Here is a 245,437-nt window from a genome sequence, read left to right on the forward strand (position 1 = left end):
GGAGCTAGTCACAAGTATTCCCACTGCGCAAAAGGCCCGTGATCCCACTGTGCACCAGGGAAGACTGGGGCAGGGTTGGTATCAATGCAATTTAAAATACCAGCATGCTGTGCCCACAGCAATGGTTGATAAAATTATTGTGATGAGCATCCTCCTCAATTATACAGACAGGACTGCGGCAATAACACAGATGAGATGGTTCAGACATGTCTGCCTCGTGACTTGGGAATGCAGAGCTCCTCTACTGCTGCAGCACTGACCACAGCATCAGCCTAAAAGAGATTTTGGCACAGTGCATGCCACATTGTCTCTCTCCCGCATGGCATGAGAACCCCACACCGTCCCTTCTGAACAGCACCAGGCTCGCCAGCGCCTGGGATGTGTGTGGCAGGATCTGCATCAGGAACAGAGTAACTGAGAACTGATCAAACTCAACTGTGCATGGAGGAGGGGCAGGCATTGGTACCTTGCTCATCAAGTCCACATCAACTGAATCAATAGGCACCATCAGTGAGATGGTGTGGCACACCTTTCTAACTTCACTGTTGTCTTTCTGCCAAATTTCAACTTCCTCCTCTGAACCTTCACAGTGATCCTCATGAGCGGGTGGGGAAACCTGCCTTTGTCCCTAGTTTTTGTTCTGGAAAGCATCTGATCTTTTGGGGATGTTTCCTGATTGACCTCAGACAGAGAAAGAGCATGGAAGATTTCAGATCTTAAAAGTTAAAGGTCTGACAAAGTTACAAGCAACTGGAAACGGTGGGTATGATGGAAAGTATTAGCCTGGTGTAACAATGGATGGAGCAGTAGCAACACCTATAATTATAACTGTAAGTGACAAAACAGAAAGGAAAACTCAGTTCCAAGGGATTTAAAAGGATTTTTTTTTAAACCTGGGCCAGATTGTCCCCTCCCATGGTAAAACCCACAGGAGGGGATTTCTGCTTAGAAACTTGCTACATGGTGAACTGCAGACCTCTCCCAGACCGACTCATCCCAGAGGCAGAATATCTTTTTCTGCTTTCCAAAGGGTGCAGATTTTCCCTTACTAGTGGGCGCACAGATGCCTGAGCTAACTTTTTTCAGGTCCTGCCCTAAGGGTCTTTCTCACCCCTCACCTCACCCCTACCCCCAGTTAGCCTGTTTTCTTTGGAGACACCCTCGTAGCTGTCTTGGTTTGCTGGGAACAGTCTCCAGAATGGAAAAGGGAGAGATATGGAAACTATGCAGCCTCCGGCCCCTGGGCTGCACAGGTTATACAGAGCAGGAAAGGGACAAGAGAGATGGGTAAAAAGCAGATTTGGCTTGGATGCAAGGAAGCATCTGTACAGTGTGAAGAATGCTAATACCTGGCTGCTGGCTTGCTGTTTTCTTAAAACGTTACAACTGCCCTTCTGAGGTTGCTAAAAAACCTAAATAAAACAGCACTATGCTATATTAACATTTTTTCTTTTTTATGGTATGATATTTTTAATATAACTTCTGGCAGCATGTGCTGAGAAGCAGACATTTTCACTGAAATGTGGGGCCTCAGAAGAAAGTCTGTTTGTCCCAAAGTGGCATGTTGTTTCATGACCTTTCACAGATGTTTCATGAATTTGTCATCCCGAGCTACAGAATAGCTTTTGTTAGGATGTAGAAATAGCTCTGTACTTGCAGAGCTGTTGGTGACATGACTCACAGTCCCACTGCATAGACTTGGACTAGTGAAGTAGCTGGACAGAGGGATGAATTTTTTTTTTTTCCCTTCAGTCTGCTGTGGTAACAGAGCAGAGAAATTGCACTAACCTTTGCTTTCTTCTCCTCCAACCAGTGGTAAAAAGTTTTAAATATATTCATAAGAAAAATGAGTGATGATCTGTAGTAACGATTTATTACTTTACCAGTTACTTGAATTTCTCCCTTAAGATTACACAAAGGGCAACTAGAGGGTTTTTTCTCATTCATAGGGAAGGGTTTAGGCAAAACCAGGTAACAAAGAGCAAAGCTGAAAACAAATGACAACACTGTAAAAGAATCTGCCTTCAGTCACTGAAGAGTCCTCACAAAATCATCTAGTTTATCAAGAAAGCATAGTCTGGATTTATTATCTAACAAATGTTTATTATTTTTAATATCCAGTGAGTGTTTTTCAGATACATGTCCTAGAAAATGAGGGAAACATTCCTTCAAGCACTTGCTGAAACTCTCTTTGGACATTATGGAGCCACTTCTATCCTCTCCTTAATGACAGCAGGCACCCTTTAAATCAGCCAGCTGAGATACTTAGAAGTGTCTCTCTTGGCTGTCCAGGTTGCAGGACAGAAAAAAAGAGCAGGTCAAACCACTCTTCTGGACTGCAGAAACCTAGCCAAGCACAGAGAGTTGGGTACAAGGCTGGAGGGTGGGGGGACATCTTTGAACAAAACTGAACAGTCCTCAGTGCCTGAAGGCCGCTGCAGATGCAGTGACAGTACAGCGAGGGAGAGACAAGCTTCCCTCTAGGGGAAAAGTTACCCCATCCTTGCTGTGACAGACACTTACAGCTGTAGTCCTACCTGGTGGCAAGGCAGCTCTGATGCTAACAGCTCCACCACCTTCCCAGCTGCGTCCTTTTGTATCACCCCTGGGTCCCTACTGGCTCCCCCTTTTCTCTCAGCCTGCATTTTGGGGAGGGCTGGGGGTCTGGCAGTCATTGACACCCCCAGGATGAGGAAACACCTACAGCAACAGGCCTATGGAGTCTTCCTGTAGCTACCCTCCATGCTTTTGTCGTTTTGAGCTAGGAAGGTATATTAACTAGTTCATGCTCCCAATGAGAAGAAATATGTCTTTTTTTTTGCTCCTACATATTACTGAGAGAAAGGAATGATCGTGGAGTTGCTGGACTCTAAGGGGGGGCAAAACTTTCCCTGAGGACCTCTGCAGCAGCGATGCACATGGCAGGAGGTGCTCAGCTTGGCCCTCGCAGTCCTGGCCAAGTTTGCAGGGTTGTCATCAGAAGTTGTGCCTGATGTCAGGAGGCTTACAAAGCCTGATGTAAGGCTGGCCTACAAAGCTCTCTGCCTCCACAGCCACTAGTAACAGCCCACCTATGTTCAGTGGCCCAAAATTTATGTGGTGCGGATGGTGGGTGGCATGTTGGTGCTCTTACTTTTGTAGCCAAGCACATCGTGTATTTTGCAGTTCGTTTACAGTCTCCAAGGCAACTAATGTTGATTTATGTCCTTCCACTGTGAAATCCTAGTCTTATGGTGTCAAAATGGCAGGCCTCCTCCCAGGATGCTATTAGGACCAGACATATGCACAGTCAGCTCGCCACAATGCATGTCTCACTCGCCTTTACAATATCCCTACAGGGCGAAGAATAAAGCCTACTCATAGCCTGCCCCTCAAACGCTTTAAATCCTTCCTAACAGAGGCAGCATGGCAAGGAAAGTGATGGGTGTAGGAACCCCACCAAGGGCTGTTGGACTCTCAGTTGTAAAGTCCAGCCTCTTTGATATCACTAGTCAGTAGAAATCAGAGTGCAGTGTCAAGCCTGGTGGCCTTTTTGGGAGAGAGGCCTCCTGAGAGGAGGACGGACCCTATTCACCCCTGCTGCCCATAAGGACTCCCCACTCAGTCCTTGGAGCTGCTTGTGCAGCAGCCACACCAGATGACTGAGGCTCCTTGTCTAGGGAACTTGGGTGGGGGATGTCTGGGACCATTTTTAGCTGCTTTGCTATGCTACATTCCCCTTGCATCACAGCCATGAGCACTTGGGCAGCATCATGCTTGAAGGAATTTTTAATCCAGTCCAGCTAAGATAAATCTCTGGGGCTTTTCCCCTTGGCAGTTAGTGTTGCTGTGTGAATAGGCGGTTAAGAAAACATAAAAGCATAAAACAAGCCATAGGAACTGCCATGGTAGGTCAGACAAAAGTCCTTCTGTTGCAAGCAAAGCAAAGCAAAGATACCAAGAGGCGTGTGGCGGCGTTTCTCGTGGTATGTGCTCCCAGCCTTCTGGCCACCAGCTGCTTAGGGACGTTCTGTTCCAGTCACACTGCAGCCTGCACCTCCTGGCACTGCTTTGGTCGCACATAACATTATCATTACAGCGACTCCTGGGACTGCAAGTATGGATGAGTGCTTCGCTGTGTTTATCAGCAGAAAGACTGTTGAAGGCAGTTTTGCCTGTGAGCTGGGCATGCAGGTGTCATTCTCTGCAGCAGGGAAAAGATGGGAAGAGTCAGAGTTTAGCAGAAAAACTAGAAAAGTCATAGGGAAAGAAACAGGAAAAATATGTATCTGATTAATTTTGCATCTGTTCTTACTTATGGACTACACTCTTGTGTTGACTGGTTACCTCAGATTCAACATTCAAATGTAACACGTGAATTATTTTTAACTCCAGCCTGCTAAATATCAACTATCTGCTGCTCAAACTGCATTAGCAGATAAGTTGCCAGGCTAAAGTGAATTCATTAACCAGGAACAGTAAAAACATTTACAGGACAGGAATCATCAGAGGAGGAGGGAATTAAGACATCCCAAAGTGTACGCAAACACACCCTGACATTTCCCCAGTAGAAAAATTAGTCAACAGGACTATGAACTCCTGAACTGATCTGTGTCCCCTCCGCTTGGCCTCCCTGATTGTAAGCTGGAAGAAGCCTCCATCTGAGCAGGCTGAGAACATCTGCTGCACAACAGAAGCTTTTCCCTGCACATCCACCCACCTCCATTTTCCCGATTGCTGCGCTTATATGAACGAGCTGTCAGTGCAGCTCCCTCTCAGGTAGTCTCTGCCCATCAGTATGGCTGTGTTGACAAAGTATCTGCATGTCCTACATGCCCGGACATTTTGGTGAATGTCATGTGGCAGGTGTGACTATAAGTCACTGAGTCTTTTGCCCGTAGTACATCCTTCACGCTCAAGAGCATCCCGCAAGACAAAATAGGCAGTCCCACAGACATGGCCCTTGTCATAGTCTAAATGTTCTCTAAGATGCTTTTTTAATTAGATGGTAAAGAAAACTAAATGATTCCTTCCCGCTCATACGGTTCTCCTCAGAGCCACCTTCTTCCCACCATCCCTCCTCCTCCTCCTCTTCCTCCAAAACAAAGAAACTCCTCATTTTGCTCATGACGCCATTTCCAGGAGCGCTGCCTGCTTCCAGAAAGCAGCACTGCCCTTCTATTCCTGTATTTCAGATTCGAGAGATGGACTAGCTGGGTGAGACCTTTCAAACCGAAAATTTTTCCAGTACTCTTTAGCAGCATTTGCATTGTTCCCTGTACTTGCTGCTGCCAGTGGGCTTTGCAGGGCCCCCAAGAGGTGTGACAGGAGGCCAGGGCACCTCAAAGAGCCGGTGGTTTCATTTGCATCTCGCTACAAGTGTGACGGTACCAATTCCGAGTCGCTTCCTTTGCCCACCCTGCCATCTCAGCTGTACTTCATAGGGACATTATCAGGGATTTTTCTGCCAGCTACACAAGGTGTTGCTATAATTTGTTTTTCTTAGGGCAAAAGTATTGCTGAAGATCCTAGCAGAGAAATATAGTGTTTCTTAGTTACCTTAGGTGGGCCCAGTGGTTCAGAGTTCGTTCCCCAGTTGATGGTTTTTCTCAATTAGATTTGTTTTAAAATGAATGGCTTAAGATCAGTTACCATCTGGCAACTAAAGCCCTTGGGGGAGTCCACTCCTGTAATCGATGAGAAAGGTGGTCCAGAATTAAAAAATGGGAGAGGGACTGTGCATGTAAATGTAAGAAAAGGGACAGGCAGACAAACAGAAAATAAACGCCTCTTGCTAAAAGACAGAATTTCACTTCCCCTGAGAAAACCTAGAGAGGTGGGATAGATGCGCTTGGGCTCAGCCTCACACAGATGGATACGTGGCCTTTGACGCAGCTGGGAGCGGGGCAGGATGGCAGCACCATCCTTGCGCCTCGACAAGGATGCTGCTCTGCACAGCCAGGTAGGAGGAAAATCTCACCAAACGATGAGTTATGGGCTTCCATCTGGCCAGAGCTGTCACTCCTGACGTGGAGCACTTGGATCTGGAGGCATATGGTCCAAAAGCAGGCTGAAAGACGTTTAGATCTGTGAGTGGGGTGGTTCAAGGCTTCCTGCGTGTAAGAAATAAGACCTTGAATATGTTTTTACATAGAGGGAGTTACTCTGAGGATGTCTCAGTCCACCTCCAGTTATCCTTCTGGCTGGAATAGACAAGATCCTGAATTTCAGCTGGTCAGATCAAAAGGGATAACTCCAGTCACGGCACTGCAGCTGAGGGCCGAGTCATGTGAAGACAGGAGGAAACAGCAGAGCCAGAGCTGTGCTGTACCGTGTTTTTTTCTCTATCTTGAAACACATTATTAGGGACTTGGGTGATGATGTAGTCTCCATCTATAACTTCGGAAACTGCTATAATCTGCTATATACTGCTGTAACCTCTTCTCCCCCAAAATCTGCACATCTTGTCAGGTGCTGGCAATCCTCTTTAAACAGAAATGTTCCTCTGCTGCAGGATCTTTTGACAGGTTTTTGCTGCTAATAGGTCAGACGTTAAGGAAACTTGGTTAAGTGCTTGTATTTCACATATAAGGTCTGTTCCTACTAAAAAAATACTTGATTTGTATGTAATAAAATATATGGAAATAAACGGGGATGGTGGTGGTGCAGGGAAATTCTTTGAGTCAGGAGAATAAATTATCCATTCAATTTTCAAGGGATCTATATGAAGATATGGTCTTTTCTGGAGACAAAGTGGTAATATGGAGTGTTCATTCAAAATGAAAACGGCTAACTTGCCAAAAGATTTTGATTAGCCAAAATTTTATGCTTGGAAATTTACATCATTTCTTAATCCTGTTCCATAAAAATATACTGCCATACGTAAGTGTTTAACATCACATTTGTAGGAATTTGATCCAGTTTAACACATAGTAAATTAGTTACATGAAGGTTGCTTGCTTTATGCTACTCTGTCTGTTCCTAATACGCTGCCTGTCTGACATTCCACTCTGCCCATATGTTCCATCCCTGATATATAAGAATATAAATTCAAGATGAGAAGATTAGGACCACCCTGGAGTAGTCTGCCTTTACTCTTTTTTTTTTTTTTAAAAAGAATCCTGTATTTCACCTTCCAAATAAATCAAGAAAAAAGAAAGATTATAAGAATTAATTTGCAGATGATATGGAATATGTACCTGAACGGCTTTACAACATGAGTCTTCATTTGTGTGGAGTTACAAGGCTCATGTCATGTTTTCAGGGTCAGGTCAAAGAGAAGAGCAATGAGTTTGTTTTTAACACAGCAATCCTATCAGTCAGAAGTAGAGACAAGTTTCCCAGGTGATCAAAGTACGTTTTAAACCAGCTGACTTAGGGAGCTAATATTAATTTTGGGGGTATTTGGGTCAGATATGAAAGGATTTAATCCCCACATAGCTAATCCTCCCAAGAGCTAATCTAAATGGAGACTGATCTGTCAATTACAGCATTGCTTCGCTACACAGTAGAACTTCTGAATTACTGAGGCTTAATTTAGCTTGAAAATTTGTTAAAGTACCCTGTTACTAGTTCAAATAAAATGGAAGAAAATGACTAAATTGAGAAAGGAGAAGTCTATTTTTTTCTCCTATCATTGAGGATGGATCCCTTTGACTTAAATTCTGTTTGGGGAGCTTGCTTAAGGGTGGATCTTGGTGATGTTTTTGTATTTTTTGGTCAAATGTGACCAAAAATGCAGATTCAAGGCAAAGAAAATTATCTTTGAATTTGTGAATTTATAGAATCAGCTTTTTAAGCTGGCTGAAAAAGAAATCTAGATATTTAGAGTCAGTATTTTCTCCTAAAATTCATTTGTTATTTTGAAACAAAAATTATTTTTTATACCTGAAGAACATTTTGAAGAACCTACCACCTCCTGCACTCCCAAACGGAAACATTCACATCAGGTTGACCAAAACATTCTGTTTGACCAAAGACAGAACATTATGGCTATTAATTTCTACGTGAAAATGTAACATGTTTCATTTCAGATTACGCTAGAACAATACGTTTGATTTGAGGGTTCACTCATCAGCCCCAAGTGTCTGATATTTGCACAGCTCTTCTCCGGGCGTCTGACAAGTCAAACAGCGAGACGAGACCTCGGTAAGAGCTGAGCTATGGAACCGGCCTGACAGATCACAAAAAACAGTCTAATTCAGTTATGAAAAATATTCTCCTTACATCCAAATTTGGTTGAAGTTCATGACTTTTGAGTCCTGTTCCACACAACAAATGTTTTGTCAGACTCTATAGTGATAAGGTAGCAGTGTTTTAATAGCATTAGAGAAGCCAATGGCATAAGCAGCCTCCTTAAATTGCCAGAAGTTTTGTGCTCACTAATAAATACAGCTCAGTCTTGGCTGATTAAGTGTGGAAGTAATTAATCCAATTTAAATGCTCCATCTTTTGCCAAGGTTTTGTGTGTGTGTGTGTGTGTGTGTGTGCTGGATTGATCAAGAGTATAAGGCATGCTAAGAGGGGAATCCCTCCTAGGTTTGGGATAATGTTTCTCTTTGCTGACCCCTACTTGCTCCCCTAGTTTGCTGCCACTCAGCATGAGGACATTTTCAAAAGAGAAGAGTAGGGTGCAGGGTTGCTTTCTCAACCTTTTGGTGTATTCAGCCTCCTGAGTCCTTATCATCTTCTGCTTCTGCATCACACTTTGTAGCATTCATTTTCTCTGAAAAAAAAAACCTGTCTGCCACACTTCATTTCTCCTTGGTCAGCTCCACATTGGGCATTTATCAAATTCCCCTTCAAAGAGGTGTTAAGGTTCCTATTGATTTCAGTAAGCACTGGAGCAGATCTTTGTGCTATACTACCCCCTTTGTTTTATGTTGGCAGGTTAGTCGGGGTCTTTGCATTTTTCTCTCTGAAAGCTTTTGAAGGATGTCTGCCCCTCTCTCAGTGTCTGTTCTCCTCTTTCCTCCCCACAACCAGCTGCAAGTGCCCCACTGGCACCGAAAGGTCTCAAAAACATACCTAAAGCATTGCTCAGTGACAGGGGGCATTTGCTCCCCTGCCTCTCTGGTTGTGTAGCAGAGGGGGGACCGGGGTGCACAAGGGCCGCTGAGCTCTTTGGGGAGAAATTGCTGGAGGCACCAGGAGGTTTTTGCTGCTAATAGGAAGCAGCAACGCGGCAATTGTCACAAGCAGGCCAGAAGAGTGATCAGCTGCCTTAGGATCCCAGTGAATAAGTTCACCAGGCAAAGCTAATGAAGTTTTCTCCCCAGCCTGGGATAGCTGAACACCCTGCTGTCCTCTAAGCTTGACTGTGGGATGAGGCCACGCCATCTCGTCTCTGCCAAATCAGGACACCCGGCCACTGCGCATTGCCTCGCAGGGCAGCGCTCACCCTGGGGCACAAGGTGCCTCTCCTCGGGGCCATCAGGAGTTTGACAGGAAGGACAGGCATTACTGATTTGCTCCATGCATCCCTCAGCTGAACACACCCTTCTGACCAAGTACTTGCTATTTGTGTGCAAGCCCATAAAATTTGCTGTGTCAGTCCTTTTTTCCCTCTTCCTCCCCCCTATATTTATTTGTCTTTTCTGAAGTTTAATGCACTGTAGTCAGTTTAATAAAATATGGCAGTAAAGATCCAGGCTTGCCTATGCTGTAAGTCATTCCTTTTACTTAGCACTAGAAACTTCCTGTGGCTGCTAGACAGATAAAGGATGGAGTGGATCCGGAGCCAAAGGCGTTGTTCTGTATTATCCAGTTATTTTTTAAGCTTTTTTGCTAGACATAATTGCCGAAAATAGCACTGCTGGTAAAAGCAACCATAACGTTTATACCAATGTGAAACAATGCTAATAAGGGCCTTTGTTATACAGGAATAAACAAAGTTGGGTTTCTTTATTTTGTTCCACTTCCTCCAAGAGCCTTTAGATAATTTGGGGACGGAGGTTAAGAAAAGCTCAGAACATTACTTTCCCTTTAATCCTTAGATCCCTCAGCTGACTCTACACTTTGTTTTCATGCTGAAGGGGAAAAAATATTTTCCTGGCAGGTTGAGAATGATTTTTCCATTAATCTTTTCTTTTGGAGCCAAGATACATTTTTTCACAGAGATCTGATGTGACATAATACTGTACCTGGAATTTCACACTAAAGAGAGTGGAAAAACATTCTCACCACAGCAAGCACTCACAACTGGGTTACAACCCCTCCAGCAAAACCGAGAAGCCAAAAGAGCAATTTAAAAAGGGGACAGGAAGGGAATATGGGGCACAGTCATTTCCCATAGGGAGGAAAGCTCTGAAATGTCGTGCTGTTTATTAAAGCCTTTCAAAGATAAACTGATAGAATATGGTATGTAGTGGCACAGGCCAACAATTATCTTGCTTGAACGTTATCTCAGCAGTTTGAAATCCTATTAATTAAAAAAAGCGTACATCAGGGCAGAATCTCAAAGTGTAAATGCGAGGAGCAATAAAAATGTTTCAGATTAATGCAATTCAAAGCAGAACAGAAACTGCTTCTGCAATTAAATACATATGTACATGATCTTGGATTTATGGAAGTTGATAGAATCCACCCACCTCCCTATTTTTGGCTTATCAGTGTTTTCTTTCAACATTTAAAGTGTTTTCTTCAAAGCCCAGAGCTGGATCATCTCCAGGCAGTTTAATTGTCCAGATGTGGAGTGGATTTCCTAAACACTTGCAGCATGGGGAAGACATGATAGTTTTTGCTTGGAAGCCAATGAAAAGAAGATAAATATTTTCAAATTCTGACTTGGTTTTCAAAAGGATTCACTGGAATGTGTCTTGAAAAATTCCCAGGCCTCAACAGACAAATACATCTGTCTCGATATATGTCTAATCATGGTTCTGCTGCTGAATTTGTCTGTGGCTGCCTGTGCATTCACAAGACACAGCCACTCCTGAGTTGTTTTTGTACCCATGGTAAAGCACGGTAAAGTATTCAGAGGACTTTTGTTAGAGTACTAGATGGCTGAACTTCTCCTTAAGCCTGATAGGGGTCTACATTGTGTTTCTGGGTGCTAGAAATCCCCAAACAATACTGGAATGGGAGACAGATTCAACAAAAAAAGGTCCTTGTGTCAAATATTTTTCCACCACGAGGAAATTTCTTGGTTGCAATACGCTACAGCTTAGTGCTTACCTGAAGTGCAGTTACCCAAACTCTGCTTTGTCCTTCGTGGCCGTCAGATTTGTTGTCTCCCAAGAGCAAGCTAGATGTAGTGCACTTCATGCTCTTGTGCCGCATTGCTGTTGCAGTATCCCTGCACTAAGGCACCCCTGTAGGAGGGGACCAGAAGAGGCAGGCGTTTCTTATCTTTTTGACAGTGCTCTGGTGGCATTCGTCCTATGAGCAAGACTATTTTGTGGAGAGCAATAGGGGCTGAAAAGACGTTCCAGAAATCCTCTAATCACAGGATCTGATTTTTTTAGATAGGTTTGAATTTTCAACATTACATTAGTTCAGCTCCCAAAGAAAAACTAGGCAGCCCTGGAAGCCAATGCCCTTCATTAAAGCCTGACATGTGCATGGTATCTGCTCAAACCTCCATCACACCTTGCTGCATTTAATGCTTCATTTAGCATGTTTTCAGGCCACAGGGCAAAACCAGCCTTGGTGTGAATACCACCCTCTGAAACTCTGCTTCTGCCTGCATATAGCATACATGAGCTTGGCCTGACATTTCTAGTGACTGTAGCTCATTTCCAGAGGTTTAGTCCACTGAGGCAGCCAAGAGGGTGCTGTTGACTTCCCGGTGGGATGGCACTTAATGTACTGGAGATACTTGCTTACGCAGGGCTGGCATGAGATTGCTTAGTCATGTCACTGACAGCTACCAAAGAAGGAACCTGGAAGACTCTTTCTATCACAACTAAATTTTTTGAGCTAGTCGGCCTTGACTACACTGCGGAAATACAGAAATTATTGGTTTGTGCTCCATTGTCACTTGTACGGGCAGCATTTTATAGCAATGGCGTAGAGGAAAAGCTACCAGCCATAACAGCTGCTCCTGTTTCAAAATACCCCCTGCTAGGTGAGATGTTTCAGATGTTGAAGGGCTGTGCCTGTGTAACTGCAAGCAACCATTGCCGTTGTATGCAGTGCCTTTGCGTGAAGCTAGCCTATAGAGAAGATGCATTGACTCATATTCTTCATCTTATGCTGAAGTCCTACATGCTGCTTCCCTCTCCTAAGAAACTCATGCTCACAGTGGGGATGCTGTTGGAAATGCTCCATCCGTCTGACCCAACACAGGGCCCAACTAAGCTCCCCCATCCACCCCAGCTGAGGGAAGCAGCCACTTCCTACATATGAGTAATGAAAATGTTTTTCTTACATTAAAAATTCTAATAAATCTCACCCCCTTTGCTGTATGCCCTGGGCTCCATGCGGGCTTACTACGCTCTATTTGTATGACTCTCTGCTGATCTATTTCTGAGAATTTTAAGTGTGAAAACAAATAGAAAAGTCATATGTGAGGGAAAACCTACTGCCTGTGTTTGAAATCAGTTCCCAAATCTGTGGCTGGCTAAACCTCACCCTGATGTTATTGTGTGGTTGTGGGTTTTGGATGTTCTTTTTGCTGGAAGCAGTGAAGCCAACATGTACCCGTTCTGCAGAGGATCTGCTAAGGGAAAAAACAACTGTGTACTGCCGCTGAATGCAAAAGTCAAAACAGAAATGGGAGCCTCTTTTGGCAAAATCCATCAGGCTCTCAGTGCTATAGCGAGCAGGAAAAGGCTGGGGAACTTGTGTATCATTACAGCCCAAAATAGGGCTATAACACACAAAAATAGTAGAAAGCGAGACAAATATTCCTCAGTAGTCATTTTCCTCTCTCCCCTTCTGTCTGTCCTCTCTCCTTAAATCTTTCAATTTTCCTTTCCCTTTTAGCTTTCTGTCTCTTTCAGGCTATTTTTATTTTCCGTTTGGGGAGAAAGCAAGCGATTTTGCTTTGTTCATTGAAAGAGCTGGCGCTCTGCTGGGAGTGACCGGGCAGCAGCCTGAGCAATGTGCTTGCATTGCTAGGTATTGTTATAAAGTTAATTATAGGATCTCTGGCTTTATAAGGATCTTTTAGCTAAGCTATAGGTTATGTCTACTTATGATCCTTAAAAATCCTTCACCATGACCCAGTATCCTGATCAAATGTCAATACTTATTTTCCGGGATCCTGTTGTAAATCATTGTATGCAGCTAATATGAGAGTGTAACAAGCTACATTTGACTTCATTGGAATGCCAGCATTGCAGTGGCAGGTGACAAAATACCCAGTACATAAAATATTTCTGTTAAAAAAATAGTGCTATGCCATCCTTGTCTGCATTAGCAACCCTCTAGCAAATGTACTCCTGTGCTGGGAAGAGGCAGTGGCCAGCAACAGGCACTCATGAAGTGAAGGACTTTTTCTCCCATTTGCATTTCCCCTTCAACCCAGCTTCATAAAGGAGCTTTGGTGCCATTCACTGTCTTCTCTAGCTACCGTCCTTTCAGTATTATGTCTGCTTCCAGATCCTCTTTTTATACACCCATGTTGACTGGCCCTCCAGTACCTGTGCCCTGGCCTACAAGCCTGTAACTTCACTGTGACCACAAGCTGGATTTATTCAGCTGTGGCAAACTGGTTTTGTCCTCAGGAGCTGCGCAACATCTCCTCACACCCCTGCAAGACCTCCATGCGGGCCTCGGGTGCTGTAGACCTGGTCCATCTTCCCTCTCCCTCTGCAGCTCCAAGAGGCTGAAACACCTCTTGCAGGTCTGTGCCTGACTTGGCCTGGGCTGAGGGACACCCATCCGGGTCCTGGACAGGGCACAGGGATTCAGTATTTTCTTACTTTCTCTAGCAGCAGAGACAGATGTCTTAGGACCATTTCCACAACTGAATCCCTCCCTTTGTTGTAGCTATTGTAAGTGCTTTTGAAACATCTTTCTGCCCAAGATGCATGCCCACCACACTTCAGCCATGAGTGTATCCTCTTCTTTCTTCCCTCTTCCTATTTCTGACCATGTCCCTTAGCAACCCCCATACGTTTATCCTTCTGAGGTAAATTAATATAGATAATTACTATGGGGAAAATAGACAGTGAGCTATTAATTTAGTGGATCATTTCTTTGTTCTGTTCAATTTGTCTAGTTGATACAATCTGCTTTGGCACTCCCTTTCCACAACATAAGCAATAGCCTTAATGCTCAGGCAGTTTGCTCTGCCCTTATTTCATAGCTACTGTTACTAGCAGGTCTGGTGCTTTTAATATTTGCTGACATGACACTTCACTGTGGCAAGAAATGTTTGTTTCTTCCAAATTTCACAAGTATATCTTGAAATCATGTATGCAAAGTTTTTAGTCGATGTTAATATTATCATTGTGCAGGAAGCCAGGCCAGCAAGACTGCAGGGGAAATAGGGGAAGACTGAATGAATGAAATCAGACTGGGATTTTAGTGTAGTCCCCTGTTGTACAAATTATCTCACAATTTGGTAAGAAAATGTTGCCCGCGATAGCAAGGCCAATGCAATTTCTATTTGCTTTATTTTTTTTAATAAAATTTTGTGCCATTGTTTCCAGAATGGTATGTTTGAAGGAGTTTAATTTTGGGTAGGATGACCCTTCAGGTAACTTCTGCATTTTAATTCACAGAATCGCAGCAGAGATGAGAACTTCTACTGCTTCTTAACCCAAAGACTTCTCAAACTTTGGGGCTGGGTTCCTCACCTTCTTAAATTTAACACATGCTGTTGAATAGAGTCTCCAATCTGCCCTCTAATACTACATTTTCCCCGAATATTAATTGCACATTTATTGGAGCTAAGGCTGTTTCTCTGTTGTTGCTGGAGTGCTGTCACTTTTTTCTGTTTTTACAGGTTTGCAGTATTTTTATCCCTTTCTAATGGAGGGGAATTTTTTTGCTTTAGTCTTTGTTGCTTAGGCTCAGTGTTTCCTTTCTTTACTAAAATGTGAATTTGGTTATTCTAGCAGATATGGCCATCTTCTCAGCTATTAGTTGAGCTAGATACACAAAAATCTACATACGTGTGCAGATGCACACACACATGCACATGTGCACACGTAGTCTAGAATATGTGATCCAATGCCTGATTTTTGCCCCTCACATCTTATTGCCTGTCCCTGGCTGCAGTTTGTGGCAGTTCAGCCAGTGGATTGTGCTCTGCTGGGAGACTCAGGACAGCCTTTTCAGCTACCATCCTCCAATAAGTTCCCTAGTAGGACTTCCAAATTTGCTATACCTTCAGTAACATGGCTTAACTCCAGCAGGACAGCTCTAAGACCCTGGGTTTCTTTGCTGTTCCAGGATATGCCATTCACTGTGGCCCCTTTTACTTCTGTATTCAGCTCTGTCTGTTTAAAATTAGACTTTTGGTTTAGGGTCTTCTACAAATGCATATCTGCTCCGAGGAGCGCTTACATCTGCAGGGTCTTTGCCTGGCTTCCTGAACAAACTTCAGTGCAGGAATGGCTTTCCTTAGGCACATGCCACCTCTACCCTTGCTCAGTCCTTGCGTCTGAAGGAGCCCACCCCAAGGAAGTGCCACTCTGGGACAGTGCTGGCACCATGTCCCCTGTGGCCATGACTCCCCAAACTTATTGGCATGTGCTATATTGCAAATCTGGGTGTACCACGATGCACAGTGGATGTGATCATGTGGCAAACCTTGTGTTGGCTACAGCGAGTCCCACTTCTGGACAGCCTGCAAGGCTATTGCACTTTCTAGACTATCTGCTTACAAATCATACATAGTTAGGTATCATGCCAAGGCTATTCAGCAGGCGGCTAAGAGATCTATGTGCTGGTCCATAAGAAGACCAGGCGATTTTCAAGGCAACCTCTTTTCCAGGCTTTGCATATGACCTAGGAGGCAGGTGATATTTGCCATCTCCAGCCTTCTTAAAAGGCCTCCCCATACTTTGTTTCATGAATTTAAGCCCTTCCCATGAGCTTTTTCTAGGTTGAGTGCTTCCTAACACCTCGCATGCATGGCTCGCAACTCCAATGAAAGGCATTTCCAATGGCCTCTGCTCTCTTTTAGTGGGTCAGTGCTGACATCTCTCCTGGCATCAGCTCTATGAAATTTATAGATACTACAGACACAGCAAAGTGTGAATGCTCAAGTAATGATACTATACACTTTCCTCAATCTGAACTAATTTCCAGGGTCTCTAATATGCTAGCTTGGATTTGATTGAATATAATTGGCTGTGTTATTTGCTCATACAGATTTATCCTAGGAAATACCAGCTGATACACGTTCAAAGGGCTATGGAGACCACTCCAAGCCAGTGGAGGTTAGGCATTTGACGTCTCTGTGGATCTGGACCATTAAGGGTGTAATACAGAGTTAACAGCAGGCAATCCGTATAGCACTGTCCTGAAGACATGTGGTCTGCTGCCAAAGAGGTTCATTCACCTCACAACCATTGAGGAAATATGTTTAACGCTAAATTTCAGTGCATGAGAGAATTTAGGGTTTCCCCAGTGTTGGGGAGCCAGTACTGGGGACTTCGCTGGCGGCTGGACTGCGCAGCCCTTGCGCAGCCGGACAGACTCCGTTCTGCTGCCCCCCTCTGCTGTTCAGCACAGAAAACAGCACACTCCGAGCCGGGCATCCTCTCCCAATTTCCAAAATATTTTCTCTTTAGTTGTTTTTCTTCTTTCTTTGACCAGGTCTGGGAGGGGGGTGGGAGGGGAAGGGAGCCTAGCTGCAACTGGATGTGTTTATTGCGCTTGACAGCTGGCCGCAAATGCAAAAGGAAATAATGCTGATTTCCTATGCACAGCAATTCTCCTTTTTGACCTTTCTTATAGATAGGGAAGAAAAAAGATAATTTGCTAGAAAAGCAAAATAAATGGGACACAAAACCAGAATTGTGGCAGGAGAGAGACTGGCTAAATGTATAGCGCACTGAGATGGGCTGAGGCAAAGAAGCTTTAAAGGTTTAGAGTCAAGGTTGAATGAAGGCTGTCATTCAAGTTCAGATTTAAAAAATATTAACACATTAACACGTCTTGTTTTTTCAGGATGCCAGTTCCTTTTAAATCGGAATCTCAGCATAGGGCCTTTGTGGGTTTGGATTGGACTGCAAATAAAACAAATTCAGATGCAACTCTTCTTCCCTCTCCTCCTAAAAATCCCTTTCAAATGGCTTAGCTTTGAAATTTCAGATTCCAGTTTAGTTCAAATAACAAGCAGAGTAAAGGAAAAGGCATTACAACATTACATAATTATAAATGAATTTTTAAGCCTGCCAGTTTAAGCAACCGTTGCTTATATAGAATTAATTCTTTCTTCAAATCAAACCCTGCTGCCAAGTCATTCTTTACGTGTAAAAAACAAACAAAATCTCCACCCATTTTGCTCTGTGGTGCTGATATGAGTAAACAAAGCATACAGCTTGGAGAGAAGACAGACTTTTCTTGCTATCTTCATCTTTTTCTCTCTTTTTGCTGGATCAGCCGTAACTTACTGCATTTTTCTAAAGCCTGACTGGCATTTGCAAGTTCCGCACAATGGGCCAGTATTTCTGCAATTTCTGTCTTCCTCCGCTCCTCCTTTCACTTTGTCCTGTTTTGTCAGGAATTATGCCAGTAAGCTCAGAGGGGGCTCAAATGTGAAAAGTTGGTACATCCTCTGGATTAAACCCCTTCAGGAGGGCTGTAAATGGTGTGACGGCATTTGCACTCTGCCCACCCATAAATGTCCGAGACGGCGAGGGTTGCAAAAGGCCTGGGCAGTCTGATGTTCCTGCATGAAAAGCAGCACGTCCCTGTCTTGAGCAAATAAATACAGTAAACTGAAAGGTCTCCTCCTCCGGCTGCTGAGTCAGCCGGTGAGGTGCAGGCAGGCGAGATGCTCATTTTCTCTGTTCAAGTGCTGTGTCTTTTGTGGCTACCTGGTCCACTTACTATTTTTTCCAGGATGGAGGGAAAAAAGGGACCCTGAGATTGCAGGACGAGCTGTGGAAGAACATGGATTTCCATGTGGATTGTCACACGGAGGGCCATTCTTCACAGACAGAAAGAAGCTGATTTGAGCCTGCTCTAATCCCTGCAATAGACTCCCATTCTCAAACTAGAGTGGCTGCACCATGACTTTTTTTAACTCCTTCAGAAACAAAGTGAACTTGGTCAAATTGAACTAGTTTAACTCCAGACAGGAGCATCCCCATGGCAGTTTAATGTGGTTAAATGAATCCTCTGCAATTTCACATCTTTGATAAATTTGGATCAATTTTCCCATCCCAATTTATCCTGACATCCATAAACTCCAACTATGGCAGATCTAGGGAACATTTTGCTTCTTGAGGGCCCAGAAGACCTTTCCAACACACTTAGTAGATCAGAAGTTTAATGTGAACAATTAGTAAAGCAAAGAATTAATAACAATATGACCACCATCTGTAAGAAATGGAGTCATGTATTTTATACTCCCAGGTTTCAGGTATCCTATGATTCATTACTCAGAGCAAAGATCAGACTCAGATTTCTTCTTTGAAAATACAGATCGCTGGAAGCTGTGTGAGTAGAGATTGCCAGGCTCCTATTAATTAACATAGGCTGCATCTTGTCTTTGTGACAAGTTGCAGTCAGCACAATGTCAAAAAACGTGCCTGCTGACTGCACATACTGAAAACGGAGGGTGCAGCCTCCCCTTCCTTCTCAAATCATAACACTGCCTTAAAATCAGTATAGCAGGGGTTGCTTTCATTTGTTTTCGAGCTTCTGAGTTTACTATGTTCAAGCTTTCCCGAATTACAGATCAAGAGAGAGATGTTTCCAGTAAAAACAGTAATCTTATGATTTCAAGAGCAGAAGCTTTAAGTAAATCCTGAAATTTTCATGAGAAAATTGCAGTTCTGTAGCTGCCTGCCTTCCAAACAAGCCTGCCCAAGGTATTTCATTTAGATAGGTTATCATTCCTTATTATCTACCTAGCGCTGACGATGGCTGTAAAACCCCTAGAAATAGTGGCATTTCCATTTATTTCCATGTACAGCTTCTAGAACATACTCATGACATGAAAATACCGTAGAAGTGCAAGGTAATTATTATCATTATGAACTCCTTAGCATCCAGGAGCAGAATTAACAATTTGAGTGGTGCCTATAAGAAAACCAGAATACATTTCAGTAAGCCTGTCATTTTTGATCTCTTAACTAATCTTAAATAAAATTGCACTGGCTTAGTCAGTGTGAAAAAAAAAGCAACTTCTTCTAATCTTCACTGTGATGATAATACATGTATTCCTTCATCTAAATAAAATCTCTGAACAGCACCTGGATTTTTACAGAGAAATCCTGCACTGGGGATTTGTATGCAGCACGCTTGCATATGAAATGTCAGAATTGCATGGACAAGGACAGCAGTGAAATTTAAAAGGTGATGGATAAGACAGATGGCTGAGCAGAAGTGGTCTGCATTGCCATGGAGAAAAGCCTGATGCCATCCTCAGCAATCCGTGCTCAAGCTTGCAAGAGTCTGGCTGCTATGGAAGCATCTGAGCCAACCCTGGGTGTTGCAATATGCCAGTTTTCCAAGAAACAGATTGATGTACAGTGTGTACTATTTTTTATTTTCTTGAGGGAGGAGGGGATAACTATCTATGGATTTGGGGCTGTCATTTGGCTTTGAATTTTGTCTTATCAATACATTTATTGACGCCTAGGAAGGTTTCTTTGAAATAGAGGCGATATTGGGAATATTGGCATATCCTCCTTGGAAATTACTTCTTTTTTTTCCTCCCCAGGGAGAGCAGGAAACAATTATTTGTACAGAATCCACTAATTTCTACTCACTGTTCTGTATTTAATCTGTGAGAAAGGTCCTGTCTTCCTCCCTTGAGACTGGTAACTGTTGGTCTCTGCTTTTCAGGGAGTTTCACTACCCTTTGCCGGCTTGCCTTTGTGAGGGGACTGCACTCCCAAGCGGCCCATGCAACAGCCAGTTAGAGCTGATGCCCACACGGTGAAGAGGTTCCCGATGGGTCAGGCTCAAGGCTGCATTTGATTATAACCGGGTCTGGGAAGGATGCAGGCCAGGAGCCCAGACTTCAGGGTTTGGAGTAATTGCTGAGCAATACAGGGAACTGGGACTGAAAGAAAGTGAGAATATTCCGGGAAAGGAAGCATGAAAGCTTTCTGCTTTCCAGGGCTGAAATTCTCTAAAATATAAAGATCTACCAGAGAGAGTTTAAACAGTGACTCAGTCTGTAACTGGAAGCAATGAGTGCCAAAATAAAGACAGTTAAGCCAAACTAGTCTAATTTCTGACTATTGCTTTTTTCTAAAGCATTTGATGATTGTGAAAGTTTCCATTTAATTTGTGAGAATGCAGCTAGATGTGAAACTGTATTACAGAAGTTCGAGTTGTGCAGGCAGCCCATGAAATGTGAGCAATGTGTTTTTAAGCAGCAAACCAGAAGGATGGCGAAAGCACGGAGAAGTACATGATTGGCCCAATGAGCCAACGTTGCAATTTTGGGAAAATCTTGAACTCTTGGTAGGAGACTGGGCTGAGTCTAGAGTAGAGCAAAACATTCAGTAAAGGCTAAACCCTTGACAAGATAATTAAAACATAGCCTGAGAGGAAAGTCCGCAGCTGTGGTGAAGCTCGCAGAGAGCGGGCAGTTCTCTGAGACCTCACTCCTGGTAGCAGACCCGAGGAAGAAAGTGGTGTGAATCTCCAACAGACAGTGTATAAAAATGTGAGCTGCGCAGACTGTACAAACTCCCACCCCCAGCCAATGCCATGCATTTGGGGAGTGGTATTGCCATGGGTTGTGCTCCCTTGGAAAAGACGGCAACTCCAAGGGGGTGACAGCAGTGCCGTGGGTGACAAAGGGGACCCAGCATAGCAGCATGTGGCATTGCTACAGACAGTGAATGCCAGCAGATGGGATGTAGATTCATTTTTAGTTGGGTGGGAGCACACAAGCTAATGTGGTGTCAGAAGCGACGATCTTACGGTACTGGATGAGCAGCCATAGGTGGGAAAAGTCAAATTTTACAGTGGTAGGAAAAGCCATTCTGAGAGTCTGATATAGCCAGTATCAGTTCTGATAACAGATAGGAGAGGGAAAGGCCATATGGTAGAGAGATGGGGGTGGAAATGACATAAACAGCAGCTCAGCAGTATTCCCTTATGTTGCCTGGGTCTAGACTGTTATAGCTGAGGTCACTCCTGTCCAATTTCTGGACTGCAGGATGTTGAATCTCTCCCCAACCCTGAATCTTAACCCTTCTCCAGGGAGTAGATCCTGCAAAGGGAAGATGCTGGGTGGGGGGATGTTTCTCTTCCCTTGTTTTGACAGAGGAAAGAACGCTTTGCCTAAGAACAGCCCCCAGTCTTGGTTGTGGACGGTGTTTTTAGGAGATCCTTATTGCAAAGAGAGATGAGGAGAACGGTGTCCTCCTTTCCTTTTCAGCCTCCTCTGCGCTGGAGTAGGACCCCAGACAAATTCTGTGCAGGGTCCAGGAGAAAGACAGAAGCGTCTGGAAAAGAAGGTGACATCTCCTTTGCAGGAGAGGGGGATGCTGGCACTGAGAGCCCTTTGGGGCCCAGTTCTGGCCAGTGCCTGCGATTCTCCCATTGGGACTTCTAGAAAACATTCAGCTTCAACAAGGAAATAAATGCTCCAGATGGGGGTGTGGAAAAGAGAGCAGAGAGAAAAAATTAATTATGAACAGGACGTAATCATGCAATAGTACAACTTCAGTGTGTGTTTAAATTCTGTGTAAACAGAGCATGGTATTGTGTTCATGGTTAGCAGGGGATGGAGTTGGGAAGCTGTGTTAAATTCTTGGCACTGTTTCTGATTCACTCCGTGGCCTTCGGGAAATGACTTAATCGTGGGGTCCTGTGAGGTGCGGAGCACATGCTGAGGAGCATTTCATTCCTCTGAAGCAAAGGGGGGGGTTTGGAGCAGAAAAAGAGCTCAGCACCTCAAAGGGTCAGGATGTGCTCACTGAAAAAATACGGTCCCCTTGTCTTTGTAGCTTGCATAAAAATTGAGTTCAAGAATCCCAGGTGCTAGCATCCCTATCATCTGCAAAGCAAAGAGAATGGTTTGCTGGGGATCTGTGAGGAAGCCAGCTAAAAAGAGCTGTAATTGAATTAAAGGATGGACTGGCTTTATCGAAAGAAAGGGGAACAGAGCCGCTCAGGCATACGGGCTCACATCATGAAACAAATTACAGGCTGACACATTGGCTAATAGCCTGCGCTTTGGTGCAACAGCCAGGAATAATTCCAAACCTCTGTGGCTGGCTAAGGGGAACTGAGAGTAATGGGGGAAGCTTGTTTCCACTGAAGCCTGACCACAACCGCTGACGAGGTCATCTGAACGTCAGCTGGGGTCTGGTGGAGGGGGACCTGCCAGTGGCGGTGCCACGCCAGTGAGGCAGGTCCCCGAGGGGAACCACCTTTTTTCCCTAGATGCGAGTGCAGGGACTAAGGGTTTTCTGGCTGGAGGTGAGGCAGATGCTGATAGCACTGGAAGGTCTGAATAAAGATACCTGCCTGTGACTGGTAAATTGTGTGTGCAACCCAGCGCACACTGAATATTGCCTGGGCAGGAGTGCGTTCTCCGCAGAAACAATTTCTCCAAATAGTTTCACTCAGCTGAAAATGGAGAAGGCTGCTTCTGTGCATGATGGTTACTTCTTCCCACCGCGCTGCAGGGACACACAGTTCCCACCAGCACTGCCCTGACATGGTCCCATGAACCTCCAGCCTGGTGCTCCCAGTACGAGGGGCCCAGGGCAGCGCTCATCAGTGGAGGGGGGAGATGGTGTTGGCCATCCTGCAAAATGTGAGAGCTTTCCACAGTGTAAGGTTAAAGTCTGCTTCTAGGGAGATCATGGGACTTTCCCTGTAGTTTCACTGCAACTGGCTGCTTTTTTAAATGGTTTTGTTTTGCAGCTCGGGAAGCCACCTACCATATGTGCCCAGATAAATCCCTGCTGGGCAGTATGGCTCCGTGTTACACACGCTGGGAGTCCTGTCAGGCAGAGCTGGGCTGCACTGCAGCCTTGAGAGGTACATGAGGGCTTGGTAACGTGTGTTTTTTTCAGGCCGGAGCAGTAGATATCCTCAATCCACCAGATTTCCCTGGCTTTCCTGTGCCAAGCCTCTAAAATCCTTTCTGTTCCTCCTCTGACCCTGTGCTTTCCCCGGGTACCCTGTCCTCAGATACAGACAAGCCTGAAACATCCAACAGCAAACATGAACATCAAGAAAATACGTATATTCAGCTGTGTGCAGGTCATGTGTTCAGAACATCAGCCACATAAACACTGCTATAATAAATGGATTTGTTTCATGATATTTAGTCATCAAGCAATATTTATGTTAAAACCCCAGTTATGTTTTTAAGATATGGTGCTAATTTCACATATATACATATACACATACATACACACACAGAGGTATGTTGGTAGAAATTCTGTGTTCATATTAAAGAGGCATAGGAAACTGCTTGCTATTTAAAACTAGAATGTATATTCTGGCTGAACAAGAAGTTTTCCTTGTCTGCATGAGCTCTGTGATACTCCTCCTTTGTTTGCTGGGTCTCTGTGGCTTCTTTCTTTTTTCCTGGTGCTCTTCTGTGCACCAGCATTACCCTCTGACTTATTTACTGTATTTCCCTGGTTTTTGACATTATCTATCCTGTCTTCATGGTGTGCTGGTGATAACATGCTTTGAGAAAGTGACAGCACCATATGCTGCCTAAATTGTTTCATTTTACTGGTTGTTTAACCGAAGAGGTTTGATAGCATTCATTTGCCTTTTTTTGCTATTGAGCTGTGATGTTCCAGGAGCTCCAGAAAGAGACGTCTCTTATAACTGTGCTAGGAACTGCTGTCATTGAATTTAATTGAGTTAGGCTGATGCAAATGAGAGCAAAATTTGGCCCCATCTGTTCTACATAATCTAGTTCCTAAATCAGGAAAAAACAGTCACTAAGAAATGACACCCAGTATTTTATTTTAGTGGGAATTTGATTTTTTCACTTCTAAAAAATACTCAAGCTAATAATGCAGACTAGCATGCTAAACAAGTTGGTTTCATCTAGGATGATGTTTGAGACTTTTTTGTTACTTTTTTAAATAAGAATGTATCTATGTATTAAAGCAGTCATTAGTTTTATTTATTGGAAAAAAGAGACTGAGGATAAGTAGTCCTCAACACTGTGGTTTTTAGAGAGGATAATTAAAGGTGAGCAAAAACGAGACAACAGATGTAGTGCTTAAGCACTGAAGAACATCGCACTGTCTTAAAGAAAGGAAGAGCGATGTATTTTACCTAAGTTACCTGAAGAGCTCCAAATCCACTGGCCTTGAGGAAGCCGCTTCCGACCCATGGGTGGCTGTCCCTTCCTCCTCGGGGCCTGCTCCGTCCTGCTGTGCCAGACCTCTCCGCTTTGCGACGAACGGGCTTCCCGTGGCCGTGACATGCGGCTCGCATTACTCTCTCTACTTCTGGAGGTGGTGCTAGAATTACTGTGGATATTACCCAAGTTTGCTAGAAGACTACGGGACAGAAATGTCCACACCTGTGAAATTGCTCTAGGAACCAAGGGACATGTTAGCGGACAGCAGTGGACAAGAAAGTGCTGTTACAGGCAGTGTTTCAAACCCTGTTGCCTGGGAAGAAGGAACGCTCTTAAAAATCACAGTCTATCTGTAGTTTAAAAAAACCCACAGATGGTATTAAAATGGCTCGCTGAGAGTGGTGGTATCCAGGTGTTTCCTCCTGTGGTTGCTCTTGCACAGATGTGTGCCAGCTTGTGCAGTTGCATTCCTCCCTTATGGCAGTGTCTTGCTGGTTGCATGTGATCAGGGGCAGGTGAATAAAACCAAGTAAAGCACTCTGGCCAAAATTTTCAAGCCTACACGTATGCATTGGATATGAGCAGCCCGATTTTTCAGAAGATGCTCGATATTTCCAGCTCCTCTTGAAGTAAATGGAGCTGCTGCAGTTTTCTTTGGCTGCTGCGGACTGAGCTCAGCCCTTGTGCAGACGAGGCCATTCATTCAGGCATCTCATGCTGACCGAGGTGCCTGGTTACAGAAGACCAAGCATGGACCTCTCTGGTCTTACCGTTTATCAAATGCCACGAACAAGACAACAACCAGCACATCAAGGTTAGGAGGTTTTTTTGGGAATGAACATTTGAAGTAGTTAGATTGCCACCCGTCACGAAATGTCCTCAGGCGGGGGAAGAGCTCTATTAACTTTAAAAAGGGGCTTAGAAATTGGACTTTAACATATTTGCTATGCAAGGGATATATTCCTTATCCTTTTGAAGCATAAGGCAAATTTAGGACCACTGCCTTTGGATTCCAGATGATTCTACTAAAATGAAAGGCTCAGTTTTGTAATATCAACATATGACTATTTACACTTCTCTTCAAAGAGAAGATCCTCTCAAAGATGCTCATCTTACTGGAAATTATACTTTATGAAGTGCCAAACCTGTAAGTGAAATTATTTATAAATTATTTATGTTTATAATACAAGAATGTGTTAAACTTCACAGATTCTGGAGGATATTTTCATATAAAAAGTACATGGCGTATCTTAATAAATCCGTCACATGCCAGCACCTCTGTGGTTTACGTTCAATAATATTATTGGAATACATTTATTTCAATGCAAAATTAAAATGGAAGGACTGTCTCATTTCCTGATATTATGTGATGATATCCATTGGTCCATTTAAATTACAATAATCTGATTTTGAATTATTGGCTAAGTTTCTGTGCACTTAGGAACAAAGTTGTTGAAAATACGTAAAATTTAGCAGCTTGTAAAATGTAAAAAGGGCCACAGAAATGTTCTGGGTTATATGTCATTGAGGGATAAGAGTTGGTTTCTTTTAAAAAAGTCTTTAAAAAATAAGGCCCATCTGGAGTAGGATGATCGTTCTGGTCTTGATCTTGGAAACACTTCCACACTCCTGCTTAATTTACCAGCATGAACAAGGGTGCACTGTACAAGGGGACTGAATCAGGGACCTGTGTATATCACAGAAAGAGCACAGAGGACGTTAAAAAAAGAAGTTTTTTGATTAGAGCGTTGATAGTCAGCATACGAAGTGTTGTTTAAAAAAAAAGATTGATGCTCTATTGGTGTTGAAAGACGACGAGAGAGAAACTGAGGCTCTGAAAGTAGAGACGTACAGAATTTGGGTAGTGCCACAACCAAGGTGCAGTCGCTTGTTGACCCTGCCTAAGCCAGAGCTCCTGTGAGGGCTGAGACATTTCTTATTAGTGCATCCATGAGGCCCCTCATGCAAGGAAAATTCATTTGCAAGCACTCAGGATATATGCAGAATATACGCTTTATTTTGTTCCTCCATTTTTGTACAGAAAGTAATCACTAAAAACCTTTCTGATATAATTAGTACTCTCTTAAATTTTCCAGGAGCTCTCATTGCTCTTAAGCACCCCAAGTAATTACTGTGCTGGGGACTTGCCATGCCCATGAGCTCACCTTGAAATCAAATTATTAATAGTGGGAGTGATGCTCATGTGAGGCAGTCTTTAGAAAACTGTGACTGATTGCTTCAAAAGCTACTGGTAAAAGAAAACCCACATGCATCGGCCTGCCTTCTTGCAGTAACCAGATTATCGGTTACAAAAAAGATGTGTTGCTGCTGATCATGTGTGAGGAGGAAACATATAGAAACTGCATTACCTGTGTGGAACCCAGGAGAGCCTGCAGACACGAAGACTGTACAGAGATAACAGGAAAATAATTAACATTACAGCTGGGTGCCTTCCTCTGAATAAGCCCTCAGTTGTGCTGTGTAATAAGTGCAGTCTTAATTTGCCACCAGCTCTTACCACCTGCATTATCTTAAAGGGCAGTCGCAGCTTCTCAGCCAGGCAGTATGGAAATGCAGCCCTTTTTCTGGGAAGAGCATTGCACCTAGGGAAGCATCCCCATAGCAGCATGTAAGATTTCCCAGACTCAGTCATGCTGGGCAGTGCCACAAGCGGAGCAGCAGGTGGTCACTAATCCCAGAAGATAAAGGCCCAAATATTTGGATATTTAATGACAGGGAAGAGAAAAATGTTTGGCCAAATGCAATGGGACAAACCTCTACATCTGTAAGCAATCATCTTGTAGGGTCTTTAGTGAGCTCAGAGGCATCAGGTACTTGGTTCCCTGGGCTGTCGCCAGACCGTCTCTGTATGGGGCAACCCGGAGAAGCCACTTTGCTTGTCCTGGAAAGGTGGAAAGCAGAAACATTCTTGTGGAAAAACTCAAATGCTAGGATCCAATTGCTGGGACCAAACTCACCTGGAGGCAGAAGGGTGATACAAACCTGCACCAGTGTGAAAGAGATCCCTCTAGCTGATTTACCAAAAACATGGACCTGTTTCAGTGCTCAACAATTTCTTTCTTAACTGAATCTGTAGAGTCTTAAGACACTTTGCTTTCTGGTTCGTAAATGCATGATGCCTACTTTATCAAGCAAAATATTAGCCACAAAATAATGGGGCTGATTTACCTCATTTGGGAATCAGACACACTTGGGGACATATGATGGGTTACATAAACATCCCTTAAGGCCTATTAAAATTGATTTCACAGTTTAAGTACTGAATAGATCCAGGCAAATGATCAGGGCAGATTTTCCACAGAATTAATAAAACAAACAGCCTTCGGCAACCGGATGACTGAATAAGAAGCATTAATTGGAAACCTACCATTAAACATGGTCGTTAGTACACTGTCTGCCCAGCGTCAGAGAAGCAAAGACAACTTCTGGCAAGCCCTCTAAATTCTGGAGGTAAAATGAGTGTGAAAAAGAGCAGGCCAAAACTGTGGACAAAACCAAACAGGCCACCTGCCAACAAAGTTTGCCAATCACCCAGCAAACCAAAGCTGGACATGTCCTGGCAGTCCAGGAGAAAACTGGAGCTGATGCCAATTTTCCTCAGTATTTATCAACACTATTATAGCACTGTAGCAAGAAAAAATCCAGTCGGATGAGTGACAGCTTTTTTTTACATCTTTCTTCCCTTGAAATATATGCCAGGGAAGTGTCAGCTGAGACATCTGGGAACTTCTGAAGGACAAACTGTGCAAAAAGTTTAGCCACAATCCATGAAAGCTAAAAAAATCCTGTTTTGAGCGATATCAAAATCCCAGCAAATGAAGCTGTACCTGAAGCAACAGGCTCCAGCTAGCTGGACCTTTTATTTCAGGCTTGAGTGACCAAAACAAAACCCTCTGAGAGGGAGAGGGGGGAAGTGTTTTCATAAAATGCTGTTTCCTTGGCATCAATAATGCCTTTGGAGGGGCTGGGAGGTCCTGCACAGCCTGACAACAGCCGGCACTCTTGGTAAGAGTGAAAACAGCCTTCTGTGACCTGACATGTGTTTTATTTCTGGTGGGGGGATGAAAGCACTTGTGATCTGCTATGACATTTCTGTCAGTCCTCAAAATGCACTTGACGTTCCTGCAGAGAACATGGCGTTTGTGGCTTGCGGGGGGCGAGGGGGGTGGTGGTGGTGTCCATCCCCTCCTCTCCATGCAACCCCCACAGCAGAGCTGCAGCAGCATCGCATCCTTCGGGGTCCCTGGTGGGTGCCAGCGGGCTGGGGTGGCACGGGGTAGCAAATTCTGCTGCTGTTCCTCAGTGTCATGTTCCCTTCATGTGAAGAGAGAAGGGATGGGATACAGGCTTCCGTGTAACAGAAATTCAGTATGCTTGAGAACCTCTTGCAGCTTTTTCTAATCTTAGTGAGAAAACCTTGTCACAGCAGTCATTTTGCAATCTCACGAGAGCCAAAAATGCATTCACAGAGGCCCGACCTGCCCAGCACCGGCGCTTCAGCAGAGAGTATGGGTAACAGCACAAGTAGTGAAAAGTGAGCAAAAAGCTTACGCTCCTTTTGATTCCTATAATCCCTTCTCCAGCGCTGTTCAAACCCCAGATAGACACTGTTTTTCCTATATAGACAGGGTCAGATCCTCAGCTCCTATCAGCTGGCGCCGCTCCACCAACCGCAGTGCAGCTGACGCAGCCGTGCTAATTTGCTCTCACCAAGGATTTGACCCGCCGTTTTCTTCTTGACAGCATCCCTTAAAAGATACATGATGTTCCGCAGGGCCAGGCTAATCTGCTTGTGGAGGAGCATCCATTGTTCAGCCTGCCGCCCTTATCGCCCGCTCTCGCCAGAAGAGAAGCCCAGGCTGGATGCTGGTGACAGCCCCCTTCAGGCATGGGTCTTGCTGAGACTGTGAGAAGCCTCATGCTGGAGAAAGCCCCCAGGAAGACAGAAAGCAGCCGTGGTTATGAATCACCCTAGAAACAAATGATTCGCTATGGGTAAATTCGTGGAAACGGCACGGTACTGTAAAGTGTGACTAAGACTATTATCCCAGAGCAATGGAAAGTCTCCCAGCCGCCCCTGCTTTCTTGAGAGTATGTTAATTATTGCTCTGGGTGTGAATACTCCGTGTCTGGAATAAGCCACTTTAACCAAGCAAGTCCGTTGCCCTTTCGATGCGAAACAACGCTGGATTGTCTAGAAAAGACTGTTGAAAACATCTGACAAAATATCATTTTTCGTGTTCAAATAGAAGTGATTCAGCAATAACTGATGGACTTGAGAGTGGGTGCTTACTTAATTAAAGGTGTTTCCCTGTTCTGTTTGCTGCAGCAGGGATCAATATGATGAAGACACACAGTCCTGCAGAGCATTTAGGCTCTCCTAGCAATGTGTTAGGACAGGAGACACGTGAACTCTGCTGCTCTAAAAATCCTCGCTCCATCAACTGTGAAAAATTATTTCTTGGCTTCTTGTCAAAAAAAAAGTGACAAGATCAGTATGCACTCTGGTCCAACCATCATCCAGTAGCTGTTTGGGCACTTGAGCCCTGGGAGTTAGCATAGTAGCTTAATACAAACCATTTAGGACTGACCGATAGCAATGTTGCTGATGGAAGTCCCACCTTTTGATGATCCAGTGGTGCTTGGTAGTATTCCCAGGTCCTGCTGTGTCCCCTCTTATTTCACACGGGAAAAAATTCTCTCCCCAAAGTTGAACCAGATAATTAGGAAAATGATGGGAGTTTCGCTCTCCTCTGAACTGCTTCTTTCTGGGTGGTGCCATAGGTTTCCCAAACTTTAGTTAATATTGGATCATGTTGGAGTTTGGTGTCTAAAGGATGAAGAAGTCTGATGAGACTTATGAAGATGGCAAATGAGGCCAGAACTGGACTGCTTCTGATCATGCTGGGTTTTCTGTTCCTATTTTATGGCCCTGCACTTTCAAGGGCACCTTTGAATGAATCTTCATATGTTTTAAGACCTGAATTGTCCTAATGGGCTGAAAATTTATATAGAGAAGCCAAGATGATAACTTCAGAGGGAAAGATAATGCATCGTGTTATTGTGCAGGAAGCACAGAGGCACACATAGTTTTTCTTTACAAAGACTAGACACCTTTTTATATAAATAACCTTGAAGCAAGAGCATTATCATAGCAGGACCTTCACCAATAATTCCTTAAATGCCTATTAGCAGACTGTATACATGATATGAACTACAACAACATTGCTACAATTCTGCTTAACTATTCCAAAAGAGAATTCAGGCCAGAACTAACAATTATACTAATGCACTGTGTTGCTTAATTGAAGGAATTTACGACATAAGATAAATGTCAGAGTTCAAAGCCAAGCGTGTGCGTGTGTGAGAGGGAGAGAGAGAATGTATGCAGGTAGGGTTGTTGTCAGCTGGAGCACTAAATATAAGCCTCTGCAATTTTACATCTGGGAAAATATCCAGAAATCCTTTCTAAGCAATGAATTATATGCTTGTGGGACAGCAATGATATACAAGCAAGGCGGCACCTGTAATGAGCCTGCAACCATCGCTGAGACCTGGGAACATTAATGCCAATTAATCTGGGAGGGAAGAGTAAGAATGTACCAATGATGCTAGAAAGTCTCATAACATATCCACCTTGTCTTCCACCTGAATAAGAGCACAGACTATTAATGAGAACACTGGTTTTTTCCCTACCAGCTTCCTGGAAAGTATTTGCTTGTCAGAAATAGTTCACAGGGTCGCGGTACAATAATTTTCACTAGTCATTACTGCTTCTGTCAGCTCAGTGACAATGACTACACTGTGAACTTGAAAGTGCATTTTAAAAAAAATGATGAAAGCATGTCTTGATGAATGTTTACTCCTCAGTTGCTTAGTATATGCAAAAAATATTATCACCCTTAATTGCCTCTGTGATACTGCACTCTGAGAGGAATATCCCTCAAAGGAAACCCTTGGGAGAAAACGCTACTCTCAGCTTTTATGAGACTAATGTGGCTTGGACTGAATTGATGAAACTAACATTCCACAGAGTAGCTTAAAGTGCCCATTTAGCATTATTCCCAGTTGGCAGTTTGGTCTGTCTAGTTTATAGATTAGTAAAATGGTTTCCTTGGGTTTGGTTTATCCTGCATTTTAGCCTATATTAACATTTAAATTCACTTGGAACAAACAACTTCCTTTTGATGACAACAGGGAAGTTTTGATGAAACTAAAGTGAGGTAAAGGCAAACTTTGGGATTTATTCTTCCATCTGCTATCTGATACATATTGGCTTTCTCATTATAGCTCCTAAAGAGAAACTGGCTGTACAGGTTGGTGTAAAGTGCCACATGAGACAATGGCATTGTACTATTTGGTGAAGATGTCTCTAGTCCAAGGGCTTTGGATCCAAAAAAGCACTTCACTAAGTGCCTAACTTGCAGCAGCAAGAGTAGCCTCCAGGTCCTTTAGTCTCTGTGCCTGTGCTGCACTTACAGCTCCCAGGGTGGCTGGGTGGATGAGAAGAGCACGCAACCTCGCTCCTGGTCAACAAGGTATGTCTTCATGGGAAAGACTGCCTGGCAAACCCCCTTCTTCTAGGTCACCCAGAAGATGCTCTCTGCCCAGCCTCTTCACAAGAGGGCCCTGCTCTCTTAAGTGCATGCAGAGCTCAGTTTATGAGCCTCTGGCACATGAACTTCATGCCTTGGATTGCTTGGACAAGCGGGGAGATTGATGCAGGCTCTTCAGCTCACGTGGTGGATGTGTGTCCGTGGGGTTACTCTGATGGCTTGTTCCTGTATGCAGTGCACTCCCTGCACGCTATTAGGAGTGGCACGGGGAATACGTGTGTTAGTAAAGCCCTTTCAGTATGGAGCAGAGGGCCAGCCTTGGCAACAGCTCCTCACTGAAAGCTTCTCCAACAACGAGACAGCTCAGGCAGCGCCAGCCCAGAGAGCAGCAAGAGTCCCAGTCCTGCACTCCAAAAATGCGAGGTCCTGGCACCTCCGTGGAGCCTGGGGTGCAGGCAGATGGGAGCTCTGCTTGAGAGATTTCATGGGTAAGGACAGAAGGGACTGTGATCTCAAAACATGGAGAAGAAGCTATACTAGCCTATACTAGGGTCTGTGCACAAACCTTTTCATAGCGCGTATTGTTTTCACTCCTACGCTAGATGAGTCCATTAGACGCTGCATCAACTACCAGAGGGTATATAATTTAAAGGGCTCCAATGCATATCCTATACCTAGGGTGCTATTTTATACAGACTACAGCCAGGGAAATAGCTTTTAGTATAAAAGGGTTTTGCTAGAACCTGAGGCATATGCAGTTCGCTTTCAGTTCACAAATTTCTTCTTATTGAGGGCAGGAGAGTTTGCTTTAGGGTAATCAACAACTTAGGGCAGAAGGGACTAGTCTGGTCTCACACATAACACACCCCAAAGAATGCCCCTCTCTTAATTCCTTTGCAAAATTCATTAGCAGCGTTTGGTGCTAGAAAAAACAATCAATTATAATGTTAAGCTTTCCAATTGTGGAAAATCCACTACAGCCCTTGTTAATGTTTACTTACCTTCACTGACAGGCAAAAATGCCTTAGCTAATTTGTAGTCTGAACTCGTCTGGTTTCAACCTGCATCTACTGAGTCTTATTATACCTTCCTGGTCCAGAAGTGCCCTTATACATGAAACTGCAACATTAGCTAGAAAGAAAAAAGCACAGGGGTGATATTCAACAGCAAATTAAGGTTCAGGCAGATAATGATGATGCTCCTTCAGTGAATACATGTAGCAATGCGTGTCACCTTGCAGAACATAGCCAAGAGCTGCATTTTTTGGGGTAATATATGTCAGTCTCCTGGGATAAGAATTACTTTCTCTACCCAGACTCTAACGTCAATTACAGTCACTGTCTTTTAAGATGTTGAAACTACAAAAAGGGTCAACATATGAAATATTCATGCTGACATTTCCTTAGAGCACATCCTTTCCTGGCTCAGCCATTTCCTTAGCAATACTCTGTATCGTACTGTGCTCCCCTGCTGCCCCTCTTCCCCTAAGCCCTGTCAATTCACCCGGCCTTAAAGCTCCTTTGGTCTCTTTCCAGGAGAAATTCTACGATGTTTCTTACGCTACTGCTCTGCCTGGATTGCTCCCAGCCCACGCAATCCATAACCTGACTGTGTTTCTAAGCCCGTGTGATTCTCTCAGTCAGCCTCTGCCGTCCAGCACCAGCCTGACCCTCCTTCTTGATACAGTTTCATACCTCACTGCATCACATTATCAAAAAAATTCTAGCAATAAGCAGTTTATAGAACATGTTGTACACCAAAGCAGGGTGAAAAACAAAAATCCTTACAGTTTATAGTAAGAGAAATCATCAGAAAGCTTACTTGTGATCACTCCGCCACCTTTCATTGACTGATGATGTATTTTTTACATACATCAACTTACATGTAAGAGCAAAATGTTAATTTCACACACAAATGTTTTCATTTAGAGATGTCTAAAGCATTTCCTTGTATGAACATTTTCTTTCAACAAAGTTGAATGGGAAATTCATTCATGTAAATCTTTTCCTGCAAAATCTTTCCCTTTTAATAAATTGGCATTTTCCAACAAATATAACACAGCACAACACAACAACAATAATTGACAAAGTATCTTCCAATCTGATTATGCCTAATTATGATTAACAAACTCATGCTGCAGGGTTTTTATTTTTTCCTTTGTCTGCTAAACACCATGTGTGCTTCTGGTGATAGATAAATAACAGCATGCTGGATGAGATGTGATTGCCAGTTCACATGGCAGTTCCTCATTTTAAAGTAGTTCATTTCCTAATGTAACCTTAGGTATCTTATAATGCTGTCCATCACCGCAGTATTTTCAGCACTTCCTTTAAAATCACAATATAAAGAGTATTTTCTGAGTGTCTGGCACTTCTCCTTTTTTGAGGTTGAAACTTTGCGGAAGAGGGTGGCAGAGATGTTGGTAGTGCTGGTTGTTGCCTGTACCACACATTTCCTCTTCTCTTCTGCTGGTTTTGTTGAAGAAGGTAATTTCCACTGCAGAGTTATCCCAAATTCTTCTGAAGATACAGTCGTCATCTTTTTAGTTGTATTCACTCAAGTACAGGATTTGGAGGGGTTGTAAATCAGGGCTTGTTTATCTGGGGAGGGCCATGGATTCAGACCTGACTTTTTTTTTAAGTTGCTCCTTCTCTTTGATGGTTGTTCTGGACTAGCTCTTATATGAATGTTTGTGAGGTGATATCCTGACAGCGAGAAGGGCTAATCTGATGTGTTTAAAAAAGCAGTACTCAGGCAGCCTGCCCAGCCACAAAGGTCTACCCTTCCTACATGCCGTGGGTGAGAGGACAAAAAGTGCAGATGGGATGATTGGGGTGACTGGAAAAGTGGGTGCATGCCACAGCACCAGCAAACCCGTCTTCCAGTCCCTGCTTGGCCATTAAGCTGATGGGTGCCTGTGAGCAAGCGCCTTGCTGCATCGCACCTTTGCTCCCTCGCATCCTCCCTTAGCCTCCAAGACATACTGAGATCATCACCTCCTTGGGGAAGGCGCTGCTTTACATTCTGTATTGCTAGGAAGATGGTGGCCTGGTTGTGGTAGGGTCTTTGAGGTGCTGCTGAAATAAAAATAATTAAAAACAAAACAACAGCCTCAAGCAATAAAGCTTGTTTGTTCAGAACAGTTGTTGTTCACAGAGGGATATAGGGATTGTTTGTATTACCCCCAGGTAATGCACCGAGGGCTTGCATCCCCTGTGCAGAAAAACAAACTGACACAATTTCTTTAAAAGTCCTTTAATTCAAGCAACCCCAAGTGACAGAAAAGCCATGTGCCCGCACCGAAGGAAGCAGCATCAGCAGTCCCTTCTTCTCTGGCCGGTGGGACAGCCCCAGACCTGTCACTCGCTCTCTTTCCAGAGCTGATGTGCACCGGTGGGGCAGAGGGGGCTGGCCAGGCTCTCTGGCTAGCAGGCACTGCTCCTGTGCCCTCTGCTAGGAGCTCTTCCCCATGCCACTGCTCTAATCTAGGCTCTGGGAATGCTGATTTCCAGTTTTCCTCCTCAACTGCTATGCCTCAGACAAACTTAGACATGAACTTGGGACCTGAACACATCCTCATCGATCTTACTTCTTTCAGTTAGCTCTAGCAACACCAGATAAGTCACCTGAGCTAGCTGTGTTTGCTCTTGCGCACATCTGTGCGAGAGCAAAGCCAAATCACCTATGTATTACCAGGTATTTTGTATACAAAAGGTACCCTGGAAGACACAGCCAAATGCCCTATCACCAACATAGCAAGGGGAAGCCAAATGGCCTGCGTGAGTCATTCTTTATCAGGAAACAGATTTGCTTTCCCCTCCTAGGTACTCACTGGTGTAAAAAGGGAAAGCTGTAGCCTGTGACGGAAGCTAGCCCTCTGGTGAAGCGTCTGAGCTGGTGGCACTTGGGTGGCTTTGGAGACAGTTCTGGGGCTCTCTCCATCACTGCGGAGACTCCCTCCTCCCTGGGAGCAGAAGTGTGTTAATTAAGCCAGCAAAGCTGTCCAAGCCGGACTGTCAGGCTCTTACAACTGCCTTGTCTGATCCTCTCAACAAAGGGATTGTCTCAGCACCGTGGGGCTTCAGTCAGTTAGCAATGAACAAAGTGCTCGTTTGCGCTCAGAACCGCACAGCTCCACAGCTTTGCTTGTTCAGTAAACAAGTTCCCAGTATTTCTGTCTGAATTTGTCTCAGGAATACAAACAAGCGAGGGGCAGTTGCAAAGTTTGTAAATTCCCTTGCTATTTCTGGGGTTTATTTCTGTATTAGCTCAGGTTTTTAATTAGCGGCAACTCTCAATATTTTCAGATCTCAGTATCAGAAACCAGAAACTGAAAACCAGAGAAACTAGTTCTAGAGATTGACCCTAAATGACCTTCCAGCTTACGATGACCAAAAATGAACAGGTTTTCCTTTCAAAATCTTCTCCAGTCCTTTCTGTTTTGTCACTACGAAATGTAGTGTGTGTAGTGTAATCAACAGCTCTGTCACTGAAGCTTTTAACTTAGGGACACCTTTGAATCTTCATTTTTGCTTTGTCAGTACATCCAAGAGCTTCCTGGAAGTTCTCAACACTTGTAAGTACAGTCTTATAACATAGAAAATTAAAATACTGTAAGATGATGAGGTGGAGATCCAGCTGGCTCAGTGTCTCGCTTCTGACTGTCGGCAATAATGCAAGCCTAGGGAAGAATATAATAGGGCAACCATATAGCAGTGCTTCCCCAAAATACTCGCATAGGCACCAGCAATGAGCTGTGCAGGGACTACTTGACCCACGGACAGTGTCTTTGCAAAGACTAGCTCTTTATGGCTATTTTTCTGCATTTATTCAATTCTTTGTGAATTTAGTGAACAAATATTAGTGTCCCGTTGTCCTATGACAGACAATTTAGTCTTGTTCATGGCACACATCTGTGAAAGTCATTTTTTAATCAATTTCATCTTTAAAGAGGACTCTTCTTTTACCAGTTTATTAACATTGTTAGCAGGACCAGAAGGCACTGCACTAGAGACCTGAATCCTTGAAAGGTGGCCGCCGGAGTCCGGTGCCACCTCCAGGCAGCGTGTGGCCAGGAGTCAGGTAAAAAGTATGTGAATATGGGACTTTGGGTTCAGGAAGGCAGTAGTGCATGAACAGCTACCAGCAACCAGATGTCAAAAGTTGTAAGGCAAGAGTTGAAAGCCAGACAAGAAGGAGAACTTGGGAGACATTTGGGTTGACTTTTAATGAAGATTGGGTCTTTGGTACACAAGGGTGGGAAAAGCAGATGGGCACAAGGCGAAATCTTGGAGCCCACTAGGTTGACAGGGTGAGAGATTTGGCAATCTGCAGAAAAGGATCACAAGTGAACTTGTGATGCTGGAACTGGCTTTGCTTTATTGAAACTGTTGAACAGTCCATTTACTGAATCATAGAACTCTCAGAGGCCACTATACTTGAACAATACAGTACTGCTTGCTCCAGACAGTGGTATTTCAGTTGGCCTTCCCCAAAGAAAAATGCGTGGAGAGGAAAGTGGCATTACAGAAACAGCAGGAGGAAATACGGCAGAGAAGCTCTGGTGGTAAAAGTCTGGCCTGCAAATAGACTAATAGCGACCATGGCAGGGATTTCCAGGGGGAAGAGATATCAAGGAATAAAATGGCAGCAAAGTGGCCTAGAAGCATTCATTGATGTGTTTGAAAGGACTGCCTTGCACCAAGGACAAGAAAGGTCTTGGCTAGAGTGACGCAGGCTGCATCCAGTATCCTAGATAGCTGCATGTGTTCGGACTACTCTGGTTGGAGGACACAACCCCAAAGATATTTGGAGGGGGCAGGAAGACAGGCTGGATTGAAAACCAGCAGTACTGGCTGAAAAGTTGTGAAACTGAGAAATGGCTAATGTTAGGTAAAGCTTTTGGGATGAGAAGGTACTTGAACCCCACGGATCAGGAGTGACTGAGACAGAAGGAAGGGGACAGGGCAGCCAAACCCTGGACCCAGAGACCTCTGTGATATGAAAGTGTTCACACTTGAGAATCAGAGATGCTGTGTCAAAATAATGGGCACCAACTTTGGGAAAGAGATTTAATCTGAGGGGACAGAGTTTACTATGAGGTGCCTCCTTGGAGGCTCAGCAGAAGATCCTCAAATGAGGATAAAGGCAGAAGTGAAGAAGCAGGTGTGAGGAGTCAGAATAAGTGCCCTGCTGTGCTTGCTATCACCCAGGTCCCTCCGCAAGAGGAAGGAATGACCCTTGAAGGACAGGCCTTTTCCCAGAAATAACCATTTATCTCAAATTAGAGAATGGGGAATATAGAAGAACCACAGCCCAGGTGGGACGAGAAGTGTGAAGCCTCCAGCTGCAGGGAGAGCTGGGGGAGCGAGTCTACCCCAACCCAAGCAGGAGGTAGGCTCCAGCTTCTGGCAACTGCTCTGTACAAATGAATCGAAGTAAAGCATAAGCTGAGATCAGAGGTTGGCAGGGGAGCACCTCCGTGTGGTAAACATTGTCATATGATCAAGCACATTTGAGTCTAGCAAATTCCTGGTAGAAGAACTTGCCGTGTACCTTACAGAAATCAGTTTAGACAGGAGACGAAGTAATCAGACTGAAACTGGCCTGCTTTAGGGCACAGATAAAATCGACAGTTCTTGTTTCTTTGAGAAGCAGTTTTGCTAGTGGCTCTCCCAAAACTAGTTTGTTATCTCATACCTTCATTGCTGTCATAATCAGGTTGTGTTTGCTTTACCTCCATTTCAGTTTCTTAGAGTTAGTCTCTCAAATGTTTTATATACAAGTTCAAAGACTCAATGATGCTAGCAGCAGACAGTTCACATCAAGTATAGTCTTGCTTGTTGTATTGCAACTGATAACAATCTCATTCCAAAGAGTGGAAACACTATTTCTGACTAATCAGGTCACGCGAGATAACTTGCATGCTTCGTTCAATATACAATGATTACAGTTAAGCATTACCCCATACAGAGAATATATTCAGCAAACTCAGTCAGTCCTTTTAATTGTCCCTATAAAAGTGTGCAATGTCCTCATATAGTTGATGCATTGTCATGACCATGGTGCTCTGAAGGAGAGAGATTCTATTTTTGCAAACTGCTAACTGCCACAATATACCATAGCTGTTGCCATAAGTGATAAATTCCTGAAACTACCTCACTGGGACTTGGTCTTCTGTATGTTGCACTGTAAAAACCAACTGAATGGCACTGTATATATTTGGGGAAGGAGGCACACTAAATGAATCACATTTTACTTTTCTTATCGAAAAAGAATTGCAGACAATAGTGCATAACACTGCAATACCGTGTCAATACTGTCACTGCCACTTGAGTAATATATTTTTGCAGATAAAAAGGAGTCTGTTTAGCAGGGTTTCAACATTTCTGGATGTGCATTGCAAGGATGAATCAAAAGGCCTGAGTCCTTCCAAAGTTCCTAGGTCATTTCCACTATGCTCTGATTCTATGATTGCTTTAGCTCTTCGATGCCAAAAATTTCACATTTCTTTTAATTCTGCCATACATGTTGTTTGTTCTTGTAACTCCAAGTTGATATAATAAATATTTTGATTCGTTTCTGCATAGAAAGGAAAAAAATGTTTAAAACCTTGTTTATACTCAAAAAAAACAATAAGTTGCACCCTGCCAGATGTGAACCAATTGGGTGGAAAGAGAAAAGTACAGTCAGAAATAACTGACATAAAAAGCAACAGCTTTATCTTTGTGGAGGTGCATACAACAACCCATCACAATTTTAAAACTCACCATTACACAGTTGACTGTTCAAAGCAGCTTGTGCTGAATATCTTGGTTTTGCTTGTCTGCTGAGGGGACGTGTGAAAACTAGTCCTGATTCTGGCATGCTGAAAATTCTTTACTGACCCACTAGGAATGCAATTTATTGCCGATAAGACACCATGAAGTTGGACATGTAAAAGAGTTTGTTCACTGGGATGGTCTTGTAAGGCTTGGCAGGAATGTCATTTCTTACCTGGCTGTGGTAGTAATAAGCTGCATATCAACATTAAATTCTCTTGTTTTGTTAAAGGGAAAATTTGTTAGTGGGAATACAGTCAGTTTAGATAGATAGATTCTTTTTTTTACGTGCTCCCTTTTCCTCAACTGATTTTCCCTTTTTGCAGGCAGACACACACAAAAAACCAAAATAGGAAGAAAGTATGACAACTTGATTGTCCGATGACAGATTTATCTCTGGTTGGTTGGTTTTAATCATGTGAAAGTCATCTTAATGAGAAAACACATACATCCAGCCACACCTTGCATTTTGCATAATCACATGTTGGAGTTGTTATAAATTTGTGTGCTCATACTTTTTTTTCCCTCTTCATATTGCTTTCCTCAGCATTTGTTCCCTGGTGAGGAAATAGATGACCCTAGCTGCCGGACTCCAGAGGCCCTTTCAGTCTGGGGGTCCAAGCCTACGTGTTGCAGCCCCACGCACCGACAGCCCTGGCCCCAGCCTATCTTGTAGCTGTTTCCTCCATAGCATCTGTCAGGTCTACGCATGTGTTTGTATCTCTCTTTGCTGCTGAAATCCTTCCAAGCATTGATCACTCCCATTACTCAATCATGGTTATGGTTTTGCTGTTCAGGGGTTATTCATGGACAGTGTGTTAGCCCTGAAGACTGCTGAATACACACCCAGGGTGAAATCCCACCAGGATGCCAAGCAGTAAACTGCACCCAGAGAAGGATATTGTGAGGCTATTGTAAGAGGATAATTATATTCTGCTTTGTCTCCCAGAAGAAGACCTCTAGTTCTGTTACATTGCAGAGAAGTGGCATAAAGTAGAACAGATAGACTTGATAAAAAGCCTGGGACAATGCCTAAAAATGCCAGTGGAAATACGGGAGAAAAGGCGTTACCACCTTAGAGCTGTGCCTCTAATTTTCTTCAGGGATTTCTACACAACAGATCTGGTGAGAAAAGGGCAGAGATGCCTTCTCCAGGCAGGAACTGCCTGCAAGCCTTTTCTGACCATTCCCATTTGAGGGGACAGGATCAGTGTGAATTTTTCAGGAATATCCGAGTGTGCATCCCCAGTTGCTGAATTTTATTGCTTCTGCTGTGCTAAGCATCCAGTTCTCCACCAAAAAGGGGCATCTTTTTCCATGAGGGTCATAAGCCTTAAACTACACTTAAGCATGGAAGCAAACAGTAGACTGGTAAGATGCAGCCACTGAAGATTTTCCCCAGTGCCTGAAACTAAGGAGTTAATAAAGTAGAACTGGGATTAGAATACAAGTGTTTTTCCTTTAGAATATCATGAAGTCTCACAGTGCTGGTCCTGCTTAGTTTGACTCTATGTGTCAGTGATAAGCATTAACAAGTTATTCTAATGCTGACTATGGACCAAATATGAATGAGGCATCCTTGTACAAACAAAAAGTCGTAGGCAGTCTCTGTACTACACAGCTTGAAATAGAGGTAGATCAGACATAAATGGGGTAGGGAAAGAGGTATAATGCATAAGCAATGAGGTTCACTGGAGTGATGCCAAAAATTAGGATGCTTGCTCCACAGGTGTTCTTCCCTTCTCTTTAGTGATGGGCTGAATTAGGAGAAAATCAGATAAACATAAAGAAAACTGTGAAATGAGGATGACTCTGAATAGAAAAGGTGAAAGAAAGGAAAAGAACAGATCAATGAATGAGTGATATAGAGGTGAAGCAATCACAAGAGAGGCAGCACCACAGCCAGCCAGCACACAGCAGAGAAAGAGTGATACAAAAGTAAAATGTTTTCCAAGCATCCAGAAAGCCTTGCTTTGGCTGCTTTCACCAGCTGGAGTCTCAGGCTGGCTTCTCCTGGCAGCTTTCCTCTAAGACTCAGCAGTGAAGGGAGAAGAGGCATCACCCAGGTCCCTCTGCCCTAGAAATTGTGTCTATACATGCTGAGGAAAGGCAGATGGTAGACTGAGGTGCCTCAGTTTTGGGTGGGGGTATATAGACATATAAAGCAAATAAAACTTTGAATCAGTTTGCTCTATGAAGTTGTGCATAAAAGACAGCAAAGTTAAAAATAAATAAAACCCTACTTCATATTACACAAAGGACGGTGGTAACATCGTCCGCTTTTAAATTAAAAAAAGCATTGGATATTAATCAGTTGACTAAAATTTCTGTGTTGGAAAGTAGGTGATAGACCTTTGGGGAGGTTAACAGTCTGACACAGAGGCTGGGAGAACAGGCAGCCTGGAAAGCTTTCTAGCTCTGTTAGCTCCTCAGCCCCAGGCTACCCATGACTTTGAGTCCAGGGTATCCAGTTAAGCCAAAGAAATAACTTGCTCAGTGAGCTACAGAAGGGAACCAAGAAGCAACCAAGCTGGCAAAATCACGTTTCTTCCTTTTCCTCCATTTTTATTTTTGTTTCCTGCTCCTTTTCTGTTCTCCTCATTTTGTATGTGCCTCTTGCTTTAAGAGTCTAGCCTTGCTGTCCAAGATTAAGTCTTTTTCCAACAAACAGAGCTGTGAACCCATGATAAGAAATGATCTAAAAAAAATATCTTTGCTTCAGCTGGGTTAGTATGTATTCCGCAATGGCTGATCTGACTGTGCTACGTCCTTGCTTTTTTTCAGCCCTGACACTGCACGTAAATGCTAAATCTTTGAAAATCTGAAGCGCTGAATCTTTGGAAATCTTTGAAATCTCTGGTTCCAGACCAGTAAGGCTGTACAGTCATGGTGCTCTCCAAAGCTGCTTAGTCTACTCAAGAAAGGTTACACTGTGCAATGTCAACATGGTTCAGAAGTCATCAGCTCCAAGAAAAGATCCCTTTGCTACCTGCACTTTCCTTTTCTTTGCCTCTCTTCCAAGTGTTTTATCTCCTCTCCTTGTCAAGACCAAACACCAAAAATCTGAGTATTAAGAGCCACTCCCCACCCCGAAAATAAATATTTTACCATCTCCATTACTATCTAAAAACTATTGCACATCCATCATTGAACAGAAGAAATCCCATAAGGTGATAAGGAAAAGAGAGGCATTGTTTAAGTGAAAGCTCAGTTCATAGTTCTTCCTTCAGCAACTTTAACTCCTTTTTTCCCTCCTATATCTTCACTAAAAGTTTCAAACGATTTGTAGTGGTGGTTGTTGACAGTGTGACTAAGCAGCTCTCTCCAGCCTGACTGGAGAGCAACATGTCCAAAGCATACACAAGTCGTGCTGTCAAGCAGCCATCCGGACTGCACTACCACCCTGACACCTGAGCAACACCCCAAAATCCAGACTATTTGCATCATATCCTGACGTCTGGCAAGTCTGCCCATGAGAGAGGGGAGCCTGCAAGTGTTTCAGGCATTCACAGCCATCCTTTTGTTGGATTGGGGCCTGGTGCCAAGATTTGTGCTATCTTCTGCTGGCATGGACCAACATTTGAATCCAACCCTTGATATTTAATTAAGAACAGTATTTGGAGCATCTGTTTGCAAAAGCAGTCAGAGTGTATTAGGATACCAAATAATGAGCACTTTGCAGCATGTTGTGAGGCCATGCATTTTATTATTTAGAGCTTTCTTGGAACTAAATTCCTTGCAAATATACACAGGATGAATTAGAAAGAGTCTAAATGTTCTTTCTTCTTCTGACCCCCAACACAGTAATGACTGTATGGAAACCACACTGCAGAATCACACAAAGAAAATGTCTTGTAGGCCATATGATAAACCTAAAATTAGGACACTAGTTTAGCTAAAGAATTGGCTTAGGAAGTCAAATCACTTAAGCTGAACAGAAAAGAGTAGAAGGAAGAATGCCAGGGTAGTGAGAAACAAAAAGCGTAGCTTGAATTATCCTTCCTTATTCATTAGCATAGCTTTCATTTGGTGTTTTTTTTCCTGAAAAGTGGATGATTCTGCTTTAAGCTACAAGAACATAATTACTAATGTATCCAGTGACTATAATATCTTTGACATCTAGGCAAAGATATTGAAGTCCTATAGAAATGAAATGAGAGTTATTTCAAGTACAGGACATTAACCTTACACCACTGTAGAATAATAGAAATGACCTCATCTAGATTTTGTTTCTGATTATAGCTTCTAGTGGACTTCTCATTAACCCAAGAATCAGAAAATGCTGGTTAGTAACAGAATAAACCCTGTTTGCTCCCTTAAATAGCTACAAGTGAATGCACTTTGACATCTAACTTTGATTCTTATGCTCATCCTTTGGGAAATTGTGATGAGGACCTTTTTCTTGTCCTACAATGCATAACAGAATTGAATAGATGGTGAATAAGGTAAAAAAAATCTCAGAGATGAGCTGTAAAAACATTAAATGCTTCCAGACTGGTCTTTCAAGAGGAGAGTGTGATGATAAACATGAAATGCAGTAACAACCTTATTAATGACAGAGGACAAACCACAATGGGAGTTTAATGGACTTCATAGTGCATTTTATCAGATGTTCTTATGTTCTGAGCTGATGTCTTCCACGAGGCTAGCAGACCTTTCAACATGCTGAGGGAAAAACAATCTGCAAATATCAACCATTTGCAGAAAAGAGTGCTGACGAGGCGCAGAATCAAAAAATGCAGAAAGACAGGATATAATGACTCCAGCCCCTTGGGTAGGTAGAAGCAGGAAGGGGTAGACAGTATCCAAACACAGTTCACACCAAGGGGCAGAATGGAAATGGTGAGCCAGACGTCTTGGGAAGGACAGCCCAGGACGATACCCTCGGGCATGGGGGTCTGGGGCTGGGAAGTTTCTGGGAACATTGAGAAGGGCTCTTTCTGCGTTGGTGTTTGAGCACTGTCAGTGCCTGTTCTCTACCAGCAGTGCATACAGTAACAGCAGGGGACTGCCCAGGTGGCTGTGTTGTGTCCTCAGCCTCTGCCAGGAAGGAGTAGATAGGAGAAGGCAGATAAGCTATGTCAGTAGCTTTTGTCTCAGTCAATAAATGCGGGGCTGGGATGTGGCATTTAAAGTGCTCTGTAGGAAGGAAGATGAGAGATCTTTATTTTCGATTGTATGGAAATGCACACAGCACTTTTCTTATTTAAACTGGCATATATTCAGGAAGGTGGAGGCATAGGAAACTGAACTCCTGTAAAGAGTGGCAGAGGACTTTTCTTCAAGGAGAATATACAAGGATGAGAGTACAGGTGAAGTAGCTTAGTCTTGGAGTCCGAGGGAATATCAGCAACATGTAGAGCAGCTCTTCCTGGGACTAGATTTCATCTCAGGTTCTTGTCTTCCTATAGCTGAAAGACCAAAGAAAGCCCCAGATCAGTATGTGCACATGTAGGCATTCCCTTTCAGATGCCACTGGTTTATACTCACACTTTGATGCTGGGGAAACATTCCCTTGCACATAAGGCACCGTTTTCCAAAATAACATAGATATCTGGAAATATAACTTCATGCTCTTATCTCCTCTAGCTGGCTTGAAAGTCGTATTCACTGTCAGGATTAAACAGCTTTTTTTTAAGCAAGTCATCATCTGTGTTTCTAAAAATTGGCTTAATTATGACGCAATGTCAGTATTAGACCTATTTATTACTATTAAAGTTATTTGCTTACCATTTGTATTTTACTTACATGGACTATTAAGCTATATGAGTTATTTAACTTGTTTCTAATCGGTTTAATTTTACGATGTGACTAGCATAATAGCATGTTATTTAAGGGTACACATTGTGAAATAATGGAGGAAAGTTCACTCATTATTTAAAGATTTATGAAAATGATTCTTTTAATGTTATCTTCAGAAAAAAATAATAAACTCTAATTTTTTTTGGCATAAGCTAGGCTCTCAGTGACCCTTTAGGCCACAGAAATGAAGCTACTGCTTCATTTAGTCTAGCCTCTAACCTTCAAAACTTTGAAATAAAACAGATGCTTTCTGCTAACAGGGCTCTTGATAACTCACAAATTTCTTGAGTTAGACCACAGCACTGTGTTATAACTCAGAAACAAATTATAATAAAATGATGGAATCAATGCTCCACTCCTCGGAAAACTTCCATCCCCATGTGCTCATGTATTGCATGAATAACATGGCTTTGATATGGGAACTAATGTTGCTGGTCAAAATAATTACAGAAAGGCTTTCCAGCATGATGAATCTCAGAATCACAGCAATGAGGGCTGGAAGGGAGTCCAAGAGCTCATCTAGTCCATCCTTTTGCCTTGCGGCAGAGCCAGCCAGTCCTTTCCTACATCTGGCAGATGTTACTAAGACCACTCTCTGGTGGTAAGTGCACAGGCCCTCTAGGCCTCCTAGTCCTGTCTTCAACTAGCCCTTACAGTTAAACATTTTGTCTCCTAATATCTAACCTAAATCTTCCTTGCTGCATTTGAAGCCCTTTAGGTCTCATCCTCTCCACAGGGGATATTCTGATAAATAGTAGTTCATTCCACTTCTCTAACCATTTACATATTTCAAGAGGTATACATCTCCCCTCTAGTTCTTCCCCTTGCTTGACAAGATAACTCCAATTCTTTTAACCTGTGCTTATAAAACACAGAGTCTGACAACATAGCATTTGTTGTTCTCACCCTGGCTTTCTCCCCCAGACCCATGCTCTGCTTGGCCTGTGCTCACAGCACTCAAGGCTAGCATTTGACTTTTCACAGCTTTAGGACATTGCTGATTTCTATTCAGCTTGTGATATATTTTAATTGGAAATGGTGCATGTTAATTAGTTTGATTGCAATTATTAGAATGAAATTGGGACAGGTAAACAAGGGAATAGAAGTGATTTTACACAACAGACTTCTATTTTTGCTTGACTTTCTAGCAGGACCTACCACCCACTGTCCAGTTTTTACTATTTACACAGAAAGAATTTGTTGTTACTTCAATACTTGAATTCCTGGAATTTCTAATGCCTGCAAATGTTTGTCTTCCATGTTCTTTTATCAGGGTAGATAGTGCCATTGTGGTGGGTTGACCCTGGCTGGACACCAGGTGCCCACCAAAGCCGCTCTATCAAGTCCCCCACCTCAGCTGGACAGGGGAGAGAAAATATAATGAAAGGTTCATGGGTCACGATAAGGGCAGGGAGATCACTCAGCAATTACTGTCATTGGCAAACCAGACTTGACTTGGGGAAATTAGTTTAATTTATTACCAATGAAATCAGAGTAGGTTAATGAGAAATAACACCAAATCTTAAAAACACCTTCTCCCCACCCCTCCCTTTTTCCTGGGCACAACTTCACCCCCGATTTCTCTACCTCCTCCCCCTGAGCAGCGCAGGGGGACAGGGAATGGGGGTTGTGGTCAGTTCATCACACGTTGTCTCTGCCACTCCTTCCCCCTCAGGGAGAGGACTCCTCACACTCTTCCCCTGCTCCAGCATGGGGTCCCTCCCACGGGGGACAGTCCTCCACGAACTTCTCCAACATGAGCCCTTCCCACGGGCTACAGTTCTTCATGAACTGCTCCAGCGTGGGTCCCTTCCACATGGTGCAGTCCTTCAGGAACAGACTGCTCCAGCGTGGGTCCCCTGCAGGGTCACAAGTCCTGCCAGCAAACCTGCTCCAGCATAGGGTCCTCTCTCCACGGGTCTACAGGTCCTGCCAGGAGCCTGCTCCAGCGTGGGCTTCCCACAGGCTCATAGCCTCCTTCAGGCATCCACCTGCTCCAGTGTAGGGTCCTCCACGGGCTGCAGGTGGATATTTGCTCCACCATTAACCTCCATGGGCTGCAGGGGGACAGCCTGCCTCACCATGGTCTTCACCATGGGCTGCAGGGGAATCTCTGCTCTGGCGCCTGGAGCACCTCCTCCCCCTCCTTCTTCGCTGACTTTGGTGTCTGCAGGGCTGTTTCTCTTGCATATTCTCACTCCTCTCTCTGGCTGCAATTGCTGTTGCTCAGGTTCTTTTTTCCCCTTCTTAAATATGTTATCACAGAAGTGCTACCACCGTTGCTGATGGGCTCAGCCTTGGCCAGCGGCAGGTCCGTCTTGGAGCCTGCTGGCATTGGCTTTATCAGACATAGGTGAAGCTTCTGGCAGCTTCTCAGAGAAGCCACCCTGGTAGCCCCCCTGCTACCAAAACCTGGCCATGCAATCCCATTATAGCCATCATCTTCTGAGTGAAGTATCCCAGTGAGGGTCTGCTGTAATAGATCTGAAGATTCAAAACCTATTCACATTTACAATTCTTACAATGTCATGAAAAATTCTTTCCAATTCATAAAAACTGAGATGAGAAAAAAGATATTCAGGGTAAACTGGCCTGCAATATACTTGCTTAAAAGACATCCCCCATGTGTATTTTGCTCTATTGTACCTCACTGCACCACCCTACTGTTTAGGGTAAGAGAAAAGGGGACAAATTTTTTCAGTGGATATCAAAAAATAAAATGTGTTTGGGTTCTTACATTAAAAGAATCAAAATCTTTGTGCTTAAATATCTTAAAGAATCTGGACCATAGTAGGATTTTCCATGTGCTGAGCTGGCTAATGTCATGAGAATCAAGAGAAGTTTGGTAGCTAAATACTTAGGCATTTTGGAAAGCCTTTTAGCACCTGTCAGTAGCCAGGGCAGATGTCCAATGTTATTCTTTGAGCAGTTAGACTGTTTTGGTTCTGCTCAGTGAGATGAAGGGGCAAAGCACCGAAAGACTTTTCTTATTTCTTATGCCTTGAAGAAGCGTTTCGCTCAGTGCTGCCTTTTTTCCAGAACTCAACAATACACTGTACCTTACTTGGCAGATTCCAGAGAATTACTAAAAAATTCATCACCCAGAAACACAAAATTATAAAATGTAGTGCTGGATGCTGCAGTATGTATGAAAATAATTGATGCCAATTCTAAATGTATAGTGCTAATTACCATAACTAGATTTATAGACGCTGAAATTACGTTTGTGTCTTACTTTCAACATGGGAAAATGAAACAACGAGAGGTAAAAACATCTCACAGCAGAAAACAAACTCAGTGTTGAAATCGGTCAGTAGTGCTTTCAACAGTCACTTGCTTAATTATTTCTTGCTTTCCTTGTGCTGCTGCCAAGAACAAAGGTCATATTTAATGACTGCCTAAATGATTCACAATATTTTTTAGACTTGCCCTAGAGATAGCTGATGTAGATCCTTTTGTACTCGGTAGAAAAGTCTCATTAGGATTACCCTGTTAAAGAAACATTGCCTTTATTTATCCTTCTAAACTGATTTGAATCCCTTCACATCCTCCAAAACACACTTTTTTTTTTCCTCTTCTGTTTTCCATCAGATAGCTACAGTGACAGCTCCAACAAGGCAACACTGGGTGTTTCAAGATTACAGAGCACTTAGGACACCCACATCAGCTTTGAAGTAAATTACTGGAGCCACAAGCACCTTCCTCTGCCAAACACAAAGAATATATGTCATCATAGCATCATAGCAATGACATACAACCTTAACCAAGAGTCAGAGACAATAGCACAAAACTGAGGACCTAATTCTCCTCTGCTTGTCCCTCAAGTAGAAAATGTCATGACTCCATCAGTTGGAAGCAGTGGTTTACTGTCACTGTTCTAGAAATCTCATTTTTTAATGACAGGGCGCTCCTGGGGTTTGCATTCACTTTTCTTCTTGCTTCACTAAGGGCCAGTAGCTGGGCAGTAAGCAATAGGAAAGTATGTTATAATGAAGCACTTCATGAGGATGTGGAAATAGAAGAAAGAATGGAAGAAAATGGAATATTAATGACATAATATTGGGGACAGCCTGAGACAGACTGCTAGGTGTCTGCCATCAGGCCAGAAACTGGGGCACGTGTGAAGAGTATGTCATGGCTGGCAGTGGAAAGCGTTGGGGCTCAAAATAATGAAGTTCATCCCATCTCAGGGACCTAGGTCCACTTACAGAAGTGGCCTTGTATTTTCCCTATCTTTGTAAACATCTCAGTAGGACACAGGGTGATCACAGAGATGATGCCTACACTAGCGTTACGCTGACACCAAATCAAGTCAGAGCTTCCTTCCGTGCTCTCCTCCCATAAATAAAGCTGTTCCTGCCTCACAGAATAAAATGTGAGTCCCACGTTTTTTAATGTTTCTTTGAAAACTGACCTTTGAAAACACATACTAACTACTTCAACTTGTCCTGTTTATTAAAATACAGGCTTTAATGTTAGTGCCTGATGGTTACTCTTCAACACTGCTGAAGTTTGCTCTTGCTGTCATTTAAGCTCATAGCATCACAGCCTCGTGGGGTAACCCAAATGGGAAGGGACCTCAGGAGGGCTCCTGTCCAACCTCCTCACAAAGCAGGGCCACCTATGAGAGCAGATCAGAGTGCTCAGTGCTTTATCCAGTCAGGTCTTGAAAGCCTCCAAGGACACAGACCTCTGGGCAGCGTCTTCCCATGCTCGATTGCCCTCATGATGTTCCCTTATATCCAGTCCGAGAATCTCCTCTTTCAAGCTACGCCTGTTTTCTCTTGTGCCCTTGCCATGCACCGCTGGTTCTGTTTTCTCAAAAACCTGCTTACAGGCACTGGAATTAAAAATGTTGTGCAAAAGTAGGATTAGTCCCTAAATAGGCTACATTTTATGCAAAGCAAGATCAGACCTTTGCATCTCTGTGTTTCCCATTTCCTCTCCTCTTCACCAAGTCCTGACCGAGCATTATCTCCCGATCGTTTCCCAGCATGCTGATCCAGCAAGGGACATAAGCACAGGTTTGGCTACAAGCACGTGTGTGTAGAGGACCACTGACTTTAGACAAACTTTCAGCAGTGTCATACGCATAAGCAGTCTCTCAGAAACATGAGTGGCTAAAACGTCACGCGATTTAACACACATCTTCAGCATCGCTCTTGTTTAGAGCCGGAATTACCCATCCATTATCTCTCAGTCACAAAAGCTGGAAACTAAACTTGCTTTTGTGTTTTAAATGAAAGCTGATACTCTGAAATCATTCCTTGGCCCAGGAGTATGTGCTGGTAACACATTAACCAACGTGAGAGCTGGTAACAGTGCATCTATAGTGAGGCACGCGCTTTCAGACCTTGCAAGACAGAGGGAAGAGAGAACAGCTACGCCGTGCATATGCTCCCTGTTTCCCTCAACAGGACCATAAACCAGCAAATTGTTACACGAACCTTAACTTGCGTATCAAGATATTCCATTGAAATGATAAGCGGTAAGCGTGTGATTAGCTATCAACAGATTGTCACTTAAATGTCATCCTTAAAGAGTTGTTTAAAATGAAATAAATTTAGCAGAGAATCAAGCCGCACAGGGGGAAGTTTAGCTTGTAGGAATTTGCCATCCTACTGGGTCCTGAGCCTCATTTGGTTTTAATGCAGTGTGTAATGACACTGGCGAAACTCACCCGCATTTTATATCATAAACCCACAGCAAATGTTAAAAGCCTTTTAATTAGTCATTTGTACTGACAGTAAAAATATCCACAATTACTCTTAATAAGCCCAAACTGGGAGACTGGCTTTCATTCCTTAGGGAACAGGCACGCTACCAGATCATGGGAATTAGGAAGAAACTGCTTTCCTGAGCGCAGCCCACATTTGTTCATTATTAATGCATTTGTCATTCCTGAAAAGCATGACAAAAGGTCCAAGTGCAAGAGGAAGGCATGGGAGAGAGCGAGAGACGGTCAGTGTATGTACTTGCAGTAACTTGGCGCTTCCTAACACACATCCATAAACTCTACTGGTATTAAGTAGTGTGAATCCTCAATTCAGAATTCGATGCTTTGCTTATATGGCGCTCTTCTGAAGTTTGTGATACTGTTTCTAGCAATGCCCAGTCCTCCAAGGGATGGCTTGCCCATTTCACATCTTTTCTCTTGGGTAGTGTCTTACCAATTTGCAGGTCCTCCTCACCCGCAGAAGTATACATGTTTCTATTTCAAGGGGCATTATTATTTCAGAAAAAAATTGTGGTAACACGTGGTGGCAGCAGTGAGTAGCAAGCAAGGAATGATGAAATCAATACTCAAGCATCAAATAGCATAAGGTATGGGCAAATTCCATAAAACTGTTGAGTTTTCCACACATACCTTTATTCCCTCCTCCCATCTGTATATGTCTGCACTCTTTGTACGTATCTTTGCAACTCCAGGTATGACGTATGAGGTTTTTCTGAGGGCATTTTATCCAGTGTGTGTATCTCAACATTTCTAATGAGCAGTTCAGATCATACATAGAAACAGCACGATGCTCAGAAACACATGAGCAACGTAACGCTTCTTGGCTGTTTGCTGTTCAGTGTGCTCTTCAAGCCTAGGTTGCACAAGCAACCTCTCATACAATATCTGGTGCCAGTTCAGGGCTGAGGATGGGAAGCTGAAGCCTACAGCGAAACATAGGGGGAAGGGCCTGCCTTGCTAGGATGGGGTGTTGTTCCTTGCTCCTCTTCTTCAAATGGAGACATTTCCTTCTGAGCACTCCCTCGGGTACTGACAGCTGTTTGCTGCTTTGCTCTGGAGTCGAAGGCAATGCTACCTATGGTAGAGACGGCAGCTCTTTTTTCCAAGCAAATTCTTTTTTAGAGTATCAAGCAGATGGCAAACATAATTAAGTTAAAATAGAGCTGTATGTAAGAGAGAAATAATAACATAGAACCAGTTAAGCAAATAACAAGCATGTTTAATATTTTCAATTTTTTTTTTTTTGAGAAAAATAAACATTAGTTTTCTGAATATTGTCAGTATTCTGTGGTAATGTCAGTGTCTGGAAACTTAATTTTGGAAATTACTTTGTGTTTGGGGCATCTGAGCAGCCTAATGATCAAATATCATAGCACATCTCTAGGCTCTGACTCAAGAAAAGGCACAGTAAATGTCAGGACACCTGACAAGATTAGTATTTCTACCTCATTTTGATGCTCGTGAAGATACATTTTCAAGTGATAGGCTGTAAATGGCAAGGGTTTAGAAACTGCTTCATGAACAGCTCTGCAGTCTGTGGAGTGGGGACAGAGAGGGTGACTGAGGGACCGTGAGCTCGAGGACCCCCCCCCCCCCCACCGTAGGCTGCCTTTGCTCTTCAACCAACACCCTGTGAAGTAAGGGAGGAACATTAGCATGGATTTGCAGGCATGACAGAGAATGAAGTCAACGCCTAAATGCTGCCAGCCTTTAACTGCAGTGGTAATTCCATGCATCCCTCGCCTATCATGGAATCAGTGTGGTCAGCGAGACGTCCCTTCAAGGGCAGCTGAGAGGATGGGAAAACATGACAACATATTATTGTTTTATAAACTAAACAAAAGGTTAACGTTTGCATGTTTTCATTGATTTTACAAAAAGATTGTGGACTGCAATTGTCATGGTCTACAAAGTGATGACAGAATTGAAGGCAGATGCATTTGCAGCAATGGTGATTTCAAAGCTGTTTCGGTGAGGCTGTAGTATCTGTAATAAGTGTGCATGAAGAAGGGATGAAGGGCTGCTGAAACACTGCGGTCCTGAAACTGTAGTGATGCTGATTGGATTTAATGTGGAAAAAAACTAGTGAGGAAGGACTTTCCACCCATGGAAGAAATAATAGCCCAATAATGTAAAGACTGGTCAGTCTTGCATTGCCATTTTCTCTTTTCCTGACTAATCATGTGTGAAAGCTTTTATTCCTGATGAATCCATATTCCTGTCTGTGTCTTCTCATGATCTATATTAATTAATCCCACCACACCCTAAAAGTGTCCTCAGCAGGATTTTATAGTGCCCTTAATAGTATTGTTCACATAAGCTGATTTGTTCCTTGGCCCATGGTGTATTGCAGAGATGATTATAGCACTTCCAGGCTGTAAAGACATTTCTACAGGGTTGATGGAGAAACTCTAAACTCTAAGTATGAACAGGTGTGTATGTCATTTATGCAAAAATGTATACTGTCCATCTAATACGCAAATCTGAATTGAAATTACAGACTGAGGTGACGCACTGAGGCCATATGCTACTACTCTGTTGAAATGTAATAGATTAAGTTCCTTGGCCTCCTGATTGAGGCATTTATTTTGGAGCTATGCCTGCAGAAAATATGTGCAGCTTCTTGCCAAAGGGCATTTTAAGGGCAGGGGGGGAATGTAGATATTTTAATAGGTAGCCTTTGAAAGCCCCACTTTTCTCCTGGGAAGAAGAGTTATCCTTGCCACAGAAACTGCTGTGTGAGAGGACACAGAGAGGAAAAGAGAAGCCACACGTGACTGGTTCCGCCTGAACATAAAGCAATGCCTGGCCAAGGCATGAATGCTGTATTTCTGAAAGAGATCTTATCAGCCCAAAGAGGAAATGGAGAGAAGATGTTAAAGATGTGCCTTTGCTCTTCTCAGTGGCATCTTGAACTTTTGCTAGCCTGCTATGGTTTCCCAGTGCCTTCTCCCCAGGACGGAGCATTGCCTCGGAGGGAAACAAGGAGCAAGAACGGAGGAGAGCGGTATAGACATTGTTTGCATTAGCCTTGCATCTTCTGGAGATGTGAATATAGCAAAAGTGGAAAAGTATATATAGGAAAAAAAATCCTAGATTTTCTACAGTTACCTATTGCTTTCTTGGTCTTTTTAGCAGGCTTAGGTTTTGGGAATGTTTGGCATCACCTCCACCATACAGTAAGTTTCAGTACTCTATGTGGTTGTATGCTACTCAAATTTAGTTGCTGAGTGTGACAATACTTTTACAGCACTGTTAGAAGATGGCTAGAAACACGGTCCCATTGCAGTTTCATTAGCATAATTGGCATCCGCACTTATATGGATTCAGCATTACTGAAGCTGTTTCAAAGGGACTGATTATGTGCTGTATCCCTTGGAGCAGTATTTCAGGCGGAGATCCCACTGGGATGGAGCAGACATGAAAAGAAGCCCTAAATTTTTATAGTGCTGTGTTAGTATTACTACAAGAAAAGTGTAGTATCTAAAATAAGGTCATCACGCATAGACAATTGCCAGCTTAATGGATTTACACTTTTCTTTTAGATTTATCCTGATCAGTTCTCTGTTATAGCTTCCCTTGATCATCTAATAGGCTTCTTTCCCTAGAAACTGAACTTCAGCATTTTCTGTTACTTGCATGCAAAATGTAGTCACTTACTATGTGATCTTAGAAATAAGGCGTAGCAGCACTGTAACCGCATTGAACTACATGGATCTGTTAGCAGCAGCTTGCTTAGATTTTTTGTTTTCCTTTTTGAAGCAAATGCCCAAATGCAGCTGAGCAGCCAGCAGGGCAAAACCAGCAAGCAGGGTACAAAGTCATGCACTCGGTTGTACCCAAGTCTGGGGATACAGACTAGAACAGCCAAATAGCTTCTGACAACGACAACAGCTCCTGAGAGCCCCAACCTGTACTTGGAGACTGCTGGAGTTTCAAGGATGTCCTAACTACCCCCTTACTCCAGCCAGCCTCTGCTCTGCAACATAAACCCCTCAGGACTCCACACTTCTTTCTTTTTCTTTTTTTCCCTGGATGCACCAAGAAGCAGGTGTACCGCTTTAGGATAATTTTGCACTGGAAGGCTAGTGCAAGGATGATGAAGAGGGTGGCAGAACCTGACTTGTACTTTTTTTTCTTTTTAGAAGCCAGTTTGGTTGTTAGATAAATGTAACAAATTGTCATAACATGTATACACATTATATAGTTATGTAAGTGCTGTGCAGATTTAACATCATATAAATGTTTGTGTATCATGCAATAAGGAATAGTGAAATCATGAAAAACGGCATTTTTACTAGCATTACAGTCCGTGTACATGCAGCTCACCTGTGACACTTGATGTTTGCCAAGTTCCCCTGTCCAGGTGGGGACACTGACCACATACTGACAATTTGAGAGGACGAAAGCTAATTCAGCGCTGGCTTTTGCTTCCACAGGTAGAAAGCCAGGTGCACTTTCTGCAGGGCAGACATGACTTCTTTCTGGAGAAGGGTCTACAACACTGGGTGCCTGCCATTCAGGTTACCCAGAATCATAGGGATCTATCCTCAAGTCACGGGGCTTAGCAGCTACAGTATTATACCCAGATTTGCCACATGCCTACTGCCGGTGCTACAAATTAAGAGAGACATGACAGGAACGGAGCTCTAGTAGCCTTTCATCTAGTCCTTTGTCCCTTGCCATCCCCAAGCTAATTTATCCCTTCCCATACCTTGACCATGCAATTATATCATTTGAATATATTCCATGTTGTCAAATAAAGGGCTTTTTTTTTTTTAACCCAAAGGGGACTAGAACACTGAATGTAAATATAAAATATAATCTCAGAAAAGATCACAGGCTCCCTTGAACTGTCTTTGGGACACATATCAGAGGAGAAAACTGGTTTCTCCATTTTCTTTATTAGATTGCTGTCAGAGAAAGCAAAGAAAGCGTCCCATTTTTCTTTTGATATGTCAGAGAGAGTAAGCTATGGGGTACCGTAAAACACTGTTAAATGCAAATGTATTTTTGGGAGGATGATTAGACTTAATAAGGGTATTTAAAAACAGCACTAAATATGTCAGTGTGAATACAAATAGAATACTTCTATTATTTCTAAATAAAACTGATATAAGAAAAGGGATTTACATTTCCTTTTTTTTTATTTTTGGAAGAAAGGAAAGAAAATCTAAGTTTACATTACAAAAGCAAGGATTTCCTTGTTTGCTCTCCAGAGTTTTCTTAAGCCTGATGTTTTGAATCAATGAGTCAAACAGAAGCAGGATAGCTCTGGATCAAAAATGAGGAACCAGATACATATGGAATTGGTGAGGCAATTAATATCACTTTCCTGTATGTTTCAAAGGAAATGTATTGTGTCCTGCACAAAAGTGTTTATTTTGACGTGAACAATCACCAGCTATCTCACAGCTTCTTTACAGTGTTTCAGTAGGAAGAAAAATCGCAAAGTTTCTGTCTACCATACTCATTAAAAAGCACATTTAACAAGGACCGAAGGGCTCTAGTTCAAGCAGCGAGCACCCCGAGACATCCCTGCCTCACTAACGGGATGTGATTTCACGTACACGCATTTCGGCAGCAGCCAGTGGAAGCAGTCCCACAGCTCCCACCCCTCTCTCCCAGCCCCATGCTGGCCTTGACCATTGCTCGTAGGATTGTTTCTGTGGCTGTGCAACAAGCTGGCTCAGTGGACGGATCTGAGTTAAGGATCACTCAGAAAAAAAGAAAAAAAAGAAACCACTAAGCAGAAAGAAAAAAGGTATTTTTCAGCCTGGCTGAGCAGGTAGCAGAAATGGGTCCTTGGCGGTGCATCTGGGGATGCTCACATCCCCAGCAGTGAGGGGTGGCAGCAGTGGGGGCTGCTCACGCCAGCTCACGTGAAGCCACAGCCTCACCGCAAGACTCCACTGCCGAGGAATGGGAAAGAGTGAGGGGAGAGCTGGTAGCACTTCTCCCATGCTGGCGTTCCTCAACATGGACGAGCACCATGCTGGCTCGGGGGAGCTGGAAAAAGGGGCCATGTGACAATGGAAATGAGGGTAGTGCCAACCCCAAGTGTTCAGAAATCCTGAGTCAGGCCTGCAGAAGTCATGAGGTCTTTAAAAATAAGGAAGGTGGTATTCTTTTTATTTCCTTGCTGCAGTCTTAGACTTTAGGATACATGAGATACTGAATGTACACATTCTTAGACTTTTCAAACGCAGGGACTAGATTCTTTCTTTGATACAACCATAAACCCAGATTTTCATGCTGTTCAGAAAATATACCCAGTCTTATCTCGGTGACTGTTCATCTACCTCGTACATCTACCTAGCACATCTACCTAGCACATCTGACACTTGTGTACCAGAAAAATGAATCTGGAAGATAACTCGATCAACACTGTCCAGGCTGCCGTTGTGGGCAGCCGCTGCCTAGGGCTGGCCATGATTCCTCATCACCAGCCCTGGGTGAGCAGTGCGGCCCCGAGCCTCAGGCACCCAGCCGGCACCCTGCCCCGGTGGGCAAGCTCCTGGGCCGCCGATCTGCTGGTGTGCCACACACGCTGGTTTGAGTCACATCCTGCTCCGGAGCCTGCCAAGTCGGTCATCCTCGGGAAATACTGCTTCCCCCTACTCTGCTGATTTAATTTCACAAAGCCTTTGACGATCAAAATCTCCCGTGAACTAGTAAAGTTTCAGAATATGGATATCTCCTCTTGGCTTTATGGTTGATCAGAATATGCCCATACGTATTATTTATTATGCTGTTGAAGCGTTTTGACAGAGTTGGAAAATCGGCTATCAGGAGACAGTTCCAGCTCGGCATAGCTGACGGTCCAAGAGAAATCACAAGAATGATTGCATAGGGGAAAATCTGCAGCTCAGCACACGCAGACCTGCCAATATATACACACAGATCTATATCCTGGATTGAGATATGTAGCTTTTTACTACCCTAACTGAAGTGCCAACTTTCTTCTTCCCTCCCTTTCTCTCCTGTGTGTCCTCACACAGCTCAGCCTCATGCAAACCTGTCCGAAAGCCTGCTAAAAGAAAACAAACACTGATTTCAGGTGGATGAATATTTGATTCCCAGCCAAAATCACTTTGCCTTGTACAGGTACATAATTACATGTACCTGTTAACAACAGGCTACAGCTCCTTTTACGCAGGATCTGGCCACATCAGTGCAGAGGGCCTCACTGGGTTTCCATCCTGAGAAGGCGGTGGTACAGTGTCCTCAGCCCTGAAGATGTAAATGCCTGTACCAGACACCAGGTGAAGCGGTTTGCATTAGGTTTTCCCGTGAAGGAGGGGCAAAGGTATTAGCCAGTAAAAGGACTTTTAAGATAAATTTTATTTCGATTTGTTCGGCACAGAGAGAGGCACAATTCTAGCTGGTCTCTGCAAGTGAAGTTATAATCTATCTCTCACACCAGATGCAATCACGCAGTAGGCTGGTCCGTTTTCCGACCAGCCGTAGTGCAAGGTTAGCAGCCGGCAGTTCTGGGCAGCTGGGGAAGGCGCACCATGGGCTGAGGCACCATGCAGCAAACTGGCTTGCTTTCCTCTGCCAAAAAGCTGCCAGGGAGCTGTGGATTTGGGGCCCTTTATGCTCTGTGATGCTCTGGTGGACGTATTTCTTTTCTGGAAGTGTTAAAAGCATGGCCAGATTCACTCACCCTGACCTCACTGGTTTATCCCTGCCATGAACATTTCAGACCTTTGAAATCACCCCAGGCAGGCCAGCAGCTCTGACCTTCGGCTGGGCAGTGCCGTAGCCATAATCTCCTCCACACAAACCCCCAGCAGGAGGGACCCCCACAAACTTCGTCTGCCACTGTTCAGGCACTCCTGCCCCTTTGCCGCAGGCGTCGGCAGTCGTGCAGCCCTGCCTGTGGCAGGGAGCCCACCGAAAGCTAATCCAACCATGGCCCCACCAGTCATCACGCCTGTGAGCGCCCGACACCGGTCAGGTTACCCGTTAGCTGACACCAGCCACCGCTGCTGCCTCGTCTCCGCGTCCTGCACCGCTGCCGCTTGCAGGGCATGCTCTCCGGGAGAGAAACAGGCTTTTTGTTCTGTGCTGGTACAGTACTGAAACGGATTCTCTTCAGCTGGAAGTGTGTTGCTCTGGGATTTATAAAAAGTTGCAAAAGAAACTCATGGCGGGAAATCTTAGCTCTAACGCTAATGCAAATAATAACAATAAAATTAAACCTTCCACATCTAGCCAAACGCCTGCTCTAAATGACAGCAATAAGGAAATACACGTATATATTTATATGGGTGTAATGTATAGTTATGTGCGGGTGGGTGTGTCTGAGTCATATTTCAAACGCGAAGAGGATGCTACTTAGCATTGTATCTATGGCAGGTCTAATGGCAATTCTCTCCCAAGATTCATATTTTGGAGGATGTTCAACTTAAAACCTACTGTGATAACACAAGGCATTTAAAATTCCACAGCATGATTGCATGACATAATTCTTGAAAACCTAATAAATTAATTTTAGAATATTCTATATAATTGGAAAACCTACAGTTTAGAAACAAAAACCCACTGTGTGTGCCGCATTTTCAATACATGTTCACATTCTGCTTCACTTACTAATGGGCATGTGTGCAAATGCAAAGGCTTTCCCTAAATCAACACTGTATTGCACAGACCAGTAGCCTGTACCGAACCATTGCCAAATATGTTACATGGAACTTTTCCAGTATTTCAATTTAATTATGCTGTTTCTGTGTATATAGATTTAAATTTAGCAAATTCACCTTATGGCAATGTAGAACTCTACAGTCAGTACTTCAGGGAATATTTGGTGTTAATGCCTTCAGTAAAAGAGCTTTAATTACATTCATCCCAGTGCTGGCTGATCGGGAGGTTATTCTCTCCACTTTTCCAAGGAAAGTATCACACTTGGCTATTTAAAAAAGAGAAAATACAGGCTATGCAGCATGCCCTATGAGTTAAGAAACTCAGGCTCTGGCAGGGAAGGAAGGAGAGCATGTTCACTGGTACAGATCCTGAACAGAAAACACACCACCTGCAGCTTGCTCACGTTCAGGGCTCAATCTTTGCACCTGCTAAAAGAAAACAAACCCTGATTTCAGCACTGTAGTGGCAGAGCCAGCTATCAAAGAGCTGAAACACCTTTCTGATTTCATTTGTCGTGGCATATGTTCTAGGCGAGGGTGGGGGGAGCAAGTTATCAAATCGTAATTAATAACAAAGTTGTAGGTGTTTTAATGCATTCTCTCTCTACATGTCAACTGTCAGGTCCAAAGCAGCTCTAGAATCAGTACTAATGAAAAACCTCAGACTAAGATAACCATATATTAGGTTCTCTAACTGCTGCGACTGACAGAAGTACTAACCCTCACCTGTACGACTCCATTCCTTTTTAATATTTCATACAAATGGAAATCCTTTAGCATGAGAATGAAGACATCATGAAAACAGGAATAAGGTTGTCTATTAAGATGCAAAGATAAATGCAAACTGTTTGCTTCATTTTCTCTTCTTTGAGTTACAAATTTCTTGCTGTCATGAACAACCTTTTCATCTTCCCTGAAATTCATCACTATGGCACTCAGTTGACAAATATATTCATCACAGTAGTGTATTTCCCAGAGATTCCTGTCTTCTGCCTCAAGCACGTTATTCCTTTAGATGATAAAAGTATTTATCTGAGAAGAGTTTACATACATATCTGTGTGATTGTAGGCTCATGTACACCATCAAAGTATTCAAAAAAATTGTACTTCAAGAAGAAAAACAGCTTTAAAGATGGATATTCTTTATGGCAGAATCTTTATTCCACTATACGTATACAGTGATCATCCTTCCACTATGTTTGGATAATGAAATGCTCTCTGACGTAGCAATTAAGGAGCCTATAAATGTATTTTATGAACATAAAAGTTCTATCTGAGGTTCTCAACGTGTGGCAATGCAGCTGCATTACTACATTCGCATGTGTAACAGCCATTTACATAAAATGGCAGGAGGCAATAAATTATAATAATGCGTCTAGTTGCTGCATTTTGGTTTATATTGCAGTCTGGAGGGGAATGAGAGCTGAGAAAGTTGACCGTTACTGCAGCAACTATGGTATTGGTAAAACAAGCTTCATCTTCATCTCCACCCTTCTTTACAGGATACCCTGTCCCCATTTTCATGGCACCTACTCCTGCAGTATTGAGTGTGAAAGGGGAACGTGTGAAAGCAGAATCCGAAATTGTCCTCCTTTCTGAGTTTACATTGTGTTTCGTGTAGCTGATTCTCCGAGGTCTCATTTCAACTGGAATCTGACTATTTGAAAAAAATGCCTTTTCCTTCAATCCCCTACCCCAGCCCCAGTGACCACATAAGTGCTTTATAACCAAATATGTAAACTATATGCTGGAATCACTTTGCCCACAATTGAAACCAAACCACTCTGAAAGCAAAAACACAGGATACAGTCAATAAGGCATCTCCAGCTCATCAGGAGAGGAAATTTATGTATGCAGAAATCCACTTCTCTAAACAAGCAGCTGGCTGGGATATTAGAATTACATCATCCATCATCAGAAAGTAAGGGGTTCGGATGCTCAGAAACTTCTCATTCAGAAGTCAGAACCTTTATTTTGCTTCTCACATGAAAATCAGCATTTCCACTTTAATACTTCCACAACTTCCACTTATTATTCCATTTAATACTTTGCTAGACCACCAGGGAAATGCGTCTCTAACAAAATATCCCTGTGTAGCAGGTCACGTAAAACCTCCCAATGAGACTTTTATGGTGCATTAAGCTTTCGGCTAGCCAAGAAGACTGACCAAAACTCATTCCACTTGGTGCTTCACTTTGGGTGTTACTCTTTGAAGAACTGGCCAAGCCTGAAAAAATAATTTGTAAGATCACATCCCACTGGAGTTTCCAGTTAGTCAATACCGGCCGTTTGGAGGTACAATGAGCGTGGCAAAAGGGCATTTTCAGGCATTTGTTTACTTATATAAACAAAACAGAATATTTTGTTAACTAAATAAAACATTAATAAAATATTCTCTTTTGTTTATATAAAGAAATATATAACAAAATATTCTATTCTATTCTGTAAACACTAATTCAAGTTGATGTGAGAATGTACAAGGGTGCTGATATTCACAGTGGTTTAAGAAGGAGTCATCTTGGGATGTGCAAATACTAGAAAATATGTTAATTATGTCTTTTCTTTCTCTTTCCTTGTCTCAGTTAAGTTTAAAGGTACAATTTATTTCTTTAATTTTTATTAGATTCATTTTGGCTTTACAGCTATACAGAATTAATAGCCTTTTATGATCGCATTCCCAAAGGTGTACAACTTCTTTTCATTAATGTTTGGACAGTTTTGAGACTTACTAAAAAACGAAATCATAAGAAGATTTGGGATAAAATTCTCCTCTGTGTAAAAGTCAGCCCAGGGTCCTTTACACCTTTCTTATGCCTCTTTTAGACTCTACTTTATCCTGCTGAAGAAGACAATATTATGGGGAAAAAAGTTGCACGTTATTTAAACGAGAAGAAATGTGGAGTGAACAGGAATTCTAATATGCAAGTTCAAGCCAAAATTGCTACCTTTGTAAAAGCCACCTTTGTATCCGTTTAATATATTCTTTAACAATAATACTGGCAATTAGGGAACATAAGGACACACCAAACATCTTGCAAACACCCCACAACATTTTTCCCATCAAAATGCAAGTGATATAATTTCTTACCATTGTTCCCTCACTCTATATATTCTTAATTTTCTGTTTTCTCTCACTTCTGCTTAAATTGTCCTTAGAATACATAACTGATAGGAACTTACAGCTGCTTGGTAGGCCCCTGCCGCTTGCTGATTGTACAAAGGACACTCATATTTGCCCTACCCTCCTCTGGATATTAAATTTGTTCTTTGAATAAGGAGGGCAAATGAGTTCTCTCTCCTCCTGTCTGCACCAAACAGGAACAAAATTGGTCAAATGAGCATCCATAAGCATAATGGTGCTTTAGAAATGCCAATCGATGATATTTGATTGATGATGCCATTATGATATTCAATATGTTTCCATTACAATCAGCAACTGTGAACAGTCAACGATTCAAAGTGTAATCTCTGGGACAGAATTACAAAACCCTGACTGTTTTAGATTTTGATGGATAAAATGTGTCACAGCATGTGTAAAAACCTTTATGATGATGCTCCCAGCATACCATTATAAAATGAGTGTGGTTTCCATCGGAAGACTAGCTCCCGAGTAATGCTGATTCAGGGTCATAAAGCTAAACACATCCCTCCGTAGGAAATTATAAGATTATATTGATTTCAGACACCTTGTATTCTGTGCAAAAATAAAATTAGCCCTGCTTTGATTTAGGAGTATGGGACAGTGTTTGGAGGAGGGCAGTGGCAACCAGGTCTCCTGGATTCTATTCCTAGCCACGGCAGTGACTCACGCCATGACCTTGTGTAAGTCTGTCGACCTCTGCGCCTGTTTACTCATGTAGAAGAATGAAAAACGAATAAATACCTACTTCGCTGGGGTTGAAACACTTGGTTAAAAAGAACAAAGTATACAGGCATTCCTGGCAAGCTAAATAAAACATGAGCATGTTTCAGACAAGTTCACAAAACATCTCCAGTATGAGGTTTCTACGGTGTCTTCAATTCGATCCCATTATGTATTTCAATGCAGCACATATGGTCCTATCTTTAAAACACTGGGTAGTGTTACACACTGTGGGATAAGTTACAGCGTGAAGATTTATCATTAACATTAATGGGAGCCATGCAGTTAAAGCCTATCGCGCTCTGCCGAAAGCGTGCCCTCAGGAGAGCTGTGTTGCTAATAATTTACAAACCGTCTGATTTAAAAGGTGGTGTGGAAATTTGTAACTTCTGCGGATGTATATTCTGAACATTATCAGAAATGTGGTGGCTTTCAGTATGTTTGTATGTCAATACTCAGAGACTTCTGTGAAACATTCTGTTAATGTTCCTAAGGGACACCTGGGCAGTTACCTACCTTGTAACACAGCATTTAAAAATAGCATAGGTGAAGTTACCCTGAAATATGTGGTACTAAATGAACAAGAAGCGCTCATTTCCTTACAGCACTGTTATATTTAACTTTCGAGGTTTCATTTCTGTTATTTCTATTGCTCTTCAATCAAATACTGTATTTTGCGGGACACTAGCAGATCAGGTAACATTGCTGGTGATATTATCATATTTTTGTTCCAGTGGCAATAACAATTTGGACTGTTTTACACAGAATAGGAAAATAATTTATATTGTGACTTGAGAAAAAGTATCCATTTGTAACTGATTGATTGGTATTCACGTACATAAGCCATCTCAAAAACCACTCCTGCTTAAACTGAAGCAGACGGGTATCTCCAGGATCGGTATTGTAACTTTCATGTTTTACCACTTAAAACTTTTTCTTGCTATATTATCTTATAACTCACAGAAAATAAACAGCGATCTGGGGTCAGAGTTCACTTGGCTGATGACATATTTAAGTACATATGGTAAAACCAACAGGCCTGGTCCCTAGTTATAGCCTGAGTACTGGAGTAGAAAGAGCTGTGGAACCAATAAAATAAAGCAGCGCCTTCCCCCGCTGAATCGGTGCCCGTCTCCAAGCTGCAAGAGGTGCTACTAATTTCAGGTGTGACATTTTCATGTATGAAGACTTGTCTACATACAGAAATTACTCTAAATAGCAGGTGAACTGAAAGTAGATGTTTTTCTGAATAAGTCCATAAACTGATAAGCTTCACAGGAGGAAGCAGAACATTATCAGCTCCCAGACATTCTTTTCACTTTGAAAAGCAGCAGTCTAATTTGGGGACACACAAAGCCAGTGCTTCCTGATGTCATTTTCTCCTTCACTGACTGCATTGATAAAATTATCTCTCATTTCCACAGCCATCAGTCTCTTTACCATGTTGTTATCCCACTCCTCAACCATTTTGCATAGTGTCAAAGTCTACCTGTTTTGTATTTGCATACTATATGCTTTTTTCACAAAAAAAACCCCAAAAATGTAGGTAGAATGCACAAGTACTAAAATAGGGGGCTATTTGAAATTAGCTAAAACATTTACTTACCATAATCAGCATTTCTGAACATATCTAGATGTCAACAAAATTGATTTAGAAAATGTGACAATGTTGAGGTTTTTTCCTTTGCCTGGTAAAATAGGATTGCAATCTTAACCGGTTAAAATGAAATAACATAAACAAGCACACCCCATCAGGCCACCTGTATTCAAAGATAATGAAAGATCTGCCTCAGCTGGCACCTATAGAAAATCCTTCTGTTCTCATGTTGCCAGTCATCAAGAGAATATGTTCACATGCCAGGCTCCTACTGGAATCAACAAGCACATGAGCAGGGGCAAAAACACACAAATGAGTGTTCACGCAGAATACACACAGTTGCTTTATTAAACTTTCTTCTTAAGGTAATACTAAAGTCTAAGCAGATTTAACTACACGTGGAGTGTTAAGGAGAAGTCACAGTCTATTTTGAAGCTACAGGAAATCAAGAAACTTGAGATGTTCGTATCAGCGTTGTCTGTAGCAGTATGCAATTAAAAAAAAAACAGTCTCTTTAGTCTGTTATTTTTTTGGGAGGGAAATCAAATTTCAGGAGAAAATAAGCCTTCCAAATCATAGTTATCATGCTGGGCTGGCTGGCTGCAGTGTTACTTTATGGAAGAGCACCTTAATCTAATTTCAGTGTTCTGTACGCTGCTTTTTGTTCCTTTCACAGGAGGTTTTTAAAGTCCTATGTACGAAGATGTTCTTTGTGTTTGATGGACTGAGGCCTACCACCAAGCCTGTAAATTACTTCTCAAAATACAAGAATTACGCAGGTGACATCTCTACTGAGCCTCTGCCAAAAAAAGATGAACATTTAATATAGTGCAATAACCTTTCTCTTTTTAGAACGGACGATCTTCTGTATTCTATTTGCACATGGCCACTCCATCTCACGGTTTGATAATTTGTCAAAGCATCTCTTTGTGCCTCTGTTCGGCCTGTTCAGGCTAACCAGCACGATGCGGGCTACCGCTGCTCCTCCTTCCTCCCATGCCAACCAACGCTTGAAGCGGGCACCTCTGTCAGCAGACACCGGGGGAGTACAGTGCAACTCCACACCTACACCAGCTGGGCCTGGATGGCCCCCGGGGTGCAACACGTGTCCCCCCCCCACCACCCTTAGCAGAGCTGCAAGCAGAGGAGACTGCAATTCCGTGACACGTTTCTGATGTAAAAAGGGGAGAGCAGGGCGACGCTTTCTCCCCTCAGCAGCGAAGGGTCTCACAGCAGCTCTGGGGTGGCAGGTGGGCTGCACCCCCGGAGGGCCGCGGGCAGGTGCCGGACCCTTCCCCCGGGGGTACCAGAGGCTGGGTGCTGCCTTTGGCCGAGGGGCGCCGGAGGACCCGACCTCGGGCCAAACCCCGAGCCCCGCTGTGCCCATAACACCCCTTCCGGGGCTTTTCTCGTCGCGTCACCGAGGCCTCGGGAAACCATGGCGATTCCTAAGGGAACCGCTGCCCGCCCGGCCCGGCCGCGGCGCCCTCTACCCACCCCGTCCCCATCTCACGTTATCTACCCCGCCAGCCCGCCTCGCCAATCAGCGCCGCCCTTACTCCGCCCCGCCTCTTGCCGGCCAATCAGCACCGCCCTTGGTGGTGCGGGCCGGGGCCGCGGCCAGCGGCGCTGGCGGGCGCCTTTGATGCCGGCGGGCGGTTAATTCAGGAAGCTCCCCGGGTGCGCGAGGAGAGCGCCGGGGCGGGGCCGGAGGGGCGGGGCCGGAGGGGCGGGGTGGGAGAAGGCCCCGCCCCTGGCGGGCGGGCGCGCCACTGCCCGCAAGCTCGGCGCGAGGCCCCGGCGCGGGGTGGCGCCGGCGGCCGCGGCGGCGGCGGGCGAGGAGGGGGGCGTGGCCGGCGCGCGGGCGGTGGGGGGGGCGGGGCGGCGAGCGGAGCCGAGTCGTTGGTGGCCGGAGGCGGCGGCGGCCGGCGGGAGCGGCGGCCTCGCCATGGTCTTCCTCAAACTCCGCGAGCAGGTGGGTGTGCGGGGGCGGCGGCCGTCGCCCGCCTCCTCTCTTCTCTTCTCTCCCCTCCCCTCCCGGTGCTGCCGGGCGCGGCGGCTGCGCGCCCTTCCCCGCCCCCTCCGCGCTGTGGCGAGCCTGTGCCTGTGACAGGCGGCGGGTAGGGGGAGGCAGCATGGCTGCTGCCGCGGCCCGGCGGGGACGGCGCCGGGGCCGGGGCCGGGTGGCGCCCGCCCGGCGGCGGCGGCGGGAGGCGCCATGTGCTCCCGGTGCGGGCGCCGCCGCCCCCTCGGTGGCCCCGCTGGGCGGGCGGGGGCCGCCGCCCCGCGCAGGTATCGGGCCTAACAGGTGGCCGCGGGAGCCCGCCCGCCCCCCGCTCCGCCGGGGCGGGGGGAAGGACGGCGCCCTGCCCGCGCGGGGCTGCCCTGCCCGCGGGTCCCCGCCGTGCCCCCGCCTCGGGAGCGGAGGAGAGGCCCGGGAGGGCTGGCGAGGGGCTCTGCGGGCTCCCCCGGGCCCGCCCTGCCCCGCGCCTGTGTTTCGGGAAGGGAGAGCGCTCTGGGCGTCGCTGGGGTAGGGCGAGGGAGCCTCGGCCTGAGGGACTGCCCGGTCCGGGGGATCGGTCCGGAGGCAGCCGGCTGCGGCGGCTCGGGAGGCGGCGTGCCCGGGAAGGGGAGCTGGCCCCGCTCCGCTCCGCTCCTCCCGGCGCCGGAGGAGCCGGGCAGCGCTGCCGTTCGCCGTTTCACGTGCTGCCCGCTCGCCCCTTCACGCACCACCTTTCCCGTTCGGGCCTTTAACATCTTTTGTTCCGCCGCTATATCTTTCTTCTCCGTGGTCTTGACATACCTTCCCCGCCAGTCCCTGCCTCCCCTTCTGAAAAGCAGAAGGTTTTTCGTGCCTTTAGTGGTTCGTTGCTTTCATCGCATCACACCCTTCTTTGTTCACTCGACTCTAACGTTTCCATCCACAGCTTGTGAAAATTACTTGTCTTCGCTGCTCTGTCCTCTCCTGGTGTCTCCCCTGTCCTACCTATTGTCTCCCGTGCAGTATCACGATACAAAGGTGGGAGGGTCTGCTCTGCCAGTTTGCCGCGTGTAAAAAGATGCTTGCTAGAAAATGTATCTTCTCCTGTTTTCATGTGTGTTAGACCAAATTCTCTGTAAAAACTCATACACCCTGCTGTTGGTCTCCTTGATACTCTTCCTTGAGATAACTGACTGTAATGCTTGGAGATCCGCCCCCCCCCAAAAAAAAAAGCCCCACACAAAAAACACCTAGAAACTTTGCAGTGGTTAGGCAACTGGTATCCTGTGTCTGTCTGTTATGTCGATCATTACCTGCTAGTCCTTTCAGCAGTCTGCATATACCTCTGTCTTTTTACATTAGGTTGCATGGTCCCTTGGGATTTTGTTCTAAAAAATGTTTAGCAACGTGGGGCTGGGATCTTTATGTCCTGCTATATTGTATGTAAACTTAGTGAAGTCTCATATTTTTTTTTTAGATCTTCGCCTATGAATGAGCCACGATTGTGGACCTGAAATACACTTAGTGTCTTGGAGTTAGGTTTCTTTTTAGGTATCATTACTGTTCTTCTGTGCGAGGCTCGCCACAGAAATGAACACTTGTTCATCTCCTCTATTAAATAGGCCCTTCTGTTAAAACCAAGAAATACAACTCTTCTGCAAGTAGTCATCGTGAAATAACTCACAAAAAACCCATCACCATTATGTTAACGTGAAAGTACTGTATTTCAGAACTTTTCTTCTGGGAAGGATCCTCCTGCTGACTGATGCTGAGGTGAAATATTGGACTATATGGGACCGCTGGTCTGACAGAGTAATGCATATGAGGCTTTCAGCTTCTATCGTAATGCAAGTTTTAATCCAGCAGTATGAGGTGGCTTGTTTTAGGGGCTTCATGGATCTGTAAAGGTGCACTGATACACTGGGAACTGAAGTATTCATTCTCTTGAAAGGGGATTGGTAGGGGCAGGGAAAGCAGACAGAGAAGGGAGGGAAAGGAGTGCTGTTTTTGAAGAGGCTGTTGTAGAGGGAGTGATTTTTTGCAGCAGCTGTATTTCTGCTGGATAACTGTCAGTTGCTTGATACATCCGTTACTACAAACTAAATTCTGCTAAAATTGCTTTCTTTAAGAATGCCAAAAATCAAGAGGAATCATATTAACATGAGATATCTCTGTTTTGCTAATTACAGAGAGTTCCTCCAGGTCAGTGTTCTTGTGCAGTGTGCTGCAAGATGTCTTGACTTCAGGACTAGATGCTGCACTAAGATTATACCACCACCTGCTCATTATAAAAACCAACCTGTGGCACTATATGAAAGTAGAGGTGTTTATCTTCAGTATTTCATGAAACGTGCTTCTTGTTTGCTTGAACCATATACTTTGCTTCACAGTGATGCATTCGTTTAGAATGAAGTTGTGTGCATTTGTAGTCCCTATAGCGAGTCTGTCTGTCTTCAGTGGTGGCGGTGTTTCATGGGGGAGCGCAAAGGCTGCTCTGTTGTTTGTACTGTTCAGCTGGTATGAAGGAGGGAAGTGATTTGCTAATTTCCTTCTATAACAGTCAGATTAATAACTTTCTGGAACAAAAATTCTACTAAATAAAGTATTACTTTAGTGTAATCCTCAAGATATTTTTTTTTTCCAAAAACCAACATAAACCTGTTGATTTTGTTCTTTGATAATGTAGAAAGGTTCTGTGTTACTTATTTAAATGTCAGAATTATGCTGGGGAGAGGCAGGCTTAGGGCATACAAGCAGCTTGATATTTTCTTACACTTGATTTAGTTTAGTTTTTCAAGTTACTGCAAGCTGGCGTAAAAGCAGTGCTTGAGAACTTACAATGAGGTGAGAAATTCTTCTCTGAGGCTCTTAGTTGAGCTCAGAGGGTGAAATCCCAGTTCCGCTTGCAGTTGATTTAATTTACTTAGTACACTGATAAACAAAACTTTGGTCCTACAGGTGCTTAATGTGTTTGTAAAGCTCAAATATTTGGTTGTCTTTGGAGGCTGATTTGATATGTTTAACTTTCAGAATAAAGGTTTTCCATGTACTGAGAAGAGTAGGCCTTTCCTTGGGTTCAACAAGCAGCCAGCAGGTACATTCTCTACAAATTTGTGGTAACACTGCTTGAGCTTTATTGCTTTGCAATCCTACGAGGCAGGAATATCTTTCAAAGTTTTGAAATAATTCAGGGTGTACATTGCACTTTCAGAAGTGACTTATGTTTGCTTTCAAAGTATATTAGGAATCAAAAAAAACCCATAAGCCATATTTGCAAAAATTGTGTTTGAAGCTAAACTGAACTATATTGAGTGAAGCTGATACCTGTAATTCTCAATAGCAAGCTTTAACTCTGGGATAGAAAGAGCAATCATTCAAGTGTCAAGTTAGAAGCTGTAGATTGTTCTCGTTGCTCTTGGTTTGTTGTGCAATGTTGGACAGACGTGTTTGAAAACAGAGGAAGCAAATCTGCAGATTCTGTCACTGAAGGTTAAGCCGTTCAAGGTAGAGATGAAACATACAGTAAGTGTACCTTATGATTAAGGTATTTGCTCTTCAGTTTGTTTGCCTTTGTACTGTCTTCATCGATTGGTGCTTGTATACCAGGTTCTTCTAGATGAGAAGCTGCTTTAACTACTAAAATGCCAAGTGAGAGGGAGGCTATAAAAGTTTGTTTCTTCCTGAAACACTGTGGTACTCTCCTGTAAGAAACTGCATTGAAAGCAGAGTTTAGGTCAAAGTTCACTGATGTTTTATCAGACCTTTGGGGGGGGGTGGGGGGCGGACGGCGGACCTGGCGGGGGGGGGAAGAAAAAGGAGTAACTTGCTTGTGAGTCTCCATAATCGTATGCCTTCATCTCCTATGTAAAAGCCCTCTCAACTCTACATAGCTAACTGTGAAAGGGTAAGTGTCTTCTGTTTTTTTGCTCTTCAGTCATAGTTTCTAGGTATATTTAACTGTTTCCCAGAACAGGTGAATTCTTGCTTTAAAGGGTCGTGAGTTAGTCTCCCTTATACCTAAGGCGTAATTGACAGCCTAGTTCTTCTTAGCGGGTAGGTGAAATTTGGATTGCCTAACAACCGAGGGATTCATTGTTTGTAATAGTTGGTGAAGCTTTATTTTTTTTCTTCCAGTACATCATAGTTTTAATTACACATTTCCTGTTTTCTCTGGATCTTAAATATGTAATAGGAAGAAGTCTTAGGGCTCATAATAATGGGCATTTGAAAGGAATTTGTATGGGATTTTTCTGTATGACTACTAGGCTGTGCTTGAGGCAATGCATTTATTCCCACTAGTCAGATGTGAGTGGAAAGAATCAGAGTATGAACAACTACATGAGGATATTAGAGTGACCACTTATCTTGAAAGTCCTTGAACAGTGAGAGCACTGACTTCTTTATTGCCCATTTATATCTTTCTCTTAGCTAAGATGGATCTCGTTCAATTGGCAGTTAAACAAATGTTTGCAGTGTCATAGTGAACGCTCTGAATGCCTCTATGGTTGCTATTTTCATTACTGCCAGCGTTAGACTTCATTCTTTTAGAATTCATGCCAAGAATAAATGTCCCAACTAGTTCCCTGTTACACTAAGAGGAGGCATGGTCTCCTGTGGTGATGAAAAGGAGATGCTGCTGTTCGATGAGGGAGGGATATGGTGGGAATGGAATTACATGGTATTGCTCTACAAATTCTGTTCAGACTTAGACTAATGAGGTATGTATTTAATTTTGGGGGGTAGAAGTTACTTTGAAGTTACTGTTCTTTAAAAAAACATTACTTTGGGGAATCTTGCCAAGTTGAGAACCACTCTTCGTGCTCTATTCTCCATCACACGTTCTTCCTAGAATTTGCATCTAATCTGTTTTAACTGTATACAAGATAACTAAATTAGGAAGTTGTAATACTTACCAAGACACCTTAAGTCTTACTGTTAATTCTCATATTCCCAGGCTAAGAACTCACATGTACTGAAAAGATACGTTTCTTTAATTGATGGAAAACTTTCAGTAACTTGAACTCAGTTTATCTTGTTGTACGAAGTAATTACCAGCCCTTCCATTAGAATGTGTTGAGAGAACCTGGTTTTACCACGTGTTCCTTTTTGGGGATCAGATTCCCTGATGATAACTCAGGAACTTCTGAGTTGTGAACAAGCAGTTCTTCTCAGTCAAGAAAATAAACTTTTTAAAAAAAAAAGAAGAAGAAAAAAAAAAGGTGGGGGAGAAACAAAGCAAGCCTTGATTCTGCAGTCAGATCCTTATGGCAGATCCTGTTAACTCAGTGGCCTTCTGTGAGTGTATAAAGGTCTATTCATGTAGATAGCATTGAAGGTTTGTGACCATTACTTGGAGGCAAATATCAGGGAGAAATAAATGCGGCCAATGTGCACTTGCCTATGAAGAAGTGACACCCACAAAAAAGTCAATGATTCCTGCAGGAAACTAGTAGCTGTTGAGACTCTGAACTAGCAGTCTGCTGTCTGATGCGGACTGTTACATTCCCAAATTTCTGTCCTTGTTTCCATTCACTGAAATGGGTTGTGGAATAAGATGGCTGAAATTAAATATCTTTGGTACTATACATTCTATATCCACTTAATCTTTTAGCAGCTAGTTTGTTTCTCAGCTGCTGTACCTTTTATTTTCTCTAGTCAGCTGGGCCTTCCTGAGGTCAAACTAATATTTGATCATTTGTTTTCTTGCTCCTGCCAACTTTTTATTTTGTTCTTACCTCTATTCCTCTATTCCTATTTCTGGAAATTGAGTGGGAGACCCGTTGCCTTAGTTACAGTGACTAACCGTTTCAAAGTTATTTATAATATTTGTGTTTAAATAACCTGTATCATAATACGAATCACAAAACATTTCATATCAATAAAAAAAAATAAACAAAGCAGTCCATCGCTAAGTGCTGGGAGCGTGCTTACAGTGCTGATTCTTGGGGGTTTTGCTTTCCTTCATTGTTGGGGGTGGAGGACAAGTTCTAATCTGGCATTTGAAGATGAATCTGAAATAAGGTGTCTTGGTGCTATCCTTTGTGCAAATGAGGACAAAATCTTAATATTTAAGCTCTGAAATATCAGGGAATGTTATTCTTCCTCTCCTTCGTAACACCACTAGTGCTCTTGCCAAGGGGTGGGAATATACTGATTTAACCATGTTAATTCAGTTGTGATTACTCAGGTGTTGATGAATTATACAGCACTGTCCCATTTCAGCTAGAAAAAAACCTAAAGCCAATGCAAGAGTGGTGGGACTGAGTAGTTGGGAGAGAAAGGGGGATGAGATTTGTAGCCAGCTGGGTGGGTGCAGAGACTTAACAAGGAAGGACCAGCAGGGATATGCAAATGAAAGAGGGGCAAAATAGTTGGTCTGTAGCATCCTTGTAGATTGGGGAACTACTTGTTAGCTGAAGTGCCTAATGACTTCTCTAATAATGAGATGCTCTTTACTGTGAATTGACTATAATCTCAGATTTTCATTGATTATTTCTACAATAATGTGTGTATGTGAATTGAGTGAACAGTACCATGTAAGTAGATGGCTGTTCACGTGAGTAAAGCCTACCTATTTTGGGCAGCCTGAAAACTTAAATATTTTTCTCACTAAATTACTGAAACTATATTTGAATTTGAGAAGTGTAAAGCAAAGGTCTGCCTATTCTAGCAGTGGTGTTTTGGGTAAAACAAGAAAAAAACAAACCGCTTTGCTCAAGCTTATGCTGTTGAACTTCAGAACTATGCTTACAGGGATGGGAGGAAAAAAGCTTTCCTGACCCAGAGTAGGAAAGAATGCCTCTTAATCGTAAACTGACTCGTTTTAGGAGAACTTTGTGAATGTTCAGGTTTTGTACATAACTCTGCCAGTTTGCATGGGTCAGTCTGTTCCTGACCGTGTCCTGAACTGTTGTGAAGCCATCCTAAATGTTTAATATTTCCATACTTTCAAACAATGAACTGTCACTTAATGGCCTTCCTAATTCCAGCTGATGAGCATTTGCCTGTAAGTTACTCTTGGTCATTCTGCAATCATGCAATCATACTTGAGGTTCACTCTCACTTTGTGCTGAAATCCTGTACTTTACTTCCATCTGGTGCAGAGAAGAAAGCATGGGTACATCTGGATTTTTTTTTAATTTTTTTTTTACTTTGGCAAAGTGAAGGTAGAACAGTACCTTAATGGAGGAAGAGAAGGGGGCCCAAGCAAGGATTCTAGTCAGTGTGACAAAATGAGAATGAAATTGCAGTAGTTAAAGCATTGAGGCCCAAATGGGCTTTTTTAGAACTTACACAATTTCTAGCAATCGTGAAGAATTCAATATTTTGTTTCAAGATTTTGCTGTTTGTCCTCCACATTTTGATAACTCCATCTGTACTGGTACCTCTAGCAGGAAGTTGAACTTTCCATTCAGGAACCTGGTCATCTAGCGGCAGGCAGCACAAGAGACCAAGGATCTACCTAGCTCATAGCTGAAGGACCTACTTGAGTCAGACAGCTGAACTGGGGGGAGAAAACCACTTTCAGGAAGTTCTGTAGTTATTTATGTACTAACATAATCTGTAACTAATGCATAATGTAGGCAATTAAATCCATTGCTGCAGACTCAATTTTGTATAATGTTAGGGGTAATTGGTATTATCTCCTTCCCTGTCCCATCTTTAGGTCATCTGCTTCTTCTGTCCGTTGCTCATGATAGTGGGCAGGTAGCCTATGCAAAGTCTTTCTTTTCACCCTGGGCACTTGATGTCTCTTTCCTGCCTCATTAGATCTCTGTGTGGTGTCTGATGCTTTTTCTCTACCTCTGCTAACACTTCAGTCTCTCACCAGTGTCACCCCACAAAGTATTGTTGGTAGGTTAAAATGAAGGAAAAGCACACATAAAATAAGCAGATGAAGAAAAACAAAATGCTAACATTTTTCTGGTTACATTATTACTCATTGTTTTGAATTAGTGAAACATCCCAAGTCATGGTACAGGGACACTTCAGAAATAGCACGTTCATGGAATTCCCTACCCCTCGCCTCCGTTCCTTTGTACCTGCGGAGTTCTGTTCAGTTCTTGCTATGTTTGCTGGAACATGAGGATCAATAGAAAGAGGTTGTATGCTTAATATTGTGTTGCTGTGCCGTCTCTTTGCCAAATTAGAACTCTGGATTGGTACTGCCTGGTAGCTTTCATTTCCTTTGCTCCTGTCTCAGTTCCAGGAGCAGTATTTTGTTTTACAGCTCTGCTGTACCTGTTGCTTTTTTAAAGTGTTCTTTCATTCTGGGGAACAATTTTCAGTATTAAGGAGGACTTGTAGAAGAACACTTTCTCTTCTCACTTGTCTGTCACCTGCAAGGTTGCAAATGCCATTACTGTCCTGCATCATTCCTGATCCTATAGTAACTACCCAGCTCATAATTTATTTCTTCCACTCCTGCCCCATGATGTTATGTTTTCTGTTTCTTTCCATCCACAAGCACACAGCCATTTAAAGATTATTATCTAAGACTACTTAGATCACAGACTGAGAAGTCTATTAAAATAGAACTTTTCAAGTGAAGAATAAGTAACATTTTATGTCTTGTCCATAGACATTTGTCTGTTCTTTTTACCATGAGTTTAACAAATCCTAATTACTGCAATCAGGGATGTAAATAGTCAGTCTACTCCAGAAGAAATGGAGCTTAAGAGAGGAGAAGGTCTTCGTAATGAGAGTGAAAAAAAAGGCAAAGAAGGGATTTGTAAAGCACTAGAGTGAGAACAAGAAGGACAAAAATGGTTAGGATATCACAGATTGTCAGTCTCAGTGATCAGCAAAGCTCTTCTTCTGATGAACTTTAGAGCTTTGTAGTCAAGGATCATCCAAAACCCAACAGGTATCCAGCTACCTTGTGGAGCTCGGTTTGCAATGACTTGAAGACGTTGGTTCCTTTTTCTACCCATTCCACCTTTCTACGGCACAGGAAGGAGAGACTCCCAGCATCTCTAGTCTCAAACTGACACTGTGAATAATATAGGGAAGAGTTCTTTCTACAGTTTTTCTATACCCAGAGAGGCAAAAAGTGGTTTTGAGTCAAGTATATAAAATTTTTCATCTTGGAAGGGCAAATATAGCTGCATGCAGTCACATGTTTTATTTTTGAAAGGGCTTTGACTTTGCACATTGTGAATTGGCTTTTTTTTTAAAAAAAAACTCGCAACATTTAACAAGCCATAATTGATTAAAAAAATGTGATGTTTTTCATAGCTTGCATTTGAACAGATTAGTTGTGAGGTTTCCTCACCTGAAGGTTGATAAAATTCTTGCAATGCTCTGCATATGTGTTAAAACTGCTTTAGTAATTATTAAACATATTGCATACGTAATTAAAGAATAACTGCTAGCGTCAAAGTAGAAGTACCATGGTTTGTGACTCTGTGCCCACAAGTAGTAGTAGAATTTTAAGAAAAATTAGCATGACTGTTAAAAAGCTGTTGATTACATCTTTACATTTCAACCTAAGCTTCATCTGGAAGGCTCTCTTTTGCTGTTGCAATGGTGGTAGAAAATACCGTAAGCATTTAGGGTATCACACTGGTTTCCTGTCTCGACATCCAACCCCTTACATGGGGGAGCAGTGAGATATGTTTCCTTCTATGAAGTTCTTCACTGGAACTTACATAAGCCAAAGAAATAGTATCTGTTCGAATGACAGGAGGAATAGCAATGCCAGCGGTGTCTGTGGAGACTGTCAGAGGAGAAGTCGGCTCCCCTTCTCTGGACGCTTGCCATACCAGTATTAGCAGTGCTGTCCTCCATGCTGGTTGGAGGTGTTGCAAAGTCATTTTGGAACTGTCGTTCTGGAGTAAGTTCTTTAGAAAATTGGCTCTTTGCCTCCTGAATGACCACAAGCAGAAATAAATCTTCTAGGCCTGAAGCTCGGTCTTGTGGCAGCAGTCGGCCACAGTTAACTGAACCCAAAGACAGAATGAATGGGCCTGCAGAAAAGATCTCAGAAATGTCTGCTGGAGTTCAGCCTTCTACGCTGTGGGAGTCCTTATTGCCTCTTCTGAAATACATGTGTGTTAGACATATTCACAAAAGCCCCCCCCCCCCTTTTTTTTTTAACATATCATGACTGCAGTGCCCACTAGTGCTTCCCGTATGTTGCCTGACACCGCTTATTTTTGAGAAAAGTGACTTGTAAAAGTAGGATGGATAATTGAAGAAAAGAGGGGGAATTGTTGGAATGATGTAATTTGACCTGAAGATTTCGTTACGGGGAGCAGAGTGACGTGTAGCGTGTATGTGAAGCGATGCATCATCACAGGATGCCTGTTCAGAATGCCAGATTCTTACTTTGCATAGCCTATGGTGTGGCTGCAGAAGTGAGGTGGCAACTGCTTTGGTGTATATTTGCACTGTCTTGTTTTTTCACTAGATAAGAAACAATAAAAATGACCTGTAACAAGCAAGGTTCAGAACAGGCAGAAACATTAGGGTATGTTTTTCTTGTTATTCTGCTCTTCTTTTAAGAGGTTAATTAACAGCCCAACCTGTGCTAATTATGTGACTTGGAATTTATCTACCACAGTGAAGGCCAACGTTTTCAGCTGACAGATAGGAGAAAGAAATACAGATACAAGAACTACTGAGTGCTAATGTATTTCTCGTGTAGGGTAGGACGGGGTGGGGGGAAGAAATGGAGTACATTGCCTGAATGAACCCTGATCTTTAAAGTCATGTGGAGTAGGTAAATTTTCATGAAAAGGTAGGAGTTCCATAATTTTAGGGTGGAGTTTAATGGCATGCTGCTTCTTGGGTTGTTTTTTTCATTTGCAAAGTTTCTAACAATAATGATTGAAACTCACTGGCTTCTAATCTCCTGCCTAAGGCCATGGTTTGATATTTGGTTGCAGCTGAGCTTAAGCAGTCACTCTTTTCTTCTGCAAAGTGGTGAAGAGAGTGGGGAGAGACAAATTATTTAGGTTAGCACATGACTTCGAAGTTGTTCCTTGAAAGTTTTCCTAAGTAGGAATTGGAAAGGAGTGTTTTGGCTTAGATAAACTTACTCTAATGTCTTCCTTTGTGAGAGAAGTCCTGTAATCACAGAAGAGGTGTCTTTTGTGAGTGTCCTTTGGTTTGGGGGCTGGCAGGTGAGTAGAGAAACTTGAGCGTGGTCTGCCTTGGACCTCTCTCTCTGGGAAAGTAACTTTGAAGTTGTTGGCCTGAAACTTCTTAGAATATGTTTTGAAACTCAGCAACATGCTTGATTTTCTTGTCCGGTTCCTGATTGTTTTGGGGTTTGAGTGTGGTTGTGAATTCCTCTTTAATTGTGAGAGAACCTAGGGTCTTAAGGATGTCTGCTTCTATTTATAACATGTCGTGTTGACTTACACTGGCTATGAAAACACTGAAACAAGAAAAGTACTTCTGTAACATACTTGTTTACCACATGCGCTGCCTTTCAGGACCCTCAGCTTCTTCCCATCTCCCATCCGACAACTGCGTGCCAATTTTCTTGCAGCATTTCTTAGGTGTCCCCCCCCACCCCTTGGCTGATCATGTGCACTGCTACTTACAGTTTTACAACTGGAGCTCTGAAAATAGACATCAAAAAGACTTTCTCTTGCCTTCCATCTCTTCTCAGGAGGTTACGGTGAAAGCATAAGATCATGTTCAGGTGGTCCAGTTACCTGAAAACTGTATGCCAAAAGTGGTCTGAACTTGCTGCAGCCTTTTCCCTCGTAGAAACATGTATGGACAGAAAGCCCTTCAACTTCTTAACTCCCTTGTGTGCTTCTGTGTGTGCGGCTCTAATTCTTGGACACCATCCAGTGACTGCTTGGAGTCATGCCTGTTGTGACTAGTGATCCCTCTATCTCCCTGCACAGAGATATATGCTTGGGGTATGGAAATATCTAATAAGAAAATAGGCTTGTAGAAAAATGACTAAGTTGAAATAAAATAAAATAATAATTGGTCACTTCTCTACAAGTAGTAATTAACGAAGCACGTCAGTCTAAGAATAAATTTATGTCTTCTGTAATGGAAGAAAGTTTTTCATCTCGGCTCTATAGGTAATTGAAATATAAAATAGTAGTTAAACTTGTTGGTTTATATTCCACATATCACCTAGTATGGTTGTATGGATACCACAACATAAATACATTGGTTGTGCAAATATTTTTATCAGCAGCTAGAAAAGATAGCATTTTTGAATTGCCGTTAATGAAAACCGTATCAAGATGGACTATTCCTTACTTCATTCTGTTTCCCAGTTTGATCCTGCTGCAAAGCTGTTTAATTCAGTGGGTTATGGATGAGGCTATTCAGGCATTTTACCCTGATTTAATTTTCTGGAATAAACAATGATAAAACTACAAAACTTGGTTTAAAAAAAAAAAAAAAAGGCATGTCTTTTGACTGTAAGAATGCACTGGGTATAATTACCTTGGAAAATGAGGGTATAATAAAATTGCACTTAACAGTCTCCACACAAATGGTTGTCTACGTATCGCTTGTATGTGTGTTACAAGGTATCCTTGCTAAAAAGCAAAGAATATGGAAGATGGAAGTCAGGGCCATCAGCCCTCTCTCTTTTTTTTTTTTTTTTTTTTTTTTTTTTTTTAAGAAGCAAGCAGGGCAGACTCAGTGACTAACTGCTCATCAGCACCATTTCAAAATTTTTTTTATATTTGCCTAAAAATCTTAGGCAGTCATTCAGGGGCTGCTTCATGAGTGGGTCAGCTGTCTCTGCTGTGGGCTCTAGGGCAGGTGACTGGAGGACAGTGTCAGTGCTGCTCCTAGTAGGTGTCAAAACCCACGTGGGTGACATGAAAGTGTAAAACACAAACAAATGAGCACTGGGATGCAGGGGGAAATAAAACAGACTGACAAACATTTAATGAATAAGTATTTTGCAAAGTGTTAATAAAAAAGTAATTTGATATTTACAAAAGCTTACCTAAGTATCTGATTCTAGATTTTCTTTGTGAGATGAGGGTATATGAGAGGAATAGCAGAGTCTTATTTGCTATGCTGAAATAAATGAAAGTTGTTAAAAGTATGCAAGGTTTTGAGGACACCTGTGTTATGTGTCCATTACTGTTTAAAAATAAGGTTCAATGTTGTGAATTAAATGACATTTATGGTAATTTTTTTGCTATTCTGTACTTAATGTTCCCTATCTTATAAGAGATATGGAGTACTTTCTGTTGTGCTTTTTGTGTTATATTGTACAAAGGTTCTCAGTGATAAGACTAGACAAAAGGTTAATCTGTTTTCAGTGTGGTTTATTGGCGTGGAGTGTGGGAACTTTGCGAGAATGTTCAGCTTGAGGGTGTAGAGAACAGGACAGGGAAACTTTTAATTTAAAAATTACATTAGGAAAATATAGGAATATAACTTGTTAAGATCTAAGTATAGCATCTACTTGCATTCAAAGAATTAAAAAAAAATAATGCTTAAGTAGTACATATTTGTTGCCAAAGGATTGAATTCAAACTACTTCACGGACGGAAGTCATGAGCTTGGAATGAGCTTGTGAAAGTTCACTGTTTGAGAGCGGCATTACACAACAGTAGCCTCTTCTGGAACAAATGGTATTTTCTTTACAATTACTCCTCTTACGCGGTTTGTTCAGTGTTGAAAACCACAAGAAGCTGAGGAAAAGAAAAGCTTCTCTTACGAAGTCTGACAGAATTGTACTAATCCTAAAATTTTGACAGACTTTGTGACCACCCCCAAGTGATTGATTCAGCTCACTAACTGTCCATAGTATTTCCTTCATACAACGACTGTTTAACTGGAGACATTTTTGGAAGCTTTTAAATTAGTGACACATGTAGTTAAAACAACTTAAAATATTTTTTAATTTTCTGTTTTTATTAAATGCCCTGATAAAATCATAAATTAAAAAATATAGCAAAAGTAATAAAAATGAAGTAATTGATCCATCATAAAGGTTATCTTGTGCTATTTTAAATGCATCTGAAAAGCAAAAATACAAACCAAGATAATTCACTTTGATTAGACTGGGTCTGCCCTTCATCTAAACACAGGTAGAAATTAGTTGAAAAAGTGTTAGTAAAGCAATCAGCTGTCTTTTCTGAAGAGGGGTACGTCCGCCTGGTGAGGCAGGGTATTCTTCACAAGTAGTTAGGGGTAGCTTGCTCGTCTCCTCCCTGTGGAGGGATTTAAGCAGCCTAGGACTGAGGGCAGAGAAATTGCTGCAGTGCTGCTTCGCTGCTGTGGAGAGATGTGGTACGTTTGCTGGAATGTTCATTTTTATAGGGTGGTTCTTTTGTCTCTGATTTCGGTTGTTTTCAATTACACCCTGTTTAGGGCACATCACTTTTCTGTTCCATGTTTGGAAGGTCGTCTTTTCCCAACCTTTTCCCATCTGACCCCTATCCTCCTCACCCCTGAAGAAGTAAAAAAGGTTAAATTTTCACGTGGCACAATTCTCATTGGGTTCCTGTCTGTCAAGGAAAAATCTGACTCATTTTACTTATTTTTAAGAGCACTGCACCTAGGTATTTAGAGGCAACCAAATGCACTTTGAAAATGAATTCTGTTTAGTCAGTGTAAGGCCACTTTAACTATAAATGAGCAAGGTCTTGGTTTGGTTTAAGTGATCTGCTTAACATTGATGGCATTACTTAGTTGGGATTAATTTTCCCAGGACTGTCTGTGCCCACCGTGCAGATGGGCTTAGTTGTAACAGTTAACTTTTCACGCCCCTTTCAAAATTCCATTGTCTGTGAACTGTAATAATATTTTTTCAATAATTTTTTTACTCTGTAATTTGCCTTGTGAAAATCATTTTTTTCCTGTAATAACCACATCCTGCTGAACTTAAAAATTGTGCTCTTATGCACAGCAGTCCTCTGACCCTAGATAGAGATGATGACCAGCTTCTGGCAGTCAGAGGCACCCGTCTTTCCTCCCTTTGCAGGCCGTATTGATGTAGTGGAATCAGCTATGACACTTGTGTGTGGCAGGTAACAACGGCACTTTTCCTCTTGTGTTCACGTGGAAATGACAGTCATGACTTAAGCTTTAAGCAATTGGCAGGGTGCAGGCAAAGGAGATGTTTGGCACTTGGGCTGTGCATCCTGTCCAAGCAACTGTGTTCCTCCCTGGAGGAAGAAAGTCCTGAAGTGTGTGGAAGTATCCTCTGCATTTCCCATGGAACCACACTGAACTGGAAAATGCAAATTATGTGTTTTGCTCAGTTATCTGGCCTGTCATCGACTGATTTGGGCCTCTTGTAAGGTGAGGTGCTGCTACATCCGTATGCTGAAAATGTGCCTCTGAGTCTGCTGGCCAGTTCTCTTTTAGAGCTTGCATTTTGGGGAAATAAAAGCTATTGAGCTGTGCCAAAAGCTTTCTGGATATAGATAACACCTCTGTTCCAAGTGAGCTAGTTGATTCTGACTCTTCTCGTGTCCTGACTTAAAGCCATGTTTTTGTCCTGTAACAATAGCCTCAAGGCTGGTAAGACAACAAAAAAGCATGTGCATTTGCAGTGCTGGAAATGTTTATATGAAATTGCAGACTCTTAAGTCTATTCAACAAACTGCTTATTCCGTGTATTTTGCTATGTTTTTCTGCCTCTTTTTTTAAATGGCCTTTTGAAGACAGAGTCAATAGGATTAAGATGACAACTGCTGCTTTGGTTGCTGGTCCTGGTAGTAGAGAAATGACCTCATGCACTGTTAATTGCATATGTGTTATAGCACTTCCTCAGTAAAGATCCAGTGAGGTCATTTGGATGCACTTCTATTTTTGCTTTCAAAAATTACTCTAAAAATATTCTTTGAAAATGTATTGCTTTTCTTTTGGAGAAGGGGAAGCAACTCCAAGGAGGTTTTTACCTGTGATGATTTGTTCCTGTTAGTGCATGAGCTGAATGTTTCCAGTAGGCATTCTTTTTATGCCTATCGCTTGATTTCATTTTGCAAATGCATATTTTTTTGTTTGAAATAGGATTTATGTTTTATCATTCTTTTTGACGGATGTGTAGGTTTGCAGTATTTTCTAAAATGCTCCTAACCCTTCTTCCTGTTTTTCCCATCCTCGTATTACATGGACTGGAAGTGTTAAAATCAAACACGTGGAGATTAAATTGTGATGATTAAACCCTGTGAATTAAAAAGCAAATTCTTAAAGATGGTGTGCTGGTACAAGATTCCCTCAGCAACTGCCACCCTGCTATCCTATAAATACTATTGATCAAGTCTTGTCTTTGTTCCTTGGCAGATACCTAAAGTATTCAATGCTTCCCTCCCTCTACCCAATACCCATTTTTAACTGTTGTTTTCCCCTGAATGACCTAAACTATGTGACAGATATGTACCAGAAAGTCACTGTTCATAGCAATAATCTGAGGGGTTTTAACTCTTCAGTCCTCTTGTGTTTCGAGCACTGAGGTTTCTGTGAAGCCAAACTGTAACCTTTGAGAGGTGACCCACTATGGACAAAAGTGGACTTAAATATTTCTGAAGCTGTGTTTTCTTCTTTGATTTTTAATGTGTATGAACATCACTCACATCTCTTCTTTGAATGTGACAAGCATCTGTTCAGACTGGAAGCATTACTCTTGTCTGGTCTTATTAAAGTACGGTGTTTTTGAAAAGTAGCTGTAGGTTCTAAAAAAACCTGTCTTGGTTGTGAACTTTCTTGATGGGTAGATTTATATATGAACTGCTGTGACTCATAGCATGCTACCTTATTTTTATCCAGATAATTACCTTGCTAAAAGATGTGCAAAATAGTGTTTAAAGATTTGTTCCCTCAGTTGAAGGAGCAATGCTATTGTCTTATCTTTTTATCTGTCCTCTTAATGTCAGATCAGAATTCATCTTCTGCTTGCTTGCTTTGCTTTCTTCCCAAATTTTTAAATTGAAATCCTTTCTGAAGTACTTAACAAAAAGAATTGTAAAAGTGAAATTGAGGACTGTAAAAATGGTATATGAGCTGCAGTAGTTTCTTTTTTTTTTTTTTTTTTTTTTTTTTAAAGCTGTGTCAATCCCAGGTATATAATAAGAAATTTTAAAGTTGATACGGCTTTTTGTATGTGCAGTTTTTGTTTGAAGAGCTACATGTGCACACACTGAAATAACATGTAGGTAAAGATCTCTGGAGTCTCTAGAGGATTTTACTCCTCCCCTGCCTTGATCATTTTTCATTTTTAATAGTGGTGTGAACATCAGAGGATCAACATGTGTTTTCGTTTATGTCATTTGGGATGCTTCATAGATCCATGATTCTCCAGGCCTGCGGTTTCATTATTTCACCTCTTGCTTTATGCTAAGGAAATGTTCAAGCGCAAAGCTTTTTTCTGAATAGCAAATCATTAAGTAGGATTCAACAGCAGGAACGCTCTTAAATCTATTTTTTTAATCTACTTTTATTTAAAAATGGTGTAATACTTTTGCTATGATCTCTGACAGTTCTGCCAATTCATAATGAAACAGCTAACAGCTTGAATTACTGTTTCATTTGCCTGTGAAGCTCCTCTGAGCCGTAGTCCTTGGTAAATAGGTAGTCACTGAGGAAATGGTGTGGCATAGCGTACCCCCTCACGTCCTCTCCTCCCCCCAAATCAACTCAGCTCACAGCTGGACGTATGTATTAATGATATTAGTTTTATGTTAATGTACGTACTTGTGAACTGTGATTGCTGGGGGCAGACATCCTTGTGAATATTTGCTGCTGCTAAACCTGCTGGGAATTGTAAATGCTATTAATATAACCTACAGAATGCTCTGAAATAACATGCCTGATTTTAACCAACAAAAAAGTTAGAGGATCAAGTAAATAAATAAACCAACAAAAGTGGATCAGGTTTCTTTCTTTTTTTTAAGATAGTGAACAATTTTCTTATGTTTTAGTTATATGGCAGCATGAGAACTAGAAGGCGAGAGTGAGATACAATTTTAAATTAATTGTACATTTAATGCTCCTCAAAGCTTGGTATAAATATAAACAAATTATCACAAGGATTTTGGAACAACAGATGGATGTCTCTTCTCCCCCTTCCAGCCCCCGAGATATCCAGAAATATCTTTGGGAGAACTTGGTATCCTTCCTGTAAGTACTCTAGTCTAAATGTAACCATCATAAATAAGCTGTGTGTTTGTGCTACATTGAAACGGTCTAGAGCATCATTTAGTAGTACAACCTCTCATCTGATGTAAAAGATGGAGCATTAGGCATCAAATACGTGGACTTCCATATCCCGAGGTCCAAAGTAAAGCTTCGTTTTGTACTTTAAAATATATTGCTTTTATATTATTATTATATTAATATATTGCTTTTATATTATTATTATATTTATACAAATATAATGTTGGTAAGTTCAGCCTTCCACGTACTTTATGTTTCCAGGATTTTTTATAAAGAAAAACAAAGAAACACAAACTTTACACGTTTTTCCAGTATTAGTAATTTGTTTCATGATAAGCCTTTACACCTTGCTTATGACTTCCATGAATTTGGGTCCCCCACCCACACAGCTGCATTGGGAATAGCAACCTTTTGTGGCACGTTGCTCCAGACACTGGAGATGGCTTCGTCTGCCTTCGCTCAGATGCTGCCACAAGTCATCTTTTTGGATGAAACTTCCACCCCCTTTGCTGGGATCAGTCTCACACGATGTCTTTGTGAGGTCCTTGTTCTTTCTTCCAGTGTGGTTATTGCTTTTGCTCTGCTCAGCACAACTTGGTTTAGAAGGCTGCTTGCCAGTGTTGATTCTGTTGGATGGGTTTTTTGCCTTTGTCAATGCATTTTGTCTTGTCTTTGTAACAAGTGGTTATCTTAAATAGCTTCTCTCTGAATTATTGATGTTCTGGAATGACTTCTTGCTCCAATCTGTTTACTTCCTACTTTGATCGTCTCTTGCATTATTCTGTGAGATAAATATATTCATATGAAATACAGCATTAATCAGCCTCTGCAGTGTCTTTATACGTGAGTCTATAGGTATCTCTGTAGTACTACAGATTACTGTGTAGAATTCTACAAATAATTATAAATTCAGAGAATAAGGCATTCAGTGTCTGTCACTGTAGGTAGTTCTTATTTTAACTGATAAGTCTTCCTCTACTCCCCAACTTAGCTGCTTCCATAACATTAAGAGCAGAGCGTCATATTGCTTTGTGTTCTCCCTGCTATCTTGCCAGACTATCCTTTGAATGTGAGTACAGATGGTATGACTCATTTACACTTGTCCTAAGCAGGCGAGGTACTTAACACCAAGTATGTGCCTCCAGCTTTTGATTCCTGTGAAAAAGATAGTGTTTACCTCCCCCCACCCCAACTAGAATTATTTTGCTATAATTCAGATTTTAGTTGATCTTCCTTTTAAAATTACCAACCAAATAAATGGTAATTAAAATTTTTTGTTACTGTGTTTTTTTTTTTCTCCCCCCTGACTAAAATGCAATTGACTTAATTTTTAAAAGATGCCAGACTTCTGCTGATTTTGCTGAAGCCACTTTTAAATAGGAAAAATGAAGATTACCTAAGAAAATTGCTCTACTAGTTGGATCTAGAAAATACCCTGAGGTACTGTAACCCTACTCTGCTACTTCTTCAGTACCTCTGAAATACAGGTAACTGTTTTTTTCCTAGTGTATTAGGAAGCTAACATATTCTGTGACTTGAGACATGAGTAAATCGGCAAACATTTTCCCTTCTTAAATAGGCTGAGCCTAATAGAGCTTCAGTGTTGACTAGACCTTATCCAGTAGGTCGTGAATATGCTGAAAAATGGCTTCTCTTCCCGCTTTAGCAGCAGGGATAGAAAAGGAGACTTATGAACTTGTGTGTTTGGTTTGGGGGGGCCGGGAAGGGTGTTATTTTCTTTTTTAATAGGATCATTCTCACCTCTTTTATCCACGCATCAGCTGAAGATCTGCCTTTACAGGTAATGCTGAGGAGCGTGCAGTGTGTTGAAGTCACACTTGGCACTGAACAGCAGCAAAGGGGAGGTGAGAGCATGGGATAAAGTACAAGCTGGTGTATAGCCAAGTGGCTTATTTGTTCAGCTTGTCCCTTTTCACTTCAGTCAGACCCAAAATCAAGCTCCGTGTTGCGATACAGTATCTTTTTTTCGTTTTGAAGGCAGTAAGTTTAAAAAAAAAAAAAAAAAAAAAAAAAAAGGGTCAGGAGCACCTTTTTTTCCTAACCTTTATTTAAAATTACTGATTTACATGGGCAAAACTTTGAAGTTGTTCACTGTCCCGTGGCCATGTCTGTCTATATATAAAAGTTGTATAGTAGCTCTGTTTTTCAACAACTTTCTTTGTTTTCTTTCAGCTGTTTCCCATATATGCTGTTTATCAACAAAAATTTGGAGGACCAGCTCTCTCTTAAACCTGTGTAGTTGCCCCAGAGCTGCATGTCTGCTCTCACCTGGAAGCTGAATGCTTTTGTTTTAAGGCTCGTACTCCCTCTGATGGCGAACCACTGTGCTTCTATTACTTTCCGTGTGTGCTTTCATCTCTCCCTCTTGGTCTCCATTTTATCTTTTTGCTGTTATGCTGGAATAGGCTAAGTCATTTTGTGTGTGTATGTGTGTCCCAATGAAAGTGTAGTTCTAATAAAGCTGAACAAATTGAAGGGCCGTACCAGACTGCATATATACTAGCCAACAATAAGCTATTTGGTCAGGTAGGGGGAAAGGAGGGAAAGGTTAACTTCTCCACTTGAATTTATTTTATATTTTTAAATATCACAGTTGCTCTTCTGTGATTCACATGGAGTGTATTTCCTAATGTTTGGCTTAAAGTGGTGACTCAATCTCCCTAAAGCTTGAATAAGAATAGTTTGCTCTCTTAAACTTAAATTCTTTGTTCCAGTGGTCAAGTATTTGAATAATATCAACTTATATATGGTACAAAAAAAAATAGTACTATAATGACTTTATTAGTTGCTTTTGTGTAGGATCATTATTAAGAAATGACTGTGTTTAAAATCTTGAAATGATACTGAGTCTCCGTCCCTGGAGGTGTTTAAAAGGCAGGTAGACGTGGTGCTTGGTTTGGTGGTAGACTTGGCAGTGCTAGGTTAACGGTTGGACTCGATAATCTTAAGGGTCTTTTCCAACCTTAACGATTCTATGATTCTAATCAAGATTTAATATATAGAAAATAAATCTAAAAGAGCTGTTGTTGCAACTTGTGGGTTAATGATGTGATAGCATATGGTAATTTTTTATTAGCCATAGGTGAATTTGGCATGTAGAGTACCAATAGTGCAAAATAAAGCTGTTTATCATGTGTTTACAGAAATAAAACGTGATAGTTTTTATGTCTTTGTACATGCTCATGTACAAGGTCAGTTTGAGAGAAAAGATAGCTATGCTGTGTTACCCATGTGGTAAATGAGCCTTTGCTACAACATTAATAAGTGCAGAAGGAAACCAGCAGATCTTCGTGTTCTCATTACATTTCCTTCCCGCTTCAGTACTAGTAATTTCAAACATTTCTTGGATGTGTTTGTTAAATTATTTAATCTGATATCTAACCTTTGCTTAATGTAAATTATTTAAATGGGTAAAGACTGTCAGTTCTGGTTCATTGTCCCTGACTGTAGTCGCACTGTTAGGTATTTACTGCACATGGTGCTGCCTTTCATGTATAATACTGGCAACAGTTTCAGGTGGTGGAAGAGATGCTGGTAGGAGAAGTTTAAATTACTGTAATGAGTTTTCTGGTGTGTTGGTAGGCCTTTTCTGACAGCATGGGGAGAAGATAAAATCCAAATTCATGGTGCATCTGAATCCGAGTCCCCTGTTTAGTTCTGTTTGAATGAAGAGGTAGCACCATTGGGATGTCAGGCTTTCAAGTATTGATTCTGTTTGCTTGCCCATGCTTGCACCTGCTCAGGAATCCTGTTTAGCACACATTTGGCAATTTTGGTGGAGGTAGGTAAACCTGTAAACATCAGTCAAAAAGACTGAAGAAGAGCTATTTTAATTTTGAGCCTTTAACGTCTACTTGAATGTGAAGTCAGTAGTCTTAAAAAGTTTAGGTGCCTATCTTAAGTTTGTGAAGTAACTAGAGCCTTCCAGGAATTCTGGCACTTGCATGAGAGATGTAAAGGAATATGTGCTGATAAGAAATTTTGTGGTCTCGCTCAAACATTTTCGTTGTCTTTGGTGTGCTGCCACCAAGTGACAAAACTTGATATTGCTGGTTTTTTAGTGATTTCCACCAATCATGCTCTTTCTTTTCTTTCTTTCAAACTGAAAAAGTTAGACTATTATTTTGCACTTTTTGTACATTCACATATAATATTCCAAATTATTATTCAGAGTAACATGACTGCTTGGACAGTCTGACTGAAATTTCTAGGATAGAAGAATTGTTAAAACAAAGCTGCTTTTCATCATTCTGCTGTTCAGTTTAGAGATTCTAGATTTCTGCCAGTTATTGGAAATAATAATTTGAGAAAGTTCTAGGGTGAAGTGGGGAATTTTCTTTGATTTGAAACAATATAATATAAGCACAAATCCAAACATAAAGATCAAGTATAAAAATGCTCAGATCAGAAAACAACATTTGTCAGATTTGAAAACGTACAATGTGTTATAGAAACAAAGTTTGAATCCCGTTAGACGTTTCTTTTCAGGATATCCTTTGATGAACGATCTTACAAAACCAATCAGTATACTCTGACCAATACTCAAAGTAACATCGTATTTATTCAAAGAAGAACCAGCCTTAAATAATTACTCACATCAGCAGTAGACAGAAAAATTCTTCTACATCCTCTCTGCAAATATGTATCTTAAGCCCAGAAACGGTTTTCAGCACCAAAGAGAAAAGGCGTCTGAAGCAAGCCTGAACACTGGGGTGCTACAAATGAATCTAAGCAGCTGGAGGTATGACCTTGTAGCTATGAGCAGGTCAAGCAGTTGGCACGTACGCTTTCTGGTCAGCTGTTCAACAAGTATGCATCTCCATGCAAATCTGTTTAGGTGAGTTAACAGGGAAGCATTGTGTCTCCATCTTTTCCAGTCAGTGTTGCTGTTGAATCTGTGCCAGTACCACCTGCTTTAGGATCTCTTTTTGTTTGTGCTAATCTAAGCAAAAATGGATTGGTGAGGTGAAGGATATCGATGTGGGTAAGGGGAGAGTGTTGCATGTGGAGTGAGGGTGGTCATGGGATGCTGAGGGTGACCTCACATCTGTGCAGCTCCCACATCGGAGGTGTGCCGTCTACTTTACCTTCTGCTGAGTACTGTGTGTGGTCAGGAATGATGGAGGTCTGTCTGCAGAAATTACAGAAAAGATGATGTGTTGCCCCTCGTTAAGAACCATTGATTGTGTTATACTATTTATCATCTGGTCGTTATACACTTCAGCTCTATAAAAATTGCTGGGCAGTGAAATTATACTTTCTTTCCAAAAACATAAAGAAAGACTTCAATTACAGCATTATTTGGAAATATGATTAAAGGTCTGAATTGTAGATGAGAGCACTAGCTGAGGTGCGTCTGCGCAGATTAGCAAAGCTACTTTAAGTGCTGTTTAAAAAGATAGTAACTTCGAGCCCATGTTAGCAAAGGTAACCTCCCTTCATATCGCTCCCTTGGGAGTTTCCCAGCTGTCCTGTTGCACGGGGGTTCAGCTGATCTTGCAGTAGGCCAGTTTGGGGAGGGGCAAATTTGTAAAAAAACACTTGTAGCTTTCTGCCGCTTTGGCTCTCTAGGTCAGTTTATGAAACAGTTGGATAACTGCAGTGGCAGCACAAAGAAAATGCTGGGGACATGTAACTACAGTGGTAGTCCCTCTTTGTCCTTGGCTATATTGGGGCTGAACATGTCATATGCTGCTCTGCCCAGTTTGGAAAGGTGACTGAGGATTGTTTTTTGACCTGAGTAATTAATTTGTCATTAAGGCTCATCTGAACAGTTTTGTAACGATACAGTTATTTTGGAAGATTCTGTACCTGCTTACCACAGCTGTTAGCTTTCCGTTTGCCTTCATTCTGTACACTTTCTTATCTATGAAAGCTGGATCTTTTGAGGCTTGCTTCTCCCCCTTTCCCTCGCCTCTGGGTGAAAATGAGGCATCCATGAAGGCTAGGCTTTCTTCGTAAACATCACAGATAAGAGGAGGAGGCGAAAATATTGATTCCTTCGTTTTGGTCCACAAAAAAGAAATCCATGAGTAAAACCCACTAGCAGTAAAGATTACAGCAAATACATTGAAACTTCCAGAGGTCTCGTCTCTGGCACGGGAAATCTTGCGTGTTGCTGAATACACTGCCAGTTTTTTTCCCAAGAAGTATTGGCATATCAGTATGCCAGTTGTGCTTCTTATTTTGCAAATTAAAAAATTAATAAACCATAGTACAATTTTGTTTGCCTTGGTAAACAATAGAAACAGTTTTAACATACTTAAAACCTTTACTTCTGAGGTGACAGTAGTCATTCCTGTAAAATATATCCAGCCTGTGATCTATTGGGTTATATTTAATCCTAGCAAAAAAGGATTTAACTTCTGAAATTTTTTTCGTGTAAACTAGGAATTAATTTTGCCTGTGGCCATTTCAACTCCATTGTTAATCTTTCTCTCTCATGCTGTGTAAATGCGACTGCACCTAGTCACATGCCATTTTTCATGATAAGAAATTTCTGTATAATTTCATTAAATGCTGTGTGGCATTTCTGTTTTGTATTTCCTTGTTCTCCAAATGTTCTTCAATTGCTTGTGTTATTTATTGAAATAACACAATAAGTAAATCTAATGAAATCCAGCATGGGTTGTATGACATAAGTTTTACTGGTCTCGCTTACAGAACTGATCTATAAAGGAAATATCTGAACTGTTTAGAGATCTTTGGCAACTGGAATCATGGATAGACTTCTTAATTGAAAAATACTTATTTTACGTCTCTAACTCACGAAGTAGTAGGGACATGTAATTAAGCAGTGTCTTTATTCTGTTTAAGGTAAATATGTAAAGGTTACGTGTTACCTTAATTCTGCCATTTTCTAGCTTGGTTTAACCCTGGCGGGCAGCTCAGCCTCATGCGGCCACTTGCTCGCTCCCCCGCAGTGGGACGGGGGAGAGAATCAGAAGGGTAAAAATGAGAAAATGTGTGGGTTGATATAAAGAGAGTTTAATAGGTAAAGCAAAACAAAATAAGGAGTTCATTCACGATTTTCTATCAGCAGGCAGGTGTTCAGCCATCTTCAGGAGAGCAGGGCTTCATCATGTGTAACAATTACTTGGGAAGACAAACGCCATCACTCCCAACATTTTCCCCCCTTCTTCCTCCCTCCAGCTTTTATCACTGAGCATGATGTCATATGGTCTGGGATATCCCTTTGGTTAGCGGAGTCAGCTATCCCAGCTATGTTCCCTTCAACTTCTTTTGTACTACCAGCCTACTCACTGGTGGGGCAGTGTGAGAAGCAGAAAAGGCCTTGATGCTGTGCAAGCCCTCTTCAGCAATAACTAAAACATCCCTGTGTTATCAACACTGTTTTCATCACAAATTCAAAACATAGCACTATTCAAGTTACTATGAAGAAAATTAACTCCATCCCAGCCAAAACCAGTACAGTCAGTAACTTGAGCTAGTGTTTCATATGCAGCATTTCTGTCTTGTGCGTGTTTGGACAAAGGTAACTACAGTAAGTATTTTGGCATGTAAATAAAATGGATAAACAAAAAAATGGAAAACTTATCAGGAAATGATGCCTGTGATTTAACTTCTATAGCATGAAAACAAACAAGCTGTATGAGACCATCTGGTTTGTGGTTGCACTTTTTTGTTGGCTCTATTTGTTTTGGTAGTTTCAGGATTGTATAAGGCCATGAGGAAAATTGGTTTAGGCCCTGAGTTGATGTAGCAGGTGATTGGTGGTGGAAGTCTTTAGAAGTACACAAGCAGGCTTCCGTTACTACTTTAGTGCCTTGCATGTGGTTTAGCTTTGTACCTGAAGTTGCATACGCTGTGATTTCTTCTTTTTGTTCTTCAGATTCCTAACTCTTGTATGTCCTAGTTTCACTACTGAACATCATTGTTTCATTTGAAATGCCAGATTTTTTTTTTTTTTTGCTTTATTTGGGATCTGTTTTCTTGTTTAATCATGGCAGTGACTCTTGAGTGAGCTATTGCCTTCCAGTTTAGCCTCTAGTTCAGCTACTTTTTTCCTTCTAACATGGGAAAATAGATCAAGACTGTTTGTTTGCTTGCACTTAAAAGTAGTTCTGAAATTACAAACAGAGCATTAGTGGCAAGCCTTCCCCTAGGGGAGAGAGAGTAGTGCTAGTATTGCTAGTATGGTATCTACTGATTCTCTGAACAAAGTAGTCCGTGTTGACAAAAGTCTGCATTAGAGTTTGCTTGCATAACTACTTTAGTGGTATAAATTCATGGTCCTTCCCAACTTGCATAGGTTTGCTGGAAAAATTTTTAGTGTAGGTCTCATCTGAAGAACTAGCTTCTTGCTGTTCAGGAGTGCAAAACACTTCTAAGCTGTTATGCTAGGTTTTGTTGATTCCTCTTGGTAAGCTGAAGCCCTTATGGAGGGAAGGATATATAAACCTGGCATGGTGAAAAAAATTATAAGAGCTTAGAGGAGATGTAAATGTCATCTTTTTTCATGTCTATTTATTGAGGAAGAACAGGTTATGTGTAAACTATTCTTGATTTTTGGAAAAGTGTTGATGTTTTTGATGCTTGACTTCAAAAGTAAATTTACCTGAGAAGCTAGTGTACATCACTTCAGACTCTAACAACTGCTACTGAATGAAAGCTGAAGAAACCAGTTTTAATGAACAGGCTGTGTGTTTGTCAGTTCTGTTTTTGTTTTTTTTTTAATTGTACTGCTTCTATATTGAAGGAGACCTCTACCCTGTAAGAAGTGGCACCTGCATGGTTATTTCTGTGTTGCTACCATCAGGTTAGAAAATTAGAGTCTGTTCTCACTCAGCACGGTCTTACCCTGTTCCTCGTACCTCCGTAGTGCAGACTGTGACATATAAACCAACAGCAGTAATACATATTACCAGTAATAAAAAGATGCATTGCTTATACTATTTCTGTTTGAAAGCACCTGGTTCTGGGAGCAGTAACAATGGTATAGGACAATTTTGGTAGAACTTTGCATTCTAAAAATTCATGGTAGTCTCACAGATTTTCTAAGCAGAGGAATTGTTGCTGGGTGTAAGAGGAGTAGTTCTAGTACTCTCTCCCCAGTCAACAACTTTGTCTTACTGGATGAGGAAGGAGGGGAGATTGTCATGAATAGTAGTTTCAGTTGCTGGAAGTTTTTGCTTTAAAGGTGCAGAGCATGAACCTTGGTTCATTAAGACCTTTCTTGCTTGTAATCTAATCCTTCTTTCTCTATGCATTTCTACCCCCTAACCATGTGACTTTCAAAATAAATTAAAAAAAAAAAAAGCTATCTCAGAGCTCCATATGGGTAGGTCTGTTTATAAAATTGAAGGAATTTGTTTTTCATAGCCCACCCGGAGTGGACGTAGCCCTGTTCGGCCTCCGGGCAGCCCCGCAGTGCGTGCCCCCAGCAGCCAGGATGCTTGTGGTGAAGTACCATGGACAGGGCCTGGGTCAGGCTGCTGGGCGCGCTCTGGCTGGGGGTCTTCAGCAAGATCCGTAAGTCGCAGAGCTTAACAGTGCCCCTGCTTGGAAAGTGTTCCTTGTGGGCATTCCTGACTAGATACTTAAAGCATTTGCAGCAAAATTGTAAGAACTGGCACTGTTTGATTGAAGACCTCTCTTGCAAGACAGGCATTCCTGTTGAGACTAATAGGGACCTTATAGGGTTCCACTATACTCCTTTTGTTTTTGTCTGAATGTTTCTGTAGCTGCTGTGATTTGCACAGAGGTGATTGGTTTCTGATAGTTGTCGTATGGTTGGGATGATTGTCTTTCTCAGGGTTTCAAGGTAAATTGTATTCAGGATTTCATCTGAATAGATAGCTGAACTCACGCTCAGCATCAGGAGAGAAATGGCAGACAACTCTCAGATCTTTATTAAGACAACCTCCTCAAACTGTTCAGTTTTGCGTACCTATTTATTATGGGCTGTGGCCGATATGTTCAAAAGCCTCCTCTATGAGGAATTCTTTGTTATAACTTTGTCTGCTACCAACAAGGAGGTGTACCTTGCTGTTAAATCTTTTTGCATCTGATTGCCCCAGAAAGTTGCTAATTTTGGATATAAAGTTGGGCCTAGTAATGATTAAGCATCAGGATTTGCATTGGTGCTGTGGATTTTTTTTTTTTTTTTTGTCATACCCCCACCCTCAGTAAACCTTAATTTTCACTGAGAAGCTGTGCAGCTGCTTTTTACTGCTAAAGCTCAAGGTAAACTGCTTACCAAGTATGGATAAGGTCTGTATTGAATGTAGGTGAAGTTCCTAACATGAAGTTGAGTCAATTTCCAGGTGAAAGCTAGCTTGGGTGATTTGGTTTTTTTCTTCTTGAATCTGAACCATTTTGTTGATACTTAAACAAAAAAAAAAAAGGTACTGACCTTAAACAAACAAAACAAAACAAAACACTCCACAAAAAAGAACAAAACCAACAAAAAACCCCAAACCCGAAGATGCTTCAGTTTATTGATACAGAGGTGTAATTAGATTAAAAATAGGCATCCCTTAGTAGGGAACATGCTGAGATTTGCAGAACCTCTGCCTGCTCCCATCAGTCTGTGCAGTCAACTTTTGCATCATAATTTGGTACTGTGCTGTGAAACCCAGTAGGGGCCTGCTTCATTTTTAAGACACTTCATACCTTTCTGAGGGATATGCTTTAAGTTAATCCTCACAGGGAGAAAGGTGGCTGTATTTTCACTGTTTTCCAGTAGTAAAACGGTTCATAGCATTTTTGAAGTGCCCCAAAGAACTTGACTTTCTCTCATTTCCCCCAAGGAGTTCCATTGGTCTCTTTCCCTGTATAGTCAAGTGGATTTTGTACCTTTTCACTCATCCTGTTAAATCTCCTTTGATACATATAATAATTAAGTGGGTTCTGTTCTGTACTGCTGGTACCTGTTGTGTTTTTACAGCATGGAAGAGCTGCAGCTTCTTTTAGTTCCTTAGTCTCATGTGCTAGGGATCTGGAGGCCAAGCTGCTTTGTGGTATAGATGTCTCCCATACTCTGGCAGGACTTGGAGCCTCTATGAAGCTTCAGGTTGAAGACCTATCTTTTCCAATTTTATATGTTGTGGGGTTTTTTGTGGTGGTTTTTGTTTGTTTGTTTGGGTTTGTTTGTTTGTTTGTTTGTTTGTTTGTTTGTTTGTTTTTCTCCCCCGTGCCTGAGCTGTCCTGGACAGGACTCAAACTGGAACAACTTAAGTGTAAAAAATAGGAATTGGTTATGGCTGGAAACTGTTCTTTTAGGGTAAATTATTCAGAAAACTGGGTTGCCAGACAGCTACAAGCTAGGTGAAAACATTTGTAGTGTGCAGACTTTAACTCAAGGAAATTTGGGCTGATTTTGACAGCCCAACAATAAAAACAAACCTCATAAATCCATTATTTGTGTGTAACGGGTATGAGAATGATACATGTTTCTTTGACCTTCCAAAATTTCTTGTACCGGCTACAGAATAGTGTCGTGCTATAACTTGAATTGCTATAAGCAAGCTCGGGTTGAACTGGTGAAGATAAAATTTATTTTTCTCCTAATCTTGGTAATAGCTGCTTTTTTTTTTTTTTTTTTTAAGCTAAAAATGTAGCTGTGATCTTTAACTGGCTCTGGCACCTGATCCAGAAAACCTGAGTCTGAAGTTTGGCTGAGTTACAAAGCCCGGATGCTTGTGGCAGTTAGTATGGTCTACCATTTCTGCAGATGTTGCTAGCATCTCTTTAATATATATGTGTGGAGCAAAATAAGCTTTAGTTTTCAGTGTGTCGCATCAGATTCTTTCTCAAGTGCATACTTCAAAATGGCCTAATTTTAGTCTTTTATAAATGAGAATAGGTGTGATATTTCCCTTGTTGACCAGATGGTGATAGTAATGACTGAAAAATATACTCTTACATGATGAATGGAATTTACCAGCTGCTGCCTTTTGGCTGGGCTGGGAGGGAATGTGTTGGGAAAATATGCTGACTGGCAGTTTGCTTGTTCCATCTCAGTTGAAGCCAGGAGCCCTGTGGGACAAGGAGTTGGTGGGATGTTTCCCTGGAATGGAAAGTGAATCTTTTTGTCCCTCTTGATTTGATTTTAATGCTACAGGAATTCCACTTCAAAAGAAATGTAAAACAAAGCTTGTATTAAGTAAAGAGTAAATACTTGAGAATCTTTTCCTCTTCCCTTAGGCATGGGAAAGAGATGAGGTAAAGGCTTTTTTTTTTTTTAACGTTTGTTTTTTTAATAATTTTATTTTAAAAAAAACCACAAAGCCTCACAGATTTTGCCAAAATATTTAAATATTGTGTTCAGGAATGCTATAAATACTTTAGAAAACAAAACTCAACTGTTCTTTTTTTACAAGATCAGGAAATTTGAAGTAGCACCTCTAAAGAAATGACATAATGGAGCTTCTTTTCATTTTTAAGAACTAACAATATCCTTTAAGTGGCTTTGTCTTGCATATTTACATAAAGATAAATATTTCAAAAGAATGAGTCTTTTCCCCCCCCCATATTAATTTGTATTCGTGGATATTAATTCATATTCATGGATATCGTTAATTAAATTAGCTCTACAGTATTTTAGAAGAGTCTGGTAATACCCCTAGCAAATAAGCATTATAGGCCTATTAGATTTATATTACTCTCATATTTTTCACTGTTGAGGTCTTTATAATTTTATTTAGTAAGGAGTAGTTTGTCAGTTTATCAGTGTTGAGATGTATGATGTGTGACTTGACTATTTACGTAGATTGCTGCAGACTTTTTTCTTGGTGTGTGGGTTTGGGGTTTTTGTTTTGTTTTCCTGCCTCAATCAAGAAAGAAGAAATGGCAGAGTTGTTTTGGTTGGTTTTCATACATGTTAGCCTGTTGGGAAAAGTGAAGGGTAACACACTTCTACTCCAGAATGAGAATCTGAAAGGAACCTCGTCTTTTACCTTTGTTTTCTATGGTACAACAGTGCCTAAATAAAGCTTAATGCTACCTTCCCATAAAGTGAACTGGAAGTGCTTAATTTGTTAATATTCTTAGATAATCACGTGTGAAACTATGAAGGCCTTCATGGACTTCAAAGAGTAAAGGGCTTCTGCATAGCCCCAGAAAAATTTTCAGAGCTAGTTTCTGTCATGTGGGGAAGAACACTTCCAGTCTCATTCTTCATATGACATTTGTGCTATTTTTCTTCCTGATCTCTCTGTTCTGCAAGGAGTTACAGGCTCTGTGGTTGCTTCTTTGCAGTTTGGAGGGGCTGAAGCTGGAGAGAAGTACCTTGTCTTTCTGTGTTCCATGGTTTGGTGTTCCGGTGGGGGGACATCACCACTGCTCATCCAAAACCAATGCGAAGTAGTTCTTTATTAAGAGAAAAGTAGCAGTAGACCAAATAAAGCCCTGTGCATTTCTAAAGAGGACAACGTGGCATTAAAAAAAAAAAAGAAGTGAGTGGAGTTTTAAAAACAGAGAAAAAAAGCAGAACTAAGAAAGAGTAGACCTTAAAAATTGTTTAAATGTCCACGAGGTGTCAGTGTACAGCCAGGAAGAAACCTGGGAGAGCAACACTCCCTTCTGAAGAAATAGTCGGTTGCCTTTATTTCCTAGGGCCTGAAATCATTTGCAGGAGAGAAGGCAGCAACAGCTGAGTCAAGACTCCAGAAATTTATATCTGCATGACTTAAAGGTTGCATTTTCATAATAATGTGTGTGGTGTGTTTTTAAACAAAATGTGTAAGTTTATTGATGGGTTTCTAGATTTTGGTTTAGTTTAGGAAACAATTCATGAGTTCAGTAGTGTTCTCTCTTGATTGTCATACATTTTCAGTAGGTTGGTTGCATTAGTAGACTTTTCTGGGGAAGACTTTGCCTGGCTTGGTTCATAAGATATAAACAAATAGGAATATCCTAAACCATATTGTTGACTTCTTGTTACTAAATGTTAAAGTGTTCCTAACGTATTCATAAAACTTGGTATATTTATATTTTATAGAAACTTGTTTTCTGTTTTTCATAATGCTTTTATAAAATAAAAGTTACCTTGACACAAAGTGCTAGAAAACAAGTGGATACTAGATGTTCTGTGGCCTCATTTCTGCAAAAATGTGAGCAGATACTTTCCCTTTTCATACCCCTGTGTTTGCTGAATGGGATTTTGTTATTTGTAGATTCTAAAATACCTAAGCCTATGGGTTTTTAGAGGCAAGGGTATATAGAAGTTAATTTTCTTAATGTTTTAAATAAATAATGTACTGCTCACATGTATTATGTATTCTGTTTTGATACTATCTTTCTGATTCTGTGTTATAAGTACTCCTTTATAAAGCATTTGTTGGCTTTTAGGAATGCCAAAATTTACTTTGCAAGTTCTCCTTTAAGTGTCTCCTTGATTGAATAAATGACTGATTGAAGCCAGTGTTAGGAAGATTTTGGAAGAAATGATCCAAAATAATCCTGATTTAAAAAAATCAAACCACAGCTTTAGCTTTTTAAATGAGGTGTGGATGATTGTGTAAAGTTGTAACTACCTTCTTGGGCTTGCATGGTAATACATAAATTGTTCACACATGGATTCTGCACGTATAACTGTTTTTGTGTGTGCTTTTGAAAACTGGGCCCTAAAATTCTGTAGCCTGTTCTTATTGCCATATGCTTTATAAATACTGTTAGTACTGTAGAGACAGCTTGTGTAACATAATCTGTGAAATTTCTAGGTTGTGAAATATTTTCTTTTTTTTAAGAAACTTACTAGGAGTGATTTATATACTGAATCATGGGAGAAAAACTTGAGGTCTTTGCGTAAGTTTTTGTGTAATTGGAAAGAATTTCATGAGTGATACACTTGATTGTAATAGTGTCCGAGTCTGGAAAAGTTCAGGTGTCAAGAAAACTGTTTTGAGATATTTTAAGGAAGGTACAAGTAATGAAGTAGTTCTGATATGGTGTTCATGAAGGGAGCTCAGCTTATGGGTGCGGTTTTGCAAAGTAATTGAATCACTTTCTGTCACAGTGAGCAGTTTGAATGCTCCCACTGCTTCTGTGTCAGCTGTGAGCCCATGGTGAGCTGGCTCAAATAATTCACCAGCAAAAAAAAAAAAAAAAAAAATAGGGGTAATTGAATCACACAAGTGCCTGTGCTGGCTCAGGAAGGGGATGTGAATGTGCAAGGATCATGAGGGGAAGGGAGGAGTGAAGAGTCTCTCCAGTGGCCAGCAGTTAAAATCAGACTCATCCACTTCCTTAGATGTCACTTAAAAAAAACTACAACACCCAAAACCCTAAACAAACAAACAGATTTCTAGGCTAGTAAAACTTTAATTAGTGTTCTAAATTAATAATTTTTTATATTTTGTGAAATTTAATTCAGTAATGGACTGCTCAGCTTTTTAAGGAAAGCGCTTTTTAATCTTCTGAATAACAGAATTGAAAAATTGACAGCAAAAGTAACTTCTAAGAATAAATGTTGCTTACATGCTTTTATCCTGAAGGGATGTGTAAGAGCCCTCTTGGGGGCTGCTTCCCTGGTGAGCATCAAGGGGAGGACTCTTTGCAAGGTTTGAAGCAGCCGGGTAAGATTCTTGGCTGTTGCTGTGTTTCTCCTTGCTCAGTTTTGGGAAAAGCTATCCATTTTGGCAGCTGCAGAAAATTCAGATGAATTCTTTCATGCCGTAGTAGTGTGCGTGTGTGTGTGAATATGTGGATTTTATCCAGCTGTGTTTTCCACAGTGATTCCAGTTGCCAGAAAGGAGTTCTTTCTTGGACATGAGGGAGGTGTAAGGGATTCCTAAAAAGTTCTAGGAAATTTAGCTTCCCCCAAACAGCAAATCCTCATACATGAGGCAGCTATTGACCCACACTATTTTAAAGAGAATCAGAATAATTCATATACAGTGATGCTGAGTGTTTACACACTGAAGAGAGATAAAATACATAAATGTGGTGGTATCCATAGCAACTAGAATTCATTTTGCTCACTTGCATATAGTATTCTGAATCCCTGGTGTGTATGGAAACAAAATCCCACATGTGAGCAAGCCAGCTGAACTGTGGCTTCCGTGGTTACAGTCTATTCATATCTACCCAAAACTGTATTAAAAGGATTGCACTGGTGGGAAAGTTATATGCATTTTTAGTATTACGTTAGTTAAATATTTATCATTTTGTTTCAACTCTTATAGCTCTTCTGCAAGAAAGAATCTGATTTCAAAAATCTTTAAAAGAAAACTTCTAAAACTTTTAAAGAAAATTTAATCAACGTATTCAGTACCCTCCCCTCCCAAACCCCATCCTGGAAAAAAAACCCTTACCCCCGCCGCAACAAAGCTCTTCCCTGGGTGGGACAGGGAGGGGGAGCCTGGGCTGTAGGCAGATTGTACCACCACATGACTAATAAGTAGGAAAATCTGAACAGAAACTTTTAAAGGCAACAATTTTTCTTTTTTCTTTCTTAAGGCTGAGAATTTTAGAGGCATGTAGTAATGACAAAAATGGAGAATAGGTGTTTTGAAGGAGTAGATTTTGTTGTCCTTTTCTTGTTGACAAAATCAGAGCTATGTTTTGAGTGGTAAAAATTGTGTGGTCTTCTGAGAAAATATTTGCTGCTCTCGCTCTGTCATTCTAAATATAGTGTTTCCTCTTGATAATGCTTCTTAATTCTTTTATTTGTCAGTGTGTTATGCTTATGAGCAAATAGCAGGCAGACATTCAAAGCGAATTTAACTTTCTTTCCCTAAGATGGCCAGACTTGGGAAGTGTTAGGAGTTGCTTCCATGCAAAGTGTCTCTTCTCGGTGCCCTGCTGGTAGGGGAAAAGCAGTCTATATTATATAGTTGCTCCTACTTAGGTTTTTTCCTTCCTCAGTCCAACCGTTGTTACTTCCCCTCATGGTCATTTAATCTCTGGAGGCCAATCAGTGCTGTATAACACTTCTTTGGATGCATTGCTGTGCTCTGTTCTTAGCTTTTCACAGGCTATTTGTTATTCCTTGCTCTTAATTGGTTATATCTTGTTGCCCCTGTGACTGGATTAACATTTTGTTAGTAGTGGCTGCTGAAATCACACAACCATGTGAGTCCAAGCAAAACATAGGCTAAGCTAAAACCCCACTAATAAGGCTGAAACAAGACAGGTGACAGACTTGCTGTAGCAAAATTTCCAAGCTGATTTTTGCAAATACAGCTAAAATCAAACTTAAGTAGGCATAATTATCAGTTAGGAGTCGGTGGGCTTTCTGACCTTGGCCTACAGAGATATGATCCACTAAGCGTCTTGGGTTTTGTGTTTTGTTTTGGGAGGGCAAAAAAAACCCAACCCTTCCCCTTTTATTCTTTGTTGGATAGTTGAATGGTTCTGTTGAAAGCAGATCAGTCTTGTTTGTTTTCTTGAATAGTCAACAGCTTATTTTCTTCAGTAGTCTACAGCAATTTGTTACTTGAGAACAGCAGCCGATTCTGGAAATGTCCGAAGCTGATGTGAGTCATCACTGAAGGTTTTAAATAGTTGAATGTGATGTTTGTTTCCTCCCTTCCATGGCTCAAAATGGCATGAATAATTTTTTTTTAGTGTTTCCCAGATAATAGTCTGAGCGGAAGCAGCGTGCATTTCTGACTCAAGTTCTTAAATGTTGGAGGAGCACTCCCAACCACTGCTGGTTTTGGCTGTGTGGGGATTCCATAGGAATTTCAGACAAACAGATAAAAGCAAACGTTTTGTAACCATGGCAACTTACCCACGAGGATTCATGTGGTTGGTGACGTAAAACCGTGAAAGCCCTCTACAGACTGGCATAACTGACTTGATTTTTCTGCCTAAATTCTGTAAGAGGTATAGGCTAAAAATTCAGTAATGAGAATCACTTTTCAAGTTTGTAGAAGGTCTTGTAGAACACTAGGATTTGTGTTATATTTTTATATGGTGACCTGCTACTGTTCTTATCTGCTAAAATGCAAATGTCTTTTATGAACCTGAATCTCTTCCGTAGTTTCATATGCTCTTAGTCAAATTCAGGTCTCTGTTCTTTCTATGTAACTTGAAGCACAACACAAAAGCGATATATACTCCAGTGTAACTGAAAAGGTGCTGAAAAAAAAACAGTTAGCTAACAAATGTTATAGGGGGAAGAGAAGGGGAAAAGGAGGAGAATGGCACATTGTGTTAAATTTAAGAATGGTATTGGGAGGAATAACCTTGATGTGACTTGGAAAGGAGTAATTGATTTGTCTGTCATCCCAAGCTCATCAAACATGCTGCAATGACAGCTTTTATATGTCATCATTTAGAGCGGAGCTAGTGATAGAATGAGATTGGTCACTCGTCATAGGTAGCAGAGCAACTCTCATTTCTAGAAATCTACCTGACTAACAGTTGCTTCTTCAGAAGCTCAGCAGTATGGCAATCCAGCAGAGTTTTAATGAGGAAATGATAAACTTTATTCCAGGTTTCTTGGCTCCAGCCAGAATTTCCTAATTTTCAATCTCAACACCAGCACTGTCCAGTGCTGAAACGGGGCGCGTTGCATTGCGCTGCCTTTCCTTTAAGGGGGTTTCCAGCCTTCAGCAAAAGAAGCAAAGTTAAGAAAAAAAGCAAAGTGAGGATAAAGGTTATTGTCTTGTAGCCCATACAGCTAAATGAGCCTCAGCGGGGAAGCTGACTGACCCTACAGACCAAATGTAATGGGTTCCTAATCATCTGCTGGAGAGAAACATGCAGGATTAAAAAACAAACCAAAAAGGCATCCGAATCTAGGGAAGTTGGAACTTGTTCTTTTCCCATGTAACAATGAAAGATGGCACCCAGGTTGGTTTTTTTGGTTGGTTTTTGTTTTTTTTTTTTTATTAAGCAGCTGGTAGGTGAGAATTGGTTCTTTTCCTTGGGATACAGGCATAGGGAATTGGTTTCAGTGCATCAGAGCAAGAAGAAGCAGTGCTGCTATGCCATGCTTTAGAAAACCCCAGGGAGATCTCCTGATATTCAGGGATGCAGCCTCTGAGAGGCCCATGGTGATCTTGTGCGTTATAGCACCTGTCCTTGAAGCCCAGACCATGCAATGTATTTGCAAGCCCCAGAATACCTGCTGAAGAGGGAAAAGCAAGCCTATTGTACAGTGAAAATAAGACAAAGTTATGTTGACCTTTTGTGATGTGGGTTAAGTTTTTTTTGTAATAAATGATGAGCTTGATTCTGTTTTCTCTGCAGAAGCAGTATTGCAGGAAGAAATTTTCAAAGGGGAAATCCTAAAATTGGCACTTCCTGCACTCATCTTTAGAGCATGACTATAGATCAGTAGAAAAGTAGATCAAAGGAGATGTACTAATTCTTCTCGGTGTATGCGTGCACCCGCATGCCCAAAGGGAATTCTCTTAGTTGTTTTACCAGCTGCCCTAATACAATTTAGTAGGATCATGTTTTAGTTAATTTGTAAGAGTGTGTGCTTTCAAGACAATGTGATAGATGATATAAAACTAAGATAAGGAATTCTGCAGTCATTCATTTGCTCCAGCCAAGCTACCTTTATCTGTTTCTTCTCCTTGGGAAGATGTAATAGCATCGCTTCCTGAAGCATCAGGCTGTCAATGCCAGCTGTGATGGTGGATTGATGTCTTCCAATGTCTCCGGGTTGGTTTTTTTTTTTGCTCCAATTGTTGCATTCCTGTCCAGTCTCACCTCCCAGCAACTGGCTGGGTAGTGCTGGGAGAGGACAGTTGAAATGTGAAAGAGCAAACAGGGGCTGCTGAGACTGAGCCTTCGGGTTTTGTTTTGTTTGTTTCCTTCAACTCTGCTTTTAGAGTTGATGTGCACAGCTGGAATTGCCGCCTTCAGTAATTATTCCTGGAAGGATACTGTGGTTATTATTGTAATTGATGCCATTTTCAGTGCCAGAAAACAAAATTGGCTGTGGACATGGTCTGAGCTGGAAGGAGCTAAAGAGGCCAGAAGTATTCCTGCTATCAGTGGCTTTTCTGCCTCTGCTCTGCCAAGAGGTGAAAATACCTGTAACTGATCTGTGGGCCTTGCTTTTTGTATTATGAAAACATCTTTCAAAAGCTGTCATGCTTGCAAAAAGAACTTAAGTGTACAGCTAATAATTGTGGGTTTGTGTGGGTTTAACAAATGCTGAAGTGTTTTGCCTGCTTCTCTCTTTGACTGAGCTGATATTTTGAGATATCTTCTCCGTTTTCCAACAGAAGTTGTCTTCTGTCACTTACCTTCTTCCAAAAAGAAAAGTTGCTTTAAAACCAACCTGTCTCCTGTCCAGAACCCACACCACATTACCTGAAGTAGTTTGTCTACATCTATTTGTCTTCATGGATGCAGACTTATCTTATTTATCCATAACAAAATGCGTGGATAGATGCATCTTTTTGTGGTCTCTCTTCCCTGAAGCAGGAGTTGTTTTGACTCCTAGTTAATTTTCTAAGACTGACAGTTCCATCATTGGACTTCTATGGTTGTTATTTTGGAAAGCTGTTGGGTGTAACAGCTGCTTTCTGTTTCGGTCAAAAGACAGGGAGATGGCTGCTGTTAGGTGCAGCTGATGAATCAATAGGAGCCACCAGCCAGAGCACATACACTTTTTATGAAGTACCTTGAGAATCCGAAATCAGACCGACCCAAGGACTTCTATGATATACTGTCTGTTAATGAAAGAATACGTCGTTGATTTTGATTACAGGGTTGTACACTACAAGAGCACAAAAAGAAAACCCCTGCCAGTAAAGTTAAATCTGGCCTTAATAAGAAGGGAAGTGTTGTGGGTGACATCCTAGCTAGAAAGTCATGAGGAAAGATGCTGTTCCCTCATATTTCCACTTCCTTTAAAGAGACCTCTTTAGTACTCTTAAATAAAATAAAAACTCTTTTAATAGGACTCTTGTATCTGCTTTTCTGTTTTGTTTTGTTGGTTTTTTTAGGAATGTCAATTCTTTAGACAGCTTGCTAGACTACATATTTTGGATATCAGGGCTACATTTTTTTTTTTTTAAAAGGTATTGATTTATCTCGTACTATAGTGGTTGTAAGATGCTTCAGCCAAGAGTTTCTCTACCAGCGTAGAGAAACTACAGTTTGTTGTTCAGGGGTATAGAATATGCAAGGACTCTTAAACAGAAAATTGCTAAATAGATTTTTAACACTTCTAAGATATTTTATTGCTCTTTGATCAGATTATATTTCTGAAGTATTTTTAAAGGGTTACAGTTTAAGTATACAAATTAAGTTTACATCTCAATCACAAACATGCATTTTGCATTATTAACTTTGCTTATGCTGTTCCAGGAGAGAAAAGTTAGAATGAATGCTGGATTATTTTTCTTCTTTGTCATATTTGTCTCAATGTTTGCTGAGATGACTATTCAGTTACTAGATTTTATTAATTGCAAAGTCTTATACAGTCATGCATTTTCTTTGAATTAAGATAGTTCTGTCAATTAATTGAGACTATATACTTGCATGAGAAAAAGAAGTGAGAACTGCCTACGGTATGTGGGAGGTGCAAGGAAAGCTATTTTGCTTTTACTTGGAAGAAGAAATCTGGAGTCTGGAGGTTAAAACTAGTCTCCTTTGTCTGCATCCCAGCTGTGCACATGCTCTGGAATAAACAGAGCAAAATTGGGAAGAAAGGTAGTAATTTCTTGTTGCCTTAGACCGTTTTCTTTCCTGACTCCACCTCATTCCCTCAGGAGTGGGGAGGAAACAGCAGAGGAGTTCAGATGAGTGACTCACAAAGCTTCTAGAAGTATTGTAGCTTATATTCATGGTGATGCTGAACACTCATCTCTGTCTATATGTGGGCAACGCTTTAGTAAATATCCTAGGTAAATTATATAAAAATCTGCTTATACTGGGACATGCCTATGCACTTACAGCTGTAGCTATTAGCAATCTTTGTCTTCTGAAGAAATCTGTAGTTTAGGTCTTTGTCTTGCAGAGCTGATATAGATTGTTTAAAAAACCAATTCATAAGCCTTACTTGGCTTTACATTTTTCTCATTTTTTTACTGGAACCTGACAGAACAATTTCATTCCTTTCCTAGATCCTTAATTATACAAAATATTAAATGAAACCAGTTGGATTAATCTCAGCCTAGAAAAGACTTGGTAAATGCTGATTGGCAAGAGAGAAATCTTTATCTGGGTAGGTTTGTTGACATTGAATGTGCTTCAGTGAGGCTTTCAGTGTCATCAGCAGTGCTGCTACAGTTCTCTACTCATCAATTCCTAGAGAAAAGGGTAGATCTATAGAAAAGGTTACTATTTTTAGCTGCTTCAGAGCTCATGTTTTTTCTGTCTGGTACAGACATGGCTGCTGTCATCCATGTTTTAACCTGCAGGCTGCATTCTTGCAATATATTTTCTTTATATGCACCCATGAAAGACTCTTGGAACTTGATTTACTTAAAAACAAGTGTTGTTTGAAAATGACAACGCTTTTTTTTATTTGCAAAAGCTATCATGTCAAGATAAAAGCTTTTTTTTGCAAAAATGCATATATTCACTATTGTCCACTTGACAATTCTTTTTATTCTCTCTCCATTGCACTCCTTAAAATTTTAAAGTATACATATTATTTTGCTAACAATTAGATACTGTGGAGGCTATCAGATAGATCACCCCTTGAGAACCAGTACACCTGGCATTCTCTTTTTTTTTTTTTTTTAATTTAGGCCATTTTCGACTCTTCTTTCCTACTACTTGTTTAATAAACTTTCTTACAGGATATATGTGTCATTTAATCTGAAAACTTTTGAGGGCTTTGGGGAAGATGGATGCTGATGACCTCCTATCTTAATTTATTTTAAGTTTTATTAAGATAAACTGAAAATTTTCTTTGAGAGATGCAATATTCTTTCTTCATACCTTTGTAAAGATCCATTATGATTCCTAAAGATGTCTTCTTCCTCATTGAAAGTTATTAGTCTAGATAATCTGCTGAAAAACTGAAACCTTAGTTTGGTTTCTTTCAGTAGAATTGTGAACTTGAGCTTTTGGCTTTCAGAATAGCTGTTAGGTTAGTATTAGAAACTTGTATTTTGCAAACCAGAGGGTACCTTGGATGACTTTGGAAGTTGAAAGAAGAGATGATTCGAGGCGGTGTTTCCATTGAGTTGAAGGCATTACTTTCAATTGCAGGGGGTACGAGGGGGGAAGATTGTTCTTTTAAGTAACCTCCAAGTGCTAGTTCACTGTAAGCAAAAGTTAAATGTTTCTAGAACTGGGTTGTCCTTTGGTTATGGAATTAATTGCACACACACATTCCTAGCGTGAGTAGGGGTTTTTTTGTCTGCTTGCTTACAAGGTGTAGATTGCTGTCAAGATCAATATAGTATTGACTCAGTTATGTTGGTTCTATCTCTAATGCAAACTGTGATGTATTGGCTTTTAACTCTTCGACCGTAGTAATGTCACCATTCAAAAATATATAACATTATGCAAGATACAATATGTTAACTTGCTTTTGGAAATAGTTTATATTAATTTTATTTTAATTATAGGTAAGATTTCTAGAGTAATTATCAGAGTAGATTCAAATATTCTTAACTCTTCTGAATTTTTGCAATTAATTAAGCGTGAAGTCCTATACTTTGGTGGTAGTTCCAAAGAAAACTTACAGAACTCTTAGCATTTGCTTACTATATAAACTTATTGGCTCTTGAAAAGTGTTCATTTACACTGAATGTATGGGCTTAGCGAGAATACTGTTATCTAACGTGTGGGTGTGTAGTATGAAAACCAAATATACATTTTGTACTTTGCTTGTAGACTTAAAAGCTGGTTTGTTTGGTTTTTTTTTTCCCCCCAAACGAATGTTTACTAATGCAAGTGAACTACAGTGTCTATCCTTCAGTACATTTTTCACAAATAAAAAGCAAAATATTTTCTAGGTCGTGATTGCTGTGTTCATGAGGAGACAGTAGGGTGTTACAGTAGATGAGCCTGGAGAATGTCCATGTTTTTATTTAAACTGTTTTTGCTGTGGCCAGGAGGAGCATGAGTTGTCGTATGTATTCATGTGAATCTGTATTGTTTCTTTTTAATAAATGGTTGAAATGCTAGAACAAAGCAGTGTAGTGTACAGATCATTGCTTTTTCATAATTAAGACAAAAGTATGAAATTCCAAAACAACTGGACTTTATATAATGAACAGAATATATTTATGAAGATGTTTGTTAGTCACATGCCGTAAATGAGAACATTTGGGAAATTTGAATCATATCTGAAATTTCACGGTGAATCAGAAGCTGGTGTTATGTTCTGCCAAGCCAGCAGTCCTGAGCATGGGGAGCCCTCGGCTAAGGTACTCTTTCGACCTTACAAAAACCTTCACCTGCATGAAGTGTCAGTAAGTGTGTGTTAAGCAATTTATTATGTTGCAGTGAAGCTACCATAGACGTTATTTCAAAAGTGGTGATGTGAGCTTTTCGTGCCTGCGGCCCCCAAAGGTGGGAATTCATGTCTGTTAATATCCAAACCATTTAATATACCACTGAAACCTGTCTTTCTCTGCCTGGATTCATATGTGAAACCTGAGTGCAAATGCTTTATCGAAGAGCTAGAAACTTGTTCACTACCAACAAATTCTGATCTTAGCAGGCACTGGAGGACATCAGAAGTGCCTTCATACTGCACAGCAGGAGCAAAAACCCTCCCTCTGTTCCTGTAACACTGACGCTTACCCAGCAACTTTGACAGAAGCCATTTACATAATACACCCACAAACCAGCACCATTTAGGAAGAGTCAAGCTGAAATATTTATTCAGCAAGTTGTAAGGCTTTATATTATGTTTTTTTATTCTGTTATTATATTAGTATTATTATAAAAAGAATATTATATTTAAATTATACTCAATGTAATTTTTTTTTCAAGCTGAGGGTATGTTTGTCTATACTAGTTGCAAAAAAAACATGGGTTTGGTCATTAATAGCTGGCTTTTTAATAGTCAACCGATTAAGAGAGATTTTACTTTCATTTAATTTTCAGAGTATTTATGTGGGGAATTTCTTGTCTTTGACGAGTTAAGCGAGGACTGTTTTGCTGCTCTGACCAGTGCCATATGAAAGCAGTTAAAATGCTGGAATTGTTTACTGCCTAAATTGTTGTTAGTCAGCAGAGCCAGTACACCAGATTTCTTTGCGGCTTTTAGTGGAAAATATTAAACAGTCGCTCTTTCTTCAGTTATAGGATTTTTACGTTTTCAGCTGCGTTAGTCACAGAACTGGCACAGACGTAACTGCAAAGACTGTCCCCTCCCCCCCCCCCCAAAAAAAAAGGGGGGGCGCTTTTTTTTTTTTTGTGCCAGAGGAAGTTGCACTGGGAGCAGTGGCTGGGTTCTCTGGTAAGTGTGCCATGTGAGCATTACTAGGCATTTCATCCTGCCCGGCTGCACTCGCTGCTCGCCCGGCTGCTGCTCAGTGGGAATGCTGCCGTGGCGGTGGTTTGTGCTCTGCTCCTACGGGCTTTTAATGACCGGCTCGGACAGCTAGGCGCTTTTTTTTTTTTTTTTTTTTTTTTTTTAAGCTTTGCAAGGCTATCTGCTGGTTGTATAATCAATTTGTCAAGGAAAAAACGTGATAAGCAGAAGCTCTAACTAAAGAGGAGAATCAGGTTGGCACAGTGACAGATGTTCGGATAAAGAAGTTGGCTCAGAGAAGATGTACAGAGTCTGATTTTTTTTTTTTTTTTTTTTTCCCCTCTCCCCCTCAATCTGAATGAGGACTATCATGGGAACTGCATTCACATGGTGATCAAAAGAAACACTTGAGTGATGAACTGCTTTTGCAGAAGAAGTCTAAAGGCAGTAATTTGAGTTTTTGTGTGCGGTAGCTAGCTTGTTTTGCTGAAACATTCTTCCTCAGCAGTATTTCTGCTTAACGCGTTCCCTGATGGAGAAGCCACAGCTACTGCCCGGTGAAGGGAAAATGAATGCTCCGCATTGCTTGTGTCCCTGACGGAGTAACACCGTCTGCGTTGCTGTCGTTTGGGGAGGCTGGATTCAACCGGCAATATTATTCAAGGAGTTCATTGTCCCTGTGGTCTGACTCATCGCATGTAAATGTACTGCAGCCGGGCTGTATGTTGCAGATATTTTTCTTGCATGGGAAAGAATTATTTTCCTCTAAGCAGGTCCTGAATAACTGCTGGAAACGAGATGCATTTTTCGGGCTGGACTGTTTTTGACATTGCGAAAGGAAGCTGTAGAATGACAGGATGACCAGAAGGCGCGTTTATTTTCAGTCGCCAGAAAGCCTGCGACGGTTGATTTAAAACCGACCTTGCAGGAGCGGGTATAGCTGCGGCCGTCGCTCTCGGGGCAATTGTTCCTTGTTCTGTCCTCGGTGGGGACGGTGTCGTGTCTTCTGCAACAATGCTTTCACTGTGGGGGTAGAAGGACGCCGTGGAAGTTGTGACATTAACAAAGACAAATTTGCTTGTGAAAGGACAGCTGTGTGCGACAGTGAGTGCTGTTCGAATGGAATTGGATCTTGGGATATTTTTATCAGCTGTTCCACAGTTCCGTTACTGTGGTTTTGATGCCTAGGGAAATTTTATTTTAAAAAGAACAACTCTTTTTTTTCAGCATTGTCTTGAACATCTCAGGGTGTTTAAATCTGGAAAATGAAGTGTAAGGGGGGATTGGAATGTCCTTTTTTAAATGCTAATACACCAGCTGCAGCACTCACAAGTTTGTGAGAGCATGTAAAACAGGTGAAAGTATTCCCTCTGTGGTCCCTGGTGTGATACCTGTGGTCTGGTTCCAAAAATACTGTTGCTGGCATTTTTTTGTTTGCTTTTGCTTCCTCAAACGGATCGAATGAGTCGAGTCTGTATTGTTGTTTTGGAGGAGGTGGAAGATGATTCTCCCACATTTGTTTCCAAATTACCTCAGGAAAATGTATCTATACATCCATCACCCTCTGGAAACGTGCTGGTAAGGCATGTTGCTTGTTGGCATATTTCCTGCTTATAATACTGTCGCAAATACCAGTAGTAATTTTCCTAAGACTAACATGAATATGCATGATGTTGAAACAAGACAAGGTGGTAAAAACTGCCTATACTAAAGAGGGAGAAAGACAAAACTTAGTTGTAGAATTAATATTTGCAAGGGCTCATTCTTTTTCATGTAACTTTATGGTGCAGCAGTAACAGATCTTAACTCTTGTGTAATAGCAGAGGATTTTTAGAGGGCTTGGTAAGCTGTATTTGAAGTAAATGACTTTACCCTATTCCACTCCTCATTCCTCAATGGTACATTTATGCAGTACCACTTTAGAAACTGATGTAATCATTGTATTGCAATAATATGCTGTGTTTATTTTGAGAACTGATAGGGTATATAGTGTACGTCAAGCAAGGGCCATTCTAAGCTAAAATAAAAAGTAGCATAAGTCATAATCTTGATGTAACTGTTAGATTCAAGTTACCACTCTCTGGAAATGATCAACACTGGGGACTGTGCTTTTATTGCTTTAAAGTATTTTATTTTGTCAAGACTGACTTAAACCATGCTAGCTCGGAAGCTTTTCTTACTTACTAAGAAATGCTGGCTATATTTAGTCATAGATGTGTGTGAGTGTGAATTTGTTACCATACTTATCTGATGCACTTTGCTTTCCCACTCTATCTAAACAGGTGAAAAACTTCTAGTAACTTTATTCACTTGCTAATGTAGAAGGGGTTTGTTTGCTTATATTGTATAGAATTTGCAGCATGTAGCAGCAGCCCTAATTTTATTATGAGGAGGTCTCTTTTCAGCTGTTATAAGCTAGTCTTCTGCTCCCTCCCCCCCCCCTTTTTTTTTTTTTAGTATATTTCATTGGCTTAGAGTATGTTCATGTGTTTGAGGTTTTTAAAACTTGAAATTTCTTCAATTCTAAATACTGTTGCTGGTTTCTTTATTTCACTGCCTGGGATGTTTTATTTTGTCATCATCTTGTTTGTGTTATGTATCAAAAAAACATATGTGTATCACTAAAAACTAAAATGGGGTTATATTCTAAGATGTGTTTTTTCTTCATTTCAGCCACCATTGGTTCAAGCTATATTTAATGGAGATCCGGATGAAGTTCGAGCACTGATATTTAAGAAAGAAGATGTTAATTTTCAGGTAAAAACAAACATCATTAGCTTTGAATGCATTTTAATTTTGTTTTGATATAGCTTTCTGCTGTACTAATCACTTTAAAACTTTGCTAATTCATGAGCTGTAAATTTTATTGCTTTTATGTAATAGACAAAGTAAAGCCCATACATACACTTAATACTGGGAAGGAGGAGTGTAGCTTTGTAGGTTTGTGTTGGTAGTAAAGACCTAATTCTATATTCCTTTCAAATGTTAGTTCTGCAGTGCTAAGGTAACTGAAAAGTTTGTTTATACAGTTGCATCAGACTTTTTAGAAAGTTAGACTGTTTAAGTGTGATGCTATGTAGATTTTGATTCTTTTTAAATTAAATATAGCATACAGTATACATTAGACAATTATAAGGAAATAGTCTGGGGTTTCAGTAGGTAGGTTTAATAGTAGATTTTAAAAAGGGAAGCCTAATGATTATATTAATAAGTAAAAATAAGAAATTCCGTTTATATGTCCTGTTTGCAGTGCTGCAAACCCAGATACTGCAGACTTAAAAATTGTACTGAAATGAAATCAAGTTTGTTCGATTGGGTGAAATTCAAGATTTGAACAGCATGCAGTTACTGTATTTACTTTCTATTAAAATTCTAATATGCGTGTTTGGCACTATGCAAGATTATATAGCATAAACCCTTTACATTGATTAGAAATTGCTTTGATTATTAAAGCAGACTGACGTAAACCATTTAGGGCTTAACACTATGGGAATGTATGTAGCTGTTTCTCCTCCAAACACATCAGAACAAGAGTGATGCTGAAAAGCAAAGGCTAAGATCTAGATGCTACATAGTGGCCAGCGTAAGACCATGATAATTGTTTACATATTATTCTTGAGAGATGTAAACCAAAAGCAAATACTTAATTTGGTATGTGTATTTTGACGTTTAAAAGCATTCTGCAGAATTTATATCTGACCAATGCCAGCTTGAAGTATAAGGGAGCCCTCCCATTGTCTTGGAAGAGCTTGAGTAGGACCCTGTATAAGTAAACTTGCTGTCAAATCTAAAGTTTCCTTTGATAAGGTTGGACTTTCTTCCTCTCCTTCTTCAGTAGTTTTTCAGTAATGTTCTCAAGCAAGATTGTATGATGGATTATGTAATACCAAAAGACTTAATCATCTGTTTGGTTATGAGAGCATTAGCTGTGTATCCTTCCAGTCTCTTCATATGTACGCTCTGATCACATTGCCATTTTTATTTTTAAAACCTGATTAGACTGTATTGTTTCATTTATATTCCTCCATGTGTAAGTCAGGTTTAGCATTGATAGCTATGGTGCCTGTAAACAAAGTTAGGTTAGCATCTTTCTGCTTTTTTGATTCTCTATTACAAAAGCCTCTGCTAGATTTCAGTATGTATGTGGCAGTGGCTTGGTTTTGTTTTTTGTTCTATCTCAAGTTTTGTCAAACAGTTGCCCGTAACTATAAAGTCAGCAAATGTGCCTAAATAGGAAAGCTTGTAATTATTTGATGTCTTTGAAGAGGGTTACTTCAGACTGCCAGGTAGCTACAGTGAAGAAGACTCTTGTAGGTAGAATATTCAAATTCTGGAGGTTTTCACATTTTACATCTTAATTTATTTTGTTTTTTATGCCTTTCTGTGGATACCTCTCCCTTTAACAGAACATGTGGGCATCTTAGGCTAGTAACACCCAAGGTGTGTTTAGAATCCATCCAGAACAAATACGCTATTTTTTTCACAGACACCTTCTTCAGTGTAGGCAGAGGCTTATCGCACATGGCCATTCCTTCCTACCATAGCACTCCTAGTCCTACTACAGTATTTAATATTACTTTCACATATATCCCTTAAAACACTGTTTGTTGGGACTAAACGAGCATATAAATTCTCCCATTGTTTGGTAGAAATGAAGTAAACTGCCTAGTGGATTTTTCTTTGTATCTGTCTATGTGTGTGTGCGTTGTTCTTTTCCTTGGGGTTTTTGTTTGCTGTATGTACTTGGCTGGAGATAATACATCCCTACATAGTCTAGATCCAAATTTGTCCCCTTAGTTATGTGTTTATAAGTTGGTGTGGCCAGAAGGAGGGAAAAAGTGAAGAAAGTGAAGTGGCTATGTATATTTCCTAATAAAGAGAAGGATTGTGATAAACTGTTTTGACCGTTGTGGATTGTATTAGACCAGTGTATATGTTGGATTTTTTTCCACTTCGCTATCCAAGTGCTTCAGTACAGTTGTTTGAATTCCAGAGTCATTCTCTCCAATGCCTCTGCAGAGTCATTTCCCCCTCTCAAGAGCAACTAATTATTTTGCAGTTTGTATTCTAATAGTTGAGATTCCTTCCTTCCTCCCTTCCTCTGAGCATGGGTTGGACTCTGTAATTGGAGACCTTGCAGGGTTCTGCAAATTAATTTTGCCCAGAAGTGAACTGAAGAGAGAGCTGTTGTAGGTCTTTGTTGTGACGGTGACGTTCATCTAGGAAAGTTGTTAGTGTCTTGATGAAATGTGGGTGGTTTTTTTCCTTCTGTTATCATCCAGCTTAATTCACCTGTTTACTTCCAGGGTATGTTATCTTTAACATTAATCGTAATTGGCTTAATACTCTTTTAAAGCTAAGTGAGTTGAGTCTGTGTCTTTGGCTTCCCAAAGCTAGGCTGTGGTAACTGTTTGATATGATGGTAATATCTAAAGATTGCAGCCAGGTTGGGCTGTATTAGTGCATTATTCCTAAAACAGATTGTCTTCTACCGTAGTGTTATATTTAGAAAGATTCTGAGATGGGTGGCCTTTCATAACATGAGTTGCTGTGTGCGGCTGTAAGATGATGTACTGATAGCAAACGGGCTTTTTCAGGAAGAAGATTGTTCTCTGTTCATGCCACACCAGCCTTCTTGAGTCACAGGCTCAGTCTAGATTTAGAGTATGTATTGTGTTCCACTCTGTAATCTTTTGTGAAGAAAGAGCAAATTGAGTGTATCCCTAGCTGCTTAAACTGTGGTTCGAAAAGGCTTACCTCCCCTGCAAGTTGGAAGTGTGCAGCTTTTCTATAGACAAAACTGATTTATAGGAACTTTGATCAAATGTGTTGTTTGGAAGGTGAACTCTCGAGGCTTCAATTAATGGAAAAAATGGAGGGGAAGGGGTTGCTTCTCCCTCCTGCTCCCCAAGAAAGCTTGAGAAACTGTAGCTGCTTGTTTCATGAATCAGGCTTAGATGACACACATCACGTATGTCAAGCCTGATACAGTTTCTGTTATACATATGGCTCTTGCTATGCTCTGTGTGTGTGTGTGTGTGTGTATATGTTAAAAAAAATATTATTATTTCTTGGTACCATCCTGAGCTCTTGAGACTTGGCAGTAAGGAAAATCTTGTGTGATAACTGACACATTTAATATCTCTTTATTAGTTAATGAGGATCCTCAACATTTCCTGCTCTTGCTGATTAGATTAGTATGGCTGGTTCGAATTTTATTTACTTTTCAGCAGTGAGTTTTAGCTAACTAAATGATTTCAGCGTTGCCTTTTATAAATCAGGATTTGTTTGTTTGTTTTCTAAGATTTGGAGGTCTATTACTGTTGCAAACTGCCATTTCTGTTTGTAACCAAAACTTTTATAATGTATGTTCAGTTTAAAAGATCATGAAAATGGAATATTTCATCTCAACTATTTGTTAAGAATATAATTTGTGGAGGGAATACCAGCTTACTGTCAAAAATGATTTAAAGGTTGTAGATCTGACTATTGAAATGACTGTTCAAAATCAGAACAATTTTTCCTCCTCCTAGATGTATTAGAGTAATATTTCTTGCCATGAAAAGTGATACTGCAGGTAACCCAATATGCAGGTTTTTATAAACCGATTGCACTTGATCTTAGCCGAGGGGATAAACATCTGATCCTCTCTGGAACTGGAGTCAGTGTGCCCCTTGCTCTTCTCACGCTAAAGCCAAACAAGCGGTCTTTTTAGAGGAATCCCAAAATCACATAGGTCTCTCCTAATGTTCAAAAGTGCTCACTGCTCCTATTTAAAATGGTGATATTGACATATGTAATAAGTGACTTAAACATGAAACACCTGTATCTTACTGCTCATTGTGCTCTGTGAGATTAAAATAGATTTAAACAATGAAACATATTTTAAAGCTGTTTTCTGTGTGAGTTGGTGGTTTGTTTTTTTTCCAACACAAAATGTAAGATGCAAAAATGAATTTCCACATACTGTACAGAGGACTGCAGCAGTCAATGTCTGTATGCTTTCTATTCTGGATTATTGGCCATCCAGCACAGCTCTGAATTTAATGGCTCTTTTCTATAGTAAGTAACCAGAAAATAAATTAAAAGCTTACCTGTGCTACTATTTTGGGAAGAAAGGAAAACAAAACTATAGGACCAAACAATCTTGTCTGCCATCCCTACCCCCTACCTGTATTAGATAGCAATGAAGTGTTGCCCGTAAATCCCAAGCTTTGTTCCTGGGACTGGCAAGGGCTATGATCCACTAGCACCAAAGTGTGAGGTACAAGTAGGAGGGCTACATGTATGTATCTGACTCTGTTATTTTGAGCAATAGGGTTGCTGTGTGGTTGACGCTTGCAATAGAGATGTGGGCTCCCTTCCCAGTCCTGCCAAATGTGGGTTTGCATAACTTGTTGTTTGTGTTATTTGCATGCTAGGAAAATGTTGCTGGATGTCATTCTAGGGTAAGATATGATGTCTTATTTGATTACCTGTTAAATTTTGTAGTTGATTTTACTCTGCAGGTCACTGCATAGACTGAAAGAGGAAGAAAATGGGTTTGTAAGTCTAGTGACAAATCTAGGACTTGTCATACAGCATTGGGTCTGGGTACCAGGAGAATTAGATTATCGAGGGTCTCAAATATCCTAGTAATTTAGGAATTAATGATGAAACTTAAAGCACAGTTTAAAAACCAAGAAGGATTCTTTGTGATGCTGGTATTGGTCAGCAAAGTCCTAAAAGAGGTTAAATAGAAAAAATAGATAATGAATGTATGGTCTCCTGACTTTCATCTTTATCCTTAACCTTGTGGGTTGAACTGTGGGGTAGCTGTGGTTTTTTTCTGCAGACTTGAGAGTGCAGTGTAGAACAGGAAAGCCTGAATTACTTGGCTGAAATATGGAACATTCTACAAAATTTAGTAGAGTTCAATTTTCTGATAATACAAATAAATTCTGTACCTATTTCATACATTAAGAGAATTTTTGTATATGTTGTTATGTGGAAAACTGTAATTGCTGTCTAATTCAGCAACTGTATTGAAATATCTCTCAACGTAAAGAAACTTAACTAAGTAAATATGGCCTTGCTTAAAAACAAATAAACAAAAAGCTATAATGTGTAATGAGGTAAAAATAATCTTTAGGAATTTTTTTACCTTTATGTTCATTATCTTTCTGTAGCCGATTATTTTACCAATGACTAACGTAGGGGGTTTTTTTCAGTTTTTGATAAAAAGTGTGCATGCATACAACTACAAATGTAAATTCACTTTAGTCTGATATATCTATGCCTCTGAAAACCTCTTTCTGCATTAATTGCTATGCATAAATTGTTTGAGTTATGCCTTTTGTTGTCAGTGCCTTTTGTAACTTGAATCACGTTAGTGTAAGAATTTGCTGGTTGGGACAACTGGAAGAAGTCTCTCAGAGCAGGTTAGTACATGATGCTTTTCAAATAGTGGTGGTTCATTGGCAGTAGCACGTTTCTGTGCTTTTTGGGGGTGGTTCAGGGAGGCTGTTTTTAATAGGGAGTGGAAATAGTTTTGAAAACAGGGCGGAAAACTTTGACAGTTTTGCACAGAGATTTGCATGGGCCAGATAAAAGCAATGGGAAGGCAGGTGTGTCCAAATGATATTCCTTTCCACTTCAGGAATACTATGACTATTGATCAGAAAAGTGTTGTGATGTTTCGTAATGGTTTGTGATTCGCTCCACCTGGAGTATGCTTATAGGGAAATCATTTTCCAGGCCAATTCATCTATAACACCCCTTGTTACTAGCTAAAGCATCTGGCAATCAGAGCAAAGCTACCATGTGGCTTTTGTATCTAAACTGGTGGGAATCAATAGTAGTTAAAAGCTAGCATAATGTAGCAAAGGCTAAGCAGGAATTGTGCATGGTTTTTTAACTCTAAGTTGTGTTTCTGAAGAGGTGAGAGATTATGGGTTTGCTAACTAGTCTATGCATCTCAGGCGTGCATTGGACCCCGTGTTGGTAACTATTTTGTCATGTTCCTGCAGGCAACATAGACTATTTGCGTGAAGGACTTTGTTGGCAGCTGGAGTTGGCAACAAAAACTTGTACTAACATATTTGGTACTGTGAGCAGCATCTTATTGTATTCCCTGGCAGGACAGACTGTGCAGGCAGCGTCTTAACTTCTGGTTTGCTGGTTTGAATGTGAGGGAGGAATTAAAAAGGCATCCAGAAAATAGTAAAATATTCTGAAGAGCACAATTTATTTATTTTTCAGTTCCTATCTTAATAGGTTAGGGTATGAACTTTTCCTTTCTTAGTTGTGGTCGTGGCTAGAGAGTTTCAATCTGGCATACATTTTTCTTTTTTAAAAGTATCGGTCACTTTTTTTAATTGGATCTTTTACTAATTTCCAATTGCAGGCAAGCATTTAATAAAGAGACACTGTAATTCTTGTAACTTGAGCTGTCTAGACTGACAATGTGAATGTGTAGCTGTAATAATATCTTGGAGGAGTGCACAATTTAGACCTATTAAAAACAATCTTAAATTTAAGACCTTCTCTCCAAAAATGCTGTAATATCTTGAGTCTCTAATCCTAGCAAAGAAGGATTTAGTGAAAAATAGTGATTTTTGATGTATTAATAAAGTACGTAGAAATATTTGCATGTTTTCTGCTACTGAGAACGCTTTTTTTCCTCAGAGAGATTTAGAAAGAAACAATTTTAGTTTCCCATATTTTATAATGTGCTAGTTGTAGCTAGTGTTATTCTTAAGATTTATAGCTTCAGGTTTTATCGATCAGATCTAGGGGAAAAATTGCTTTAAAACTGCTTGCTAGTTTTCCAAATTATTTATCTATTTAAAACTGTTCAACTTTGGAGTTGGTTTCTTTTTTTCCCATTAGAAAGGTTTCTGCTTGGTTGAACATTATTTGTAATCCATTTTTATTTCCAATTTAGAGTGTGGCAGATTTAGGGGATAAAATTACAGGTATTTGTGAGTTTGAAAGACTTTTCAATATGATGAGAACATAGGATGAGTTATAACTTAGAGCTTGGTACTAGTTATTTTAACTCAGTTTCATCCTTTGGGTTATTAAGCACAGTGACTCGCTGTGAGTTTTCTTGCAAATAAGAGCCGTATACTGACAAGACACATATGTACGTGTGTGCACCTATATATATACGCATACAAGTTATACATAAAATGTGTGTGTATATTTATATATATTTAAAAATATATAGTAGCCTTTCTAATGCTGATGACAGTAAGCATATAATGAATTGACAGTGAGAAATGTCCTTTGAAATAACTGTAGGAGGTTGGAGAGGAAATAAAATGTTCCTATATAAACAAATACTAATAATGAGAATCCCTCCAGTAAAAAACCACCACTGAGAAACATGGCCTTGACTCAGTGCAGCAGCTCCTGCCTGGCAGCCTCTGCCTGGAACCCAGCTTCAGGGGCTGGAGCAGAGACAAATCTTGTATTGGGCAAATGGGAGGCAGTGAGACCTCACAGAGAGCAGGTAAAGTCAGGGTGGGCATAAATCACAAAATAAGCTGAGTGTGCCTTCAGACGCTTCCACTGCTAATTGTTGATTGAAGGATTTTTGTTGCCCACCTAAATAATGGTAATGATACCTCTCTCTTACTCGGAACAGATCTCTCATAAGAATTGAGAGATCTTTTGTAATTAGATAGAGGCATTTTAAATAGTTAATGGCTTTATTTAATTTGGTATATTTTCATTTTGCATGGGGTATATGTAAAGATATATTTTTCATACGTATGGGAGAGGAGAAAGTATATAATCTCGGAGACTAATGGTAGCACTCATCTTCTCTATCCTGTTTGCCGATGGACTTCTAATAAAATACAGCTGTAGAACGAGGGCAAGATGTTTCTTTCTCCTTAAACTTTTGCTTGAACTTTTGTCCAGTGTGCACGTCAATGTACTGTATTGCTTTCTGCTTCTAGGTCGTCTCTGTACTACACTTTCTTAATGTTTCCACCGCGAACAGGAACCCCCGTTTCCTGTGTGACCAGCCTGGTGAAGTGATGAGTCATGAGACTCTCCTGCTTTATAAAGTGTTCACTTCATTGAAATTTCTTTGCATCTGAAGAATAGCAGGAAGATTCTATGAAGAATCCTGTTTATTGGGAGAGTGTCTGTGGTCCTTTGCAGACAGGAGCAGGTTCTGCGTGCTCAGAACTTACAGCCAAGCATCAGTTTTAATGTGGTGCTGAAGTATCTTGCATGCAAGAAGTTCTAGGAGTTGGTTTTGAGAAGGACATTATGTGAATAGCACAGGTAAATGTGTGTGGGGGGGTTTTATTAACAAGATACAAAGTTAGCTTGTAAAACATCTTGCCACTGAATGTGCTTAAGTTTCAATGTGTTTTTAAGGGAGTAGATAGAGTTCAGCACTACCATATGGGGATGTCCAGGGGTTATTTTGGTAAAGAATTAAGTCAGTTCTTAAAAACATGAATATTCATGTTATGTATCTGACGGGATAAGAAGAAACCTTGCTGCAGGGAATGTGGGGAAGCTTTTGCTATAGGAAAGCTTCTTCCACTTCTAAAGGATCTGAGACAGTTTGCTCCATGAATCTGAAGCCTGACTGATTCCAGAAACAGAGAACTTTGGAGACCTAATTCTTCCGAGTGTTGTGGAAATTTGCTGCAAATTGTATATTGAAAAGAGTATCCACCAGCTACTCAAAGAAGAATTAAATTCATAATATAACAATTATTTACTGTTACTTAACTTTAATAAAAGTTGTGGATTTCCGGTTCATTAGTGTGGAATGTTTTTCAAGTATGTCATCTCTGATGAATAATCAGATATCTTATTTCCTTTTTAGTGGTTTAGAGAGTGAATCATGTTTTTCAGCCTCAATATAAAGTGCGTCCAAATGGTGTTGAGTTCCTCTTCTGGTGTAAAAACAGATTCAGAATGTTTTAAATACAAATCTGTATAATTAGGCATTTTTCTTCAGAATGGAAACTCTTAATGAGAAAATCTTGCCAGTCCTAAGAGGAATAATTCCTTGCTTCATGTCCATAACACTGCATTTAGCCTGTGCAAATGAGATTTTCAGATGTATTGAGTTACCACTCTAACTAGAGTGATGCAAACAAACCTGCAACAGAATTATAGGATAATCTGACTAACATCAGCAAATTGCTGCTTGATACAGTGGAATCTGTGGACGGTAGCTCTCAAAAAGTTACCATTGCAAAGGGTAGGACTCTCTGAAAAGAAGAATGTGCTTACATGGCATGGTGCTGCTTTGTACGGGTAATGAGAGATATTCTTTAGAGACTTGGTATGAATTAATATTAGTGTGATGTGCTACTGAGGCTAGTATATCCTCCTTCTCTAGTAAGCTCGCCTAGCACTATGCTAAGATGGTTATACTGTTTGCTAAACTGGGCAAACAAGCTTGGGTGTCTGCATGGCAGTGTTTTTTACCATATTGGCTGTACACTGGATTTGTTTTACAGTAATTGGGGGTTTGACAGACAAGTTTTGTTTCGGCCATTGTTATTTCTTGAACATTGAAAAATTAGCATTGATGTAGAGAACCATGAATAATTAGATCAAATTTAAATGTGTTTCAAGAATTTTGTGTTTGAGTCTCCAGTGTGATTCTTAGTGATAATGATTTTGTAGATCACGTCTGATTTGCCATATTATTTTTAGTGGTTATTACTTAAGATTGTAACCTTCAAAGCGTAATTGAAGTTCTGCATTTCCTGCTGCTTTTACAAAACAAGCTAGAGGCAAGGTCTTGAATAGTTAGAGCTTACTGGGGTTACTCCTGGCAGTTGCTGTGCCTGTCACGCAAAGGATTGGTATTTGAGAACAGAACATCCCCTCTGAAAGAGCAGAGAGAAGAAAAAAAGCTCGGTAAGCTTCATGTGCATTAACTTCCAACATCGACACAGTCCTTTAAGAATGCATCGCTGGTAATAACAAGATAGGACTTGAATTTACTGATTATTTGCAGTCACTTTCTGGGTGAAAACTCTTTATGCATTTGCAACATACCTTTGAACAAAAGAATTTTCTCCACTTTGCAAGTGGTTAAAGCTAACTTACATATCTACTGTGTAATATCTAATGCACCATCATTTCCTTCATACAGTTTGGCACTTGTACACAGGCTCTACACACGGTAGACACACCGTTAAATTCCTTAAATCTACTCTAATAAATGATGGATGTATATCAAAAACTGGGAAAAGAATGTGTTTCTCATTTGTTTGCTACGTATTGTAGGGAGGGCTATCCCATAAATGCCCAAGGAGGAGGGCTCTCATGGTGGCTATAAGGCCTGGAAAGGCTCATACTGGTGTCAGGTCTGAGAACAAATGAACTGAAAGTTCCTTTTGCAATGAGGGATCTCTGAGTCCTTGCTGAAGAGTATGCCCCAAAAGTTCAGATAACAATGTCTGTCTGGAATATGAAGTTTGAGGGGAATTTTCTCAGGCCTATGATATCAGCCTGTACCTTTTCATCTCCAAAACCAGTGGAATTCTGTTCTCTGTTCAGTCTTTATTAAAGTCCTACTTTATTATCATCCTTCCTAATCGTTAATTTCATTTCAGTTTTTATTTGCATGAAATACTAGTTATATACATATGTATCTATGTAATTATTGTAACATAAATATATTACATGATGCTGACTTGTCTCAAAGGAGTGCAAATGTCTTGCTTTAGTCGCTGCTAGCTCTTCCTGTAATGACAGTTACCTTCTGAGCTAATCCCTTGTCCACTTAGCCCAAGGAATAGTGCAAATAAAATATTTCAATCCTGAGGTTACCGGCACTTTTGGAGGAGTTTTGATCCTCGCTAGCAGAGGCTTTCTGTTGGGTTTCTTTTGTGATCAATGTAGGGACTTTTCATTTTCTGTTTCAGAACTTACTGTTTGGTGGAGGGGTTTTTACCATTCTTCAGAATAGATATATTCTGTCAGATTTTTCTTGCCTCGCATTTTGTCTCTGTATTAGCATAGATTGTGTTGTATGCTACTTTGAGTCAGGTGTTCAGAATAGTGCAAGGTTATCTTAACAGAAGGACTTCGTGTATTGCAGCTAGTTGACTTGACTTTACAAAGCTATTTAACTTTATGTGCACAATCAAAATGTTATAGCTCGCTCCAAGAAGAAGAGGTGCTAACATTAAACACACAACCTGAAAACTACATCTTTTCCTGTCACGAAGACAATGCAGTTAGTGAGAGGAATACCTGATTTAAATCAGACACGTATAGGGTTGTCATTCTAGCACTGGCTTTTGCAATGAAAAAGGCAAAAACCTCAGCTTTTCTGAACAAAAGTGTCATTGGCCCGAATGTAATGTGGTGGATTTAAACTGGGCTGGAGATGTGCATACCTTACCTAGTGTGGTGTGATCTTTCACTGGAGCATAAACAGAGCCTGTATTGTACTGTTTTCTCTCTTGGCATATTTTCTTATTTGTGTCCTCAAATATTAGATAGATGACAGCGTAAGACGAGGCAGTCGCTGTCCCTCACTCAGCCCGCTCCACGAGCGCAGGCTGGGTTACGTAATGTGCTCCGCATCACTGTACTCTCATTATGGAAAGTCCGTTGTTATGGACTTACTTTTTTCAAAAATAGTTTGAGTCATTTATCATTTTTCTTATCAGCAATGGCATTCTGATTAAAAGCTGTTGGTTTGGTTTTGTTGTTTTTTTTTTTTTTTCTGCCATACGTACCAGGTAAATGTTTTTGAATCGTATACTTGGCATTTGGGAAGGCTAAAGCTAAGGGAAAGTATTTTTAATGAGACATTATTGTATCTGTTTTTTTAAAATATAGCATAGTTTTGAATGCTATATATGTTTGTGGTGTGTGGGTGGATATTTTTTTAATTCTAATGATGGGCTTTTTTGCTGGTCCTGTCCCTATCCCTCCCCCCTTGCCCAATGATCTAGTATATTAACAAATAGTCTTGGCCCTAAAGTTGCTCTAATTCCTGAGTTAAAGGAAGGAAAATACATCCAAAATGTCTCAGCTGTACCGTGAGATCAAGTTGCTCTTATCAAAGGGTAGAGAACAGCTCTTTATTCGTTCCGTGTATTGGGCAAGAATTCAGTAGCCTTTATTAGTGATAAATAGGACCAAATTCTTGATGTTGTAACTTCCAGTGAAAGGGAGCAGCTCGCAAAACCTGCTCAGTTATTCAGGTCCTTATCCGACACCCAAATGGATGCTTGAGTTCACTCACAAGGAATCCTAGCCTTTGTAATTTGTGCAAAAGAAGTTATGTAGACATTTTTATAGAACAGAGACCTAGGTTCAGCTTTTCTTACAAGCTGTGCTTGTTCTGTACATGAGTTTGAAAACCTGACCAGCAAGAATTATAACAGTGACATTACAAAACCTGCATGGAACATAAAGGTTAAGGGGTATGAGAAGATGTGTGTTTCCAAAAAGCACCCTGACTTAGTACTTTCAAAGAAAAAAAAAAATCAGAGAGATGTTTTTGAAGTTAATTACTTGGAAGTGGAAAAATACACAGATGTTTGGTTGTTTCAAAATATGTCTCTTGAAATACTTGACTACAAGTCAAAAAGTCGTCTTGCTGTGTACCTCTTTAGTTGTGAGAAATAAGGGTGCAATGTCTACCAGAATACCTCAAGCCCTCTTGTCCTCATATGTGTTGTTATTGATAATTTTTTACCTTTAGGAGTAACATAACTTCTAACAAATGTAGGAAATTTAACTTCATTCTTTCTTGTCATTTGCAGACAAAAATAATGGTCTTCCAGCAACCAAATAAAAAAATCACTCTGTATTCTACAAAATTTTGTCTGTTTTCTTAGTAAAACAGCATATTTTTGAAGATTTAGTATTTCAAAAAGGCCTTCTTGAAAACAAGGCATGCTCATGAACTGAATCTCACTGTTTAAATGTTGTAACCCCATCAAAATAAGTTCTATTTTTTTGACTGTACATCTTTAAATGAGAAATTTTTACTCTCATTCTCTGATCGAGAGTTTAGCTGGCTGTGGGATCCAGCAGTCATAATCATAGATGGAGTTGAAGCTCAATAGCTGTTCCTTGCGCTAAATGTGACTCAATTTTTATTTTTGTGTGTGTGTCTTTCACTGCCACTGTTTTAAGTGGACAGGGCTTAAAACAGTTACACCCGAGTGGTGTTTTGTGCCTAATGCTTGTGACATATGACAGCTACCATTTGAAGATTTAACTTTATGAAAAGATGTCCAGAATAGTGTTATTTAACAATATGAATTGTTCTGAACTTGTTTCCTTTTTTGCTAGTCTTTTTTGTAGCGTAGTACCAACTTGCATTCAAAATTACACTACCCTCAGTTGCTATGGGCATTAAAGTTTGAGATTCAACAAAAATTAAAACAGCAGGTTTTCTCCCATCCCCTTCCTGTCAAGTTGTTCTACTGAGTGCCAATATTAAATACCAGATCACCTTTTGGACGAGAGCGCTCTGGCATCTGATGTTTGCTCATGTAGCTTGAACTCTTGATATTATTTGTGCAATTTTTATTAAAGGTATTTCCAGGTGCTACTTAAAAACAAAAATACTAGAAAGATACAACTGAGCTATATTATTTGTTTTTAAAAAGGAATTTTTAATAAGAAGTGGTTGAATATAAGTGAATATTCCAATATGATAAGTCACTATAATACAGATGAATGCTAGATGTTTTTTCTGTGCAAACTTAGTTTTAATAATTCCCACCAGATTGCTCTTACTATTCAGACGTTTTAGAAAGGAACTAAACTTTCAATGTGCTTTTTATTTATAAGATTTTATTTTGTGTATGAATTGTGTGTAATGGTTCAGTGAGGATAGAGTTTTGAGTAGAATCAAATAATTATTGGCTGAGTGGGAAGTAAACTATTTTCCATGGATTTTAGTGCTGTTCTGTGAACTTGAACTTTAAATTCAATTGCAGAAATTCCATTTTAAAAATGCCTGGAGGCATCAGGTTAAACGAGGATGCTTTGGGGATTGCAAAGTATGCCCCGACAGCAAAGTCATGCAACGTGAATTCTTTCTTGCCTCCTCCTTGGTGGGGATTCCCATTTATCTTTGTGTCCCTGTAATGTGGAATGGTATGCAACAGGCATTGTCATTCTGCTCTCCTCTAGGTAAAGGTAAAACTCAAATATTTGAATTGCTATTTTTCTGTAAGACTTCAAATACACTCCAGGTTTCATGTTAGGGAAGAAACATGATTGCCTGGAATGTTCAATAGCAAGAAAAGGAAGGGACAGCTGTTCTGTTATGAAGTGCATTACAGTTGGTCACCATTGTTACAGAATCTAAAACTCCAGTTTAAGATGTGTCTGTGATACTTTCCCCCCCCCAAACCTCTCAACATGGCAGATACCTTATTGTCCCAGGGAAGGAGGTTTCCTGACCAATGTTCATTCTGTTGTTCATTCATTTCTCATGGTGGAAATGTGGATATAGCTCAAAAGCTTTTATAGCCATATTTCTTAGCCTTTTATCACTGCCATTATTGACAAAATCAGAATAGATCAGATTGTCCATTTATGTAGTTTTTAATGCCACTCAGTTAGCGTGGGTTTGTCCCTCTTTTGCCCATTCACCCAGACCCAAGTTAAACTTCTGTCCTGTTTCTGAAATATGCCCATATGCAAAACCTGAACAGCTCTATGGTTTGTCCATTTGTAGTTGCTGAGCGTTTGATTTGATTTGGAAACTCAGATTTTGGAGAGGAGACTTAGTGTCTCCTTTGCAATTATGTAGCTAATAGTCTTTTCTTCTAATGTCCTAAAAGCACTGTGCTTGCTGGTTGCTTGGTGTGTCAATGTAGATCCACTAAAAATTACCTTGTTGTGGGATTTTTTTTTTTCCTTTTGTGGCAGTTCAGAAAACTGTGAGCTTGTGCTCTCGAGGAATATGCATGCTTAGAGAGATATTTCTATCTTTGTACAAACTCTTGGTCTTTCCTAAAATGGTGCTCTTGTGACCTTTTTCCAGGTTGCTTTGTAGTTCTCTTCTGACTTACCTTTTATTTTCTACTGTACACCTACCACTGTCATCTAATGTTTTTTAAGGTCTCTATAAGCTACAGTGGCACTCAAAACTAAATTATTTAGTGGTTTAATCTACAGTGACAGTTTTTATTATTATTATCTAGAATCAAGTCGAAGAGCATGCGATATTAAATTGGTACTGAAGATCTTAACTAGAAACCACACTGGGGTTTGGCAGATTAAGGCTGAAGTGACCCTCGTTGCTAAAAGCACTCCTTTCCTCCTACAGGACAAGGTCTCTGGTGTCATTGGTTACTGCTGTCGTAATGAGAAAGAGAGCAAAGATTGCTCCTCAGCTTTTTGTGATTGCTTAGAAGTCTAGATTTGCTCTGTCCTAATAGATGGCATGAAGAGGCTATGTCCTGAAATGTAATGTGCAGTGATAAAGTCTTATTAGTGAAAGTTTAATACCAGCCTTTCAAAAAATGTTTCATTCAAATGCAGTACAAGTGTTCACGCAAATAGTAGCATGAGCATTAGTTCAAGAAATTAATGGAGTCGGCATGACAAATTAGTCATTTCACCTATGATGTATCTATCATCTGGCTTCAAAGGATACTCTGTGGTTAGCTATGTAATATGTATTATTTTTGTTGTTAATGGCATGCTTTCCTCCTGTTTTTAAGCATGCAGAAGACCATTATTGTAGCTTGTTAGACTTGCTTGCTATACTGGAGCTGCATCTTAAATTTGAAATATGGTGAGAAAATAGAGGTCTGCTTCTAAAAATGACATTAGCTAAAGTCAGTTAGAAATTTGTTAATTTTTTAACAATGTGAAATTCTGAGAACTGAATTAAGAAATACTGGGGAAAAAATCCAAAGAAATAGCAGATTAATTACACTCAAGGTAGGAATAAAAAATTAATTTGTCACAGATTTACAAGTTCTGAAAGCCTAATACTTAATCTTCTACTTTCAGTTGACAATAATACAACTAATTTTCAAGTTTTAGTTATGTGTTTTTAAGATACCACTTTGTGGTTGGACATACTTCCAAAGAGTTAGTGTCCTCAATTATAGAACTATGTACCTAAACTAAACGTGTGTGAAGTTTAAAGTTGGAACATAAAAGCCAAATATTTAAATGGGTTCTTTTTTGTGTGGAAGAACAAAAACTTTATTTAGAGTAGACAGTTATTCTACCTTACGAAATGGTAATTCTAAAAACTGTAGCAAAATCTGTAAATAAAATTCTCTGTTCTAGTGACTCAAGCGTAGCACTGGGACTTCACACTGGGAGAGACCTCTGTGGTATTGGACACACACTATCAAAGAATTGGAAATATTTTGTAATCATGTTCTTATACATTATCTGTGAGCCCAGGAGTTACAAATCATGCTGGTTGAATAGTCCTATCTCTCTAACCTAACTGAAAAATACACTAAGTGAAGTGTTATATTTAACAAACATTCCTTGTAAGTTAAACTATTTTTAAAGCTCTTACAGGGTATGTTGGAATTGAAACTCAAGATTTATGATTGTGTATTTAGGGTTGATTTCTGCCAGGAACAGATGGTATTGAAGGAGACAGCTGACAAGTGATACAGCAGAAAACACCTATTAAATGATATTTTGTAAGTGTGATCACGAAATAATGAGAGCATTTTAAAGTGTTACTGCAAAATTTGGTTTTGAAGAGCAGATAGGATAAAGAGGAGTTTTTATGAAGGGGGAAGTTGCATTCATGCTTTTCCAAAAAATACTTTAATTCAAAGATTTTGGATGAGTAGATGTTGAACTGTTTGGAGGGCAAATTGAAGTTATATTCTAATATACTCTTAGGGAAGCCATAATCAGGTTACAGCAGTCTTACTGGATATGTAAGGGATAACAGAGATCTGCCTTTAAGGCATCTAGCTCGTTAAAACTCTCTGTAGTTGTATGTAGTTATTCTAAATCAATTTCTGAGGTAGAACCCAAACCAGGAATAAATTGTTATATGTCAAAGGATACTTACTGCTTTAAAAAGAGGTAGATTTGAATGCTGCGTGTTTAAATTAGCCATAGATTTGTCCATTGTAGACGTTTTGATCCATGAAATAACCAGCGAAACAATTAAAGTCTATTTTTTAAGTAAAATGAAACAGAGGTGGTATTACCCTTGTTCTAGATCAGGGGAGTTACGAAGAAGCTTGTAGCACCACTCTCCCTGTCACTTTATTACAAATTTGGTTTTAACGGGGTCATAAGGCCTTCTCCTATGCATTTATCATGTTGCAATCCTTATAGAAACTCCGGTGTAGATGAAATGTTTGGGAAACTTGAGAAATGGAAGTACTGCGAACGGAAGGACTATGTGTTTTTCATGTAATGCAATCCAAAGGCACATATAAATACGATGTTGGGGGTTTTGTGACACAGAACTGTCATTTTGAAAACTGATTCCTTAAGAACTGAGCCCTTTTATTGCTTTTTAGATTTTTGACAGCGTTGACCAATATCTGGAATTAAACTTTGGGGTTTCTTATTAGGCATATAAATGTCTTTGTTGTTTTTACTGGAATACCAACATTCTCTTTCAACTGTGCAAAACCTGCCCAATGCAATTAGTGTGATGTGTTTCCTTACTAACATTACAGCCGATTTAGAGTTGTAATAGTCCCATTTGCCTTGCAGATTTTTGAATTGTAAAAAGAATATGGCACAACACTTGCTTTTCTGTGTTGTCCAATATTGCAGTAATACGGCAATATTTGAAATTAAACAGTACCAACAGTGTTAGATTACGCATTCTGTGTAACAGGGACTTACGTACAAAACCCCTTTTCTCTTGAAATGTTTCTTTTAGTGTCATTTAAGTTCATGAAATTAAAGGAACAACACTAGGGCCAGTATTTGTATTAGTACGATATATCAGTGCTGCAAGATGTCTGCTTCCGAAGTTGCTTGTTAAAACTGAAAGCTTGATTAGTGTTATTTACTGTAATGCTTTTTATGTAGTAGTTTGTATTTGCAGATGAAATTTGTTCATCAAATGATTACTGTTTTTTAATAAAAAGTAGTTGATCTGTATAGCAGTACTTTAGTAGCATTTAAAATACAGAATTCTCTTCAGTTCTACTCGGATTTCATTTATTAAAATTCACCACTAAAATGTAAGACTTCAGATGGAACAAAATTAGAATTTTCTTTTAATGGAAGCAAAGGCTTCTGCATACTGATGAGAGCTTGCTGAATGCAGCATTTCTGCTTTTGTGAGAAGTTCTGAAAAACAGGTTTTTAAATACTAAACCAAAAACTTTCTCACAGAGAAGTTAAATTATAAAAAAAAAAGTTTGGAAGCATCAAAAAGTGCCAGCTGTGAAACTAGGGAAAAAAAAGTCAGGGCTTCTGTCAAAGCACCCTCAGCATGCAGAATATTTGTGGTCGATAGAGACCCTGGGGCTTGGGATTGCTGAAATACCAAGCACTGGAGTTGACCCAGAAGGTGACAGGCCCTGAGCATCCCAGCAGGGAAGTCTCCACCAGCCTCCTGCATGCATACCCGCCCAGTTTGTACTCCCTACTGCAGAACTGGGAGCTGGGCTTCGAGTATTTTCAAGCTGTCGGCTTAAGAGCAGCAAAACCGAAATATTTGCGTGACTGGAAACACACAACTTGGAAACATAGGAGTGCTGGAGTGCAAATGTTGCTTGTGTTCGAGCTGCTTTCATGTTTGTAGCTTGGTGGTTTCAGAATGCTCAACAGTTTCCATGATTAGAAGTTGGATTTTTGGAGAAGCGTGGCTTGAATCAGAAATTTGGACCATGGATTTTTCAGGAAAATAAATTTGGGGTTTGATGATTAGCATTTTTTGAGACAAACAGCTCCCTCCTCTCCACCATTTTATTGGAAGATTTCTGATTGGTTACATCAGATTGGTTACTTGCATGACTTCTGCCACCGAGATGTTAAAAAATACCAAACAAAATTTCAAAACTAAACAAACAAACCAACACCACAACAAATGTGATGAAAATTTTGATGATAATGAGTTTTGCCCTTTAAGTGGGGAATGCAGTATTTACTTGTGTTCCTGAGTGAATACTGTCTCTACAGAAGGCCATACTCACTCTTATTTTCTTTAATTCTACAATGAAATTGCAGACAGTGTAATATCATACTCATTTTTCTGTGTTCCTTAATCTGTAGGTTATAGGCTCTTCAGCATTGTCAAAAAGACTTAAATGGGGTTGCAAAACATTAGCTCGCTGTAGTAGCTCTGTTCCTCCAGACTGTAGGAATGAAAACTGATTTTCATTGCTGGCTGGTCTTTACTGCCTTTGGGCTGGGGAAGCAAGTTTAATGTGTGTATTACTTTTTCCCTTGTGCTTCCTGTCTGTCCTTTTTTTAAATTTTTTTTCACCCTAGATGGCAAGTCCTTGATGCTAGGGGCTGTCTTTTTTGTCGTAAATGTGTAATCTGCAATTGAGACATACTGGCAAGTAATTGGTATTGTGAGGCATTATGTGGCATTAGTGATAAGTAAGTAGTATTGATTCCTTATTCAGGGCGCATCAGTGTCAGTTTGGCACTGCTCAATTGGGAATTACTAGGGTATAATTAAAAAAAATATGTTAGGAAACATGGATAAGATGATGACTGTGTAACTTAGACTTTTTCTGAGCAGGGACTAAACAGGGAGTAGGTTGGTTGGGGCAGGGCGGTGTGCATGTGGTGTTGGTGTCTTGGCGGGGAGGCGGGGTGAGTGTTCTAAGTTCTGAAATTGTCTTTTATGCTTTAGAATTGACTTCTTGGGTCTCAGCTCTGGTTTTGCTGTCAGATCTCTCCTGCCATGAACTTTAATTTTCTTCTTGTATGCTGCTGGCTCTCAAGTAGGGATTCACTGAATAAGATTGTTTTGGCAAGGGAGAGGAATGCTTTTCACAATAAAATGTCAGTTAAAGTGTGTGTTAATTTTACCATAATTGTGACACAACAGTAGAATTAATAGAAATGTCTTGTGACTTGGAACTTCTTGCTGCTTATAATCTTGATCCCTCACCCCCAATGTATTTGAAACTCTACTAAAAAGATCTAGACATCTAAGCAGAGCTTAGGGCAGACCCAGGATGCCGACTGATGATCCATCTCTTTTCTGATTTTTCAGCAGCCTTCCCTCAGAGAGCAAGCTGGTTGGTTCTCATTCATTTTTTTTTATCGCTCACTGTGATGTGAAAGTGATCTTATTTTTCTGATTAAGCTATAAATTCTCACAGGGAAATTGGCACTGATTGTGAAGGAGTTGAGAAATATTTTGTGCTAGTCTTTCAAAAGCGAATCTTCATCGTTATATATTGTGTATGGCCAAGTAAGTCTTCTTACTTGTACCTGCAAAAGAACCTTTGATCAGCCTGAACTTTTCAAAAGTGCTGGGTCCTGCATCCTCCAGAGTGTTTTCTGCAAAATAAATTGCATCTCTACCTTCTCTTTGCTTATTTACAGCAAAGGAAACAGTCAAAATCGGATTTCAGTATTTTTGCTCCTACTCACTCCAGCTTCTTTTCTATTTTCTATTTAAAAAATAACTGCTGAAACTACCTTTAAACTTTCCAAAGAAAATGTTTCTCACTAATGGTTGCATATGAAGGTGACGCACCATTTTTTTAACTGTGTAGGACAGCCTCAAGTTCCTGTCTCTGGAGACAAGTGAATGGTGATTTCTAACTGATGGGTTAATCTAACGATGTGATGAGCATCTGTCAACCTGTGTGTGTCAGGAAAACACTAATTGACTATGTAGGTATTAAGAGTTCCTTAGGGAGAAGCATGCTTGTCTTATAAGTGTGACTAATGTCTTTAGAGTAATTATGTTTTCTAAAATAGAAAATGTACAATATTTGGAAGATGCACTTTTATGCAGTGTTTTTTCATAACTCATACAGAATGCTAAAACATACTTTTTTATTTTAAATAAAACCTTTTTTCCCCCCTCTTACCACAGGATAATGAGAAAAGGACCCCTTTACATGCTGCTGCCTATCTGGGAGATGCAGAAATTATTGAACTACTTATTTTATCTGGTATGTTCTGTTCCTGTTAATGGAAAAAAAAAATAACTCTGTGCACATCCGAAGAAATATTTATGTACATCTTAGTCTGTGTAGCTTCTATTGAGATATTTAATGTACTAGAAATCAAAGATGTTTGTACTGAAATTTTGGTTTCCAGACTTATCAGTGTGATAATACTGTTTAGATCTGCTCTAAAATATTTCTTTGTAGAAAGCTTTCTAAGTTATAGCTATTTTTATTAGTAGTTTGATCAGCTTTAGGTAATTTAACTCTAGTTTAAAGAAGTAATAGTGTATATGTTATAGGTAGATGTTAGCAGCATTGCTTTGGTTCTGAAATAGCCTTCAGAAAAACAATTAAAGTTGAACATAGAAGACAGCATCCAGAGTTGGTTATATTATTTTTAAGTATCCTTTGCGGTTGGCTTAAATGCACAGAATATAATTAGGATCAGCTGAAAATTTTAATCTCGTCTTTTTTTCTATTTATTTGTGCCAAGCCAAAGTGCAAGTTCTGTAAAACAGTATACTTCTGTCTTTAAAAAACAAAAACCAAACAAACAAAAAAGTAGAAAGCCAAGAAACTAAACCAAAAACCTGAAAGCAAAACTTCAGGACTGAGGTACTGAATTGATTGTCTTTGATCTTGGACAAATCTACCCATCAGCTTGAGGCTGAATTCGTGATATGGAGCTTTAAGGTTAAACAGAAAGATTAAAACTTCTAACAGTCCCATAGAACTACTTTAATCTTCAGTCTGCGTAATGGCACAGCTTACCTGTGCAAAGCTGGCTATTTCCACCCCCCACCCCGCCCTCCCCGTCAACCTTTAATAACAAATTTTGCTTTAAGGAAATGTCACTTTTAAGATGGTAGGAATCGCTTCCAGACTTTCAATTGAAATTGCCAGGCACAATTTAATTTGTTATGATTTAGCAAGATACAATCTTCTCATTATATATATTATATGTACTGTCTCTATATAATTATGTATACTTACACTTAATTAATATCACATTAAGTATATTTTTATATATATATATTTCTCATTGAAATATTCTATAGTGATAATTTGTCCAGAAAAGTTCATCTGTGTTGCTGAGAAGGTGCTGTTTTTCCCTATCAGGAAAAAAAAACAAGTTCTGGTGACTCTTAAAAATACATAATGACCCCATTCTTCTGAAAAGGAATCTTGGATTTGGCAAGGATGTTTCTTTTTGTTTGAGTTTTCACAGTGATTAAAACAAAACCAAACAAAACCCCAAAACAACTAACCATGTTATAGACTTTGCAAAGTTGTAGTCAGCTACTTCTGGGAGTGAAGCTTCTGACTGTTTTGGGTGAACAGAGTCCAGTTACCAGAACCGTGATTGCAGAAAATCTCTCTCGGGCAAAGGGCTGACGGAGAGAGCAGGATTCTAGTTCAGATATTAATGAAACGAGATCCTGACTGGGGGGTGGCAGTAGGGGAAGAAAGGTTAGTCATGCTATTTGGGCACATAGCCTGGGGATAAGTGTAAAAAAAATTGGAAAACAAAGGAGGGAAGCGAAGAACTAAGAATTAGGGCTGTACGAATAGTCCAAAGTTGAGCTGTTAGGTGGAGGAGGGGTTGTGGGGTGCTGCTGTGTCTGCAGATTGTTCAGGAAGACTGGGGGGCATTGATATGTCTCAGATAACATGTATTTAATGAAAATCAAGATTTACTTACACAAAACAGCGCATTAAATAATTGCAAAATCAAAAGCATCGAAAGCTGTGGAATGTATAGGCAGTATCAGTCTACCCTTGCTGTGCTCACATGCTAATGCTGTGGACTTCAATTCTGTGTTTGTGCCTTGCTGCAGAAGCACAGCCTCATGAATTTCACAGGCAGGGGCTGTGCTGGGAATGAATCGCGGGGGGGGGGGGGGGGGGTACAGTGGAGAAGGCACAGATCCCAGTTGTTGATGCATTTGTAAGTGAATGAAGAGGAGCATTAATTGCAGGATGAGAAAGTGATGTCTGCGTGTTAAGGCTGTTCAGTTTGAAAGGCTGTGCTGTACTTGGGCACTAATCTGTATATTACCTGCTTGCAAGCTGTGGTTTTAGGCAAGCACCTTAAACCAAGCTCTTTAAAAAGTAGTCACAAACTTAGTCTTCCTCATTTCTGAATACTGGATTTGAAATCTTTGTGGTTTGTGAAGTGTGAGTGCTCTCAGTGGTATCTGAAGTGCTGCACCAGCCACGTCTCTGAGAAATCAGGTCTAGGTGTCTCAAAATGCACAAGCCAAGATTTTTCTTTTAACTCTCTTAATTGGAAGCTGGGGAACAGAGGTTAAGTGTATTTATCCTCTCCATTTCATAAAGATACAGAAAATTAATCTACTGTGTTTCTTTCAGCTGGAAATCGAATCTCTCCTTTGAGACAGATGTACAATGTTACATTTTGTCATAATAGATGAGCATTAGGGAGCAAATAAAGAACATCTGTTACCACAGCAAGGTTTGAAGAACACTTGCCGTGTTGCAAGACCTTTTTGAACAATGAGAAAATAGTTTGTTGAATAAATAACATTTCTGAACAACAATCTCCTCTGTGCAGTAAATTTGCATGTAAAAATTTTGTATGTGGCTTTAATAGACCTACTGTAATGTATTTGCACAAGGGATTGAATTAAGTAGCGTAGACTACTTTCATCCTAGCATTTCTCACCTTGTGAGAGCTTGGCTTTGCAACTTGCAATGTCCTCTAATGTAGCTTTGCTGGAATGTTGTTAGAGACCACTTCACAGTTTTCCTGCTGTGCAAGCTATCTTACAAAGGCTGTTTGCTTTGACTTTTTTATTCTTTCTTCAAACTGGACCTCACAATTACTGAAGTCAGTATTAATCTTTCCACTACTCAGTGGCTCTTACTTGATTTTTTTCTCATTATTCTCTATTCTTAGTTAAAGTGTGTATCATATGTTACCTAGACATAGTTTTAAAAATTTGATTGGTACATCTCTTGCATCCCCCTCCAGGGGATCCATGTTGCTTTCAGGTATGTATTTTGGATCACGCGTTGCTGTTACAATATCTTTATGTTACTTTGTTATAGACCTAAGCGACCCATTCTGCACATTCTGAAGATATAACCTATTCGGCCTATTTGCAGACTTTTGTAGAATAAGTTTTCAGTCATGCAAGCATGCTTAGTTTTTGAATTCTTGAGATATTTTCCCACCAAACCTCAAAGCTGCTCTGTGACCTCTCCTATTGCAGTCTTCCAACTGGGCAAGGGACCTGAAGGTGATGGTTTGGATGAAGGCTCTGAACACCAAAGAAAATTGCTTCAGTGACTCCAGTCTGGGGCTGGACATTTAGATTGCCTTCTGTTTTTTATCTTGTGACAGTGCTTCACTTAACGCTAATAAACCTGTCCCCTGAGGCTATGAACGTCTTGCCACCAAGTTGTCATACCACTTATGGTCTGTGGAAGTCTAAATATTCAAATCATCTCTCCCTGTTACATTGTAGCTAGATAAGCAATCAGTATTCCTAAATATGTTAGGTCAGGAGGGGAACAGTAAATAAAGAGGCACAAAGATGGTTGTTTATAGTATACAAAATGATGGAACAAAAGTTTATATTTTAGTATCTTGAAAATCATAATTTTAGAAGCATTTTCTTTTTTGTGTTACTCTGTGAAGAGTCGTAACACCTACCACAGTTATATTTTTATGATGGATGTACAGCTCAGCATCCTGGTGCACAAATACATCTGTCTACCTTCCATAATTGCACTGACTTTAATTGTGTAAATACTTGATGGCAAACTACTGAAAAGTAGAAAAGTAAAATAATTAAGTCTTAATTAACTGCATGTCCAACTTTTTTGTTCTTTCCAAGAAGTCCTGATTAAAAAAATCAAACCCTTCTTTCAGTTAGTCCTGCATGTGAACTGTTCTGGGGAGGCTTCTTGCTTTATAAAAAAAAATCGTTTTTTCTGTTTGTCCTATGCTTTTTTTTAATGCCATCAGAGTCTATTCTGCAAGCAAGTGACATGTGAGGAGCAGGACAGATGAGTGTGATCCCAGAATGTGTTCTTCTGATTACTAACTTTTTTCATGTGTTTTCTTTAAAATACCATGCAGACTCTTATTGCTTTCCCTGAAATCAGTGTAATTCATGAAAATAAACATCTGAATTATCTGTTGTTTTCTTTTGAATAGATTTAGTTGCTATATTACATTGATACTTAAATACTAACACAACACATTTCTGTTTGTTTAACCCAAAATTTTCACTGCATGGAGCTCAGCGTACATGAGTGTGTGGTCAAACTCAATCTGATTAAGGTTTGGCAGTCCACGAGTATTTGTTGTGCTTTCTTCTGGGTCAGCTGGAAAATGTAAGAATCGTGCTGACACTGGAAAACTATTGGTACAGTAATAACAGATTTTGGAGGACAGTAAAGACCCTCCAATGTTACTCCACTCTACCTGTGTTTCTTTCATCTAATTCTGAAGCTATGCAAGTATTAAAAGTCCAAGCAATGACAGTCACACAGCTCAGCTGTTGAAAGGCTATCGCTGCAAAAATCTCGGCCGCATGAAGCTCCCTTTGTTTGGATTGCAGATGTACCCACTCGCCGAAGGCGTTTCACAGGGGCTCCTTTTACACTGGCTGTATCTTTCGGCCGCTTCCTCTTCTTTTGACAATGATGTTGGCTGCTGTTTTCTTTCTCGAGCTCTCTTAACTTCCCTCTGGCAGCAGTAACAGTCAGTTGCTGTGAAGAAAGTTGCTCTGACGCTCTTTAAGAGAGAAAATGAAGCTGACTTATGAAAAGGTAGAAGTGTTCAGTAGCTTGAGGAGTCCGAGAACCTCGTGTTGCTCTCTGAAGCTCAAGGAGGTGGTGGCTGAGATGTGGCAGAAACTATGAAGTTCTGAAAGGGAAGGGACTTCTTATATTGACAAGGCAGCGAAGTTCTGGAGGATGGCTTGGACTTGATTGTGGTTTTCCTCCCTTTTGTGGCCAGTGTATCTCCATGTGGTTTTTGGTTTGGTTTTGTTTGTTTTGGTTTTGGGTTTTTTGTTTGTTTGTTTGTTTTTTTAAACAAAATAAAAACTGTTGTTGAAGCATCATTGTGGCTGGTCAAAAGATACTCCAGTCCTGGCCCTCTCAGATTTTTTTTTTTCACTATTCTGTAGATCTTCTACTATGCATTTAGCTTATAAATAGGAAGAAGCTTTCTCTCAATAAGGTCTTATTCATTATTTTTGCAGCAATAATTTTCCAAGTATCCAAGTTTTCAATAGGAAATTATCCTAGATTTCTATTACTGATTGCTTCAAGTCATGTCTCAAACCTGCTTTTACTTTACAGACTTTTTCTGTATCTCCTCCTGAATGTTGACATATTTTTCTATCTAAGGAAAAGTTTTCTTCTGCATCTGTTCATTCCCCAGTGTAGTCTGAGAATTTCTGCTTGCCACTTTAAGTACTTCCATGGTCATCTTCTCTAGATAAAAAGTGGATCATTTAAAAAGGAAGAACTTCTGAAGCTAATACTAGCCCTTAGGAAAATAATTAAATAGAATGTAATTACAGTAGGATGGCTGGTTATTCACAGTGATTTATGCCTGGGATCTTCCTAATTTCTGCAAAGATCATTCCTAAAATTATTTCAGTATACTGGTTGTTAAGACAAAGTTTGTTGGCTTTTTTAAAATGCAGTCTAAAGATCTTACTTACATATTTTGCTCCTAAATAACATTTGAGAGCTTCAAACTGAACAACAGGTGTCTGTATTGCATATGTGAAAACACTTTTGCTTTATTTGCTTATATTATGATATTGTCCAATCACTAGCACATCTTGTACAATACCAAAGGAAAATACCATCCTTGACAGTCTAAAAATACAGACTACAAACAGAACAGTGGAAGGCAGTTCAGTACTGAAGTCAAGTACTGTGAGCGAAGATGAAAATGTCTTGTCAGTTCTGTTGTATTTCTTTTCTGAATCTATTTCCAACTAGTGATGCGTAAGTAATGTAGCCGCTGTGTTCATTAGTCTTCTGAGGACATTTACAAATAGGAGGAGCTCTGGTGCAGAGTGGCTCAGAAGGAGAGTCACAGCAAAAGCTCTTACGAGAGGAACCCAAAGGTGATGTGCTGAGACACGGCTGTGTGTAGTTATATGACGCTTTATGGATGAAGGAGGAGCTGCGTGGCTGTTCCCTTGCCGTGTTTCCTGCCTAGTCATTCATTACCGATCTCTTCAAGAGATGGTTGAGATGCTAGCTCTTATTCGAATGTAAGGATACTGACACCAATGAAGCAGCAGCTGGATTGCAGAATACGTCCAGGTATTGGTGGCTAATAGCACATTTAAATGTGCAATTGCCAGATAGGGACTGATATAATTAAAGCTTCCAGGATAGTTCTGTAAATCAGTGCATCTATTGAGTTGGAAAATATGTCTCTTGGAAAATAAAGTTGCTAAAAGTAAGCATCACTGAGTTTTTCAGTAGCTTCTGTACTAGATTTATTAAATAAAACATGTCTTCCTAATTGTTAGTCTTGTGAATGCAGCTTCACAAAATGAAATGTAAGATTCAAGGAGGAAAGAAAAATTCGTAATACTCCTCCCTTCCCCCCTCCCCCCTTTTTTTGCAGATCAGAAATCCTGCTTTCATATTTGCCTAGATGTGTAAACTTACTAGGCTGTACTAGCAAAGTTGGCGATGAAAGGGAAGATCTTGTTTAATATTTTGGTTTAGTGCCCCAACATGGAAGAATAAGTTGGTTGGTTTGGAAGGTGCGGTTTTAGGGGAGTGTCATTTACATATTGAGTTCTTAAGTCCTAGTGAAGATGATGGGTACTTGTGTTGTATTTGATATCTCTGGCAAGTCCCCAAATCCTTTTCATGCAAGCTCTATGACGTTAAAAGAATTGAAATATAAGAAATCCTATATTAAACAAATGAAATATTTGAACAGTTTTAATAAACACATTGAGACCAGGCCCCTGAAGATCCAGTGTGATGGTTTTTTTTTTGTTGTTTGGGTTTTGTTTGTTTGTTTATACAAATTGGGGATTGAGGTACACTGCACTGTGTTTTGAAAGAGCAAACTGCTGCATAACTGGCATTTGAAGGCATTTGAAATGTGAGAAATGCCCTGGTTAACCCGTCAGCAGGCTGAGCTTCACAGAGATAATGTTGCATTGGCAGTGTTGTACACTGAATTATATGCATACAAGTGTTCAAACTGTCTTTAAAAAAAACGTGAAGCAAATCATCTTTAAGCAAAAGGTATTCAGTAAATGTGCAATATATTTTCTAACATTTATTTGCAATGATCTGGAGTAGAGCTGTACCCCAGAGCATGAAGGCTGTAACCTTACTCACTGTTGCATGGTAGGAGTTTGAGAGGTTTGAGGGAGCTTTATGGCTCATGGAGAGCATCTGAAGGGGGAGGGAGGAACGGTAACGTTTTCCCCAAATGCTACGGAGTAAAGAACAGCCTAGAGGGGGAGTATGTCCTCAGATATAAGGCTGTTTGGAGAAGCTGTTTTATGAAATTTAAATCATTCCTGGCAGCATATCTTCTTGGAGAAATTTAAGGGGGAATTATCTCTATGTTAATTTAAAATATTATTTTGTTTAATGTATCTAGAGCTATAGATTTCCTGATTCCCACATTAATAATCCATATGCATTTTTTGGTAGTACGCTTATTCTGATTATTACTTAAAAACTTCGTCTTTCAATCTAACGATTTTGGAACTCCTTTAAGAGTTGTTTGTTGTGGGGAGAAAAAACAAGCTTGGTGGTTCTTATCTTACCTAAGTCCATCAGAGATTTAAATCTTTTGTCAAAAGTCAACTTTGTTTTTTCCTTTGTCAGAGAATCTACATTTTTTTTGTGCATTTGAAAAGTTAACTTATTTTAGTGTCTGCATATTGCACTAATTTAACTATGGGATGTCCTAGACCTAGGGTTTCTTGCCTCTTTGGGTGGAGGATCACTTACGGGGGGGGGCAGGCGGTCAGATATTGTGTTGGTTTTGTTCTTTTGAGAGGACCTGTGTTACTTTTAGGTATCACTTCAAATTTCTTTAGGCATTTCTCTGCCTAATGCTGATTTTCTTTCTTACCAGAAAAAGCAAACACTTTCAGATATTCTTTTCCTTTAGTTCTAGCAAGTTTGATTAACTTACCACAGGGAAAACCTTTTGTACAGTATCTTTTTGTATTTATTCCTGCTCTCTTCTGATGCGGTTTTTAGGCTGTGTGTTAAAGTACCAAAAATGTCAGTGAACAACTTAGCTGAACCCATAAACGCAGCTTGGACTCTAAGCGTGTTTTCACTAGAGCTTAGGTAACTGCCGCCTCCTTGGAGTGGAAACATGCATTTCTCCCCTTCTGCTGGGCTTAGTGCTTCTGCTATCTCAGGCTTCGTCATCTGACGAAAATCACGATAGTATTTAGAAACCTAGTAACTCCCTTAATTCTTTTAAAACACTTCAAAGACATTTGTATCCCAAAATTAGAAATCAGTTAGACTTCAGAAGTCCTCATTCCTTGGTGGTTGTCTATAGATGTGAAGTCCAAGTTCTATGCAGAATCTGATACAGCACGTTATGTTATGGTACATGATATGGTGCAGTACACTAGGTCCTTATGATGGTTGAAAAAAGCAGATAATTTCTGGTAAGATTAAGTCTCTTAAACTTTTGTTAGATTGTGGGTGTTTTCTTCAAATGGACTTGGACTTTCTTCCCATTCCTTCAAACTTATTTTTCAAAAACTTTTGATCTTGGAAAACAGGATGACGTGCAAAGCTACTGCAATTTGGATAAGGAAAGAGAGAAATCCCTGAAACTGTAGCCAGCAATTAGACCTCAGGCTCTGTCTGGTGGTTGGAAGACCTAGGGTCAAAGTGGGAGTTTGAATCGAGCATCAGCGTTCGTATTGTGTCCTCAAGCCTGAAAGGGATGGATGGACTAGAAACTGATTAACTCAGAGAACTGACTTCAAATCTTTGGTTTGCTTAATATATACAACCACAGTTTTGTACAGACTGCTGAGTTTCTTGGTCAGGTTGTTCAGCTGGACTGGGAGAGACTTCTTTGCTGGTGCCGGTCTGGGAGACTTGGGTCAAAATACCCTGTCTCTCAGCTGGGTGTTGTGACCAGAGGCCTGTTTGACATTTTGTGTCTTAGTGACCTTCAATCCTTTGTGTCTTACTGGCCTTATATCCTTTTTTTATTCTTTGCAAAGAAAAAATTGAAGTTTGTTCTGACATAGCAATATTATGTTTAGCCTGAGAAGTTAATAAGCTCTGACCGTGTGATAGCATTAACGTTACCGTGTGATATCATATATTGCTCTATGAACTCTTTCCAACAGTATTTCCAAACTGTTTTTTCAAAAACATATAATTTTGTCTAAGCTATCAAATCTCAGCAGTTTTCAAATAAAGATGGCTAAATTTCCACTCAAGGTATAAAAAAACCCTGTAAGGTAATACATGTGTGTATATACATATATACATATATGTGTGTGCATATATATATATGTATATGTGTGTGTATATATGTAAGAAATTAAATCATTAAGCTTAATCATTAAGTTTTCTTGTTTGTTGAAGTTCACTGGAAGTTAGAAAGTAGTTCAGTTTCTTCCTTCAGGAAAGAAATCCCCAGATCCTTCTTTCCTTTTACTATTAAGAAAAAAATTAAAATCCAAACCCAAGCTTGTGTCCCTTACAGATGTCTGTGTGACCTTTTTTCCTGGGGGCAGGGACAGCTGTTTCTTGGGTATGCTTTTAGAAGCAGAGAGGTGTGGTTGTTACAGTCTAGATCATAAAAGGAGGTCCAGGAGGACCTGAAGTGGGCTAGGTGACCTGGTGGAGTAGAGAAGATTTATTCCCAAATTCCCAGTAGAAGAAGCATCATTCTGTATACCTAGGCATTATAGTCACCGATCACAAGGAAACTGGAGGCATGGGGAATAAATGTAGCCTCTTTCTCTATTTTAATAGAGAATTTCAATTATAGTGGGAAAATATGATATTTTTGTTGCTGAATGAAGGCAAGGAGTCAGTCTTTCGTACCCAACAGTCTTTTATGTACCCGTGGAAATGCAAAAGATTATAGAGGACTACCTAGTGTAAAAAGTACACTTTGATGGAAGAGTATTATGGGTGCAGTGTTAAAAGAATTTTCTCAAAGGCTGGGCTTCAGCTGGAGAAAAGACTCCTGTTCCATTTTTGGCATCATGCTGTGTGAGCCTAGAATAAGTACCTTCCAATAGTTCTGTCTCTGTACTGGAAAAATAGTTAAGTCTTTCCGTAAATACATTGTAAATCTCTACTTTTCTTATTTTTTCTTACAGGAGCTAGAGTTAATGCCAAAGACAGCAAATGGTTGACTCCTTTACACAGAGCTGTGGCATCTTGTAGTGAGGTATACTTTTTTTTTTTTTGACTGCTTTGTGTTAAAATAAGACATCTCAAATTACCTTCTGTTCTTTGTTCAGTTTTTATAAAGTGAAACTACTCCAAATGTTTGGAATTGCAGAACACTTGCAACAGTTTATGTCTGGAGAGTATATATATCATATGCCTGAGTAGGAAGAAAGGGGAAAACGATAAACTTCCAGTTCTCAGGTTTGCTCTCTGCTCAAATGCCACTACCCTAGCAGAAAGGATTCTGCATACAGTGTTTTTAAGTCCAGGTTACTTCTCTTAAGGTAACTAGAATGGTTCAGCATGAGCAAAGTGGCGATGCAATAAGATTTGGTGCAGCTTTTACAGTGTCATCTTTGCATTTCTTCATTTTTTACATGCTCGTCTGCTCAGGCATTGAAGAAATAAATGGTTCTATAAGGCCTGCAAACATCTTTTTTTAAAAAAGCAATCAAAGAGTAATGATAGTATTGAAAATCACTTTAAAAGTTATAAATGAAATATGTAGAAAGTTTTTTTAAGTCTACCAGTGATACGATTGTGAGAATACAGTAATATAAGAAATTAATTTGTTATTGTTCCTCTACTGTTGATGTCCTAATAAAAATTTTAAATGCCTGTAGAAGATCAAAACAAACAGAGAAATGCTGAGCTTGTTATGTGGAAGAGTTTATGCAAAACTCTGTCCTTTCAGATCCTGAGTCAAATTGATGCTCATTTCAGTATGTCTCAAAAATAAGGGGTTTTTAAGGATTCTGTGTAAATTTTTGTTTGAGAAGATGGAATTGAATATTTTAGTTTTGGCAAGCATTGAGCTTCAAGTATTTGATCCACAAACTATCTAAACAAGCCTTGTTTCAGTTTTTGCTTTTGAATTGTCTGGATAAATTACATTATTTTGTCACTAGCATTAATAGCTAAGTTATATGGAGATTGTGTTATTCAAAACAGTGTTTGAAAATTAATCTCCAAGGGCTCGTTACTCCCAAATGCTATTTGTTCTTCTTGAGGAATTTTTAGGCTGCTCCTTTGGGAGCTGACTGAAGCACCAAATACTGCATTCCTCAGAGCTGAGGGACAATAAAAGCTCCTTATATCAGTAATGCTTGTAGAGAGGAGTGCTGCAGACAAACTGGACCTAAATGATAACTTCAAGAAATGCAACCATGGTGATTTTTTAAAATGTGGAATATTTTAAACAAACTACTGACTGAAGGTACATGAAACATGTAAACCAATAAGTCTACCCTAAAAGCAATGATAGGTGCCTGTCAGAATTTTCTATTTATAAACACGATAAGTCGTAGGAGTCCACATACGTAGATGGAGAGGTGGTTGGTACGTGTAGACACTGTTTTCCAGCTGGCAGACTTACATAGTTTTTTAGGCGTTAGATGAAAAAAGCTGTAATGAAAAAAAACCTCTTGATAATTATTTCAGTAAAACATCTGGACTTACTCCTGAAGCAAGGACAGCTGCAATTAAACAAGGACATTGAAACATACAAAATAGCTGGAATTATAGATTTAGCTGTCAACTGCATGAGTTCAAGCAACTTCGTGTCAAGACTGCCAGGCTCCAGACCTTTATATTGGTGCTGGAGCGTGTCCAAAGAAGGGCAGTGAAGCTGGTGAAGGGTCTAGGGCACAAGTCTTAGATGAGCAGCTGAGGGAACTGGGCTTGTTTAGTCTGGAGAAGAGGAGGCTGAGGGGAGACCTTATCGCTCTCTACAACTACCTGAAAGGAGGTTGTAGCGAGGTGGGGGTCGGTCTCTTCTCCCAAGTAGCAAGCGATAGGACAAGAGGAAACTGCCTCAAGTTGCACCAGGGGAGGTTTAGACTGGATATTAGGAAACACTTTTTCACTGAAAGGGTTATCAAGCATTGGAACAGGCTGCCTAGGGAAGTGGTTGAGTCCCCATCCCTGGTGCTTAGGGACGTGGTTTAGTGGTGGGCTTGGCAGTGGTAGGTTAACAGTTGGACTTGATGATCTTAAAGGTGTTTTCCAACCTAAATGATTCTGTGATTTCTGTGCCTGATGTACTTTGCAAAAAAAAAAAAAAAAAAAAAAAAAGAAACCCTAAGCAGATTCACTAATTCTTGAAATTTATTAATGCATATATGCAGAAAAATGTAAGAAATTATTTTTATGCTGGTACCATAGTGCTTCCTTCTACAAAAAGGGGTAATAGTTGTTCTAACATTTCCTTGTTCCAATTATGATTTTTCTTAATATTTTGTTCAAAAAAGACAAAAGTTCAAAATATTGATTAGATTTTTAAAGTATTAAATCTGCTTGTTTCTTAGAGAATAGAAGCTATTCCCTTTCTCATTTAAATTACAAGCCTGTGATGCAGTATTTTCACTTCTATGTTTGCTCCTATTTTATTTTTTATTGACAGGAGAAGAAATTTGAGCATTTTAAATATAATTTATTGTAATAAATAGAATGAAGTGTTACTTAGCATTCTGCTCATGGCTGAGAATAATACCTAGCTATTGTACCACAGTGTAATTTGAAATTTCCAGCAACTACTTGTGGTAACGTATTCAAAGTGCCAACCATTTATTTGTGTGCTCAGTGTTTGAGTTGGAAGTCACTGAAAGCAATTAGTGAATTTTGGGAAGGTCACGGAGTTGACGTAAAATGCAGTACTCATTGTCATGTTGATATCATCAACAGATTTTTTTTTTATGCATTCCAATTGTGTGCACATATTTTAATGGGATTTGTTTATCTAGCTGTAAGAATTACAGTCTTATTTGTCAAATTTTCAGAGCTTGTACTTTTAACAAAAGGAAATGAATAATTTTTTTGTGAGATGGAATTCAGTGCAACGTTTTGAAACGGTGTTCAGGAGTTTTGCAACAGTATATGTTGAAACTTTTTGTGACCATGCTCTGTTTTATCTGTGGTTCTCTAAATGCACACTTAATAAGCTGTTCTTCTCTTTGCCATTTCTAGACTTTGACAGTTTGCAAATTTTGCTTGGCAAATTGATGCAAATACATTATAAGTTCACTAATCCTTAGCAACTGAAGAAATCCTAAGGAGGTTTATTGAGCTTTGGAAATTAGTTGTGATGACAAAACAATTTGCCAGCCGTCTTAAGGAACTGGATAAAAGACGTGGAAATGGTTGATTCAGTTGAATCCTGTAGGGAATATATTGCTCACATTCTTGAGAACATCCCCAAATCTGGATTTATGAGTACAAAGTACAAATCCCAAAGCATTAGATGATGTTTACAAAAGAACAACTTGTAAATAGTTCTATTCCATTATACTGTCCTTGGATTTAAGGCTGGCATTTCAAATCTTTAAGTGGCTTGGTTTTTTTGTAAATGCTTTCAGGATGCTGTTCAGGTGTTGTTAAAGCATTCAGCAGATGTCAATGCCCGTGATAAAAACTGGCAGACACCCCTACATATAGCAGCTGCAAACAAAGCTGTGAAATGTGCTGAAGCTCTGGTGCCTCTCCTAAGCAACGTAAATGTGTCTGATCGAGCAGGCAGAACTGCATTGCATCATGCAGCCTTCAGCGGACATGTTGAGGTAAGAGTTATTTTGCTTAGCTTGTTTCGCACTCATCGCTCTGTCCCTCACATTTCTGATGTTTAGTTTCTCAGTTTAAGATGATGTTTCCCCATCCCCTCAAAAAACCCCAACCCCTGTTTTGTATTTGAATTTGTCTTGTATGCATCTGTGTACAAAATGGTTGTGGAAAATACATGTTACACCATTTAGTTGGAAGGTTATTACAGCATTCACCTTTCTTAAGTCAAGCAAATTTGCTTCTGTCTTAAGTGGAGTTAAACTAGTAATAAATAAATTTAAAATGGGAAAAAGAAGGTATTTCACTGTTCAGTAGGTAGTGAACATATGGAATATGTTGTCACTGAAATGTGGAGGAAATACATGTAATACGCTCTAACTCCCTAGTTTTCAAGCCCTGAAAAATGACTACCGGGAAATTCCCATTGTAATTGTGTACAGGTAACTGGAGACAAAATGGCAACAGGCTTGCTTTTAGTGATTACCTTTAGTGAATCCCTTAGTAATAGCCTGAAGATTTCAAAGATTCCACAGCTTTGCCATATTCCCATAAACTGGGAAATGTTTTTGTTGACATAGTTTTGTGTTCCTTACAGTCACTTCATTACTGCTGCCAAGGTGGGCAGCCAGTTTTTTCAAGCTTATGGAATATCCAAAAAACAACACATTTAAATCCTTTGAAAATGCATATGTTTTTGTTTGCGCCTATGATTTTCTTTGTCTAACTTTTAGCAGAGTTTTCCATTATGAATAGAGGATTTATTTTCTTTCTGTTTATCTCAGATGGTCAGCTTACTGTTGTCTCGAGGGGCCAACATTAATGCATTTGACAAGAAAGACAGACGAGCTATACATTGGGCAGCATATATGGGTATGTACATATTTCAGTTGATTACTATTGTGGTAGTAAAAAAAAAAATCACCTTCTGTTTAGTGGTTTTATGTATTTCTAGGAAAAATATTTACACTGTAAGCATTGAGGTTATCTGTGTGTCTGCCAGAAAACCATTAATAGTGTACTTCAAATTGCCTTGTAAATGTGTTTGGAATTGGAAGGTGAATCATAGAAAATGCAGAATAAGAGTTCTAGGCTGACACTGACAAAGACTTCTTAGCTTTGGCTAATTGCTTTGTTTCCAGGTAATTCACATGCAACTGCAGATTGTATTTGTCATTGCAGAATATGTTGAACCTGTTTAGAAGCCAAAAAACAGTACCTCATTTAACTTCCAGAAAAGGTCTAAAAATGCCCTTGAACACATGCATTGTGTCATGTACGAGTGGTGAACAATTAAGTTTCAGTATCAATTTCAGGAAGAAGCCAGTTGAGGTGGTTCCATGGTCTTGATTGTTATTCAGTATTTTAGTTTATTGCTTCATAATTTTGTCCAGCCAAGGGAGAAGAATAAAAGCAGTAGCATCAGTATTTTATGAATCTGCATGCCTGGGAATTTCTTCAAAGATGATATGGGGAAATAAGACTTCATTATATGTAATTTTTTGTTCCTGTTTTGATGATCTGTATTTTCTCAAATTTTAAATTCTCCAGAAAATACCTATCTATGTGCCTAAGATACCATCTTACAAAACTTGAGGAGAACAGTCAGGAAGGGAATATGGTCCTATTATTTAAGGCAGCTTTTTTTTTTCAGAGGTGATCTAAAGATATGAACATTTTTGTTCCAGTTATAAGAGGCAAATACTACTTGGAATGACTGTCTCAGTGAAAACCTTTATATATAGGGTTTATAAAGGAACACCTTGTATATTTGACAAGCATTTAAGTTAATGTACAAGGAGAGTAATATCTACACTGCCCCTTCCCTGAGTAAAACAAACTCATTTTACTGTATCTGATATCAATCCAAAAAATAAACACACACAAATTGGGAAATTACATGGACTCATTGCATTGACAGCTCTAAGTCTAGGATAACTCTGCCTTGGAGGCCTGGTCTTAGGCAAAATGCCCCTCAATATGCAGTTTGGTATTAATGCTCATTGTTATGAATGAGAAAATTACTTATAAATAGGCATAATGCTGTGCAATGTGTATGCATGGGGGTTGGTTCTTAAAAACAGACTTAAGGTTGCTAGTTAAACATATTTCTCATCTGTGATTCTGTGGCACTGAGTATCTTATGTAACTGCTTTGGAGTTGTTACATTTATCCAAGCAATGTTTCCCAGTCTTGCCAGGAGGGAGCAAATGAAAGCAGTAACTTCAAAATGGGAATACAATTTTAAAGTTACATAGTGAGCAAAACAAAACATCAGTACCATGTGGGGCAGTACCTATTTAAATACAGTTGCCAGAAACCTTACCCTGACTTTTGGGGGTTGATAATGAGTTGTTCGTTGTATGAAATGTGCTTTGGTCCGAGGACTGAGAATTCTGGTCTTCACAAACTCAAAACTACACATTTAAAAATCGGGCTTGGTTGTAAAATCTCAATGGTTGTAAAAGTGAACTTCTCACGAAAGCGTGGATTCACACAGAAGTGGAATTATTAACTGTTCGCTTTGCACAACTCTGTGTTTCAACCCAATTTCACATTAGTCTTACGTCCCTGACAATGCAGGTCTGAAATAATCTGATAGCAATGTAAAATAAGGCTGTGAAATCCATATGTGAAATGCTAAAAAGAAGAACAGGACCCTGTTGAGCTGTCTTCAGAGGAAAAGACCAGAAGGTGCCAGTGAATTGTGATGTGATTGTCACAGCATTAATACTGTAACTTATGATTTGAAGCTGTATGATATTGCACTTCAAGTACTGATACCAGTACTTGAAACCAAGAAGTTAAAGAACAATCCTCATTTTTGATTCAACATTCTTTGCGCTATTTTGTATTAGTATTTTGTAATCTACTTACGTATGCAAAGCAATGTCTGTGACAGGCCGTCCAGCCACCTTACTCAAGGTGATTATTTGCAAAATTTTGTTCAATGAAACTTGTGCGTGAGATGGCAGAGACCTGACAAGCGTCAATGAGAGGACAGAGATGTTTTCTGGTTTGTGGTCACACAGATGAGAGAAAAGTCTTCTCTATTTTTCAGATAAGCTACATTTATTCCAATTTTAGTCAGTGCTATTTCATAGGCTATCAACAGGAAACTCTGTTAATGAACAGTATTTGCGTGGGAAAAATGTAATTTTTCTGATGTGGATCAACCTAAAAATCCTTGCAGACAATAGAGTAGAAAAAGTTTTTGCAAGTCTTCAAACAAGGCAAAAAAACCTGTGACATTCTCTCTCACAATTTAGAGCCATTTTACACTGCTCCACTTGTTTGCAGAAAGCTTTAAAGCTTTTCCTCCATATGTAACTGACCCTAGAATAAAAAAAGAAGTTATGCTTTTCGTCACTCTACTATAAATAACTTTCTAGGGCTATATCCATTGTTTCCCTTCCTTCCTGCTTTTCACCCGGCTCCATTGCTGTCCAGCTGCAAGGCTGCGACTGAAATGGACTTTCATTCTTGCGTGCTAGCGTCGCCATCATTAGTGCATCGGGATGTCTCCTCAGCGCTTCCCGCTTCAAGTATCTTGCTCTTCTGTGCGAGTGTCTTCCACTGATTGCTGCTTGCGTTTTCAATGCAGGTCAGGGATTTTTTTTTGTTTTTTCTTCTCTTCAAAGTTTTTCTGTTCTGTTCAGTGTCTCTTCCTTTCACTGCTTTCAATATTTTCTGTACTTCTGTCTCTCACATAGGGCTTGTTTTCATTCTTGTCCCTGTTATATTTGGGTCAGAAGATGAGTATCATGTTTGCATTTCTCTTTCTCTTCTTCCCTACAATACTGAAGTAATTCAGAAGTGAAATATTGCAGCACCTCACATTGCACTGGTAAACTCTACGTTTCTGAACGTTATAGCTAGGTGAAATGTCGCTTTTTATGTTGTTGGGCATGAGCATAAAATAGGTATTGTGGTGACTGAATGTTTATCAAAATAGCTCTGTCTGTATTCCTTTGAGCAGACACTTCCTATTCAAAATTTCGCAAATTCTCTTAGTCACTGAAAAACCAAAGATCCTCACTTTTTATGAAGCACTTACGCTGAAGGCTGGATTTGATACTTTTTACTTTTACATGGCTGACTGGATAAGCATAAGTATTCAGTGTGCCCCTCACCACTTTTTTAACTAAGGTAAGGGTGTCACTTCAAAGCTAAAACAAAGAATCCCACATCTGTCTGTATGGGTCAGTTATGAAGGTAAAGCACTAAATGTATCGTGGTCTATTTAACTCAGTATGTGCTCCTTTATCTGCAGACTTTGTCATGATTATCCATGTGTTTTCCGTGATTGACTTGTTTGGCGGTTAAATTAACAACTGAGCAAAAACGACAGATTTTTTTGGTTACCCCGTTTTCATAGCTTTTCTCTTAGCGTGCAGTGTCACAACTGCGTGCAAGCTAGCAGGGGAGCCTGTGGGCATGGTGAAGGGGAAAACTGGTTGCCGTTTGCGGCAGCGGTGCGGTGTTGGGGCCCCTTGCCCAGCCACAAAGCTGGCAGTGAGAGCGACTGCTGCTACTTCAGGGTGGGCTCCCCTTTTCCACCCTCGTACCTGGAACTCCCCCCAGGTCATCCCTTCCCCACGATCCCGCTCGACTCTTACTCTCCTCACGGTGACTTAGGAGAATAGCTGATGCTTTCAAAAGGCTACGGTTCCTCAGAGGCCTGAGTCACTTCTGAAAATAGAGCTTTGCTGAATCCTGTATGATTTGGTTCAGCATTTTAAAGGCTTTGCAAATAAAGGAGGTTGGATGGGAGGGGGATATATTTTAATTTAAAAATAGAGTATTTTCTTCTTTTTGTGTTTGTGTAATTTTTTCTAAGTTTATGCTGAAGGCTTTAACGGGTGTGTTTGCAGATGAGGCAAAGGTGGAAGACTGACAGTCACATTCTCTCTCAAGTTGTTAACAGAAATTTGCAGTAAATGTTTAATAATTACAAAGTTATTTCACCTCTCTAGTTCTCAAATCTTCCCAAAAAATCCTTCTGTGAAGAAGACAAGATTTTTTTTTTTTTTTTTCTAATAGACAAGATTATTTTTGCCGTATAAATGCTGTGATTATTGGAGGGGGTATGTGGAAATACTCTCTTCTGGAGATGAATATTTTATGTTGCTTTTATAGTTTGTGATGCAATTAGAATACAAGAGCAATTCTTTATTTTCCCTATCAGGTACAAATGAATAATGTCGTCTTCATGTTATAACAATTGTACAATTACTAAGTTTGTAAACTTGTGCTGGTTAATATAAAATGCAGTCTCATTCTTTTTGTCTTTATTCTTTTAGGTCATATTGAGGTTGTGAAATTACTTGTGGCCCACGGAGCTGAAGTGACATGCAAAGACAAAAAATCGTATACACCTTTACATGCTGCAGCATCTAGTGGGATGATCAGTGTAGTCAAGTATCTTCTAGATCTTGGAGTTGATGTAAGGAAGAATAAAACAAAGTGATACTTATGTTTTTGTTGTTTGAAATGCTCTTGTTAGTATTGTAGGACGCTGTTTATTTAGGAGCAGGTTATGATATAGTGAAAACAGTATTTCCAAAGATCTTCACTGACATGCTTTTTTTGCTACAGAACCTCATTCCCCCAAGTAACTTAAGAACCTTGCAGATTTTGCATAATTATTTGGAAATAAATTGGTATTTAGTAGGTTTTTTGTTCATTTGGTATTTCTTACTCTTAGTTCATTGGACTGGAGCTCAGGAAATAGGAATTCCGTTCCTAGCTTTGCCACACAATCCTTTTTGAACTGCAGGAAATTAATCTCTTTTGCTTCAGTTATTTGTAAAATATAGATGTTACTGACTTTCTTATACCGCATAGGTTTTGGGAAATACTAAAAATTGTGAGAAACTTCAATGCTACAATAAGGAAGGCCATATTAATATTGAAATGAAACATAAATGAAAAGGCTATACAGTACCTGCATGTACTCCAAGCGTGTTAATAACAAACTGTGAAACTGTGTAAGAAATCTGCATTGTGCATCACATTTTAGTCTTACAAGGCTGGAGAATGCTGCCAAAGTTCTATCTTGAGAAATAGATCAGAATCCAGTATCATGTTGTGCACAACAACAAATTCTGTTTCTATATGTGCGCCCCACCCCTCACCTCGCCCCAAAAAAAGAAGTCCCTTTCATCTCTCTTTTTAACGGGAACCTGCAAATGCTGTTGAAAAATGATAGAGGTCCATGCTGTGCTTAGTCTGTAGTGCCTGTGCAAATTGCCACTGTTGACATTTTTTCCATATGTGTGTTCTGTCAAGTTGCATACTGCATACAGGAAACTGGTGTGGAAACAATTGGAGGAGGTTGGCTCACTTGTAAAGCAATCGTACTCTTCCTTGGTACACACTTCTCGATCAAAGTACTACATCCAGGACATGCTTTTAATTTCTGGTTTTGAAGAGTTCCAAAACGTAATGAAGAAGTTGTCTCATGACATGAGATTTTTCTTTGTCATAATTAAATGCTGCAGTAATACAGGTTTTTGCCTACTAACTAATCTTTTTTTTTTTTTTTTTTTTTTTTCCTCTGACAGATGAATGAACCAAATGCCTATGGTAATACTCCTCTCCATGTAGCTTGCTACAACGGGCAAGATGTTGTAGTGAATGAACTCATAGACTGCGGTGCTAATGTAAATCAAATGAATGAGAAGGGTTTTACACCTTTGCACTTTGCTGCTGCGTCAACACATGGAGCATTGTGTTTAGAGCTTTTGGTCTGTAATGGAGCAAATGTAAATATGAAGGTAGGTGAATCCAAAGCCATCCATTCATTCTTAAAGAGGCGGTACGTCTTTATCAGAAGTAATTTTTCAAAATCATTGTTACGATAGCATTTAGAAGTTCCCACTGATTGATGGAGTACTTCTGTGAAAAGTACTATAGGAAAAAAAATGAGCCAGTATGTTGCTTTAGGGAACTTGATCTGAATCTGAAAACCTCAATGGGATGTAGTAAATAGCCCAAAAGAATAAAGGAGAAAGATGACAATACTGTCTGGTCAATCTCGATTACATTTAAATGTGAGAATTTCACATAACTTGTCTTCCCTAGTCTATCCATATGAGTAAGAGCAAATCATATGGAAAAATACAAATGAATATGTTTTTCTTATAAGTAAGCCACATTAACGAAATGAAGGATATTTCAGAGAAGTGTGTATGAACAGGCTAATTGCTGGAGCAGTTGAAGAGCTGATAATATAAGATCCTAAAATCTAATTAACAAGGGAGAGTTGTGAAGGGTGTATTAAAAATACAAAGGTAAGTAGATTAGGCCAATGGAAAGTCTTAAACAGCTGGTTTTTTAATTAGCCCAGCAAAACTTTGTGAGCAGTCAGTATACATTTTACATCTCTACTTGGTCACAAGTCTTTGGCTGCAGAATATTCCTTACTATCCAGTCTTAGTGTAGGTAGAATTTCTAATCCACACAAGCATAAAAGCAAACTATAACTTATATTGTCTTCTCAAGTGCGTAGGGTAAGGTCTTGGGATGTGGAAGAGAGATGTGAGACCTCCTGTTTTGTATTAAGTTGATTTTTACTCTACTGATGAAAACGTAACTGTGTTCAGAAATATTCAGTGGCAGTATCTGGTGTCTTGACACGTTTCAGGCTGGGGAAAGTGGGAAATGGGTGTGTGGAATGAAGAATCCAAGTGTTCCTCTTGCAAAATATCTAATTGCCTGTACTGTTGCCCACATGTGGTAGGAAGAGAATTATCTATCCTTTTGTTTCTTAAAGAAAAATATAAATTTAAAAATCTGTTTGATAGAGTTATGCCTGAATTTCAGCACAATCTGGATAAGAGGTTAGTATTAGAATAGCTAACATTTCTGTTAAAAATCATGGGGCTTGTAGCTTACTTCATGTAAGATATTCACACTGATTTTCAGCTAACTAATTCTAAAATACAATTTAATATCTATTGTTAGTACAAAACCTGTAGCCCACTGAAAATTTGGGAGCAATTTAAAATAAGCTATTTGATGTGGAAAAATCTTACTTATATGTTACTGCTCACTTTTACATATATTTAAACATGCAGCTCATTTACTGAAAACGTACTTAAACTCAGTTGTGGAAAAATTCATCACCAAAGGGCCCTGGAGGAGTAAGTAGCTTGCTACAGGGTTTATTGCCAATGTGCCCTAAAATATACAGGTCACAGTCCATTTATTTTTGTTGCCAGCTTTCTGCTCTGCATAATGTCCCAGACTGGATATGACTGAGGGTTTAGCCTTACAGGGCTGACTTCTGTCCTACATTCTTGAAACATTTCTCAGTAATGTATGTTCTGTCATGAAAATAATCCCACAATGTTAAAGATACTAATAATTATGTATGTATGTTACTTACACAAATAAGAATAAAAGAGAAACATAAATATTACCAAGCAAAGAATTACTGTTTTCCTGTATGGTGGGTTGCAATGGTTCATGACTTTGTGCATATTTCTGATGTAGAAGAAAGAAGCGGGGAGAGCTTCATTTCAGAAAGATGTGCAGCAAGTAATGGTGGTTGGGTTTTTTGGCTATTTGTTTTCAAATACACCTTAATTGTAGGTTAGGAATGAAAATAAAAAAGTTCCAACATTCTATTAGGATAATTAAACACTGTTAAAGATTATAATAATCTTTATGTTTGAACTTCAAATAAGAATCTTTGTTTCACGTAAGGTATACACTGTAGATACTGACCACATTTAGTCAGTTATAACATTAAGTAACCTTAGAAATTGTACAAAGAATGGCTAATATCTTCAAAGTGACTGGCAAAGTTCCTGAATTCTTTGAAGTTTATAATGTGGGTAAACTTTCTGGAGGTGACAAAAGATGTTTTAACATCAGAGAGATGTATTGTGGCCTTCCTTCCCATTCAATTTTAAGTTATGGGATTCAAAATACAGATTTGTTGGTTTCTGTAACTTAAAAAAAATCTTTAGATTTAGTATGGGTAAACCCAGGTTTTCTCTTAAGCTTACTCTGAGATGACAGAATCATTTTTTCTGAAATGTGATAGTGATGGGGCTGGGAAATGCAGCCTGAAGCATATCAGAGAGCTGAGAATTTCAGTTCTAAGAGCTTAGTAAAGATTTGGTTACTGAAGTTAGCCTGCTTCAGAAGAAAATGTCTTTACAGTGGAAAGGGTTAGTAGCTTTAGCAATAGGTTGGCTGTAATTAAAATGTGTTGATTTAGTAAGTATCAAAACTGTTAAGTGCAAAATTAAGCAAGTAGGGTTGTGCAGGGATTTTAAGCAATTACAGCTTGAAAACAGCATTTATCCCCTGTTTCTGCACTGTGTATCTCCATTGTAATTCTGTTAATAGCATTTCTGTGGATTTATACCAGTATGACTGAATTTGGCCTGTGAATTTGTGCCTGAAGGTGTGAACAGCCTTACTTTGTATATGAAAACTTACCACTTGCACTGTTGAAAAGTACCAGAACAGAGGCAAAAGAAAATAGTTTCCCAGTGAACTTCTGCTTCCCTGGAAAGGCCTATCAGGATAAATCTTGGATTTAATCAGAACAATCCCTAAAAAACAGCAAAGGGAAATTGAATTAGAGTATGTTGTGTAGCTAAGAATAATTTGTAGAGTTAAAATGGGATGTTTTTAGAGCGTTCTTACTAAGTATTTATTGAAACCAAGCCTGTTCAGTTTCCAAATACTGAGGCTGAAGTTCAAAGTAGTTCTTACAATTGTTATAAGATTCATTCTTCATCATAATTATATTGCTTGTGTAATCTGATTCAATAGTTCCCCCACTGTTTCTGTGTTTTTAGAGGTAACAGTGGGTATGGATGGTAATCTAGGTGCAGACTAGACAGTACTATTAGAGCACTTTCTGCTGTGGATGACCTAGTGGGGAGAACAAAAGGGAAACACTCTTATTCTTGATGGCAGATAGAGGGTAAGTGCTGGTGCATACCTGTGGATGCTGGCCTGATCTCAAAAAGGGAATACGTAGCAGAAGATGATAAGAAGGGCAACGAAGCTGGTGAAGGGCCTAGAGCACAAGTCTTATGAGGAGCAGCTGAGGGAACTGGGGTTGTTTAGCCTGGAGAAGAGGAGACTGAGGGGAGGCCTTATCACTCTCTACAACCACCTGAAAGGAGGTTGTAGCGAGTTGGGAGTCAGTCTCTTCTCCCAAGTAGTAAGCGATAGGACAAAAGGAAATGGCCTCCAGCTGTGCCAGGGGAGGTTTAGGTTGGATATTAGGAAAAAACTTCTTCACTGAAAGGGTAGTCAGGCACTGGAACAGGCTGCCTAGGGAAGTGGTTGAGCCCCCATCCCTGGAGGTATTTAAAAGACGTGTAGATGCTTAGGGACATGGTTTATTGGTGGACTTGGCAGGGATAGGTTAACAGCTGGACTTGATGATCTTAAAGGTCTTTTCCAACCTAAACGATTCTATGATAATGGAATAGTAGAAATATGTTATGCCCTTTATCACCTCTGTAGGCAGAGGACATAATTTCATGCTTGTTTTTGTAGCCTTGTCAGTGTCCATATAGTACTGTAGAACAGTGAATCCTGCTAAGTATTGCTCATTACTGCAGCACTCTCTCCTCACTGTTCAGGATTTCCATGCATGGAAGAACACGTTGAAATGAGTACGTGATGGGACGGTATTAATTGTTTTATGGGCTCCCTTGCTGCTTGAAAATTCAGTGACCTAAATAGAAGAAGTTATTTTACTTCCATTGGTGATACAAGAACAAAGAATTAATGCTAGGGGGAGATTTCACTTGGAGGAATGCTGTGACATGACAGACCCATATTTCCCCTGACCCTCAGTAAAGCTCAGTAGTCTGAGTACAGTTAATATCTGAGTAATCACTTGATAGAACACCTTGTGCCGTGTGTTAATTCTTTCTGTCTAATAGCAATTACTGTTCTTAGCAATTTTCGTATGATCTTAAGAATTTTGTGGATATGTTTTCTCTAGTGATAGAGGAGATTTGGGTGGTTTCTTTCCTATTACCATACTTAATTGAGTTTCAGTGAAGACAACAAAAGTTATCATTAGCTCATAGCTATTCTGTCATGTGCTCTGATCCTATCTGATCTCATAAAATCAGACAGCTGTAGTTAACTTAATATTTAGATATAAGACCTTAAAGGCATAAAAAAAGGAAATTGAAGAAAAAGTTTTGAGGGTACCTCCTTGTTTATGCAGTCCAACCTCCTGGCATCTCAGGAAACAGTACTTTGCTCAGTAAATAGAGCCTTGCTGTTTCTGTGCTTAAAGAGCTCTTTGGCTACTGGTTCTGATTCTGTATATCCTTCCCTAGTGACAATGTCTAAGGCGGCAATTCTGAGTGCAATCCTATACCTAGCAGTTCAGCTTCCACATGGGAGTTATCACCTGCATTTAATTTTATACCTGTTCTATGTTTGTAAGTTGATAGAAAATTGTGTGTAGATATTCCTGGGTTGCAAAGGAACCTGAGACTGTTAGACTGGAGAGAGGCACTGTGGATAATCAAATCCATTGTCTTAGAAATCTACATTAAGTGCATTTTAAGTAAATTTGAGGAGAGTAAATCTAAAAATCTGTTATTGATTGTACTGTGGTTTTTCATTTGCAACTGGAAAATTATTTTGTAGCTTATTTTGCTGTCCTTTGCAAGATCTTACTCAAGTTGTCCCGTGAGGGTTCTCACTTGACCACCTTGCTCCTTAGTTTCTAATACTGCCACCTTAAGTTATTCTTATGTCCTTGTAAGGTACTTTATTAATGTGCTCAGTGAGACTTGGATCTACTTTTTTCTGCTCCATCTTCTTACTCTTCGTTAGCCTTCCTTTGAGATACATCTGAGCCGATGAGATTGCAGGCTTCTTTGTCTGAGCCCTTAAATTCTTCTGTCTGTACTTCACTAATTTATTTCCTTGTTTTATATTCCTTACTTTCTCAAAGTTTCCCCTTTTAAAGTTTAGAACGTTAGTTATCAAAGCAGCTTTTGGTCACTCACTCCAACTAAGCTTATTTTATATGATCATTTTTTCTTTAAATTTATTGGCTCTTCAGCTTAAAGAAGGAGAAAAGTGAGGGAAGAAGACACCAGATGTGTAACAATTGTTTTAAAGGAGGAAAATAACTGGACACAGAGAATATTAACAGTTGGATAAAGAGAGTAGAACTAAACTCTGGGGAGAAAGATGAAAGGTAGACATTAGAAGAAAATTCTCTTTGGAAGAAAATCAGAGCATAGAGATTGCTTGGGGAAGTCATCACTTATGATGTGTTTATTTGGCCTTTTCTTAAGGCCTCCAATGACAGAAGTAAAATCAATTGTCCAATTCCTCAAGTGGATTGCAATCCCATTTTCTGTGTTTCTTTGCATCTGCTATGGATATGTGGATGTGTCTTTTGGATTATTTACGGTCAAAGGAATCTGCTAGCTGAAACATCTGGAGATAACTTGGCTGTCATGATCAAGTGTTTTATTTCTTTCAATCTAGATCTGAGAAGACAATGTTTCCCATAATTGCATTGTTGTAGGTGGTGTATGCTGCTCTGTGCAGTGACATAACTAGAAATTCCACATCCAACTCTGTCTAAAAGGGTCTCCAGCAGACTTTCAGTAACACATCCATAGAAGCTTTGCCATTTCGTTCCAAAGGAAGAGTAAAGATGGGAAGACACTTTTGCACATGACAGTAATTTGTGATGTTTCAATACTTGTGTTCATATTGTATGTTCCCCCTACCATCTCTGGTTTTTTTAACTTTGTATTTTGTGAACATATCATGCTCTTCAAAGCCAGTGTTTAAAATTTAAAATGTGGTATGCATGTGCAGCTAAGAGTGCTTTTATTTTCTGTGAGTGTCATGTTTGCAATTTTTTGTGTGCATTTATAGGAACTTTTTTCTGTAGTAAAGCTTTCCCATTACCTGTGATAAAATACAGGGGTAAAAAAATCATCCTGAAGTAATAATAACAGAAAAAACTGGTTTTGTAAGTGCATTGAGATTATGCTGTTAAAAATTTAAATCCCCTTATGCATTACTGTTGGCCTACTTGAAGGACATCTTTACTGGGTGAATGACTAACCGCACTTTTGATATGTGTGTCAAATGTATGGTACTGATTATGGTTGAATAGTTCTACCCTAGGATTACTTGTGGTTTATGATAAATTGCTTACAAATATCACTTTACAGAAATTTCTATGAAACACATGAGGTCTTTAATGTGTTGTCTTCTAAAATAATGTGTAAACCTCTATAGTAAATACAGCTATTTTGTTTCAAGAAACAAACTTAATTTAAAGAAGCATTGTTTTGTTTTAGACTTGGGCAGGGGAAGAGTTGGACATAGGCTTGTTGCTGAAGTTGTGTGCTGTCATCCTCCTCTTGAGAGTGATTATCCTAAAGGCATAACTGTGAGTGAGTGGGCATCACTGAGTTGTCACTCACAGCTGGAAGAGTGATTAAGAGCAGCTCTTTTGAAAAGCTTGCCATGTCATGCCGACTTGTCACTGCCAGCATCCGTCTCGTAGAAGTGCATAGCAACAATTTAAAGGAGGGAGTAGAGGGGAGAGAAGAAAGTAAAAGAATGTCCTTTTTCTTTTTTTCTGTCAGTTCTGGTGGATTAATATTACTGGCCATAAGTAAGTACTGGGTGTTTTTTTTCTTTTCCAGAGTAAAGATGGGAAAACACCTTTGCACATGACAGCGATCCATGGTAGATTTTCAAGATCTCAAACCATCATTCAAAATGGTAAAAAGTGGGAGGGAGTAATTTTGTCATCAGCTTCACAGTATTACAAATATTTTCCTCCTCTTCTGTTGATAACAATTGTACTGAATTTTTTTTCATATCCAATGTCCAGTAGTAGTTCAGTTAATGGTGGAGTCTGGCATATCTACTTATAAAGTTTGATAAGTTACATTAAAGAACCATTTATTTTTCAGAATGCAGGAAAATATATTAATTTCTCTTCCACAACTCAGGTTGCAGAAAGTTTGTCCCATATGGTTACATAATAAAATGCTTCTCTCTGTTTTGCTTATTATTAATATTAAACACCATTGAAAGCTGTATAGATTTTTAAATCCAAAGTAGTTATTCGTGGATAATTATTAGTGTTGCTTAAATTATCATCAGTGCTGTTTTTCTAACAAAAGTATCTGTATGCCTACATATATTCTTACTTAGTAATTACGTTTTATTATAGGAGCTGAAATAGACTGTGAAGATAAGAATGGAAATACTCCTTTGCACATAGCAGCTAGATATGGTCATGAGCTATTAATCAACACTCTGATTACGAGTGGTGCTGACACTGCAAAGTAGGTAACTTTACTGACATGAATTCAAGCTGAGAGAATTTAGAAATGTATTTTTAGATTAACAAGGCTAATACGATTTTTAATACAGTCTTCAAATTGAAATAGGAAACACTTTGTGTATTATTCTGTACTGTACTTTTAAGTAGCTACTCAGTACATCACAATTTGTCCAAAAAGAAATAGATTTTCCTCTAATGTATTTGAAGTAAAAGCTCTGAAAGATTTAACAGGCTGTTGCACTGACTTAATGCATCTTCCTAGCTTGTAAGGAAGTGTTTAATATGTGAAGTTTTCCTAAGGCTCAGTATTCTAACTACATGGTTTGCTGAACCGACCATGCACATGCACTTTGGCGCACAATCATGTTTGTTTTATTTTAATTGTAATGAAACTGTGATACCTGATTATGGTGTATCTTAGGCGGGGTATACATGGGATGTTTCCTCTCCATTTGGCAGCATTAAGTGGATTTTCAGACTGCTGCAGAAAGCTCCTCTCATCAGGTAGGATACCCTTTAAAAAAATCTTACGGCTGCTTTGTACTTTGTTTTTTTTATTCCATAGAATAGCTTTTAATTAAATCTTAATTTAGTAATGCATAAAAGTCTTTATAGTTTACTAGTAGCCTGGGGCCAGTGCTTGTTTTTGTAATGCACAGTCCATTGTTAAAGTGAATGCAAACTTTTACAGAAGTAATTTTTTCTGGAGGGGAAAAAAAAAATTGTCCAAATTGAAATGTGTCTGTAACTTTTTAAATGTTGTGTTTGTGCATTTTAAGTTAGCCATAGAGGTGGGATGACTGGTTCAGACCATAATGCAACTTGAAGGAGAAAGACTAATGTTCTCTTAAATGACTTCATGGAGCATCCTCCATTTCCCTTCCATCATGTCTTTAGCTTAATACAGATTGGTCTATTCCTATCTATTCCTGTAATGGGCACCTAATAGCTCTGAAGACTGTGGACTGCTACATTAACAACAAACCACCAATGCAACAGTTTCTTAATTAAGTGCAACCCAAACTGTGCTTTGCTTTCATTGTTTGATTCCTCCCTGAAGTTGTGGAGGGTTGTAAGGTTATTACTTCCCTTGTGGTCCAGAGTCTGCTCTGGTGTGAATTCTAAGCTCTTTGAACCATTACAATTCTGAGAAAGTAGATTTGTCTGAAGGATTGTGGAAGCGTCAGGAACAGAAGAAGAAGAAGAAACTAAATGGTTCCACATTAATCTGAAGGCACTTCATGTTTTTTTGAAAAAAGAAAAGTGGGGGACAGAGGGTTGGGGAAAAGGAAGAGTAAGAAGTTGCTTCCCCAGCTTTATAGTGTCTGCTAGGAAAGCCTGGGAGAAGAAGTAAAGGAGTATAACTAAAACTACCCATCGGTAAGGCTTTTTATTTCACTGTCCTATCATGGACAAGCTTGCAAGGATTCACTCCAGGAAAGAGCTGTCCTATAGTTGACTGTATTGCAATTGGATATGTTCAAAATGAGGAATACTCTGGCTCTTCTTTCTGTACATGGTGCTGTGCTGGCTGTGCCCTTAGTGGAGATTCAGTATGGCAAAGGAATCCCTGGGGAAGACTTGCAAGTGGTTTCTGTGACTTTTACATGAGTTGAGCAAACCTGGATGTAAATCTAGCCTGGAGCAGATAAGGACTTGCAGAGTATGTTCAGCCTTCAAACTGGAAAGACTAGATACTGCTAACAGCTTATTAGTACATGCTCTTGGTGTGGGGATTGGTATCTGCAGACTATGTGCCCTTTTGATTTTGTGGGGAAGACTCTCGTTTATGTAAATTAAGAATCTCTGGTTTTTTAATTCGTTAATATTCATGTGCAGACCTTAAAAAAACCAAATCCTCAATCTGCCTTGTCCCAGTACTGAATGACATTTAAGTAGTGGTGTCAGAGAAGCAACCTAGGGATATGGAAAGGTATCAAAGACTCATTTTCAAATCAGATTGGCAAACTGTCTTAAATTGTTTGCTGTATATCACTGCCTATTGAAATGGGAGGAGGACGTAGTGGCGCATACAAAACCTATGTTTTGGGGGATATGGAGTAGGAAAAGAGTCTTGAATACTAGCACTCTGAAGTAACACATCCTGTGGTGTTCGCTATTTATTGTTGTTGAACAATTCTTAAAAAAAAAAAAAAATTTTGCATTCCCAGGCAAAAGTACCAAAACTGGAGATTTAATGAGTAAGTTTTGTTACACAAGAGCAGGACTCTTAGGAGAATATAGTAGTTTTCTCACCAAAAATGTAGCTTTGAAACCCAATTTAAATAGTAATCTTCATGTCAAAGTATATGGTTCGATATGGAGTTGCATACTTCAAATTTGTAGTCTCAAATTTGAAGTTCCATAGTTCACACGTTTTGGGAAGAGAAAACTACAATGTTCTCTAAAGGGCTCCTCTGTAAGCAATTGCTATTTAACAGTCTTCACTCCAGCTTGACAAAGTTCTTTCTCTGGGACTAAAGAGCTAAACTCAAGGATAAAATTTAAGTAGCTTCTGGATTTAGTAAGGCTAACATTCCCCTCTTCATTAAAAAAAAAAAAAAAAACCAAAACAAAAAAAACCCCAAAACCTCTGCATAACACTGATAAATTCTAGCACATTCTTAAATTTTCCTGTTACCTTCATATATTTTATATTCAATACTAAATTACACAGAAATATTAATAGGCAAATAGGATAGGAAAGAATATAGTCTCTTGCCTCAGTGCAGCTAATTGTCTCTTACATTATCCCTTTCTGTTTTCCTTGAACGCCTGTTTTTAAAAATGTTATGAATAGCAAGGATGTGTTTCAAACGAAGTAAATTTTCAGTGCTTAAGCTCTTTTTTGCAAATAGCTGTTAATTTAGCAAGCATTTTTCTTAAGAGGATATGAGAACAGTTTTGTGAAAGGTGGTGTTACATAATGATCTTACAAAATACTTGATTTGTAGGTTTTGACATTGACACACCAGATGACTTTGGCAGGACTTGTCTTCATGCAGCTGCAGCTGGAGGGTATGTAAAAAAGCATTCATGCTTTCATATTTAGTGTTCTTTTTTCAATTGCTGATCATTCCTGTTCTTTTTTTATTTCCTCTCTGTGCTTTTTCTGCCCTCTCCCCTTGGACTTTATGTAAGCATGAAAATAATTTCAAGATGGATTCTGTCTACAAACAGTAAAAATAAATTCAGTATTCAGCTCAATAAGTAATTATTGGAATACAGTGTCCAAGTATCATCAGCCTTACCTTAGGTTTATGCTTGGGGATGAACTGAAATTTATTTTAAATTCCCATGGATGATGATATACTTTTTAGAATTTACAGCATTCAAAGATGGCATGCCCAGCTAAGATCACTGTAGGACATGAGGCGGAGAACAGCAACTTTGGGAAATATGTTTTTACCATATCCATAAACAAAAGATCAATCTAACTAAATTAAAAGCCATAATTAAATTCCAGAGTTTAGGTGGATGAAGTAGTCAGAACTACTTGCTCATCACTTGAGTTGTGATCCATATTGATTATTGTTATTGTATTGTAGGTTTTCTATAGCAGCTACTCAAAATTGCCTGGAAGATTTGGGTAATAAATTTCATGATACACTTTGTGGGACACAAGAACTCCATAATATTGATATTTTCATTTTTCTGTTTCAATGTTGTCTAAGTAATACTATTAAGTAATCATTCTAAGTCTAAAGATACTTGATAGATACATCCTTGTGGCAAATGATTAAGGTTAAAATGCTATCTTTTCATATAAAAACACATAATTTGTGACACATCCCCTCATTCATCTCCAGTTTAGGAAAGTCACTAAGATAGTGTTTAAATTATAAGCAACATTGTACATCTATTACAATGATCATATTGTATTGAAAATTAATTACACTAAAAAGTAAAATATTTATGTTGCAACTTATATTTGGTCTTAAAAATACACATTAAAAACTTGCCTCTCTGCTGGAATCCTGGTAGTAAAAAGCATGTGACATGCAGGTGTTATTGTTTGTTTGCTTTAAAGAATTGAAATGTCTATTAAATTAGGTTAATGTTTATGTGCTTTTATGCATGCCATTTGATATCAATAAAATTCCTATATATGGACTTGAAATAATTTGTATTCTTTCCTGGTTTGGTCCTGCAATTATGAAATCTATATTACATATAAAATATATTTATCAAAATTTTCATATGATAGTTCAGTTCAATTAAAAATAATGTACAAGATGTATATGTGTAGCAGTTCTGATATTTGCAGAAGCCAATATTAAGGAAATAGAGTTTGCAATCACAAGTAATATTGGATTAATTTAATAGGAATTTGGAGTGCCTCAATCTTCTGTTAAATACTGGTGCAGACTTCAACAAAAAGGACAGATTTGGGAGGTAAGACATTCTAGATTTGTATATTGTAAAGGGCTGTTAAAAGTATTACAAGAAGTAGCATATTGCTATGTGGGCAAGTCTGTGTGTTCCAGTTTAAATGTTTTTTTAAGATACGATGTCTCTAATAAACTATGCTTCAGCATATGTTATCAAAAGTTACAAACATATTTTGTTTATTGTGTTTTGTTAAGTAGGTGTTTAGTCTTGTTTTTAAAGACTAAGTTCCATATTCAACTGTAATTTTTATGAGCTGTTTTGCTTATAACATGGATATAATGAGTTTGAATTGCTCTCATCCAAGGACATTAGTGATGTTTTCCAAATAATGCATTAGTCAAACCTATAAATCTGTTGCTATTTCTAAGCTTTATATTAAAAATCCATTATTTTAACTGCTTCACCTTTTTCCTTTCATTATATCCATCCCTTTCTGTTTCCTTGTTTGTGCTCTGAACTCTTTTGGAATGATATTGATTTCTATTTTTAGTATAGGATTATTTAAGTTTAGATGGCATGATCAGTACTTGTGTAAAATCTCACATCACATCATGGAAAATATGATTTTCCAGGATGTGAATGGCAAGAGTAGCACTTGAGGAGAATGTTATGGATCCAAAGCTGTATTTTGCTTTAAATTCCACTGCCATTCTTTCCTGAGAAAGGAAATCTGTCACAACATTTGTCAGTGAAAGTTGATTTTTTTGTCGGTTTGGCCTGTTTTTTGGTTTAACGTGCATGTTACAGAGCAATTATTTCAGGAGAGGGAAAAGATTAACATAGTTAAAAATGGAGAGAAATGGGAAAAGGTAATTTTAAGGAAGAGGGAAGAGGTAGGACACTTTAAAGTGCCTGACTCTCTCCTCAAAATTGAGATATTTATAGTAGCAATCTCTTTTTCAAAATAGAAAATGGAATTTTGAGTCCTCTCGGTGCTTTTGAAATTTTATCCAAACTGGTTTATTTAGAGAACTGTTTATGTATTTGAAACTGGAATGAGTTTCCTCTGAGATTATATATCAGTACTAATATTTCACAGTTTTGTTATAAGAAGACAAGGTATATATTTTAAAGTTTTCTTTAACAATACCTCTGCTGTGTTACTATCGTTAAAAATAAATAAATAATGCTTACCTCTCTTAGACAAAATTCTGATCTGTTTGTTGAAAACATCTACTTGTTAATTGTTGTATTTTGTATTGACCTTGTTTAGTTGCTATGCAGTTCGTAGATTTGTCCATATTTTTCCATGTGGCTTGAAATTACTTAACTAAAAGATAATATTTCTTTTGTAAACTTGATTTTCCTCTCTGTTTACACAAGAAAATTCATATAAAGCTTTCCTTAATACACAGTTTGTGCATATTTTGGCTGACAAATAGATCCCCTAGATATTGTTCTGTATTATTAAATGGCCCCTAGAAAATGCCCCCATTTTTTAATACTGGTAACGATGCATTCTTCACCACAAATACTTGTTAAAAAAAAATGTAAGGAGGATTTAAGTTTCATTTTATTTTGCTTTTTCTGTCTCTATATTATTTTGCTGTTATTTACCATTGTACTTTTTATTTAAATGTGTACTAAAGAACTCCACTCCATTATGCTGCTGCCAATTGTAATTATCAGTGCCTGTTTGCCCTTGTGGGATCTGGAGCTAGTGTGAATGACCTTGATGAGAGGGGTTGTACACCTCTGCACTATGCAGCTGCATCAGACACAGATGGAAAGTAAGTGGCATGCTTTGTACTAAAGCCTTTCTCCTTAGAGACATTTGAGCTGTGAATTTTGTGTATGTTCTGCCTTCAGATTTGCCAAATGCATTTTTTGTGTTTTTAAAGATTAAACTTGACAGTGGATTGTTCATTGTATATCAAATATTTTATGCAACAAATATTTCTGAGAAAAATGAACAATAGCAAAATGTATTGTATTTTTTTAATGTGCTATAATGCAGATGTCCTAATTCAGGAATTCATTGGGAATAGAGTTTTAATCCCACCTGCTGTGTAGTGGTTGAGTAAATATCATTCGCGGGGGTTATTATGACAGTTGTGAGCAGCGGGGTCGTTTTGCTTTAAAATCACATTCTGATGAAGGATGGTGTGTTTTATGGAGGGGTCTTAATGTTGCCCAAAAATCTGTGTAGTTAGTCAGAAATACACTGTAAAACTAGACTGTGAGTTACATTAGGTCTCCATCAGGATAAAAATTAACTTGACATTTCAATATAAGATGTTTTATCCATTTGGTGTTTGATTAAACTATTCATGTTTGGCGTTACAACTCTCTCTCTTGTTAGTGTAAATTTTTGTGAAGTAGTTACACTTTTATTAATGAAACGCATCCAGAAACTTTCATAAATCTGTAAATGCCTCTTGCGTGTGTTTATTTTGTAACTAATGGTTATATTTAACATAGATATTAATGACTTAAATGCTTACATGCAAAGCTTATATAGATAGCACAAAATTGATGAGGTTACTTAAGCTCCAGACATTGTATATATTGAGGGGACTTGAGAAGAGTACCACTTGCATGTGCACACATTCACATACACAGGTCAAAACAAGCTGGTGTGCAGCATCGCATTTCAAATGCATACAGTGGCACCTTCACTGGAAACGAGTGCTACTTGGTGCCACATCATCTTGTTTTAATACAGCACCTTTTAAAAGGTGAGGTAGCAACAGGAGCAAGGTGGCATATAACTTACGGATTGGGTTTTGAAGGATAAATAAAGAATACTTTCATGGCCATTTAACTAACATTTAAACTACATGCCTTTTTATGGAAGGCCAAATTTCAAAACAAAATCGTCTGCCGCTTTTTATTTCTACTTTCAATTCCTGCTGGAGTTTGCTGAGATAATTTTACTTTAATTGCCCTCTTACAAGTTGAGCTAGGATTAATTTTAGCTTCACAGTTGCTCTGAAAACCTCCAAACTATAATGGTTCTTCAGATGACATCGTTTTGCCATCTGTCTTATAAAGCAAGAATGATGATGGCAGTACTGCAGAGCTTTGGGAGATAACTCAAAGAATTGCCTCTGGAACCCACATGATATTGCCCTTCTGATTAACAGTTGGCTCTCTGGAAGACAGGCTGCAAAGCAGAATGGCCTGAGGAGAAGCTTTTTATATTTATGCTGCAAGATGATTAGTAACAGCTGGAAAACCAGTATTGCTCATCTCATATTCAAAATAGGAATAAGCTAAAAATGATTACTGAGTTGGAATATAAACCCTGGGAAAAAAAAGGTCAGGAAATTATCTGTATAGAAATTCCAAAGATATTTATGTGCATTTTTATAGTCTTTGTTCAGACATCTTTACAGACAGATTTTTAGGGACAAGGATGTTTTTGTTGAAAATTATTTTCCTGTTTGTTCCTGTTTGGAAATGTTTCTTTTGTATCTTTAACAAATGCTTCTGATCTGGAACAAACACCAGTAAGCCTCATTTTGACAAGACTAGACAGAGAAACATGATCACAGAATGAGATAAACTAAGCAGCATCTTAGGGGAGAAAAAACACGCTCTTTCTATGTCAGAATTATTCAATAGACAGTACAGCAATAAATAAATGGGAAATAAATTTAACTTATCTGGGCTTTCAGAAAGTTTGATTAATCTCCTTTTAAAAAGGCCTGTTGAGGACAGTTAAGTATCCAAAAGATGCTAAGTTAATCTCTTTCCTGAATGAGAAGAAACAGCAAAAATAATTACCTGTTTTTCATTGGAAAGAATGGGTACTCAAGGATTTTCAGTAGACTTTGCTTCCCGTAGTTTATTTATTGTATTATGGTTTTTGTGAGCACACAAATACTGAAAGTATGGAAGTATAGAAATTTAGATAGCCAAGGCCAGTGATGTTTAACATTTATTAACGAGCCATGAATGCTAATACAAAATCATTGATTAAAATTAACAAAGAAAGTTAGATGATTGGGCAAATAAAATGTAGGGACAGTAATTCTCACTTGATGGGACAAATTGATTTGTCTTTGGATTCTCAGAACTCTCATCCCATTTCAATTCAAATAAAAACATGCACGGTTGCCATTAATGAAATCCAGGCATTTGTTTACTGGGCAAATAAAACCCGAATTAGTTGGTTAAAAACATAGATATGCTTTACTGGTAGCTTTTTATTAGATACGTTGAACTTGGTGTAAAGTAACTTACATCTTGTGTTACATATGTTATTCTTTAAACCTGGACAATTTTCACCTTTTTCACTACCTACCTAAGTCCTTTTCTCCTTTATGCTGGACACAAAATGATGAAAGTGAGAGTGCACCTTAGTGTCGCTCCTGTTCCTCTCAACTTTGTAATGAGACAGAGTACTTTGTAATTAGACAGTTCCTTGTTCATAGTTTTTCGTGCAGCTTTTTGCCCCTTTCATCTTCACTCACCTGGTTTGTTACTTTCAACCTTTGTCTGGGATGGAAAAGCAAACGTCAGGTCTTTACTTCAGCAAATCACTGTTGTTGCACACGAGGTTATCGGGCCCTTGACCCAGTACAGCTGTCTTACTCATGTTGAAATGCGTTTCCATTTCATCACAGCTGGTACTGGATCTCATTCAGATGATGGACTTGCCTGGAGTCAGCAGATGGAACAGTGCCCTTCCTTGAAAGAACTTACGAGGAATTCTGATGTTGTAGGGTCATGCTGTCTTCCCTCAGGAGATGGCTGCTTTTGTAGAATTTCTGCCTGTATTTCTCTAAGGTTTGAATGTTCTCCAGGGTTTTGAATGATCAAGTTTCTACACTTAACGGCATTGACGAGAGGTCATGTTCGGATTCCTGCCTCTCAGATCTAAACCTGCCATATCCCACTGCAAGTTTTTCACATGACGTCACAGCATAGCCATATCATACAACTAAAAATGTTGAAATTTCCTTTAACTTTCTACCAAACAATTTCCCATGAGATAAACGGGAACTAAACCCCTTATATTGTCAGTGTATTCAACTGGCCCATTTGTCACTACTGATCGTGGTAATCTGTGAGACCTTTAGATAAACTGTGCTAAGGAAGAAAGATTCCAAGGTGGATTTGACAAGATAATATATTTTTTAGCTTCACTTGTATTTTATTTAACTGGTAAAGGAGAAGTATTTCATAATCCCAGAGAGAAGAAGGGATGGTGACCTGTTGTACACTTCAGAAAACCATATGGCTTCACCAGCAAGTTCAAGGTCACGATGGTGACTAGCTATAAACATCCCTGCCTTCCAAGGCTGTGTCTTTGTGCTTCGTGACCTACAGAATTAATCTTTCCAACTCTAACATAAAGTATGTGTTATGTACAAAGTAGCTTCGCTTAAAGGTGTTCCTGGACTATTATCAATGCAAGGTTCTCCTGTCTGGATTTGCTACAGGAACAATAAATAATCCTAAGCCAACAGTTGTAACAACCTGTTTTAGAAGGATTGGAATGTCACTCTCCCTTGCTGGACTTCTGCCCGATGAAGTGGCCATACAGATGTTGGGTATCTTTAGACTTTCACCTCCCAGATTTTGTTGAGCTCTACTTCAGTCTTCAGAAAGCCCTTCTATTGCAGGGATGGATGTTCCCCTAGCTGCTTGGTGGTCCTTTCCTGAATGGTCAGGCAGTCCTTCAGTGGTGAGAAGACTTACCCATTCCATTCTTCATTTTGCTCTAACATAACAGATGATCCTTTATAGGCAGAGAGCACTTGGGAAAGTCATGCATATCTCAGGGCAAAAGCACCAACTGTTTCAGATCAGTGTTCTTGAGCTCAGAGCTGTGTAGAACACATGCAGAGCTTTCTGGTCTTCTCTTCAAAAATATTGTGCCCACGTCTCAACAGACAATCTAATCACAATGTGCAATGGTGACAAGTGGGATGTCATGAAGTCCTCGTCCTCTCCCCCCCCCACTAGAAGCAAATGATGCAGTCATTCAATATACTAGCAGATGGTTTTGAATCAATTCAGCTTTGGTGAACCCAGACTGGGAGATCAGATCCAAGGATCTGAAGTCCATCTGCCTTTTGTGAAGTACCAGATGTTCTGTTCTCAAGTCAGGTAGTCTTGTGAATTAGACGCAATCTTGGTTCTGTTATCAGGTCAAATGGTATGTGCAGTTTCTCAGATCCTGAAGGATCTGCTTAAGGCAGGACATGAGTAGACCTTCAAAATCCTAACTGTTTGAGCAAACTGGGACAAGTTAAATACCAGAATCATCTTAATCTGTCAATAAGAAATGTAAAAGCTCTCTTCCTTTCCTATTCTATTAATTCAGAAGTTTAGAGGTTCTGTACAATCTTGATATTTCTCAGTGTCTATGTGGATGTTTGGGGGCTCTTATTATAGTCTCATGAATACATCTGCAAAATAACCTGATGTTATTCTGGAACTGTTCGTTTCTCACCAGTCTTTATTCTGTTATCCTGAAGTTCTTGAAGCTGAGATTGTTATGTGTCAGGTAGTTCAGTCTAGATCAATTTACCTTTTCATTCTCTGGTGGCTACTGCTTCAGAGTTCTCATTATTTGTAGGCTTTGCAAAATGTCTCTGAAATGGTAGACAACATAAAAATATGACTAAGTAAGGTTATTGGTTGGAATCGTTTAGTGTGCATGCATGGAGTCTCTTAAAAACAGAAAAATAGGGAGAAGGAGCTGACTTTAATACCCTATTTTTCATCCTCCTGGCTGAGTGTCTTGGTTGAAACTGCGCTGATCATGTTCTGCCTTACAACTTTGCGTAAGGAATGGTAGGATATAAGTATGCCAACAACTGTGTTTGCTATATAAAAAAAAAAAAAAACAAAAACAAAAACAATCCAATAAATTAGTGTCGGGTAGTGGTGTGTGTGACTTTTGGATACATACCATGAAGAACTCAGCTACTCGTTCTCTTCCTTCTGTATTAAGTACAGAAGAATGTACTGATACAGAAAAACATACAAAAATAGTAATCATTTTTATTAACAAAGGTAACTGCAGTTGTATTAGCTAGGAGGAAAACAGCCATGAAATACTAGTTTTAACCAAGTCAGATAATTCAGAGGATGCAGGATATCTGCAGAGAAGGATGCTTTCAAATTTTGGAAGCTTTGTGATTGACCTTAACACCTGGTGTAATGAGTTAGGTGTTCTCTAGTCCTAGCCAATATTGTACATTAAATCAGTGTTCCTGTGTGCTGTATTCTATTTTCCAATTGAATTGGAACAATTTATCACTTAGTGTAAAGTTGAAATTCAACATTTAGATATATGGTTGCATATGTCAATTTAAATAGGTGCCTGGAATACTTGCTAAGAAATGATGCCAATCCGGGGATCCGAGACAAACAAGGATACAATGCAGTTCATTATTCAGCTGCTTATGGTCATCGCTTATGTCTTGAATTGGTAAGAAAATGTATCATAGATGAAAGCTGTAACAGCTGCTCTTACAGAGTATGATGCAGAGGCTAGGGGATTCCTCCACCTTAGTTCTTCATCTGTAAGCTAGGTTGATAGTGCTTTTCAGCCCCTGTGAGGGTAAATATTTAAGCACTTGGTACTCTTAAAATAGGGGCAAGGTGAGGAGCTAAGATGGTAGATACTGGTTTAAAAAGATAATACATTCTGAGATGAAGAGAGGATGTGGGATATTAGTTTTGTTTTGTTTCTTAACTTAGAACACAATGCTAAATTTATTCCTGATGGCTGAAATAAAATAACCATAGGTTATCCTACTGAGAAGTGTTAAGAAATATCACAAATGTCATCTGAAGGAGCAAATTAAAATGTAGGAAAAACCTGTAAAGTAAGGCTGCCTTTTAAAATAGTTCACGTAGAGTAACTAACGGCCACATAATAGAATTTTAGATAATAAAGCCTCAGGTAGTTTTTTATTAATCCCTTTGGAAAAATGTGTATGTTAGTTGATATGCTAATTTTATCTTCTCTGTGTTATACAACTTAGTATTTTTATACAAATTATACTTTTATTCAAATATATTCAAACATGAATTCTGAATGTTTTTAATTGCAGATTGCAAACGAAACGCCTCTAGATGTTGTAAGTGTATTATTTCTCACTGTTAAAGTACTACTGTACAGCAAAAGGGAACATGTAATTTTAAGAATACTGCTTATTTTTAGACTTATTCAACCATTTCTTCAATGCATAGATGTGTTATTTAATTTCAGTTGCAATTTAGATTTAATTGCAATTCAGAGTTTTAAAATAAGAAATAATTTTCTAAGCCATTTATTTTTTTTTACTTAAACATTCATATGACCATGTTATAAAAGTGTGATAATGAAAACTTAGTGATCTGAATGTATTTGGTGTTCTTCAAACACTTTGAATGTTTTAATTCTACTAGTGTACTAAATTAAATATGATCTTGAAAAAGACACAGAATTAAAACTTCAGAACACATCTGAAACTAACAAGTAGAAATGTACACACATAGATATTTTAATCCTGTTTTACGATGCTTGTGCCTTTTTTGGGTCCGTTTCTTCTCTTTGGGAAATTTTTTTCTGTTCTGAGAAATCCTGCTTTCTGGGTTTTCATATTGTTTTCTTGCTGACTTTTCACCTAATCTAAATGCTTACTTGTTTGGTTTTGAGGTTTTTTTGGTTGTTTTTTTTCCTGACCACGGTCGTTCTCACCTGTCCTTGTCTTCCCTTTGTATGCATTTCATCTATATTATTTCATATGGCTGCTTCAGGAACAATAATAATTTTAGCTTAGTTTCTGGTTTAATTATTGCATTGTTATGCAAAATTAATCAACTGTGCTTGGGAGATGAATATGGGGGAGTGGTTGCAGTCATTACAATTCAAAGGTTGAAGGAGATCTAGAATCCCTAAGGAAACTGTAATCCTATATTATTCTTCCTATTTTTCTTCCTTTCTTTTTCAATCTGTGTATACTGGAAACTGTAGCAATTATTGCTGAATGTTTTTAAAGGTGAGAGGTTTTCGCACTCACTCTGACTTTCTCTCTGCTAAGCTAATGGAAACATCAGGTACTGACATGCTGAATGATTCAGACAACAGAGCACCTATAAGTCCACTGCATTTAGCTGTAAGTATTTCATTCTATAGTGATGATAGCTCATCTAATTGCAAGCAGTTGTTGACATAGGTTTATTCATTCTGGATTTTTTAAAAATAGGTCAATAGCAATAAATGAAATGCAAAATTACGTACATAATATTCTTGAATGAGCTATACAGGGCGATTTTTGCATTTCGCTTGAAACTTGCTTCATGGAACAGGTTTCATTTGGAATTTTCTAATTAAGATTTATATTATAATTTGTACTAATGAAATTTTTAGAAGACTTGTTTTGTAAGTAACGATGACTTTTTTTTATCATCATTGTTTTACCCTCATCATTGTTTAGTATAAGAAATGTTTGTCCTTAATACTTGAAGAAAGATTTGCACAAGGAGTAGTGTAGGAGAGGACCTGATGAAACCGTCTATACAAATATACTCACAATACAGAGTAACCAGCTCAATACGTAGCTTTCATCTTTTCACTGGACTTCGAGCAATTGAAAAACCACAGTGTACTTTCTGAAAATAGCCTGTATCACGCAGTACATATATACATATTTATATGGCCAAAGTAAAAAGTAATCTTTAATAGTGGTAAATGAAAGCAGTCAGAAGAGACTGTTTCTGGAAATGAGTTTTGTCTGGGGGCAGAGGTTATCTATCCATGAGTATACATTTAAAATTTATTACGGAAATTATAAAACCATAGTTGTAGATATTTATTTTCATTATTAACTTTGACACTTTGTCTTGACGCATACCTACAGAGTATTCTCTATGCTATTTTTTTATCCTTGTATATCCATTCTGATCTCTGTTTCATCCCCTAAATCCCTTTTGTTTTACCAGTTGTGTTAACCTGTAGCTATTTCTACTGTATTCTTTTTACTTATAAATCTTACTGGCTTTTTCTTTTTTAAATATTTTGTTAAAAAAAAAAATAGGAATTAGTTAAGTTTGCATATGTTCCTCACTTGAAATAATCTGAGGGTGATGTAACTGTAACATGAAGCAATGAAACATGCAGTATTCAAAATACTGGTAGTTATACAAATTGGAGACAGATGATTTTCTGAAAGTAGTTTCAGTTGCTGACTGAAAGGATAAAATGGAAAAAACCCACCAACCTTCTTGCTTGAAATTGTGGGGGTTTTTTAAATTGGTCATTACTATTGTAACTACTTACATGCTACATCAGTAGCTCTTCCACATGTTAAAACAAAAATACTATCTTCACAGTTTCATTTACGTAATCCTGGTAAGAAAGGGAAAAATGTGAAGGATGGGAAAGCTGAAGAATTTTCTTATTTTTTGTAGGCCTATCATGGCCACCATCAAGCTCTGGAAGTGCTGGTACAGTCGCTGCTGGACCTTGATGTGAGGAATAATAACGGAAGGACACCATTGGATCTTGCCGCCTTTAAGGGACACGTGGAATGTGTAGATGTGCTCATTAATCAGGGAGCATCAATCTTGGTGAAAGATTATGTTGTAAAGAGGACCCCGATACATGCTGCAGGTATGTGCTGACCGCTAACCTCTCAAATTTTGGGTTTTGAAGTGGATAATCTTTGTGTTTAGAAGTCTCTATCATTAATGTTCTAAGAAATGGTGTTTAGGAATAGACAATGACTTTTAAGGTATATGCTGTGCTGAGAAAAGTGTAACAAAGCAGTTGCAGGTAGAAACCAGTATTAACCCAATAAATCATTCCAGCTCGCGGAGTGCTATTCCACACTGCTTTCTGGAAGGGTGCATTGTCCTTGTCCATTCAGCTAGCTAGGCTCACTGTGCTGACAGGTGTCAGTGGCATGTTCCTGTTTCTCTCCTCGTCTTTCATGCAGCCCAAAATGTAGGCCCAAATTTAGATACGTGAATTGTGTTGCCTGTCTTGGCAGTGAAATACTTCTAAAAATGACTGGAGTCTAGGAGAATTTTGTCAGTTTGAGAAGAGACATGAAAACTATACTCTGGGTTTTTTCCAAGGATTTAAATGACTCCTGAGTGTTTTCAAAATAACAGCAATCCTTTGCAATATTTTCTCACTGCCTTTCCTAGAAAACTTCTATAAACCTACCTTTCTCAAAGTCTAGCATTCATACTATATTCTTATCTTTTTCCTCTCTTTGAAAATAGGCTTACTTAAATTGACATTTATAGTTACGGTGTTATGGAAATGTTGCAGTAAAAAGAGCGTTATGTACAAAACATCATCATTCTAACCACTTAATTTGTTGTCCATGAGCACAAGCTGTATTCTTCTATTTGATTTAGCATCTCCTAACTTCTGTTAGCATTTCTGTCTGCTAGAGAAGCATGAATTGTCACTGTTATTATGTGGACTGAATACAGCAGCTGTATGTCAGAAATAATTTCCCCTCCAACAAGCAATCATTTGTCTTTCATGAGTTGCATTTAAATGTGATTTCTCAATTTTTTTGTTTCTTTTTCTTTTTCTTTTTTTTTTTTTAACTGCTTGGTTGATTACTTCTATGCATTACATTTCCTTCCTCTCTTTCTAAATGTGATTTCAATTATCGTTTCATAACTGTGCACATGCTACACTTGCTAACAAAATCGGTATGATTGGCTGGCTATGTGTTTACCTGTGCCTTAAAACAAGCAAAAGTTATGCTAATTGCTATATTAAATTATTCCTTCTTGTGATGTTGTATAAGCATATGTTCTAATTATGGTTAATGTGTGCAACCTCATTTATATGTAAAAAAACAAATACCCGTTGGCAATTGACAGTTGGAATCGATTACTTTTAATACTATATAGCTGAGAATACCTAATTTCTGAAATCATTTTCTAGTGTTCACATTTTTGGTTTTTAATTTAAGTTATAACAATGGTAAAGCTGTACAGTGGGTTCTCAAGCTAACGGGCTTTAGCCTGAGCAGGTTACTGTTCTGTTTGAGCTGTATACTCAAAGGCAATTAATGTAAAACTCATTTTTATGATGTTTTACAGCTACAAATGGTCATTCAGAGTGTTTGCGGCTATTGATAGGAAATGCAGAACCACAGAATGCAGTGGACATTCAAGATGGAAATGGACAGTGAGTTTAAACGATACACATTCTGTTCTTCACAAGTTATTGCATTTTATAAAAGGAAAAACTAAATATTTTACATTGGTGATTTTTAATTTATTACTTTAAAGGGAGATGATATTTGAACTAGGACAAATGAGACTGTGTATTTTGCAATAAACATAAAGTTGGCAGTGAAAAATGTTCTTGTTCACTTGGGAGGAAACTAAAATGCGTCTTCTTGCCCAGATGCTGAAAAAATGGATTCCAATAATTTAATCAGGACTTCTGAATTAGGCGATATTAATTTATTTTCTTGTATCTAAAAAGCAAATAGGAGTGGCGTTCAAGGAGTGAAGATAGTGCTAGAGAAGATCATTGATGATGTAAATTTTAACAGCATTGTCCAGAAGGACAGTAGTTGTTATATTTCAGCTGAGTGCTAGTCTGTTAAATTTCCATGTAGATTACACTTTATTTCACTCTCTGCTTAGGACTCCTCTGATGTTGTCAGTTCTCAACGGGCACACCGACTGCGTTTATTCACTCCTTAACAAAGGAGCAAATGTAGATGCCAAAGATAAGTGGGGAAGGACGGCATTACATAGAGGGGTAAGAGAATATTCCTTTTCTGTCCTTTCCAGTTTTATACATACTGATTTCAAATACAGACTTAATATGCAGTGTTAATGAATTTCTCATTATTCTCATCTTGCCATTCTTAGTTTTTAATTGTCTTTTTAGTTGCTTTCAAAAGGCAAGCTTTTGGCTGTTTGCTCCGTACACTCAGAATTCTTTTGGACTTCTAGAGTCTCTTAATCTTGCTGTAAAGTGTTGACTGGAGAGGTCCCAGAGTGCAGCTTTTTGTTATGGGGTGGGGGTAGTGTTAATGGGAGGAAGAAAAGCGTGATGCATGCCATATACCAAATATTTTTTTTATAGTCTCTGCCAGATAAGACAATTGAATGAGCCCTGGAGATTAGTAGTTCATTCAGTGTTATTCCAAGAAATTATTCTGTCATCAATATGATAATACATTGCTGTTTTTCCAACAGAATGGCTGCTTCCAGGAACAAAAATAACTGTGCTTATTTTGTTATTACTTAAAACTGTAAGAAATTGCCTGAAGTTTGCTTGCTTTAGTTACACACCTTGGCTTATATACATGAATATTTGCAAACTTGCTATTTCCTGTCTCTCTCCCACAGGCAGTTACTGGGCATGAGGAATGTGTGGAAGCATTGCTTCAACATGGTGCTAAGTCCTTATTACGAGACTGTAGGGGGCGAACCCCTATACACTTGTCAGCTGCATGTGGACATATAGGTGTTCTAGGAGCTCTCCTGCAGTCAGCTACATCTGTGGATGCAGTACCTGCAATAGCAGACAATCACGGCTATACATCACTGCATTGGGCCTGCTATAATGGTAAAATAAATTAAAGTTAAAATACAGGTCTAAATATATTTATTGATATCGAGATAGATGTTATTACTAATTATAAAAGCAACATATGAAGTCTGTCCTCCTCCAGTTCATTTTAGTCAACGTGACAATATGACGGAGACGTATCTTGAGGGGAAATGCATTAACATCTAATACATAATATGAGGTGTTTATTTTTGTACTACATTTTTGTTATGAATTGCCTTCTTAGTTTTATGCCTCAAGGAGTCTTTCAAGAAATTCAGCATAGTACCTGTGAATAGAAATGTGCCACACATCCCAAAAAAATAACCTTCACAGGGAGTCCTGGGAGGAATGGTTTCAGATTAAATCTTTTTTTAAACTTCCTTCAAATCAACCTTGATAGGCTCAAGGAGCTAAAGTATATAGAAGTGATTCAATAAGAATTTTTTTTTATTGACCGTTACTTTTCTTGAATTTGGGTGTGAGGGAGGCCTTAAAAGGTAGGAAATTCATTCAGCTCCTTTGCTAAAGGTTTTGTTCTGTGTGCTCCTTTCCGACATAGTAGAGGTTCTCATTTATTTCACCTCTGAGTCAGATGATAGAGAATGATCAAGAAGTAAGGCTTTAGAGCTTCACTTTACCAGTTACTTTTAAGTCAATAACTAACTAGACTGTCTTCACAGCTGAAGCAATTGGGTAATACACTGATATTTGAACTAGAATAACATCTCTTTATCACATTCATAAAATTAAACCCTTACAGCTTGGTCTGCTTTCAGAGTGACCACAGTGTCTGAATAAAACAGAACAGAAATATGCTTGATTTGTAGAATGAAAATTTGTCAGCACTTGTGAAAATACAAATCTTCAGACAACAGCAAATGTTGAACTAAGGTTCTCTGCGTATATGCATCGAAGATCAAACAGTTACAGTTGTTAGCTACCTGTACAGCAGCAGGCTATAGAATTTTGAAAATAAGTCTGATAGGTTGAACATGTTCTTTTTAAGCTTTTGTTATGGCTATCAATTTGGTTTTTCTTTGGGTTTAGCAAGACAGTGGAACAAAAATAACCCCCAAATGGTGAAGACATCTTCATGTAGGCTAAGTGGTGAATGTACAGAAGAGTTTGAAACGTGGAGGTGTAAAGAACTAAATTAAGTGTTCTGGATGTTCTTCAGACAGCATGAGATCCCTTCTAAATTTCGGAAAGTTTACAGTGTTTAATGTCAGTTTGATTTTCAGGATTCTAAAAATGTCTTCGTTGCTAAACTTAGCCCTATTGAATATAACCAGTGTGGTATTGAAACTTTCAAGTGAAATATTGCTTAATCCAATTTAGATACATATTTTTTGTTGTAATCCATAAATAGACCTTTTCCCTTTTTTTAATACCTAACTTTTACATTTGCTTTAGGTCATGACAGTTGTGTAGAGCTCCTCCTGGAACAGGAAGTTTTCCAGAAAATGGAAGGAAATTCTTTCAGTCCGTTGCATTGTGCTGTGTAAGGAAGTGCAAAATTATTCTTCATAGATTTCATTGCTGTATTTAACAAAAGATTTTTCATTCTGTAAATAACAGGCTGTTTAATTCCTTATAGGATAAATGACAATGAAGGTGCTGCAGAAATGTTAATTGATACATTAGGTGCTGGTATTGTAAATTCAACAGATTCAAAAGGAAGGTAAGAGTGTAAATGCACAGTGGGAGAATGTTTGTAATGTAATAGTTACAGTGGCTCTGCTAAATTCTATAATCATTTGGGGGTTTTGTATTGGCTACTTACATTAATTCCCCCTTCCCTCTGTTTTTATTCTTTGAAGAATTTTTTTTTTCTGTGCTAGAAATAAATCTTAGATTTTTTTAAAAATCCTGTTCTGATTCAACAAACTTGAATTGGCTTTTTATTATATAGGCAAGTTTGAGCATGTTTTAAATTGTGTCACTTTATGGGTAGTATTTTATGTGTATTTTATTTTTTCTGAATCAAATTGTATCTCTTATAAACAACATAGAGGGAATTATTTGAAACTTGAAGGTGACTTTCTAAAGGCAGCCGTCACAACTCCAGCTATACTGATTTCAAAGGATCAATGAGAGGGACTGCCCAGTCTTTTGTATCTGCAGTCATTGCGCCCCTTTGAATAAAGTAGAAACCATGGCTGAACATGGCCAATATTGTCTTTTGATCTGTTGTAGAACTCCTCTTCATGCAGCGGCTTTTACAGATCACGTTGAGTGTCTACAGCTTCTGCTCAGTCACAATGCTCAAGTAAATGCCGTAGATTCTTCTGGGAAAACACCTTTAATGATGGCTGCAGAAAATGGACAGACAAATACAGTTGGTAAAGAGAAAGCTTTATGTATTTCTGCTCTTAAGTTTGTTAATCTTACTATGGGTAAAGTTGCCTTACAGTTAACGTTCTTGTGGATATATTTTGTGAAATCTATGTTTCGTTTTGCACAAATGTAATCCATTAAGACTTTATGCTTTTAGTTAATATAAATGTTTATTTCCCCAGAGGTGCTGGTTAGCAGTGCTAAGGCTGATCTGACTTTGCAAGACAGTTCTAAGAACACAGCACTCCATTTGGCTTGCAGCAAGGTGTGTGCGTAGTCTGACCTACCAGTGCTGAGCTTTGTGTTATCAAGCACTGTTTGCAAATACTAACTTGTTACTCTGAAAAGGCATTCAAAGCAAGTTTTGAAGAGTATTTGTTATATGACTGATGTTTGTTCTGTATTAAGGGTCATGAAACTAGTGCCTTGTTAATACTGGAGAAGATTACGGACAGAAACCTCATCAATGCCACCAATGCAGCCTTGCAAACGTATGTATCAGCAGTGAGTGTGTTTTACAGATGAGTTTTTGGTGTGTTTCTGCTAAAACCAGCATCTTGCTCATAAAGAGGAATATTTTTCAGAATTTTTTCCCAAATTGGTTGAATCTTGATTGAACTGCTTACTAGGTACCAAGAGTTTAACCAACTTGAAGTGAAATGGTGTTTTGTTCATACTTAAAGTTCTAGTTTTAGCTGAGTGGAAGTATTACAGTATTGTAATTCAGGGAATCCTGTGTGGAATTACTGCAATCCGCTGAGATTACCTGTAAACCAATATTTTCCTGTTTTATAAATTACCTAATTTTTCAATTAAAATTCACTTAAGTTAACAACTCATTGGAGGGAAACTAAGACTTGCTCTTCAAAGCTAGCTAATAAAAACCCTAGCTGAAGTATGCTTTTATTCTTCAGCATGCTTTCTGTTAGGAAAAGATACCTATTGCTACTAGGATGGAAGACTATTTTCTATTAAATATTGTGGAGACTATAGTATTCTGAATGCTTCCTGAAGATCTTCTCTCAAGTAGAATTTAAGCCTATTTTGTTAGCTCAATCATAAGGAAAACTTAAAAATTTATTGGTATGTCATACTGGGGAATATATTTCAGGATGGGCTATTAAAATTACTCTTCTGCCTTTTTTTCCTTTTAAAGAATGCATTTGTGTTATAGGCAATATTTGACACCTGATATGTAGCTGAGTTACGTACATGAATTGGTAGACTGCTTGAGTAATGCTATCACAAACCATTTAGGAAAATGTGTATTTCTCTGGTCTTACATCCCTTCTGGAATCTGTCATGTTCAAACTCCTACAGTTCTTCCAACTATTCTCAGACATCTGCTTGAACTAAGGAGTTAAGATAGTAGGACTTCTTCCTCTGCTCTTGCTGCTCACCATGGTGCACCTCAGGCAGCATGAAATAACCAGAAAGCAGGAAAGGGATTCATTGCCCCATTTCTGGCTTGAAGGGGGGATATCTTGGGAGGAGGAAAAGCAAAAATGAGACGGGAACAGAAGTGGGAAAGTATGCTACCACAGCGTTATCTAATTCCACCCACGTGCCTTGGCTCATATAGTCTGATCAAGAGATGTCATGGGGAAAAATAGGTACATATTCGCACCTCCATGAAATGTTTATATAAATTTCAAGATTTTAACAGTTGTTTAAAATATTACTCATTTAGCAAATGTTTTTTAATAACTAAACTGACTTTCTAAACAGCTTTCATCATAAACAATGTCCTACTTTGTGCCAAGATAAGCATTACAATTGTTGGTCTCTATTTTAATTACAGTACATTTTTCAGTATATCTGTGGTGTACAGTAGTTCTTGAATTTTAATACTTTAATATAAGCACCGGAGATACAGCTTCTCCTAATTGTATCTTTTGCATTTCTGGTGTCTACGTAAGGTACTTGTTTCTAAATCAAAATATAGTTCACAGTTAATTCAAACAGTTTTAAGAATCTCAAAACGAATGAAGAGCAATACAAAGCAGAAGGGAAGTAAGCTGATTATTCTGTTTCCTGCTGAGTGGTTGTAGGGTTTTATTTAAGCCAGTGGGAACCAATTTTGAAAAACTGTTGCATTTGATAAAGATATAATTAGAATATTTGAGGTAAAGCTACACTTTCCTCAATAGATCAAGTCACTGCAAAACAGGGTTATGGTTAATAGTTTGAGGTTTTGAAAAGTAATCTGTTTTTTGTGCTTCACTCATTATACCGTAAAATAATTTTTCATTTCTAGTCACAGTGGAATATAGTGGTTTCTAAAAGGCAGATTGATGAAATGCTTCTGCATCTCTTATATGCATTTACATGCAATAAAATGACTACCATTCTGCTGTTGCTATTCTAATGATTATTGCCAGTGACATGGAGTAACTCTCAGATGTCATGATACCTGTTACAACAGTTCAGTGAAGGATTTATCAACAGTAAGGTACCAGATGTTTGTAAATTTTTAAAGTGATAAAGTTCATAAGCAGGCAGGTCTCTTCTAGCAGCTACTTCCTCACTGTGTGGTGCCATAAAAAGAACAAAGAAAGTGCACAATTGTTACTGTACAGTTTCTTTGCAATAAGAGATTCGCCGATTTTCCCATCTTAGTTATTATACCTACAATATTTATATAATGTGTAAGTAACATACCAGTATAAATACTTCAGTAATCATTTAACTAGATGCAAGCTACCTATCTTATTTAATATCTTGTTGTAAGGTTTATATACCAGTTTCCTTATCTTCACAGACCTCTGCATGTTGCTGCTCGGAATGGACTAACGGTTGTAGTTCAAGAGCTTTTAGGGAAGGGAGCAAGTGTACTTGCTGTAGATGAAAATGGTAAGAATAAATTTAACTTTGTTTTCCCCATAAGGAACTGTGGTTTTAAACTCAGCTCACTGAAAAGCAATAACCCTTTGGCAATTTCATATGAACCTTGCAATAGGTTCCCCCACAGAAAAAAAAGTGTGTTGTGTTGGCAATGGATCGTTTTAGCAAAGCAGCAGAAGTGTAAGGGGAGTGAAGACTTTCAGAACAATGCAGGTCACGGCATAGAAATGTTTGGTTTGCATCTGTAGTTTTATAATGAATACACTAGCTCTGGCATACTGGAGACGGTCAAAAAAATGTAATGCTCAGAGTAAAATATAACTTTCAGCTGTTAAGAAGCTGGGTTGAATTGCCATCCATTTTGTCACGGTAGGTATATTGGTGTTAGTTTTTAAAAAGCAAGTATGAATTACAGATCTCAGTTACTGGTCTCAAGCTTCTGGTTCTTTAGAGTTTTTTGGCACATAGTAGTAAGAAAAAGTAAATCCTATACCTTGCCAGAACAAAAGAAAATCAGATCTACTGACTTCTTGCTTGCATATTTTCATGTAAGATATCTGTGGTCCTCCAAAGCTGTGCTTTTAAAAGCATAAGAGCTCCTGCTCTTGTGCCATACCCTAACGTGTCTTAAATGAAAGCAGTAGCTGGGGTTTGGGGCAGGGATGGGTTGGGGTTTTTTTGGTGGTTGTTTTTTTTTGTTTTGTTTTTGTTTTTTGTTTTTTTCCTGGAAGGGATGTGCCTAATTAACAGTTCTAATTATATTTCCAGTTTGGAAAGTTTTTCCTCTCTCAGTGTTTACTATGACTTTCTCCGTGTGTTTCTCAAATTGCACTGCTTAAAGTGACATGGGTGATTTCAAGATCATTCCTTGCCTAAAATAGGGTACAGGGGTAACTGCTAAATGAAACTCCCTAAACTGAAAAGATTAGAAAACATACCTCTGAATTTTGTTTCTCATCACAAGGATGATAACTGGAGATGTTGTTTGTATTTTTGTGGGCTTTTCATGTGCACCCAGCCAGTGCCTTTATGAGGTGGATCTCTGACATAACAGAGAAAAGAGTTGTTTGTATAGAAGTCACAGTTCTCTGGCAGCCTGGGGATCTAACTGCAACGTGTTAAACTTCTTTTTAATTCTGCTCATATTTTAAATTTTAAAGTAACTGTGAGTGCTACCTAATCTAGTTCCTCGCTGTGGTTCTTAACTTTTCTTTCGAATAGCTATTGCTTTGTTTATAAAATTTTAAGCAGCCTTCAGAATATTCATAATGAATTCTTTTTCTGTTGGATGAATGTGCCAGCTTAAAGTACAGTATTTGCAAAGTGATGAATACTTTGAGTTGTGAGAGTGCAGGGGACATTTTCATGGGATTTATCAATTTATTTCACCTGTCATTAATTTTTTTCTTAATTCTTGGAAGTATTAGTATGTCAGCAGGCTTGCTAAACCTGTTGCAAAATCTTTTATATTAAATGGAAAAGCTGGCAGTAGTGATAGCCAGGTTCTGCTTTAAGTCTACTTGTCTTTGATTTTAGCATCTACTGCTAGAGTATAAGTGTTTCTAAAGAAAAAAAAAAAAAAACAAACATCCATTTATTTAATTCCAATAAAGTAAAAATATAGGAGAAACTTTGATTTTTTTAATTTTTTTTTTTTATTAGGAAGGCTTAAGAGTATGATTCATCCATTTTTGGGGGTGAAAGCTATCTGTTCAGCAAAGCAGACTGGAAGAAATAGGCACTGGGATATTTTGCATCACAACACTGGCATTCTCTTAATTTAGCATAACTCAGATAATTTCAGTGATACACCACGCAAGCTTGGCATTTCAGATAGAATTAGGTGAAACTGGAGGTAGTTTTAGTGTTTTACATGGAAGTGTGTCTTGATCTATGGAACATAATCAGCAGAACTTCAGCTGGTATGGCGTGGTGATCCCCTTTCTGTCTCTGAAGTTGTTGCTTTCTATAAAGGCTGCATTGACCTTTTTTACAAGCAGTCTCTGTATCTGTATAAAACTACTTCATAGTCCTCTGCTGCTATAGCTGGGCTACATGAGCTTTGAAAAAAACTAACATCACTCCAATTCTCTGCATTTCAGTTTATAAATAATTTATAAGATATTTAGAACTCTAGATTTGAAGTCATACTGCTTTTGTTACAGAGCATCTCTTAATGTGGTGAGATCACTTTGTCAGATGTTTAAGAACTAATGTCTTCAGAATGCAACTGAAACAGCAAATTAACTGTCCGGTGTACTTCCCAAAAGTCGTCATGTTGAGGGCTCATTCTCAGTTCTGTATCAGTTCTCACTCCAGTCTTTCAGTTCTTTTCCCATGTTTCCACACCGGTCTTGATGAAACTTTGCCATCACCCGCATCTACAAAAATTCTGTTGAATTTTACATTATTTATGCAAGTTTACGTGTCTTAAAAGAAATTATTAGCTTTTTCTTTGATTTGACACCAGCTACAGTTTTATTTTTGGTCACTCGACTAACTTTTCAAGTTTTTTTTTTTGTTTGTTTTGGGTTTTTCCCCTGCTATTTAACTAACTAGGCTAGCTAAATTTCCTGGTATGGTCTGTCTTTTCTTTGTTGTATTCATGTGCACCACAGTAGTGAGAGAAGGCATTCTCTAACTCTGGAGATTGACATAGCATGGAGGTTTCTCTTATTTTCTAGATTCATCGTTACAGGCATCATTGGCCTTTCAAGCTTTTAAAAAAATAAAAGGGGAGGAGGATATTTTTTTTTGTCTAGTTCTTTTCCAAGCCCTCTTTTACTCATATTCTAGTTTATATTGGAGATCTCCAGTTTTGCGGAAGGAATTTCTCTTGTAAATGCTTACAAGATGACTCACGCCTCAAATGTCTTTCTTCTCTTTCCCAAGTGTAAGACTTCATTCAGTTGATCTTGAGAACTGTCTTTGCACTGACCACATTAATAACCCTCTGATTTTCCTGTAGGCGCCTTCATGGAAACTTTCAAGCCGCAGGGGAGGGAGCAGCTCCGCGTTTGGGCAGGGAGAGCCCCGGTCTTAAGTCCGCGTCCACCACTTAGACTCTATTTTCTGTTGTGCGAGGACGCTGCTTCACCTCACTCTGCTTCTGTTGCCCTGTCTATAAATGAAGATAGAGATATGTTTTTTTGTTTTTTGGGGTTTTTTTGTCCTGTGAAAGCTTATGCAAATACAAATACAGATTATGGAGAACATTATATGAGAACTGAGTTAAGAGTATTTCAGTGGAGTTGGTACCTTTGCCAACATCTTATTAAAAGAACACTTAAAGCACTTATTGTTGCCCTGACATATGAATGATCAGTTTGCAGTTGTTTGAGGGACACAAAAATATAATTTGTTCATATAATTTTAAAATAATATAGACAAAAATAAAGTGGTGGAGGATGCAGATGTTAGTCTTTCATGGTGCAAGCAGTTACTTCGTTTTGCTATGTCTAAGGCAAGAATAAAACTGTGATATTTCATTCCTAGTTATGAAAGCCAGAAGCTTAAGAACTACAACAGAATATTAGTATAAATACTGTTTTTAGAGAACTTTTACAAGAAGCAAGTAATCTGTTTAATCTTTACGTTGGCCTTTAATGTTTTTTTATGATGAACTGGGATGCTGAAAGGTAGCTGGTGACAGCTCGTTTTTCTTCTTTGAGATTTTATCAAATCATGTTAATGAAAGAAATGGTGTTGAGTATGGCCAGCTGGAATAAACTTACTTTGTGTGTCATCTTACCTTCATACAATCTCCAGCAACTGTAGATACTAAATTGTGTGCATTTGAGTATCAATGCTGAGCCTTCTGTTCTGCCTGACGTGCCTGAAACACAGTCTTCGCCCGAGTGTAGCAAGCTCTGGCCCTTGCTTCTGAATCCTCTCAAAATGTATCTTTTCTGCAGACTGGCACTAACTGAGCTGTTTAAGTGCTGTGATACCTTACTAACAATGAACACATCTGCTGCGCTGCACTTCTGTACGGCCCTATCGCATGGTCAGCTGGTGCGTTTTGTGCTTGAATTATCTGTGTGTTTCCTTGGGTTGTATGCTCCTCTGGGCAGGGACCGTTGTCTTACTCTGTTCCAAGCACCAAGCACAAGGTCTGTCCTGAGCAAATAATAGTTCAGCTGCAAGATTGTCTGTCCCCTGCTTGCTGTGTTCTTAATTTCTAGCTACAATTATTTACCATAATGTGCCTACTTGTTTAAAACTTCTGTGCAACTGTAAAACACAGCGACTACTCCTGAGCTCTATCCTAACACTTGACCTGGATCTACTTCTACAATAAAGACGATTTCTTAGTAGTTGAAACACTCGCCGGTAGAACAGGTATTGCCTCATTTTCCATGCCTTCCTAAGGTCTGGACAGAAATCCATCATGTGGTTTGCTTTAAAGCCATCTGTTATTTAAGATTATTTGTGTGCTTTTTACATGGATGTTGCACACCTTTAAGTTGTGGACGGGGGTGTACTGCAGGACTTCAGCCTCCCAAATGTACCTGAACGTGAGTCTTCCTGTGGAGCTCATTGCGGGCGTACCTATCGCCTGCAGTGAGAGATGCTGCAAGGTGATCTGGCCACCTCCTTCTGTCTGGAGCCAGGTAGAGGGAACTTACTTTGGTCTTGGCAGCAGAATTAGCTGTTACCTGTGGTTGTACTAATGTGACTGCCACGCTTCTAGAGCTGCTAGTGTCACCACCAGTGACAGTGCCTCGGTGTTGTAGAGATACCCTGAGACCTCTGCCAAAGCTTATCCTCAGGTGCCTTGCTGAATGATGAAGCCTAAAGCCTGAGACAGGAGCAATGTGCAGATCTCCACTGAGGAGAATCTGAAGCGTGTTTCTTCACATTTAATGAGGAGAGGCAAGCACACAGGGAAGGGGGAACCTGCAAAAGGAGAAATGTTGGAGCATTATTTAAAGCCATAGTTACCCAGAAGAGATTTCACAGCTGGGTAACCTGACTGCAAATCATTCCACAGCCCCAGACCTCCTGCGTTTGGGGGTTGTCACAGTAATATTGCCTGGCAGGAGTTTGGCCAGGCCAGCTGGGCAACCAAGAGGTGCAGTTTCTCTCTGCAAGTCCTAGCCTACGAATCCAGCTGGCATTTCCTCAGACTTCTGTTGATTTCTTAATTGATATTCCTCAAATAAAAGTTAGACATTGGCTGTATAGTTTCTATTACTGTTTATTGTAATGAAGTATTATAGGTTGATTGAAATGGTATGCTCTGCCTTTTCAGTTAACTGGCCCTGATGCTTTAGCCAGCTTATTGAGACAGGACGGTGTTATTAAAATAACTGTCTGTGATGAACAGCTATATGGAAGCTTCTAGATAAAGAAATATTTAACATGTTGAGCTGTAGTTTCTGCGGCGGCTCTGTAGTGAATGCCTGCACCCATCACTGTTGGCTGCCATTAGTTGTCTCTCCTCAGCCAGGTGACTTCCTCACCATTTTGAAATGCAGGCTTTTCTCGCTGGCCTGGAGTGTCTGACTGTGCTTAACAAAACAATTACGTGTCTGTTCCAAAGCCCACTAACTTCTGGGTTGTTTTGTAACCGAAAGTTAAAAAAATTCTAATTTATAATGCATTCATTTTATGTTTGTTGTTGGTTTGTTTTTTTTTAAACAGTGCAGAACTAAGCAATATAAAATACTTCTGCAGCTGAAAGATTACATGATCTTGGAGGAATTTTTATCTTGTCTTTATTTTAAATGAAGGTTTTGGTTTTTTTCTTGACTTTCTAGGTTACACACCAGCTTTGGCCTGTGCGCCTAATAAGGATGTGGCTGATTGCCTAGCTCTCATTCTGGCCACGATGATGCCTGTTTCGTCGAGCAGCACATTACCTTCCCTTACGTTCAATGCCATTAATCATTACACCAACACCTCAAAAACTGTCACCTTCGATTCCTTGCCAATCATGAGGAGTGACCATAGCTCTTACTGTACTTTCAACAACATTGGCAGGGAAGATGGCTACCCGTATACAGAAGAAGACGAACTCAATGACTCAGATTCTGAGACCTATTAGAAGCTACGTTTTGTAGGTCTGAAGAGTGAACCCTCACGCTGGAAGGTCAGACTTGTGCTTTTGAAAAAAAGCTATCAGTGTTTGAATGCAAAAAGAGGACAGACCTTTGAGAAGATGTGTTTTTTTTTTTTTTTATTGTGGTTGCATATAAAAAAAAAATCTGTGAGACTCTTAGGAGGATTTTTAAGAGCATATTTTGCAGAAGAAGCATAAATTCTTGAATAAGTACTTGGAATCCATGGCAAAAAAAAAAAAAAAAAGAATGTCAAAACTGTTTTATTTAACTGTATTCTACCATTCTGGTTTTGGTGCCGGGACTAGTTTCTGCAGACTGGGCACCCTACTTGATGTAAACGAACAACACTATTGTACAACACAAAGGATGCTAGATTTAAATATTATCAATAAAACTAAAACCCTTTTGAAGGCAATAAATGAGTTTGGTACAGTAGGCATTGTTTGTGCTGCAAATTGCCAAAGGACCAAATAACTTAAAGATTTTTTTTTTTTTTTAATTAAATACCTTTTTGTGAAAACTGGAACAGGTTATTTGAGAAGTTGTTTTAACCAAACCTTAATTACTTCTGAAAAAGAAGCTTAGATTTGGTTTTAAATGTTGATTTTTTTTTGTTTTGTTTTGTTTTAAATCATCTGAAAGCCTTCCGACACTATTAAATGTACCATGAAAGAAAGCAGATGTACTTTTAAGTTTTGTTTTCTTTTTCTTTTAGGAGAAAGGAAAATGAACTTGTCATACTTTTATAAATACTAAAATTAAACCAGCTAATGAGGTGAAGTCAGGGTGAAAAATGTACAGTGTAATAAACAAGGGAAGGGGTGGGAGATGTGGGAGGGAAGCAGTAATTGTTGCACAGTTTTAGATTTTTTAACTTCTGGGTTTTGGAATGAGATTTTTTTTAATTTAAAAATACACGAGTAACTTGGAAACTATGAAACTGCATAAAAAAATTGAAATGTCTTGATAACCCTGTTGTGACTGAGAGTTCTTTTCGATAATTTGTCCACTTCCTTACATCACAAATTTGTATGTAAGATTAAAATTGTATATCCCTATCACTTTTTTTTTTTTTTTAAAACCCTGGAGTTACAAGGGGGGGAGGTGAATTTAAAAGTATATTTCCCTATTAGAAAAAAAGTACAGTGTCTGGTCTGTGGGAAGAGCTGTGTATCTTTGTTGTGCTCCATTTAGAAAATAAACAGCAGAAACAAGTCCCTGTAACGTAGTTCAGACTTGCCCGAAAATTTTTTTTTTTTAATTTATAACAGACTACTGTGGGTTTTTTAATTGCCTGAAGAATGAAAAACTGACATAAGTAAGCTGAAGTTTTGTCTGTTAAATATGAATATTTACTTTATTTGGCTCTGCTTTAACTATAACTGTTACTTTTCAAGTGAATTTGTTTATGTACATGCAAGGAATCCTTGCATGTCCTGGTAAAGTACAAATAAATTACTACAAACTGATTCCAATTTCCTTTTTATCCTTTTTGTATTGTGAAACTGGAAATCTTTATGATATTGTAAATTATCAGCTGGTTTTCTGAACATAGTGTGGAAACACGGGACAATATTTTGATCTATTTGATAATTTTGTGGGTTTTTTGAAGAATTAATGAGCATGTACATAGAAATAGTGACTGCTTGAATACTGTATTTACCTGCACTCTTTCAGTACTTCAAGATTCCTGTATATTTTACGGAGTATAATAAAACCCAAATGTGAGTTCTACTAATGAATAATTTATTTGTATCTACTAAGCATTAATTACAAAGTCTCTTTTGTTGAACTGTTAGAATTTGTAAAATCTACTTCACAAAGGCTTTGCCAGCATTTTAATTCTAAAGTGAAGGTGAGTTATTTCAATTTAAAGTAATTCAAAATGTTAGATGACTTCACTATTCCTTTAGGCTTCCTTCTAAGTATTACTTTCTTAACCATTTGTGCCTGTGTTCATTGTTCATATGTGCGGTATGTTTGCCCGTGAGCAGAATTAGATGACTTCAGGGAGATCGTGATTTCTGTGTTTTCTTCCCTCTGAATATTTCGACGTGTAGGGCTGTGTGGGAGTGATGTTTGTCCCTCAGCTGAGCGTGCAAGCAGCGCTCCAAAGATCCATGTTGGCCTGTCTTGAGATTCACTGCGTCTATTTAAATACAGAGGGTGAAGCAGCACAGTCCCGTTGTTCCTCATATGCTCCTGGAAAATCTGAATCAGAATGCCAAGTAGCACGCCTGTTATTTAAAAGGTAACAATTGCATATTTCTGTTAATGAAACTGTCCCATTTTTGTTGCTTCAAAGGAACCGTGAGCGAGATTATATTAATAGGCCTTTATTATCTGTGCTAACTTCTATTTGACTTCAAGATGAGCTGTTACCTCAGAGTGTGGTGCCTGTAGCCGTCGGGCAGTTCGTAGGAGGGGACACCCCTGTCTTTGAAAAATGAGCAGGGCAGTAGAGACTGAGAACTATTCATGACCACTGGGTGACAGGGGAGAATAAGCTCAGAAGGCACTGGTTTAAAAGTTGAAGATTTGGATATGGAATACAGGCAAATGCAGAAAACAGTGTGGTTGAACACCTTTGTTTCCTTATGTCAATCAGAAATTGTGCCTCTCTTTCATTTCATTACTGCGCACCTCTTGAGGAGGAAAACTTTTTTGCCGCATTAAATTGCATTATTTTTAAGTTTTGTGAACTACTTAGAGCTAAAGATCTGTCTTTTTTATTACAAATTGTTAATTCCATTTAGGAATTCAGAGTTCCACAAGTTGTGTATCTCATCTGTCTCATCATTAGAAGTTATTCAATGAGCCTGTACATTGTAATTTGCATGCATTTGGTTGTTTCTTTTTTAAACAAAACAAAACAAAAAACCAAAAAAACTCCATTACTACCTGGCACTATGAGTAGGACAGAAATTGTGCCTTGTAAGTGATAATTGGGACTATTATTAGAATGTGGTCTTATTCCAAAAACAGAGCGTGATTTGTTTAGAGAACACGCTACTGTGGTCAGAGACCACTTTCTTAATGAGAGGTCAAGGAACAGAAGGTTCCTTGTTTCTGTAAAACAAATAATGCTGTCTGTGGCTGGGGGGGGTATTTAAAAAAAAGAAAAAAAAAAAAAAGAAAAAGAAAAAGAAAGGAAAAAGTGTTCATACCTCGGTGGAGGCCAGTTCACTTCCAGAAAATTATATTGGAACCTCCATCTTTCTAAAAGAAATCCTCCTCTTTTTGTACAGATGAATAGGGCACGGTTATTGTTACAACCTTCATCCAAACAATCTCTTGGATTTTCACCAAGACAGAGCAGCGAGCCTTGGCTGGCCCACTGAAGCCCTATATTAGAATAAAAGAAACCCTCTTTATTCAGGGTGGGGGTGTGGGGGGGGTGGGGGGCTGGGGGTGGGTGTGTGTGTGTGTGTTAAATGGACTTCAGGAATGAGAACAACCAGCTCTGCTCAGCTTTCTGTGTACTCTGGCTTCTGGGATGTTGTAGGGGTTTTTCAGTTCTGACAATAAATGTTCTGCAGGAGAAAATGCCACGTTAGTATTCACCTCCCAGGCTGAGCTGTTACTTTGAGTGTAGCACGGTAGCATAAATGCTCGATGCTGTTAAAATGAAGAATGAGTTTGTCTTCCCCCTGCCCCCCGAGTGACCCCACTGTAATCAAAAAGATTTTTCTTGTAATTTCTTACAAAATCTTGACGTCTCTGCGTCTCCTGCTTTGTATTTCCTCCTATTACTCTTTATTGCTTCCCCACCCCTAGATATCTCCAAAATAATGATATATTTGGAACAAGCAGAGCTAGAAATATGCAATTTATAAACTTGGATCTTCGTTGTGGTGGGTTTTTTTTCCTGGTCGTATATTTTCTGGTTTAAAATTCTGACTTGTCTACCAGGCTAAAGAATTAATAAATGTTTCGTTAAAAAAAGTTAGTATTTAAAAATGAATGACTTCAAAGTTTTGCTGCTTTTAACATCTACACAAAGGACACTGAAGATCCCAAAGCTGCTCCCTAGGCTGTATAGAAGATCACTAAAAAGGAGCATGTGACAATGTTTACGCATTCTTCAACCCAATAATTCTGGTTTTGAGAGGAATTTGCCTTCCTGTCTTGCCCAGAAATTATGTACATTTAAAGGCAACAACTACTGTAGTAATCCTGAATTTATTTATTATTTATCCTCTATTTATATTCTAGTTTACAAAAAAAAAAAAAAGATAATGTTCATTAAATCCAGCTGGTTTGAGATAACACAAGTGTTGTTCTGATAGCTCAGCTGCTTTATTGCAAAAAAAAAAAAAAAAGTGTGTGGTGACCTTTCTGTTAATCGTGCAATGACTGGGTGAGAGGATAAGCCTGTAGGAAGACTGTAAGCAACAGTGACTACTGCACAAGACTGCTGTCTAGCACATACTTGCGAGAAGTTTTTCCATGCGCGTAATCCTGGAACATTTTTAAGAGTGCTGGATGTGTCCAGGGAGCCCATACTACTTCATTCCACGTTTGGATCAGTGAGGTTCACATCTTAAAAACTGAAACCTAAATACGAAGGGTGGGTGTTTATGGGAGCAGCAGTTGCGGAGAACTGGAGGACGTGCTCTGTGGCTCGGTGTACCGCAGGCCGGGTGAGGGAGGTCCGTGGGCCTCCCCGCTGGCAGCTGCGGCGTACTCTCCTCGTCTCCCGCCACTTCCTAAAGAAATGCCATCGTGCTTTTGGTTAAAAAGCAATGATTCCTGATAATCCAGTCCTGGGTGGATCAGACTAATAACCTTGGACAGAAGGGCCTTTATAATCTCTTAATAAGTAGTTTAAACTTTTAAGACCAGTTCCCTAAGTCTGGATTTAAACTCAGCCAAATCCATTTTAGTATCAGGAGAAAGTAAGTATTCGAATTCTTGAAGTTGGTCCAGCAAATTCATATAAATCCTTAAATCCAAGATTGACTGGTAATTATTGCCCCTTGTAGTAATCTCTCAAAGATTTGTGATGACTTCCTTTTAATTCTTTTATATGCTACAGAAGCTGATGGGACAGTCGGAGAAGAATTCTTTCAGATTAGGATTAAACCCCTTTTTTTTAATAAATTTGTAGCTGTGACTCTAAATTGACCAAGATAGTAATTTATAAAACATGGGTCTCCTTTACAGACTGAAACCCAAAATGTTAAATGTGAAGAGATGCAATACAGGCCTCTTTGTTTGTTTGTTAAGCTGATAGCATTGGCTTTTTTATTTTTCTGGAGTCCTTTTCTCACTGTAATGTCCATATGTTTTGAAGACTGTTAAGTGCAAAGGAACCACTGTGCATTAATTTGAAATGGCAAAACAACTGGTCATTCTTAAGAAAATATCCTATTATTGTATTTATAGTGATCTATAAGCCTTATCACAAAAACCCCTTCGTTTTATTGCTTCATAGGAGAAGCAAACGCCTGGCTGGACGTTGTAAATGTCACCGAGGTCTCTCGTGTGATCCACGTATCCTCACATGCCTACCAAGAGAAAAACTGTCTGAAATGGCAGCCTCGGAAAGCGCGTTTCTTTCAGGTGTTCAGTCATCTAGAGCCCAGGAAAATCACAAGAGTGTTTTGGTTGCCCTTCCCTGGGGGAAAAATAGTTACAGATGTGACTAAAATTTTCAAGCTGTGAGCTTTTTCCTGTCTCTACAACTCACCTCACAACTGAACGTTCCTGACAGGGGAAGACGACAAATGTCCCTGCTTGTGGGACTTGAAGATTTCTTGCAACTCTTTCCAACCCAGTGTCCCAGTCTCCTTAGCACTGTTAGTTGTCTTCAAATAAAGCAGCATCTAAATTATCCATGCCTCCCTGGTGCTGTGTATAAAAAATACAAGATAATAAATTAAAAATAAAATAAAAAATATAAAATAATAACTCTTATTTTACATTAGGATAAACTGAGCTCCCTCCATTCCATGCTATGTTATAGGAATTTTCAAGCTGAGGTTGGAAAAGGAAACTTGCCATATTTCACCATGGAACTGTAAACATAGTTGAATAATATGGAACCTGAAGAGCCTTTCAAGCTGTCTTAATAGTGTTAGTGTCACTAAATGTTTAAAGAGGAGAAAAACACCTTACATTCTCTTTTTTTTTCATTAAAATTGCAATAGAAGCAACCAGAAATTTTGCTATTCGGATTCACAACAGAACAAAACAAGTTGATGTAGTTCACAAAGCTTAAGATACTGAGGGCTCAGATGTTCTTTTATGTTAAAAGAATGTATTAGATACCTTAAATAGTTTTAAAGCAAAATCTAAGGATTCACATCCTATCCTGTCATCTATTTCCTATCCCTTGCCAAACTTTGTTATTCAAGCTGTCTGCATAGTTTTCTTAAAATCTTAAAAATCCTTGTTAGAGTCTATTAACATTTTACTGAATTCAACCCTTTTAATCTCTTCTACCAAGAGTTTGTTTGATCTGCTGTGCGTACCGCTATCATCTTTGACTTCTGACCTGCGTGGCCTACGCCTGCTCTCCCAGGGGAAGGAGGAAGGAGAGCGCAGTGAATCTCTGAAGTACTTCCATTGCCGTTGACCATTCAAAACTTGACGGAGCAATAACTCTCACTTCAACCTGTGAATATTTGGGGTTTTCAGGAACAGCATTTGTCACCACTTTTGGGTTTTTTTTTTTAACCTACAGAAATAGAGGAGGAGGGGGTAGTTCTTTCTAGCCACTGAATCTGTGTGTGTGTGTCAGTAGTGTTGTTTAGGTTCAGGTCCTCTTTCTGTAACAGCTCTGAAAATGTACTTTTCTTCACTTGGCTCTTTTACTTGCTTTAGATGGTATGTCTGAAACAGCCAAAGAGGTCAGTCAGTTTTTTGCATTGGTCCTCTTGGGTTTTCTGTGATGCTGGGGTGTTCGTTAAAATACCTGATGCTGCCAGACGGGTCACAGCCTGGGCAAGACCATGCTGTGCCGCACGACGATGGCTTCCTTGCTTCCGTGTTGATTGCAAGAGGCTCTTGAAGCTCAGTCACTTCAGTTCACCTGTAGAGATCTACCTAAACGAGCTTATGCCCACCTCTGCATTGTGAAGATCTCTGCTCTGAACAGATTGTCCCAGTTGGTCACCAGTTCCTCAGCCTGTTCACATGCCTCTCAGTAGCTGAACTCCAGCGTCCTGTTTGCCACACGTTCCTTCAGTGTGCTTTCTGGGGGTTTCTCTCGCTGTAAGCAGAGTATCCCTACATCCACCTGGAAAACTCACTGGCCGTGTGAATCCCAAAGCAGCAGATCCCTTACGAAGAAACCCCCAACACCTCTGACTCGTGTGCTGTTACCCCTGCCTGGGCAGACAGTTCCTCTGGTTGTCTTTCCATCCCAGGGGAAGCATCAGGGCCCTTTAAAGACATCGTCCCCGCTGCCTGTCTCAGACTGGATGTTCCCTTGGTCTCGGTACAGATTTCCAAATCCTGATTTAATTTAAGTCAACAGACTGAGTGAGTTCAAACTCTTCTAGTCTTAAGCTGTACTTCCCGTATGTCAGAAGATCCTTGTGTTCTGGTTTGTTTCTGGTTGTGCTCACAGACAGAAACCATTCAGGAAGCTTTAATAAAACCGTTCGTACCCATTGAAGAGATATTGGATGCATTACAGGGTGTTAGGAGTCTGCCGGTGCAAACATCAGCCTTGCTGAAGGCTTCTCGCACCTCCTCAGTAAATGGTACATAGCTTCACTCGCATGAACGCTGGCTTGTTTGGGAGCGGGGCTGCATTCGGCAGGGCAATGCTGGGATTGCTGTTCCAGCGCACACCTCCAAAACCCGCCCGTCGGTGGTGGTGAGCGTTGGAGGCTATGGCCTGGTCACCCCGTTTCAGAACGGATACGTCTGTTGTCACTCAAAGATCGGGATGGCGGCGGGGGGGCGGGGGAGTTAGTTATTGGTAATTCTCCTGCATGTCTGGTACTGTCTGTTCCACTTCTTCCAGCGTCTCTTTGCTAAAGGCTGCTTTTTTGGGTGAAGGGGACAAGGTATGAAAACACACTCTAATACTTGCGCCTGCTCTCCTCAGGGAAGAGACAGAGCAAACCCATGGAAACGGTAGGGCCAGAATGGCTTGTTTTCGAATAGTTTCGCCATACCCAAAATTAGAATAGCTCTGTGGAACACACTTTGCAAGTATCTCCCAGATAAATGCTTTTTTCTTCCTTAAGCATAGCAAATACAAGTAATGCTAGTTACTTGCTTAGCCTCATTTGTTGTGATAATGACAGTCTGCTTTGGAACTAAATCTGAAACAGTATTTCGTGCACGAGGATGCGTGTTTTTCAGTTTACAAAGTGAGGTGGGGAAGGCTTGTCCTGAGAGCTGAAATCCTCCAGCCGTTCGTTGTTCCTTTCTTTTAGACTTGGTCATGATGGTACTAGAACCAGAAGGACAATAAGCACCACAAATGCTTTTCTTCTTTACCCTGTATGTTCTGGAATTTGTGCAGCATTCAGCAAGACCACCACCGTGGCTGCCAAAGAATTAATGGTTTTTAATAACCCTGCAGTGGGATGGCCTACTTTTGCATCAGCAAGTTTATGTCTAACAAGAGACAGACGTTCCCCTCTCTGTATTTCAGTCCAATATATGCTGCAGGATAAACAAACCTGTTGTGCTGCTGTATCAAAACTGAGTGTGACTAGGTCCTGGCTCACAGTAATACAGCTTGGAGAAGGAAGGTTTGATAGAGCCCAAGATCATAAATATTTATATACTTATTTTGTGTAAATATTTATCTTAAATATTGATATATTAATAAATAAACCTTGAGGTAGAAATTCAGCAATTTCTTGGTTGTTTTGCTTTCTGAAACCAGAAAGCAAGTTCATTCAAAGGAGGAGCTTATTGAGCACCTTTCAGTGCACATACTTGTACCTGCCGTAGTGATTCCAGTTTGAACACATCTCGGAACTGACTCAGGCAACCGAAACGGAGATTCGCAGCTCTCCTCTTAGCGCTCTGCTCCTCACTGCTCCTCCCGGCCACTGCAATGCAACTAACAGACTGAGCAACTGGAACGCGAGGACTCACCAGCGGAACGGTTGTGTTTATTCCGTTACTCAACAGCTATTAGGCAGATGAAGTCGTAACAGCCCATAAGACCACACAAAATCATAATGCTTGAGAATAAATTATCTTCTCTGAATTTAACCCCAAATTAATAGCCTTTGAATATTCTCCACCCAATTCCTTCACTGCAGTAGAACAGTTTGTCACTGCAGTACAATATTTATAGCACTTAATCTAGTTATTGCTCTGGAAACAATGGTGTGTTTTACTCATTTAGCAGCAGGAACCTGCCATCTGGTACACGAGTATTTATGTAAAAACCTTGCTGTCCCACAATTCATTCTGTGCTTTTCACAGCTCTTGTTGAATGAATTTATGAACCATGTGTAAGATGTCTTAAAGTCAAAACTGTCTTGAAATGACCTCTCTTTTACACAGGGAAAGTTAAAGTACTTAAACAGTAAATAACATAGTCGTTGATATTCATTGTTTTCTTCAAACACAATTCCTTACACAGTAGGCTGGAAATCATGTCTCAATGCAGTCTAGTTTTTCACAATCACTTGATATCCTCTTCCCAGACTAGCTGTTTTGTAGACGTTCACAAGTGTGATGTTCAGTTACTGTTAAAAGTATATGAGAAAACTCACTGAATTTTCTAATGGGATTACAGACAACCGAGTGGCCAGTAAATGGTAATGATTTCAGCTGGGAGTTTTTGACTCTTAAGAAAAAAAATAAATCACAACACACTAACCAGAAATCAGAACCTCACCTTATACGAGCTATATGTATGTATACAGATATATTTTCATGCATGTCATGCACGGTATTTGTGTCTCCGTTCCCTTTCCAGTTTTTCTTCCTTTTCCAATGGTTTTCTGTTCCATTCATTTCCATACTCCTAGCCAGGACCCCAGAAATCCAAAGGATTAAATTAAAAGGAGCAAATTCAGTTGAAATGAGAAATATTATTTTCCCCAATATAAAACATCTCAACACATTACAACAATCCTTTATCTTTGCAAGGCAGTTGCTTTACTTCTGGCAGGACGTAAGCTACCAAGGTACAGACTGTACTTACAGCCTATTAGGTGAAGTGCTTGGCTTGTCATTTCAAATGTGGAATCTAATCAGTCAGTCATGTAACAAACATACCTGAAGCTCTAGGCAGTACAGATGTTCAACAACTTATGTTAAGATACATACTCTGAAAATATGGGCAGTTGTTTTCTGATTCAGTCAAGTATCTGTGCTAGTCCTTTTCATACCATCGTCCATACACAGCAGCTGTCAGTAGGCCAGAAGATGTTCTATTTTTGCTTATGAAATAGTGGTTGTTTTTCCAGCCCATGTGATCAGCAAAGTCCAAGGTAATACCAGATGTCAGCAGTAAAGGAAAGATATAAGGGGTACTCATATTTCCCCATAGCTGGAAATCTATCAGAGCAGTGGCATCTGTAACCTCCTGTCCACAAGTGCTAAAGCTGAGACCACCACACTTTACTAATGCACAGGCCTGGACATAGTATGTGCCATGCACTGTATGGAGCCCATCAAAAACTCCCAAAGCGTATAATTCTTCGGTTAAAACAGTTCTCTGATAATTTAAGTAACAACAAAGGGTATTGGCACAAACCTGGAGCTCTCCTTTTTCCCCCCATACAGGAACGAAAGTAAAATTGTCATACATCATTTCTGCATAAAATAGGGGAGGTAACTGTTCATCTCCTTTTTCTGATACTCTGCCAGGCGCCTCTTGTCCCTCCTTAAAGCAAACTTGATCATCTATTGGGATGCTTGTAAAAGTCTTGCATGAGTGATGTAAGTTCTCTCTGAATCTTTCGTTACTCTCCAAATTGTTTTTGTAATCTGTGGTAATCACAGGAATTTCTGCTACTATGAGCTTGCCACCATAACTTTCCATGTTGTGGTAGATGAACGACTTGACTGGAGTGTATATGCCACTCCCTGTCATGCCCAAGGTAGGGTGGTGGATATTAGCTGCTAAAATATTGATGTTGAAAGCTGTTGCAAAAGCTTGTTGAAACTCTACAGCAGACAGGAGCGGGAGCTGGTTCATCCAGGCAGTTGGATAGACAACTTGTTTCAAATTGTGTTGTCTGATGAGGTTCACTGCAGGCTCAAAAAAGAGTATATCAAAGCAAGTGAACATACCAAACTTGCCAGCAAAAGGGGTATCAAAGAATGTATAGTCAGGCTCTGGAGTGGTATCAAAAGCGTATTCAAAATACAGATTGTATTTGCGATACGTGGCTACCAGCATACCGTCGTCATTGAATGCCACGTTGGTATTGAACTGGTATCTTCCATCCGATGGACAGTAGGGATCAGTGTGCTCACAGGGTTGCTTAGTTCCTAAGTTTGCCACAAGGAATATCTTGTTCTTCAGCGCCATGCAGCTCAGACGCTGAAGAATCTGGAAAACAGCACGGGGAAATGTAAGCACTTCAGAATATGGAGGGATAAGTTTTACTTCAGCAGCTATGACATATTTAATACTTTTCAAATTATTATTTTCAACTAGAAATTGAATGCATTTGGCCTTATCTGTAAGATTTAAAGGTACTGATGATTTTTATGATCTAAGCTATTGGAACCTGTAGTTTTCTAGACTGAAAGGTATTTCAGATACTAATTGCAAAATAGCTTTGAAAAAATTCTCTGGGTTTTGTTTCCTGAGAAGTAAGTAAATAAATAATCTCTCTATTTCAAGAGCGTTAATTGTCAGACCCTTCTGACTGTTGCAGGAGCACTAATGGCTTTAAAACACCATAGGCCAACTGAAAGCTTTGGCAAGGCAGCATAACTGATCTGTGTGTGCCTTTAGCTGAGCAAATGTCTAAGAATGATCGTTTGCACCTGCAATGGCTTGTGCCTGCAACTAGGTATTTTTACTCCAAATTTTAAAAAAGTGATTACTAGCTATAACTTAGAGAAGCAGAGATGTAAACGAATAGATTTTGCTTAGTTATAGAAAAGAAATACAAAAAGTTACAGATGACAGCATTACTGGGATGTTTCTTCCACACCACAGAGAGCTGTACCAAAGACTGCCGGTGCTGCAGTCTCCAAACAGGATCTGAATGGCAAATGAAGTTCTTGCGTGCTTGTGCATGATCATTGGTGGTAAAGCTTCATAGGCCAAAGTAGGTCACCATTTACAAATGCAATTGAGGTTTGCACACAAATTGTGCTTAGTAGGCACATGGATGATTACTTACTTTCATTATATTGACTACTGTAACCTTAATAGGAATAGATAGTTTGTATTACTAAGCATGGTTATTTTCATTTTGGGTTCAGACCAGTTCATGAAAATACTATCTTGTAACCTGCAGGTCACATCTTCTGTAATCACACTATGTCTGTGCTAAGCTGTGACTTCTATTACATTATAGCAGGTCAAGTCCTGTTACTTGTGCACATTTTACACACAATCACTGAGTCAGAATGTTCTGATGTAATTAAGTCATTAAAACTGAGTAACAAGAATGCATCAAAAGTGAAGATACTGCTATGTTGTTTTATATAAAACAATGTTGTTCAAAATAAAATCACACACAATGTATCTTATTAGAGAGTAATTACCATTTCAGAGGTTGGAGAGGAGGAGATGACAAATCCAGATGGCTCATAAACAAGCTAATCTTCTTGCATGTATATATCTAAAACCCTCCTCTGCCAAGAATGAAACCAGCATAAACCGAGAGTTCATGAAAACAGAATCTGGTACTACGAGCTGTTAACTCTTGCTTACTTCCCCAAGCAAAACTACTACAGCTAGTTTCCCACTTGGAGCACAAATCTAGCATTCAGTTATTCCACCTCTCTGCAGAAATCATTCCTACATTTACCTCTGTGTCATTGAACAAATATGGCTCTCTGCATGGATTCCACTTCACAGAGTGTGAATGCAGAACGAAATCTAAGTAAGGATAAATGGAGCTTCTGGTGAAGTTGAAGCCATGGATTCCATCTTCAGGAAAAACAATGATCTGTGCTCCCTGTATGTAAAACAAAGGCATGTTTTGTAGGCAAAGCAAATCCAACCTAAATATGAAGGGAAAAAAGGGAATCTCATGGGTAAAAAGAGCTAAAGAAAGTTAAGAATAGCCCAAGTATGTTTTGAGACTAATGTAGTTTGAAAAATATCTTTTCTTTGACTTCATAGTAGGTGTAACTATGTGTATAAAAAAGCTTATTTAACCTGATGCATACCTTTAGCTTGAAAAATAACCTGTTTGACATTATTTTAAGGGCATGCAAATAAGACCAGACTTCAACTAAATTCTTACCAAAAGTAGTTTCCATTCATCATTCAGGTTAAAGACTGATGTTAAAATTTGTCTTTTTTTTTTTTTTTTTTTTAGAATTACGCCATTTGCAGATGAACTCTGTCAAAGGTACTGTATCTGTATCAAACATGCAGCATCACTTAGTCCGGGCTATATACCTTGGTTAAGTATACAGGGTTGTATAGGGTACTGGAAGTATTGTTTTCAGAAACAGCTTGACTGTGGAAGCAATGCAGATTCTAGTAGAAATGTAGCCATGCCAGAGCTAGGCTGGCTCTACCTGAAGTTCAGGGAGATCTGTTCCTAAACATGTGGTGGATTCCTCTTAAATCAGACACAGCATCAGTCACTCAAATACCTGTGACTGTTCAAAAGTCAGTTCAAATGTGTTATCTGTGTTATGGCTTTGGGATAATTTCTGTGTCTTGGATGCAGTACTGCATAAAAGTAGCTACGATGCTTCTGGACTGTGATGCCTAGTCATCATTCTCAAAAACAAAACAAAACAAAACAAAAAACAAACAAACAAATAACAACTTTTTCAAATTATATAAAAATTGTAATTCTTCTAATTTTGTGAAACTTGCAAGTCTTCTTCCCCTTCTCTGCATAGGGACAGTAATGCCTGCCGCCTCTGACTAGAAACAGCTTTGGGTTTTCTTGGGAAGGGAAGGAAAGAAGGCTGTGCATAAGAACAGCCAGAAATACTAGTCTCTTTCCTCTAATTATATTTAGACTGAAAACCATTCCGTGGAGGGTAGGAGAAAGGAATGGAAAACTTTACTTCCACGAAGTTGTTAATGGTGGAACATTCATTTAACATTCATTTAACTTCCTTAGATTTTAGAAACATTCAGGAATTTCCACTGAGAGCACTGGAATAAAATCAAACACAAAGACAGCCGCCTGTAAGACAATCTTTCAATAAAAACATTCCATTTAAGAAAACAGAAAGGAGCTAGGTATTCAGATCGAAATAGAAAATTAATTTCCCTATACTAAATAACTATAGGCGTGTTTTTCCAAGCTTGGAATAACTGAAGTTAGGCGAGCTGCTAATTGGCCTGATTTTTTTCAGAGTGCTGGCAGGTCAGAATGTCTGAAAAACCAGACCATACTTATGTATATAAATACGGCTTTAGTTGCCTGGGAACACAAATGTGAAAGATTATCCTCAAATAGCACTTACTCTATATATACATAGGACACACGCAACTGCTACTAAGCTGCGGCATACCTGTCGTGCAGCAGCCACTACTTGCTGTTCATAGATGTCTAGGTTTCTGCCCATGAGTTCCAGCGCAGACTGTCGATCAACCAGGGCTGTTGGGTTAGGAGTCAGTATGGACTCGTGTTCATACACGGCAGCAACATAATGTCCCTCCTTCGTAACTCCTCCTGAGACAACTTGACAGCAAAAAAAGGAGACGGCCAGCTTCCAGCACAGATCCACCATGGTGTATGCCATAAATCTAGACTGAAAAAACCAGGTGGGGTGGGTGGAGCTTGAGCAACAAGTAGTGCCAGGAATTTAAATTTACCATTATATATGGACTGCAACTGAGACTTTTAACAGTGTTTGAACTGAGTATGTTGTTTTTAAATTCCTGAATGACCACGTGCATATTGTTTCTAAACCTTAAATCTATCTATGTTGGTGCTTGAAATAACTGTGTCCTGTTTAAAAGTATTCTAGCTTCATACATAGTTCCACTGATCTCCTTGCTTTGTCTCCCTTTCCAATTAACTTTACCATTCATTCATAGATCTTTTACATGATATACCAAAATGTCTTTGGGAAAAGTTAAAAGCAGCTCGCAAATTTGCAGTTTCTCCCGCATTTGGTGATGGGGGATGTATGCAAAAGTAGCATTTCCTAAAATTATCTGGACACAATATTTAGTAGACAAGTAGTGGTAGAACTTATTTTATCAATGCTGAAACAGAGAATTGCCAAAAGAATTACATTAGACAGTACTTCTGCATTTATCTGTCTTTCTATCATGAAAATACCTCTCCTGATGGATTATGGATTCACTGTATTCCAACTCCACATGTGTAATAAATAGACTAACTTGTCTCGTACAGTGCAGCTTCTTTCAACATTCATAAAAATGTTGAGTGCAATTCAGATCTGCATTCCTCCAATAAAATGCAGGTAGGTAAGGTTAAAAATGCTTTCATAGTAGTAACAAAAAAGCAAAAATCCATACAAAATGCAGAAAATTTGGATTACTAAGCTTTTCTTAGAAAGACATAAAGAACTAGTGAGTCCGGAAGGCTGGGGCACTCTCTCCAACATGGGCTCCCCATGCAGCCTTTCTGACTTCCCAAGCTGGGAAAATACCTACTTATACAGAACAAGGACTGACTGAGACAGTCAATGGCTGTGCAATGCTTAAGAAATACTATAGAAATGCCATGTTATTCTCACAATATGAGAATTCTGTATTTGTCACCACAGTGTTAGTACTACCATGAAGGAATTAAATCTTGAATAGCAGTTAAGTTGAAAGACCATGCCGAGAGATGCACTGATGCTATATATTGATGGCCCGCAGTCTTCAAGTTCAGTTACTGACTTTTGAATTGTATTTGCTCTTTGGTAATTCTTACCCAAGAAAACATATGTCCCAAAACAGTCTTGGTGCTTTTCAGTCTCTGTGATCCACAACTCCCTGAATTTTTCCAAAGCAAATACAGACTCTGAAAGACACATGCATGAAGAGCCTTCTCTAGTTCCCATTAGGAGGTCAGCAGGAAAAAGAGATCAATTTTAAACTAATCCCATTTTTATTTTTTATTCATGTTACAGTAAATGTAGTTTTCTACCTAAAAAAGAAAGTCTATGGCAAGTTAACTTAAAATCTGTCTTTTCTTAAGTTGCAGAATGAAAAGCAGCTAATAAGCAATCCTCAATACTGCTGTTTTGGGTTTATTTTTGTCTAATCAGCAACTGGTTTAGTGTCTAACAATGAACAAACTGAAGCACGAGGAAAGCTATTCAAAAAGCATTTAGCAAGTAATACCTTAGTTTAAGCCACTTGTGTGCTTCCATGAGCTCTACGCACTATTTGCAACACTGGTTTGATAGCAACACAATCCCGTGTAGCAGAGGAAAATCATAACCTTAGCGCCTATGGTAGGCAGAAGACTTGTTTGCTCAACCAAAAAGTCTGAATATGTAATAACGCTTGTAAGGGTCCAGGAGTATTAGATGCTGCTAAGCTCAACTACATTTCCGTATTTTCTTGAGGCTTAATTTGCCAATGTGTTCATATATACATGCCTTTAATGGTAAATTTAAGTTACCTAAAGCACAACAAAACCAGAATAAAGCCTTGGCATCTCTGTAAACACTTGTATTAAAGATATTCCATTTATATAAACAATTCTGAGAAGGGATGTACAATAAGCTACCCTTCCTATTCTGCATCTTGAGGAAAACACTCAGTACTTATGCGGGGGGGGTGATTTGGCAATGCGTATCAACAACAGAGGATCCTACTTTGTCCTATGCAGCTCAGCTTTGCAAATGAAAGGCCAAGGTACACGTGAAGATATAAAGCAGTAGCAGGGGGAGGGAGAGGAGAGGCAGGAAGCCTCTCACAGTTAAGAAAGCCACTGAAAATAAACACACTGTGTTGCACTTCAGTGACAAAACTATCTATCTTTTCTATTTCTGTCATCCCTTCAGAGCCAAAACGCCTATTTAGGACAGGAATGGGTTCTAGTCAGCCGTTCCTCAACAAAGTTGTCAACTAAGATGTAATTAGAATTCATCATTACTAGTGATGGAAAAAGTTGGAGAGTTTCAGATCACAGGGCGGAATTGCTATGCGTTAGAAAAATAGCCTTTTTGCCTTCTAAGCCAAACACACGAACGTAAAAAATTAACAGGTAAACGGGCTTCTACAAAATGTTGTATTTTACAGACATGCTTGGAAAATTCTCATTTTTCTGCCACGGTTTATTTTGTGGTGGTCAGAAACATTCAAAGTACTAATCTGAATCCCTTCCTCTTCTAGATGCACAAGATGCACTGAACATCTGACTATACAGACTCATCTGGCTGAACCTGGGCCAACTAAAATAATAACTAAAGTAATTCCTCTGAGTCCTTACCCTTGGCTGTGATTACTGTTAGTCCTACAGACGATGGCTGAGCACTTACGTGAGTGCTCCCTAACGCCCTTCCCCTATTTGACAGCTTAAACAACAGAACCCTGCTATCTAATGGATTGCTTCTAACAAGGAGAGTTGTGACAAGCTCCAAGGCTGGGCTTGGGCATAGTAACTTTTCCAGCCAAAATAAGGATAGCACCAGGGTTTACTCAGCCCTTAGGCTGTGAGACTTCAGATAAGTCTCAACCACATTCTGTTTTTCTTTTCCCTAGTGGAAAGTGCTACACTATCTAAGAAATCCTTTCCTTGAAGAGAAATTAATTTGTTTAGGGTCTACAGAGCTGTCACCTCACCTGAGCCATGAGTTTTAAAAAAAAAATTCATAAACTGAAATGCTTTATAATTTAATCTCTTTTTCTGTCCCTTTCCTGTGATTTACGTGGTCTTTTCCCTGGCAGATACCCTTCAGTAGGATCATCTCACCCAAATGTAAGTATTTCATAGCAGTACTACTGTCATGCAGTCACACTACTCTAGTTATAGTTCTATACAAAAGGTAAAAAGACTGGTGTTTAAGTTTGGATGCTGATTCAGACAAGTTTTTCCCCCAGTCATGCTGCAGATTGTTTTCCTATTCAGTCTTTCAGAACCATCTAATCTCAGTACATTGTGAACTAAAGCATCCAGTCACCTACTTTTCAACAACTTTGGAAGGTTAGAAGTTTGTCAACTCTCACCATACATAGATGTATACACAGAGAAAGGCAATACATACCCTGCTTCTTAGCACTTTTATACTCAGAAGAATCCAACAGACTGTAAAAAAACAGAAGCAACGCGGCACTAGTCTGGGTCCTCGTAAGTGATTAATAGCAAATGCCTGTTAAGTAACATAAACACTAATAATTACTAGGCAAAATATTAAATTTGCTATAAAAAATAATTAAAGTCCTTTTTACATTGATATCAATGAATTGTGATGTTGCTGTGATTTTAATATATAGAATATATAACACAACAGCCCCTACATAGATGTAAAAATATAGTGAAACTCAATTTTTTCTTCACTGATCTCCCATCTACTGCTTTTATATGCTGCACTATATTTTAATACAGTATTTTACTATATAGGTTTTTATGAAGTTTTTTTTAGCAACACAATCATAGCTCAATTAAAACAGGTATCTTGTATTTCCTGTTCTGAAAAATGTTTATTCTGTGTGCAATGCATTACATAACCTTGCTCTAGTTTCCTGGCTTGTATTCAGAGGTGCAATCTATTTTTGAAGAATGTTGCCCATTCTAATGTAATGTTTTACAAAATGTAGTATACATTTCACAGGATTCCCGAAATGTGCTTTGTCTCATAATTAAAAGATCTTACGTTATCTAAGTTATTGAGAGTGAGGATGAATCAAATGCTGCCGTTATTAGTGGTTCAGCTCGAACAACTCAAGATGGTAGCACAACCAACAAGTGAGAGGGCAGGGCAGGACATACTGCCAACTATGTCACCTCTCGGACACATGCAAGCTTGGCGTGGCCAGGATGGGCACAGACAGGTAAAATGGTGTGCCCCAGTCTTCGGTGAGGATTTTGGAGAAGCGTCTCACACTACGCTCCCACTTCTCCTCATGAATGCTGGCGTCGGGTATCTTCATCTAAAACTACGCTGTGCTTTGCTCCGCGCTGCGCTACCGATCTCTGACCAACCCCACGAAGCCGCAGTGTTACACCACCGAGTCACAAACGCACTTCGCCCTGCAGCTCCCACGGGCCTTCGAGGTCGAGCTGCCACACGCCAAGCGCGGCCTTCGGGGATCCTGGGCCGGCGGTGAACCCGCTCGCCCGCCCGCTCCGGCCTGCCCCGGTTTGAGGCCGATCACTCGGCAAGGCGAACGCCTCCCCCGCCCCAACCGCCTGCCCCCGCCTCCCCCGCCCCAACCGCTCACAGCCGGGTTCCGCACGCGCCGCCGCCGTTTAACAGCCGCCCCCGCGCGCCACCGCGCCGCGCCGCCCGCCTCCCGCTGCGACGCGCCGGGCCGTGCCGCCCCCTGGCGGCTGCTCCGCGCTCGGCAGCGCCACGGGCCAACGGCTGCGCGGGGGCGGGGGAGGGCAGGAGCCCCCCGGCCTCCGATTGGGTGCCCGCTCTAGCCAATAGGAGGCTTCCCCAGCCTTGGCCCTGGCCCCCGCACCGCCTGCCAACGGGGTCAGAGGTGGGCGTCCGCGGCCCTCCCGGGCCCGCCCCCTCCGCTGTCTCATTGGCCGGGCGGCGTGCCAGTCAACTGCACCCGACCTTCGGCCGGGGTCCCGTTCCGTCCGCTCCCCCGGTGGGCGGCTCCGGCCTGTGCCGGGGCCGAGGCTGCGCGGAGCCGGCATGGCCTCCGAGAGCGCTGCGGAGGGGGAGGCGGTCAGCGGGGCCCAGCTCATCGCTGAGTCCCTCAAGGCTCAAGTAAGAGCGCGGGGGCCGGGGAACGGGCGAGCAGCTTCCCTACGGCGAGCGGGCGGGGACAGTTCCCGCCGGCCGCGCGGCGCGGGGGGCGGCCGGGCCGGGCCAGGCCAGGCCAGGCCACGCCACGCCACGGGTGCCCGCGGGGCTGGCGAGAAGCGAGCGTGCGCGGCCGGGCTCACCCTGGGCGTTGCTGCCGGTCTCCTGGGAGCGGGCGAGAAGGGCTTGCCCCGTCGCCCTGTGGGAAGGAGGGAAGTGCCGGGGCAGCAGCCCAGTGAGCGGGCCCGGCCCCGGCCCCGCCCGGTCCCACTGCCGCCGTGGGCCGGCGTGAGGTGGGGACCCCCCTGCGGCTTTCCCCAGGCCTTCGCTTATTTCTTCCTTCTTACGAGCCTGCACCTTGCCGAGCTCCCCCGATACCTCCGTTACCATCAAGCACGGCTGGCTGCCCGCTGCTGCCCTGCCTATAGCAGCTCCTCCTCCACAGTGATCAAAAGTCTGTGTTGTCTCCAAACTTGAAATGGTGCTGAACTGGTACTGGCTTTAACGAAAGGCTTTCTGCTTGGTCTGTGATACATGAAAAGGTAGTTCAGTTGTAATAAAAATAAGCATGGTCTTTTCCTCTATAAGTTTCTTGGGCATGGCACCATCCCAGTTGTTTCCTGGGGCCTTTTTTCTGTTAATTCTACGTGAAAGCATAGGAACATGTAAGGATACGAGGAATTTTCAGAAAAGGCGAAGTTGACATACTGCGAAACAGGAAGGTAATATAGCAGAGACATCCCAAGTACGAAGTGGTCAGTTAAAAAAGCTAAATGTACATTGACTGAGAAGCTGGGCTGAACAGTTGTGGAAGCGCTGGGTTTTGGACGTCTACAAGCAGTGGAACAATTACAGAGGACTGAGCTGCAAACACCAGCTGCCGTTGTATACGTTCCCACAGTGGCCTGTGAACTTTCATGTGAATATATATGTTGTTACAATTTACTTTTAGACTGCCTGTACAGTTAGTGTGGCTGTATTTCACATGTTTATTAAAGCTAACTTTTGGAAACAATACTGATTTCTTCTAACGCTTTTCTTTTTAGAATATTGAATACATGTTTGGCATTGTTGGTATTCCAGTCACTGAAATCGCAATTGCAGCCCAAGCAGTTGGAATAAAATATGTAGGAATGAGAAATGAACAAGCCGTAAGTATATATCTACAGCAGGACCAGTTCTCTCTCTTAACTGTTTTACAACGGAATGATATCTAATTTACCTTTTCTTACCAGGAAGAATGTGGTCTCTGAATGTTCCTTTAAAGAACCTGCAGAGAAGTAGTTACTGTCATTCTAGAATAAGGGAGAGCATTGGTGGATTGGGTTGGGTGTTTCTTTTCCCCCCATCTGTTTTTAAGTGCTCCCTCCTTTTCTCATAAGGGAATTGCAACTTTTTTTTTTCATTTTTAGATGCCTTTCTCCAATAAGGGAGAGAAGAGAGGATGAAAATAGTGAGAAAAAGAATTTGAACAAAGCATTCTACTGCAGAAAGAAAAAATGACCAGCTTTGTCTCATTCAAGTGATTTATTGTCAGATTTTTATCTGCCAGTTTTGGGGGAGGCTCATCCAGGTTTTTTGTTCTGTAACTTTCTATAGACTTTCCAAGATACTTCTCCCTCAAATTTTTCTGCTGTCATTTTCTTTTGCTGATGTCTTCCCTTCCAAATTAGGACAATATTATCATTCTCTCTCTAATTCGTAGTATTTACATTCCTTTTTCAGAGTGTTCTTAGCTACTTCTTTCCTTTTTGTTTAGGAGGATGTTTTATTTGGGAGTTATTACCTACAGGTCTAAAAGGTACATTTTTCCTTGTCTCTGTTCTGTTCTTGCAGTGCCCAAAGAGGAAAGTATTCCTGCTTATAAACTTGTCTTGACTATTTTCAATAATTATAATATCTTTTTTCCCTTAAATGTGTTTTAAAAGCTCCCTAAACAGCAAACCATAGAAAGTTATAATGTTTCTGAGTGGTCAAAATCAAGCACAAACATGCACTTAGACAGTCTTAATTATATATATTTCAGCTTCCTTGTCTAGGTATCAGAAATCAGATGCAAGCTCATTAGCATTTTGATGTTATGCCACTGGCTTTCGATTTGTTTGGTTTTCCCCAGTAGTAACTCTTTAAGCATTCAGTAGTTTCTTAGGTGGTCTGAGGTTGAATATAACCTCAGGTTTATACCTGGTTTTCAAGGATTGCTACACAAGCTAACTCTGTATTGGACTGCTAGCAAATGGACCATCAGCTTTCCGTACTCAGAGTTGCTCTGCTACATTTGCCAATTTTCCATAGCTGATGCCAACAAAAAAATGTTTGATTATTATCTTATCAGGAGATTTTTCTTGTGTTTTAACTTGTTTATGGATCCTGTCTCTCTATGAACACTTTTAATTAGAATTGTACCGCTTTTCCAAGGAACTCCTTTTAATATTCTGGAGCTGCATGGTATTTAGGTGCCTGTATTTTGCAGCAGTGTTCTTTTTCTGTTTTCCACCATGTAGTTCATAGCCTTCATGGATTGTCCCAGATGTCAATAAAGTATTATAATAGTAGTTCTCCTAAATCAGGTGGTCATGAGCTGTATGTTTTTGCTGTCTAATCCTTACATCCTTATATTGGAATGTGAGGACTTAGAGGAATGCACGTCTCTATGGAAAATCTGTAACATGTGAGAGAGGCAAACTTATACAAATATTTTTTAAAGGTGTATTTGATTCCTTTGAAGGACTGGGAATTCAACACAGTCTTTATATTCCCGTAGGCCATTTAGCAAGTATTCTAGTTTTAGCTTTGGTTATTAACATGATTAAAATTAATTTCCTCATGTGTCTGTAATTAACAGAGAAGATTGCTTTGCACTGCCAAATGAGATGCTGTCCTATTTTTCACTCTTCACTAGACTCTTTTCTGTTAAGAGTGAAGACGACTGCTGTGTAAATGGTGAGATACTTTTGCTTAGGGGAATAACAATAACATGAAGACTTGTTTTAACATCAAAATGCCAGGGTTCCTCTTCTTTGGGGAGTGGAGAAGGATGAACAAAGATATATCTTGTAGTGGGTTTTGTTTTGTTCTTTGTCCACAGTGAAGACAGAGTAATTGCTTGGCAGAAGAGAGGGTAAAAGGTTATACACAGTATATTCAAGATATACACTTAATATTTACGTGTCATGGTTTTAATTGTCCAGGTTTATTAGTTATGTGGTCTGGCTGTGGAGGATGTGTATACAGCTGTTTCCTTTATTGGTGAAGGCAGCCGTATATGATCTGAGATATATGGAAGACAAAGTTTTTTTCCAGGGTTTGAGTTTCTGCCTCATTTCTGGGCGAGATGTAGCAAAAGCCCATAAAACAGCAGAATAAACTGTTTGACTAGAAAGCCCAGGAAAAAGCATGAAGTTAAAAGTTAAGTAGTACTGCCAATATCCATTAGCTAATCTCCTGCAGCCTGTACCATGGCATAAGTTTGCTAGGAGCAGTTTAACCCATGTCCTGTATGCCCCTTGAACACTGAATAGTTGTGTTGCAACTCGATAGGGGCGTGTGTTTTGTGTGTCTGTCCCTGGGTAATGAGAGATTGCTGTGATTGTTTAGAAGACCGATAACTGATAACCCAGGTCAGTTTTAAACTTCAAAAAAACCCTCTGCTAGATTGTTATTCATTAACAACACACATTGCTAATTTAGTTCCTAATCTTTAATAACAATTATCACTACATATTCAAAGCAATCTCTTCCTGATAATTGTATCCTTAGTCATGAGTATATAATATGCTGGGGCTGGTACAGCGTAGTTAGCATGGATGTTGCCAGCTGTCAAGGGAATCAGACTCGAGAATCCTTCAATAAGGGCAGCTGGAACCAAAGTCGACATCTTTTTTCTCCACCCCTTAGATTCAAGATCTCTCTTTATCAGATGTTTTGGTCTCTGAACAGACCTTACGCCTTGGCCTCCATGCCTGGACTATGGGCTGCGGTGCTGGGTGGGTGTTACTTTCCCAGGCCAAGACAGGTGCCTTATCCTGTTGCACACCTGTCAGTTGTTTTTTGTTCTGGGTTGTTTTGTTTTATTTTGTTTTTCTCCCTTGCTTAGCCGTTGCTGCTTTTCCTAAAGCAAAAGCAGTGTCTTCCCAGATCTCAAAGGTGTGCTTTTTCAGTGACCAGTAACTGGCCATCAGCAAGTTGCTCATTATCCTGGGACTGCTGCTTTAAACCTGTGTCCATGTTTTCAAGACTTCGCTTAAGTTGTATGTCATGACAAAAGACATCATGTACCAAGCTCAGGTTCATACAGCAAGTTCTCGTAACAAGTTGACCACAAGCCCTACAGGAACATTAGGTACAATTAATATAAGGGCTTCAGGCCTGCTCCTAGGCATGGCAGTACTATTTTAACTGGGCCGCTGGGCACAAAAATGCTTCACCATTGTTTACTAGCTATGTTGTATTAGTTTGCTTATGTTTAAGTTGAAAACAGACTAATTTAATTAAACCCTGCTTAATGTTCTTCTACTTGTACGGGAGCAACAGGCTTCTGCTTTGGCTACAGTTCAAACCCAGCACTCATGGGTGGTTACAAACTTTTTCAGTGCCTGCATCTGGACCTCCTACATTTCTTCCTAATGTCGATTGTGGGTTTGGTGGTCATTGGCATTTTATATGCTTATGTCCTTCTTGCCTGTCTGAGGAAAATAAGGATCTGGTTTCAGCTGATCAACTGTGTTGTGACCTTAACAGATAACATGAGTGCCATTACTCATATTTTGGTAGTGAGGGTGCAAGGTTCATAAGTAAAATGGGTTTTTGTTCTTACTGTTCAGACAAAAAAAAAAACTCTTTGAAGTATGCCTTCAAAATTCTTTACAATCTCCTCTCCTCTAAATACAGATAGATTTAGTCATGTTGCTTCCTTGCAGAATGAAGCAGTAAAAAGTTTTAATGGCAATGACTGTACGTGAACCCAAATTCTATGTGCTGCTCTATTTTGCCACTTAGTTCTAAAAAATGATTGCCATGGAAACTTAACACCATGCTTTGAGCTCCATTAACAAGATTTTTAGTAACACCTACTCCAAATATTTCTAAACTTTTGCACGCAGATATGTCATCAAATTGTTATCTAAGTCTTGAATATTAGTGACATTTTTCTTCTCCATGTCAGAGGCTTATGAAATGTAGAAAGAGATTTTTCTTGTCAATGTACGTTTTTTGTCAACAGTTCCGTTTCCTAATGCTGCAAAGAAAATAAGGGCTGCTTATTATTCCTTTAAGCCCCACCTTTTTCTCAAAGAGTTGGTCTGTATCTATAGGAGCATGAGGCTATTAAAGACAGTTTATCCTTCCGTGTAAAAGGTTATAATAAGTCTGTGTTTTCACTCATTTAAGCTGACATTGCTAACATGCTGTGTCACCTAAAATTATTCATAGGTTTGAGGAAAATGTTTAGTAGCTTTGTAAACTTTTAGAAGGAGCCTGTGTGTTAGTTATTCTTCTTACCACAATAGTACTCCAATAAAACTAAAAAACAAAATCCCAACTCTATTTCAAAATGAAAGAGGCAGGCTATAAGGCCAGGAGCTTACTTAAAAAAAAAAAAAAAAATTGCAAAATGACTTTTTTCCATTAAGTGGTAGAACTTGCTCAATTCAAGACAAAAGCATGAGAATATGAGGGATGGATTTGGCAATGTCACATGTGTGAATCCTTTGGAGTTCTTGGGTTGCCTACAATCTTCTGTTTCTACTTGATCACATATTGTCTTGTTACCAGGTGAACTTTATATCTGAATGTTTAATATTACTACAGGAATAGCATAAAAACATACTACATAATAATACTGCTGCTAAGCTATGTTAACATGTTGTAGGCATTGCTTTTGTGAAAATTACGCAAAATGCAATTTTTCTTCAAAATGTCAAAGTACCTGAAGCTAAGTATGATACCAGAAATGGAGTGAGAAGTACTTCAGCAGTTCAGCTTGTAAAAGACAATCCCTAATCTCCTAATGAATCTCTTCAGCATGTGATTTCAACCTTTTGCTTAATGTCTGAAATACAATGAGTCATTCCAGTGATGGCTGGATTTCTGTTTGTTGCCTTGCTTTTATAAATCCCTTGTCCATGTTAGTCTAGAAGGCAGTAGGAGGCAGAAGTTTCTTATGCTGTTCTGTTTGCTTTGCTTCCCTGGTTACAGGGGGTTTCTTTTATGCTGTTGGTTTTTTGTTTTTCAAATCCTAAATATTCCTAATATAATATCCTGGAACAACAGAAGCCTGAAATGTGGAGACGAGTTTTGGGATTTTTCACATAAGCCTTCATGAACGTACCTTATAATGGGGAGGGTGAAGGGGTGCTTCTACTTACATTTAAGCTCTAATGATCAGGGCAAAATCTGTACCTGCTTATTTTCAGTATTTTTGTTGAAAGTTATGTACACGATATCATGAAATGTATATGTAATAATAACTGTATAATTAACTCCAGTATTTTCAATAGGCCTGTTATGCTGCATCTGCTGTTGGATATTTGACTGGCAGGTACATTCCCTATTCATTAATATTAATAATAATATAATATTAACTGTATTAGACTCAACAGTTAGAAGCTACGGATGTTTTTCTGGTTTTGAACTGGGTGTTTTTAGTGTGGGCAGATGTAGGGCAGTTAAAATGAAACATGAATTTTAAAATAACTGTCAATAATGATTATCAATATTTCTATTACTATGATTCAGGGCAGGAGCGAGGAGGTGCTTAAGCTCATATAATATTGTCCACCTTATAACTTTATTTCTTCTCTTTTAATTTCTGAATAGCAGTTCAACACCATTGGTATGAGGGGCAGAAATCATGCCACCATTGTTTGTTGCAACTTGGTGGACCCGCTATGCCTTAATCTCATCATCTGGGCGTATTATTTAACAAATACCTTACCAACACAGAGGCTGAACATATGCCTTCCAGACTCGTCTGTGCTTCTTCTGGCACAAAATACTGGCTTTTCCTCTTTTCTACTGCTCTTAATGTTCTTGGGAAGCATTCTGTGGCCTGTGACTTGTGAGGTGTGCTTCTTGGGTATTCCATGGATCCTTTTCTAAAGTAAACATCTGGTGGCTGCTTGCTCACAATTGCAGACCCGATGATGCAGGTGATCAGTCCTTATTCTGTCTGCAAGCATGACACCTGTGTTATACAGTTTTGTAGTTTTTCTTCCTTTGAATAATGCTCTGGAAGTAAGCTGATTTTTTTTTCTGATATGTAAAGAGTCTGTAAAGCTACTGAAGAATGCTCAGTAGTTAAGAATTGTCATTTTTATCTCATCACCTGGAAAAACAAGTGCCTCTGCCTGAATTAAACTCTAATAAAATTTGTGTTGAATTAGATGCACTTCTTCCTTTGTGAGCTTTCTTCATTGATATCTAGTGCTAAAGTGGAGTTGAGGAGACTGCAAACATCAGTGGCTTACCAAATTCCATATAAATGCTAGATGATGGAGTAAATGCAATAAAAGAAGTAAGGAGCTGTGTTATGATGAGCCTGCATATGTTGCAGACCTCTGTGTGGGTGGCACGTAACAACTGTTCACTTGCTTTTTCAATTGGGTTGATACAGCTAAATGATTTCTGATTCCCATGTCTATCTTGGTCCTTCATACAAACCTCTTGCCATTCATGCATTTTGATGACATGAGTAAAACTTTAATATTTTATATTTCAGTATTTCAGCATCTTACTAGTTTTTGTTGGTGATTTATTTGGTGTTCTTTGTGCTCACTTTCCTTTTTTCTCTCTTTCTCTTTGTGTGTGTGTGTTTGTTTGTTCATTTTTGTTTTTTGTTTTTTCCCCCCCCGCTCTAGACCAGGAGTCTGTCTTGTAGTGTCCGGTCCAGGTTTTTTACATGCCCTTGGTGGGATGGCAAATGCAACCATGAACTGCTGGTAATTTAACTACATTTTTGCTTTAAAATTCTGATAATTGTTTGGTGTGATTTGTTGCAGATGTTGAGCTCCGCAGTATTTAGTATAGGATTTTTTTTTTTCTTTTCTTTTCTTCCTTTCTCATTTCTGGGTAATGAGAAGGGAATTCTTCACTTATCAACCCTAAAAGTAATTTAGTTCCATTTTTTGTATTCTCATGGATAAAGTTCTCCTTTTTCCTACCCCATTACGCATATATTAGAAAATCTATAAGTATACCTGATTGTATGGATAAATTTGAAAATGAAGTCGATATTCAGCCTGTAATGCTTTATTGATCGTGGAAAGTCTCAGAGGTTTTTCTAAATTTAAATCCACATTGCCTTTGCAGTACTGTATTTCATATATGAACAAATTGACAACTGCATTGTTAAAATCCATATTTGCTCCCCACGCAGACATTTAGAGCAGTAATTAAGTATTGAATTAAATGATGTACAGAGTGATAGCATTTACTCCCACAAGCCTTCACTGAGACATAGCAACTTCAGCTGGTCTGCCAGTGAAAGCTGTTCAGAAAGCTATACAAGGTGTTTTGGGTAGAAGCTCTGGTAATACTAACCGCACGTGATCTGGAGCATTAGATTAGCAGTGGCTGATGGACGAAGAAGCTCGATAATGGGAACACTAACAAATCAAGTCTCTGACACTTTGGAAAAAGACCTCTAGTGTTCAAATTCTTTTTAAAAAATTAGTTATTGACTGAAGTTTTGCTGTCCCTATGTGACCTTAGATTAGAAAAAAAGATCATATGAAAAACTTGCTTTTGAACAGTCATGGATGTGGTTATAAGAAAGAAGCATTCATGGCACTTGCTTATGGATTTGCAGGAGACATTTCAATTTTCTCACAAACTGAGTTTTGTCTGACATTAGCTCTGTTTACTTGACTTGATCTCGCATAAACCTGTACTCTTGGCAAAAGGTGAAGGGGATGGCTTATCTAGTTTGGCAGAATATTTGACAGTACAATATTTGACAGTACAGTAAGAAGACTGGTTTTCACTGACCAAACCACAGTGATTGGCCAATTTTTTTTTTTTCATTGGTCACATCAGCCTTGCCTTTTGCCCGCCATGTGCCAAAAGGAGAGAAGTAAGCATTCAGAACTCCCAAATTTAGTGTAATGAAACTAATTTTCCTTGGCTCCTTCATTAGTAGGCACCTCCATTGAGTGTCCAAGAATCCCAGACATGCTTTGACATTTACTTTTGGCTGGCATTACCATTGTAAGAAAGGGTGCTGTGCTTTGGAGAGGAAGACCAGGGATTTTTCTGTTGAGTTAACTGACCAGCTTTCTGGCCTGTTTCACTAGACAGCAGCATGAATACTTGGGCAGGCACTATGGAGGAGGAGTGTTGCAGGAGAAGAGCAGGAGTAGCCCAAGCAAAGGACAGGAGATGAAAATATAATACACATTGAGGGGTTTGGTTACGCCGATGTAATACAGTCTGCTGCGAAAAGGGACATAAGCCCACATCATCTCCACACCCTTCTCCTGGCCGTGTACTCCTGCTGCTTGCCCTCTTGACAGCTCTGGCACTTGTCTGCCTCAATGATCACATTCAGTTCATTATTCTGGCAGAAAGCCAACCCAGCAAAAATAAGTAAATAATGTCATGTTAGATAAGTGATCTAAATCGGCTCGCTTTGCATTCAGGCAAGCATCAAGCACCTAGGCGAGGGAGGGAGTGAATTATGCAGCTGGGAGCAGAAGTTAGAGAGGTGTTCCTCTTTCTGTGGCAACAAGGTAGTAAGTCTCCTGCTCTATACCATCCCCTGCGAGGAAGTGGCGTGGGGAGATCAATTTGTAGGGCAAGATTAGCCCTCACTGGTATCTTCCAGATGTCATGCGATTTCATGGCTTTACACCTGACATTGTTAACTTACTACAATGGCTGAGCTTTGGCTCATTTCTCACAGAAGTAAGCTAATAGTTGAACTGGCCCTGCTGCTCCTGACTTTGAATATCTCAGGCTAGGTGATAGTCCTTAAAGCTCTGTCTGAGTTGTCCTCCTTGAGCCTGGAGACCCATTCTTCTGGTTCTGCTCCGTTTCAGTCTCTTCCAGATGAAAGAAATCTCTTCTGTACCAACAGGAAGAAAGTCAAGCAGTCTGATAGCACAATTTGCTACCAGTTGTGCTTTTAGATTGTATTGCCTGAGCATAGATTGGCTGAGTAGAAAAGCCTTTGGTTTACCCTGGAAGCTTGTCACAGTGAGTTCTTGGATGTGTAAATCTAGCCAACTAGGTAGCTAATGGGGCCTTGGTAAACTGCATTTCCAAGGGTAAAACCTTTTGATATTTCATGTTAAAAATTACCTACAGTGCTGCTTCCTTCTCTTCTGCCTCATTCTGAGCAAAAGTTTTTGTATCTCAGTTTGGCTGTGAGAATAGACTTCAAAGAAGAGTTTGCAATAGTTTTAAGATTTCCGTGTACAGTAGCATGGTGAGGTACCATGCTCTTTACCTGAGGTTGCAGCTGAAATTTTTTTCAATTTACTAAAGTTCTCCTGCAAGTACATAGTGCTTGCTATTCTTATTAGTTTCATTGAAGTCAGTGTTATTCCTGCCTCACTGTTGTTTTTGACTTCGTTTAAACTACATGCAGTAATAAGCACAGCTCTTAAAAATGTCTACAGTATTGTGGCAGTAGTACAGTATGATGATTTTATGGGGGGAAAAACTTCTTCTTGTTACAATTATGTAAACTTTCAAAGCAGAACCAAATCTTCTCAAGGTATAGCTGTTGGAGCTGGCTTTCTTAAGGGTAGAGCGTTCTGTTTCTTATATTTCAGCATTAGGAAGTAGTAGTTATTTTGTTTATTGAAACATTTAAATACATTTGAAAAAGATAAGTGAAAGGAACATAGGGTTTATCACTGTGAAACAGACTGGTTATATATAGATAGTCATAATCATTTTTCTGAGGGGAGAGAATCAGCAGAATAAAATATCTAGAGTATACACCAAATGGATTTTCCATAATGATTTTTCATAGAGGTAAGATAGAGCCTGAAGTTCTCATCTCACCGTGTCAGGGGAATAGAACTGAGATTTTTTGATATGAAGCTTCGATCTAGATATACGTATCCCCAAATTTTATGGTGATTAAATTTAGCATTATGCATTGAGCATGTTGTAAATGTTTCAGCTTAACACCTTGTATAGATAAATGCAGTCGAAGGAAAGACGGTATCTGAAGAGAAATTGTTTAGGAGAAAAAGCTTAGAAAGCTATTGACCCAATATTTCAATTTAGTATGGATGAATGAGCAGATTAATAAGCCAGCTTTCTCTTAAGTCAGCATTTAGTATTTTAAGGAGTTTGAGTTTGACCTACAAACTGAATAAAAAGCCGATTTTCATTCACTGTAGGACAATAATTTATTGTATTTTGTGGAAATTATAATAGGAATGTGTTCCTGTGGAATGTATAACCCATATTGTAAACTAATGTTGCCTTTATCACATAGCTATGAACTAATTTAAGAACAGGAGCACTTGTAGGCATGTTAAATTTTTGTTCATCTCTTTGGTCTTTGTTTTTTGAGTTTTGGTTTGGTTTGTGGGGGGTTTTTTGTTTGTTTGGGTTTTTTTAATAAAAACTGACAGCTCTTCTCCCTGCTTTCAGATACTCAGCTAATTTCTGCTGTGTTCCAAATTGTATATGAAGAAAATCTAATCTTTCTGAAAAGATTGTTTCCTACTGTGTTTCTTAGTTCTAGTGTTTGTGCACATTGCGATGCCTCTTATGAACAAATATCGTAATACTTTTTAGATCAGTCAATACTTTTTAGATCAGCTGTTGTCATTCCTCTCAAACCATCTTGTCACCCGTGGTATCAAACTTTAATGAAGATTGCTAGCAATGTGACTTGGTTTTAGAATTTTTATGCTAGATGTGGATCACTTAATACAGCCAGATTGTCCTACAACTAGTGACCCAAAAGCTGCTAGGCAGTCTACTGGCTGACACGCTGATATTTAGAATCCACTCCTGTATTGTGCTCATCACTTTCTATTCTGTTGAGATCTGTGAATGCTGAAGGTGCACAACATCCCAAAAGCAGTAGGATTTGACCATCAGGCGAGCTTACAGATGTGATTGCAGTTATAACCTTAATCATACATACATTTTTTTATCTTTTTTATTATTTTTTATTTACTTTTCTAGGCCTTTGATTGTTATTGGAGGCTCTTCTGACAGAAATCAGGAAACCATGGGAGCTTTCCAAGAATTTCCACAGGTACACAGACATACCACTTTGTACAAAAGGGTTTCAGTTAAATAATTGGTGTTGTTTCTTCATTAGTGTAAGAATAACAATCCCAAACGCTAACATTTCCTAACAGATCTTATAATGCTGTTGATTTGCTCCATCTACTGGTTTACAATTGACACTGCATAAATACAGCAGATGATTTGAATGTCTTTGTCCACAGTCATGTTAGAATTCATGCTCTGTTTTAGGTTCTCAGCCGGTATAAACTGCTGTTGTTTGTCTGTTTTGAGATGAAAGAAAGCAAAATAAACTTTCCAAGAAAAGAAGCACCACTTTCTGAAAAAAAATACCTAAGCATTCAGTGGAATGAGTATGGCTTTGACAGTTTCCACCAGCTGAGGAGCTGCATTTTTTTCATGTGGGAGTTTTCAACTTGTTGCTTTCCATTTGGCATTTTTTCCATTTTATTCATGTTGAAATGAGATGGAAATGAGCGAATCACTTTGATAAATCAATATAATGGTTTTATGCATTTTTTCAGGTTGAAGCTAGTAGGCTGTACAACAAACTGTCTGTCCGCCCAAGCAGCCTAGAAGTTATTCCTGCTGTTATTGAAAAGGTATGAAAAAATACTAAATTAGCAACAGAACATCGAGTAACTGTCTCCTACTGTATAAGCTTTGAGGGTTTATTTTTTGTATAGCTGTTACTGTAAATAGTTTGATCCTGCAGATGTCAGGTGATGTTTGATTGAGTAAATTAACAACCGGGGAGGTTTTTCCTATGAACTGTGCTATGGAACAGGTTTGAAATAGATTCTAGTCCAATCTGATGCTTACTGATCCCTGCAGTGTTTTTTTGTTAGCTTCAGATAGAGCTGGAAAATTTTTAGGAAAGAAATGCTTTTAGGGAGAGGCACAATAGCTAGAAATGTAGTACTACAAACTTCAGCTCTTTTACCACTGTCATTATGTCAAGGAGATTCGGAGAGGGGGCGGTGGAGCTGGTTGTGTTTGGGTTTGGGGTTTGGTTGTTGGTTTGGTGGGGGTTTTTGAGAGAGGGAAAGCAAACACATCCTTATCTCAATGTCTCAGAAAGGGTTACAAAAGTCTCTTGCTACTGCTGTAGCAACACTTCAGCCACGTCAGCCTAAATCCTGCATACAAAGTGTTTGCAGAAGTGCAAATTCAGCAGAGCATCTACCTGTAATAGAAGAATTGGAATCAAAAGTAATAGAAAATGGAGTCATTGGTTTTTCTCTGTGCCACTTTAAATAGCATTCAGCATGAGGTTTAATTTAGTATTTCCCAAACACAACAGTTGATAATGCAGTTGTCTCATTGTAAATTAAACAAATAATTTACAGTCTTAATACAGTGCATCTACTGAAAGGCTTCAGCTGGCTTATAGGGGAAAATGTAAATAGCTATCAAAACTTTAATTCATTGGTATAAATCAATCCATGGGAGCTTTCCCTGTGGTGGTTCAGCAATATGAAACAGCATGTTCCTTCTCTGCCTGCAGAAGGGTTTGCTTGTTTTTTACACATAGATTTTTAAAATCCTTTCAAACAGTGGTTAAAACCGTCATTATCTGTTTTCTAGGCTGTAAGAACCAGCATATATGGTCGTCCAGGTTCCTGCTATATTGACATACCTGGGGATTATGTGAATCTTCAGGTGAATAAGAGCTCTGTCAAGTGCGTAAGGATTATATTCATTATTTTTCAAGTCACTGAATAAAAGAAGTTTTAGTTTTAAGTTACTTTTGTATTTTTTTCCTTAAAACAAGAAAAAGATAAACGAGCAAGAGATTAAATAATTTGCCACAAGGTTGAAGTGATACTAAAAATCCAACCTCTAAATGTAACGTTCCATCATAACATGTAGTATAGATTATAGTTTGTAACGAAATGAGCAGAAAAGAATGAATTATTATGATGGTAATACAGTGATGTCACTTTGTAAATCTCTGGAACAACACTACCTTTAAAATTAAAGAAACATGCAAGAAGAAGTTCAAAGCCTGTCTTTAAAAAATATATCCTGTTCTGATAAATGCTGTGAGTAACATGGTGTGTAACAACTGCGGTTTTATGCTAAACAATAGGTTTTGTCTTTCAACATTTCTTGTTTTGTTTTTTTTTTTTTTAAAGAGCCTCTTTTGTTTTGCTTGACTTCCAGGTATGTGGAATGCTGCCTGCCACCTCCCATCAGCACAGCTGAATGCTCTGCTGTATCCAAAGCAGCATCTATCATTGCTCATTCCAAGCAGCCGCTGCTAATCATTGGCAAAGGTAGCATGCTTTGATGTAGCTTTGAACTGTATGAGTTCTGGACGAGAACAATGACCCAAGTGATTTCTTTTCCCCATAAATGTTAGCCATTTCCTTTTCACTCTCTGTTAAAACAAACAAACTTCTTTGAAATTTGATGTTAAAATCTGCTCTGTTTTTAGAATATTTTTATTCTGTTGTGTAACTGTTGTGCTTTTCATCTAGTTTAAGGGAAAATCAATTGATAAAATACAACTTTAAGTAGGAAAAAATCAGATAACCATTGGCTTAAGCCTAGAGCCAATACCAGGGGATCACTTCCAAAATTCCAAACAAATTCTGTTAGAATACAGAAGTGGTATTCTTTGTCTGATGCTCTGGCATATATAGCAAGAATCGGATTAACCAAAGATCATTTTTCCATTTGGACTAACTGAAAGTGCCAGCCTACTTTGTGGAGATGTGAAGCAATGCAGCAGGTGTTGCTGTTATTGCTGTTTTATAGACTTTCCATTGTACTCTTCCAGTGTATTTCATTCCTGAAACAGAGGTGTCCCTAAAGATAGAGAACAATTACTCTCTGTGCTGGTCTGCTTATTTTGTCCCTTTTTGTGGAATGTTAGTCACTACAGTGGCGTTTCGGTTGAAGATACAGGTCTGCTAGGAACAGAATTGAAATAACCACCTTGTTTCACCCAGGTTGTTTTCCTGCAGACATGGGTTCTATGTTTAATCAGGGAGTGAAATGATTGAGATAAGATGGATCTTATCATTGATTAGGTAATGAAATAGTAGACAGAAGGTAGATCAGGAGAGGTTTTCTTTTTTTTTCCTCTATCTGGCTTGATACACATGAACAACAGGGTGTTCTTTGAAAGTGAAGGTAGAAAACTCAAAAATACATAGATACGTGTTTTGTTGATGTCAACAATTGAGAATCTACTGAACAAATGTGTCTGGACTTTCTGCTCTATATTGTTAGCAGAATTTTTGGAAGAAATACAGAAGTTTATTCTTCAGGATTTAAGAGTCATGGACTTAAGTCATTGCACAAGGACCAGTCAGTTATTCTAGATTGCCTGGGCAACCTTAATTCAGCAGCCTTGTACTGAAAGTAGCATCACAGTAAATGTATCCACAAACACATATCTTTACAAGGTCTTTTTGAGCTTCTCTTTTTTCATTAAAGGCTTATAGTAGACCTGTTTGGGCAGATTGTTATGGAGGATGTGATACAACAACATGCAGGGGGCAAGCAAAAAATGACATGACACAACACAAAGGTCATCTCCTGTTGTTGCTGTGGAAGTCTCTGCCCCATAATACCGAACTTCAGCCACTCAAAATTGTCATTTCAGATAAACAAAATCTCCTATTTTTCCCTGCCCTGCTTTACAGAAATAGCTAAATAGTTCAGCTGAAATCTTTTTAAAAAAAAAAAAAAAAAAAGCTTTTGACAAAAAGATGGGAAATTTGAACCCAAATACCTGTAGGTTGGCCTGTGATGTTTTGAGTTCTCCAGGATGAAAAATAATAAGCAGCTTTCATAATGGGAAATAGTATTCTTTCTGCCACTAATGTAGTCAGGTTAATTGAAATTCAAGCAAATACAGTAGGTTTCTGTAGTATTAAGCAGTCTCTTTCATTTCATTCAGGTGCTGCTTATTCACATGCTGAAAACAACATCAGAAAGTTGGTGGACCTTTGTGGACTGCCTTTTTTGCCTACACCAATGGCAAAAGGAGTAGTTCCTGATAACCATCCAAATTGTGTAGCTGCAGCAAGATCAACGTAAATATAAAGCAAGGCTTCTAATCCTAACATCTGAGAAACAACTAGGAATTGTGGTGGTCTACAGATGCAAGGGAAGAAAAAATGCATACAGCAAAAATTTTTCAACCACATTTTGCACCTTATTTTAGACCACTGAAGATCTTGCTTGGAAAGAGAACAGATTTAGGTGGATCACTTTTGACAATGCTTAGTGTGCTGGCCAGGAAGACACTTCTATCTGAGAGCTAATGTTCTGTAACTATGAAACCTATGGCAAGTAGATGTATCAATGTTGTTAGTAGGTATTTCATAACATAAAATGAAACTGGTAAACAGTTTATGTTAAGCATTTAACGTAGTGCACTAGATAAACTACTAGTTTTTGGTTTAACACTATATAAACAGAAGCTTAAGATGCACACGTTGCAGTTGAAGTTTTGGTATTTGCTGTCTCTGCATGGTGTTTGCAATACACCGTCATTAAATTGCAGTTTATTTAAAAAGAAAATGAAGGTATTTCAGACTACACTGAAGGACTATGTTTAAAGTAACTTATAAGAGCTCTTTCTGGCTTTTGGCAAAATTAATGCGAATGAACCATAAGAGCCCTACTAAGTATGAATATGCACAGAGTCAGCTTGCAGATGGAGCATTTATATACTTTGAGATTAAAATACTGTCTGTTGTTGAGCATCTTAGCTTTATCACTGTTAAGCATGCTGTTAAGAAAAATGGAGAATAAAAGAATATACCAAATACTGTCTACCCAGCTGAAAGGTAAATTAACAGGAGTCTAAACTGAGAGGTCCACAACAATCCTAATTTTGGAACCCACTGTCGCCAGTATCACAGTAGCGAGTCTTTTGCTTTAACCTCAGCGTCATTATAGCATCTTGTTAGTCTCCTAGTGTAATGATTCCTATCCCAAACACAGTGTATTAGGAAAATGGTGATTAATTTTCTTCTTGACTTCCTGAACTCAAGAATGGCTTGATGATTGGCTATGTAAAAGGTTACATGGTTTTGGGGCTAAGCAAGCATCTTAGAGAAAGGAAGGATTATGTTCTGGGGTTTGCTGTGATGGTTAGGATTACTTCTAATTTTGAAAACACTATTAAACTTAATAATAATTCCTCTTTGTCTGATTCTTTTATTTCCCTTTATTAGGGCATTACAGCATGCTGATGTAATCATCTTGCTTGGTGCAAGGTTGAATTGGATTTTGCATTTTGGTCTTCCACCAAGGTTTCGACAAGATGTAGAGGTTATTCAGGTAAGCAGGAAAATTATTGTCACTTGAAGGAAGTCCTCTGTATTCTAGCATTGCTTAGAGCAATTATTGTAAACTGTTTTGGTAGCGTACTTCATGTGGCAAATACTGCCCTATGGACAGTGCAGTACAGTGTGTATAGTTATTGTAGTTCTCCAGAAATAGTTCTGATTGCTTTAATTATTTTTTTTTTACTTCATTATTGTCGTGGTTTAACCCCAGCCAGCAACTAAGCACCACGCAGCCGCTCGCTGACTCCCCCCTGGTGGGATGGGGGAGAGAATCAGAAGAGTAAAAGTGAGAAAACTCATGGGTTGAGATAAAGACAGTTTAATAGGTAAAGCAAAAGCCGCGCACAAAAGCAAAGCAAAGCAAGGAATTCCTTCACTACTTCCCATCGGCAGGCAGGTGTGCAGCCATCCCCAGGAAAGCAGGGCTTCGTCACATGTAATGGTTACTTGGGAAGACAAACGCCATCACGCCCAATGTCCCCCCCCTTCCTTCTTCTTCCCCCAGCTTATATACTGAGCATGATGTCATATGGTATGGAATAGCCCTTTGGCCAGTCAGGGTCAGCTGTCCTGGCTGTGCCCCCTCCCAGCTTCTTGTGCAACTGGCAGAGCAGGAGAAGCTGAAAAGTCCTTGACTAGTGTAAGCTCTGCTCAGCAAGAACAAAAACATCAGTGTGTTACCAACATTATTCTCATCCTAAATCCAAAACACAGCACTCTACCAGCTACTAAGAAGAAAATTAACTCTATCCCAGCTGAAACCAGGACACTTATTTTTTCTAAAAATGGTTACAGCATTGTTCCAGCTATCAAGGACTTGGTGCTGCTGTAATGAGGAGGGCAGACACTTCAATGTAGTTGACCAGTACAGGATTAGACTCATGATACTTGTGTGATCTTTGGAGCACTGGAATTTCCATGATTGAAAGCAAATTGTCTTGAAATTGTGAAACCCTTCATACTGTTTGGCTGCTCTGAGCTGGATTTCTTTTGAAATAGAATTACTTTCAGATCCAGAGTCAGTCATTATAAGAGCTCAGTTGCTCAGAAATGTTAATAAGAAAAAAGGAAGAAAGGCTATTTAACTAATTAATGTATTTGGCAATCTGGCAGCTCTTAGAAAGACAAGTCATTAAATTGTTTATGTACTTAAAATCTCCTCCCTTAGAGTCTATGATAGAAGAGTAGTAGTTGATTCGGTGTGCTGACTGGCCTGCCTTCAGTGTTCTGGAACATAATCTCAGCTTCCAAACTTTGCATCTTTTCCAGAGCAATAACGTAGATTTTTAAGCTAGAATTCCTTTTGACTTGTGAAATAATACATCTTTTATGTTTCCTTTTTCTAAAGAATGTAAAGAAAAATTTTTTTTTCATCTCACTTAAAGTAATTTTTTTCAATGTCAAGGGTTAGTATTAAAATACTAATTCAGTTCATAGTCTGTGTGACCTGGTCATAAGTTAGTATTCCAGGTAACCTTAGAGGTCTCGTACATCACTGATAAAGAAAGTGGGGAAGTTTCTTCAGTGGTTGCAATTTACTTTTCAGTTTCTTCATATTAGCCAAATTCTTACTGCCAAGTAGCATACACAAACTTTTCTCAGTAAGAAAATGACTGCTTTGTATAGACTTTAAGGGTATACCTAAGCCTAGATTTTTAGTTCTCATATAATTATCAGTAAAATCACCACCTTCTTCTCCTTAATGTTCTAATAAAGTTCTAAACTGTCTATACTTAAGAGCTTGAAAGAAGCAAGCAGTCAATTCTAAGGATGTATATGAACTTTTATTAAAATGGGTGTGTAGCATAGAATTGTACTTTGAATAGATGATTTGCTGATGCCATTTCAATGAAAGGCAGGGGAAGTTATCTGTTCAGCCAAAACAAGGTATGAAGACATTGTTAGACAATGTTCCTCACTTGAACTGAAAAAAAATTCTCTTTAATAATCCTTGAGTTGATGGTGGTCTTTCTTTTTGAAATATAGATTGATATTTGTGCAGAAGAGCTGGGGAATAATGTGAGGCCAGCTGCAATTTTATTAGGTGACATAAACGCCGTGACTAAGCAGGTAATGTAATGTCCTCCTATTTTGACCTTAATTTCCTCTGACCTATATAAAGTAAGTTACCAGTTAAAAAAAAGAAAAAAGAAAAAAAAAAAAACACAACTGTTCAAGGAAAACCATTTTTCAGGCAACATACTCATGCTGTGCATCCAGTCTATTCCCAAATTAAATGTTAAAGATTCTGATTAGTGTTACTGTGATTGTGCTGGGATCTTTCTTGATAACATTATTCTTGATGCTCGTGATGGTTTTTTTAAGTATGTTGAAAGAAATCTCTGTAACATTTCAATGTTGTTCCAGCTCTTAGAAGAATTCAGCAAAAGACCATTGAAATATCCTTCTAATTCGGAGTGGTGGAAGAGGCTAAGAGAGAAAATAACGAACAACGAGGAAAGATCAAAGGTAGTGTTATATTAAAGAAAAGAGGAGGTTTCTCACCTTAACAGGTACCGATGCGTTAGTCAGTTTTGTCACTGGTCTATATCCAAGCTCCTCAATTACTTCTGATAGTCATGTCACCAGACTTGGAAAATTTATACCATTATACCTGGCTTGCTCTTGTCAGGCTTATGAACTGTAAGTTAAGTCTTAATACTTAACTATGAGTTAAGCATTCTAGGTTTTGTATAAATTCAAACTGTGTGGAAGTCATTGAACTTTGGGATTGGGTTCTTAAAGCCAGTAGTAGAAGACCACAGCCAGAGCTGCTGTCACAGCCACAGAGCAGTGACTTCTAATGGACAGGTACTCCAGCTACCTCTAAGTACTCCCAAGTGGAAACTAGCTTACGTGAAGATGAATTCTTAGTTTTCTTCTGTAATTGTGCTGTTTTATCTGTTTAGCAATGCTGGTGGAAGTATAATCTATGTTAAAAGCAAGTAGCTATTCAGGCCAAAAGACCACAGATGCTTGGCATATGCCTACACTTATGCACCTCATATTCTGCAAGTTCAGATGCATGTTTCCAAGGTGAGGATCTAAAATAAATTCCTTCTAGCAAATCACTCTTTTGAACTACCTCCCAGCACACAGATGACAGCTCACTTAGGGTTATCAATAGTCAAACCTATGTGCAGAAAAATTTCAAGTGCCTCTCAGGTTAAACTGAGTTTTAATAGCTTCCTGTTAATGATAGGCCATCCAAGGGTTGCTGAGCTGAGTGAGCCTCTGGTAAATACGTTGTATGACCAGGACAGATACAGGAGGAGTGACCTTGAAGTAGTGCATGGAAGACCAAATACTTCAGCCTTACTTGGCGGAGTGCATTTTTATTTCCGTTGTTATTATTTACCTGACTCAGTTCTGCACCATATTATAAATTCTATGCATAGGAGTTACTAATGTCTCTTTATTTTTAAGGGATTAGCATTACAGAAATCCCTGCCTATGAATTATTACACAGTCTTTCATCACATCAGAGAGCTGATACCCAAGGACTGCATCTTAGTAAGTGAGGGAGCAAACACCATGGACATTGGACGAACAATGCTTCCAAATTACTATCCCCGTCAAAGGTGTGATATTTTCTTTGTTGTGCTGACTCAACAAGTTAGATCTATGTATAAATGTTTTCATTTAGCTGAGAAGTATGATGGTCCAGAATTTTTGTAATCCTTTTTAAAGGTTCTAAATAAAAAGTAAAAGTTTAGTAAGTTGAGAGAGGGATTAAGGGAAGTTTTCCACTCATATACTGATGACCTGTTGTAGATTTTAACAATTCTCTGGGACTTGTGTGTGTGCTCTGCAACAGAATGGTGATAGTTTCTCACTGTTTTGTGGAAAGTGAGTGAGGAGCATCATGCTGAATTCCCTGATCTAGATGTTTATCTCTGTGCTCAGAGCCTGTGGTAAATGTTGATTTAAAATAAAAACAATCGTTGGGATTCTCATGTTGAAAAGAATTCATGCGAGCAGTTTTTCTTTGAAACACACTTAAAAACAGGGAAAACTTAAGAAGAATGAACTCAATTTGAAAATTGGATTATATATTGGGCACGCTTTCATGTAAACCTGCCTAAAATGTAGGCACTCAAATGGGTAAGTGTTGGGATGTCACTTTAAATGTGTATTCTAGTTTTAATGTAAGTAGGAATTAAGTGCTGTTTCTTGAAAGGGGGGAAAAAGTTAATTCTGTCTGGTGAGGTGAAACTTCTGATCTGACTGTGAAGCTTGTGCCTTCTTGTGAAAGTAGCGCTGAAGCCCTAAATGAACCTAAATACTTCTTTGTAAACAAAACACAACCAAGCAAACAAAAAAACCCTACTTCCAGTAAAGCTGGGGGAAGAGTTTGCATTTTTCCCCCCCTATTTAAAATAAGGGCACAGTAATGTTAGTGGTTGTCTTTTCAGATTGCATTGTGCATATCTGAAAACAAATTTGGAAAGTTAACCCTAGAATAATCTAGTTCTTTATGTACTTTTGTATCCATTATGTGCTTCTGACCGAAATGATCTAACTTAATTACAGCTTTCAATTTGATTTCAAAAGTTGAACAGAAGACTAAAATTTGAACAGCAGTATTTACCCAATGGCTTTCAGACTTCTAGTTATATTTTCAAGGAATTAAATATAGAAAGATTTCATGTAGTCTGCCTATCTCTACAGTAATTGAATGTTTTTGAAATATTGTTACTATGCAAGCTAAAAGCATACAAGAATAGTTCTTCATTGTAGTACAACTATATATATATATGAGCTCTTAATTTTAATTAGAGTTCCAGTATGTTTATATCACTTAAAATATTTGCAGTCTTATCAAATGTTTGACTGAATATAATAATCTATACATCTGGTATCTCTTTATACCAATTGTTTATGAAACAGTATTCGAATAGTATATGGCAAATTATTAAAAGTAAAGATAAGTCACCATGGATTAACTTAAACTTTTAAGTAGAAATAAAGGGGTAGTAATTCTGTATTCTCCCCTTTAGGCTTGATGCAGGTACTTTTGGAACGATGGGAGTCGGACTGGCTTTTGCTATAGCAGCTGCAATGGTAGCTAAAGACCAAACACCTGAAAAGCAAGTCATCTGCATAGAGGGAGATAGTGCTTTTGGATTTTCTGGGATGGAGGTGGAGACTATTTGCAGGTAACTGGTTTTTGCTCAAGAAGACCCTCTTCGTGTATTGCCAGTATCAATTTCACTAGAAGGCCAAGGACGCTGCTATTAGATGGGGTACTCTTAAAAGTACATGAAAACAAGCCAACAAATATACATGGTCGTTTTTATGCTGTTGTGACATTGTGTTACCAGTGATGAGCAGATCAAGTTTCAGGTGGAAGTTTTTTGGTTTTTGTTTTTTTTTTTCTGAATGTATTTTCCTTTCAGTTTTAAGGAAAAGTAATGCTTTTAACACTTCACAGAAAGGTGCAAGTATTCCAGAATTCTTCCAAATGCATCTTTTTGTAGATACAACTTGCCAATCCTGATTATCATCGTAAACAACAATGGGATTTACACTGGTTTGGATGCAGATGCCTGGAAGGAGATGTTAAAGTTTGGAGATCCTGCTACATGGTGAGCATCTTCAAAGTATGTCCTGTTAATTAAGGAAGAAGTGACCAAAATGGTCACTTTCTTCATTTTTAATGCTTTGTGATCCAGATTGAAACTTTCCATAAAGTGAACTTAGTCCTAGGCTGAGTTCATATAAGTAAGAACCAGTTACCAAAAGCAAGCAGGCAACCAAACTCCAGACTGTTGTTTACACAGCAGTGCAGCAGAGAGATGACTCTCTGTTAGTTGTCTCAGGTTCCTGCAGCAGTTCAGGCCACGCTGTACAGAGTTTATATGGTGGGCTAGCCTCCAAAATCATGATAGTCTCCAACATTACCCGAGACTTGTGTTCTGAGTTTACACTGGGCTTCTGCTTCTGGAGCCGAGATCTCTGTACCAAGAGATCTAGGCTAAATCTTTGCTCAGGAATGTCTGCAGAAGATGAAAATTAGTAAGCTACCCTATAGGCATAGCTTAAGTGGTATAGGAAATGCAGTTCTTCCAGCCCAGAAGAATTCATCGGGCCAGCACAATAATAATCGTACACTTTAAATCAGTGCTGAAGTAATTACATTGATCAGTCTGGCAATTCTTCCCTGCTATTAATCAGAGGTTTTCCTTTTCGTTACAGCGTACCTCCTGTTTCTCTCCTGCCAAATTCACACTATGAGGAAATTATGTCTGCCTTTGGAGGTAAAGGATACTTTGTTAAAACGCCAGAAGAATTGCAGGATGCTCTGAACGCAAGCGTCACTGACAAGCAAACACCTTCTCTTATAAATGTAATGATTGATCCACAGTCTGAGAGAAAGAAACAGGTATGTATATGTTTTCCTTTCTTTTTCTGCAACCTTCATGTGGCCAAGCCTCTGAAATCCCCAGGAAGTATCACTTAAACTGCAGAGAAGGCAGGGATAGTTGCAAGGCAAAAAGATTGTCTTTAGATTTGCAAGATAGGAGAATGGGTGCTTTTACACTGTGCTGTCTGCTTTCCTTGTTTTTTGGTTTGTTTTTATTTTTTTCTGTTGGCTATTATTAATACATAGTCTTTCATGACTGGTTCCAGAATTTATGGTCGTTCCTTTCCATTCCTGACAAAATAAGACAAAATATTTTTGAGCAGTCTTTATTTCCCGTGGATTCCATCTGGTAGTTAATACATATCTGTATCCTGTTCCTTTTACTGTTTGTCCATTCTGATATGTTTTTTTATTCTGGTTTTCTTTCCTTTTTTTTTTTTTTTCTTCCAGGAATTTCCGTGGCTGACTCGTTCTAACCTCTAGTAGAAGATGAAGATAAAGATATGGTGCAAGGCAGCGCATTAAGCAAAACTAAGTTGCTTTCCAGGAGTGGAACTGGTACAACTCTTTTACATAAGCATTGGAACAAAGTGGGATTTTAGAACTGCTATTACGGGAATCTTTAAATGCTGAAACTAAGTAATTGTAAAATGAAAAAGACACATATGAATATATACCAGGCCTTCTAGCAGATTGTACAGAAACACTGATGATAAAATTACATACTTTTTCTCAGTCGTACCCATCAAGATTTGTGAATTAAAATCTTGGATGTCCTAGATGAAGGGAGTAAGCTGAGGGTTTTTAACCAACCACCAGCATGCTACTTGTTAGAGACTTTGTCCTGTAAGGACCAAAGCAAAGTATCTTGTTGTGAAAAAGTGCTGATTGGCCTCATTATTCATTGAAGCTCATTGAGTTGATAGTCACTTCATAATTTTACACGTTGCTTTTTCAGCTTCTACTGCAGGTATAAGTAGTGTATTAAAAATGCAGACTTATTCAAGGATTGAGTTTCTGTCTCTTGCATTTGTTTTTGTTAACTGGGACTTATGGTGCTTGCAGGAAAAAAAAAAAAATCTTAGGTTTTTGTTTGAAGCTTTGTTCTTTGCAAAGGCAATATCATCCCAGGACTGGATTTATTAGTGAGATTTCCAGGATTAATAGATCATAAATCTTTATAATCAGAAACATTTAAAAAAAAACCCACCACCACCACCACCAAAAGAACAAAAAAAGACCAAAACCAAAAAAACCCTCAACAAAACAAACAAACAAACAAGTGTTAGGCTGGAGCTTAATGTTCAGTTTGGCTGGCGTCACAAAGCAACTATCAGCATTCGAGCTGTAGCTGGCTAATTGTGCAACAAAGGTTCTTCATGTAATGTACTTTTGTATCGAAGCTCAGTGTCCAGCTTGCACTGACTGTGATGCAGAGCTAACATCTAAAGTGGGTAATTGGCCTGCCTGAGGTTCTATCTACTGTGTTTTCATCTGTTGTTGCATCTGACAATCTGACTTAGAGCTCGGACCTTAAAAGTGAAGTAGTTCTTGCTCTATGCTTCTATCACAGCCTACAGCAACTACTATTCGGTATACTACTAAGCAGGTTACTTTATGTCTGTTCTTAAATGCACTGGGAGGTTCTTTGTTGTTACGTATGTAAAAGGGAAAATTCTGGCTCTGATTTGGATTTTGATTGCTTTATTGTCTGTGATTCCATTGACATTAAGTGTTAGTTAACTAGCGGAAGGCACTTGGATGAGCCAAGGAAGAGGAGGACTGGGCTGGCAGGGGATCCTGGTCTACAGTTAGGCTTTTTGAAAAAAGCTTGGCTTGTTAGTTCTTGCACTTCAGTGCAGGCCTGGCATGAGGCCATGGGTTACCGTTAGGCAGAGGAATGTCTCTGCACACTCGTGCAGAAAGATAGTATCTGACATGAGCAAGAGCACCGCAGTCTGACATGGAGTACCACTAGTTGTGTGTGTGGGAATAGCCACGTGGTGCTACGAATGCTTGAGTCAAGAAAGGTAATACCCTTAGAAGGGCTAAGAAGTGCAAAAAGATAAAATCCATAGAATGTGTACAACTCATGAACGAGCGTAAGGCTGCTGAGATGGCAACGTTGCTATGTTCTCTGGGGTACTCTGCAAGGAATGTGGAACAACATTGCATCTTGTCACCGATTTTTCTTTCATTCTCCTTTTTAACTCTCACAAATTGATTTTAATATGTTGCAGTGATTAAACACAATCCATTATGATGATGTAAAATATCTGCAAGAGTTAATGCTGGGACTGACCACAGGGGAGATCATTTGCATTGGATAACCAAATGCAGAAATTCTTGGTTTATATTTGAAAATTAATAAAAAGTGATTTTCATACTGTTTCTCCTTTAATGAAAGTATTTGAATTATGTCAGCATTTTGTGTCAGCTGTTGGAAATCAGCTTACGTTGGCTTTTTAGAAAAGTTGTTGAATAGCTGCAATAACGTGCACAATTCATTTTAATAAGTCAAGATGCCTGGAAAATGGAAAGCAAAGAATTTGAAACTGTGGGGAGGCAATAACATAATTGATAACATCAGTTTGGATTTCATTGAGCTTTTAAAGAGCTCAAAAAAGAATTAACACTGCATTTCTTATCGCTTTAAAATAGACTAATACCAAGGTATAATAGAAATTCTTAGGTTGTAATGATTAGGTTTTTTGAGACGAGAGAGTGCACAATTTCCATACAAAACGAAGGAGAGTGAAATCTGTACTACTTTGTTTATATAGCTTACCTGCTTGATACCATGTTTTACACCATGGAGTTGCATCTAAGAGGAGTGTTAGGCAGATGAAACCATAGGAAAGAAAACAGTTTCACAGATAAGACAGCAACAAGGTATCTCGGAAATGTCCTAATTTTATTAAAAGGAGCAAAAAAATTACAGATGTCGTAAGTCTGGGGAATGCTGACCCATGTGGCTTTAGACAACTGGAAATTTTTCTTCAAGGCCAGAGCATGGAATTAAAGGATTAAAGGTATTGAACAGACTCAAGACACCAAACTCAGGAAGAAGGAAATGCCTGGGCCTGCACTGAGGGAAGATGCTGTGGAAGAGGTACTGAGTGTAATTTACTGAGACATACCAGGAGAAGTTAATGTTTAAATAAGGCACAGTTCTGAGTCTTTTTCTTATCATGGCTTTCAGGTAAATAAAGAATATTTGAAATTTTGCTATACCTGTTATGGGTGACCTCCATCAATCATTAGTCTAGTTCCTGTGAAAACTTTTCTTACAGGGGCCTGCTCAGTTCATGTGGTTGGGAAAGCCAGAAGTTCAGGCCAGCAGCACTTGTCCTTTTCAAGGAGAGGACACCGGCATGCATGAAAGGGGTTGGAACCTGGGACCAACAAGTGGTACAGGACAAATATTACAGAGATGTCCAAAACCCAGCAGGTAATTTAACTATGGGACCGCAGGTGAAACAGTCAGCAGCCACAACAAAATGGCCTGTTATAAGGAATAAGAAGTAAGGTTTGTTACTCTCTCAGCACCTCACAAGATAGTTTAAGGTGTTGAGTATGTGTTCCTGCAGCCTCCTGGTATGCTCAGCTTGCTAACAGGTTTAGTTTGCAGTAATTACAACTTTTTAATAATTATATTTCACCCTTAGTATGCAGTGAATTCTGTAGACTCTCTGCCCTGTGAACATTTGGGTATATGTCATGTATGCTTGCCTTCAATTGTTATGGCCATATAGCATATATCCATTTTGATGAGGAATCAGATGTATACTTGATCTGGCTAGATTTGGTTTTAAGCACACATGCAAAGTCCCAAGTACCCTTAAAACAAGCAGCAATGCATCTTCAGGCCTGCTGCTCTGTACCCAAGAAACCAGCACACGCTGGCTGTAAGCTATAGCAAAAGCCCTATTAAGAAATGTGACTTCTGCCCTGACTACATCCATCCTTTATATACTGGAATCAAAATCCCCATTGCAGCTCTTTTTGTGCTGTTTAAAGAGCTTGATGGCTGTGCTTAGTAGAGAAAAGGGTGTTTGGCACTGCCCTACTTACTGATGTTCTGAGGTCAGACCAGGTATCAGAGCTGATCGTCTTTATGACATACAGGCAATGGGACTTGTGCCTATTTACTTATAACTGAATATTGTAATGAGTTAGAAACAGCTATTCTGAAGGAGACATTGTAATGAGTTAGAAACAGCTATTCTGAAGGAGACATTGTAATGAGTTAGAAACAGCTATTCTGAAGGAGACATTTGCTGTTTCTTTTGATGATTTGATTGAAACCAGATGGACAAGGTTTAAAGAGGCCCTCAGTAAAGCAGACCCTTCCAGCTAATTATGGCACATGCTAGTATTAATGAGAATTATTTCAGTGTCTGTTCTTTCCAGGAATCTCTAGGCTGCCTGAAATAGTGCAGAAGTAAGTAAGAGAAATTAATAGAATGACGAGTTGCTTGCTTGAGTCAATGCTTTAAGAAATTTTTGGATTTCATCAATCTTTTCAAGGGGGTGACAGAGAAGATAAGGAAAATGCTGTTGCATAGAATAGTTTAATCTGGAAGTTTTTTACTTTTTGTCAGCTACAGGATGTCTGAGCAATCCAACTAGCAATTAGTTGTGTAATACCTTGGGTCAAATTCTAAACCGGATGCAGAGAAGGGATGCTTTTGAAGACAGGATTTGAATCGCTGTACTTTGGAGTTGAAGAAATGGATTAGCAACCCATCTAAGGCTGTGTGAATGACCACGGGCACATGAATGTCGGCAGCTTAGGACATCTTTGCACGTAGGTGACAGGAGATTTCCTCTATACTTAGTGTGGATAATGCTACCACATGACGAAGATAGTGGAAGACTCATAAAAGCCTTTTTACACCTCCAGTCTACACAGCAACATTATTTTTTCTGGCTCTTGCTTTCCAGAAAGCAATCGCTATTCCTGGGCATGAATTCTGTGCAGTGACTACCTGTAGCTGTTGCAGCATGAAACTTAGCATAACCTGCAAGCCTACCTGAGAACGAAATTGTTGGGCAGAGAGGCCCTTATGGTGGCTACGCGGGTTTGCATACCTCTGCATCGCTTTGCAGCTGCAGCGGTGACTGCAGTGTCAACATACACTCAGGCACTCGTCCAAGCTAGAGCTCCACAGTGTCTGGATACAAGTCCCTCTCTAATGAAATCAGCACATTAGAAGTATAAAAAAAAAAAAAAAAAAACCACCACCAACTTGGCACTTTTTGGAAGCGTTTGAAGAGCTTGTCATCTGTCTCCTTGGCACTGTCATTAAGATAATGTGCACGTATGGCATTTTATAGACCTTGGCCCTGGGAGGTGCTGATATCGGTACTGGTAGACTTGCAGGCACACCTCAAGTTCCAGCCAAAGCAGTGCATCCTTGTTACAGCAAGGGGACGTGGCTGGGATTTAGGTATGCGAGCCTCATTAGCCAGGCCATAAACCTGCGTGCTCTGCAGAAACAGGGATATCATTCAAGTGCTTAGAAAATAAGTAAAAATTATGTTAGGAAAAATTAATATTTCAGCCCTACCAGGGATTTTAAGCTACCACAGATAAGCAGCTCATGCTGAGCCTTGTTCTATGTAGTTGAAATCAGTGCGACCTTTATTACTGAATTTAATGTAAGAGCTGTTTTTCCTCAAAGTTTTCATCCCTGTGTGCCAAATTGCCACTTGGTAAGGATGTCTTAAATACAAATGATTGAAGCTTCAAAAGCAGGACTTTATAACAGAAATGCTAATGCAGCCTTAATTATAGCTCCCTAATTCTGCAGAGGGAGCTGGGAAAATGCATTTGTCTAGTTTGATTAGGCTCAGCTGTTATCCTGCGTTTAGAAGACGACAACCCTGGCACACCGGAATGACCGGGCAATGTGCAGTGCCCGGCCGTTTTGTATGCTGCCGCAGTAAGAGTGCTGGCCTTCAAAATGTGAAGCACTGTAAAAAGGCAAAGCCTCTCCACCCATAGCCTGACCCAGCACCCCTTGAGATCAGCATGAAATTTGCCATCAGCTTACAAAAACACGGCAGCTTTAAAACGTAGGTGTGGGCTGCCCAACAGATAGGGTGCCAGAGAAGTCTCATTGAGTTCTGCGTGCTGTAGTGTCATGGTCAGCACTTGCGGCCGTCCATTTGCTCCAAAAATTTAAAAAAAAAAAAAAAAAAAAGCAAGCAAATCTGTCAACATACTGCTACTTCTTCCTACTGTTCTACTGGGACCTATTTCTTTACCCATCCCCAGCTTTATACTGTTGGTTCTTTTGTCAGGCCTTTGGATAAACAGGTGAGTGTTGTCCTCTACTACTGCTCCCCAAGTAGATTCAGCAGCTCTGCTCCTGGTTTTGCTTTCTGCCCAGAGGTACCCATGGCAGGAGGGGGAAACCAGGTGTAGGAAAGTGAGGCAGCATGCTATTTTAAAGACAAGGTATCTGAAGCTTTTTCAGGCCCTGATTTGGCATGGCACCTATACACATGCTTCGTTTCAGGAGCAGTTTCATGGATTTCACTTGCATGCCTGAGGTTACGCTCATGATTAAGTCTTCTCCCGACTTCTCCAGGTTACATTCTGATTAAGTCTTCTCCTGATCAGTGGTGCTCTGGCCACTCATCTGATAGGGAACCTCTACAGAAGGCTACAGTGCCTATGTTAGGGGGCATTTGCCGAAGTGTGTGCATACTGGTGTTCGGATCCATGTTTGCTTGCATCTTAATGGTGTAATGGGCTGTAGTGCAGTACAAAAATCGGGTGCTGCATTGCCAGCATCTATGAAGCTCTCTGGAATAGAGAGTTCTGAGACCAGAGTGAGCGTTAAAACAATAACGTTAATATTCTTTCCAGCAAGAATCTTCAGAGAGAAAAAAAAAAAAGAAAATTGTGCTTTGTGGTGTTTAATTGATTGGGCTTTTTGGCAAGCTAGATGATAAATCACTTGAATTAGGAGTCATGAGAGCCAATTACTGCCAGATATTCTTCTGTTCTGTGCCTCCAGCAGCACTGCAGTGATACTAGCACAGACAGTGAGTTCTGCAGACCTTTCCTAATAGAAGTAAATAACAGCAATAGACAATCCAAATGAAAATAAGATGAAAGAATTACCCTGAAGACCATTTCCATCTCCTCTAGAAGTAAATATCAAGAACAGACTGAGTTATAGCTGTAACTTGTTTGTGGTTCACCGCCGTAGGATGCTAAAGGTTATTTATGCACTGACATGCTAGTGACTGTAGATCTCAGCTGGCCAGGACTCCCGTGCTCAGGGCCATTGTATGCATTGGATTTCCATGGGCATCCTCTTTTTTTCCAGTGGAACATTTTTCTATTAATAATTCTAGGATTTTGCATGTTTGTCGAGGATTTCCCAATCCTTAGCAATCCTGGATTTATCTCTTGATTCTGTGTAGACTTGTGAGCATGTGTGGTGAGTGCATCTCGTCCAAGAAGCATCGAGTATTGTACACATCCTGCATGGCGGTCTGCTTCTGTGCAGTAGATAACAGCACAATCAGAACATGTTGGACATGCTATATATCCCACCAAATAACCATCTAGTACCTGAACATCTTGAGGAGCCGTCAGACTTTCTGCACATTTGATCAACACATTCAGCAAGTCCATGGGATTCCTGCCTAAATAGGTTTTTACAGCACGGGCATGCACCATCGGGATGCATAGGCTTTCTGCATGCCTACTGCGTTACATATACAGACATATTTCTGCCATCGTGCAAAACTTTATACAATCCCACAGCAAATGTTAAATGATTTGCAGTTTGAAAGGCAAGGTCTAAAAGGCGGATAAACAGGAAGGAGGAAGAGTAATGTTATAAGTCAGCGGCTGAATTATTGTTTTAAAATTGTTCTGCTTTGTTGTGCCTTCTAACATTAAAAGGCCACAGTGGGGTTCTTCTCATAGCTTTGATGGAAGTCACTTGGCATTACCCATAATCTTTAATCATGTTCATAACTCTTTTATGCTGTGGCTTGTTCTATTATCATCAATAGAAAAAGAAATGTGTGCATGGGGGTTATTCATAGGAGGAAAAAAGTGAAGGACTGAGCCTTTGAAATAGATCTAAAGGTGCAAAGTTAGAGTTTGGAGCTCAGCTTTCTAAAAATGAGGTGAGAGCTGAGCTGGTCTGGAAACAAATAACCTCTGAAAGGCGTAAAATGAAATCAGATTCCCTTGCCAGTTTTGCATTTCTGCAAATACGGAGTATAGAGAAAAGAGGAGGTCAGAAGGCCACTACTTGTTGTGCAATGTAGAACATCCATTAAGTATATAATTTGCAAAAAGGGTTGCTTTTGGAAGTTGCTAGACATCAATGTCGTGCCATCAATGTCCTGCCTTCACCCTGTTCATCCAGTGGGTAATCTGAAAACTTACCAGCACTGGCTTGCCTTTAGCTGGCCAGCTGCCCTGTGACCTGATACCCTGCCGGGTGACTGGCAGGAGTGGAGCTGTTGATTAAGTCAGAACTTTCTCATGTGGTTGAATTTACTTCATCATGTAGTTGAATTTACTTCATCACACAGTTCGTGGGTCTGTTCCTATATGGGCTTCTGAATTAGATCTAAATACACCAGCAAGGAAATGGTGAAGCCATTTATTCTTTTTCTGTACTTACTATCTTTTTTACTTCAGCAGCTGTCTTTGTACTTGTAGATAATGCCATCTTCCAAAGTAACATTAGCTATGTTGTCAAAGTATTGAATCTAAATGTTAGGTGTAACGGATGCAGATGTGCAAACTTGAACAGGTATTATTTGTATTGTGAAAAACAATTATTGTTAAATAACTATCTAACAAGGAAAACATAATTATAAAGAATCTTTTCCATCTCCCGCACTAATTGAATGAACAGAATTCTTCTGTACTACTTTGCAGACATAAGCTGTTATTGAATTACTGCATTAACACTGGGTTGCTGTTTTACCTTTGCCCCACTCAGCAGAAGAGCTTTCAGACTTTTGAACTAGAAAGTCTCAGTTATCTTTGTCCTTCTAATTAGAACTGTGTTCATATAGGATCTTGAGATTGATGATATTTTAACTACATTAACTTTCCCTTGGCTTGTCAATGAAAGACCTGCCAACCAAAAGTGGGTAGGACTGAGAAGAAGCCTTCTTTTTGACAAGCATTCAATAATTCTTGCATAGAAAAGATAGGTTCGTAAATTCTGTTTACATGTAG

The 245,437-nt window shown here is 39.5% G+C and overlaps 3 protein-coding genes and 1 long non-coding RNA gene across 19 annotated transcripts in view; 3 read left to right on the forward strand and 1 right to left on the reverse strand.

Annotated features, from left to right (window-relative positions):
* LOC148057610 (uncharacterized) overlaps positions 1–1,405 on the forward strand; it is a 15,024-nt gene extending 13,619 nt beyond the window's left edge. The window contains exon 4 of the long non-coding RNA XR_015707818.1: positions 1–1,405. This exon is cut by the window's left edge and continues 153 nt beyond it. This is a non-coding gene — a long non-coding RNA (uncharacterized LOC148057610).
* Positions 1,406–67,289: 65,884 nt separating this feature from the next.
* On the forward strand, positions 67,290–205,789 carry ANKRD28 (ankyrin repeat domain 28). Of its 8 annotated transcripts, XR_015707823.1 has the most exons (30): positions 110,860–112,404; positions 113,500–113,583; positions 134,807–134,885; positions 145,241–145,311; positions 148,667–148,867; positions 149,651–149,738; positions 154,169–154,311; positions 155,432–155,644; positions 162,551–162,629; positions 163,087–163,201; positions 163,622–163,704; positions 166,155–166,218; positions 167,527–167,595; positions 169,182–169,322; positions 174,871–174,982; positions 175,611–175,637; positions 176,583–176,657; positions 177,952–178,153; positions 179,611–179,698; positions 180,166–180,283; positions 180,880–181,099; positions 182,498–182,585; positions 182,682–182,765; positions 183,281–183,426; positions 183,604–183,686; positions 183,830–183,912; positions 186,183–186,274; positions 192,028–192,359; positions 194,391–194,581; positions 205,773–205,789. XR_015707823.1 is itself a non-coding variant. In XM_087772090.1 (29 exons), the coding sequence occupies exons 7-29, from the start codon at positions 149,651–149,653 to the stop codon at positions 192,312–192,314; spliced, it is 2,700 nt and encodes an 899-aa protein (XP_087628216.1). In that variant the 5' UTR covers positions 67,350–67,376; positions 70,413–70,476; positions 113,500–113,583; positions 134,807–134,885; positions 145,241–145,311; positions 148,667–148,867; the 3' UTR covers positions 192,315–193,799. The 8 variants fall into 8 exon arrangements, 6 of the variants coding, with proteins under 6 accessions (XP_087628194.1, XP_087628216.1, XP_087628203.1 ...); XM_087772090.1 differs by lacking the exons at positions 110,860–112,404; positions 194,391–194,581; positions 205,773–205,789 and adding exons at positions 67,350–67,376; positions 70,413–70,476 and having other exon boundaries at positions 192,028–193,799; XM_087772047.1 differs by lacking the exon at positions 205,773–205,789 and having other exon boundaries at positions 194,391–194,656.
* Positions 202,394–213,317, reverse strand: BTD (biotinidase). Of its 4 annotated transcripts, none has more exons than XM_087772163.1 (6): positions 212,454–213,317; positions 210,598–210,702; positions 208,314–208,403; positions 206,935–207,174; positions 205,257–205,406; positions 202,394–203,818 (listed from the first exon to the last, which is right to left on the reverse strand). In XM_087772163.1, exons 3-6 carry the CDS (start codon positions 208,323–208,325, stop codon positions 202,634–202,636), a joined length of 1,587 nt encoding a protein of 528 aa, XP_087628289.1. In that variant the 5' UTR covers positions 208,326–208,403; positions 210,598–210,702; positions 212,454–213,317; the 3' UTR covers positions 202,394–202,633. The 4 variants fall into 4 exon arrangements, with proteins under 4 accessions (XP_087628289.1, XP_087628280.1, XP_087628297.1 ...); XM_087772154.1 differs by lacking the exon at positions 212,454–213,317 and adding an exon at positions 211,775–211,862; XM_087772171.1 differs by lacking the exon at positions 212,454–213,317 and adding an exon at positions 211,578–211,708.
* On the forward strand, positions 212,094–238,589 carry HACL1 (2-hydroxyacyl-CoA lyase 1). Of its 6 annotated transcripts, XM_087772113.1 has the most exons (19): positions 212,256–212,274; positions 213,357–213,461; positions 213,723–214,111; positions 215,156–215,253; positions 218,808–218,848; positions 220,167–220,247; positions 224,461–224,533; positions 225,051–225,128; positions 226,114–226,208; positions 226,693–226,805; positions 228,440–228,575; positions 229,725–229,830; positions 231,825–231,908; positions 232,206–232,307; positions 233,265–233,419; positions 234,839–234,997; positions 235,319–235,426; positions 236,037–236,223; positions 236,656–238,589. In XM_087772113.1, exons 4-19 carry the CDS (start codon positions 215,251–215,253, stop codon positions 236,686–236,688), a joined length of 1,554 nt encoding a protein of 517 aa, XP_087628239.1. In that variant the 5' UTR covers positions 212,256–212,274; positions 213,357–213,461; positions 213,723–214,111; positions 215,156–215,250; the 3' UTR covers positions 236,689–238,589. The 6 variants fall into 6 exon arrangements, with proteins under 6 accessions (XP_087628229.1, XP_087628268.1, XP_087628239.1 ...); XM_087772129.1 differs by lacking the exon at positions 215,156–215,253; XM_087772103.1 differs by lacking the exons at positions 213,723–214,111; positions 215,156–215,253 and having other exon boundaries at positions 212,094–212,274.
* Positions 238,590–245,437: the final 6,848 nt, after the last annotated feature.

This window comes from Nipponia nippon, unplaced genomic scaffold, assembly GCF_047370975.1.
Source record: "Nipponia nippon isolate SJK-2023a ecotype South Korea unplaced genomic scaffold, ASM4737097v1 scaffold_1, whole genome shotgun sequence".
Lineage (NCBI taxonomy): Eukaryota > Metazoa > Chordata > Aves > Pelecaniformes > Threskiornithidae > Nipponia > Nipponia nippon.

Bases quoted from the DNA above. Each gene is read 5' to 3' on its own strand.
- ANKRD28 (XM_087772047.1), top strand. From the start codon at position 112,288: ATGAGTCGAGTCTGTATTGTTGTTTTGGAGGAGGTGGAAGATGATTCT. The intron at 145,312-148,666 runs GTATACTTTTTT...AAATGCTTTCAG, and splicing joins CTGTGGCATCTTGTAGTGAG to GATGCTGTTCAGGTGTTGTT. The intron at 182,586-182,681 runs GTAAGGAAGTGC...AATTCCTTATAG, and splicing joins AGTCCGTTGCATTGTGCTGT to GATAAATGACAATGAAGGTG.
- BTD (XM_087772163.1), bottom strand. The intron at 205,407-206,934 runs GTATGCCGCAGC...TTTTACATACAG, and splicing joins TAGTGGCTGCTGCACGACAG to GGAGCACAGATCATTGTTTT. The intron at 203,819-205,256 runs GTAAATGTAGGA...GCTGTTTTCCAG, and splicing joins ATTTGTTCAATGACACAGAG to ATTCTTCAGCGTCTGAGCTG.
- HACL1 (XM_087772103.1), top strand. From the start codon at position 212,200: ATGGCCTCCGAGAGCGCTGCGGAGGGGGAGGCGGTCAGCGGGGCCCAG. The intron at 225,129-226,113 runs GTATGAAAAAAT...TCTGTTTTCTAG, and splicing joins TTCCTGCTGTTATTGAAAAG to GCTGTAAGAACCAGCATATA. The intron at 228,576-229,724 runs GTAAATATAAAG...TCCCTTTATTAG, and splicing joins GTAGCTGCAGCAAGATCAAC to GGCATTACAGCATGCTGATG.